This window comes from Podarcis pityusensis (genome assembly GCF_964106645.2).
Source record: "Podarcis pityusensis genome assembly, chromosome: 5".
NCBI classification, from domain to species: domain Eukaryota; kingdom Metazoa; phylum Chordata; class Lepidosauria; order Squamata; family Lacertidae; genus Podarcis; species Podarcis pityusensis.
This window is the reverse complement of record NC_138032.1, coordinates 97,491,122-97,779,479: the sequence shown is the minus strand read 5'-3', so window position 1 is coordinate 97,779,479 and position 288,358 is coordinate 97,491,122. Positions and strand designations below refer to the sequence as shown.

The window sequence follows — 288,358 nt, the reverse complement described above, 5'->3', positions numbered from 1 at the left end:
CTAAATCTTAGTTTTCATGCTGGCTACTAACTGTTTTGCTAGTTTCAATCATTTGTAATTGGTATTGTTGTTTTAAATTATTGTAATTAACAAATAAATACATTCTTGAAACATTTCCCCTGGTGCCTTCGTTACATATATTTAGGCACCAGGCAAAAACATTCCTCTTCTCCCAGGCTTTTTAAACTGTGTGTGGCAGTGTTATTGCTTTTGTTTGTTTGTTTGTTTGTTGTTATGGTATGTATTTTTGTGTTGTTTGATGCAAACCGCCCAGTGATCTTCTGATGAAGGGTGGTATATAAATTCAATATAATAAAATCATCATCATCATTTCCCTTCTTCGTGCAATTTCCACCTTGGGCCCAAAGGCCTCCGTTCCATAATTCTGAAGTACTTACTGCTTCATGGGACCATATTTAATACAAAGTCTGACTTCTTTGTGAGGGGAGTGGATCAGTTTGTGAAGCAAAATGCCCCCACAGCACTTCATGGTGGGTTGGGTCTTTTTTCTGCTACACGGAATTCAAGAAGGTTCTAAGATGCAACTTTTTTCTTTTTAAGGACAAGGCAAAAGAGACAAAGAATGCACATGTCCACTCCAGCAAAGAGAGAGAGAAAAGACAGGCTGGGACCAGTAACCAGGAGTGCTCAGGGCTTGTCAAAGCATTCCAGACTTCCTCTCAGAGGTGTCACTGCCCTTTGCTAACCAAAGAACAGACTTGTCAATGCAACCCTCTGGATTCTGGGGTTTCTATTTTGTCACCTATTCCTGCAGTCTCCCCAGGGGATCTGCTAAACAAGCCTCAAGTTTTTAAACAAACAAGACTTTAATTGAGAAGCACATGCAGAGACAGAAAGAACTAGCCAGCCGATTGGAATTAATAATAATAAAAAGGAGCATATTTAGAAGTGTTCATAAAAGAAGAAGGGGGGGGGAGGCGATGGGCCCCAAGAATACGTCATACCTGTAAGCACACAGTATTACTCCTTTCATAAGATCCCCTTGATGAAATGTGTAGGATTTGACTGCACCCTGTGAAGAGCTGCTTTTCCCAACAAGCTTTTCCCAGGGTGTTGAAAAGCTATCATTCATAAAAAATTATTGAGGGGGAAGGAGGTAGCAAAGGGGAGTTCAGAAGGCCACTAGCTCCAGTCGAAACTACAGAATAAGGTTCTCTGTAGAGCGAGCACCTGTTTTGCAGCCTCCACAAAAGCTGAACTAGAAAGCCTAAGATCCCAAACAGGGGGCAGAGGGAGAGAGAAAAATGTCTAAATGAGAGCTTGTTCTTGTGTCAAAATACGAGTTTTAACCCACGGACTGCTGCAAGTCTACTCTAGAGTGAAAGGATACACATTTGCAATAAATATGTATCAGGCAGAGACCCACACAAAAGTTGAGTGGAATCTAGCCTAAGGCAAGCTTTGTCAGATTCTTGTGATACCAATGGGAAGTTAAGTATTTGCTTAAGCCTTGGCCACTGAAATCAAGGAGACCTAAGAATGCTTAGCTTTAGGAGGCTAATGTCTGTTAGTACTAACAGTGTTTATTAATTAATTCAGTGGAAGGATCAGGTTTATTGTGATGTGAGGGGGTAACCTCAGGTTAGGCTGATACACTAATTACTACTCCTGAAAAGGACGTTTTGCCACAGTTGTCCAACTCCACTTTGGTATGATTCATTTAGTACACCAATTTAGTGTTCATAATAATGGAAGTAGCTTTGCTGTCCTTTATCTGCTGCAGAGCAGAAAACAAAATATTAGAATATTTGGCAGCAGTTTCATGTTGGTCCAATATGGAATTAAGAGTCAGTGGTGCTATTCAGCTAATTTTGCTCAGAATCAACCCACTGAAATTAAAAAACACAACTAAGTTGGATCCATTCATTTTACTAGGTCTACTCTGAGTAAAACTTAAACTTCCCCACCCACAGGCCTGTATCCAACATTTGCAGGACTCCCCCCCCCTCCCCTACCTGTGTGCCCCCAGGCTCTATGAATATGCTCTGAAGTGTTGGGAACCCCCAGAACAGATGGGGGTGGGTTTCATGGAGAGAACAAATGTGTTTACTTTTTTAACTGAAATGATCTAGATTTCATGGTTAAATAACTCTATGCATGTTTGTAGCTTAAGAGCACAGGATATCTTTTGTTGTTTGTGGAAAAACATGGAGAGAACTGGTCTGTAATATATTTGGCAATAAAATAAAAAGGTAAAAAGAACTTGCCCTATGCCATCAGGCAAATTTATATATGTTTCCATAGACTCTCAAATATCAAGGTAACATATTATTGATGATTGCACCACCACCCAACCTTGTCCTAGGACTCTGATATAACATTTGATTCCGTTTGTTTTATAATGAATTAAAAATGTTAAAATACCCAATTATCAAAATAAACTATTTGGATTGTTGCATTATGCTTTGAAATGAATTAGCATTAGACTGTTAGCATACTGATGTATTGATATGCATTTTTGCTGTTGCGTTGAAAAGTCTCTTTGGGCTCACAGTTGAAACTGAGATAATAAATACGCAGTGTCATCTATGTGCCTAGTGCTGTAGAGTACAAGAGCACAGCTCCTTGCTCCTAAGAACTTGCAGCGTGAAATTCGCAGAGGAGAAACAGAGGAAGGAGAAGTAAGCATGGGGGAAATGTGTGTTTGTTTTCATTTCCTCTTTAATTATCGTTTGCCTGATATTGCATGTCAGTAAACTTGAAAATGTTGTTTTACCTTGTTTTGATAAGAGTTCCTAAAGATCCGTGGAAAAGTTCAATACAAATGTTGGACTCTCAGTATAAAGAAAAACCCTGAAGATCATGTCAGCATTCTAAAGTGAGTTTGACTTTTTAAAAGTTCATACCTTGGGGGGGGGGGGGCAAAAGTTCTTTTTAGTTTTAAATTTAATGTGGAGGAAAGAGGAACTTATCCTTCTGTATAAGCAATTTTAATTAAAGCCACAGCCACCCAAAGAAAGCTTTCATAAATTGATTGTCTGATAGAAATTTCTACAGGTAATGCCAATAAAGTGCTGACCAAAACAGATATGCAATACTATTGTGTCATAATGTAAAGAAACTGCAAAAAAGCAAACAAAAAAACTCCATTGTTTTCCCCAAATATTTTCTAATATTTTAAGCCTTTCAAGGACAAAAATACTCTTCAGAGAAGCATTTTATCAGAACCTTGGACAGCACTGCAGAGACTGTTCGTCTTATTTTGCCCCAAGATGTTTTGCAGTTATTGTGCTTCGTGAAATTCTGAATTTACAATCTTCCACTTGGATCCAAATATTGAATTTCATGTAAGTTGCATTTATATTGTGGAACCTACCATGCCAGAATGACAAAATTAGAAGCATTTTAAGGAATATTTAACATATTTCAAAACAAAACAAAACCAGTTTTCAGTCAGCTTCAGACTGATTTTGCTTTTAAAGAATAATTGTTAGTGAAGGGAAATAATTTAGAAATATTTCTTTATAATGGCATTTTTAAAAAGCCCACAGCAAGTCAACAGTTACCAAAAGGCACAGTGTACAATTCAATTAAATAATGGATTCATACCTTTCTATCTAATTTTTGTAAAAGATAGTATACACTTTCTGCTAGGATTCAGTTACCCATTATCATGAAAACCCAAATCCTCACTTGCTTTTAAAGAAAAGGGGGAGAAAACTGATCTCTTTTGTTTAGCAAGATTGCCACAAGCCTTGATCTGACTACTCTCTTTCCTTTCAATCTTGTTAAGGCATTTTCCTATCATTAGTTGATGCCCTACATTAATCCTCAAGCCTGCAAAGAACACCCCTCAGAAAGCACAAGACCACGGAAGGAGGACAGGGAAGCTGTTGTGCTCAAAAGAATTAATCCATCCTGGAAAATCAAGAGCTGATCAACCTCAATACAGTAATCAGCATGTTTTCCACTGTAAAAGTCTTGCATTTTCTACTTAGAACTGAAATTTTACCCACTACATATTTTCAACAAACAAACAAAGGAGAAAATGCTTCTCTATCCCTTTGTTCTCCCTAGCCTCTTATTTATGGACTAGATAATCCTCGGGGTTCCTCCCAACTACAGTTCTGTGCTTCCTGATTCCATGGGCATGTGCAGAGCCCACAAGGCGACACTCTTCAATTGCAGCCACTGACACAAAGGAGGAAAAGCAGAACCCCATTTTTAAAAATATTGCGTGCCATCTGGGTATACTTGTTGCACAGAATTTTTACTGTCATTCTGAACTGCATTTTCCTTCCAGCAACCATTTTCCAGAAACATGCTTTAAATATTAACTATCAGTTGCAAATATGTACAGTGCAACACTTTGCATGTCTACTTAGAAGTAAGTCTCAACACAATTATAGCCTCAGGTACACATAAGATTACAATGCTGAAGTTTCAAAATTCCAGTTGAATCTGTAATAATGTCTTTTTTCACATTCTCCACTAAAACTAAAATAAATATTGAAAGGGGTGAAAAGAAACATTAAAGAATAAAGTTATGAACAATTTTATTTTACCAGAGCACGAGTTCTTATGCATAATTTGAGATTTTATTCTCTTACAGCTGTACTTTTATTTCCCATGACAACCACAACAAAAGTATGGATTACCTACAGAGATACCCCAATGAAATGGAAGTAGTTTATACAAAAGTAGTCCAATTTCTCATTGGAATTATGTTTTTTGTTTAAGCACAATTGAAATGTTAAATGCATGGCAGATTGTTTTTACCCAGCATGCTCACATCACTTGAAAGAAGTGCCTGTCAACATATTTGTGCCTAGTTGGATGTTACTGCCGCCATGAAGCTGTGCTGCTGATCATGGGGGGAAATCACCACTGGAATTGTGTGATTCAACTTACAGGGCATATGAAAGCATCCCTGGTCTTCTTATGGAAATATTTCATCTATGCCAAATACTTAGCTGAACTTCCTTCTGTTCTCTCCCATGTGTTCCATTAAAAAAAGGGAATATATTGCTTGTGTATTCATTAAATCACATTCCTTTTCTGCATTACTGGGGTGGGTATGCGTGAGAGAGAAGACAGTCAGTGTTAATAACATGTGTTTGATTATTCCAACTTAAGACAAACCACGTTATTATCTGAGGGAAGCTGCAGTAGCTTATCTTAAAATAATACACATTTTTGGAACACAGCCCAAAGTTTGGAAACTGAAGGAAGCATATTAAAAATATTAAGAATTAATTTGTTCTGGTTTTTGTTTTTACCTGAGAAAATGAATTTGGGGCACAGGGAGTTAATTGACCACTGTCTCTCTCCCACCCATCTCATTCATGCCACATTCCACAGTGGCAGAGTTCAACAACAATACAGAATGGTATCCAAAATAGAAAGGCAGAGCTTTCCATTCTTCAGCCTCTCTTGAATTAATTAACTGGAAATGAGTTTTGTCAATGTTTAGGGAAGGCACGGGGTGAAAAGAAATTGCTAGAATTAATCACAGTGAGAAACTACCTCTTAAGTCTTCCAGAGTTTAGAAAAAGCTCATGAGAAGCAAAATAATAATAAAAGGGTAAGTGGGCTGACTTACCAAGGGAACAAATAAAATTCAAACAAACATCCAGTTCTCTAGAAACAGAGACAAGCCCTGTGACAGTTGAAACTAACACCTGCTGCTGCAGCAGCTTCTGCATTTTTTAATTCACTTTGCAAATAGTAAATTGCAGAAGAACTCTGATGTGTAAGTAGTGTATCAGTTTTTTGCAGTGATGATAAATTGATATTTGTAATAAATAAAAAAGAGTGACAAACAATTCTAATGGTTGCAATGTATGAGGGCATATTTCAGTAATTCCTCAGAAGACGGCTTCTCATGTTCACCGAAAGTAAGGACAGAAAATTCATGAGTGATTAAGAGTCTGATATGTTGTGTTTACACAAGGGAAAAAAATGCATTATTGCAGGCAGACATATTCATCTCCCACCTTTTCATACACTTGGAGGTAAGCTTCCTTTTTTGCAGCTTTAGATGAAAATACTAATACTAATAATACGAATACTAATAATATTGTTTATACCCCACCCATCTGGCTGGATTTCCCCAGACACTCTGGGTGGCTTCTAGCAAAATATGGGGGGGGGGGGATGTCAAACTTTAAAAACTTCCTGATACAAGCCTGCCTTCAGATGTCTTCTAAGAGTTGTGTAGTTCATCTCCTTGGCATCTGATGGGAGGGTGTTTCACAGGGAGGACGCCACACTGCCGAGAAGGCCCTCTGCCTGGTTCCTTGTAACTTCACTTCTCACCAGAAGACCCTTGGAAGTGGACCTCCGTGTCTGGGCTGAATGTTGGAGGTGGAGACGCTCCTTCAGGTACACTGGACTGAGACTGTTTAGGGCTTTATAGGTCAGTACCAACACTTTGAATTGTGCTCGGAAACATACTGGGAGCCAGTGAAGATCCTTTAGGACTGGTGTTATATGGTCTTGGTGGCAACTCCCAGTCACCAGTCTAGCTGCTGCATTCTAGATTAATTGCAGTTTCCGGGTCACCTTCAAAGGTAGCTCCACACAGAGCGCATTGCAGTATTCCAAGCGAGAGATAACCAGAGCATGTTCCACTCTGGGGAGAAAGTCTGCAGGCAGGTAGGGTCTCAGGCTGCGTACCAGGTGGAGCTGGTAAACAGCTGCCCTGGACACAGAATTGACCTGCACCTCCATGGACAGCTATGAGCAGGGAGTCCCCCATACCCACCCACACCATGTCCCCCAAGAAAAGTACTTCTGTCATGTCTGGATGCAACCTCAATCTGTTAGCCGCCATCCATCCTCCAACCGCCTCCAGACATCTAGCAGCTGTGAATTAGTTTGGTAGATACATTATATTTTTAATTAATGGAACAAAAGAGTGAAAAAATTATCAGCCAGGTATCCATAATTTGGGATTTGCAGTTTATTTGGTACTAACATTTTATTCATTCTAGGAAGGTTTAAAATTGACCTTTGATTTTGGTAAGAAATAATGCCAAGAATCTGGTTGAGAGTCTATTTTATACTACATTGGTATCGTATCCACAGCAAAACAGATGAAAACCATTCACACTGCAGTTGCTTATAGATGTGGTGTCTTTCCACTGGATCTCAAAATCAACTTCTGATCTCGTTTCTCAACTTTCAATCCCATGTTCTCCAGGACAGAATTGTCAGCCAGTCCCTGCTGCTCCATCCGTGCAATGAGTTCTTGGTTTCTTTCATTCTGTTCTGTGAGGTTGCGAATTGTATACACTGCCCACTGGCTTACAACTGTTGAAAAGAGTTAAGGAATTTATCCCATGTTCATTTCCAGTTAATGTATATATTATGCGGCACATGTTACAAATACTTGTATTTCAATAAACAGACTGATTAAATCCATATTGTCGTTTACAAAAGTCACTTTAACCACCCAAAAGTCTGTGTTAAGGGAATGTCAGTTCACAGATATCAGAAAAACAGGCCATGGTCCTGTACTCAGTTACGTGTATGCCACTGCTATGAAGGACAAAGTAGAAGCTCTCATGACTATGTACAGAATTATAGTTAAAATCAAATGTGTGACCAAAATATTCAGCATGAACCTAGTATGGAAGAAGGTTTGAATGCAGGAAATTAGGTTTAAGAAAAATGCATCCAGACCAGAATCTCCCCCCCCCCTTATATTTTTAATAGCATAAACATAAACAGAGCCTGTCATGCCAAAGGCCCAACTAGTCCAGAATTCTGTTCCCAGTGGCGAATAAGATGACAATGGGAAGCCTGCAAGCATATTTTCCATATTTTAATACGTTCTATCATGTATACTTTTATTTTAGCATTATTGGTTGTACTTTGTTTATAATATTTAAGTTATTTCTTGACATGTGTTGCTTCTGTAAAACGAAAAATGAATTACCTTTTTAAAGTCACCAAACTATAACTACTGGTTTTGGAAAGACACTTAGAGCTAGGATAGCCTGCAATGATCCATTCCTCTTTCATGGTGGTCTCCCTTCAAGCAAAGTTTCAGGCAAATGTTAGATCCAGGTTTAATAATTTCCATCATCATCAATAAACTACATCCTGAGCATTCCATTAAAACTATTTGCTTAAATGCTGCAAGCAAGGTGTTATGTCACAAAACGTAATTGCTCTCAAAAACACCTACAGAGGAGACAAGGAATTCCAAATCTCCATGCAAGAACAAAATGCCTGCAGGGCACCAATTATTTGCTACATGTAGCTTCACATACAAGAGAAAGCTGTGCATAACTTACTCATATCCTTCATAGTTTCTTGCTAAGTTCCACATGGCCATTCACCTGCAGGGCATAAGAAGAGCTGTCTGGAGTCTGGGTGTGGCAAGAATACCAGTCAAAAGAGGGAAGACTAGAAAAGTATGGAGGAGTATTGGTCAACATGGATCATTGCTGTGTATCCCATGTAAATTTAATAAACGAGAAAAGCCTAGTTTGAAGTTGGATCTTCGAGTATACTAGACTACTAATTTTTACTGTGAATTCCCTCTAACAATCTTAGACCAAAGCATGAAACACAACTGTTTACGACCAGAGATTTGCCCTAATTAACGACATGAGGAAAGGTTAAGTAGATGGATATAATGCAGAGGAGGGAAACATGTAGTCTGGCAGTGGAAAGTAACATCGAGTGCTAGTTTACCCAAGCTAATGCTATTTTGGCAATATGTTAATTCAAGAACAGATTTGAAGCAGAGCTCCACCGATTTTATTCACTACTAGCACAGAGAACATGAAGACCTTTTCAGAGAGCTGTACCATATTGTCAACTTGGCAAAAAAGGAAAGTGATCAATGGGATCTCCAAGTGTCACAGATTCTAATTATGGTCACATGACACTCAGCAGCACATTATTAGCATTTGATTGACTTGAGTATAGCTTTCTGGAAGAATGCTAGGAAGTTGCTTCTTTAAAAGCTGGTTGCAATGTACAATTGTCTGCTTTTAATATGAAAAATTAGACCATTGAGGATATTTGCCATGTTAGGACAATCCAAAAGGGTTTATTGCCCCCCCCCCAAATAAACATGAGTACCAAATAATATAGTTTTAATTATAAGAGAGTGACCCAGACTTGCGGCAGCAGGGCTTAATAGAGCAATGGAGCCACTGTCCCATCCACAGTCCCACCGCACATATTGGCTGGAGTGGAAGGGCAGGAGCCATGAAGGAGGGATGGATCAGACTTGTTGACACTACAATGGCAGCAGATCCCTAACCAGCCCAGTTCTGCCCCGTCCTGAAACACCAGCAGACACATGGAGGCACTTCTTGATGGACATGCCTGTGTCAGGCAACCCTGCTCCAGTCCAGTGCATTGGGGCCCAGAACAGGGGCTCTCAGTAACTAAACAAAGGGTTGGAAAAAGCAGGTTATCAATATAAACATCAACATGGATTCTCATTGTTTTAACAGAGCATTTTCAAGTTTAGTGTATTCTGCATGTGTTTATGCCAATAAACTTTTAATTTTTTTAAAAAGACCACCATGTAGAGAACATCAGCTTCATGAACTGGCCCGCTAATTAAGAGTGTCTTCACACATTTGCAAGGGCAGAGATCTTAAAATTAAATTACAATTAAAGTATACTGCTGTAGAGTGTGATTGAACAATACAAGTGCTATAAACAAAACAAATCCATGATATAAATTATAAAGTGTCACATGGCTTCTGTGTTTGTCATATCCCCCTTTTCCTACTACCAGTATATTGCCTGCTTGGGGGGCGGGGGGGGGAGGTTTGTGTGCTGTAGCCTGCTCACAGTTTTCTCCTTCCCTAGTGCACTCTTGCAATGGAGAGTCATGAATATGTATGATTGCTCTTAACATGCTGAGTGAGCCTGAGACTTCTGGATGGCTGGATGCAGACCTATACAGACTTAAGTGTCACGAGAGATTAAAGCGAGTCCCCAATTAATATTCACATTACCCTCTTGTTCTTACCCAAAAGACAGATAGAAAATTGAACATATTCTGAAGTCCATAATCCGACCAACACTTTAAGCACTTTATTGTATAATCAGCCTTAGAAAGAGAGTGCTTCTAAAGTTTCCATAGTTACTACAAATAGGAGCATGAGTCCATTTGTTGCCAAACCTCACAAAATAAAACAAAACACAGCAATCACAGTAAACCCAGTTTTGCAGGTTTGCTTTACATTTCTAGAAAACCAGACAAATGCATAGCACTGCAGTATGCAGAATTATGTTAATCATATGACAAGGTAATCACTTGGATCTCCTATGAAAAAATATAGGAAAGCCCCCCCCTCATAAATTAGTTCAGTTCTGTGTCTTCAATTACAATTTTACATATTTTACAGTAAAATCCTATGACTATTTACTTGATGCCAAGTCTTACTGATTTCAATTAGATTTTCCCTCAGATTTTGCACAACCCTTCCATTGCATTCCCAATCTCAGCCTATAAAGCACTAAAGATCACCCCTTTCCTAAACACTCAGTTGAAAAAAGAGAGCTCCTGTGTGTGCGCGCATGTGCAAGTGTTTGTGTTTTCTGAAAGAACTGCAGCTTATCAGGCAAACATGCAGTTCCCCCATCCAGACTGAGATCTTGTGCTAGTTTCCCACTGAAAATGTTGTGCTCTACAAAGTTCACACTGCAGGATCTTAGAGCACAAATAGCACTCAGGGAGGGGGTTGGTGGAAAACTTAACCAATGCCCCCACATGGCCACTCTTCCTTTAAAATAAGAGCTGGTATTAACTATACCTTTAATTTAAAAAGTGTGAGATACAGTTTGGCTCCAGTACAAAAGTGTAGACTGGCAAAGGGTAGTTAACTGCCTGCTGTTCCCCTTGAAATTCTCCCCAAATCATTTTTCTCACAGCTGGACTCCAAGGACGGCTCGTTTTTTCCTGCTCCAGAGTGTAGGACCTGAACCAACAGAGTTACAGTGGTACCTCGGGTTACATATGCTTCAGCTTACATACGCTTCAGCTTACAGACTCTGCTAACCCAGAAATAGTGCCTCAGGTTAAGAACTTTGCTTCAGGATGAGAACAGAAATCGTGCTCCGGCGGCGGCACGGCAGCAGTGGGAGGCCCCATTAGCTAAAGTGGTGCTTCAGGTTAAGAACAGTTTCAGGTTAAGAACAGACCTCCAGAATGAATTAAGTTCTTAACCCAAGGTACCACTGTGTAAGAAAGGAGATTTCCACAAAAAACCAGGAAGAACCTTCTGACAGTAATAGCTGCTTGATAGTAGCACAGACTCCCATGAGAGGTAGTAGACTCTCCTTCCTTGGCGGTTTAGAAGCAGAGCTTGGATGGGCACCTGCCAGGTATGATCTCATTGAGATTCCTGCCTTGCAGGGGGTTGGGCCAGATGACCCCTGGGATCCCTTCCAGCTCTATGATTCTATGACTTAAAGTAACCTAGGAGAACCAGTGGGTGCCGTTAGGATCAAGCTTCCATCCTCTTCCACTGATTTTGTCCTACAAATGCTGCCCCGCCCTGTTTTCCTTAGCGAGCACAAATTTTGGGACATTCATTTGCCCATTAGTTTCACACTCAGCAGGGCTGATGTAATGTCCAGTCAACAGGACCCGATTGTATACATCTGTGAAGGGAAATGAAATCTTCATAATATTGCAAGGGTTAAGGAAGTCCTAAAAACAGCTCAATCCAGCACCTGATACCACCACCAGTGAGGGGGTGTATGGCATCCCCTACCCCCCAGGGCACTTTTATAAGTGGGTGGGGCAGGGGCAGAGACCAGCACCCCAATGGCTGTGGCCTACTGGGCAACAACAACAACAATAAATGCTCCTATTGAAACAGGAACTGAAAGTTTTTGCAAGCAAATGGCTTCAGGTGATGAAGGTGAATTGAGACTTAGCCACACACAACATGGCAAGTTGGAAAGCATCACAACTCTTATATCCACAACTCCTTTAGAGGTAGGGATGGAGAAGGAATTAATTAGGCCTGCTTTAAACAGCAGACTGACCCAATGCAACAAGCCGGAACTTGCCTAAAGATCAGAATACAACTTCGCAGTCAGATTGCACAGTTTGCCAGATTTTGTGATGTGGTTTTGGTGTTTACGAAGTGTGTACAGAAATCCACATTTTATGTAAATAGAATGCACAAAATGCATAGTTTAATGGGGAAATGCATTGAAAATAATTGAAAAATGCAAAAAAAAAATTGGAAATGTAAAGAAACTGAAGGTACATTTTTTCACCTTTGGTGGACGTGCCCAAAGATTAAGGCTTTCTGGGAAATGATATATAATGAATTAAAAAAGGTATTTAAATATACCTTCCTGAAGAAACCAGAGGCCTTTCTCCTGGGCATAGTCGGCCAAACGGTGTTAAAAAAGGATAGAACTTTCTTTATGTACGCAACAACAGCAGCAAGAATACTCATTGCAAAGTATTGGAAGACACAAGAGCTTCCCACACTGGAGGAATGGCAGATGAAACTGATGGACTATATGGAACTGGCGGAAATGACTGGCAGAATCCGTGACCAGGGAGAAGAGTTGGTGGAAGAAGATTGGAAGAAATTCAAAGATTATTTACAGAAATATTGCAAAATTAATGAATGTTAGAGTGATGTTGGATTGAAATTAAATGGTTTCTAGCTGCACAGGCTTTAAAGTTATATATAGATTAAGATTAAGGATTAGGAATAAAAAGGTTAAAAGAATGGAAAATTGGCTATTAATAGATAAAAATTTAATGTTATACTATATTAAGATTAAGGATTGGGATTAAAAAAAGAGGGAAAGGAATTGCTGGACAAATAAACTGAATTGGAATACAAAAGAGGGAGGTATGAGGAGGTCCAGAAAATAAGTAAATTCAAAAGTAGTGATGAAAAGATGGAATTGTTTTTAACTGTTTTTTCTTTTTTCTTTTTCTTTTTGTATCTTGTATTGTGTATTTTTCTTTTTATTGTTAAATTCTTTTTTATCGATGTGTCTCTTTTTATCTGAAACTTTAATAAATATCATTTAAAAGAAAAAAAGAAAAATGCAAATTTTATATAAAAATATGTGTAAAATCCATACAATTTAAAGGCGGGGTTTTAATGCCTTCTTTAAACACACACACACACACAGAGAGAGAGAGAGAGAGAGAGAGAGAGAGAGAGAGAGAGAACGAACAGGACAGACCTCTGAGCACCAGTGAAACCGAAACTGTTGCAGAATTAGACTGCTCGATCCCTCCCTATTTAGAGGACATGGACTCCATTTTGTGGCTGAAGAGTGCGAAGACATATTGATAAAAGAGAATGTACCCTCCCCAGACATGGAAAATTAAGAAGAAAAGCTGACAGAGTGATGCCCGTCTCCCACACAGATTAAAGCCCAAGCTCTTTAAAAATAAAGGAAATATGCACTGAACTGACCTCTACTGCAAGCAAATGACAGCCAGAGCGCACATGACCGATTTATTTTCCGTCTTCCAGGAATTCTTCACCCAATAAAAGGTTGCGCCTGTTATTGCTACAACTCCCCCCTCCAGTCTTTGTCTCTTCCTCCCTATGACTTAATTATGTGTTGTGACCTCACAAGCTCAGCCTAAGGAGAGAAGTACTTCCAAGCTTGCACAGTGCTTTTGCCTCACCATTAAATAACTACCCCAAACTTATACCTCCCCAAAACTCAGAACTCGTCAGCAGGTTGGCCCTCCTGGTTTCCTTGTTCTTTCTCTCCTTTTTTCATTCCACAGCAAAAAAAAAATCCTATTTTGCCTCGAATCACAGAGTCACCGAACTACAAGGTGGGTACAACGACAGCATTTGGCATAATCATAGTTATGTAGAGCTGCCACAAGTGTATTGAATATAAACAGGTAAAGGAGGGGACACAAATGCAACCTGAAAGTTGGTACAACTGGAGATGGGGGGCACATTACATTTAAAAGTGCTTTGGAGCGCCTTAGTGTTTTTAAGGCTTTTAATCTTCACCTAAGGCAGCTTACTATGACAAAGCATAAGAAGCGCAATCTCCTAAGGCAGGCGCTCTTATATCATGTGCTTCAAAAGCAGAATGTCAGCTCAAAGCAGTGACTTGTGATTATTATTTTTTTTTTAAAAAATGGAAGGAGTTTCATTATTACACCTTAGGACAATTAAGTATTTTAAAGCTCATAAGTAAGGCACCTATTAGGCTTTCTTTGAAAGTCTGTCAAATTTATAAATGCCTACTTTTAGAAAATAAAACTTTTTGTAAAATAAAAGCAGGCACCAAATTCAAATGTATAATGCTAGCTTGTATGTGGCACATACATTCTTGCCACAGAGGCTGCCCATATTTTTAAGTGACGTTTTTAATAGAAACCTATAATTTATATGCAACTAAAAATCCTTTGGGTTTAAAAAAGGAGAAGAAAAAAAATCACACTCTTGGACAATATAAAGCCAAAAACATTCCATGCCTAAGATATTCAGTTTTAAGAGTTATTATATATCTATCTCCAGATGGGAACATATGCAATTAATTGTCAGTGTTTAAACACTGTCATGAAAATCCATGGAATCAGAATAACTGAATGTGATACAACATGCAACAATGAATTTTACACTCAGTTGCTTTATCCAGAAATATGCAGAGTTGTGAAATGTCACTTTAATTTATTTATCTGTCATTAACTCTCTCTACCACCTACATAAACATGCCAGCTGGGCAAAAATCTTTAACAAACAATATTTCGGTTCTAGTGGGACCTACAGCAAAATGTGGCTGACGATTCCTCGCTCCCTGTTGCAGCCGTGACCTGTTAGGACCGCGGCTTCCAAACTTTTTCCTTTGGGCCACACTTTCAGAATAAAAATCTGCTCGTGCCACAATGAATTTTTAATTGATAAGATATACATTGGAAAACAAAACACAGAACACAGCTGCCTTAGAATATGATCATGGGACATCTAGGAAGCTACCTAAGAACAATTCCTGTTCACAACAATAGGTCATGGAGAACAGTAGAAGAATAGCACATGCTCTTGCTTTCATTTTGAAAACATATCTATCCACATTCTGCAAATAAATAAAACACATTTTGATACAATACAATACGATACGATACACTGAAATGCTTTAATGTTTCTTTGATTGTCCCTGAATCTTCCTGCCACATCCTCTCCTGTCGCGCCAGTGTGGTGGTGGTGCACCTTTTGAGAACCACAGTGTTAGGGATTCACACACAAATCAGTTCCCTCTCCACCCGTTTTCCCTTTCCAACTAACATGGAACATTCTGTAAGTGCTAGTGTTACAACAAGCAGGCTCTGGCCACATTTGGCTGTTGCAGGATGTGGGGATTTACTTTTTGTATTTCTGAAAATCTTGGTGCTCTCACCTTGCTTCTCAGTGCTCCCGTTTTGGTTCCAAACCAATGAGCACCAACTTTACCATTAGGGCAGGTGATAGTAAAAGAAATGAAAATATTAAGAGGGCTTTTCTTTTAATGATAGTGTAGGGTTTTATTAAAATAAATTGTAGATTCTCACAATTCCTTCCATTTTAGCACTACAATACACACCAATGTTATGAAAGTATGCAAATATACAAATAAAAAATAATAAGTAATTCAATATCAAGAAATGGCAAACATGGTATAGATGTTCTGCCAGGTATCTTTTATAATAATTTTTTTCTGAAACATTGATCCCCATATGGGCAGGTTGTTTAACAGCATTCTAAGAAGGGCAATGGTCCCAATATCTTGGAAAGAATCTAGAATAATGGGTGTTTACAAAATGTGCCACAAGTTTGGGATTCTTAACTATTTTTTTATTGGGGGACTGGGGGGGGCAGCAAAATACTTTCTGGGTGGGGGAACCACAATGGTACTCAAATATTCAAAAATTAATACTAGAACGGTTCTTAACTGAGTTATGAACAAGCCTACTAGGTTTCCAACCCACAAACCAAATGCAGCCCATAGAAGTGAACTGTGGCTTGCCAGGGTCTTAGCAACACTGCTGCTTTTGCAATCCCAGATAGGCAGCAAACGGAAAAGGTTTCATAAGCCCCTGGTGGGGCTGGTGTGTACTCTGTTTGGTTTTGAGAGTTGAAAACTGTGCATGCTTGGCTTAAAATCCCAATGTGAAAGCTAAAACTATCCCCATTTATTTTGCCTTCCTCAGCAAAGAGCCAGTTTGTGTCTTGCAGATGCACCATATTACATCAAATGTATTATTTTTGTTATTTACATTATAATTTGTAAGAAACAATATAAACAAATGAATATTTCCCCCCAATGGGTACAAATCTATGAAAACATAGCTGTTGTCAAATAAAAGTACTTGTAATTCATATTTGATCACCATTTTAAAGCTACTGTATTCTATTAGTTGTCTGTTTTGTGGTAGCTACTGTAGTTCACTCCTTCAGAACTTAATCACATCCCTGTTTTTTGCTCTCCTCAGCAGCATGGATTGTTTTCACAGCATGAGGCCCGTCTCAAGCTACACTTTTAAATATGAAATGCTCATCGGTTTCCCCAAGAAAGTCTTTCCTGGCATGACACAAAACAAACTGCCATTGTTATAGACCATAGCAACTTGATTTCTCCTAGATTTAACCTGAGGTTTCATAAACCACAATTATACTAACCGTTGCCATGAGGTCAAAAGTATTTTGAATCTACCTCTGAGATGACTGTCAGACTGAATATAATGACAGAAAATGTTCTTCAAATGGGTATATGTAAAAATTAGCTCGCATTTATATTTTCAGTATTTTATCCAAACTAAAGGGTCTGTATGTGTGGATCAACCACTGCCATTGCAATAGGAGAGCATAAGAGAAACCACAGGTTTTCCTTTCACAAACGATGCCAATTTTGTCTCCTAAGTAGCCAGTTGAATGATCACCCAGAAAGGCAGGCCTGCTTTTTCCTCTCCAAATATTACCGACATTTTGGTCGCAAGAGGACTTGCCAAGCTGATGTTAACATAACACAGAAGCTTCACTATAAAGGTCTTTGGAGTCAAAGAGCCACTTATTTTCATCAAACGTTAAATGGCATATTATCATCAGAACCTTTTCTCACTACCTAACACAAGAACTGAATACAAGATCACTCAGACTACACTCCTGTAATTATCTGCTCTAAAGTAGTTCCAGGGACTCCTATGGGACTACTCTACAGTAAATGGCCCCTGTTTCTCCCTTCTAATGCTGGAGGAGTTTTCTTTTTAGAAGAGGTAATCCATTTGGGAGTAAGCTGGTTGCAACATAAATGAAATATTTTTAAAATGCATTGCATTTAAAGTTTTACCAACATTTAACAGACAGACTGGGATGAACTGGTGGAATAAACACTGCACTGAAGGAGAGTAGGGCTCACTTTCTAACTCAACTGAAAACTTCCTTTGCACTCTGAGGCAAATTCATATAATTTGTAGCCCTCATAGTATCCAAACTGAATTCAGCTCAGTGCCTTTGGTCAGAAAGTTGGATAGTTTAGCCACTAGCCTCAATTGCTGCCATATGTAGAAAGCTGGGAGATTTGTCATTACTTATTTATAAATGCATTCATATACACTACCCTCTCAACATCAAAAAATCAAGGTGGTGTACAACAATATGTGTATAATAAAATATAAAAACCATGAAAAATAGAAATAAAATGACAGGCTAGTCAAAAGGTTTTAAACAACTGCATAGGCCTGTCAGAAGGAAAAAAAGGATTCAAGAGACATCTGGAAGTCAAGAAAAGCCTGCCATATCTCTGCTGGAAGAGGGTTCCGTAGCATGGGACTGACGGTACAGGCAACCCCCCGTTTGCAAAGGGCTGCGTTCCAGGTTATTGCAAACGTCAGTGGTAAGTCATAAGCCCGTTCCACCCTGCCCCCTCCAACTGAATGCATGCAAAATGGTTGCTGCCTGCACTAAACACAGACTTCTGGCTGAGGCCTGTTGGGCATCTGAAAGAAGCTACCCATAGAAAAAATATTCGGTATCTACGGCATATATTGGAATAACAGAATTCACAATGATGTAGGACTATGAATCAGTTTGAAATGTTAAATATTAACAAAAGTGTGTGGGTGCATACATATACGTATATGTATATGCACGTGTGAGAAAGGCAGAGATAAGAAATAATATTCTAATTCATACAAAGATGGTGCTTCTCCTTTTATTCCATCATTAGAATTTATTCACAATCCATACTGGTAGTACCACACTATGTAACCAATACCACAAAGTATTCTCCATCCTTGTAGCATCTGAAGAGCAGTTAAACCTCTCTAAAGTTGCCACAAGAATTCTGTCCAGAGCTAAACCCAAAACAAATTTTGGGAACTCTCATATGTAAAAAGTTGAAGATTTTTCAAGGAACTGCGTAAGAATTTTGAAAAAACTCACTTCTGAGTAGTCCCCAGATTTCACTTTAAGCAACATTTGAGATAAATTTCAAGTGGAGCATTCAGATGAACAACCAAAGAATTCTGAAGGAAGTCAATAAGACTCATGAGATTTCTCAGGATGATTTTGCTTATTTCCTCCATTTCTTTCATGCCCATGATTGTCTCTTACTGTTAATTTTCCCTTCCCTTCTATTCTGGAATTAAACTTAAATTTTTGTGATATCATTTTGAAGAATACAATGGATGCTAGGCTGAGGGCTTTACTGGCTAGTCATAATAATTAAATATTACACACAATATTTACAAGGCAGATTAATTATTTACTGCATACTCACTTTCAAAAACAACCTTCTTTAACAAAGTTTAATAACCAACAGCCATCTTTCTTAGTGGTGGTTCCACTGGAATTTCTCCACGAGTCCTAACAACAGAAATATCTATTGTTCTTTCATCAGATAATACCAGATATACGAGTTGAAAATATTTTTTCCACTGGTCAGATTTAATAAGGTATGTAAAACTGATGAGCTGCTTACTAACTCATCTACCTGTTCATTTCAGCTGACTGGTCAGATGTCAGCTGAAGCAAAAGCTTCAAGACTAGCTACAATGACCAAATTTGGTTAGATTCCATTACAATCCGTAATCTAAAGTGACAACAATGATTCTGGGATATTTAGAAAGTTAGAGAACACGAGATAATGTTCAACCAGGTCCATTTGTTTTAAGACTAAAAATAATGTAGTTTCGCCACTTCAAAAGAGGCCATTTTTGTATCTAGTTAAAAGATTTAAACCTCTCTGTCAATTTGCTACCCCAGCCAAAAAAAAGGAGCCTCCGTGTTTTGTGTTTTACCCCCTCAAACTTGTTTGCATAGTATTTTATGATATTCTGATCTCATATTACAGTACAACATAGACAGCCAAAAAACACACAGAAAAAGATTTAAAATACGTTATGCAAAATGAAAACTGATGGCCTTTTAATAAAAGTGTAATTATTCTTTTTGTGTTAAAAATTAAAAATTAAAATAAATATGACAATAACCCTTTTCTGAGGCAAGCTATAATTTTTCCTAAAATAGGCAGTAGAAATTATAATGTAGGTTTAGTATTGGTGGTAAAAGGTTAACAAATGAGTATACCAGAACACTAGAGTCAGCGGTCAACTCTGACAACCTGGGATAGAATCCAGAGGAAGTTAAAATAGGCCAATGCTTATTCTATATACACTCCCACAAAGGTTCCACTGGGTTCAATGGGACTTTCTTTTGAGTTGTTATGTATAGGATTGCCCTTTGGGCAGAATAATTCTAAGTCAAGGTCTCACTGGATTGGAGTGGCAGGGACACCACTACATTCCAAACCCTGCCAGCTCACAACAGCCAGGATTGAAGGGAAGTTTCCTTGCTCTTTGTTTGTTTGTAGCTCTGGGAATGGCTGAATGACCCAAGGGGAGGACCCTTCTATGGGATTTTGGATCCCAAGCTACCAGTGCAACACCCTGTTTTGATGCTACGTTGAACTGTCAATGGAAGAACTGGCTGTTGCTTCTTACTGACCACCAACCCACAAGCCACCAATTGAGGGGAAATGGGCTAGGATTGTGCTATGTCGCTCTGAAGTCTTTACAACTGAAGTAATGTTTTCTCTAGAAGGGAGTTTTAAGATACTATGAGGCACAAGGACAACACACATTATCCCCAAAGCATTCACATCTACAACCCCACCTCCAGCTCAAATTACATCAGAAGGAGTAATTATTTATTAATTTAGAAAGTTATTGAAAGGATACAAGGATTATTGTCATCAATGCTGCAGTTATCCAGGATCAATGGGATGCCATCTAGATCATAAACCTGTAAGAAAATAAAAAAAATATTTTATAAAATATTTCTCCTAGGTGGGTAAAAATACACAAATATAACCCATTCCTAAATGGATAGGTTTTGTATATATTTATGCAGCAAGAACCAAGGTTAACTATGATGTATGTATTCAGACACAATGCCTAACAACTGGCCACAATCCAATATTTAAAACTAATGATGTGAAGCTGGTTTGGCAAGGTGTTACATCTATACTTTAGGCCGGATTCAGTTAATGAGTTCTGTTAGTGGAATCCCATGCAAGGACTTCCACGAACAAAATGGGGTTTCTCTCCTCCCCTGGCTTGGGGAGGTTGGAGAACCCCCAGAGCAGAGCACAGGAGAAGGTGGGGGGGAGAGAGAAGGGTCGTTCTGTTTGCCAAGCCAAAATCCTTGCATTGATAGCAAAATTACCACAGCATGTGTTAAATTCTTCGCTTCTGAAGGGATCTGATGTGGTAGCCTCTCAAGCGTTCTAAGCCAACTCAAGCTGCTTTTGAAATGGTCAAATCTGAATTGGAATAAGTATCATATTTGTTGCAAACCCCTGCCATACACACTCTAGAAAATATTTTAATTCCAACAGTTCTTCTATTGTAGCCTATTTAATTTATTTATCTCTATACAGTGCTTAAGAGATATTTTTTATATATTAAGCGGTTCAGAAATTAAATAATCACTCAATTTCAGATTAAACAATCTCAATGCATGCACAACTAAAACCAAACTTGCAACTATCCAAAACATCACAACACACTATTTAAACTAGTCTCCTACAGTATAGCAATATACTTTTAAAACATTTGGATATGCCTAGGCATGCCAACTCTAGGTGCAAAGCTCTCTTTGACATAGTAATTACCAATTCAGACAGTTTTCATTCCAGAACGTATACATCAGAAGTAAGTCAATTTCTAATGGAGAGTTGGGCAACAATGATAAGTGAACAATACAAGGGTTCGTTTCATTACATATAACAGGTCTAAGGATTAGCATGTGATCTGCAGTGCTGTCAGTTTTAATATAAAAAACAAAGGCCATTCCCAACCCTCACTACTGTGAAATGGTTTTATTATTATTATTATTACTTAAGGTAAAAGGATCCCTGACAGTTAAGTCCAGATGCAAACGACTCTGGGATTGCGGCGCTCATCTCGCTTTACTGGCCGACGGAGCCGACGTTTGTCCACTTCCGCAGACAGTTTTTCCGGGTGATGTGGCGAACCAGAGCAACGCACAGAAACGCTGTTTCCCTTCCCGTGGAATGGTACCTATTTATCTACTTGCACTGACATGCTTTCAAACTGCTAGGTTGGCAGGAGCTGGGACTGAGCAATGGGAGCTTACCCTGTTGCACATATTCGTACTGCCGACCTTCCGATCAGCAAGCCCAAGCAGCTTGCTGGTTGCTTGGGATCGAAACAGTGGTATAAACCACAGCGCCACCCGCGTTCCTTATTATTACTTAATCATGAACCAAAACAATACCTCCCCATGATAGGTTGGGGCAGGGCAGGGCTGTCATTAAATGCCTTCCACAATATACATATCACTCATAGCTACTATTCCCCGCCCCATTCCCATTTCCAATCACACTACATATTACAGTGGTTTAGAGAATTAGTTCCCAATCCAGAATCCTCCATTAAATTTCACTTCATCTGTGCCCTCACTGGGTGACCTTCTGCAGGCACCTCTCTCTCAGCCTTGGGCTTCCCTGCTTGACTCAGGCCTTGGTCAGTCGCGCATCGTGCCAAACTAGAGAGAGAGGAAAGGAGGCCTGGGCAAGAGGGAGCCCAGCCCCCTCCCAAGCCCTGCGCCAGAGGGAAATACCTGCCTCGCCCAACATAGTGTCTTAGAGGAAGGATCAGGGGCTTACACTGCCTTGCTCCTTTTGATTAAAAAACAAATCCCCTTTTAGCATTTGCACAAGGAAGAAGGCAATGGTAAGCCTTGCTTTTGTTGGCACACTTGTACATGCACACAACTGTGTACAAACAAAAGTGTCTTTAACAGACAAAAATTGTAGGATTTCTGCCCTGGGTTTACAAAGACAACTATAAACTGTGGCTTCCCTCTTGAAGCCTGTCACATGGACAAGCAGGGCCCCACAAAAAGGTGTTGTGCTGTATCCCTGTTGCAAATGTTGCCTGATCTTGTAACTGAGGGCTTGGGGTGGAGGGACTTTGCAAAGACAGAAGTCCCTGCTCTAACTTCAGTTCCAGTTTTTCATGCCAAGTGAACCAGCCTGGACGTCCAATGAGCCACAGCAGCTTCCAGTTAGCCTGTTAGATTTTAGAGATGCGCAACTTGCTGTCGTTACCTTTATATGTGGGATATTGTCCCCACACAAGGCAAGGTGGAAATTCATGTCTAACCCAAAGAAAGATGGGGCATTTATTCCCTGCTGTTTAAAGATCTCAGAGCTTAGGGTACAGGCATGTTGGCTTATAATATATGGCACTGTGGCTTGTGGCAAACAAGTCTATTATTGGAAGCTACCACATCCTGCAAAACTGCTGAAATACTTGTGGCTCTTTTTCCCAGGACATACATATGCTGGAATGGCAAAGGCTCTGATGTGACATATACGTCCCATACGAGATGGATGGCGTAAGTAGCAGAGATTCTTTCCCAGCCACAGCAGGAAGCCCCAAGCCCACCCATTGAAAGCAAAACTATGATCATTGCCTCTACCATACTTAAAAATTGCGTTGCTCTACTGACACTATGAAACATTTAAATATACACATATGAGGGGAAAACTTTTTCCCTCCTGCAAATGTAACGAGAATTTTGACCTTTTCCCTGCGAAGTCTATATATATTTAAAGTGTCATTCAATAAAAGTGGCTGTCTAGTGACACAATTGTATTAATGTGTTACAACAGATATCCCACTGAAATTTAAGCTGACTGTACTTATGTAAAATATTCGCATGTCATTAAGTTAAACAGAGCTCAATACACTCAAAACAAAGCAAGAAAATGAGTTCACACTCATTGAGAATATTAAGGACACCCTTCTTTTTCTTATTACTAACTTCCCCCATTCCTTAATCTCAATCTACTGCCCATCTTTCCCTCTACTACTTCAGCATTGGCATAGCCAGGATTTTTGTTGGGGGGGGGGGAACCTCAGTTAGCTATGTATTTTTATTGATTTTTATTCATGTACTTCAGCATAATTCATAATTTCACTCTTCTTCTTTTCACCTTGCTTGCCCTCAAGCTTATATGGTTGCTTAGTCTTCCTTTTGGTTGCTACTATTGCATATGAAAATGTGCATGTTAACTGCATTTACCTAATTAACATCACATCTAATCTTGCTCTCACATTGCTCTGATTCATTCTTTGAAAAAGCATTTTTGAAAACGTAATTTACTTGTGTGGATTTAGAAAACTAGCTTCAGCTTACTGACTGCATAAACACTACCAAACCCCATCTGAGATGACTGTGATGAGCATTATTACTGCAGCACAGTAACTGAACATGAACACTGGAAATCAGGGGTGCAGCACAGCTTACAGGGTAGCAAACCCTGACACAAAGCACGTGTTGGCCTTCCAGTTATCTGAGCCACTAAAGGACTGAAGTTCAGCAGGGTAAGTTACTGTCCTGTTAGCTGGGGAAAGCAGCTGTTGGTTACAGCGAGACCTACCTGAATAATATTTCACTGTGTGGAATAACTGTTATTTCTTATACTATGAAAAATAATACAATGAGATACATACATTCATGCATTAAAAATACATTTCAATTTTTTTGGGGGGAGTCAGCATTATCATCTGTAATGTTGGCAATAAGAGACTGGAGAAGTGACTTCTCAGGCTACATTCACAAACAAAGAAAAAAAGATGTGCTCTTGAACTATATGCACCTTACAGTTTTGTATTATTTTGTTTGCATCATTTCATATTTAATTTTCTTATTTGAAAAAAGAACTTGCTCTTCACACAGCTTCAAATGTTTTGTAATGAGAATGTAAGAACCTACCATTCCACGAATAATAATAATAATAATAATAATAATAATAATAATAATAATTTATTATTTATACCCTGCCCCAGCCACTCTGGGCGGCTTCCAACAGAATATTAAAATACAATAGTCTATTAAACATTAAAAGTTTCCCTAAACAGGGCTGCCTTCAGATGTCTTCTAAAAGTCTGATAGTTGTTTTTCTCTTTGACATCTGGTGGGAGGGTGTTCCACAGGGTGGGTGCCACTACCAAGAAGGCCCTCTGCCTGGTTCCCTGTAACTTGGCTTCTCGCAGCGAGTGAACCGCCAGAAGGCCCTCGGCACAGGACCTCAGAGGCACCCCACAAGTGAGAACCCAGGGGTCTGAACACTCACCCCCCACCACCACTTTCTGAACACGGCCCAGGAGGATGGAGCGGAACTACGGTATAACAGTGCTCTCAGCTCCCAGCCCCTCTAGACGGTCCAGAAGGATGTTTTGGTCGATGGTGTCAAAGGCCACTGAGAGATCCAGCAGAACTAGGAAACAGCTCTCACCTTTGTCCCTAGCCCGCCGGAGATCATCAACCAGTGCGACCAAGGCAGTTTCAGTCCCATGATGAGGCCTGAATCCCAACTGTAAGGGATCCAAATGGTCCGCTTCTTCCAGGCGTGCCTGGAGTTGTTCAGCAACCACCCACTCAATCACCTTGCCCAAGAATGGAAGATTTGAGACTGGGTGATAGCTGGCCATATTGGCCACATCTAAAGATGGTTTCTTTAAGAAGCGATTTGATAACCGCCTCTTTCAGTGGGTCTGGGAATGTTCCCTCACAGAGAGAAGCATTCAACACCTTGTGAAGCCCATCGCCCAGCCCTTCCCAGCTAGCTTTTATAAGCCAGGATGGGCAAGGATCAAGGAGACAGGTGGTTGGTTTCACTCGTCCAAGCAGCCTGTCCACATTCTCGGAGGTAACAGATTGGAACTGATCCCACGTAACTTGACTAGACAGGACTCTAGCACTATCCCGCCCCGGCCCTGCTGCCACGGTGGAGTCTATCTCTTCCCGAATCTGAGCGACTTTATCTGCAAAAAAAAAATTTCAAAATCACTGCAGGATGTAGTAGTAGGTGGTTCCGCTAAATTGCGAACTGCCTAAAAGAATCTCCTGCTGCTGTTTTCTGCAGATGCAATAGAGGCGGTGAAGAAAGTCTTTTTCGCCGTCGCTACCACCACTTCACTTGGTAGGCTCGACATTGAGCTCTAACCCGTGTCCGGTCAGCATCAGAATGAGTTATCCGCCACCGGCACTCTAGCCATCTCAGCGATTGTTTCATTGCCCTCAGATCCGTGGAAAACCACGGGGCTGCCGGGCCCCATGCAATCGGAGAGAGCACTTTGAAGTCAAGCAGTCAATAGCCCTGGTTAACTCTGTATTCCAGCAGACCACCAGAGAATCAGCTGAAAGGCCATCAACATGGGATAAAGCATCCCCTACCACTCTCTGGAAAACATTTGGATCCATTAAGTGGCGGGGGTGGACCATCCGAATCGGTCCCACCTCCCTGCAGAGGGGAAGGGTTTTTAAAGTGTTCTTTAAATATAGCCATGAAAGCAGAATTATGCTGAACCTAAACTTGAGTAGCATAGTTTCTAAGAACTCTCTGTTATACATGATAATTCTTCTACGTAGTCAAAAAGATTTTCAATGTAGAAAAATCATTACTTATAAAGCAGAACAATATAATTCTATATAAAATATTTGAGAAAAGAATGTCTAACTTTGAAGGGTCAACTGCCCTTTAGTTTTAATTTTAGTGTTTAGCACATACAGTACTTAAGTGCCTTAGATCAGAATCAGGTCAACTTATGCAATCAACAGTACAGACACCTTACTTAATTTGTTTAAAATAGCGTTGAGATAAGAAAAGTTGAAGTGGTCTTTGTAAGGAGTGTATGTAATAGAAGATTTCTCTCTCTCTCTCTCTGCTGATCTCATGCTGAGGTTGCAATTCCCAAGATTCACTTGCAGACTGAAGCAGAGATCTCAGCACCACAACCACCCAAGTAGTGGCAACTTCCCAGAATGACACACCCTACATCCTATTGCAATTATGATTGGACTTTATTACAGTTTCCACAAGTGATCCACACACACACACACACACACACACACACACTAACTGCAGTGTCATTGCTGAAAATACCTCTTATTTGACAGCTGGATGGTAACCTTTCATAAAAAAAACTGATGGACTGCAACTTTAGTAATTTTTGCATTGCTTTTACATTTCCATCGTTTTTATAAAGGAGGACCAAAAAAAGAGAGACCTGAACTATATGAAGGGAAATAGCTTCTTGGTGCTCTAAGATGAATGGATCTTACTTAAGTAGCATATACATATTGGTCAGGCTTTAATATGTTTAATATGTTTGTATAAACCTGTAACTTACTTTTGTGATTTATGCATCTATGAAATCTATATATTTACAACAAAGAATATACAATAACCAAGGTATGCAATGTTGTAGTACTTAAGCATTACAGTATAGAGATGACTGGAGCCTCAAGCGTTTCTGAACAGGGCAACACATGAAGCAAACTATCACTAGATTATATGCCACTTTTTAATGTCAAAGTTAAAGCTATCCAGGTTTCATGGTGTGCTTGCTTTCTCTAGAAACCTGTCAGCCTAGCAAAAACCAAAACAATAAAACCCTGCAGTGTGTGAAACAGCACTTATTTTTCAAAATCAGAGAAAGAAATACAGTACATTTCTACCAATTACTTGCCCTAACTAATCTAGAAACTGATTTAATGGAAACCTTTAAAAATATTTCACCTCTTAAAAACCATTTCACTTTTTAGTTGTGTTTCCTTTCTGCCACGTCCACCAAACTGTTGGTCTAAAAAAAGAAAAATACTGCCCTACGATGTGGGCCCTATCGGTTCATACAAACATTTCTTTCTAATCATTTGATGATTAATGGAATATGTGGGCTCATTCCATTGGAAACCATTACGCTTGGGATCATTGTGAGATCAGAGGCACAGCATTTCCCCCTTAAAAGGTGCAGAAGGCTCTTTATGGATGGTGGTAGCAGGGATTGGGGGTGGGTAGGGGGAATGGAAATCTTGTCACCTGTTCTGAAACAGGAGAGGAAGACCCTGCCATGACTGCTGTGTGCTGCATCCTCCACAACATCTGAGACAAGAGATGTACATCCAGATCTACCTAGCCCTGGTGCCAAGAGGGATACAGTGCATGCAGACTATGTTCAGCGTCCACCTCCTCTACTGATTAAACCCAGTTTGTGGATGCCAATCAAAAATGGACCAAAAGAAAAACCATCAAACAGTTTATCTGGGACTGCAATCCTCCTCTTCCCTATGGCCCAAGTGACCTCTTGCACACATCTTTGCTGGAAATATGCCTGAAATCAGTGCTATTTTTCTAGAAAAAGAGGAACTGAACATGAATGCCTCCCTCATTCTCTTAGAATGGCAATGGCACCCACCTGATAGGTGCAGGAACTGAGTTCTAGTGAGTTCCAGTTGAAAAAAAAACCCTTGCCTGAAATGCTTCTTACATGTACAATGCTGCCCTTATCACGGCCCTCCACCACCACCCAGCCATGAGACATCTAAATCAAGGTGAACATCATTCAACACATTTCTGAACATTGAGGAAGGCCCTGTTGCTCCACAACATATCATTCTGTGCATGCAAAGCATTAGCTAGCAAACCCCACGTGAGGAAGCAGTTCCTTCAGTGGTAGGTTTCACTGATTCCTTAATTAGGCAATACAAACAAAAAAGAAAATCATTCCTGATCCTGCTACAGTTGTGTGCTACTAGCGGACATGGATGGGAATGGGTATTTCCAAAAAGGCACACCTGACCTGTTCAGAGGGACCCAGGTGAGCCTATGCAAAGGGACCAGTGATAAACATTTGTATCTGTATGCTTACACACATAAGTCACCCTTACAGAATGAGTGCTGAAGTGGATTTTACTGTGATGATGATAATGAAGATGATGATGGTGATTACAGAAATTGTTTACAGGGTGTGTTTGACAGTTCAACCTTTCACTTAACAATTGTTAGTACTGTATGAGATAATCCAAGAGGATTTAATAGTTTCACCTCTCCCCCCCCCCCTTTCATAGGTTGATTTTGAGAACAATTACTCCAGGCAAATACAAACCCCACTGGCAAATTAAAAGATCCTATAACAACATTATCAGTATAATTATGTCCATTTTCTTCACGTCTTTGAGACTCCACTCTCTAAAAGTTTCAATTTAAATCAACATTTGTTCAGCCTTTAGTTTCCTCAGTACTTATACATCCAGAAATTAAATGAGGCAAGAGAACTGAAATCTAGCTGGACAGCTTGTTTTACAATTGACCATGTGTCCATCACAACCCCCTGCATCTTCCTAAATAAGAATGGAGACATTGTACAGCAATCCCCTCTTCACCTACAAAGTATCACTGTTAATTCAGCAAGATTCCCCTTCAAACATATTAAAAGTTGTCGAAAGATCTGTCCTTATTAAAACTCACCTATTCTCTAGTCTCACAATTACAAATGAATCTTTTAAGCAAGTATTAGTTGGTTAAAAATCCAAGTTTTTTTCTTACATCCATTCTGTATTCAGACTTTTTAAAACACACACAGCTTTGGACCAATTTACACATTACCATTGCTATATATGCTGCCACAAAACTGCTTCCTTGTGATTTGCTCCCACATAGCAGCAATGGATAAAAACACAGAAAATGTGGCTTGTGCACATCACACGGGCAACTCCCATGTTGGATCAGGGCAGGGGGATATCCTGGCACAGCCACTTAGCCACTGACTGCATGCCATTTCTTGTAAGACCTTAGAATAAAGTCAGCATATATGTAAGGCAGAAGGTGCCAAGAATGTTCATCAGACGGAGGGGGGTGCTTCTATTCCTGATAGAGGAGGATTCCCCCTACTGGAGACAGGCAGGGTCTTCAGTTTGCAAGGTCCTCTCCAGAGGGGAGGAGTCAACCCCTTCTCTCCCAGTGACCCTGCCTGGGTCTTTGTGTCTCTCTCTGTGTGTGAAGACAAACACTTGCCTGAGTGCTTGTTTTGTGTGGGTTTCCCCTTTGTCTAGTCCTCTCCTTCGTCCTGTTTGCTATATCATCTTTCTGAGTGAGTTTTTTCACTCTGTTTTCCTGTTGGCTACCTCCCCCAGCTTATTCATTTCTACTTCATTCTCTTCATTTTTCTCCCCCACCCTGTTCTCTGGGGAGACTGTAGGGAGCAGCTGGATTCTGACTGGATTGCCAACAGGCACAGGAGGAGTCCACAGAGGCGACACAGGGCCAGGAGCTTGCGTTTCCTGCCTCTTTCTAAAAAAAGCAGGAACGCCATTTTGTTTCAGCAACTCAGCGTTTCTGGGATGGCCCCAGCAGCTCCTAGAGACGTGATTGCTGCACCTGTTGGTCTAGCAGTTTCAACTGGCTGCATTATCACTGCACCTTTGGGTCCCAGTGCTAACTGGGAGTTTGAGGAGCTGCTGCAGTGTGCTCAGTCGCATTGCTTTTCCCACCTCTTCTCTGCATCTGTGCACAGGATGACTGCGCCTCTGCAGGGCAGCCTTTCTCCTTGCGATGTTGGCACAGAGGAGATCTATGCATTTGGAGAGTCCAGGCAAGCTGCCTTTGGCGATTCTCCAGGTTCTTTGCCAGGGCAGGTGAGCATGAGTAAGGGGGAAACCCCCTCTGATTCTGAGGCCTTTCTTAGTTCAAAAAAATTCCCAGGATTGCTTCGGACCTCTTGTGGAGGAGGCACACGAAGAAGAGCCTCAGAGGATGATCTTAGGGTCCAAGCAGATTTATACAGAGGTATGAACCTCATGCCCCTTAAGGTATTGTGGTCCTGAGCCGTTTAAGGCTTTATAGGTCAAAACCAGCACTTTGAATTGGGTCCGGAAACTAATTGGTACCCAGTGCCATTGGCTTGCCCCGGGGAGCAACCTGGCCATTGAATTAACTGTCTTCAGAGGCAGACCTACATATATCGTAATTGGGGGGGGGGGTGACATTCCACCCTCCTCTATCTTCCTCTGGTTCTATGCATTGCATATTTTTTTTACTTTATTGGCTGCTGTGGTTGATTTGTAGATTGATATGGGGAGGAGTTCTGCGACATTAACTTTTGCATTGCTGTCTAACCACATGTTTTGTGTCTGAGTGTCCTGTGCTCCAGCAGTGGGGCTGGCGTATGGGCAGCTGCTTGAGGGTTGAGGTGTTATTCTGCTCTGCTACTCTGCCTGGAGAGATGGGATGACACCTCCCCTCTAGAGGGGACATTGCAAGCTGAAGATTCCCTGTCTCCAGTAGGGGGAGTCATCCCTATCAGGAATGAGGACTGAAATTCACAGTAAGAAAAAAAACCTGTTTTTTATTGCCAAACAAAATTCCAAGTATTTCAAACATGACTATTCTTCCCCAAGGGAAACTATGAAGAAACAAACCTCACCAAAAACAACCTCACACAAGTTGTCAACAAGAAGTGAAAAACCACTGTAAAAAGCACTTATTTCAGCTCAGTGAGCTATTTTCACTGGTTTACAAATGTATTAAATGCTGTAACACCTACACAATGGCAATAATTTTTCTATATAGTGAAACTGAAAATTACACTGCCGCAGGTCAGATAATATTTCAGCCTATTAAGCCAGGATATGCACAATCATTTTTCTTGCACAAACAGCCCCTTCACTCCATTATTCATGTAAGAGGCAATTAAAGCAGGAAATAAATATACAGTTTATAGTTTCCCATTTTATCTAAAGCAGGAAACTATGGATACCAGTTTGGGACAATTAAACACTTTCTAAAAATGGTGGTGCAACACCTTGGCTTGTTCCAAATCTGCTAATCAGTTTCCCAATTCAGATGAAACAAGGAAATATGTTAATAAGAGCCTGCAAGTCACAAAGGGAAGAGAAAAGGGACTGTGTGGGGGGGCAAAAGGTCTGTGCACCTCTTCGCTTAATGAACTGAGATAGGACAATCTGAAGATTTCTCAAGCATCAACTAGTCAGTGGCTTATAAACCCACCTTTGAACTATGGGGAATTTGAGTCACTAAATGCTACCCCTGTTCCCAATGGAGGCTGAGTTTGCTGACAGATCAAATCTATTTTAAAAGATATGTGATGAATCATCTCCATCCCAATTTGCCTTGGAGAATAAAAAATAAATGGTGGCTTATATTTAGTGCAGAATTAGTTTCTTGAAATTAGTTTCAATGTTTGTTTTCAAAAGTATTAGCTCCTACAGCTCTGAAGCTATGCTTGAAAGTTTGCAGACACTGCCTCATGAAATCTCAAAAGTCAGCAGGGTGGCACAGTCAGAGCTATTACCCTCCCTATAAGAAGTGGAAATTTGGTATTTTTAGCAGTCCTACATGAAACGCCAGGAATTAATGGAAGTGATTTTAAATATTACAACTGACTTAAAGCACCCTTGCAGCATACCATATTTATTACTTACTTGAGCCTTTTTTTTGCAAAATTTCTAAGATATAAATGTCTTTTTGTACTATGAACTGCACATCGAATTGCTTACAGTCTTTAGCTTTTCTTACCTTGTCTTGGTTAGCCTTATTCTTGTAACATAAATTTCCAATCAAACGAATTAGATGTGACTTAAACCCCACAGCTGGATGACAGCTTTGTTCTTGCGCAGAATGAGTCACTGTGAAGATGTTTGTGCTCTGCTTCCCAGCAAGATGTGTAAGCTGCAAAGTTTCTAAAGAGAGAAAATAATTCTGTCTTATTTTTTAAAAAATTATCTTTATAATGCCCATGATACTTAAGTTGTTTTACTTCATAGTTATTAACATATAATTACAAAAGGAAATCAATCTACATCTTACTGCTATTGAAAGAAACACTACTAAAATCTGGAATAGTTTGTCCCAGAAGTCTCCCCAGGAGACTTCTTTGCAGATGGTCCTCTTTGCAAGGACAGAGAGCTGAAGGAGAATCTGGGCACGACCCAGGAAGGGGAAAGGTGGCCTGGGGAGGTCAGAGGGGTGATGTGTGTGTATTTGAGGTCTCCGAGAGTATCCTGGGAATCATTCCAAAAAGTAAAAACAGAAAATACATTAGACAAAATATTCCTGTTCAAGATCAGGTTCCTTTATGTGACATTCTAATTCATGTTCTAAATGCACTGGTTCAATTAAGGCTAGTATAATGAGTCATATTACTGCAGTTTCCTGAAGTTAGCCAACATTTCAAGCATCAAGCTGAATGTATTTTGCAGCATATTTAAATATGCTGCATAAATACTTTCAAACTTGCTGGCTAAGAATGTTTGGGAACCCTCAACATTAACATATGGTTTCAGTGTTCTATGCTATCCTGTGTTTAATTAGTCAGCAGGACTATTTGGGTGAAAATTCATAAAAGTACTTATTGATCTCTAAGCTCACTGGTAAACTCTTTTGCACCAAAAGTAGCAAATACTGCTCAGTGTACAACTTTAGAAGTTATTGTTTAGTCCTCTGCTCTGGTACAATAGATAAGAAATCAAACAGAGTCCTATAATTCATAAGCCTAGTTCACATGTCACGTAGAATCAGAGTTAAAAACAAACTACAATTTAATGTGAACCAGCTCTAGTGCACACCGCTGAAATGTTCTGGCTGTGCTCCTCTCCAGCTCCAGCTGCTGCCATAACACCAAGGTATTATAACATTTACTACCAAATTACTTCACAGGAGCATTCAAGTTTCAATTCTGTTTCACACATTCTGTACAATGTGAAGTACAGAGGCATGCAGAAAGTAGTGTGTGAAAATTGGTTCATATATGTAATTTTTTAATACAAGATACACAATATCTTGGAATAAACATATATAGCACCAAAGCTTATACGTTTTACCTGATGGTTAGCTAATCCTTTAGCAAACTTTGAATACCTTTTTCATCCAAATATAGATATTGGAAGACATGCTATCAATTTTCTGCTTTCTATTTTTAAGTTGTTGTCACAACTGTCAAGTGTTCCTTATAAAACCTAATTTCAAGGAAAATACAAAGCATTACTCCTTAGATTATTACATTTTTTAAAAATGTGTGTGCTTCTTACTTACTGACAGTCACCTCAAGCAAATCAGGGCAAGCCTGCAGACATTCCAGATGTCCAGAGTTTGATGTCATTTCACAAAGAACATCAACAAGCCGAATCGTGACTAGTGCTTCCTATGAAAAACAGGCAACATTTTGAAATCTCAGCTTTCACCTTCTTAAGAAGCAAATTTCTAGCACCTATGGAAGCAAATGCCTACTGAAATTGCCAGATGGTATTAGAGGATATTGCAAATGGTCATGGGGTAAGCTTTACTTGCAAACACAGTTCCTTGTCCCAATGTAGTATAAATGCATGATTATTCAAAACAAACAAAACTGCATGTTTTTTGGCACTGAAATTTTATTACCCTTGTGCAGAATTTTTTACAACCTTCTTTGGTACAGTGGTACCTCGGGTTCTATACGCTTCAGGTTACATATGCTTCAGGTTACAGACTCCGCTAACCCAGAAATAGTACCTCGGGTTAAGAACTTTGCTTCAGGATGAGAACAGAAATCACGCGGCAGCAGCAGGAGGCCCCATTAGCTAAAGTGGTGCTTCAGGTTAAGAACAGACCTCCAGAACGAATTAAGTTCTTAACCCGAGGTACCACTGTACTGATTTTTTTCTAATTCAAAAGCCTTGTAACATAGTCAAATGCAAATGAGCATATTGTACTACAAATATCCAATCAACCTCAGAATCACAAATACATAATCAAGAACAGAAATACTGCTGCAAGGGTGATACTCTAAAAACTAAACACAAACCTGAAATAAAGAAATACAGAAAGTCTCTAGCTACATTATTTTCAATATAAGATTGTTCTGCAACAGAATTAAATAGTTTGTGGCAAAGTAATTATATGTACATTAAAGTTCAATAAATATTCATTTGAAATAATTTGTAGTATTTGTGATTAGATAGAAAGGGAAATTATTGTCATTTGCATATTATTTATTCAACCTGAGAGCTGTTGCTTGGAATTGTCTAACTGCAGCTGGATTGATCTGCACCAACTGTGGTAATTGCAAATCATCATATACAGAAAACAGATTATATAAAATTTAAGACTAGAAAGCGATAATTATGGGCTACAGCGGCAGAGCCGTGTGTTATATTATGGCTTTCCTGAATAAGACAGGAATTACCCTTGCAACTGAAAATCCAGTCTATAAGATAGAGAAGTGTTAATGTTTGGATAAAGGTCATCATAAATTCAGGATTTTCTAAACTGCATGAACAAACCAGTTAACAGAAACAGCAGATCAATCTGTTCCTGGATTATATCCATTTGAGAAGATGATATGATTATATATTTTCCTCCTTTCCAAATATCTATAAAGAACTAGATTTCAGAAAGATATGGTTTCCAGCCTTCTCTTTTTCTTCTTCTTCTTTTTTATAATTTTTATTAGTTTCAATTCAATTTACAACACCAAACATTAAGACAACAGAAAAGACAGAACAAAAAAAGAGGGGGGGAAAAACAACAACAAAAACACAAAGAAAAAAGGTTTCCAGCCTTCTCCTTGACATTTTGTTCAACTCAGAAAGCTATTTTCCTTCCCACAGGGAAGAATTCAAACAAAGGAATCCCCCATTTGTAGCCTAAGAGAGTACAAGTAATTTTCAATGTGATCTAGCCACAAGTATTAGGACGAACTGTATCAGCTAATATATCAGCCGTGTGGCAATATTACAAGTTATTACTGGGACATGCATATCCAAACATCTCTGGTATTTCATGCACTTGATACTACAGACTCAATCACCATGATCTCATAAATTGGCTCACGCGCTGTTTGCCCACCCACAGAACATCCCTATTTGTTTCAAGACAGCAGAAAAATCCATGGATGCAGGTGATTTTTAACATTTCTTTTTTAAATGTCTGCTTTCCTATCAATAATGTCTCACAGGACATGTACGGAGCAACTGTCTGTAGTGAGCTGAACTGGTAAGTGCAAATGAGAGCCACAGAGCTCTAGATCAGATCACGTTTCATCAGGTTTACAACATCAGATAAAAATATACTTACCTCATCATCATCATTTGCTGCAAAAGCCAATATGAGCACGGCTTGACATTTCTCCTTAAAACAATTTACAAGAAATTTGGCTGTTTCTGCACTGATAACTGTATTGTTTTCACCAATTTCTGACTGTATCAATTCTAAAAACGAAGCCCTAGAATAAAAATGCAAGCCTTGCTTATTTACATTGAAGCATACCGAATGGAGGGCACAGTCAATATATTTAAATTAGACCACGGTTGCTAGGCCACCACAGATCTCCTGATGCCTCATGGAGTCTCTGACCAAAGAAATTCCAATCCACACCTTAAGTATGATTTTTACTCACCTAGTTATAAAAATGTTTATATACCACTACTCATTTTTTTAAAAAAATCAGAGTGGTTTACAACAATTAAACTGAAGTAAGAGGTAATATTCACTCAGTTTATCCTTCAGTCTATACCAGATGTGTGATATATTTCTTTTATTAAATTCAGGAAATGACCCATTTTTTGTTTTTCTTTCTTGTTTAAGACTACAACTCCCATAATCCTTGACCCCTGAAGATGCTGGCTGGGGCAGATGAAAGTTGTATTCCAAAACAGGGCACCAGGCTGGAGTCTGCTGCTCCAGTAGAATGAGCTGACAATTTTTGTCAGTATTGAACAAGTATTATGCTGGCCACTAGCAAAAGATTAACTACCAGGTTTCTTTGGTACATTCATTATACAATTTAGAACCATTGTGAGTATGTCAATTTGCAAACTGATCCTTATAACTTGAGCCCAATCATTTTGAACTGTGGGACATCTTCATAACATATAAGTCTGCATCCACCATTCCACATTTCAAGCATCCAAACATATCCATTCCATATATTCATTCTTTGATGTGTCACATATTATCTAGAGTATCTTAAATTAAGTCTCTTTCAATGATGTACTGGCAGAAAAATGTTTTCTGGCTCCTATATTTTGGGCCCTACCTCTCTGAAGAAGAAATTCCAAAATCTTTTCCCCAAACAATAACCCTCATTTTTTCCAAATTTAAAAGGTAGTACAGTTTGATATGATACATATCAATACTCCTTTAACTTCACAGGGAGTCAACTGCCTAGGTTACAGTATTCCCAATTCTTGTGTTACAAAATGTTAACAACCCCCACCCCAATTTAAGTTGTCCAATTATTGTTCAATTAATAAGATGCTCCCTTGAGACAAATCCTGATTCCCAAACTATATCCCAAGTCTTAAAACTTACTAGCCTGTAAAATGAAATTCTCTGATATTTCTGATATGAGGGGCTTTTAGAGGTTGGACAGAGCACTTGGTCCCTTCTTTGCCAGCCCCTCTGGGGAGTAAAAAGCAGACTAGTAAAAAGAAAAGAAGATGTCAAGCTAGAAACGCAGAAGGAGGCCACTCCACTGCCCCTTCTACTGCGTTCTGGCTGCTAGGGCTGCGGCCAGAAGTGGCAGGCTCTGTGTGAGGGAGCCCCCTGGCAACTTTTTATATTGTTGTTTGTTTGTTTGTTTGTTTCATAAAATGTATACGCTGCTTGATTTCTTTTGCCTGCTACTGCTGACAGTTCTACTGCTAGCACCAACAGTGAAACGTGATAACTGACAGCTTTGCTTGTTCCTTACAAAGCTGATGTAAAGTCTAGGGCCCAGGAACAAACTGTCAAGGTAACAAGCAAGTCAGAGGGTTGGGCATGGAAAGGGCAAGTACTGTGTTTACCAACCATTTATTCATGTATTTTCTTAAAGTACAACTAAAACTGTAACAAGGGGAAAGGCAATGGGCGGCAGGAGCTTAATCTAAACCCTGTAAAAATTATAGTTCAGGAGTGGCATCCTAGGGGTGAGAAGTCTGTTGAACCTTTTTTTCCTGCTCTAACTCTAGCAGGGCAGCTTTGGGGGACTGCAGCAAACCGCAACTACAACCGTAGTTCAGTTTCAAATTTAGGGTATGAAACTGACATCTTAAAACTAAAGAGTAACTTATACGTCTAAAAACCTCAGTGGAAGCTTACCACAGGTTCGACTTAAGGTTAAGTGCAGCATATAAACTAAATGGTAAGGGCAAGCCTCAAGCCAAGTTAAAAGCTCAGCTTTTGCTTCAGATTCAAAATCAGTAAAAACTAGTTGAGTAAAAAACATACTCACTTAAGACTGTAATCCTAACTATGTCTAATCAATAGGGCTAACTCCCATGTAAGTGGGGTGAGGAATGCAGAATAGATCATCATACGTTGTCCGCTCCCCAGAAAAAAATCCCGTCCACAGGGTGCTAATCTAACCTAAACCGCCTTTCAGGTTTCTGTTCACTAAATAGTGGTGCAGCCAGTTGCTGGCCCACATCTCCCTATATTTTTTTTAATGAGGCCTGCCTGATTTTGTTAAAAATATGTATATTGTAGATTCTGACCTATAATGTGCAACTTCTACCCCACCCATCTCCTTTTTGAAGAGCAGCACACTTGCTCTTTTCCATACACAGAATTTATGTGCTTGTTTGTGCAGATTGAGATATAAAAGAACACGGCACAAATGTATTGTCGCATTCATTGTGCACTTCCTTTGCAAGGTAGTGAAGCATATCTAAAGTTATTTGGTGCAAATCTGTTTTTTTTCAAATAGCTATTAAATGGCTGTATAAGTTGAGCCATAAAATACAACAGGGTGCGGTGCACTTATGAAATCAAGGCATAAGCATGAAATCTTGCCTTCATTTTCTCTTTCTGTGTGCGCATTTCTTACAGAGCAAGGGCGCCAACCTGGATTCTGCAACCCCTGTCTAAATCCCTGCCAGTTGTGGCTAAATTGTAATGTTAACCAACCAATTTAAAACCATTACTGACATAGAAACATGTATTTAGAGATTCTGTGCCAACTATGAAACCACACTTTTTTTTTCTTCAAATCATGTGAACAGGATACTCTATATGGAATGCTAAATGCTGAAACCCACATTGGTTTTTGGGGTTACCTTTCTTGATTGCTCAGTTTGGCATACATGGCTTTGACCAACTCGGGGCACTTCAGCAAATGGTTGGTAACAATCAAGAACCTGAAAGAGGAGGAAAAACAATAGGACAAACTGTTGTTGGTTGTAGGAAAACTGCAAAAGTTAGCTCCTTTGCACTGTGCAAAGTTACCGGTAGTTCACACAGGCATTTTATAATAATTGGTCACTAATCAAGTTACATTTCTATCAGTACCTGCTAAACTATATAAGAAGTAAACAACAACAACAAATTTAACTATTTTTTTCTTTGCAACCATGGACATCTGCAGTGCCGGATTTACGTATAAGCTAAACAAGCTGTAGCTTAGGACCCCACTCTCTTGGGGCCCCCAAAAAAATTTAAAGGGGGGGGGAAACTAGATGTACATTTCCAAAATATAAGATAAGTTCAACAATTACTTTGATCAAAGACATATTTTGTTATGTGCAAATGGCTTTAGATACCTATTAGGTCCATAAATTACCATATAGCATATATTCAACACAAAAAACCAGTGACAATTTGTTGTGGACAAAGGACAGCTGGACATATAAAGGGCCCCATTACCTTCAGTTGCTTAGGGCCTCATCAAACCTAAATCCAGCCCTGGACACGTGTCGTTAGAAATTCTAGCCTATAAATAAATTTGCTAATTGCTACTGCAATCCCTAACCTCCTAAATTCATGTAGGACCACGTGTGCAGCCTGGGAGTCATTTTAGACTCCTAGCTGTCCATGGGTTGCCAAAGCTTTGGTTCTGTCCGATCCAAAACACCAGGCATTCCACCTCAGACCCCTCAAGTATGCCAGCTTAGTGGTAGCATTGCAAAATATAAGAAATCCCCCCCCCCCCGCGCTTTCTGTCCTGGCTGGCAACACTTCAGAAGTTGGTCCATTGCGCCTCTGTTCCTTGACCCCAGTTTAAGAAGATTAAATAGTAAATGGTATTTTTTAAAAAATAAAATAAAATAAATGAATTGGATATTGTTCAGGCAGACTTAAACGTAATATAAAGTAAATGGGAGACACAAGAATACAATCATTTGTAAATGTCCAGAAGACAATAGGTTAAACATGCTAAATAGATAACTCAATTATGATACTGAATTTCATATGCACACAAAGAGTTGGATTAAATTCCCTGTCCCACGCAAGCCAGGACATCTTTGATAACAGAAGTAGGCAAATTCCTCTGTAGATTTTCCTAAACTACAAAAATGGAGATTCCCAATCTAATGTTCTTTCCGCATGCACCCCTTTGTCCAATGGATCATGCACTGCTGCGTAACAAACATTTGAAACCTTCAGGATTCAGTCTTGGACAAAGATGGAAAAAACAATCATAATTTTTTTTAGCTGTTGACTGTGAATTTCAGGTGACCAGGTAACCAAGCAGGCACTTGGTTTTTGAGACAGTCAGAACACTAAGGGTGCAATCCTATATATATTTACATGAGCATGAGCTCCATTCAAGTCATGTGCTATGATTTCGCTATAAACAGGAGAAGGGAAGATTTACCAGATTATAGGATTATTTCATCTCAAACCAAAATAGTTGCATTTCTTTAAGAAGCAAAATTACACCTTTTACAAGTAATAAATCTGACTGATTAAGAAAGGGGGTTGGAAAACAAACAGAATCACAACCAAGTTACACATTAAATCACAACCAAGTTACCCCCGAGGATGTGGACAGGCTGCTTGGACGCGTGAAACCAACCACCTGTCTCCTTGATCCTTGCCCATCCTGGCTAATAAAAGCAAGCCGGGAAGGGCTGGGCGATGGGCTCTGCGGGGTGGTGAATGCTTCCCTCTGTGAGGGAACATTCCCAGATCCGCTGAAAGAGGCAGTCATTAAACCGCTTCTTAAAAAACCATCTTTAGACCCGGCCAGTATGGCCAACTATCGCCCAGTCTCAAATCTTCCGTTCTTGGGCAAGGTGATTGAGCGTGTGGTTGCTGAACAACTCCAGGCATGCCTGGAGGATGCGGACCATTTGGATCCCTTCCAATCGGGGTTCAGGCCTCATCATGGGACTGAAACTGTCTTGGTCGCACTGGTTGATGATCTCCGGCGAGCTAGGGACAAAGGTGAGAGCTGTTTCCTAGTTCTGCTGGATCTCTCAGCGGCCTTTGATACCATCGACCATAACATCCTTCTGGACAGTCTAGAGGGGTTGGGAGCTGGGGGCACTGTCATACAGTGGTTTCGCTCCTTCCTCCTGGGCCGTGTTCAGAAAGTGGTGGTGGGGGGTGAGTGTTCAGACCCTTGGGCCCTCACTTGTGGGGTGCCTCAGGGTTCCGTCCTCTCCCCCATGCTTTTTAACATCTATATGAAGCCGCTGGGAGAGATCATCAGGGGGTTTGGACTGGGTGTCCATCAATATGCAGATGATACCCAGCTCTACCTCTCTTTCAAATCAGAACCAGTGAAGGCGGTGAAGGTCCTGTGTGAGTGCCTGGAGGCGGTTGGAGGATGGATGGCGGCTAATGGATTGAAGTTGAATCCTGACAAGACAGAAGTACTGTTTTTGGGGGACAGGGGGTGGGCTGGTGTGGAGGACTCCCTGGTCGTGAATAGGGTAACTGTGCCCCTGAAGGACCAGGTGCGTAGCCTGGGAGTCATTTTGGACTCACTGCTGTCCATGGAGGCGCAGGTCAATTCTGTATCCAGGGCAGCTGTCTACCAACTCCACCTGGTACGCAGGCTGAGACCCTACCTGCCCGCGGACTGTCTCGCCAGAGTGGTGCATGCTCTAGTTATCTCCCGTTTGGACTACTGCAATGCGCTCTACGTGGGGCTACCTTTGAAGGTGACTCGGAAACTACAGCTAATCCAGAATGCGGCAGCTAGACTGGTGACTGGGGGCGGCCGCCGAGACCACATAACACCGGTCTTGAAAGACCTACATTGGCTCCCAGTACGTTTCCGAGCACAATTCAAAGTGCTGGTGTTGACCTTTAAAGCCCTAAACGGCCTCGGCCCAGTATACCTGAAGGAGCGTCTCCACCCCCGTCGTTCTGCCCGGACGCTGAGGTCCAGTGCCGAGGGCCTTCTGGCGGTTCCCTCATTGCGAGAAGCAAAGCTACAGGGAACCAGGCAGAGGGCCTTTTCGGTAGCGGCGCCCGCCCTGTGGAACGCCCTCCCATCAGATGTCAAAACGATAAACAACTACCTGACATTCAGAAGACATCTGAAGGCAGCCCTGTTCAGGGAAGTTTTTAATGTATGATATTTTAGTGTTTTTTGGTTTCTATGGAAGCCGCCCAGAGTGGCTGGGGAAACCCAGCCAGATGGGCAGGGTACAAATAATAAATTATTATTATTATTATTATTATTATTATTATTAAATGCAAAATGGGGGTACCACCAAAAATGTCATTATCCATAACGCTTGCCCCATGCAATGACACCATTGCATTCTGAGTTTTTCTTCTCTCCACCAGCCTATGATAAGGAATGAGACATGAAAACTCACAGAATGACTTTACAACATGGCATAAGGGCTCCTAAATATTACAGATAAAAGAAGGCAAATTCACCAAGGGAATATGCCTTTTCAGCAGCATCCTCATGTTGTGCAAAGTATGTCCCTTGACACTCCAAATGGCCAGATCCACTTGTAGCCCCACCCACAAAGGCATTCTGTTTATATTATGCAATGTGGCCCAGCTTCAATGCTGAGAATAGGACCATTAGATGTGCTTTGCCCAGCTTCAGCACAAAAATCATTTCCACATGGTGTTTGTGATTATATTAGTCACAATTCCCATTCAAAAGTCAAATATAGTCATGGCTTTGAGAGAAAACTATTAAAAGAGTTCTTGTAGAATACCAGCATTGCTTCTACAGATGTCAAGTATCTGTTGCAACACTACAATTAAAGAACATTTTTTCCAGTGAGAAATAGCTATCAAACCCTCACTTGCACTTGGAACTTGTAACATGAGGAAACTCCAACTTTCCAGGAATTAAAAACAAATTTGGTCTTTTGGAGAGCACACAATTTTATAGGGGAAAAAATAAAACTATCCCTAAGTTAGGAAGGAAGGATTTTCAACCCGTAAGAGGGCTGAAAAATATTTTTACACACAGCTAGAGAATACTTTACACATTATAGCATAATGATTATACAATTCCATGACTCCCTTTTCAAACTTCCTCACAGCTTCTGGTCTCAACTACTGGCTTTCCATTCATGATTAGCTCCACAAGCTTGAAGTACCTATGAAGTGGGGAAGGAGAACCCTATTTCCTGGTCTTTAAACTTGTAGAAGTGATGTACAGAATCAGCTATACAGTTATACCTCGAGTTGAATGTGCTTCCGGTTGAGCGCTTTCGGGTTGCGCTCCGTGGCAACCTGGAAGTAACAGAGCGCATTACTTCCAGGTTTTGCCGCTCGAGCATGTGCAGACGCTCAAAATGACATCAGGCGCATGCACAGAAGTGGCAAAACGCGAGCCGTGCACGCACAGACGTGCCGTCGCATCTTACGTTCCGTTTGGGATGCGAACAGGGCTCCGGAACGGATCACGTTCGCATCCCGAGGTACCACTGTATTCATATAAGCTTATTCCAGTTAAGAACAAATACGAAGCAGGGCACAGTTTAGTTTCTTCTCCCCCATTATCCTCTCCTCCACCACAACTATATCAACAGATAAAAATGGTTCCTCCCCAAAGAATTCTGCTTTTTTCTGGACTTCGCATGTATAAACACACTTGGAATAAAGTTCTTGTTTCCTCACCTCAAAAGGGGTATTTCAAAACTGGAAAAGATGTAGAAAAAGTAAACCAAAATGATCAAGGAAAGGTTACAGTGTTGGGGGCTTACCGGTTGAGAGAGAAGGTGAGTAAGAAGAGATATGATAGAAATTATGCATGGTGTGGAGAAACTAGACCGAGAAAACTTTTCTCCCACTCTTATAATACTAGAATTTGGGGACATTTGATGAAACAGAATGTTGGAAGATTCAAAATGGGGAAAGGGAAGCACTTCTTCACACACTGTACTATGGAATTTGCCGTCACAAAATGTAGTGATGACCACCAACCAGGATGGCTTGAAAAGGGGTCAGACAGATTCATGGAGGTTTAGGCTATCAGTGGTTACCACTACAGTGGCTGTGTATTACTTCCAATATCAGAGGTGAGATGCCTCTGAATACCACTGCTGGGAATCACGAGTGGGGAAGCGCCCTTCTTGCAGGCTTGGCGTCTCCTACTAGCCATGAGGGCTGTGCACTAGGACCTCCCTTGTCAGAGCCAGTCTGCCTCTAAGACCGCAAGGGAGGACACCCTCAGGTCCTGCGTAGAGGCAGAGAGCAGGCATCTGCTTGGCCCTGTGAGACCAGGATGCTGGACTAGGCGGGCCACTGGCTTGATCCAGCAGGCTCTCCTTGGGTGCTCAGGAGGGAATGCTTGTTCTAAAATTATCTAAAGACAAATAATGCCTTTTCTTCAAATCAGTAATTTTAATATGACAAATGTAGCTGATTGAAGCTCACTGACAAACCCTTCCTTAATGGAGCACCAGTCCTAAATCTAGTCTGTAATTGAATATCCATAGTTTTTCTAAATTAGCTTTTATAACATATACTGGATAAATTATAATGCATCTTTGAAGCACTTTTCCCTATCCCAGATATACAGTATGTGTTTGCAGGTTCAATGTTTAAAATAGATAACATATGGTGTCCAAAGTTTTTTCTTTTCCCTTTTACAGGCAGTAGTTTTCAAAAGACACAAGGCTCTTCTCTGCTGTTGATTAGAGCAAACCAAAATAGAAAAAAATTATCTGACTTCTTGAAGACTTTTAAATTTTCCAGTGCCTAAGGCATGACTTTTCATCTGCTTGCGTGTAAAGAAGTGTTTTTTTATACGTAAAAGGGGGAGGGGGAGGGAAGGAAGAAATGCAACTCAGAGAAGCAGTTGGATCAGCTTACACTGCAGTTCATGACATTCCCATCTTATTTCTGCTATCTCCTCTCCCTCTACCCAGGAAAACATATGAGTAGATAACCACAGTAATGATTACAGGACTGGGATAATAAACAGGGTAGAAGACGACGGATATATATATATATATATATATATATATATATATACACACACACACACATATACACACACACACAGACTATATATCTATGATTTGGCACAGTATGTATTGCACAGAACTCACACTCTCAGTCAGCAATGCAATACATCCACACAAGAGCCTTGCTCTATTTTTTTATTATTATTATGGCCTATGCTAATCATTACAATATAAGGATTAGAGAAGCTGCCTTATAATTAACCACCCATAGGTGTATTTAGCACAAAACTATCCCCTTTACTATCTAGCAGCTATCAAAGATTTCAGCTAGATGCTTTCTCCACCCCTGATACCTGAGGTCCTTTTAACCGGATATATTGTGAATTGCTTCAGGAACACTTATATATGGAAAACCTTTTGTCTCTGACCAATCTACTTGCAAGTAAGCCACGCTAGGTTGCACATAATACAGGGTACAGCCAAGTGGACAGCATCCTATTTGCTCACATCCCTAAGCCCACATTTCTGCCACAGTGAGTTGTCAAGTATGACTCTTCAAGATCTACTGAGTCCCAAGACCCCTTGGCCAGGCTAACTTCTAAGGAGACCAAGTTAAATTGCTTTGTATTTTAAAAAGTAACCTGTATAACCATAGAATCATAGAATCATAGAGTTGGAAGAGACCACAAGGGCCATCGAGTCCAACCCCCTGCCAAGCAGGAAACACCATCAGAGCACTCCTGACATATGGTTGTCAAGCCTCTGCTTAAAGACCTCCAAAGAAGGAGACTCCACCACACTCCTTGGCAGCAAATGCCACTGTCGAACAGCTCTTACTGTCAGGAAGTTCTTCCTAATGTTTAGGTGGAATCTTCTTTCTTGTAGTTTGGATCCATTGCTCCGTGTCCGCTTCTCTGGAGCAGCAGAAAACAACCTTTCTCCCTCCTCTATGTGACATCCTTTTATATATTTGAACATGGCTATCATATCACCCCTTAACCTCCTCTTCTCCAGGCTAAACATGCCCAGCTCCCTTAGCCGTTCCTCATAAGGCATCGTTTCCAGGCCTTTGACCATTTTGGTTGCCCTCCTCTGGACACGTTCCAGTTTGTCAGTGTCCTTCTTGAACTGTGGTGCCCAGAACTGGACACAGTACTCCAGGTGAGGTCTGACCAGAGCAGAATACAGTGGCACTATTACTTTCCTTGATCTAGATGCTATACTCCTATTGATGCAGCCCAGAATTGCATTGGCTTTTTTAGCTGCCGCGTCACACTGTTGGCTCATGTCAAGTTTGTGGTCAACCAAGACTCCTAGATCCTTTTCACATGTACTGCTCTCAAGCCAGGTGTCACCCATCTTGTATTTGTGCCTCTCATTTTTTTTGCCCAAGTGCAATACTTTACATTTCTCCCTGTTAAAATTCATCGATCTCAGACAGTACAATTCTGCACCTGAAGAAATCCAGGTTACCATATCTAGTGAGGCCAAGATGCTCAGTTTAAGCAGTGTATATTTCTGGTACATGGGAAGAGGGCTCAAGTTGTTTTAGATGAAAAACAACAACTGAAGAAAGCTAGACACACACACACCTTCAACATTAATAAAATGTCCCATCCCCCCCTTTTTAAGGCCACTACTGTGCTAGAAAAAACAATTCCCTCACTTAAAACAACAGCATATACTATTTCCGTATATAGAGTATATCAGTCATCATTTAGGGAGGGAAATGCCTCTATGTAAGAAAACAAAAATGAGTATACTGGGGGGTTTGGGGGGGGGCAACGACTAAATATGCTAATAAATTTGAAACTAAGGCAACCACCACAGTATATCAAAGTAAAGATGGTATCTTGCCTTTCACATTTAAATATATAAAACCATGGCTAATTCTTTGAGAAGAATCTCAGAGACAGAAGACTTTTTAATAATCAAAATATCTGTTTCTGAGCACAATTCAAAGTGTTGGTGCTGACCTTTAAAGCCCTAAACAGCCTCGGTCCTGTATACCTGAAGGAGCATCTCCACCCCCATCGTTCTGCCCGGACACTGAGGTCCAGCGCCGAGGGCCTTCTGGCGGTTCCCTCACTGCGAGAAGCCAAGTTACAGGGAACCAGGCACAGGGCCTTCTCGGTAGTGGCTCCTGCCCTGTGGAACGCCCTCCCATCAGATGTCAAGGAAATAAACAACATCCTGACCTTTAGAAGACATCTGAAGGCAGTCAGTGTTAGAAACTGGGGTAGAAAAGCTAGGAGCCAAATGGCTTCTGGGACCTGGGTTGTGGGCGCCAAAACAGAATGTCTAGTTGCCACAGGAGGGTTCAGCAACACTTTTTATTTATCATTTTGATAAAAAATGAACTAATATGCATTTCACATAAGTGACACATTGTGAATATCACATTTTTAGCAGAAATTGTTAATACGTGTTTAATTTGGTGTTTACAATAAAAATATTGGTACCATACTTCAGTTTTCAAAACACTCTACTCTTTATTATTAAACTCCTTACCATATTGTCTATCCTTAACATACACTACTGTACAAGGCTTCAATGCACCTACATTTCAGTAGTCACTGAGTGTCAACCTGACACAAAAAATGGCACCCAGACTTTTTGAGGTGCTCGCAAATGAAGAATCTTTAGGCACAAAATGTGCCTGGTGCCCTGAAGGCAGCCCTGTACAGGGAGGTTTTTAATGTTTGATGTTTTATTGTGTTTTTAATATTCTGTTGGGAGCCACCCAGAGTAGCTGGGGAAACCCAGACAGAAGGGAGGCATATAAATTTAAAAATATATATTATTATTCCTTGTAAAATGCATTATGTACAAAATTATTCCAAAGCTTCTTTCTCACAGCAAAATCTAGCTATCACAACCCGTACCAAACTCCACTTGTGTCAAGTTGCTGAAAATCTACCTCTGTTATTCTTCCCAACAATACAAGCTCTGGAATAGGATAACTCCAATGCCCTAAGGAATCTTACTGATTCTGTAATGGCTTCTTCAGATACAGAGTAAAATAAACTTTCCATTTTAGATATTGCTTTTCCCTCTCATCTCCTCCCAGAACCATCTCCATCACTCAGCTGGGATCAATGTCCATTAGGTCCTCCTCTCCCTGAAATAATTTATTATAGCAGTTTACTAATTGGGCATACAACAAAATTCATCAAAAGGAATGATGGTGATGAATCTCGAGTTCAGGGTCCTAACACCGTAAGCAGCAAGGAGCTCAAGGCGGGCACAGCACTCGCCTCACTTTCCGCATTATTGTTTCTGACAGACAGAAAGCAGTCTGGATACTCATTGTGTCGTTCAAGGAGGCACAAATAAGTGTGAATTCAAATGATAATTGTTTTTCACTTCATGTATTAGTTCAAAAAGTGTGAATAAGAGAGTTTCAAATTTCTCACCATCCCTATCTGCAAGTGGTATTTTATTTTAGAGTCAAAAGAGCCCTGCAGACATGCAAAAAAAAAGCCCAACAACCTGCACATCCAAAAGGGTTTATCACATTCTCCTTCCTCCCACAACAACTTCTAGCAAGAGATGAAGAGTGTGAAATTATTGTAATTATGGCCCAGCTTGTTAGAAACACGTGACTTCTACCAGAGACTATGGAGCACATTGGGCATTCAGTTCTTTCAATCCCAGCCTTATTTTGGGCCAATATAAAGTTTACATATTGTTAAGTTCTCTTAGAATTAAAATCAATATTAAGTTATTACAATGTATTTACTAAAATAAGTTAAAAGCAAGCTGCACATCTCATCTGAGAAAAGACAACTATCAAAGACTTAAGGTAATGTATTGGGGAAAAGGAGAGGTATACAGACGTCCATTCCGATTCCGGGTACTTCCTGGATGCCTGCAGAACAGCAAGGGCAACGTTCAAGTTGCTTTCTTCCTGTAGTTCTCTTGTCCTCTCAGGGTTAAGACAAGTGAAAAGAACCATACAGCAATAGGAAACCACTTTCTCATCTTGATGTTTCAAGCAATTCCTCAAAAACAAAACGAAAAAACAGGAATATTTATTGTTCTGGATTGTTTAGGCTATGTACCAACAGCCAATATGTAATGCACCCAACTCTTCAAATGGTGATGGGTATTTACTGAATCTAAGAATGTTGGAAGGGACTTTGGGGGTTATTTTATTCTAATGGATATCCCCAATTAATACCTCAATGTGTAATGCAATCAATCAATCAATAAAATACCATCCGAAGATCACAGGGTGGTTCACAACATAAAAATACAAAATAAGAACACAAAATACTTAATAAAACAAAAACAAAGAAAACAAACCAATAACCCCACTCCCACAAATACATTTAAAAAGCCATAGAATGTAAATCAACCAAAGGCCTGTTTATAGAGAAGTGTTTTCACTCACACATCCATCCATCCAAAAGTTTACCTGAGACTAGAAAGGTCAGGATTGGTTCCTGTCTGGTTATGCTAATCTAAGAATTGCTACTGAAGCAAGCAAGCACTGAAGATGTATTATTACGTCATCCTTTTAACACCAATTGCTTTGACACTCTTTGGAAACAGAGAGGGAATTCATACAAAGTTAAGCGCTTATGTTTATATGAATGGAATGGTAACTAGAAATGTTTAAATTCTGATGCTGTGTACAGTGTTTTTTACTTCATTGTTTGCTACCTTGCCCTCACAGTTTTGGGAAGCAGGTTAGAGTTGTGGCCAAGTAGAGATTTTTAAATGGAGATTTTTCTATTTAAATCCCCCAAACTCTGTCAAACTTTGTTCAAAAACTTTGTTGCCTCATGACAATGTTGCAATGGGCAATTTAAAAAGTAGTTTGCAAATTCTAAACAGTGTAATACAAAGTCATTAGTTTTTCATTGAGAAAGGAGTTTAAGGTTTCAAATACTACTATACATTTCTGGAACAATTTATTTGAATTTAGCATTTCCTCTTAGAGGTGACGTTAGACTAAAAAGTGGGGTTGCAACATTTATTTAATCAAAGTTACTCCAACCAATTAATTAACTAAAAGTAGGCCCCAAATTAATATCAGGCAGCAATTTTTTTAAAAATGTAACTATTTTAATACTATAACTGACAAAAAATGAGTTGGCCAGTGCAATATTAATATAACCATTTATTCTTCTCTCACATGCAAAAGGAAATGTGTTATCTAAAATGCTGCCATCAGGAATTTGTAAATCATCTAAAAGCAAGTAAAGTTATTCATATACTGAGTTATTCATATGCGATTAATACCCAAATTTATGCAGCTTTAATCAACAATTAATCAACTGACCAGGTTTTCTTGAAATTCATAGCAGTCCTATTAAAACTTAGCTGTAAAGAATTTCAAGATCCTGTTCTAAATTCATAACTGAATTTTTTTATGTAAACTGTGATATTTTGGTCAAGATAAACTTGTATTTAGCCAAGCATTAATGAATTAAAACCCATTGTACCTACCTGCATATGATTTGGCACAAAACGTTAAGCATATTAAGCCTACTGGTGATCTTGCAGCCTATGTCGAAAACCAACCCAATCTATGGTCAAATTTAGAACAAGATTTTTTTTCCCAGTTAACCTGATTCCTGTGATTAGCATACACAAATAAAGTACTACTCTCTCATTCTCCAAAAACACATTTTAGGGATGGTAAATAAGGTAACTTAAAATATAACCATATAATATTTCATTTGTTGATGGGCGGGACAAGATGCTTACAAGAAAAGTGAAGGGAAAGCAAGAGTCCAAATCCTGTGCTGAGAAGCTTTGTTTCCAGCTGCAATGTTTCCAAGAAACTGGAGGCTACAGCGAAAAGCTGAAGGGGAAAAGAGAGAAACATTTAATTACCCAGTCAAAGCGCCTGTGATGGGACGATGAGCTGCTTGTGTGTAAAATCCTAGTCCCTCAGAGTTTGGTCAAGTTTGCAAACCTCTGTCTGTAACGGAGCCCCTTAAACATGGCTCCGTCAGTCGCTGGCAGATTCCGACAGTGGTTGCTTTCGGAATCGCTTCCAACATAAAAGCTCCTTAACGGAAACACGTCTTCTGGACTCTCTGCGTGACAGTTTCCGGCGAGGAGTGGGTGTCCCTACAGGAGGTCCTGAAACCTCCCCACTGTTTTCGCTGGAAGTGTCTCTGAGCCATCCCTCCAGCTCCCTTTCCCTCAGCTCAGCTCCTCTCCCCCTACTGGTTCCCTCTTCAGCTGCTGAGTCTCTCCCAACCTGTGTGAGCCCTTTCACTTCCCTTCCTTCCGATGGCAGTTCCCTGACATCCACCTCCCCTCCAGGGCCCCCTTCATCCCCTCTCGCCCCCTCCTCTACGGGCGGTGAGGAGGCAAAACCCCGGAATGAACTTCCTTCATCTTCCGATGTCCCGAACACTTCTCTCCACCTGTTGCGGTTCCTGGTCTCGAAGTACTCCTCCTCCTCAGAGTCCATCTCCCCTTCCCCTTCCGATTCCGAGAATCCTTCCAACTCCTCCTCCTCATCGGTGGTCCCAAAGTATTCCCTCCGGAACCTCTCCACAGGCTGAGGTTTCCTTGGGAACCTTTGATGGAACGTTTCTATCAATACCTCGTCATTGATATCTTCTGCCATTACCCAAGTGTTTTCTGACTCCGGTTCTCCTTCCCACGCTACCAAATACTCCACCTGATCCCCCTTCCATCTGGCGTCGAGGATTTCTGCCACATGGCTGCTGCATTCCCTTTCTTCTATGACCGGTCCCCGAGTGGCCATCCCTTCTCGTCCCCCCTCATACGGTGACAGTAACGACCTGTGAAATACTGGGTGCAGTTTCATGTGGTTGGGTAACCGGAGCCTGAAAGCCACTGGGTTGACCTGTTGAATGACCTCAAAGGGACCCAATCTCCTGGGTCTTAATTTCTTACAACCTCCTTTGAACGGCAACCCTTGGGTTGACAGCCACACCCTATCTCCCACCCTTATGGTTTCACCTTCCCTTCGGTTCTTGTCTGCCTGCCTCTTGTATTCTTCCTTCGCCCTTTCTAAGTTGAGTTGGAGCTGACGATGGATTGCTTCCATTTCTTCTACAAAATGCTCGGCTGCCGGGACACCCCATCTCTCCCCTTAGGTCCAGTTTAGTAAAAATCTTTCCCTTCCTGACCCTTGTCAAAATGTCGTCAATCCTGGGCATAGGGAAAGCCACTGGTTCTGACACTGCATTTAAGGCCCTGAAGTCACACACAAGCCTCGGCTTGTTCGTGTTTTTTTTTATCCACAAAAAACACTGGGCTGCCCCCCACCGCCCTGGACTCTCTGATGAACCCTCTCTTCAGGTTCTTGTCAATGAACTCTCTTAGCTCCTGCATCTCTCTGTCTGACATGGCGTACAGCTTGCCTACAGGGAGCTGTGCCCCAGGGAGTAAATTGATTTGACAGTCAAAGGGTCTATGCGGGGGTAGTTGGTCAGCTTCCCTTTCGCTGAAGACGTCGCGGAGATCTGCGTATTGTCGTGGTACCTTCACGTTCTCCGTTACTTCAGTCCCTGCTAGGGTGGCTTGGGCCCCTGCCAAACCCTTTCCCTCTTTGCAGTGTTCTAAGCAATGTGCTGAACCAAAAGAAACCACTCTCTGATGCCAGCCCACCAGCGGATCATGTAACGCTAGCCAGCTCATCCCCAATATAATGGGAGCTCCTCCCAAGGTGGCCACATTAAACGCTATCAGTTCGGTGTGCCTTGCCACCTTCATTATCATTGGGACGGTCTGCAAGCTGACTTCTCCTCCCAACAGCTCCCTGCCATCGATCGTGGTCACCTGCAGGGGGTTGCTTAAAGGGATCGTCTGTATCTGGTGTTCAGCTGCAAACTCTTTGCTCATGAAATTGCAGGAGCTGCCTGAGTCCAACAGCGCCTTTATCTTTAGAGGGTGTCCGTTTGGCAGCTCTAGCGCCACTTCTATCACTAGGGCGGGTTTAGGAGGTTCTGGCGTGGGCACTTTCACTGCTCTTTGGCCTGGCTGCTGTGCCCCGACGGTGGCAGCCAGGCGTTGGCTTTTACTTGCTTCGGTATTTCTTCCTCTCTTCCCTCCACAGCTCCTACCATCCCTTGCCATTCCTTCCTCTGGGGGCAGACTCTGGCAAAGTGACCTGGCTGTTGGCAGAGATAGCATTTCCGGGCGCCTTTTCCCTCCTTCTTTCCCCCCTCACTGGGCTTTGAAACTGCGCGCGCGCGCGCTGTTCCGATTTCCATCGGCTCTGCCGGCGGGAAAGTTGGCTCTGGAATGTCTGGAATGCGGAACTCCTTCCAACGTTCCCCCTTCCCTTCCCGCCTCTCCAATGCTCTCGCCTCCTGGCGCGCTCCTATGGTCAGCGCTGATTTGGTCAGCTGGTCCATAGACTCCGCCCTGGGCGCCCGGGAAAGTTCGTCTTTCACAGCCGAAGAAAGCCCTTCTTCAAAGAGCATTTGAATGGGTTCCGCCGATAGATCCCACCCCAATTTATGGATCAACATGGTGAACTCAGTCCAGTACTCACGGACAGATCGGCTCCCCTGTTTGCAAGCCATTAACTGTCTGCGGACCACTCCCTGTTCAATATCGCTGGAAAACATCAGATCCATGGCGCGAAAGAACTTCATCGTGTCCTTTAGGACGTCACTATTCGCTGCCATCAGGGGTCTAACCCAGTCTCTCGCCCCCTTTTCAAGATGCCCAATCACGAAAGCCACTCGTGATTCCTCGTCAGGGAATTCATCAAACTGCAGATTGAGGGCATATTGCATCTCTGTCCGAAAGCCATGATAGTCTTTGGGCTCCCCCCCAAACTTCTGCACCAATCCTGGTACCTTTCTGACGAGCTGGGTGTCTTTCCCCTTTTTGTCTGCATCCTGAGCCCTCCTCTCCTCAAGCCTCGCCGTCTGCAGCGCTAGCTGGACCTCCAACACCCGGTACCTTTCTTCCAGGCTTGGACCCGCTCCAGCTCCTGCTTCTCCGGTTCCGGCTGGGTTGCTCATGATGCCTTCTCCTGCACAAGCTGCTCACGAAGACTGTCGGAATGCTGTGATGGGACGATGAGCTGCTTGTGTGTAAAATCCTAGTCCCTCAGAGTTTGGTCAAGTTTGCAAACCTCTGTCTGTAACGGAGCCCCTTAAACATGGCTCCGTCAGTCGCTGGCAGATTCCGACAGTGGTTGCTTTCGGAATCGCTTCCAACATAAAAGCTCCTTAACGGAAACACGTCTTCTGGACTCTCTGCGTGACAGTTTCCGGCGAGGAGTGGGTGTCCCTACAGGAGGTCCTGAAACCTCCCCACTGTTTTCGCTGGAAATGTCTCTGAGCCATCCCTCCAGCTCCCTTTCCCTCAGCTCAGCTCCTCTCCCCCTACTGGTTCCCTCTTCAGCTGCTGAGTCTCTCCCAACCTGTGTGAGCCCTTTCACTTCCCTTCCTTCCGATGGCAGTTCCCTGACAGCGCCTTACAACATATCAAAGCTATCCAAAGAAAGCCACAATAATCTAGTCCAGCAGCACATTAGTGTTGCAAAGCTATGCACATGTGGTTGGAACTAATTGCAATTTAAATCTAGGAGACTTACTCTGAGGAAACATGTATAGGATTAACATGTTCACAATCTACAAGCTTGCTACGTATTCACAAATTACTAGATCTACACCATGGGTAGGCAACCTAAGGCCCGGGGGCTGGATCCGGCCCAATCGCTTTCTAAATCCGGCTCGTGGGTGGTCCAGGAATCAGCGTGTTTTTACTTGAGTAGAATGTGTCCTTTTATTTAAAATGCATCTTTGGGTTATTTGTGGGGCATAGGAATTCGTTTAATTCCCCCCCCCCCAAAAAAAATACAGTCTGGCCCCACAAGGTCTGAGGGACAGTGGACCGGCCCCCTGCTGACCCCTGATCACCTATTTAGAAAAATTTCCAGAGTGGTGACTATGTTAGGCTGTTACAGCAAAGTCTTCTGGCACCTGAAAGACTAACAAATTGATCATTTTATAAGCTTTAATGGACTCAGGTCCACCTAATCAGATGCATGGAATGTTATCTGAAGGAGGCACATGGCTATAAAGTTAGAGAGAGAAATACTAGCAGTGATATCACAGGGACATGAAAGAATACAGACTTAATTCTTACAGCATAAATGGGAAAGGTGTGGATTCCCTGCCAGGTGAGCACACCTCTGGGGGGTGAAGGACAAGCAGCATTTGGCAGCCTTGCAGGTGCAAAAGGGCCTTCTCACCGCTGCCTGGTCCCCCTGCTTCTCACCTCTCCCTCCCTTTTTTTGCAGCTCTGCTACAGACAGCCACCCTGATGGCAGGGACGAAAGCCTTCCACATCTGCAGCAGGATGTCGCCACTGCCTCATTCAAATGGCCATGAACCCTCCGTGATGGTGCTGGGAGGCAGCAGTGCAGCTACGGGCAAGAGCAACATCCATCCCGGGTTTGCTGCCAGTCATCTTTACTTTTTCAAACCCATCAAAGAGCCTGAAACACGGGGGCGACTTTTAAATGTATCTCTTACAAGATGGCCTTTTTGAATCTGGTTTCCCATGCTCTCTCTTTTGCCTACTCTTCACTCTCCTCCCTAAAAGAGAAAAAAAACCATCCAAAAGAAAAACAGTGGTGGTACACAATCCACCTTCAAGGCATATGTGACCCAGGCTGTGGGTCTCAACACACTAATTAGACGAATGCTATAGGACGGTGATGGAGAACCTTTTAGAGACTGAGTGCCCAAACTGCAACCCAAAACCCACTTAGCGTATTTTTCGCTCTATAAGACACACTTTTTCCCTCCTAAAAAGTAAGGGGAAATGTGTGTGCATCTTATGGAGCGAATGCAGGCTGCACGGCTATCCCAGAAGCCAGAACACTTCCCCCACCTCCTGCAAAAGCCAGGGATAGCCGCGCTCCCTTTAAAGAGCCATGTGGAGTGTGTGTGTGGCTCTTGGGGGCTTTTCCCCGAAGAGGGAGAAACCTGCAAGCGCCGCACACATGCTCCTCACAGCTCGTGAAAGGGAGCACTGAACAGAGCCTGGGATGCACACAGGCTATGCTCAGCGCTCCCTTTGAATAATGTTAAAGCCCCCAAGGCGCGGCTCAGGAGGAGTCATAAGATGCACACACATTCCCGGTGCTTATGAGCGAAAAATACAGTATTTATCGCAAAGTGCCAACATGGCAATTTCACCTGTATATTTCTCTGTGTGTTTCATATTTCTTCTTTATGACTGCTGTTGTAATAAATAATCCTTCATGAAAGTTATTGCATTACATTCTTCATTAAATTATCTTTCCATAGATATATAATTTTATGGTATAACTCAGTGCTTTTTTTTCTCCATTCAGATCCAAATCCTTCTATTTATTCATTTATTGAATTTGCATACCGCCCTTCATGTGCAAGTCTCAGGGCAGTTCACAGCATAAAAATAGAAGATAAAAAACACAAAATACATAATGAAAACAAGAACAAACCAATAACCCTCCTCCCTTCCAATACTTTTCCCATATGTAAATATCTACATTCACAAGATAAAAGGCTAAACACAAACCACATGACCCAAAAAAGGGTCCCCCGTCTGCCTGCCAAAAATTAAGCACCTGTTTATTGCAAAATGCAACCTGCACAAGCGTGTTTACATGCACCCCTATCAGTCCCACGGGAAGTCGGCTGGCTGAAGTCCTGTTGATCCCCCCTCAGATACTCTTTATAATGGGAAACAACCCTCCAGAGAGGACGCCCATCCCTCACACCCCAGTGTTGCCCACCTTCTTGCTCTTAATTCCCTCACCTACACTTGGCCCCCTTTGAGTCCCCACCAGGCTTCCCTCCTCCTTATTCTGCACACCTTTACTTGGGAGTAAACCCCGCCGACCTTGGCAACGCTTCATTCCCGAGAAAGCGCAGGAGGTTTCTAAGGCCCCCACGCGCAAATTCCCACACCAGATCATCTCCCGTCTTGCGGTTGTTAGTTTTGTTGCACTCAAAAGAAAATTGGTTTCCAGGTGGAAAAATCAAAATTAGAAACAGAACTATTAGAACCCAAAACTAAGATTTTGTCAAAGATGTATAACTTGCTGTTGAAATGGAATACTCAGGATGAAACGGTGAAATCTGTTATGATTAAATGGGCACAAGACGTTGGTCATAACATAATGATGGCTGACTGGGAACAGTTATGGACCACAGGTATGAAGTTTACGGCATGTAATGCTCTAAGAGAGAATATTATGAAAACGATTTACAGGTGGTACATGACCCCAGTCAAGCTTGCAAAAATTTATCATTTGCCCGATAACAAATGTTGGAAATGTAAAGAAACTGAAGGTACATTCTTTCACCTTTGGTGGACGTGCCCAAAGATTAAGGCTTTCTGGGAAATGATATATAATGAATTAAAAAAGGTATTTAAATATACCTTCTTGAAGAAACCAGAGGCCTTTCTCCTGGGCATAGTCGGCCAATCGGTGTTAAAAAAGGATAGAACTTTCTTTATGTATGCCACAACAGCAGCAAGAATACTTATCGCAAAGTATTGGAAGACACAAGAGCTACCCACACTGGAGGAATGGCAGATGAAGCTGATGAACTATATGGAACTGGCAGAAATGACTGGCAGAATCCGAGACCAGGGAGAAGAGTCGGTGGAAGAAGATTGGAAGAAGTTCAACGATTATCTACAGAAATATTGTAAAATTAATGAATGTTAGAACGATGTTGGATAGAAATTAAGTGGTTTCTAGCTGTAATGCTTTAAGGGAATAAGAAAAAGGGGTTGTTAAGAGGTAAAAATCTAATGTTACTATTTTAAGACCAAAGATTAGGATAAACAAAGAGGGTAAGGATTTGCTGAACCAACAAACTGAACTGGAATACAAAAAGGGAGGTATAAGGAGGTCCGGGAAACAAGCTAAAGAAAAATAAGCAATGGAAAATCTGAGTGTTTTTAATCATTTTTATTTTGTATTTTTATTTCATTTTTTATTGTAATATCTTTTAAAAAATCCTAATAAATATCTTATTAAAAAAAAAAGTTTTGTTGCACCTCCCTTTGTCAGGGGAGGCCGCTGCTTCCGTGGCGGAGGCGCCCCCCTCTCCTTACCCTAACCCAGCCCTTCTCTCCTCCTCCCCTACCCCTGGCACGCAAGCTACGGCACTCGGGCTGCAGGCTGTGGACGTGTGCGTGCGCGTGAGCCCTCCTCCTCCTCCCACCTGTGCGCATGCCCACAGAGAGGGCTCTGAGTGCCGTCTCTGGCACGCGTGCCACAGGTTCGCCACCACTGCTATAGGATACTGAAGGCAATCACAAGACTGTCCCCACTGCAACTGGGAGGGAAGAAGAACTTTGCAGAGAGGGGTGAAAAGGGGTTCAAAAATAAATAAAAAATAGAGCTTTGTTACATATATGGTCTTCTATACGGAATAAAGCTGATGCATAAACAACTCCATTTTAAATTTTAGCATGACAAAGGGGGAGGATTAATTGGCACTGCAGAATGAATCCAACTGTTACACTTCAAAACAATCTAACATGCCAGCGTGTCCCTGTGGCACTACAGGCATGCTGCGGAGACAAAGGCTTTAAGAGCATGTAAATGAAACTCCTTTTTCCCATCTATAAAATAAAATAATACTAGACAGCTTCATTTTCTGCATATGCCTAATGATTGTAGATTTCCCTTAATAAATATCTTGTTCAAAATTCAAAACTAGGTTGTGGTACTTTGTTCACTGTAGAGGTACAACATCTGCTTGCTACTGCACTCTGGCTGGAAAGGAACCTGCTAGAAATGCAAAGATTATTTCCCTGGAGTTCTGCAGGGGCAACAACAGGATCAATGTACTTTAACTTTTACCACTATTTTCGTCTGCTTTGCCTCAAGTACTGAAAGTATTTTTCAACCTGTCACATAACAGAAAAGTTACATTTTATAGTGACTCAAAGAAGTAAACAGGAGAGACTATAGAGCAAAAATACAATCTAATGGAGGAAAAATATTACTGCAGGCTGTAGGGTGTAAAATAGCAATATTTCAAAGGGGAAATGTTGGAAGTCACTCACTACTAACTTTATTTTTAGGCAGCTTGGCAAACCACTGCAATTTGCAGTCAGGGAACACAACACCCTAAAATCTCCCTTCCAGAAGACTGAAGCCAGAGTATTTTGCTTTCTTACCATATTGGCCCGAATATAAGCCGCACATGAATATTAGCCACACCTTTAAAATTCAAGGGGGGGGGGAGAAAAAAAGACAATACCCAAATATAAGCCACTCCCTTCAAATTCCACAGGCACTCACACCCATTCCCTTTTATCGTATGTCTGCTTCAGCAGCCATATCGTAAAAGCCAATTTTTGTACGGTAATGTAAATGCATCAAGTATGCTAGTAATGCAAGCTATGTAAATCTATTTTCAGTTAAAGAAAACTATTGATTTTCAATGAAATATTAGTCAAGTTTGTAGCTAGGACTCCAAAAGAAGAAAGCCAGTAAATTTAAATAAGAATAATAAAAGAATTCCAGTCTATAAAAGTCTAAACATTAGCATACAGGACACTCTGGGAAAGACTTACAAGTTCTCAATTTCTTCAGTTGTTTACAGGCTGGCTTATAAACATACTATTACATATTAAAATATAGTTAAACAGATATTACTAAAAGGCAGCCCATTGCAAATGGAAGCGTCCTTTGCCAGGCCCTGGAAATAGCAAAGGAGTATCCGCTAGAACGGGACGGAGCCAGCTGGCAACCAAAGTTGCGAGAAGGGCCTGGGAACATTGCTCCTTTGGAACACACAGAAAGAAAACTTGAAGTAAGGTCACTTGGGGTTAGGCACAAAGCAACCTCTGACTTTTACTTTCTTAACTTTGTAAAACTGATTTTTCTTCAAATCTCAAAGATTTAAGAAAAACTGTTTAAATTAGCATAATGTTGCCTATCTTTATACAAAAGGGGACATGGAACCAACACTGTACATAGCACTCATGTAAGAGAATCAAAACAACTCTGTCTCAAGAAGCTTACAATTTAAATGTCAGTGCTAGGAGAAGTGATAAGAAGAAAGAGAAAGGCAAAGGTAACAGGAGACCTATGTGAGCAAATGCTTCTACATACAGAAACCACAACATACATACATACATACATACATACACACACACACACACCTGCAGGAATTTACAACAATTATCGTAACTATAAGAAATCAAAATTATATGAGATAGATCTTAAATGCTGACAGCCTATTACTGCATTATGATAACCTATTAGTACATTATATTGAGTGCTTTGAAACAAAAGGGAGTGGGAAGAGATAAGAGATACAAGTATGAACAAAAACTTGAATGACATGTCTGCATCAAGTTCCATTGCAGAAATTAGTAAATTTTGCCTTTAGACTTTTCCCACTTATGCCCTCTCTAAAGTTATGCTTACTTTTAGCAAAATTAAGTCATCCAGAGTCTCTTGAGCCAAAAGTCCACAGCACATCATTTAACTGCTATGTCGGTTCTATCCTTAACCAACAACTATCAGTTCTCAAGTCTTAAAGTTCTGTTTATTCTTCTTTGCTCAACTGTATTTTGTTCCCAATCATATTTTAGCCTGCATTTTTTTTTCTTTTAACACCCCCTTACCCCCCCCAAAAAAACTAGGCAATTCCACATACTTAAAAATAGCTTAAAGGTAAAGGGACCCCTGACCATTAGGTCCAGTCGTGGACGACTCTAGGGTTGTGGCGCTCATCTCGCTTTACTGGCCGAGGGAGCCAGCGTACAGCTTCCGGGTCATATGGCCAGCCTGACTAAGCCGCTTCTGGCGAACCAGAGCAGCGCATTGAAACGCCGTTTACCTTCCCGCCGGAGCGGGACCTATTTATCCACTTGTACTTTGACGTGCTTTCGAACTGCTAGGTGGGCAGGAGCAGGGACCGAGCAACAGGAGCTCACCCTGTCGCAGGGATTCGAACCACTGACCTACTGATCAGCAAGTCCTAGTCTCTGTGGTTCAACCCACAGCGCCACCCGTGTCCCTTACAAAATAGCTTACAACTTCACAAAAATCAAATCATTATGTGGATGGATCAACTCCAAAATTCTAACTGAAGTTAAATATCACCAAAACATAACCATCGTGCTTTTAAAATTTGAAAGGTATGATGATTCTATTATTCTGTGATATAAATTAAGATTCATCTCAAATGGAAGACTGATGTTAAGAATCTATATTTACTACTAGGAGTTCAGATGCTTGGCTAATGAGTCAAAAGCATCTTGAAATAGTGCAACAGTAAGATCATTTTTACTCTTGACTTATAAAACAAGCATAGAAAGACAAATGTTCCAAACGCCAAAAAAAGTCACAGCTTTGCACTCCAGCTTTTTTTTGGGGGGGGGGGGAGAAGCAGGATGGGAATAAATCCTCCAGTTCACATTATGTAGCTAGAGAGACACTGATTTTAACTGAAGACTGAATGGATTTAAAGACCCATGTGTGCTTGGCCAGTTTAGACATCAAGAAACTGGCCGAGTTGTGGCTCTGGGGACATCTCTGGGCAAAGGTCACAATCTTGTCTAACCAGTTGTCAAAGAATGTGTTATAGCCCCCTCTAGCGGCAAATCCCTCCAGTTAAACCAAGCTGTGAGCACCAATCCTTGTTTTTAAAATCAATTATAAAGCAGGTGATATACATCCAATTTTTGAAGCAAATGGGTGCTGAAGCTTAATCCCTTAATCTTACCTCCCTGCAAACTTACCCTGGGACTGATTCATACATGATCCTGACACTTAAATGACTCCTTTTTCTCCCCAGCTGAGCTCCAATACAAGTGGGAAAGGAAACGTCCGGCTCTCTGGCCCCCTTTCAACCTTTAAGTCAGACCCCTTTCCGTCACCACAACATCACCCCCTGCCCCCCCCACTCCCTGCTTGTGTCCCGCGTGAACTCTCACTCCCAGCTCTCCCCCTCATGGGCCCACCCTCTACCTACACAAACTCCCGCTCAGGCTCTCACCTGAGAGGAACTGAAATTGACAATCCCTAGTTGCATTGCCCCGCAAACTCCCATAAGAGGCTGACATTCTGTTTCAGTCCTTTTGAACAAAAATATATATAAATGGAATCAGTGTGTGATAACAGAAGCCGATTTCAATTCCCCCAGACCTGAAGAAAATAAATAAAAAGCAAGGCATTGTTTCTAAATTTAAACTCTTGAACTAGATACCATGGCAGGCAATTCCTTACTTTGTTGCAGGACATCCATAGAAATAAGCAATTGTTCCTTGCACCTAGCAGTTTGAAAGCACATCAAAGTGCAAGTAGATAAATAGGTACCACTCCGGCAGGAAGGTAAACGGCGTTTCCGTCCGCTGCTCTGGTTCGCCAGAAGCGGCTTAGTCCTGCTGGCCACATGACCTGGAAGCTGTATGCCAGCTCCCTCGGCCAATAAAGCGAGATGAGAGCCGCAACCCCAGAGTCGGCCACGACTGGACCTAATGGTCAGGGGTCCATTTACCTTTACCTTTAAGAAGAGTTCATCTCTATCCTTACAGAATGTGTAGCCTGGGACTCAGTGAGCATTCCTTCTAATACTTCCCTTTCTAATATCCAAGGACACAAAGTGATGCAGCAACACACCACAGGGAATAAGATGTCATGGCAGACTCTTCCATACGAGCTGCTCCTAATAAAACCTACCTAAAACTGAGCCATTTCTAGAGGAAGTTTTCAATTCCCCAAAGCAAAACACAGGGCAAGCATGTTCAGGTTTGTCTTACCAAGGTAATACATATTTACGTTGCCAGCAATCCAACTGTTAGCAGCAGACAATAGCTGTGTGTGACTTGGTCTTTGAGTAGCAGAGGCATTTTGGCCCATGCAGATACAGCGTTAACAAGAATTATATATACCTCAAGACAGTTTAATACAGTATATTCCCAGCCCTTATGTGTCACAACCTAACTTCAGGTTTTCTAAGGGTATTTCCAGTTTTGTGGCACCTTAAAATCTAACAAATTTATTGTGGCAGAAGCTTTGTTGAACTAGAGTCCACTTGCATGCAATGAAATGGACTCCAGACAATGAAAGTTTATGCTAAAATATTTTTTTGTTAATCTTTAAGGTGCCAGAAGGCTATTTCTTATTTCTGGATGATCCATTGGGACAGATCTTCTTGGCCATCTAGTTTGCTTCCACCTCACCACAAAGAAAGAATACAAAAACAAAACTTGCTTGGGATAGCTAGTCTAGGGTAATCTAGGTAGAACAATATGTGTACTTGATCTGTATGGTCACTGTAACTTAGTTTTAGAACACCAGAATAGAGGTTACCAACGAGGCACCTGCAGAAGGCTTCCCTGGCACCCACAGGGTCTTCTCCCCTCACTCTGATGAAACTGGGCTTGAAAGGAGGATTCTACTGTAGCCAATACAAAGAACAGGTGGTGGTATATGCTTGGTGACCACAAGAGTTTCTCCAGATTGCTAATGTGCCCAGAAAGGTTGGCGACCATGGCAATAGATCATTTTACACACAATTTAAAGGCCTTACTGTTCTGTATTTGCTGAAACGTAGAACATGCCCCCGTTTAATTGCCAGTGAAGTATGAAGAATAGTAACTTCAGCTTTCCACTTTGCTTCCAAGAGGAGAATAATTTTCTCTATATTCCTTTCTTAGAAAATTACCAAAGAAGGATATGTACCCTGATCAAGGAGTCTGCAGCTTAAGATTCACAAATGCTAGGTCATAGTGGATCTTGGGCTTAAAGGATTTTTAGCACAATATGCTACAATTTAGGACACCAATTTATATCAGGCTACGTGGCCATCTGAACAGTAAAATGATTATTGATTGGCCACAAGTTCATCTTACATCAAAATTCGATTGAATTCAGCCACAAACCACTTAAAAGTTAAGGCTAGGTTTTATCTGAATTGCACAAAAAGAAGGCCAATGCCTATTATAGATCCTAAATATCTAAGAGCAATCATATAGAGCAGACGGCTGGCAGGCTTGCAACCTGGGAGGGATGTGCATACAAAACCAGGTAATAACTGGTAATAACTGGTTCTTCCACATAGGAAGTAAACACATGACCTCTAAATTCTGCATGATGACAGTGGACCTTTTTAAAAGGCTGCAATTCTACAAGTCATGGCAGCCGCATGACCTACATATTCCCATGGGAGAACATGGCACACAGAGAAATCACACTTGTTGGTATAAGCAGGGACGAGCAACCTTTGACCCTCCATATGTTGCTGGGGTCCAACTTCCATCAGCCCAGCCATGGTGGGAGCCTTAGGCCATTAACATCTAGAGGTTAAGCTACCCCTGGGTCTACAACAAATGATGGGAAGACCACCAGACGATGTCACTTCCTGTGAGAGCTGTTGCCCAGAGGAAAACCCTCCAGGACCTTCAGAGCGCTGAACACTAAGATTGCCCACCAGCTTTGGGCTGGAAAGCAGACACTGTAAAGTAAAAAAAAAAAAAAAAGGCTGCAGCTGTAGCAGGAAAGGTGGTAGCCCTGAACACAAATTTTAAAAAATTAGCCGGCTGTCTACACATGAAATAAACAGATCCTTTAGTCAAATTGTGATCTACATTTCCATTCTATTATGCCTTAGGAACTGCTGGAGAGGGAGCCCCATCAGAGCCTTTCACCCTTGGCAAAGGCAAGAAGTTATTTAGGGACCTGGGAAGACTATGTGTCCTCTGGAATTTGAATCAGCAGTCAGCCTTGGAAGCAGTCTTTCACAGGCTAGATGGTTTCCTCTATTTGAAGGAGAAAAGCTTCTTTTCAGTCCATCCCTGATTTCTAATTTACAGTTGATTTTACTCTTCAGGTTTAAATGATTCCCCCCCCCCCCACTCTACAATGATTTAAGCAAGGTAATACAAAAGGTTTTTTCTGTGAATGAAACTGTAGGCAAAGAATAAAATAGTATTTTCAAGTTGTTAGAGAGATTCCATAATTTAATGATAAACTTTAATTTTGGATTTTTAATGGACCTGCACACTTGTATGCCATGCTTTTCTGAGCTGTGCAACAACGCTAAATGGCACCAGCCTTCTTACGAAGTTGGATAACTTGTGAGAGGGCCAATTTAAGGCAGAATATATTGCCAGCCCAAGCCCACAGTTTGGAGATGACAGCAGCCCCTGAGAATACAAAAACTGGAGAGGGTGTAGGACACCTAGTGTTAAATGCAAGTTTTAAAACATGCAAATGGTGGTAAGGGGTGTGCTGATAATTATCAGGGTTGCAGCAGGCATGTGGGAGGTTAACTCTTTTCTCTCCAGCTGAGCTACTAAGACAAATTTGTCCTCTGAAGGTTGTTTCTGCATTCTCTGATACTTTTTGGATTTAAAACCTGCAAGTTAAATGTAAATCTGCATTTAAGGTCACATATGATATGGCCCTTTGTTTTTAAAGGCCTCTGTTTACAGGGACCGAAGGCAGTTTTATTCATTCTGTGGTCTAAAAACCAATGCAGAAATTTCCTTACCTCTGTTCGTTTTTAGTGCCCCAGGGCCTGCAAGTATAATTACATTGAGGAACTGAGGGACTAAATTGTAGTTAATAAATTAAACATTATTGACTGCTTGAAGTTCCTTTAGGCTTCACCAGTCCCTGATGCATTAGAACAACAGTTAATCTTTCTGTTAAAGAACAAGTGTTCTCATTTCAGATACCTCATAGCAAACACAATCCTGGGATTAGCCCTTCATTTAAGCATATAATCAGGCAACAGTATCCCTTCAAAGAGCAATTGCATAAAATCAGCAGAAAATGAATGGTCTGAGTCTTAACCTGAACTTCAACCACACTTGGTAACCGAGAAAAAGAGTGAACAGGGCTGACCGGCCACCCACTATGAGTTATTCATAGTGTCCAGCTGCTGTATTACATGACCATATGACCTGCCAGTTCACAGGATGTAACAGATGTTGCACACTTAGATTTATAGAGATGTCTGGATGGACCAGCTGCTTCATTTAATTTCAAAGAATGTCAGTCTTCTGTGAAAATGAGGGATCCTAGCTTTGCTTATCAAACTCCAAGATTGCATCGCTGGAGTTGGGTACTCTACATTTTAAAAGACAGGCTGTTTTGTTGACACAAATAGGCCCAGAACTCCACTTCCATGACAGGATAGCAAGCAACAGGAAGGAAGGCGGAGGAGGAGTTCGTAGTCAATCATCACTGAGCCATTTATTGTTTACTCTGGTGTAAGGAGTCAACTCCTAGGGGCCGTGGGGTATTTGCCCCCCCCAAAAAAAATATTTGTGGGTGCTGCCCCCCAGCTGATGGGCATGGCCATTCAAAGAGTGTATGTGGGACAGGGCAGACCTGGCTACCACCCCAAAAAATTATTCAAGTTGGCACCCCTGCTCCCGCCTCTCAGGCAGGGATGTCTCACATCATCTGCTACCTGAACGCTCTTTTCTCCTTGTTTATTTTGTTTCTCAGCTGGAGGTGCCAGGGATTGAACCTGGACTTTCTGTGTGGACAGCATGTGTTCTCCCACTGAGCTAGCGTATCTTTATTGCTTCTTTTATTTCTTATACTGCATTTTATGGTATTGCACTCTGAACAGAAGAAAGCACAATTGAGAATTTTAGAACAGGGTTCCCAATCTTTTTGAGCCCAGGACCACATTTGGAAATCAAAGAAACTGTTGTGAGCACCATATCATACTAATTTTTCAGAAGGAAAACTGGTGATTTATCACCTTCTCTGTCCAAATAAAAACAGGCACTCCTGACCAAATAAGCAAACCTGCAAAGCTTGTTTAAGTCAAATTTAAAAATTGGGAGGGCCAGGGGACCACCTGAGGTGCCAGGATGTCTATGGGTGCCACAGTGCAGACCCCAGCAAGCCGGACCAAAAAACTACCAGCCTGCGGGATATGTATCTTATTACTATGGGGTCCTTTTGCTAAGTTTATGAATTTCATGCTCTGGGAGCATTGCAGGGCCCTCACATGGTCTTCCCAAAGGCCAGTAAGCAAGAGTTCAGAAAGCTCTTTCCACTTATTTATTTTAGCATAAGTGAAATCAGCTGAAAGCTGCAAATTACCTATATCGACATCAAAAGACACATCAAGCCATTTCCGTGGGAACCACGTGCACCTGCCATGAGTCGTTTGTGCAAAAGCCTGCTTTTGCTTTCAGGTCTTCTTGCTGTTGTTGGTTCATTTGCTTACAAGACAACCAAGTTTTTAGGACCCCATGAGCCCTAAAGATCACTTTCAACTCTCATATTTAAAAAATTGTCAATTTAATAATTGTTCCAAGAGCAAATTCATCCAATAACATCCCAGGAACAAAAAGATTAAATGTCTCACTTCAAAGCATGAAGTTGCATAGCATAAAGTATGACAGAACAAATATTGCCCACAGTAGAAGTGACAGTTTATTTTACAGCAGATATTTATAGTGTTGATAGTTAAAAGGCCACGAAGATTGCTTTTTGCTTGTTTGGTTGGCTGGTCAACAGATTGCAAGGCATGAAACTCACACACACCATCAATAAGTCAAATAAAAACTTGTGCATGTGTTTACATAAAATTTTGATGAGTGTAATGTATTTGTCATATGCCTGCAATTATTTTGAGAAAGTAATACAGTGCTATAAATATTATTCTGACAATGTAATTACAGCTTCTGCTTCAACCACAGTAGCAAAATACTGGCCTCAATTCCCTGTCCTGGAAGTGCAGAAAGACAAAGCGAAGATGTAAATAAGTAGCTTTTAAGCTATTTTTCTTATGTAATTAAAGAAAAGTCAGCACAGATTAGCATCATAGTCATTACTGCTATTACTTATTTGTCACTTCAAACCAAAATATCTAAGTGATTCCCTTAAAACAACAACTATACAAAATACAGTAAAATATAATTACAGCTGCAAAACACAAGCACAACTATGTAACTAAATAAACATTGTGTGGAGATAAAATACAGTCTAGTCTTAGTCTGGGAAGATCTGTTCAATAAGTGTCCAAGAATATACCAATTTGGTGTTTGTCTAAAATATTAAGGTACAGAAAGGGGACTACACAACTACGTGTTCAGTGGTGAGTAACAAACAACTGGCCCACTGATGCGCATGGTATTTTTTTAATTAAAAAAACCCCACAGCAGACCAGAGCAGACAGTCAGGTATATTATATTATATTATATTATATTATATTATATTATATTGTATTGTATTATATTATATTATATTATATTATATTATATTATATTATATTATATGATAATCAGGTATATCTCAGATAATCAGGTTCTGAGCTGTTTGGGGCTCCGTATGCCAATACCATAACCTTAAACTTAGCTGAGTAGCTTACTGGCAACCAGAGCAAAAGTTTAACAATGGTGTAGCTTGCTGGTGTTAAGTCATTGCACAGAGCAACCTAACATCCACCAAGTGCAGCTTCCAGATTAATCTCTAGGGCAGCCCTACATATAGCACATTAGTCTAGCCTTGAGGTTACCAGGGCAGAAAGCTCCATGGCCAGATTATCTCAGTCCAGGAAAGGCAGCTGGCACACAAGGCAAAGCTGGTTAAAGAAATTCCTAGCCACTGAGGATGCTAGGCTTTCCAATGACGATGGATCAACCCCATCCAGAGATGGTACTTGACCCAAGTTTCCAGATGCTTACCAACAGGGTTTGAGTCTTTTGGGGATTCAGCTTCAGTTTATTAGCCCTCACCCAGCCCATTACTGCATCCAGGCACTGGTTCAGAACTTTTACACATATACAGTACGTAACCAATCACACACACAAGCACACCTAACAAGCTATAATTAGCTATGAGGGGCAAGGGTTGAGATGGATGTCATCTAGTAAAGGTAAAGGTACCCCTGCCCGTACGGGCCAGTCTTGACAGACTCTAGGGTTGTGCTCATCTCTCTCTAGAGGCCGGGAGCCAGCGCTGTCCGAAGACACTTCCGGGTCTCTTGGCCAGCGTGACAAGCTGCATCTGGCGAGCCAGCGCAGCACACGGAACGCCGTTTACCTTCCCGCTAGTAAGCGGTCCCTATTTATCTACTTGCACCCGGGGGTGCTTTCGAACTGCTAGGTTGGCAGGCGCTGGGACTGAGCAACGGGAGCACACCCCGCCGCGGGGATTCGAACCACCGACCTTTCGATCGGCAAGTCCTAGGCGCTGAGGCTTTTACCCACAGCGCCACCCGGGTCCCTCGTATGTCATCTACTGGATGTCTATTTCAGGATGCAATGGCAGAGACAAAATAGCCCTTTTTTGCCCCTCATTGAAACATAGTAGGCATTATTGTGTACTCTTAAGGTGTGCTGGGTCACCTTTGCAATGGGTTTTGTGCCAAGAGCGCTGTAGCCATTGTCCATCTTGCTTCATAACTCATAGCTCCCTAGAGCACCAAGGTGTGTTTCAAGCTCCACAACAGTGGAGAGGGCACTCAGGAGAGAAAGTGTGGATAGCCCTACACATTTCACTGTTACAGGGGAAGACAAGGGCCTCAGTACCATTGCCAGTTCTCCCCATTAGATTCCATAAGTCTCTGGGATGGACCATCTGAATAGGTCCTGAACCCCTGCATGGGGAGATAATCACCATGAGACCAAACCTCACCAGGAAGTGGTCCAGCTTGATTGAATCCCATCTATTGTCGGACCACACAACGCAGGCTAAATCTGTCCTGCCCTGTGGGTTGGGCCACTGATGAGCTGTGATAGCTCCAAAGCTGTCATGGAAGAGGCCTTGGAATAGACACCAAAGTCCTAGGTTCCGCCAATACCACTTCCACCAGCTTGGCCAGCAATGCAGTCTTAGAGGCATATGTAATAGATTTGTAGAGTTGGAAGGGTCATCTAGTCCAACCCCCTGCAATATAGCAATCACAGCTAAATAATCCCTGACAGGTGGTCATCCAACCTCAGTTTAAAAACCTCCAAAGAAGGAGAGTCCACCACCTTCCGAGGGAGGCCCTTCTATTGAAGGGTGGTCAGTACACCTTAGGATCCCAAATGCAAAGGTTTCTGGGTGTGTGGAATAGAATATTCACTCTGCTGTGAATATTACAGTCTAACTATATTGTGAAACTTGCAAAAGGAAATCCCAATTTCAAAATAAAAATTAAGAGAATTAAAAGAGTAATAGTTAATTGCAAAAAAATTAAATTTATCATGGGGGATTTTCTCACAATACATTTATTAGTACAGTGGTACCTCGGGTTACATACGCTTCATATTACATACGCTTCAGGTTACAGACTCCGCTAACCCAGAAATAGTACCTTGGGTTAAGAACTTTGCTTCAGGATGAGAACAGAAATCGTGCTCCGGCGGCGCAGTGGCAGCAGGAGGTCCCATTAGCTAAAGTGGTGCTTCAGGTTAAGAACAGTTAGGCCACTAGGGGCGCATCGGAAGATGGCTGACAATAACATCTCTCCTACCCACACGAGGTAATTAAGAGGCTGTGATGGGAGTAAACAGCCTCCCGTCCCCCCCAAGGGTGTGGGGGGGACTGCCCTTGCCTGCTGTACCCTATACCACCCCCGAATTTGAGGGGGTGGGGGCACGAGGCAGAAAGCCCTTGTGCGGATCTCAGCGCTCCTGGACACTGTCTCTAGCTGCAGCAACTTCAAAAGAAACAATTAGGAGGAAGCTAATGCACATATTTCAAGGAAGAAGGGGGAGTAAAGACTGCTAACTGAAGAGATCTCTGATAAACAAGACGGGTCGGAGGAACAGGAATAAATCATGAGAAGACACACCAAGGCTCGGTATGTTCGGCAACAGGACTGGATGGGGGGGGGGACTTTCTTTTCTTTATGTGATTAACCAAGAATCCCCCCCCCCCCAAGTCAGAAATGCCGTTTAAATGACTTAAGCTGTGGATTTGAGACTGTGTGGAGATAATTTCCTAACCAAAGCATGTTTTAAGAAGATCGTGGAAAGCATAAGAGCTTTGGAATGACGCAGCAAAAAATAGCGTCGCCATATTGGCAAGTTCTGTCGAAAGACTTATGTCTAAGAGGAGGAACAGATCTGTTTTCATATTGTGGGTGAGACTCCTCAGAGGGACAAAAGAAGGCGGCAGATTTGCGAGACTAATGATGGAAAGAGTGCTGTTATTTATGAAAGTGATGATATAGGGAAACCATCTTGATATGATGATTGGATGAACGGAAAATTCACACAGAATTATAATTGGTGTTTACCTGCTTAGGGAGATTATCAGAAGAGATCATAAAGAAAATAAGAAAAATATACGAACAAGATGAGATGTGGAAACAGCAAGATAGGACTGGATAGAATTATGAATATTATTTGGACAGATTTGTGGATATTAACACAGCAGCAAGAAGATGATCGGAATTCCCCTTCGGAACTTGAAATATGGGTCCCCTCAACAAAAATTTAAAATTCGGCTTTGTAATTCAGAATTTATGTGATGTGATTTGATTTGATTTGATTTGATTTGTCGGTTAATAAAAATTATTTTAAAAAAAAAGAACAGTTTCAGGTTAAGAACGGACCTCCGGAACGAATTAAGTACTTAACCCAAGGTACCACTGTATTAGAAAAGGGATTTTCCTCAGGAATACAGCAGAGTACAAAATGATTATATTCCCCTTTCATACTTGCTATAAACTGATTAATTACCAGCTTCTTCCTCAGCTGATGCAATTTTCTTTTTTTAAAAAAACCTGCCTAATGGATGTAATGATACAGTTTGCATCACATACAGTTTGGTTTTAAATTGTACAGAATGATAATACAATTCACAAAGTCAACAATACTCCTAACTCAATCCATTAACTGAATAAATATTCTAGAACAATATTAAAAAATGTGATTTAAACTTCTTTATATATAATTGCATATTGGTCGTATGCAAATTGGTCATAATATAGAAGCTGTTAATTAAACAGCTTCTAAATTATGATTGCTAGATCTAAGTAAACATGAAAGCAGGAACAGTAAACAAAATGGGTTAAAACTTTTAGAGCAGGGACTTGGCTATTCCCTTATATAAAAATGCCTTGCTCTCATGGCAAATTGCAAATTGCAGTTTGACCTAACCAGATATTAGACAGCAGTTATTTAAGTCACAGCGCTTTGCGCGGTATTTCCTTTTCTGCTGCTTTATTCATTAATACATCGTTAAAAATAAACTCCTCCCCACAAGTCAGCCGCAGTGGTAAAAGCATCTGCCAGGCACATAAGGCATACCACTTCAGTGTGTGTATTACCGATTCCAAACTGTTGGGACACTCTGGACTTTCCTACCCACATTATGAACACCACAATAAAAACTTAAAATAGATGTTACTGGATGAGAGAGAAACACATAGCCATCAAGATAATTAACTTAAAAGATCTTACTGTATTCTTTCCCAACAGAGACTCCATTTCCTCAGGGTCTTGCGAAAGAATAATGGTAAACAACAATTGATGAACTCCTTTTACCAGTCCACAACAGAAAGTGTCCTTTCATATTGTATCACAGTGTGGCATGCTGGCTTGACAGACACGGACAGAAAGTCTGTACGGAGGGTGGTGGATACAGCACATGATATCATGGGCTGTCCCTTGAGTCTGCTAGATGACATTGCAAGGAATCGTTGCCTTAGAAAAATTATCAGGGATGACTCACACCCCGGCCAGCACCTCTTTAATCTTCTACCCTCGGGCAGGAGATATAGAAGTATAATCAGCCGTACCAACAGGCTAAAAAATAGCTTCTATCCGTGGGCTGTTAGGCTGTTGAACGGAAAATAACATAGCGCAATTGACTTGCGAAGTGGTGCGTTGTTCGATAAGCACAGAGAGTGTAATGAGATTAAGTGTTTGGGGGGGAGGCTTGTTTAATTTCATTGTACACAAATTGTACAATGACAATAAAGGTATTATTATTCCTGGTTAGAAGAAATGCAGGTCCCAAATTATGCCACTTAAATATAGGTAGAGTACATTCAGACATGCTTGAATTACAGGTGAAACTCGAAAAATTAGAGTATCGTGGAAAAGTTCATTTAAGTGCTGGTGATGGCCTATAAAGCCCTAAAGCACTTAAGTAAAACAGGGTGCTTTCTTCTGTATGAACCTGATAACTAAGATACAAAGCCTTTTCTGTGTCAACATCCAGGTTGTGTCCTCTCCAGAGAATTGGCTTGGCACCTAATCTTGTCTTTTCACATCAAGTTAAACCTTGTTTTGATTACATGAACTCTTGGTGAGAAATAGTTTGGAATTATTCTATCTTCACCTATCATTTAATTCCATTGCTGTTTTATCTGTTTACTCAGGTTTCATATTTCATTAATGAATGCTGATGTGCACCTCCTTGAACAGGGTAAAATGATCATTTAATATAATAAATATGGCAACAACAACAAAATCAGTTTCTCCAACTTTGAGGGACCTTGACAGTTGATGTCTTCCCTTAACTCCATCCTTTTGACTGGGATTGAACTTGGGGTTGCCTGCATGCAGAACACATTATCTAACACTGAGCTATACCACTCAGTTTCAAGCTTGCAAAATTAAAGAACACCTGCTCTCAAAGAAAAGTCTTTTGATTTTAGTCTGTTGGTATAGAGACCTGTAACAGTATCCATCATCAGCACATCTGGCACTAATAAGTGCCACAACATGCTAATCTGGAGGTCAGCCGGCACTCCCAGAGCATGATCTCATTGTACAGAGTTGCTGAGGACCGCAACTAGCAGTCCCACAGCATTTGGAGTGAGTGCAACAGCACCCCAAGGCCTTACACTGCCATGGCGGCAATTAGCTAGCAAGATGTTCTGGCTTTATAACAGAATAAAGAAATAACTCTCTCTCTCATAAAGAGCATACGGCTCCAGAGTGAAGGAAGTAAAAGTATCATCTAGTCTGCCTTAATATTACCTGCAATAATGTGTCCAGTTCTGGGTACCACAATTTAAAGACATTGGCAAACTGGAATGTGTGCAGAGGAGGGCAACCAAGATAATCAAAGGTCTGGTAACCAAGCCTTGAGGGAGTCGGTATAGTTAGCCCGGAAAAGAGGCTACTGAGAGGAGATACAATAGCCATCTTCAGATATCTTAAGGGCTGTCACATGAAAGATGGAGCAAGCTTGTTTTCTCCTGCTCCAAAGGGTAGGACGCAAACCAATGGCTTCAAGTTACAGTGGTACCTCGGGTTACATACGCTTCAGGTTACAGACGCTTCAGGTTACAGACTCTGCTAACCCAGAAATAGTACCTCGGGTTAAGAACTTTGCTTCAGGATGAGAACAGAAATCGTGCTCTGGCGGTGCGGCAGCAGGAGGAGGCCCCATTAGCTAAAGTGGTGCTTCGGGTTAAGAACAGTTTCAGGTTAAGAACAGACCTCCAGAATGAATTAAGTTCTTAACCCAAGGTACCACTGTACAAGAAAGCCACAGAGCATCAGGGGGGAAATCAGGACAGTTCCACAGTTCTAAGAGTTCTACAACATGAAGATGGAGGCTGGACATGTAAAGTCTTTTTGTTCAACTGGAATAGTGCTGTCCTTTCTTAGGTATGTGTGAGCACACAGGCAAGTAAACATGTTTGTAGGTTAGTAGCTTTGTGGGCTTATGTACGTAGCCCCCACAATATCTTACCTGTCAATAATGATTCCAGATTAGTTTCTAATTTGTGAAGTAATTGGATGAAGTGTACAGATGCCTCAATTAGCCCCAGGTTCCTGTTATAAAAGAACAGTTTTAAATTTAAAATTCTCTGAAATTTAAAAAAAAAGCAGAGAAGCCAGTGTTTTATACAAAGCTGTATCATAATATAAAGTCCTAAATTTGTAATACATATTGTAATGTAATAAATGAATTCTGTGGTGGTGAACTCCCCTAGGAGTAATTGACTGAGTAAGGTAAGAGTGACAGAAAGGGACTGAGTAGGAAGAAAAGCCAAGGGAAGGAAGATGGTTTTAAAAATACTAGGAAAGAACAGACTGTAGCTTAAAAAACAACAGGCCCAGAGAAGTCTAGGAAAGGGAGGTCATACTGGGCAATTATGAAAAGGAATGAAAATAAAAAGTCCTAAGGTGGAAAGGCACACCAAGAGAGAAAACAGACAGGAGGGGGGGTTTCATGGTGAGGAGCTGGCAAGAGATAAAGATTCACATAAAGATTCAAAATAACTAACAACTCATTCTGACCCCTCGCATGATTAAAGTGCACTTCTGCACGGAGGATCCTTTTCCAGCCATGAATGCTCCCTGCACAACTGACAATTCTAGAAAATCCGGGTTTTCAACTGTGCAGGGAACCTTCATGGATACACAACGCTCCCTGCTGCAGTGCACTTTAAATCCCATGAAGAACACCCCAGAATTCACCCGACCTCAGGGGCAAATAAAATGCACATCCTTGCAGCCAACAAATATTAAGTAATCCAGATGCAAGACTAACAAAAAAAAATCAGCTCTTAAATAATCACAAGACTTGGTGAAGATAATGTCTATGAAATCTCACTTCACGAGTATTTTAAAAAGAGCAAATCAAAGAAAAAAAGTTGTCAGAATAAATCTTGTGTTCATGCACCCTTGATTCTCTTGCAGATTAATTTACTTTCAGAGAATATGTAGATATATAATGATTACACACTGGTCAGTTAGCCTGAGCCACACAATTTAACAAATGTGGGCAATTCACTCACAAGGTTTCCACTCAAACGCCAAGAGTGCACAGCAAAGTGAAGTGAACTAGTGAGGAGTGAAATGTATGAGCCTGATTCAAAAGTTAAATCAGCTATGAACTCAGTTGGGTGAAACAAGTTACTGTAATTTAACATTTAAAAAACTATGCAAGTACGGGGGCAATAATCATACCTCATAACGTCCTGATTCTTGGTACACTGAACACAAGCATTCCGAAGGCACCTGAAACATTCTGATACCAACAGGAACAATGAATCTGCGTGTTCCAGTGTATTATTTTGCTTGCAGGTTACACCAATTTCATAAGATGCCTTCCTCAAAATTTGCAGGAGATCTTGGAATAGGCTTTCTGTTGCTTTTTCCCTGAAAAGAAAAATAAATATAAAGTAGACATCATCAACAGTACATTAAAAAATATATACATAAAAGAAGGATATCATTTGTACCATGCAATATTTTTTTAAAAAGCTAATCCAAGCTGTTTTGCATATTTTGTACTTGACAGGGATAGAAAAAATATAGCAAATAAAGGGTTGCCCTGGCTTTGAAATATTTACTATAGGTAACCACAAACTCATGTATTTTCTCCAGCCTCTACAAGCTTCATAAAATTGTGAAGAGAATTCATAAAAATTGGAGTTTTTCTAAATTCTGAACTTAAGTTCCCAAGGCAAGTCAAAAGGTGAATTATTCTGTCTGTTTCTTACACCCACTTTTCAAGTTAAGTAGAGCTTCTAGGCAGTATCCCATCAGGCTTTGACTATACCCAGAGCTGCTTAACTTCACCAAGGTAGCTGCATCGCTTGCCTTCAGAATATGATGAAACCATCTTGCTGAAACACAGCAGCTCTGGTATGATGGATGCCTGAACTGGAATATAAGGAGCTGACTTCAGACCACTGATCCAGCTAGCTCAGGATTACCCACAGTGAAGACAGAAACTCTCCAACGTTTCAGAGAGGAAATTTTCTTAGTGCTACCTGAAGAAAACAGGATTGAAGCTAGGAATTTTTTGCATGCAAAACTGGCTCTATCACTGAGCTACATTCCTTCCTGTGGTGCCACGGAATGAAGACAAGATGTGAAATTTTAAAAGATTAAGCCTGGACTGATGTGTATTTCAGTATTTCCCACAGACTTCTTTTCCTAAAGTGGAACTACAGACATACCTCCTTGCATAGCACAGCCCAGGGGCAGAGCAGAAGGTCCCAGGTTCAGCCTCCAGGCAGGGCTGGCAGAGCCACTGCTGGTCCGTGTAGCCAGTTGGCCTCAGTGTAAGGACACTTCCATGGCTCCTAGTATCCAAAGACCTGGGCAGGCATGTGCAAATGGGCTAGCAGTTTTATTACTACGTATTTTATTTTTCCCCCTGCTCCTCTCCCTCGCCCCTTCCTATAAATTCTAATTGTTATTAATACAAAATACATGTTAGTTATGGTCATTACATGTTACTACGCATCATTTCATAATCCGTATTAATTGTAATAATTTTGATAGATACACTTTGACACAATTTTGCTAATACACTCAGAAAAATTTAACTCCGTGTTTCTTGATGCTTTATTTTTAATTTTATGTAAATGTTGCATGTCATACACTTTAATGTTAAACGCTTTAAATATGAGAATGAATAGAAACTATGTTATCAAAAAAGAAAAAGCTCCTCTTGGAGTCAAAGAACTGGTTCTTAGTATGCTTCTTCTTAAACTGTCTGAACTAGGGTGAGGAATGTACACGGAACCTGCAAGATGCTGAAAAGCAGCATCTTCTACATAAGATTTGTAGCTTTATTATTATTACATCATCATCATCATCATATAATAAAGCGAGTGGTTGCTGAACAACTCCAGGCACGCCTGGAAGAAGTGGACCATTTGGATCCCTTTCAGTCGGGATTCAGGCCTCATCATGGGACTGAAACTGCCTTGGTCTCACTGGTCGATGATCTCCGGCAGGCTAGGGACAAAGGTGAGAGCTGTTTCCTAGTTCTGCTAGGTCTCTCAGCGGCGTTTGATACCATTGACCAAAACATTCTTCTGGACCATCTAGAGGGGCTGGGAGCTGGGGGCACTGTTATACAGTGGTTCCACTCCTTTCTCCTGGGCCGTGTTCAGAAAGTGGGGGGGGGGGATGAGTGTTCAGATCCCTGGACTCTCACTTGTGGGGTGCTTCACGGTTCTGTCCTCTTCCCCATGCTTTTCAACATCTACATGCAGCCGCTGGGAGAGATCATCAGGGGCTTTGGGCTGGGTGTTCATCAGTATGCGGATGATACCCAGCTCTACCTCTCTTTCAAATCAGAACCAATGAAGGCGGTGACGGTCCTGTGTGAGTGTCTGGAGGCGGTTGGAGGATGGATGGCGGCTAACAGATTGAGGTTGAATCCTGACAAGACAGAAGTACTGTTTTGGGGGGACAGGGGGCGGGTGGGTGTGGGGGACTCCCTGGTCCTAAATGGGGTAGCTGTGCCCCTGAAGGACCAGGTGCGCCGCCGGGGAGTCATTCTGGACTCACAGCTGTCCATGGAGGGCAGGTCAGTTCTGTGTCCAGGGCGGCTGTCTACCAGCTCCATCTGGTACGCAGGCTGAGACCCTACCTGTCTCGCTAGAGTAGTTAGTTAGACTAGTTAGTTATCTCCAGCTTGGACTACTGCAATGTGCTCTATGTGGGGCTACCTTTGAAGGTGACCCGGAAACTGCAGTTAATCCAGAATGCGGCAGGTAGACTGGTGACTGGGAGCGGCCACCGAAACCATATACCGTATTTTTCGCCCCATAAGACGCACCTAGTTTTTGGGGGGGGAAATAAAGAAAAAAAATTATTCCCCCCCCCAAGGCGCTAGGCTGGGGCGGGGGAAGCCCGAGCTTCCCCCGACCCCAGCCCCCAGAACAGGCTGCTCTCCGCAAGCCGTGGGAGCCCTCCCGCGGCTTGAGCAGAGCTACCCAAAGCTCCACCGGCTTGCGCAGCACTGCCTCTTATCCCGAAGCCCCGGCGCGATGAGCAGTCGCTTCGGGTAGCTTCCGGATAAGAGGCAGCACTGCGCAAGCCGGGGGAGGGCTCCACCGGCTTGCGCAGAGCTACCCGAAGCCCCGGTGCGACTGCTCAGCGCGCCGGGGCTTCGGGGTGCAGGCAGCGCTGCGCAAGGGTGGGAGTCGGGGGGCACTCCCGCAGGCTCCCACGGCTTGCGGATAGCTTCCTGAAGCCTGGAGAGCGAGAGGAGTCGGTGCGCACCAACCCCTCTCGCTCTCCAGGCTTCAGCGAAAGCCTGCATTCACCCCATAAAACGCACACACATTTCCCCTTCATTTTTGGAGGGGGAAAAGTGCGTCCTATAGGGCGAAAAATACGGTAACACTTGAAAGACCTACATTGGCTCCCTGTACATTTCCCAGCACAATTCAAAGTGTTGGTGCTGACCTTTAAAGCCCTAAATGGCCTCCCTCCTGTATATCTGAAGGAGCGTCTCCACCCCCATTGTTCAGCCCGGACACTGAGGTCCAGCTCCGAGGGTCTTCTGGCGGTTCCCTCCCTGCGAGAAGTGAGGTTACAGGGAACCAGACAGAGGGCCTTCTTGGTAGTGGCACCCGCCCTGTGGAACACCCTCCCTTCAGATGTGAAGGAAATAAGCAGCTATCCTATCTTTCAAAGACATCTGAAGGCAGCCCTGTTTAGGGAAGTTTTTAATATTTAATGCTGTATTGTTTTTAACACTTGATTGGAAGCTGCCTAGAGTGGCTGGGGAAACTCAGCCAGATGGGCGGGGTATAAATAATAAATTATTATTATTATTATTATTATTATTAGATATTTAGTTTTAATATTTGTCATTATATTCTAATCGATTATTGAATATTGCTTTATTTGATATAAGTTACTTATTTTAAAGTTATTGTGACTTTTCTGTATTGGATCTGATTGTTATTATTAATGTTTGACGTTTTATTATGTTTTCATACGTGCTGAATGCAGCCAGATGGGTGGGGTATAACTAATCATATTAGTGCTACTGTTGTTATTAGTAGCAGTAGCAGTAGTATTTATACCCCACCAAGCAACTTCTGCCTGCAAAAAGCCACAGCATCCAGCCAAGCGAGGAGAAGCAGCAGGAACTTTTGACGCCTTGTATTTCTAGGCAGCCAGAGATATAAGCGCAACTGCAGGGAGAAATGGGGGACTTGAAATTTCTGGAGGCTTCCTTACAAAATCGTCACGAGGAATTAGAGGAGGAGGAAGCGAGCCTGCAAAACCACACCCGCCGCGGCAGGAAGACACGCGGCAGCGCGTCCACACGTGACGGAGCCCGGCCCCAGCCCCCCGCGGCCCTCACCTGCCCGCCGGGTCACGAAGGAGGGCCGCGAGCTGCCCGAGGGTTGCCAGGCGACCGGGCGCCGCCGCCGCCGCGGCCTGCTCCTCCTGCTCCTCCTGCTCCTCGGCGCTCCCCGTCAGCCGCGCGGCCAGGCCGGCCAGCAGCGCCGCCGCTGCTTCTTCCCCGGGCGGCGCCTCCGAAGACGCCATGGCCGCCCGGCCCGAGGCCTCGCTCCGCCCCGCAGCCGCCGCTCCAGGCAGGCCTGGGCCTCAGCCGCTCGCCCTCCGCGGCCTCGCCAGGCGGCAATCCCCGCCCTTTCCTGCCTGCTTCTCGCGGAGGCGGGGGCCTCGTGGCCTCGCTCGCAGCAGCGCAGCTTTTTATTCCCCCCGCGCCCAAGGCTTATTTTGTGTGAGGCTGCCCCCCCCCCTGTCACGCTGCATCCAGCGGGGACCCCCCCCCCGGAGAAGGGGCGCAGCTCCTGCGCTGCTGCTCCTGCTCCCGAGACTCTCCCGAAGGGGCAGCAGGAGGGAGCCCAGCTCCCCACTTCGCTGGCAATGGAAGAAGACGAGTTCCCTTCAAAGGCAGCACTTCTTCCATCGCTGCTCCCGAGGAAAAACAGGAATTCAAGAGTTTGAACGCCAAGAAGGTTTTAAAAATGTATTCTGTGTTTTTACATGCAACCAGTTTATATTTCCTTCTGTGGCTGCTCTCCTATGACAGGGTGTGTTTGTTTTAATTTGCACATGTCTTTCCACCAACTATGAAAACTATTTACTGTAAGATATCATAAATACTAATATCGATCAGATTCTTCCTATGCTCAGGGAGCTTCACCACCACTATGGGCTGTGGCTGTCTTGCCGAAATCTAAGGCTTGTAGGTGCACAAAAATATATATATTTTGAAGCCAGCTGCCGTGGGGTTGAAACCCCTTGTAAGATCCCTCTATCAACTCAGGGTGTAGCCTTATGAGGCTTTGCCCTCGGGTGGGAAAAATATTGCGCCTGGGAAAGGGAAGTGGGAGTCAACAGACACTCAAGGAATAGTTTCGGAGAAAAGGCTTTTATTTCTACCATCCATGAACTGGTAGAAGGAGCAAGTGTGATAAGTCACAAAAAGCATGCACGAAGTTCACAGTCATGTGCACAAGCATATATACCCCTTTCCAGTTCCCTCCTCCTTTCTCCTCCTTCCAGAGTCCTGCCCCATGAGTTCCTCTGAGCATGAACAGAAAGCTGTCTTGGGACTATTGGACTATTGGACCCAGGAAAGGGGGAATGAGAAGCCAAGGGGTTTTCAGCATGTTCAGATATGTTTCAATCTCTTGTTCTGGCATGGTTCCCGGACAGAAAGTAAGTTGCAATGTGGTTCTTTAGCAAGGCCAGAAGGCATGAGAAAGGCCTGAGAAACAATGGACTGTTCTCTACCTTTGTTACAGCAGAGCGGAATGTTTCTGATGCTTAGCTGCTGAGAAAATGATTTTGAAAAGCTTTGAGAAGCTTTGAGCCTGCTTTGGTGGGGGGTGACTTCGGGCCTAGGTGAGGTCACCTGTCCTCGCCTTCAAGGGTAATGGAGCACAGTATTGGCTACAGGTGGGGGGAGGACACTACCAATAGGTAGAGGATGGGCTTGAATGCAGAGGCCAAAGAGAAGGACACACATACCTTGAAAGAACCATCTCCTTCTGCATAGGTGACTGTGGTTCACACTGAGAAACTGAGGGATGGAAGGCCAGGCTGCCCATGAACATCAGTGGATAAATTAAACAGTTCAAGCACAAGTGTTCATTGTGCACTCTTAAAACACCCTTGAGCACAAATGTGCCCACCCTACCCCACCCTCTTTTTTAGACCCCATAAAAGAGTCCATTAAAGACTGAGCATCCTCATCATGAAATACTGGCTTGAAAGGGCAAAAATCCAGGGAGAAGCTGAATTGGAAGAGTGGCTGGGAGCCTCCACGCTACAGTTTTTTGTTGCAGGGCCCCACTTGTCAGGGGCAGCATGAGACAAAATGGGAGTGTGCCCCCCTCCCAAACCTTGCCTACCTGGGTCTTGCAGCAGTGGTGACTTCCAGTGAGATCTCAGAGCTCTCACAAGGTCTCACGTGAAACCACAGCCACACAATGCCAGCAGGCCCATGATGCCCCATGGGATTCTGCTGCCCATGGCAGCTGTTTGAGTTTGCCACTTGTTTCTTTTCTGTTTGAAAACTGGTGTAGCCTTAAATTTGCTAAGTATGTCAATATGGCATTTGTCCAAAAGTGTTTTACTATTAAGCCTTCTTAATTACTGGAAATACATCATCCTGATGTGTGAGGACTGCTAATGGCAGGAGGAGCTTTGTGCTCCCACCCTGGCCTTTTAGATGTGTGGAGCTTTGTGGGTTTTGTAGCCGCTACCTTACAGGGCAGCCTAGAGGAGCATAGCTTAATGGCAGAGAACATACTTGTGATGAGGAAGGTGCCAAGTTCCATCCCAGGCAAAATGGTTTCGGGTAGCAGGGCTGGAAAAGGTGAGTGTCAGGGACCATCTTGGGCCGGGGGAGCAGTGGTGTGGCTCACTATAAGGCAGTTCCCCATGTACAGCTATGAGGTTGTACTGCCAATTCTTATGCATAGCTCTGCCCACCCACACCTCTCTAGTGTGTTACATTCTACACATTTCACAACTGCTGCCGCTCCCGCACCCAAGCTGAAAATAACTTTGCTGCTTCAACTTGAATCCATGATGACTTCATCACTGGATTTTCACATATGCATGCCTCGCCCTGCTCTTTTTCCATCTTCTTTCCCTCAAACCCTTCCACATCGTAAATGCCCTCCCCACTTGTTCCATAAAATTAAATTCAGTCATATTTTATTAACACAAGAAGACATTCAGGTGTTGCCAAGGTGTAAACAAGACCAAAAGCTCATATTGCTGTCAAAGACCGATAAGGATCAAACATTGGCCCAGGATGGGACTTTGCTGCATTTAATCCCCATACATGCCAGCTTGATGCAAGAGTACATCTTCACAATGGAGATAGGGTTTCACTTCCATTAGGGAACCGTCTACACAATAAAATGTATTTGAAAACTAGTCCATCTGTACTTTATAGTGGATCACGCCCAGAAGTTGACAGCAGCCCCATTCCTCCTTCCCAGTGCACTCTTACCAAAACACACACAAACAGTTCTTTTTGTGGCATGGCTTTAAAAAGAGGAGTTGCCGTGAGACACAGAGTTATTGTGGGATTTGATGTGTTGTGAGTATGAAAAGAATGGGATTGCTGCTGCGTGGATGTAGGATGTGCGGTTTCTCTGCAGTGGGAAATAAGGGGAGAAAAATTGTGGACTGTGGTTACTGTCTGGATCAGATCATGAGTGGGATGCAGAAGATAATTAAAAGGACAATCTTGCTCTTTTAGTAAATGAAGGTTGTACACAGAACTAGATGCCAGGCAAGTGAGGGAAAGGGTGCTGAGCAAAGGAGACAGGGAGAAGAAAGTAGGCTAGGCTGCTTTTCTAGGACACAAGATCGCAATGGGGTGGGAGGGGGAGAGTGGGAGGCAGGCATTTTTGAATGCGAGCTTCACTCCCATATCTATCAGCCTCACCTTCAGAGCCCTCCAGATGTTGTGGACATCCATCAGCTCCAGTCAGGTTTGCCCCCAACCCTGTTTCTCATCATCATATATGGTAAGAGGAATATCCAAGGCTCCACATAGAATCATAGAGTTGGAAGGGACCCTCAGGATCATCTAGTCCAACCTCCTGCGATGCAGGAATCTTTCACCCAACATGGGGCTCAAACCCACAACCCTGAGATTAAGAGTCTCATGCTCTGCCAACTGAGTGATCCCTCTGTTGGACACATTCCTGTGTCCAAAACCATACCATCCATGCACAAGCAGGAAATATCAGCAGGGGGAATGCCCCCCCCCCCAAGAATCTGCTGATGGATTTTAAAAGAGCATGTTAAATTGGGTAACGTGGGCATTATATTTTGTGTTAACCATGAGTAGGCAAACTAAGGCCTGGGGGACAGATCTGGCCCAATCACCTTCTAAATCTGGCCCACGGACGGTCTGGGAATCAGCGTGTTTTTACATGAGTAGAATGTGTGCTTTTATTTAAAATTCATCTCTGGGTTATTTGTGGGGCACAGGAATTCACTCTTTATTTCTTTTTTTTCAAAATATAGTCCGGCCCCCCACAAGGTCTGAGGGACAGTGGACTGGCCCCCTGCTGAAAAAGTTTGCTGGCTCCTGGCGTAAACCAAAGAAAATGGAAAATGTAGGATTATATGATCACCCTACCTAGAAATCTAAGATGCAGTGTAGGCTTCATTCCTGAAGAAAGGAGTGCCCAGAAAACAGGACTCCATTATAAATCATGTTTTTAAGTGCAGATGGCAAAGCTGCATAGCTGTTGCCTTAGGGAATCTGTCTAATTTGTCAGCTAAAATTTACTCTCTTGATAGAAAACTAGCCCATTCATGCTGCTTGCAGCTAATTACTCATTGAAAGAATCTGTTCAGGGAACTGGCAAATATATCCTGTAGGATTGTGGAGCTTTTACGTGAGGGAGGTCAGAATGATCCCCTCTGAAACATGGACTCTCTCTCCATGTGAATTGGTCAGAGCACATCCCAGCAATGTTAAAACATCTTCCCATCTATTTCTGGGCACACTTCAAGTGCCATAACCATAAAACCCTGTACAGTTTAGGACTTGCCCCCACAAACCTGTCTGATTGTTGAGGTTTTCCTCTTTGGGCCCTCCTGCCACCCGAGGAGGAGCACATAGTGGCCAGGCAGCAGGTCTCCTTGGTTGTAGCAGTAACTCTGTTGCTGAGGAGGTTCAGACCTTCTCAGATGCTGAGTTCTCCAATCTTCTAAAATCAGCTGGCTAGTGACCCAGTACCCTGGTTGTGAAATGCTCACCTCAGGGAAAAAAACATTTGGTTTGTTCTGGACTGCCAGCTGCCAGCTTTTAGTGGCTAATGCTGCCAGTGTGGTGTTAGTAATTAGCATTAGACTAGGACTGGGGATACCAAGGTCTCTTTAGGTCTTTTCTTCATAGAGCTGTTTTATTTTTACATGATTGTCCTCATCCCGCTATTTTTTAAGGCTCTGTTGTCTTTTATATTTTAAGCAGGACAGACAAACCACCCACCAACAGTCAGATTTAAGATGCATTTAGTCCATTACCAATACCATGTCAATAACTTCACCTGAATTTAATGAAAGGGATAAGAGTTGGGTGTCATCAGCATATCAACAACACCTCCAACTTCCAGGTTGATCTTGATCAGTGTTTCTTGTGAACGATCTAGAATCATAGAATTGTAGAGTTGGAAGGGACCCTGAGGATCATCTAGTCCAACCCCCTGCAAAGCAGGGCTATACAGCTGTCCCAGACAGGATCAAACCTGCAACCTTGGGGTTATCAGCACCACACTCTAACCAACTGAGTTATCCTGGCAGAGTTGTAGGGAAATGGTTCTTATAGTTAAGACTGTTCATGATAAAGTTGAGAGTTTGTATTGCCTTGCTGTTTACTGAAATGGTGTTATGGAACTTTTAAATAAGTCACTAGACATAGCTAATACGTGAATAAGTAGAGACAAAACAACAAAGGATTTGGTGGAATAAACTCAAAAGGAAGAAGTTGTATTTTCCACTATTTGATGGCACTCTCATAGTAACTTTAGTACATTTCCTGCTTCACCTCATTCACAAATGATTCTAACAGCTCTAACGAAAGACAGTCATGGTCCATGTGAATATATCTTTGATCTTCAACATGCACCACATACAAATTGTTAAGATTCAAGTTATCTGTTATTTACCAACAGTATTTAGAAATCAAGAGAGGGTTGTATGCAGTGCAATCCTATATGAACTTGCTGAGAAGTAAGTCTTATTGAGTTGAACAGGGCTTACTCTCCAGTAAGTATGTGCTTAACATAGTAGCCTTAAGAACTTCTTTCCAAGTACACATTATGCTTTTAAAGATCTAATAACCACATTTAATGTCAGAAGAATGCAAATTCTCTGCATTTTCTATTTCATTATTATCTACCCAAATCTTTTACTTTGACCTGGTGCTTAATACACTGCCTTTTTTCTTTTTCTTTTCTTTTTTGGTAAAAGCTTAGCATTTTCAACCCTCGTCTCAATCATCAATTCTTTACCTTATTGAATCAGAAACCGTTTTTGTAGCTTAAAACACAAAATGATCAGTAACTTAACATTTCAAAAGAAGTGTAATATGGGAAGAAAGGCAACAGTGTTTATTTAAAGGCAGTGTTAAGTGTTTGCTTTTAAATCAAATAATACCATATGTAATATCAAATAAAGAGGAAGTATGGTACCTAAATCACTCCAGCAAAGTTTAAAAAATAGTAATATGAATTAATGATTGACCCAAGGTTTATTCATCTGTTTGCTTTGGTATTCATAAAAATGCATCGTTACCTTAGTAACTCCAACTTCATACAGATTTTAGTCTATCCTTGATCTAAAGTGCACCCTCTTAAAGAAAGGCATACAGTTTCTCTTGAGAACACTTTTCCTTGTTTTCTTTGTTTGTGAAGGAAGAAATAATGAATTGGCTTCTCTTTAATGGACCATTTTTGATCTTTTCCTCCCCCCCCCCAAACAATATCTAACTTCCAACACTTGCTTTCTGGATGCTTCAGAAAACTCTAGAATGGCGTCCATGGCTCTGGGGCTTTTTCCTAGATAAGTGGGTGTCAGCTTGCAGCCCTAGTGTCTTACAGACAATTTTTGTGAAGCTAGAAAAAATGATTGCTGTTTGTACTCCACTCTCTTAAGAGATTTGTTTTTTATTTCCACCACTTTGTACTTTATGTACACACCAAAATGAGTAGAAAATGTGCCTTTCTTGTTTAGAAACAGCACAGAACACAATGTTGTCCAATAAACCTACTGGCACCAGTTTGATGGGGAAGGAGTTAGCGCCACCTCCTGCCCTGTTCCTGGATCTGTTGGCGATCCACTTCTCTTGTCTGTTGAAGCCTGGGAATGTTAATAATTTCTGCCTAACAGCAAGTGTGGAGGAAAGAGTCTTGGGAAGTAACAGGCAACTTCTTCCATTACTGTGTGCAGATACAGTGGTACCTCGCAAGACGAATGCCTCGCAAGACGGAAAACTCGCAAAACGAAAGGGTTTTTTGTTTTTTGAGTTGCTTCGCAAGACGATTTTCCCTATGGGCTTGCTTCGCAAGACGGAAACGTCTTGCAAGTTTGTTTCCTTTTTCTTAAAACCGTTAATACAGTTGAGACTTGACTTCGAGGAGCAACTCATAGCACGCGGTGTGGTAGCCTTTTTTGAGGTTTTTGAAGACTTTGGTGATTTTTGAAGCTTTTCCAAAACTTTTCCGACACCGTGCTTTGCAAGACGAAAAAAACCGCAAGACGACAAAACTCACGGAAGGAACTAATTTCGTCTTGCGAGGCACCACTGTACAGTTTGTGAAGATACAGGTGGGCTCTCCAGATCAATTCCTGGACCAAGAACCATTCGCCATAGCTTACATGAGCTAGTGCTCCTAGCTAAAATGCAAATGCATTTGGCTTCTGAACTCCATTATCAATAGAAGACCAAGTTATGTAAATTTTACATTCAGCCGGGTTGGTTACAGGTTATGATTTTACAACTCATTTGCTCCTGACATGAGGTAAAGTGCTCATTGCCCTTTAATGGTATAATACACATGAGCAGTTTGCCAAGTGGTTATATACACCCTGGCTTACAGAGGCACATATGAGGCAAGGTGCGGGAACTGCCTCAGGCGTCAGGATCCACGGGGGCAGCAGATCCAGCCTCCAAGGAATGCATGTTCACTGCCCAGGTGGCAGCAACAACAGAGGTCTGATCTGCCACCTTCTTGGCAGCCCTCCCAGAGCCCTCTCTAAGAGGGGGTGAATAGGAGGTGAATAGGGTGAATAAGAGGTGCTGCTGGTCTCCCCCTCCTTGCTCCCAATGTAGATCTTTATCCCCCCCCCCCATTCCTGATGCAGATCTTCACTCACCCTTCTTCCCTAGCAGGAAGAGAGGGCCATTCTTTTTTTCACCTCAGGTGCCAAAAGGTATTGTGCCAGCTCTGGAACGCACACTAGATTCTCCCCAAGAGAAGGTGGAGAGTATGGAGAACACTGGGGAACTGTGCCGTCCATTCCCAAAATGCCGTTTCCTTCTTCCCCCACCCCTGGATTCAATACTTTTAGTTTTATTGGAGGGAGAGGGAAATCTGATCGCATAATTTACTTTTACTTTGGCTTTCCTATATTTCCAATCCAATATCAATTACTACCCAGTAGTGTATCTGAAACGGGTTTTTGGTGCAGCTGTGGGGATGGGAAAATCAATTACTAATTGTTTCTAGGAATTCCAAAACTGTCAGACTAGCAAGTCTCCAAATTTTGCAAAGGCTCGAAAATTTGCTGCTGTGTGGCATTATTCGAAACATCAGTGCAAATCTGGCAGCATACCATGACTCTTATCAAAATTACAAAGTTTCTATCTTCAGTGATTGCTCTTTGGGTTGATGATTATCTCTGCTTGGTTTAAAAGCTGTTCAGCAAACGCGTTAAATGGGGGAGGGTGAACCTCAGGGAGAGGCTGAAATCTACTCCTCTAGCTCCACCTCTTGGAGAGACCAAAATCGGGAAAAAGTTAAAACAGCCAAATCTGTACTGTAGTGGTACGTCATTATCCTTACAAGTAACAAAATAGCACACATGCTGTGGATGGTGGATAAATTTGGGTAAACCCCGGAAGATAACAGCGAGAGCAAAAATCTTCCAGCACAAGAAGTTAAACCAACAATCCATTCCAAACACTATAATGAATGCCGTAGGTATCCAAGGAAGTGTTTTGAGTCATCTTTTTCCATTCAGTAAACTCAAATCTGGTGTATCTTGCTGGTTCCCTGACTGCCCTCTCCTTTTCCCTTCACCATAAGGAAAGGCAGCCCAACCATTATTAGAGTTTCTGCACCTTTGCTGTGTCTGGTAGCCCCATTTCTAAAATAATAGTCATATTATTATATATATTATTATATATATTATATTATATTATATTATATTATTATATTATTATATAATATGCAGATAAAATCAGCAACATGAAAAAACCTGAGAATGCAGAACTAAGTCATATGTCTGGGACTACTTGCTGAAATGAAAAATAGTTTTAGCAGTATAGCGAGGAGTTTGTTTAATGGTCAGATTTGCACCATTGTTTAGAAAATACATAAATAGGAATCAGTAGGAAATTATTTAAATCGATAACTTAAATCAACCTCTCTCTCTTTTATGGGACTGCTTCTGAATAGCCCCCAGAAGCTTGATTTAGTGTGACTCACAGCAGCCAGCTTGTTCAATGGAGTTTGCGGATTGGGGAGATGAAACTTCCCTGCTTAAACAGCTGCCCCGGCTTCTCTTCCTTTTCAGAAGACTACTTTTGTTAAACACTGGGAATTTGTTGGAAGCTGGTTCAACTGCCTTCTGATTTTGATTGTGGGTTTAACCTCTGCTGTTTTTAGGTTTTCGTAGCTCCTGTGGTGTGGCATTGTTTAAATTGACTATGGGCCTTCTCAAAGTATTTTGAGGAAAGGCAGGGTGAAAATAAATAATAAAATAAATAAATAAATCCCAGAAGAATACCCACAAATCACAAAGCCAGCCTAACCCTACTTTTTTTAAAAAAAGTTGGCAGGGTGCTTTTATGCATTGGAGACCTTGGTTTCATTGGTGGGGCAGTGTTGCCTATGGCCTTTCTACTCACATTTCACTTGTAACTTTCTGAGTAGGTGTTGTTTTGTGCAACAGTCTCATCTTTGTTCAGTCCCACTACCTTGTTGCTCTTTATTAGCCTCTAATCCCTGTCACAGTTTCACCTTTGCAATGATGAGGTCACAGCTCACGTTGATTGGGAAAGGAAGTGCTGGTGATAGCTGCTGACAGAAAGCTGATAAAGCTGGTTTTTTAGCAGCAATACATTCTCACTTGCAGGACTAATCTTTGTGCTAGAAACCAGCTTTTGCAGGTCACTCTTTTGACATTGGCTGCAGATATTTTCCCATGCTTAATCTTCCTTTGGAGCATTCATATACGCCTAAGTCCTTGCACAGAAGTGACTTCTTGGGGCTCAAAACAAGCGCCAAACCATTTTGGAGCAGATAAGCAAAGCACTACAAAACAAACTAGTGGTTTCTGAAAACTTACTAGCTAGTTGAGGGTTGGAGAGACATTTGCTTTTAAATGTGAACCTAATTCACCTTTTTGGAAGCAAGAGGAAAGAATGGCTATACATTTGGAAATCTTCCCTTCTTTGCACTCAGTTTATTGTACCTTTTGTACAACAGCAATTCCACTACTCATGAATACCAGTATAACTGGGATAATCTCAATTTTTTTTTTTTACCATGCTGTATTTTTATCAGTGCACCCATGTGTTTGTGCAGCAGCACTACGTATTGATGCACCGGCATATATGAAAAAAGTGCTTTTTTTGGAGTGTTTCATTAGTGCATTGCAACCACACTAATGCAACCCAGAGTGGCTAGGGAAACCTAGCCAGATGGGTGGGGTATAGATAATAAAATTATTATTATTATTATTATTATTATTATTATTATTAGGTAAAAGGTAAAGGTGAAGGACCCATGGACGGTTAAGTCCAGTCCAAGGTGATTATCGGGTTGTGGCGCTCATCTTGCTTTCAGGCCGAGGGAGTTGGCGTTTGTCCACAGACAGCTTTCTGGGTGATGTGACCAGCATGATTAATTGCTTCTGGCACAACGGAACACCATGACAGAAACCAGAGCACACGGAAACGCTTGTTTACCTTCCCACCACAGTGGTACCTATTTATCTACTTACACTGACGTGCTTTCAAACTGCTAGTTTGGCAGGAGCTAGGACAGAGCAACGGGAGCTCACCCCGTTAAGGGGATTTGAACCACTGACCTTCCGATCGGCAAGCCCAAGAGGCTCGGTGGTTTAGACCACAGCGCCACCCTCATCCCATTACTATTACTACTACTACTACTACTACTACTACTTACAGATCAGTAAAACGCTGCACAAACACTAATGCTTGTCATTCAAGCTACAGCTGCTGAAATTTCTTCTTCTATGGAGCTATTAAACCACGGGCAAGATACCACATCTGAAGGCAGAATAGGTCACCTGACGTCTGGTGATTGGCAGGTGGGCAGCTCTGTCCACCTGTCAATCTTAGCCTTTGAGGAGTGGGGGAGATAAACCAAAATCTAGTTCTAGGCCAAAGTTGGGAAGGATTGTCCAAAATGATCCACCAACTTGTGCAATTAGTGGGAGACCTGAAAGAAAGAATACATGTTACTATACAGGCCAATACATCAGTCACCATTTGCCATTAATCCAGATAACTCAAATGCACTCTGCAAATCCTTGTTTTTCCATCCCCCAAATAGGTTTGCTTTTCTTTCCATCTATGGCCTCTCCATAGTTGAACAGTACATTCCTGCCTATTGGTTTCTAATAAACAACTGTAACTAGGGGTGGTGATACAGTATGACTCATTATTGGCCAATGTTGCAAATGCCTCAGGGCCCCCAAAATATAAAATGATGATGACAGTTTGTTGGTGCTGAAAGGATAAATTGGCAGTGTTTACTTTGCAGTCCGTGACAGTACTAAAGTACTGATTAATGGTTCTGCTGTGTAGGTGGATTGTACCTTGAAACCTTGCAGTTAAGGTTTACCTGGAGTTTCACTCCCAGGACCTCCATTAGTTAAAACATTTGGATGAGTTAATTTACTCATGGTCATAGTTGATTGATGGATTGCTGTCCCCCAACATCTCTCTTTTTCTTCTGGCTCTAGATTTTATTGGTTTATAACTTGTGGTTGCCACTTTGAGTGTTACTATAGGCAGCATAAATATGAGACAGAAATGTTTTTAACAGTAATAGTTTGGCACCTTCAGGAGGGGTGGTATATGGATGGGGGATCAACACATGCTGATATTCCTGCATTGCAGTGAGTTGAACTAGGTGACTCAACTCTATGATTCTATATTGAAATAATAACAATAATAAATTTGAGGAAGTCCAGACATACCCCATGGGAGGTGCACAGTGTGCATGGATCATGAAACTAGGCTGTACTTGTTTTGTGCATACTTTGCTGCACATGAACTTATTTGCGGTACATGCAGAAGAGTGTCGTTTATATGTGGAATTCACTTTCCTCATTCCAAAACAATTTGGCAGGATCTTTATGACTCTCCTTGGTTTGTCTATTACTGTTGCTTTTAAATCTTCAGATTAAGCCTTGCCCCTCATTTTCCTCTCCTCTCTGTCGGAAAATTGTCCATCTTTTGCTTTATTTGCTTTCTCATCTGGAGCATCATTTCTTGAATACTTTCATCTTTGGGCCAAAGACAGAGTGGGGAAGGCTGAGCTGCTGGTTTCTGCCCTTTCAGTGTCATTGTTTCTACGCACTAGGTTTCTTCCTTCATTGATCTTTAACATTTCACTGTAAGCATTTGGAGCATCAAGTGGGAAGGAATAATTATTGTAAGTTCCATTGTCATTTTTACCTGAACAAAAATTATGCACATTCAGTGAAAGACACTGTAGATTTGGAGGGCTTATCAAATATTCAGGGCCAGCATTTCGCCACATAGGAATGGCAAAACATTCCATTCTAATTTCTAAATGCTACACAGCTGGCAACAGTTAAGACACCATCTAATACTTTCTGGTTAGCCTTCCTTAAAGCACATATCAGTAATTTCTAAAGCCTAAACTGCAGTTATGGAGTTATGAGGATATCCATTACACTGATGCCTTTTTATCATTATTACTGCTTCTGCCCCCAAACTCTGGCAGTCACAAAACAATTCAACTGCAACATATAATTTGAAGTCACCCCTTATCCGAGGACAGGGTGATCTTTCAGATCAGCCCTGAGGTCAGTGATAGGGCGGGGAAATCTACCGATTGTTCCACATTTGACCAATGGAGTATGATGAGTCTCTGAGATCATATGTCTTGAGTCATAGCTCATAGGCTGGATCAATGAATGAAAGGGTGAGGAACACATTTGTCTACAGTACATAAGTAGCAGTGTTGTCATTCACAAAAAGAAACATCCCAAGCCAGGACACCCAGCTGTGGAACACCAGCAACTATCAGGACATCTGCAGCATTGATTAAACTGCCAACCATGAAAGACCTTTTCTGGTAGATGAGGGAACACAGCCATGATAAGTTAATACTCTTTGTCAGGAGTGCGTGCAGGAGCCAGGCCCTGTGGCCAGTAGGGCTTTGCAGGACTGGGGCCTTCCTGAGTTTGTTCTGGAGAGGCAAGGCACGGCCGCACAGGTGAGGCCGCTTGGTAACTCACTGCACCTGGTGGCAAGAGCTGGGAAGGGATATAAGGTCAGCATTTCCCTGTGGCTCTTTGCCACAGCAACACGTTTCCTGCCTTGCTGTGTTTGGCTTCTTGCTTCCTGATCCTCGGACCGCGGCTTTGTGACTCCTTGCTTCTCGACCCTCGGACCCTTGACTTCGTTACTCCCTGCTTCCTGACCCTTTGATCCCTGGCTTCTGGACTCTCGTTCCTGCTCCCACCCCGCCATCTTGCTCCCGGTCCTGACGTCCTCAGCTGGGACTTTGATCGCCTGTAGACCAGATCGTGACACCCTTAATCTTTGGAGGCCAAACTGGGGGGGGGGGGGGCTTCACGGAGCTGGATTCAAATCTGAAGGCCACAATCTCAGATAGACTAAGATTAGGTATACCCTGTGTTGTTTGACACTCTTGGGGCCTTCAGAAGTACAAAAGAAAGAGGAATCCAGAAGAGGTGTTCCAACAGAGCTGGGTTAACCACTAAGCAAAATAAGGGAGGGAGAGGCGCTACAAAAAAATTTCATTGCCAGATTTTTAACATTAATTGTCACAAATTGCTCAACTGAGTGTTCATTTTCTCAATTGAAGTACAGTCATACTTTGGAAGTCAAACGGAATCCGTTCTGAAAGTCTGTTTGACTTCCAAAACGTTCAGAAACCAAAGTGCAGCTTCCGATTGGCTGCAGGAAGCTGTGCCAGACGTTGGGTTTCTGAAAATCGTTCGAAAACCAGAACAGTCACTTCTGGGTTCTAATCATTCAGGAGCCGATTTGTTTGGGAGCCAAGACATTTGAGATCCAAGGTACAACTGTATATTAAAAATCCCAAAAGAACAACCATGTAACAAGGCAGGCTGAATGCCTCATCTCTACTAAATATAGAAACAAATGTGTTATGTAAGATTCGTTTTGAGCATCTGATGAAAGACTTTGCAATTTAAAAAGTAGGATATAAATAAATATAAATTAATAATAAATAATATTACTTATAAGTATGATATGAATGATGTGATATGAAGATTCATATAGAGACAAGATTGATAAGAGAGATCTGTGTGAGAGACAGAATAGAGTGCTTTTTCTCAGGCTGAGAAAGATGGGAACTGTCCCAGGTAGGAGCTGGGAAGATGTGGAAGATTAAGATAGGTTGGGTTGGGGGGGCCTGTTCCTCCCCTCCCTCTTTTCTTTTCCTTTTCCCCCTTTTGTTCTTTTTAGATACTAGCTTTGTTTTATTTTTGTTATCCAAATATAAATAAAGTGGAAGTATACGAAAATAAACATTATTTTCCATCTTACTGAAGGTTTTTTTTATTTCAAAAATTAAATTTTATTTTATGGTTTATTAATGTTTATATTTTGAATTAGATATATATGGGGGCACCAACATCTTTTAAGTGCTTAGAGGTTTTAATCTGGCCTTGGGAACTTCAGCCGGCTTAAGAAAGGCTAAGGTGTCCATCTGAGAAATTTTCTAGCAAATTCTCACCTTTACAAGCTCAGTGCCCATTCAATAAAGGCTGTGTGTATGTGTGTGTATGTGTGAGAGAGAGAGAGAGAGACCGGGATCAGAACCACAAATGCAAGTTAATCATTTTCTGATTAGCTACCACACACTAAATGTCACAAAGTGGGCAACGAATGCGTTAAGAAACAAAGCATCCCGAAGTGGGCAGCTGCTGAAGATGCTCCTTTTCTGTGGCGCCATTTGGCACATGAGGGGATGAGGATTTGTGCTCACATAGAGATTGCTGGAGGCTTTGTCCTCAGATAAGGTTCCCCCTCAGTTTCACACAAACACACCTGTGGGGCTAGAACTTGCATGCCTCTGGATCCTGGCAGCTAGAGCGCTCATGTGCTTCCTCTGGTCCTACCTTTAACCACTGGTGGTTTAACCCACCTTTAACCCACCCAGTGGGTTCCTGATACTATGAAGATAAAAGTCATTGCCAAGCTATGCAGTACCCCAATGCATCTCTGAAAGGTCGCTGATGGGGTAACTTCCTCACAATATGGAATAAGATCGGAATGAATTTTCTGGGGTCTTTTTAAAACTAAATCTCCTACAGATCATTTCTCTGTCCCCTAACAAAATTAAAAGAGTGGTGAGCTGTAGCAAATCTGTAGAGATGAGTTGTTGAAAAGAGCCAAAGGTATCTAGAATCATAGAATCTTAGAGTTGGAAGGGACCCAGGGGTCATGCAGTCCAGCCCCTGCAATGCAAGAATAGAGGGGGGGGGCCCTGTGTGTTGAGATTCCTGCACTGCAGGGAGTTGTACTACAATGGGAGGCCCCATTAGCTAAGGTGGTGCTTCAGGTTAAGAACAGTTTCAGGTTAAGAACAGACCTCCGGAACGAATTAAGTACTTAACCCGAGGTACCACTATATTCCTCTTCCAGTTATGGCCCTACAGATGTCTTCATGCTTATGTCTGTCCTCTTACAGCCCCTAGCTGGAACAGGGTCGTGACATTATAGTCATCTTGCACTAGGTGCATTAGTGCATTGCCTATTTCTGCTTTGTGCTGTGGCATCCAGTAGTTCGGGTTGTGCTACTGTGGTGCCTTCATTTAAAGGAGGCCTGACCAACAGAGAATTTTGACAGAACAATATAGAGCATCATGTTAACAGAAAAACAAGCTGAAATTGCAGTGACCAAAATAGTGGGTTAAATGCCATGGAGAAATTCATGGATACGAGTTTCCCCATTAGACCCACTCAAATTACTGGCATTTATAAATAACAACTACAAATAATCTTATTATATCTTTGGGGAATTTGCCATTACTGTACTTTAAATCAAAGATGGACTTAAAACAGATGAACATTTTACCCTCCTAAGCATTTTTAAATAATCTAATTTACTTTCTGGCACAATACATGGGCACAAGCAAGTACAGTAAATGTTTAAAAATTTTGATCAGCCTATCTTCTTAGGACATCAGAACAAATCTGCTTGCAATTGTAAAATAATATTTTTAAAAGTATGTTACTTCCCAGGAACATGCTGTTTTCAAGGCCCTTTTCCATTATGTATTATTTGGTTAGAAAAGAAGGAAGTGGGGGAGGATGATGTACATTACGGTAATTGATTGGGAGTGATCCCAAAATGTTACAAATCTCTATCCTAATTAAGTAAATACACATATTAAAATAAATAAGTTGGCATGTACACTGCAATTAAGAAATGCTAATGGAACAAGAGACGGGGGATGGGGGGGAGACCTCTATAGGGTCTCAGGAATAAGGTTTTCCAAGTCCTGTTAATTAAAAATAAGCACAGCCCTTCTGCTATACATTAAAATGTTCATCTGCTTTTGAATATTTTTTTAATTTAAAAAAATCTAAAGAAATAGTAGATCTAGGTTATTACGTATCTCAAGTACCTGGGAATTATCTTCATTTGGTTCACCGGTGACCTGAGCATAGGATGTATTTTCTTTTCTTTTTTTAAAAAAAGCTGGCTACTATAGAAGCAAGCATTGCCTTGAAATTCTGGCACGTGTGAACATGAGAGCTTCAGGAACCCCAGAAATTCCATGAAAGCAGATAACACTTTCCACTTCAATCTAGCAAGCAATGCTCTGTATGTACACCCTCACTGTCCCAGCATGGTCATAAGATATAATTCTAGCTTCAGTGTCCTCTAAAGCTTTTAAAAGGAAAATTCTGCTTGCTCACTTGCAAGACTCTCCTCACAAGATTGGTTTGCTTGGAGGGGCAGCCTGGGGGGGGGTGTTTGTTCCCAACGACCAGAGGTGGTACCATCTTGGTGACGGAATGGAGGTCAGCCCAGCTAGCTCCTCCTACTCTAGCTGTCCAGCCTCCCCTGTTGCTAGGGGATATTTCCACTCCACAAAATGGGCAGAACGGGGAACAGTGGAACTGCCTCCCCTTCTCTAGTATCTACAGGAAAAGAAGTAGGGTCCCCATCCTCCCTCTCAGGCTGCTCCCTGCCAAGGACATTCTCTGCACTAGTATTTTTCAAACTTGGGCCCTCAGCTGTTGTTGAACTACAACTCCCATCATCCTTGACTACTGGACTTGCTAGCTAGGGATGATGGGATTTGTAGTCTAACAACAGCTAAGGGCCCAAGTTTGAGAAACACTGCTCTGCACCTACTTCTCCACATCTGCCTGGTCAGACCAATAGACCATGGATGGATGGCAATCTTCAGAGGTTCCACTAATGAGTCTTAACATTAACTTCCGTTTTAATTCTCTCCCTCACTTCTGTTTCTCTCTCTCTCTCTTTCTCTCTCTCTCTCTCTCTCTCTCTCACACACACACACCTTAACTCTTGACTGCTTATTCCTTATGATGCACATTGTGAATATTCAGTTATATTGTTAAAATTAAGGGAACTTGGATGAACAACTGTTAAAAAATGAAAAAGTTTATTTTCCTAAAAACGATACATGGTTGAGAGAAATTATAGATACAAACAACACTCATTTATTGAGTTTCATTACATTATTGGGTCATACTTCAGTATGATACATAAGAAGCCTCATACACGATTGCTCCAACCCAGCAAGAAGCCTTCCTGTGTGCATAATGGTGGCCTAAATCCATGCTCACCTGAGCCCTAGTGGGAGGACTCTTTGGGATGTGCCTCAATGTGATGTCCACCCACATCTGGAGCCACCAGCTGTTCTGCAGCCCATCACTGCAACTGAATTGGGCCCTTCGCCATGACTAATTTTAAAAATAATTTTAGCTTCTAAAACACCAATCCCAATCTAGTATGTATCCACAATAGGTACGTACTGTTTCTATGTACATATCTCTGCTGCTGGATCATGGCATAAAGGTTTCGAATTACTTGGTTCCACTGCACTGTTGATTTCATTCTAGTTTGTCACCAAAGAAATGGGGATCTCAAAAGCCACTAAAAGTAGTTTAGTCTACAGGATGGGAGTCAGAACCTGCCATCCCTGGACAGCGGTCAGGGCCTCCCACTCTGGAAGGGCCCCCTCCTTTTCTAGCCTAAGAGGTGTAACTCTAGAGTAGTATCTGGGATCTGCAATGCCTTGAGTTGTTAATGCCTTTGGGGATCTTGCAGATTAAGGAGTACCAAATTCACACATTTCCCCCTTCAGTTCTAAACCTTCATGATGCACAGCTAAAAGAAGATGGAGAAAAGGCCTGCAGCCCTACCTTAGGCAAGCTCAAAAAAGATTATTGCTTGTTCCTGTTGCACTTTTTTTTTTTTTTCTTTAAGCAGCAGGCTCTCATATCGCAGACTGCTTTTGAAACTCTCCTCTGTTTAAAAAGCAGGCTGCATTGTGACATGAGAGGTTGCTGTTTGGGGGGAAACCCAAAGTGCCATTTGGACTTTGGATCCAAGACAATGAATCATGAGCACATCCTTCTCTTAGCGGCTGATTTCACATCAGGTACCACATGTTAAGTGACATTTTCCCCAATACTGGGGTCATTTAGCCCCTCAATACCTTGGCATATACAGTGTTTATTTTTCTACCATTTACTTTAGTTGGGGCCTACCTAATGCTAATGCCTTTTAATGAAACTTTCAGATAAAAAAACCCCAAAATACACACCTATTTTGAAGCACTAGAGAACTCCACCCACCCACCCCACTCATTGCAAGAGAATATATGTGGAATATGTGTGGTGGGGGGTCATTTTTGAGGTCAGTTATGCCCAGTGCTATTTTCCTAAAAGAAGAGGTGCCAGAACTCACAAAAAACACCTCCCTTGTTCTCTTATAACGGCATTGGTGCCAGAACTGAGCTGAACAAAAGCCCTGGTTATGCCCCAAATTCATCAGAGGTGATTTCTGGATTTTTACAATGAAAAAAATTAATTTGATAGCCAGGCAAGGCATTCAAGAAGGTGGAAGTAGGGAGGGTGAGGGCAGGCAAGGCTCTGATCCTGCAAAATCTTGCATGCAGCACCCTGACTCAAAGACCTCAGCAAAACAGAATTTAAAACCCCATAGAAGGACAGGGAGCTGGACACACTATTTATTTGTATATACAATCCAGCTAGATCAGACTCAAAGGTTATTGCTCCATCCTACTTCTATTTTAGATAGTTTGCTATTGGTCCTTTAATTAAACTATAAACCAAAATGTTACTTGAAAAGAAAGCTATTTGGTCTCATTCCCAACCCCCGTCTCACCCCTCCATGCCCCCAAAGGTGTGCATAACGTTTCTATGAGTTTGTGGTAGAGTTTCACTTGGAAGCTCTCCTGCTTCCACCCAGGTGGCGAGGCGGATCAGAACCAGTACTCCGAAACAAAGATGTGCACGTTGACAACGTTGCGGTGTGAGACAACCCCTCCAATGACGTAGTTCATCTCCAGCTTCAAGGTAGCGTGGAAGGGGCCAATGATGGGTTTCACCTGGCGAACCACACCTGTGGGTTGAGGAGGAGGAAGAAGAATTAGTGCCACAAATATAACTGGGCTCAGCTCTGCCATACTGAGTAATGACCTTAGTCCTTCCGGTCAGGTCGTTTCCCGCAGGGGATGTGGCTATTCCATTCTGTGGCCTTTGGGTTATGGAGTGTCACAAGCTTCCAGCCTATCTCCCAGGCTGTGCAACAGGCCACAGTCATCATGCATGCCCTGGTCGCAGAATTATAGAAGAGCAGCGATGGGAGGGACCGCCAAGGGTCATCTAGTCCAATCCCCTGCAGTGCAGGAACCCCTTCAGGTTAGATTCCTGTAATATTCTGTACAAAAACCTACCTTTGGAGGCAAGTTTGAAAACTTCAGTTTGTCTACAATGCGATTACCAGGGTGTTGACAGGAAGAATGGGGCCTTTAAGAGAGGTGTTATGCTGTTTTAGCAGTCTGTTTCAGAGGACTGGCTTTTATTTTAAAGTAATTTGGGACCAGAGGATCTTAAGCACTGCTCCCAACCACATGAAATGACACAGTCATGAAGATCAATTCATTGATGCCCTGCTCCAGGTGGTGAAGACAAGAAGCTGTGGCAGCAAGGAAGTTTAGAAGACGCCATGGAGAAAAATGCCACTATGAATGTAGTTTCTAAAGAGAAGGGTTGGCTGAATATGCTGCAAACAAAGAGCCATTTGCAGATGTGTTCACAATGCCTCTGAGAACACCTGTGAGGTGGCTTCTCGCCCTTCACACCCCAGGCTAAAACCTTCCTCTTCCACGGTGCCTTTGGGTGAGCTCTGCTGGTCCTCATCTCCAGCAGAATAAGGCCTAAGTAGATGTAGCTGCAGGAGCAGGGGGCCTTCCGAAGAGCATGGTTAGTTCCTTTCCTGACTCTCCTGGTGGCTGACTTTTGGCTGTAGGCTAATCAGGGCAGAGGCCTCTTTTGCACTTCACTTTGTTTTGTTTGCTTTATAAAGCGCCATGCAGTAAATCAATATATAAATAATGGAAATAACAATGAAAAAGCATTAACAGTTAAAATTTTCCCCTTTATATACTACATACATGGTGTTTCAGAATAACCAAATTAACCAAATCCAGAAACGTGTCTATCTCATGGAAGCTGAACACAAAGTGAGCAGCTCAGAGGTTGAGAAAGTATTAAAGACACTGTTTTTGTTTTTTTCTTAAGCACATAGGGACATTAATGGGCTTTGTTTTCTTCCTTATACAAAAAGGTTTGCTCTCCACTACCACAAGTGATGAAAAGTTCCACGGACAGTGTAGCAGAAGATTTTTGTTTGCTTGTAATGCCCCCAAACCATTTCCCTCTTGGCTCCAGAGTATGTCACTTTCTCAAACTTGGGTGGCATTTCTAGCTAGCAATAAATCTTTAAACATTTATTATGAAAACTGTAGTGAATCTGAAAGATGCATTAATTACCTTTAAGAGCCTCTTAAAGGTAAAGGGACCCCTGACCATTAGGTCCAGTTGTGGATGACTCTGGGGTTGCGGCGCTCATCTTGCTTTATTGGCCGAGGAAGCTGGCGTACTATTGGCCAGTGAACCAGAGCAGCACACGGCAACGCCGTTTACCTTCCCACCGGAGCGGTACCTATTTATCTACTTGCACTTTGACGTGCTTTCGAACTGCTAGGTTGGCAGGAGCAGGGACTGAGCAACGGGAGCTCAGCCCGTTGCGGGGATTCGAACCGCCGACCTTTTGATCGGCAAGCCCAAGAGGCTCACTGGTTTAGATCACAGCACCACCCACATCCCTACTCAACTCTTAACATCTGCCTAATTAGGCAGCCCTTTAAAAGAAGTTTCCACCATTTATTCATAGAGAGATATTGGAGTGGGAAAGCTCTTACCTCACCCACTTGTTGCACATTTCAAGGTTTGTGTTTTTCAAGGCCAGCCCTCCCATGATGCATATTGAAGCACCTCCCTCAGGCAGCAGAATCTCAATGGAGCACCCCCCCCCCACAGGCCCCCATCCGCCATCACTGGAGAAGCAGCAGCAGGTTCTGGCAAGATCCTGCAAGAGCCCTGCAAAATCTCATGAGATCCTAAAGAGCTCTTGCGAGATCTCACAGGACTCTGCACAAGATTTTGCTGCGGCTGTCTTTTCTCACATCTCACTTTTCTGGCAGTGGCATGGGTGCCTCTTCCCCCCCCCCACACACACACAAGGGGGGAGCCCTACTTCCAGAACCTGGAAGCCACCTCTGCACAATCCTGGTAAGCATGCCGTGGGGGGGGGGCACCTTACCATTTGATCTCAGGTGCCAAAACAGGATAGGCCACCCCTGGTGCTTTCCTCTGTAGAAAATATACTGTTCACAATGGAAACAAGCAACTAAACTTGGAAAAAGACTGTAGCTTCAGAGAAGCTTTGATTGCCACAATGAACACCAATGTTCCTTTCCTTTCATTGTTAAGTTGGGATAAACAGATTTTTGAAATAATTTAAGAAGAAAACCCCCCACAAAATCCATTTACCAGAAGCTGCAACAGGGGGTTGCAGGTGCTGTCTTATTGATTGTTGAGTTTAATAATAAAAAGAAATTTAAATATTGTTTGTAAGCTGCCCAGTGGATATTTATTGCTGGCTGGTCATATATATTGTTCGGTGACTATTTTATATATAATTGCATATAATCTGCCTTTCAAACTGCTTTCTGCTATGAAAACCCCCAATACTCACAGGGCTCTGGCCTGTGGTTGCCTGACAGCATCTTCTGCTTCTCTCCCTGCAGTCTGCTGCTCTCCGCCATGAACAGAACACATGGCTAACTGTCTCCTACACTGTCAGTTTCTGAAAGTGCAAAATACAGAATAACGAAGGGTCACATATTCAAAACCCCTGCTGAGCTGAACATTTTGGTATAGAATTGCTTCTTTCAGTTATTAGAATCCAACAGTGGCATTTAATTTGGAAGGAAACGTACAGTTTAAGGAAGGATTATTTGATATGTGTCCCATTTAGATCTTAGTTGAGGTCATGTTTCAAAAGTGGAGAGCTCGGCAGCATGTATGGCATTCCAGAAGCAGTCTCCTACCAATTCCCTAAGAACACATTGGCTTAGGATCTGATGGGAGAGATAAACGTTTGCTTATGCCAGCTGTCAGCACCCTTTTTTTCTGAATGCCGTGATGACCTTAGAGTTTTGTCCTACTTAAATACTGACTAATATCTTCAGCATGCTGAGAAATAGCAGACTTTTCACCACATTCATTTTGCTTGCCATATTCCATAAACACAGCTCTCTTTTTAAGCATCCTTTCCCCCCCAGTCCCTAAAATGTTACACATAAGATTCATTTCCTTGGACGGATTCCCCTCTCTTATAAAATTGACTTGTATTGGCAGGAACTGAGATGGGGGTGGAGGGTTAGGGAATCTCCCTGGAATACAGCCCTGGCTATGGAAGCGCGTTCTCTCTTTGGCATTAGCTTCTAACCTATGACACATGAATCCATAGGATGCAATCATTTAATCCAGACAATTTCTTTCCCACTCTGCATATACCCTGGTCAGTAGGCAAGGTTGGATCCCTCCTTGATCCAGTCAGAGATGAAGCAGCCATGGCTTCTCCTGTCTATTCCTCCTCTGCTCTTGTTACCCTATTATCCTCTCCTGCCTGACATCTTGCTTATTGCAATATTCAGGATACTGGAGTGGAGGCGGGTCAAGCTGGAAGAGACATGGCTGCCTAGCATACATTTTGGATGCAGATGTGGAGTCCTAGTAGAATAGCAACTCATTTTTCGTCAGGGCTTTGTTTGAAACCACACAAAGGCTGAAAGGTCAGCAAAAATCAGATCACCCCCCCCCCAAAAAAAACACCACTAGTATGAACTGGGAAATGGAATATATATCAAATAATCTTTCCTTAAATTGTACATGTCTTTCTAAATTAAATGCCACTGTTGGATTCCAATAACTGAAAGAAGCAACTCTGTACCAAAATGTTCAGCTCAGCAGAGATTTTGAAGATGTGAACCTCTGTTATAGCATCAACACTGGGGACAAGTTAAAGAGGTTAAAGAGTCCTGGTAGCCCACTGGCAGCCAGTGCAATACTCTGCCAATTGGGGTCATGCAATGCCACCTTGCTGCCCCAAGCAGCAAATGGGCAGTGTCCTTGTAGCGATCTTCAAGAGAAGTCCAATGTAGCGGGCATCTCAGAAATACAACCGGGAAGTTCTCAGAGGCTGGATTACTGTAGCCAAGTTACCTCCATCTAAATCTGAAACTGGGCATAGGCCCTCCTCCCAGTGAGGCCACATGGACTTCCAGTGACAAGATGGGTCTCTTTATCAAGGCCCAATTCAAGGTACATAATGACTTGAAGAGCTTAGACCCAAAGTACTTTATGTGGTGGCGTCTCTCACCTGTCAAGCCAGGTTCTCAGATCTGATGGGGAGCCCTGTAGGGCATTCTCAGGGGCAGCACCCTGTCTGCAGAATTCCCTCTCTGTACAGATCTGGTGGCCCCAAACTGATTTTCATTCAAGTGACAGCCAAAGACCTATTTATTTGCACAGGCCTTCAGATCATAGAGTGGCCTTACTGAAGGGGGGGACCTCTGGCCTAATGGAGCCCCTCAGGCCTCCTCATTTGGCCCATAAGGCCATTTTTGGCCCATACCACACCCCAGCTGACCTTCACCTGTTCCCTGGGTCTTGCAAAGCCTCTTGCAAAGTGCTCCACAAGACCCAATATCAGCTGGCACTTGGTTCTTTCAGAGCATCTTGCAAGCTGCACATTTCCCCACATAGTTTGATTTCAAACCATAAAGGTGAAAAAGGGTCACCGGACATCACCGTCAGGTGATTGATAGTTGGATAACCCCACCCTTCTCTGAGTTTTGACCCACAGCGATAGGGGAGACAATTTGCTTCCACACCCCTGTCCTATTGAGCCAACTGCAGCACTGGTTACTTTATGCCTTTGATTACTGTGTTGTGTGGGGCTGTATTACATACCTCTCAACTGTCCTGTTTAAGGGGGACATCCGGGAATCACAGAAGCCAATCCCAGCTTCTGTTTGCATCCTGGGATTTCCCGTTTTTTGTTGTGGTGCAAGCCAGCAGGGTCTCACCAGAGCTCCGGTGCATCCGACTGCTGAGCGCCAGAAAGCCTTTCATTCCGGCACTCTGACACTTGGCAAAGGTCCAGTGCCAAAGGTCCAGTGCTTGGGCACAACCCTGCTGATGAGCACTGAAGTCCCATTTTGGGGGGGTGAAAATGTTGGGTTTTTGTTGCGATTTTCAACACCGTTTTTACTGTTGTGTTTTATGGGTAGCTAGCCGTCCTGGGAGGGGGGGGGGATGCAAGAACTAAGGCTAAAATAACAACTACAGTTACATGCACTGAAGTTTCACTTTCTGTGCTATGTCAGTTGCTGTGTCAAAGCAAGCAGGACAACATCGCTCTCCTGTCAACAGGTCCATTCCAGGCTGGGATGCTTCATCTGTCAACCATGCTGACAGGGCAGCAGGAGCAGACCTGCCTTTATTCAGACGCAGCCTGCCACTCTACCTGCAACAGGGCAAGGCCAAGGCCCTTGGGCCCAGCATGCAGCCTCACCTGAGGAGGCACATCAGTGGAACTCGACAACACTGCACTGGAACTCTGGTATACAAATGTTACAAAGCTTGGTGAGTAACTCTTGGTTCATGAAGGTGCCAAGATGCATATTTCCTGATACAGTCATGTGAATCTCAAGGGCTTGTAAGGCTCTCTTCAAGGCAAGCATGACAACACCATCATCCTAGTGCCTGGAGAATGACCTGGTCTTCAAGAATCAACCCTGGCAAAAATATTCGATAAACAGGGGAGACCAGGGCTCATAGTTTGAAGGCTCACTCTGCCACACTTCTGGTCAATCACAAGGCACTTCCAAACCATCACTCTCTTTGCGTGGAGGCAATCACACCCTGACAAATTGGTGATTGGGAGGTCTCGTGCAACAAACCCACTTCTCCCAAAGATTGGACTAGACTGTGGGAGTGAGGCACACATGTCAGGTCTCACAGTGAGGGGCCAGAACCAAAAGTGGGAGGCGAGAGAGAGAGAGAACTGGGCATTTTCTGCTGAGCTTGATATAAAGGTTGTTGGTTTTCTTGGCTAATAACTTTGGGCTCATCCACACTTAATGTGGAGCTGAAGCTTCCTGTGTCTCTTCTATTCTTATTCTTAAATATCCTTCTCATGAAATCCTCCTCATTCAAGTGACAGCCACAATTCCTCTCTGATAAATCTGAATTATCCCAATCCGTGAATAATTGAATAAGGGCAGAAAAGTCAGTACAAAATTGCACGCTGCATGTGGTGTAGGTGTGGGGTTTTTTTACATGTGTGGTGATGCTTTCCTGCCACACAGCCTGCTACCAAACCCGCTACTTCCATTTGGTTTTCATTAGCCAAAGGGAAAGGATACAGCCTTCCTTTTCTCACTGGCTGTTGCTGGAGGCACATCCATGATGTTTCTATTTTTAAAGCAGCTCTTTTGCACAGAACTGCTCTTGCACAAAAAGAGAAAATAAAATTTGGCCTTGCAGGAGGTGGCAAAGAAAGGAAGCAGCAGCCATAAAGGAAATTGTTCTAAAGATGTTTTATAGATGGTACATAACACCTAGCAAAATATTCAAGATGTATAAAACAAAATCCAAAATGTGTTGGAGGTGTAATCAAGCAGAGGGGACGCTGCTACACATGTGGTGGACCTGTAATAAAATTAAGAGCTTCTGGGATATGGTATATGATAAGCTGAAGAAAATATTTAAACAAACCTTTATAAAAAAAAAGAGACAGAAGCTTTTCTGCTGGGCATATTAGACTCCAACACTGCAAGTGAAAATAAGAGAATATTCCTGTATGCAACATCAGTAGCGAGAATCTTAATTGGAAAAAAGAGATAGTATCAACAAAAAAAGAGAGGCAAGATAAATTATTTGATTACCTTGAATTGGCCAAAATGACAGATACAATTAGGGGATGATCTAAACAAAAATTCCAAAAAGAATGGGGAAAATATAGAGATTATCTAACATTACTCGTTGCAAGTGCCAGGAGGGTGCTGGTTTTAAACTTAGCATTGTTTGTCTTCTCACGCTTCTCCTCATCGGGATTTCTGGTACTGCAGACAGATGCTGAAGGTATTCTTTTGGCTCATTTATGTTGCTGTAAGATATAATTACATTTCCCTCCCTCTTGCCCGCCTTCAAAATATGTCAGCCCCTCAGGCAGTTCACCTTCATGTCTGGTTTCTGCTTGTATTTTGTATCACTTAGCCAGTTTGCTAATAACCTTGCATCTTAAACTTAAAAGAGCCATTCTGTTGTTTAACTCATTCCTCGCAAATACTCCTGAGCTGGCAATATGCAGAGCTGCGGAGCATCGTCCCAGAATCTAGACCTGGAATCCAGCACAGGATCCCCGAGGCCACTAGATCTGAAGTGAAGCAAGCAGATCACTTGAACTATACAAAAGCAGGAGCCAGGGACCTATTCTGGAAAGACTGGCCAACCAAAAGGCTAAATGTTACCTGCCAATTGCATCAGTTGATCTTGCAGACCCCTGTTTCCTTCTTGTGCCAAAAGTGAACTCTGACATCTTAGCACACACAGTCCATGTCAATTAGATGGGACAACGCTCTTAATGCAACATTTGTGTTTGTATTCATGTCTCACTCAACTTTCTGGATTTACTAATTTTCTTCACCATACCATGAAATATTTTGCTTTGGTTAGTTTGGTTGCACTAATTGGGACATACTTAATAAAAATGTGTTGGGCCATATTCAACTGAACCATACCGCTAGTGGAAGCCAGTGCAAGGATTCCCAATAGTGCAACAGGACTTCCCCTCCTCCTGCCCCCCCGCCATCTCTAAATCTGCTCTGGAGGGTGGGGGGAACCCCAAGAACAGATAAAGGGGGCACGTGGGGAGAGGAGAGAGGGAGAAAATTACACAGCACAAGAAAAATCCTTGTGCTGATGGAACATTAGCCTTACACTGAATATGGAATTTGGAGAGTTCAAACCACACTGCACGTATTGCAAAGAATCTTGTGGCACCTTAAAGACAAACAAATTTGCAAATTTGCAAATAATTATGGGGACACACCCTTGCTGCACATTATTTAGCGTCATTTCAGCTTTGGTAAGTACATGGGAACATAAAAACTGCTGGATTGGCCCAAGGCCCATCTAGTCCAGTGTTGTTTTTCGAACGGTGGTCAGGTTGACTATTTCAGAAGTTTACAGGAAAGGCATAAAGGCAACACCCACACCTTTTTGACAGTGTATTCAGCTCTACTACCTCTGAACATGGAGGTTTCATCTGTCATAGCTAATATCCATTGATAGACCTATCCTTTTTAAAGAACCTCATCACCACTGCCACATCTTACAACTGTGGACCATCCAAACTAATCATGCGTTGTGTAAAGAAGTGCTTATTTTTACCTAATTCCACTGCCAATCAATATAGCTGGGTAGCCCCAAATTCTAGTTTCAGGGGAGACACAAAGAGAGGGAGTGGAGGGGGGGAGAGAGCAGGATCCTGTTCATAACTGAATAGCATAGTCATGGCACCATGGCTGTGGCAAGTGCCACTCCTTAACCATTTCTTGACTATAAGCCGCACCATGGCACACACCAGGCCACGTCTGTGTGATTCAATTTACCAGGGAAAATAAAGGGCTAATTCAGAGGATTGGGCCCGGAAGCCATTGCACAATCCATCCATCATTACCTAGAGATGAGAGCTGCAATTTTAAGCAGAATTTCTGAAGAACGAATCCTTTTCAGCTGCTGTGCATTCTAATTCCTGACCAAATTCCAAGAATAAGACTAGGAAAGGGGGCTTCTACATCATCTTGCCCCCAGTTTGGTCTTAGTCACACTTAGCTTTGCTCTGCTCTTTCCAGGCCTGCTCTGCTAGTTAAAGCTCCCCTTCCAAGCACCCCTTTTTTGCTCCAGAGTTTTCCAGTCTTTAAAGCTGAATCAGAGCAAACGGGAATCTGTGGAAATCCTCAACTGACATTTGCTCCAATTCGGTGGTAAAAAGTGGTGCATTGTGGGGAAAGCTCAGGGCAAGGGGGGAAAGCCCTTGGACACAAAGCAAGCATTAAAGCACAGGCCTCCTCTGCCTGCTAAGTGTGAAGAAGCCCTTTGACTCAGCTTCAGTTCAGCATCCCACTCTCTATTCTGTGCCTTCTCTGCAGAATTAATACCTACGCACAGTTCTGGCTATGCAGATGAAGAGAGGAATAATTATTTTGCTATGCTTTCATAAGGCTAATCGCAGGGCCTAATTTATGCCAGAGCACATCAGGGCACAGTTCCAGTATCTGTTTTTAGTGCCTAAACTGAGCCCTGGAAGAGTAAGGCACAAAACCAGATGGCTGTGGATGCAGAGGACCATTGACTCGCCACTGTCTCCTCTTGCTTTCGATAAATGCTCTCCTAATACGATTTTGGATTTGTTTGTCTACACTAAAAAGCACAAGTTTGAGAGGTTTACCACTATGTCCCCTGCTTTCTAGGCATGGGTCAGAGTGGTTTTCCTTTTTGCCCCACCTCTTTTCCCTGGGAATAGCTACACTTGACCGCTGAATCGGAGCAAGCGTCGACCCAATTCAGTGGTAAAAAGCAGGTTTTCCCAGTGAAAAGAGGCAGGATCAGAGGAAGCAGGGAAGAGCCCTGGGGTTTGATTGCTGCGGCAACACTGGGGGAAAGGGGTTCCAAAACACACCTGACGTCTCCTTTTTCTAGAAATTAAATGCCGTCAGACAGAAAGTAGATTGAAAGCCTGTGATTACCCAGCCATATGCCTGCTATAGGGCCATTCTTTGAATGTGAGCCCCATCATAATATCCTGACGGTGTTGGTTTCAGAAAAAGTTTCCTACTAACAGCAATGTTTAAGGGCAAAAGTTTCATTTTCCATTAACCAAACGTAAGTGTGTAAGTGCCTGGTTGGGGCCGGGGGGGGGGGGCGGGGAGGAAAAGGAGAGAAAACATCCTGCAGTTGAATGCCCTGCCTGAACACAGGTGGTATTACAGAACCCCAACACAGAGCAGAGGGAAAAAGCTGCATAGTGCTCTCTAACACCCCAGGCTTTAATAGGACCTTTTTGCACAAGCTGAAAACGAATTCTTCATTGACAGCTGGTTAAAAGGTACGAGGGGGGGCGGAACTAAACAAAACAAAAAGGTATGTAGCAGAAAGTCTGTAAAAAGGCTTAAGGAGAACAAGCTGAGGCTTTACTCCTGTTTACCCTTTCCCCTAGTTCAGCCGTGATTTAAGGCTACAAGGAATATCTTGCAGAATGAACTGCTAAACTTTGGGGCTCTTTGCAAAGGGGCCAGCCAGGTCTCTGAACCCAAGCTTAGAAATCAGCGGGAGAATCCTGCATGTCTAGTTCTTTCCCAGCCTGGTACAGCATGTATATTGTGAACATCACCAGCCTAGGCTAAAGTGAGCTAAATTTTGAGGGCACAGATAAATCACAGCCAAAATTCACCAGGGCTTAGCCCCAGAAACTGTTTTGTGTGCCAAAGCTTAGAATATGGGGGGGGGGGGGACCCAGACAGATAATTTTGCCAACCATAGTTGTATAGGTGTTCCCTATCTACTACCCCATTTCCATCAGGCTCTGCCCTGAGCCCCCAAATGTGGTGGGGTTTTGCCCACTGATCCCAAAGACAATATCTTTGGCCATTTGCTGTGTTGCACCCCTTCTTCCCTAGTTAGGCTCCAGAACTTTAACCATCAGAGCTTGGGAGACCTGGCAACCCCAGCTGGAAGGGGAGCTTGTCAGGCGAAGAGATTGAGCCATTTAAGCAAAAATACCAAAGAGTGATCCTCATACAGCCGAAAGCAATGAGACAGAACCTGAAATGTCTGTTTACATATCGGTATATATTGTAAACCAATGGTATGATAGTCATCTGTGCTTACAAAGCTCCTCTTTGTTTCCCCTCTTTCAACTCGGGGAGCTCAGTGAGGAGGGCACAGAGTGGCCATTCTTCAAAGTGGCATCCGCATCGTGGAATGCACTCCCCAAGGAAACCAATCTCTCCTGCTCCCCTGCAGCCGCCCTTGAACAGTATTTTGCCATCAGGCGAAGACATTTATGTTCTAAGGATGTTTCCTATGGACTGATCTGGCTTGTGGGGCATTTTTCACTCAACGGGCTGCTGCTTTTTATTGTTGGCTTTTAGTAATTCTTAAGTACAAGGTTCCCCTGGAGGTTGTTATAGTGGTACCTCGGGTTACATACGCTTCAGGTTACAGACTCCGCTAACCCAGAAATAGTGCTTCAGGTTAAGAACTTTGCTTCAGGATGGGAACAGAAATCGTGCCGCGACGGCAGCAGGAGGCCCCATTAGCTAAAGTGGTGCTTCAGGTTAAGAACAGTTTCAGGTTAAGTACGGACCTCCAGAACGAATTAAGTACTTAACCCGAGGTACCACTGTACTGGTTTTCAGGAAGGATTCAGTTGCATTCTGGACAATATCAGTTTGTGCAATTAAAGTGGATTAAAGCACTCTGGTGCAGCAATCCACTGGGGAAGGGTACACCACCACCTTTCACAGTTAGGAAAGTGAGGAGGAAATGCATTAAAATGTATTGTGGGGAAATGATTGGTTGATGGGAAAATGTATAATCTCCCAACAAATCAATTGGAATGGATGTTCAATAAAGAGCAGGCATTGTATAACTGCTGCATAAAATCAGGATAAAGGCTCAGTAAACAGGTCACCTGAAGGAGCTGTTTAATTTCAACTTGTGCAGGTGCCTTGGGTGCCATTTACAGTGGTTAATGCAGATAAAAAGAGCTACTCAAGATGTAGGGACTGCCTCTTCCCATGCCATGTGCTTCCCTTGCCCTTAGCATCAGAGATCTGATCATCTTCTCCTGCTGCTGACTGAAATTTGCCAGAGAGCCATGCGTGAAAGTGCTTTTTCAGTCTCTAGCTGCACCTCCATTGTACCTCCCAGGGAAGGAGGACAGCTACTGACATCTTTGCTTCTTTTCCTGGCCGGCAGCTCAGGGGAGTTTTGGAGAAATTGGTCCTTCGATCCTTACTATAGTTTTTCTGTCTGCTTTATTCCATTTGTTATCAGCTACTGTGGATGTCAAATTTTGGACAGAAACGTGGGGCAATTTTTAAACAGTATCTAAAAGTTTCAAGCCGCAGCCCAGTGTTGCCCAACCTGGTGCCCCTCCAGATGTTGGGCTCCAGTTCCTGAGCCTGGAGGGCCACGGGCTGCTCTGCAAAGCCACGCAGATAACAGCAGGCCTGGTCTTCAAAGGTTTGGGGTGGCAAAGCGTAGGGACTGGCATCCTGAGTGGAGCCCTTTTTATCCTGTTTCAGCAAATGGTTGCCATTCACTTCTGTGGGGAAAGCTAAGGCCCTGGCCTTGTGGGTGCTCTTGGTGAAGAGAGGGAAGCCTGACAGAGACGCTGCGAGGAGAGACAACGTTCAGGTCACAGAGAGAAATACCTTCTTTTCCGGGAGCCCCCTCAAGTCCTTCCATTGACCACAATGCATATAAACAAGGAAAGCAAAGAACCCCGTCCACCATTTTTACATAATCTTCATCGTAAACACAAAACAACCCTCCAGTTATTTAACTGTCGTTTTCATCAACAAACTCTGTTTAAGACGTGGGAGCTTATACTGCATTAACATGTTGCCTCTTGGCATGCAGCCTCACATTTCTGCTCGATAAATTATGAAATATACCTAGATTTATGATACAAGGATTTGGGTTGCTACAAGACAGGAAAGCCAACAGCGCCACCTTCAGGCTGAGCTACAAAAGGTGCCTCTCTACGTTGTGTGTGGCAGCTATTTCACCCCAGTGCAGCTTCTAGCAATAATTATTCAAGAAACTAATATCCATATAAGTTCAAAGCAAAAATACAGAAGGACTCTTGTTATCTGACCATCACCAAGATAACTAGTCCAACTCTTGCAATGTGCACAAAATAGCAGCCTGGTCTGCCCAGATACCACCACCACCAGCAGCAGCAGCAGCAGCAGCAACAACAACAACAACGTTAGTAGGAATAGTCACATTCAGTAGATATGTGCATCGCTTACACTGAAGCCTCTTAGGGAGGGTTACTGTTTCATTCTCGTTCTTGTCTTTATTGTGTGTTTTGTGTTTTTATCTTGTATTTTTATGCTGTGGATCTATGGATGAAGTGTGGTATACACAACGAATTAAGAATACACACACACATATATACAGCATAAAAATACAAATTAAAATACAATTGCTTCTCAATAGCACCATCATCCTCAAGCTGGATGACCAATGAACAGAAGTGATTGGAGGTTTATCGCGGCAACATCTAGACAGCCACAGGTTTTCCTTCTCTAGATAATTACAGATCAACATGCAGCTTCTTGTGTTGTTTTTGTTCAGTAACAATATTACGACAATTTAGGAAAGAGATAAACATGCTTGAGCTTCTTCAGCTTTGCCTGTGTACTCCATACATTCACTTGGTGGCACTGAACAGAAAAATATCGTTTTTCAAACAGGGGAGGCAAAAAGTATCATTTGATTTGATATTGTGATTTCATTTTTATATCTTTAATTTGCTTGTAAGATGCCTTGTAGGATTTGTAACCCTAAAGGCTAGGTGTATATAATGTATAAATAAATAAAAATTAATAAAGGATGCAATAAGCCAATGTTTATTGATTATTCCCTTGAGTTCAATAATAATAGGAGAACTTTTTCCTCACCCACAGTGATGCCATCCATGTAGCGCTTGATGATGTCAAAGGAATCCCGTAGATTTCCTTCGGTGATGTCAAATATGATGTCTGCCTGGTTGCCTGGGTATGCTGGCGTGATGGCACGAAGGAAAATAATCTCTGAGGGGAAAGATATCGGAAGTAAGCTAAAAATGGCAACAATAAAATGTTTAAATCAGTGCAGTGCAACCTATTCAGCAATTGCAAATCAGAAAAGTTAAAGCAGAGAAATAAGAAAGCAAGATTATACTTCAGGTTGTCTTATCCTTCATGAGACTTACAGAAAAGTCTTGCTGGGGTGGCAGGGCAGGAGCTGCATTGGCCAGTGACTTAATACCGCAAGAGGAGTACTAAGAACCTGGAATGGCAGACCCTCATCCTGCAGCCTAGAACAGGGCTCAGCAACCTTTCTCAGCCGTGGGCCGCTCCACCGTCCCTCAGACCTTGTGGGGGGCCGGACTATATTTTGGGGGGGAAATGAATGAATTCTTATGCCCCACAAATAACCCACAGATGCATTTTAAATAAAAGGACACATTCTACTCCTGTAAAAACACGCTGATTCCTGGACCGTCCGTAGGCTGGATTGAGAAGGTGATTGGGCCACATCCGGCCCCCGGGCCTTAGGTTGCCTACCCCTGGCCTAGAACCTACACAGGTGTGTTAATTAATTCCCTCCCTCCCATCATCTGCAACTCTGCAGAATCATCTTGCCCTGAGGGGAGGAGAGAAAAAGCCATTACAGCCTCTTCATTGTCTTTTCAATTTTATTGTGTTTTTTGTAAAACAACAACTTCATTTTTTGAACAACTACAACAACATTTTTTCCATTTCATTGATACTTATTGTAATAATATTATGTAAATCGCTTTTTGAAGTCGGCCTGAAAAGGAGTACAGTATATTAATACCTGAAATAAAATAAAACCATAAAAGGAAGCAATTTAGGCATAGGTCCCCTGCTATATGACTGCTGTGCTACGTTCCAGCAGCATGGACATTGGGGGGGGGGGGACCTAGCAATGGGTCTGGAGGTCCTGGGCTGCCCAGATGACAAGAGCTTCTCAGCCTTGCTATGCATTCGGCTTTTAGCAATTATTTCTGTAGGTGGAGCTTCTGGGATGTTTATACCATAGGCTACTTCTGAAGAGTGAGGGGAAGCGTTTACCTTCAGGCCTCGTGAAATCCCTGAATGTGGGCAATGAAATGACCGTGTGGGAAATGGTGTGAACTGGATCTAACATGCAGTTGACGTCATTCGGTCGGCAGGACTTAATGCAGCGAACAGTGTCTGTCTTCTCATGTCTGACTCTGAGGGAGAGAAGGGAAAGACAAATATGGAACATTAATTCAGTTGTGTCACATTGCAAGGATCAAACAAGCAAGGTGCAGTAAAGATGGAAATTCTTATTTTAGATCCTGATCTCACTGTGAAACACTATGCGTATGTATATTTTTCCTAGTCTCTGGGGTCTGATCTATGTTTCAGACATCCATCTTACACTGGACTAATTCTAAAGGCAACTTGGGTAGATCCAACTACCACTGGGTCAGAAAAGCTAGAAGTCACAAAAATTGTTTAAAGAAATTGCCCTGGACAGTCAAGTCCAATGACCACCTTGACAGCTTCTTCACCCTGCCCCAGAATCCAGGCTTTGACCTGATATGCCCCCCCCCCCTTGTCCTGCCTGCGTAGCAGAATTTTTGAAATCTGAAGTTGACAACTTCCACCAGTAGGACTGGACGGTTTATGAAGATCTGCAGTTTGGTGAAGACCAAGGTAGAGGTGATCGGCTTTGCTATGTTCAAGTAATGAGTTTGTGGACTGGGAACTCTTTTGACACTTTATGCTATCATAACTCCCTGATCCCTTGCGAGAAGGTGAACTATAAAATAGAAATAGAATAAAGCTATGTATAGAACTGTCTAATTATGGAACAAAAACAAAAATCGACTGAAACAATTTTCCTACATTTTCTGCTCAGAATGGTTTCAGTGTTTTGGACTTGGCAACAGTCATCCTTGGACCAGGGGCAAGATGAGAGTAAGATAGCATCTTGTTATTTATTGAAGCTGAAAAAAATGGTCATGGCTGAATACCAGCAGGAAGCAATCATTTCTTCAAAGGATCCATAACTAAAGTTTGGGGTTAAGGTTGGAGTTGGAACCAAGCTGAAGATGTGAAATGAAATTGTGCTTTTACCGGGAGGGGGGGGGGGGCTTCTGAGGTTGCTATGGGGTTTTAGTTGCAGATTTTATCTAACTCCTTTGTGTACAAGTTGAACTCTTTCCAGGTAATGTTGTGGGTAGCATAAGAATATTACAACTGAGCAGGTGTTAGCAGGGAGCCAAGAAGAATGGATTGGCTGCATGACTAATATGCCACCATTTCATTTAAATTTCCATTCCCACACCAGCACCATCAGAACAGATCTTTTTAAAAATGTTGCCAGCATTATTCATCCATAACCTAAAGCCAATTTGTCCAAAAAACTACTTAGGGTGGATTCTCATTAACAATTTTTTAACTGAATTCAAGGCACATCCACTCCCAACCCCCCAAAGGTTTTATGCTATATTGAACAAGTTTTGCAGTCAACTGCTCAACACTTGCTCAGATCCGAACAAGCCAAATCCAGGTGGCAGCCAAAAATAAATAAATCCAGTATGGCTTGAACTGGGTTTGCAAGAAACAAATAGAAGGTGGCCGTACCATACGCTCCAAGTGTTCTGGAATTACAAAAGCCATCCTGGCTTCTGATTTAATCCCAGGAGGTGACTATTTCCTCTCCCTTGGGCATCTCAAAGTGACTGCTGGAAAGCGGGAGAGGAGGACGGGAGAAGCTGCTGCTCCAAGGCCAGCTCTGAGGGGCAGGCAGAGGGCAGGGAGTAAGGGGGAGCTGAGCACAAGGAGTCTTGCTTAAAAAAATGCTTTGTGCATCTGCACCTAATTTTGCCCCTTTCTAAAATGTATTTATTAGTGTGTGGTTTTCTTTTTTGTAAAGAATAAAATAAAACCGTTGCCGTAGTGGTGGTGGAAATGCTCTGCAGGGGGCCACAAACAATGGGGGGGGGGTCAGTGGGAGGGAGGGAGAAATGTCCCTATTTTCATCTGGGGAGTGTTGGAGGGTATGCAGTAAGTGGAAGAAGCAAGGGTTGAGGGGGCCTCGTGTGGAGAAGCCAGAGCCCAACCTAGTGAAATGGTGTAGCGTATCAGGCTGCTAACTTAGCCCTTCCTTTTGGACCAGAAAGGGAAAAGGATACGCCACATCAGCCCCTGTATAGCAGGCAATCTTCAACCTCTGTGCTGGCCAGGCCTGGTGTAAACACGTAAGAACGTAAGAGCCTGGCTGCTGGATGAGGCCCCTTTAGTCCAGCATGCTGGTCTCACAGTGGCCAAGACAGATGCCTGTGCAAAGCCCATTTGCAATACAGTGGTACCTCAAGTTACAAACGCCTCAGGTTACAAACACTTCACGTTACAAACTCCGCTAATCTGGAAGAGTTACCTCAAGGTGAGAACTTTGCCCCAGGATGAGAATGGAAATCATGTGCCAGTGGCGCAGCAGCAGCAAGAGGCCCCATTAGCAAAAGCACACCTCTCGTTAAGAACAGTTTCAGGTTAAGAACGGACCTCCAGAACAAATTAAGTTCATAACTAGAGGTACCACTGTACATTAATGTCTTCACATGTTCCACACCATTTGGAGGCCCCCTGCCCCCAGCGCAGCCCTCAAGGCAAGCAGCCATGGATAGGCTTTTCCTCCATGGTTCTGTCTCCCTCCCTTTTAAATCAGTGGCAGCACCTTCCAGTCCATGCACTGGGGTGGGGGGGGGGAAGGCTCCCTTTGTTTGCCTTGATTTTCCCTATATATTCAGCTTCTTTGGATTACCTGCTATTTTTAGAGAAGGAGAGAAAGTTCTCCCCGTGAGGATTGCTTAAGAGATTTCTAAGCTGCCTTCCCCAAGTGGAATGTGGCATGAAAGCATTTTAAAACAAACTGCAAAATTACAATTAAAATAATAAGGAACCACTTCACACACCTCAGCCACTTTACACCTCCTTACAGATGAGATCCAGTTATGCAGATAGGCTTCCTCTTCTACTCCAGCAATGTACAAATGGACCTTGTCCTTCTTCCTCTAAAGGCATGGTCCAATCTTGATTTTAATATTTTCTATTTTGGAACATGGCACATTCCAATATTTTTCTTTCCTGTTCTAAACTTCTGCTTGCTACTTTGGGGGGGGGTATCTTTTCCATTTAATTTGTTAAATCTTTCAAGCAAGGAATCATGTTTTCATTCTCATCCAGACAGGCCCCCCAATGGTGCTATATAATTATGTCTATTTAAATGTTCCAGTTAGATGCAACATAGAATTATCCATCTAATATGATTTAATCTGGACTGCAGTATGTTTTTAAAGGCAACTAGATTAATATATGCACTCAGTAATATACTAGAATGCAGCAGAATTTTGCAAGGCACTGGGCCAAAGTCTTGCGTTCCTCATTTTGTAGCTCAAATAAGGCTTCGTTTAAAGATTTTGAAGCCAATCTAAGCTTTAGTTTTTGCTACTGGCTTGCTGAGGCATCGTGTACAGTTGACCGTGCAATGAACCTGTAACCACATATCCATGGATGCACATTGTCCTTGGAGCTAAAGGGCCTGTATTTGCAAAGGACTGTGCAGTCACCAATGAGCTTTGGCCAGCTCTGGCTGCCTGACAAGTATGCTAGACATGTTTGCAGATGCATCTGTTGCAATGGCTAAAAATGTTTATGTATACAACTAAAAAAGTAGGCAGGGAGGAATTATTTAGGGTGTGTGAAAGAGAGGGGGGAAGGGAAGGAGGGAGAGAATATTGAGAGTTTGTGAGATGTGGTGCCATGTGCCTGAGGATTATCTGGCATCATACAACATATGCATCCCATGAAATCCCATAAATATGGTGGGAAGCAAAGGGCAGCAGGCAGCAACAGTGAAGCAGAAGCAACACAAGAACGAGGCCGGGCAAGCCCCCCTCTTTTTTCTTCCACCCAGACCCTTTGGCTTGTAATCCTGTTTATGATTCGCAGCCGCTCTCTGGACCGTTGCCAGCAAGGTGGGAGCTGGAACAGAAGAGAAACAGAAGCAGCCAGGCTGGGGCTGAGGCAGCAGTTTACCTCCCTGGCATGTTTCTGGCTGCTCACGGGATCAGAGGGCAGAGTCTCTGTGATGCACATAGATATGTAATATTTATTTAACAGGATTTATATGCTACTTAATCATCAAAACCTCTAAGCAGTTTACATAAGATATACTTAAAAATTATCAGTCAACTCATATGTTGCAAACAAGCTGACCTAAAATATTTCAAAATATAGAAGTAAAAAATAAAATTATGAAATAAAATTACACATTAAAATACATGCCAAATTTGCATGTCTGGGTAGACTTGCCTAAACAAAACAAAAATTCTGCCAGGTGTTGGGGGGGGGGATTAAGTGAAGGCACCTGCTTAACATCAATTAGCAGAGAGTTTCACAGTGCAGGTGCTGCCACACTGAAGGATTACCATAAGTGGAGAATAAACATTATGTAGCATTTGCAAAGTGGTCATTTCTGCAGACACAAGCAACTGAGTGCATATAGTATAGTCTGCTCTCCTCTGAATTGTGGATGCACTTCACAGAGATGTACATCCAACTTCATTCTCTTATGCTTTTCAATACTTTTCAGGACACTTTGATAGAACTTTTCTTCCGAACTTTGGCCAAACTGGAAGATGTCCAGTTTAATGTACGGTCCTGATTTGGCCCAAATAACAGAAGTGTTTGAATTTAGCTGAGACATCTACATGGCTCTGTCAAAGCAGCCTGGAGATACATACAGAATGTACTGAAGTTAATGGGAATTGTTTAACAATAGCATTTATAACTGAAAGGTTTTCAGGGCAGTATGGTGAAAACTCAAAAACTGCAGTCCAGTTAACATCATTCAAAGAGTATATGTCATCGAACTGCATGATGTTCTCTCCCACTATATAGCTTTGATTTCTTTGGCACATGGGATATCCTGACTATAGTGCACATAACTTTGTAGGATCTAGCCTGTGGAAATATTGAAAACATCCCCCTTTAAGGATGTGCCAAGAACTTGTGCTCTGTACATCAGGCCTCCTTAACAGAATGCCATGCAAATACTACAACAAGTCCTAAAACATTAGTGGATTTGGATGTGTGCAGACATAAATCGAACAGTGCCAACCCATTGGACATGCTTTGAAGCACTTGCTAGATGAATGGTTACATTTGATGGGGCACAGCCAGGTGTGCAAAAGGTCCAAGAATTGCCAGTAAGTTAGATATTATGCATAAATGATAAAAGGTGGGTGCGTTATCCCTGGCAAAAAAGTTCTCTTCTTAAGAAATGTGCAGAATATTCAGGAAAGTTTTCCGTCACACCTGTGCCCTGCATGAATCACTTTGATTCCAGCAAAGCTTCTGCATAGTTTTTTTCCTTATGTTGTGGTAATTATAAATAGGAAACGATATGTTCTGTTTGAAGGTGGATTCCAATCAGATTTTAGCATTTCACCTTAGGCAATGTCAGCCATAGGATTTAAAGGGGACTTAAAATAATTCAGGAACAGATTTTGACTACTTTGGGAGAGTTCACCCAGCACCCTAATAGTCTCTGTCAAGATCAGGCTCATCGTCTGCCCCCAAGAGTGTAACTGGGGCAGCAGAGAAAGCCCAGTTACTTCATACAGGACAAAAGTCCATGGAAGCCTTTAACACTCCCGCATGTGCCATGATGAACTCTGGATTGCCCTACGGCATTTTAACTATAGTTCCCACACCTGATTCTTTCTGTGGAATTGGTCCCTAATTGTTATTTATGGGGTGCGCTTAACAAGTCCACTCAATCTAGAAATGACACATACTTCTGAACTTCTCCAGTCCTGACTTACAGTCAAAGTCAAGAACTCATTTTCAGCTTAGTAAAGACTGAAAGGTCAGCAATGCTGGATTTGCCAACTGACATCCTCCCACCCAGGATGAGACACTGGTAAAGTTTACACACAGAGAGAGAGGAAGAGAGCACGCAAGCCCCATGCCTTAGCTACTCATTCTCCTTTGCCTGTGTCTTGGGAAACTGGCTGAGGAACAGTGTGGCTAAGAGCTCTTTGCCTATGTCTTCGTTGGTGCTGAAGTGGTTAAATACAAGAGAGAATGGTTGCTTTTTCCATGGGGGCATGGAGAACAGGGGCAAAGGGGGGGGGCTGCCAGGGCAATGGACCCAGGCACTTTTTTAAGGGGGCACTGCGCATTTGGCTCCTCTTGCCATCCTGCCAGCCCTGCAGCAGCTTTGCAAGGCTGGAATCTGATCCGAATGACTGCGATCCCAGCCTCCCAAAGCGGTGCAGGGCTGGCAGGGCAGTGTGAGAAGGATGCAAGTCATGCACCCTTCAGTCCCAGTCTCACCCTCGCTTTGCCTCACCCGGCGTGGCAGACTCCGTTCACCCACCCACACACCCTGCCCCAGCCCCCTGGCATACATGGGCACTCATTCTGCTGGTGGAGAATGAAATAGCCCTTTGCTTGTGGCTTGGCTGTTACAGCAGAAAGCAGCTGAAGTGCCCCACTAAAAGGGGAATGCAGGGAGTTGGGCACGCAGGATCTGAGCCCCCCACCCCTGACGCCAGCCCAACTGCTTGTTGCCTATCCCTGTCTTCAGCATCTATCAGCAAAAGCTGACTTATAGGCAGAGCTCATCAAAATGAGAAGCAAACAGGAAAACTGGAATGTTAAAAATGCTAAGGCAAAATGAGTGGTGACAAATAAAATGCAAATGCACAGCATGCAGGAAGTGATTTACCACTTAAACTTTATTTTTTTTTAAATGGTAAGAAGGGAACCAGTGTCAAAAAAGAGAGAAAGGGAGCGGAGGAGAAACTGCAATGGGTGCCAGCATGCAAGGAATCAAAGCTGCGCAGAGACAAAGACAAACAGCTTGGCTATGAAGGTGGAGACAGTTCCGTGGCGGAAGAGTTGCATCTGAATCGTCAGAAGAAGATCTCTGGGCTCTGTGATCGGCTGCTGCATGGACACTACGTGGCTGTGGCTGCTGACTTTTTTGGTGGTGAAAAAGCCCTCCTCATTCCCGCTGATGATGGAGAGCTGAATTTTATCCCCCGGGACAGCACTGGTGGGGCCCATGCGGAAAATATCAATGGGAACTTGAATGTTGGTAGGAAAAGAGAGGTGATAAGAAGTTATTCTCAAGGGCAGGCTCTGGCATTCCATATTTTCGTGACAAGGCAAGCGGTCGCAACGACTGCAAGAAAAGTGAAAAGACAAGGGAGGAGGATTAGCAACCATTCCGTGAGGAGGAAAGGAAAGGAAAGCAGAGAAGCCAAGCGTATCTTGACTTGTAACCTACTGGCCCATGAAACGAAGGAGGAATCATAGCTCAGTGGCAGAGCTTTACGCAACAGAGCTGGCATAGCCTAATAAGCAGGGCAGAGCGAGCCAAATTCCATTGGCTCCAGGCCAACTATGAAAATCCCTCATTGGGCTATGCTGAACCCCTCACATCTCAATGTGTTCTGAAGCGGGGTGTTCCATTTTCCTTGACTGCAGCCGCCTTTCCTTCATTCCACAGGTAAATCGAGAGTATGTCTTATCAGGTATTTGGAGAAAAGCAAAAGAGCCTTCAATCCGGGAAACGCCCCAAGCATGGGCGTAGCCAGGATTTTTGTTAGGGGGGGCAGGCCTTTTGTTGGGGGGAGCAGACCTTTTGTTAGGGGGGCAGAACTTCAGTTAGCTATATTGATTCTTATTGATTTGGGGGGGCAGCTGCCCCTTCCTGCCCCCCCCCTTGGCTATGCCCATGCCCCCCAAGGATGAAGCACGGATCTCTCTCTATATAAATAAAATGGGTGCAGGTCTCCCCACATCTGCAGCCACACTCTCACTTTCAGGAAACAGATACAAATATTATATTACATAGTGAATTACCTGGAAGACTGTTTGATGTCTTTTCCTCACCACAGAGCAACTGCTGACTAGCCCTACGCACTTAATTCTACTTGCGGGAATCAACCTCGGTCTGGGCTGTACCATGTCAGACATACTTGAATCTCAGCTTCCCAATAAAAGAATAACAAATCAATCTGCGTATAAAGCTAGACACCAAAGCTTAGTTATAGGCTATCTATCATCCCCCCTCACATGCTAGATTTGTATGTGAAGGAATTTCTCTTTTTTTCTGCATACAGGAACATTCAGTCGTGCATTCTGAAGTTGTATGGCCACAAATCCTGTTTGCCACTCCAATGAGAATCAGGCCATAGAATGAAAGAGAGGGCTTTCTTCCAGGTCAAATGGTGGACTGCTTATGGAGGCCTAAGATTGGGCAATATTTTTGGGGAAATAAAACTGCCTTGACAGCATTGCGAGAACATGATACAATTTTTAAAAACACAACTATAAAATGTATAGCTTATGGGGCAGCTTCTGTCCACCTCTCCCCACCCCCCACCCACCGTATATAGTGATTAACTCCCAGAGAAATGGGTAGTAATCCTCATTGCAACTGTGAAATAGCTCAAATGATTCTGCTTTTAAACAAATCTCCTCTCTTCCTTTGCTCATGTAGCCAGACTTTGGTGATGGGACCATGCAATGCAGATGCTTCTGGGAATCCCCATACCATATTTCTGAATACTGCTGTCCTTTAGAATAATGCTGGAAAGCAAAAATAGTGGGAAATGTAGAATGAAATTCTGCTGATTCTGAAATATATTGTTGGAAGCAGATTTGCCTGTGGCGAATTAGAATTGTTTAGAAATCATCAATCTCCTTATCTTATTGTTTGGTACCCCATATATTCACCACACACTTCATTGTGGGTTTACTTAAATGTGCGCTAATGGTTCCATCCTGTAGCCACAAAGAGATCTGGCAAATACTGCTGGTTTCAAAGACCAAAGTTCAGGCCTAGGTCGTCCACCATAATGACTATAAGCAGCTAGCTCTGAAAGACCAATCTGGCCTCTGGCTTGCATGGGCAGAGGTGAAGTGTGCCGTGGGGACATGTGACCTCAATACTGGGGCCCAGCACACTGAAGCTCCTGAGGGGAGTCCAAACCCACAACGTTCTCCTAGCCTAGCATGCTGCTATTCCATGGGTTGTCTGTAGGTGTCACTGTAGATCTTTTCCAAGAGGGGGAAACAAATGCTGAGCTAAAAAGGCAGGATAGGGTTTCATGCATCACACTACAGTGGTACCTCGGGTTAAGTACTCAATTCGTTCCGGAGGTACGTTCTTAACCTGAATCTGTTCTTAACCTGAAGCACCACTTTAGCTAATGGGGCCTCCTGCTGCTGCCACGCCGCCAGAGCATGATTTCTGTTCTCATCCTGAAGTAAAGTTCTTAACCCGAGGTACTATTTCTGGGTTAGCAAAGTCTGTAACCTGAAGCGTATGTAACATGAAGCGTATGTAACCTGAGGTACCAGTTCCATAGCTGTCAACTTTTCCCTTTTTTTTGCGAGGAATCCTATTCAGAATAAGGGAATTTTCCTTTAAAAAAGGGAAACGTTGACAGCTATGAATAGTTCTAAAGAGGTCTTTGCAACCTCGTCAGCCTTGTGTTGTAGTGTTAATCACAGAAACCTGAAAAATAAATGTTAGTGCAAAAAAAAATACTCTTGGGTTTCATTTCTGATCATTTAGCTTACCATTTGGGGTTGGTTAAAAAAAAAATAACAACACTCCCTCCCCCCCCTCCCCCGGCAATCAATGATTATACTTGGCTTGATTCCAAGCCACAGAGCATGAATGTTCTTTTTTAAAATGTTAAATATTGGGTCATTTATAAAGAACAAAAATTAACCAAAAATGCAAAATTCCTTGTTCTTTAGAGAGAGCACAAATTTAGCACTGTTGAAGTTTATTGTTTGTGAGCTGAGTCAGTGTTTTAATGGCAGACCAGTGAGAGCCTGGTGTATTAAGTACCTTGAAGTCTTATGAGGAACAGAAAATAGTATAAAAGGTAAGGTAAAGATAAAAGACCCCTGGATGGTTAAGTCCAGTCAAAGGTGACTGGGGTTGCAGTGCTCATCTCACTTTCAGGCCGAGGGAGCCGGCGTTTGTCCACAGACAGCTTTCCAGGTTGTGTGGCCAGCATGACTAAACTGCTTCTGGTGCAACAAAACACCGTGACAGAAACCAGAGTGCACAGAAACGCCGTTTACCTTCCCGCCGGAGTGGTACCTATTTATCTACTTGCACTTTGACATGCTTTCAAACTGCTAGGTTGGCAGGAGCTGGGACAGAGCAATGGGAGCTCACCCACCCCGTAGCGGGGATTCAAACCGCTGACCTTCTGATCGGGAAGCCCAAGAGGCTCAGTGGTTTAGACCACTGTGCCAAAGTCATCTTTAGATAAACTTACCTCATTTGTCTCCCTACAACCATAGTAATCAGAAATGGCAGGCAAGTTCCACAAATTTTCCACACACCCCCCCCCAAACCCCCACATGCTTCTCCTGACATTTTAGGTGGTGCAGAAGGAAGCAAAAGTATTAGTGCTGCTGCCCCCTGCTCCAGTCACACGCACACATCAAGGGCTGCCCTCCTTTGGTCAGGCATTCCTACAGCATTTCGTAATTGGCCTCTCAGCATCCCTGACTGCTGCTGCTCTCAGTGTCTTTCTTATCTCAGACTGAATGCCTTCTTCCCCTCAACCATGGCATGACTTGGCCAATCAGACTGAGGTGTGTGAGTAGGTTACTGGAGGAGGGGCGCCAGCTCTTGGGGGCAGAGCCCTTTTGGGTCCCCCAAATATTTTGGAGGTGGGGGCCGGGGGGCCCCTATGTCCAAAATTGCAGAGGTGAAGCACAGTGCGGCTCCAGTGGCCAGCTCCTCCCCCCCTTCCGTGAAGGGGCAGGAGGGTCAGAGCAGCCTCCCCCCAGTGGGGGCTCCAGGAGGCAGAGGAGGAGGAGCTGCTGGCCACTGAAGCCACCCAGCCTCTCCATTCAGCTCCACCTCAGGCATTGTCCTCGCCAGCGGGCGTCTCTGCACTGAGGGCATCTGAAGCCAATACAGAGCCTAGGGAAAGCCTATGAAATTCAGGTGAGGGGGGATGAATACGGAGCCCCCCTGAAAGCCCTGCAGGCTTGCATTAGCCAGGGTGGAAGAATAGAACATGCATTTGCATTAAGGTTACCAGATTTTTTTCAATGAATCCGGGGACACTTTACTTCCTACTAAATCCATGGATTTTGTCAGGGGACGGATTTGTAAATCCAGGGACTGTCCCCAGGAAACAGGGATGTCTGGTAACCTTAGTTTGCATTGCTTTCACTATGCCAGCTCCAGGTTGGCTTAGGTGAAAGGCACATGGATCAGGCACGTGGATCAGGCCCCTCAGGGGATCCATGGGGACTTTGGATCCAGTGGTTCAGGGCTTTGTGCTGTTCAGTAGCTTTCTAGTTGTTTGCTTGACATTGGGCATTCCACCTCAACTTGTTGTCTCTTCCATGCAGCCAGGGGGCTGCACGCCTTCACTCAATGAACTGCACCACACAACTGGCAGAGCTCATTGAATAAACCTGAGTGCATTCTATACATATCCAGTCCCAGGGTTTTCCTAGCGGGCAAGAAATGAAGGGTTTGTGTATCACTCCCATGCCTTGCTTACTCTCAATACCCATCATTGTTAACCTTTTCTTAGCAAACAGCTTTTGAATTAAATGTTTAGAAGCAGGCAGCTACAATCAGACAAGTATATTATACTGGCAAAAGCTTACTTCGGTGGGTATAACAGATGGACTACATATGTCATCTTCATATCCATTGTTTCTCATGCCAGTCTATGACCCAGGATTGCAATTTTATCTCAATTTAAGAAGCATGTTGTTAAGCTACAGAATTCACTACCACGACAGAGTGTCATTCATCAATGGGAACATAAAGGGAGGCTGCTCATTGTGTGGCTTAGTTGGTCAGGTTTGGTACTAGCACTGTTGTATAAGTCGTAATTTAAGATCCATCAATACCTTTGCTACAGAAGCTAAAACACTTTCACATTGTCTAGGTAATATTGGAAAACCCAATTCTTTATTCTAATCATTTCTTAAAATCTTCATATCAAACTTATTTGTTAGTAACAAATTTCTGTTCCAGTGATCACTGTTTTTTAGTTTCAAAAAGTTTGTTCAGTTGTTCAAATATCTCTGGTGTCTCAGAAGCTGAGAAAGCCACCGGTCCAAACAAGGCTATTACAAGACATTGTAGCTGCAGATATTGCTGTTTGGCTGCATCTGATACATGTAATTTATTTCTTAAAGCAGTATACATATAGAATTCAGCCTCCTTGTGTATTTTTCTGAATTATATGCTTATTGTATTGTAACAATCAGACAATGAAAATGGATTCTACATGCCCTAACTATGGCCAATAATATGGTATATCATTTTGATGTGGACTGTGCCATGTGAGTGTTGTGCAAAATTAGCCAGGTATGAGCAGATAAACTGCCATGTAGAAGTGCCTGGAAGAATAGCGATATGATCCCCTTATCCAAAGGACTGAAAACAAGACAACACTCATATCATATGAACAGATTGCTTATAGATGCAGACTTTGTTTGGATGAATATTTGGAATGAGTCTATACAGAATATAGTAGATGATTAATAATCATATATATGTAAGGACAATAACATTACTTATGTATCTATATAATTATGTATGGAAGTGTAATTGTTTATATTCAGTGTATTACATTATATCTTTTTTCTTATTGTATTTTTATTTGCATTTGCATTTTTTCTCCTTTTTTCTTTTCTTTCTTTCCTCACTTTGATGATGATGATGGGGACTAGTACAGGCTGCCTAATGAAAGAAAGAAATGTACTTACGTATCTCCAGATTTGCGATAATTTTCTGGGCATTCCAGGGAAAGGCAGCGAAAACCACCCTGAATATTAAAGCAGGTCTCATTGTATGAGCAACTATGTGTTTCTGTAACACACTCATCAATATCTGTAAAAGCAGGAGAGGAGGACAGAGGATGCTTATTGTGGGGGTATAGATTTGGCAGTGATGAAGTTTGCTCTGTGCCTCAGCTGGACTACTTCACACAAGATTGGACAACCCTCCGCCTAGAAAGCTAGCCTATCGGAGAGATGGGGCATAAACCTCCATAGACTAGATGCATGAAAAGCTCTCTTTAGTTGCCGGTTTAAATATAGGTGAGTGTGGAGGGGGAAAGAAAAAGAAATACAAGCAGGGTGGTCAGCAGTCTGAGATTATTCCGCAGTGATCATCCACAACAGTAGGGTTGCCCTACGTCATACAGATTTCCCCAGACATATGTGGAATACTGCAGCCAGTAGCAGTGTCCAGGAGGAAATCGGGGAAATGTTGGGGGAAATCTGAACGTATGGCAGCCTATTGTCAACAGTGCCGCTTTTCCTTAAAAATAGCTCAAAAACAGCATTTTCCCCCCTCAACAACTTTTCTGTCTGGATATGGAAACCCTACACAACAGGGATAATACAAACATCTTAGATTTGTTGTGCTATTTAACATCTGTCACCCGCTCCCTCCAAAGAGGGACAGATCTCAAGCTGAGATCGTTATAACAACATTGTGCATTAGTCATACACAAAAAAACCCTGCCAGTTTTGAGATACCCTTAAAAAGAAGACATGAAGTTTCTGAATTCAGGAGGCCGGTGAAGAAGCATTTAGAGAACAAACTTTGGGAATGACTTGTCAAATGTGTTGTCAAATGCATTCGATCAGAAGTACTTTCTTTGTAACAGAACATGACAAAAGAATTCTGCTTTCTCTAGACCACAAGCGGGGCTCTTCTTTCTTATGAATGTCACACTTGCACATCATTGTGCTTTAAACATACCTTGACAGTTTCGTGCATTGGGGGCCACTTTGTAACCGGAGGAGGGGCAAGTACACTGAAAACTCCCCGGAACATTAATGCATCGATAGGCACAGATATGTCCTCCAGTGGGCAAGGCACATTCATCAATATCTGAAAAGCATATTCACCAATTAGCAAGTACAAGAGGGACTGTTTACTGCCTTGTTGCTCAACTTTTACGCCTCTACAGAATGGATGATATAATGCTTGAGTACACATTACATTTTACCTAGCTAAACGATGGGTAAATTGGATCTTAGACTTCCATGGAAACAATCCTGATCCCCGCTCCCCTCAAAATTCCAAGGTAATCAATTCAGTTTCTAGGAGAACACTTCTGGAAGAATAGCAAAAACTGGAATTCACTCCCATTACTGGATGGCTTTAAAAGAGAATCAGACAAATCCATGACTACTGGCCCTGGCAGATAGGTTCTCTCTCCCGTGTCAGAGGCAGTATGCATTCAATACCAGCTGCTAAGTATCCCAAATTCGGGAGAGGGATGATCTAGTCTCGTAGTCCTGCTGGCAGGCTTCCCATGGCATCTGGCTGGTGACTATGACAGCAGGATGTTGGACTAGATGGGCCTATGGCCTGATCCAGCATGACTCTTCCTATGTTCTTAAAAACCTTCAGGTGCCCACGTGAGGGAGTGAGGCCTCCACAGAAGACTCCCCTGCCTGAACCCTCAGGGAGCTGCTGCCAGTCACTCTGGGATAGATGGACCAATGGTCTTCATTAGAACAGTGCAGCTTCCATATGTTAATATGAGCCGTGTGCATAATGATTGCTACCCACCTTCACAGGTGATGCCATCTATGTCACTCAGCTGGTAGCCCCGACGACAGTAGCACTGATAAGAACCATATACATTAGCACACTCCTGGCTGCAGGGATTACTTTCACATTCATTCAAGTCTGAAACCAACAAAAACGCATTAATGCAAAGCAATATTTTTTACCTTATTTGTCAGCAACCGTATGAATTGTTGAGCAGCTGAATTAATTTAATTCCATTCCTTTCATATCCTGGCTTTCATCCAAGGAGTTCAAGACACCACAAAATGGCTCATCCATTTTTATCCTCACAACAAACCTGGGAGGTGGGTTAGTCAGATCCAGTGATTGGCCCAAGGTCATCCAGTGAGCTTCATGGCTAAGCGAGATTCATTGCTTGAATCCAGGTCTCTCCAGTCCTGGCCTGATAGGCTAACCATTCCTTCACACTCATACTATAGGGCTGCAATTCTATACACCACACCAGAATTTCCCAAGGTGGTCAGTATTAATCCCCTGAGGTCAATGAGGCTGTGCAGGGGGGTGAATAAAGAGTTAGGGGTCAAAAGGGAGGAAAGGGTGGGAAAAGTAGCTTACAAAATACAGTGTGATAAAATTAATTAGAAACTATGAGCCTCAGAAATAAAGGGCGTGGGCATGTACAGAGTGTACATCCTTTAACAGTGAGGAACTTCTGTATTTAATAAGGTTATTCCACAATCCAACAGTATTCCTTACATTTTGTATTTTATGATTCCTAGTAATGGTGACTGACTAATAATAAATGTTGATTATATATCAATATTTCTTGACTTAACTTTATCTACATTCCTAAGAATTTGGATTGGGGTTGCTGATAACCTCATGAAGAGACCAATAAACTCAGACATTTGGGAAACCCTGCTGAACACGTGCCCAGGAGTAAGCTCTACTGAACCCAGTGGAATGTGCTTTGGGGTAGGCAAGGATACGATTGCACTGTCAATGTTACCTTCACATGACCGCCCGTCAGTTGAAAGTTTGAAGCCCATCGTGCAGCTGCAGTAATAAGAGCCAGCAGTGTTTTCACATTTGTGAGCACATAGGTGACCGGGGTATCGTCGGCATTCATTAATATCTACGGAAATAAACATGTCATTCAGAAGATTTCAAGAAAAGCATATAAATCAGAGAGTTCACAAAAACATTTTAGTCAATTTCTGAATGATTCACACTTCACTATAACTTTGGCTTGAGCACATTATTCTATCTTAGACCCAATTCATATTGTAGCAAGTCAGTGTGGTAACTGCTGAAAAGTTGTATCCTAATATCAGAGCCAGGATCTTCACTGGCTCCCAGTATGTTTCCGAGCACATTTCAAAGCATTGGTGCTGACCTTTGAAGCCCTAAACGGCCTCAGCCCAGTATACCTGAAGGAGTGTCTCCACCCCCATTGAACACAGAGATCTAGCTCCAAGAGTCTTCTGCTGGTTCCCTCACTGCAAGAAGTGAAGTTACAAGGAACCAGGCAGAGGGCCTTCTCAGCAGTATGGCGTCCTCCCTGTGGAATGCCCTCCCATCAGATGTCAAGGACATAAAAAGCTACACAACTATTAGAAGACATCTGAAGGCAGCCCTGCATCAGGAGGTTTTTAATGTTTGATGTTTTACTATGTTTTATATGTGCTTTAAGCTGCCCAGAGTGGCTGAGGAAACCCAGCCAGATGGGTGGGGTATAAATAATAAAATGTATTGTCGTTGTTGATGGTGATGGCATTGACTCCATTGTTGTTCTATGTTATTTCTGTTATTTTTGTTTATGCTGTTGTTTACTTTGTAATGCTATTTCAACTGTTTTTAGAAACATGTAGTGGTGTGTTCTAATGTGATGTATGCCTTCCTGTGACTTTGTGGTGAAGTGTGGCATAGGAATACCCAAATAAAGCAAAATACTATTGATTTATCTTTTTTTTTTAAGGGTTAGATGGCTGAACTAAAGGAAGGGCATGAGCCAACGCATGTCCTGTCACTTACCAGCGCAGGTTCTACTGATTCCCTCAAAATAGTAGCCAGCTCGGCATTCACAGCGGTAGCTTCCAGGGGAATTGGCACAGGTGTGGCCCTCTCCACAAGGCTGATTCGGTGGCAAACACTCGTCCACATCTTGTGATACAGAAGGGTTAGAAAAACAATTTGAGGTGAAAGCACAACATGACAAAGTAAGAAAAAACCAAAGGGCTCTGGTTCAGAGAACCTACACACAGGTTTGCGCATGGAGCGCATGGGTTTCCCAACTCATCTCACAACTGTACATAGACCAGTCATGTCAAGAGTGTCCTTGGAGCACAGTGGGTGTTTATGTGGTCTAGGGCATTCTTGATGCTGCCATGCCACCTAGGGGAATCTTTGCTGACAAATGCTGCCTTGGCCAGTTCTCTATCCTTTTTAAAGTGATCTGCAAAAACACTTGGAGGTCTTTTGGTCTTTGGAATGTTAAGCGGCTGCTAGAAATAACTTTTAGATTTTGGGACTGTTCTTGACCTGTTGTGAGCTATCGTAACTTGGCATTTTATTGCTTTACTGTGTTGATTCCTTTGCAAATATTAATGTTGATTACACACCCAAGGAAACATTCTATAATGCAGCAGACTCCAGCAAAATTTCCATTTATGTTGAAGTGAGTACGCCCAAGAAGCTTTTGTTGAACAGTCAAGCAAACCTGTAAAAAAAATCAAAGCCTTTCTCTGCGTTTTGTCCAAGTCCTGGGCACTACAGGCAGACAAGGCCATGCAAACTGCAATGAAAAAGCTTATTCTTAAGATTCCAGATTTTCAAGACTCCAAAGATCTGTCTAATACCTGATCCATGGGTCCACTGAGTCCTGCTCAGAGAAACCTGAGGATCAAGGGGGACTATGCAATCCTTGGGCTGGAAACTCTCCAAGAAAATAGAACCAAAGCTTAGGCAGCGCTTCCAGCCTAATAATTGTAGGCAGGGCTGGGGATTGGTGCACGGCCACTAATAGCACTTGGGCTGAGAGAGACCGCACATGCCATGGAGCCCTGCTCTGTCTGGGTGGTCCTGTATTTCACAGCACTTTTGCTCCCATGGTTCCGAAGCTTCTTTGAGCTCTGCCCTGTGGGGCAATCACTCGGGTAAGCATTACACAGCTCCTTAGAGTTTTAAAAAACTGCCTTTGGGGTCCTAAATATTTATTTAGGAATGTTATATAGCACTCAAGATTTTTTAGCAAAAAAACCTCTTGGAAAATAGCAGAAGTGAAAATGACATTAAAAAGACTTGTTGTGGCTCAGCTCTATTCTAAAATATGGCAATTTTTAAAAGGAAACAAAACAGAAAGGAGGGTGTGAGCATCACTTCTTCATGTAATGGACATTTAGGTACTTTTTCATGCAACACCCACAGGTTGCAGTAGTGGCTTCTGGCTTAGGTGGCTGTTTGTGAACAGGTCCATCAATAGCAGAACTGAGCTTCTGTGTCCAGAGGCAATATACCAGGGAGCACCAACGGCAGGGTGGCTGTCACCATGCCTGACCTCTCCAGGGGCATCTCTCCAGGAGGAAGGAGGAAGGATTAAATGGACCCTTTGTACCAACCTACACATCTTGTGCCTTCTTCGTTTAGATGGTAGCCTCGCCCACAGTTTGGCACATTCCTCTGGCAAGCGTAAGACCCATCCGTGTTGATGCAAGTCTGTCCAGCAGGACAAGGTGCGTTCGCACTCAAGCATTCATTGATATCTACAACAGTACAAACATTAAATTAAAAGGGAAACTTTTAAGAGCAGAACACCAACCTTAAAATCTTAACTGAGCATGCTCCCTTGAAAAGACAAAGCATAGGCAGGGACAGCATAAACGGAGGAAATTTCCCAGTGGCAATAGTGGGGCAGCTGGAACAGCAGCTAGCCTCTCAGGAATGACACCCAGTTCAATGGTACTGGCTTTCAGGCGCAACATGCCTTACCAATACAGTTGCCCAGTGCATCTTGTATAAAGCCGCTCCTGCACTGTTGCTTGGGTCGGCAACGGAAGGATCCTGGAGTATTCTGACAGATAAAATCGGGGAGGCAGTTATGAGTATCAGTCTCACACTCGTCAATATCTGGTACATCACAAAAGAAAGAATTTGTTAGCGTAAGGTCTTGCAGAGTCATCTTGTCATGCTTCAGACACAAGCAACATTTAAGCAAATCAGACCAAATGTGGGTTTTTTAATTATTATTCTAAAGGTATAACTACACTGCAGGATTAAGGTAGAACTAGGTGTTATAGCAGCAAACATGTGGTGCCAAAGCCACATTAGTCACTATAACAGGAATCAAGCTGGCAAAGGGCTACACTCATAAGGACTAATGGTGGGAGGGTTTATCCTGCCTACGCTACTCTGAAAATGCTCCCCAAATTCATTTTCACCTCAGCTGGGTGGGCTTCTAATTTCAGAGCCCAGCATGAGAAAAGGTGTCCCGCTTTGTAGCATACACTACAGCAAACACTAGTGTACATGTGGCAAACAAGCTTCCTGCATTATGTGTGAACTGGACCTAACACAGCAAATTTCAAGAGAACAGGATACATTAGTAGCGGCTAAGAACTACAGCAACCATCTATCTCTCTTGTGAGAAGTCTGAAACATACCTTTGCAAAGGTTGTTCTCTGTCAGTTCATAACCAGTCCCACAGCTGGTCTCCCGCTGACAGCGGAAAGATCCTGCTGTATTGATACAAATTTGTCCAATGGCACAAGGGTTGGTAAGGCATTCATTCATATCTAGAAATAATCAAGGGGGAAATATGTGAAACGGCAACTTTGCCATACCATACGACCATCAGGAAGTCAAAGTCAGAGAATGCTCGCTGGTGTTCAGGAAGTAAGCAGTGTGTATGATTAGACTCTCAAAGTAACAAAAACTTATTTCTCATGTAAAATTCATAAAAGAAAGGGAGAAGGAAAGCAAAACTAAACTTGACGAAGAGAGTCATTCTTCTCCTTTTTGGTTAGATACACTTTATGTCCCTCCAGTTTCCCCAGCTCTGCTGACCTCCTGCCAATCTCATGGCAGTTTCTTCAGAGGAAAAGAATCAAATTCCACACACTGCTACTAATCCTCAGCAAAATACACCTCATGCCACAACATCCCATCCTGTGGATTCCCTACTGCCTGCATGCGCTGCGCAGCCCTGGCTGGTGGCGCTGGTGGCGGCGGTCGGAGCAAGAAAATGCGCAACATAATGATTTCTGCTTTCCCAGAGCTAAGAAAGCTAACCAAAATAACTGAGCCACAGTTTGTCTGAACTCAATCTTAACTAAAAGTTTATTCTTTTATTCCTCTTATCCTTTCATAAATGTGCAAGTTGCCTATTTCCTCCTATTCAGTTGAAAAATCTGCATCTCATTAGTCAACTGCAAAAGACCCAGTGCATATAATGGAACTCAGTTACACCCAGTATGTAATAATAGTTTAATTAGCTTTTAAACAATTATCTTATATATGTTTTTAGTTTTTGGTGTTTTATCCATGTTGATTCAATTTTTGTAAGATGCCTTGAGTCCCGTTCTAGGGAAAAGATGGGATGATGATGATGTAATATTCTTTCTGTCCCTAGTGCCAAAGATTTTTCTGATCCATTTCAATTCATGTTTGCTGCAGTCCTGACACCCTGCACCCCCAGTGCATATATTAGCCTCCTATTCAGCCTAATCCTATGCCAAGTTAGCTTTCAGGGATTTGGGTCTGCCTATCTTGGTCACATGTTACATTTGCCACGTGAGAGCAGGCAAGCCATGAGAAATTCTGAAAGCTCCTGCAGCAGCCAGAGAAAGCTACACAACACCGAAAGGAGCAGGGGAAATTAGCTTCTACACAGAGATATAAGGTGAGACAAATAAGGGATGAAGAAAAGTGGCCAGTAGCTGATTCTTCACTGTATGCGTTGTGTGTGTGCACGTCATTTCTATCCTGGGCAGTATTCTCCACTTCTTAGTGTAATAGGTGGAAATTTAGGAGACCTGGGTTCAAATCCTTACTCAGCTACGACTATTACTGAGCTACCTTGGACCAGTCACTGGTTCCCTATTTTCAAAAAACCAAGTTCCTTGAAGGAAGGTGGGCTGCAAGAAATGCAGTATGGAAAGAATCCGCCTTGAAGTAACAAGATGTCCCTGTGCAGCTCCAAACACTCTCTCTAAAGCCATGACTTCAAACCTAATGGCTTTAGGGAGAGAGAGGAAGCATAAGGCACTTGCACTGTCTGTTCTTCCCTGCAACATCTGAAGCCCCTCGTGGGCCATACTCTTACTGATCTAATAACCTGTAGCTGGAATGAACTACCCCAGGCAGTAGGAGAGTATTTTTCATGACACACACACACACACACACACACACACACTGCTGCATATAGAAAACTAAATGGCAGGAAGAAGTGTTGCAGCATCACTTTCCCAGCAAGTTTTCTATGTGCAAGAGTGTGCAAGATTGCTCTTTTATGAAGGAGCACTCAGTGTAGCAAGTGCACACCTGCATACTGAAGTGGTATCGCTGAGATATACAGGCTTTCTGCTTCACCAAGAACAAGGCTTTAGTGCTGCCCTAAGCACAGGGATATGATGTGTGCACAAACTCACTCTTATGTTCTGTTCATCTCTTGATTTACTCCGCAAGCTTACTTTGACTACTTGAACAGCAGACACACATAGCCAGAGTTATTTCTCTAAATAAAGGACAAAACTATAAAAGAAAAGCAAACGGCAACCTTCCTTTACCTTCGCAAGTGAAGCCATCAGGCTGAAGCTGGTAGCCCATAAAGCAAGAGCAGAGAACACTTGAGCCAGAGTCCCTGCATTGCTGGGTGCAAGGGCCGCCTCCTGCGAAGGACAACAGCAGAAGATAGCTAGTTCTTTTAAAGTTCATCATTAAGAAACCCAAAGACCAGCATCAAGCATTTGCCCTTTAACAGCATTGTATCTTCCTTAATTTCTTTTGGAGAAAACAAACAATTAACTACAAATTAGTGGTTCAAAACCAGAACAGAATACTCTTTTGTTTCCACTATTATGTGTATCCTAAATTTGCATTGTTCAGTCAAGGTAAGCCCAAAATGGAAAGAGGGATCTGTGAATGGGATGGTTGCCATCATTCATGAATTCATAGAATTGTAGAGCTGGGACACCAAGGGTCATCTAGTCCAACCCCCTGCAACGCAGTGCACATGAAATGGCAACGCTGACTATAGCTAGCAGTCTGCATGCATTGCCAACAAAATAGAGCTAAGCTGCTGTGGAGGACTTGTAATGTGCCTTCTACACAGCCCACGAAACCAAAAAATGGTAGACAATATTAATTTTACAGGGTGCCTGACTAAAGGCTTAAGAGTGACATTAGTATTAGGAGCAAACTGTGCAATATGGACAAATGCAGCAGAGCTGGGATGGCTCAGTCAAGAAAGCAAGACACTCCTAATCTCAGGGGCATGGGTTCGGGCCCCATGCATTGCAGGGCTTAGACTAGATGACCCTAGTGGTCCCTTCAGCTCTACGATTCTATTATTGTAGTGGTTTCTCAGTGAGCCAGGAGGCCCCTGAACAGATTCAGTCACAAACTCACAGACTGGTCTGACAAACAGCTTCTCTCTCTCAGCCCTGCCCCACAAATTAGTAAATTACCTCTGCAGCGGTCATTAAGGTAATGATCCTCATTATCAACGTCCACTGGTGATGCTGCGTCTTGAGGGAGAAAAAAGCCAAACATTAGGAGAGTGAGACAGAAAGGTCAAGCCTGCTAAAATAAAATGGCCCTTTGTCCTGTTATTTAGAATGGATCTTGATGTACGAAGTCTTGTTTATGACTCTGTTTTAAATCTGGGGTTTATATGACCATTTGTAACAGGTCAATTACCACACAGTGACTCCTGCCAGACATTTTCTCGTAGAGATGCTTTTTTAAGGGTACCTCCCAAGATAGTTGGATTTAGGCCAAATCTGCCTCAGAGTGAGAATGTTATCTGTAGTCCTATTCCATCCAGAGTTTTGTAAATGTGGTTGTTAGTTCCTCAACTGCTGTCTGGCCTAGATTTTTAGTTGCTGAGGCTAACTCATTACATGCTGTCTCAGGAAAGGCGTTGTCTAAAGGTCTTTGACTGAGAATTAAACAAGGACAAGGGGTCATCTAACAGGTCCTTGACTGAGAATTGCCATGAACCTCAGCCACACAGGTTGCTTCTAAATATTTGCAGATGCAACTGAAGTTAAAATGACTCCTAAAGCAGACCCAGTAAGTATTGTTGAACATCAACAGAGTTATTTGAGTTATAATGTTTAAAAAATAGATTTGTTTTGTTTTGCTCCTTTCTCACAAATGGACAGAACGGTTCTGAATTAAGTGTCTGTAGGCCAGGCAAGGAGAGTAACAAAACAGTAACAAAAACAACATTTTGTGAGGTCACTTTGACCACTAGCACTTCATGTTCTTTTTGTTTCTCTGGCATTCCATGAGATTTAAGGGCAGGAGATTGGGACGCCACATGGTAATGCAAGCCTCATAATGGTTAAGGATTACCTAGAACATGGAGTTGTTAAAGATTTAGATAAAAAGGGAGCTTTTTTTACTTCTTTCAGTATTGCTGTAGCACATTGAAACTCCAGCTATTGGCAGAGAGAGAAACAAAACACTGACCGATGGCTTGTGCAGTTGTGAACCACACCAATAGCAGCAACCTGATCAAGCAACTTTTGAAGGTGTTGTTTAGGAACACACCGATATTTCATAGAGCAACCACAGAAGTGGCAGTTCAGGGGTGATGCTGGAGCCCCCACACCGTCTTCTCTTTGGTGTGTGCATCAGCAGAAAGTGAGGCAATGATGAAGCCTCATAACTGGCCACTCCTTCAGGTGAGCTAAGTATATAACTCAGGTGTGTATAAACTAGGCCAGGATCTGCCCCTAAAATCCTTGCAATGCACAGAGGATATGTGGAAATGCCCAAGCAAGACAAGCTGATTTGGAAGGTGTTCCCTGAAGGTAGACAACTTCAAAACCCCAGCTCTGAGACATCAACCATTTCTGCACATGGTAAATTCCTAGCACAATCTCATTAAATCTCATTAGTTCTGAACTGAACTAAATCTGAAACAATTCCCCTCTACATATTTCAAAAATAAAGTTGTGCTGGGGGGGGGTGTAACTTACCTAGTTCTTTGTTAGGATCATCAACAATTAACGTGTCAGAGTTTTCTTGCCCCTCAACACAGCAAGCTCGGAAGACCAAACCACACTGGTATCCCATCAGGAGGCTCTGCTCACAGCTGTTCCCTTGCTTTTGGGCCACCTTCCCCATAAAGCAGCAATAACAACATTTCTGCCAAAATGCAATACAGACATTATCAATGAGCTTTATAGTATTGTATTAGCAGCCACATTCAGGTTCCTTTTTGCAGCGCAGTGGCCCCTCAGGTTGGATGCTACTCTAAACCACGTCCTCTCCGCTTTCCCTCAGTCCTCCTTCCCTCCCCTGGTGTTCATCACATCATGTATTTATTTTAAAAATATTTCTATACGGATAAAAGTTCTCATAATGTATTTTGGGGGGTTTCTGGGGAAATTGAAAGGAGCTGTTATGTAATGTAATATAATAAGAATAATTTTTATTACATTTCCCAACATATATTTCACAAACAACCAAAGGTCAACCTGTGGCATATTTCATACATTACCAAAGGCCTATATGTTGCTCTCAGTCCAGTGGTTCCCTCCAGAATATTTTTGCTCTCATACTCCATACATTATTTTTGCTTCTTTGATGCCCACATAATACATATACAAGAACAGATCTTAACTATGACTTAAAAAAAATAAATCTTCATATAAATACAATAGGGGAGAAATGGCAAATCCCATTTTGATGGACAGTAGAGATAAATAATATAAATGACTAGTATGCCTGTCGGCTGTATCCAGCTGTGCTATCCCCACCCCCAAAGATGGCTGTGGCTGGTGGACAAGTTGTAAGTTAGGCTCTGGCGAAGCACTGAAATAACAGCAGCCCTTTACCACTCCTGTAACCTCCTCAACATCCATGGATACTCAACTCATGCTGAGATGTCAATGCAACGAGATTTTCCCCACCTTCACCACCAGCTCCTGCGTCTCACTACAGGGGAAACTCTCGATGTGCTGAGGATACCAATTATTTTCATTTATTACATTTAAATCTTGCCTTTGTTCTGTGATGGGCACCAAAGTAGTCTCCCATCTGGCTCCTGACCAGATTCAGACCTGCTTAGTTTCACCCAGGTTGGTGCATTAATCTATTTCATGTCCTAGAACCAATTCTGGGAAGAGGAGACACAGGGAAGGTTATTTTGGGTAGCTGCCACACATCAGCCATAATATTTAGTTCCAGTATAAGAAAGAGCAGCATAAAGCTTTGTAATCTCAACAATGGATGATATTGCCAATTAGCAAACACCAGCAGCGTTGAGTAGCAAACATTGTGCTAATGGTACGTTAAGGAGTTGCCACAAGAGGGCTCTTGCTTGTTGACTTAAACAATGTTGTAGGCGGAAGTATATAGGAAAACTTAAGAATTACAATGTTTTAGAACACACCATTTATCTAATGTGGGGTACTGGCCGGGTGCCTTAGGGCACACCCAACCTAGATGCTACATACTATAGGGGAATAAATATAAATAAGAATATATTAAACATAATATAATATAATATAATATAATATAGGTATAATATAATAAAGGGCAAGCTGCCTCCTCCTACCAGTCTTCTTCTTTTTTTTTTTAAATAAATTTTTATTAATTTTCCAAACACAAAAAAAACAAAAAAACAAAACAATACACAATACACAGACATACAAACATATAAACATGTATAATTTCATAACCATTTTTTCATAGACCTTACTTTCCGGACTTCCCCATACCTCCCCTTTTCTGCATCCTTGTTTTATATTTCTTCAGCAACTCCTCAGTCAACTAATTATTCAATTCAATTTCTTTTAAGTTCTTCTAATATTGTTAATTACAGCTGCAATTCTCTGTTTCCCAACCCCTTGACATTTTAACATTCCTGGATTTTACAACAAGTTCTAAGATATACTTTGAATTTCTTCCAATCTTCTTCCACTGTCTCTTTCCCCTGGTCACGGATTCTGCCAGTCATCTCCGCCAGTCCCATGTAGTCAATCACCTTCGTCTGCCATTCTTCCAGTGTGGGTAGTTGTTGTGTCTTCCAATACTTTGCTAGAAGAATCCTTGCTGCTGTGGTCGCATACATAAAAAACATCCTGTCCTTCCTTCTCACCAATTGGCCGACGATGCCCAGGAGAAAAGCCTCAGGTTTTTTAGGGAAGGTCCATTTGAGAACCTTCTTAATTTCATTATAGATCATTTCCCAAAAAGCTTTTATCCTCAGGCAGGTCCACCAAAGGTGATAAAAAGTACCTTCAGTCTCATTACATTTCCAACATTTGTTATTGGGCAGATGATAAATTTTTGCAAGCTTGACTGGGGTCATGTACCACCTATACATCATTTTCATAATGTTTTCTCTTAAGGCATTACATGCCGTAAATTTAGTACCGGTGGTCCACAGCTGTTCCCAGTCAGCAAACATAATGTTATGACCAATATCTTGTGCCCATTTTATCATAGCTGATTTCACCGTTTCATCCTGTGTGTTCCATTTCAACAGCAGATTATACATTCTCGACAGATTCTTAGTATTGGGTTCTAACAGTTCTGTTTCTAATTTTGACCTCTCCATCTGGAAACCTATTTTCCTGTCCTGTTTAAATGTCTCATTTATCTGAAGGTAGTGCAACCAATCTCGCACTTTGGGCTTTAATTTCTCATAACTCTGTAGTTTAACTTTTTCCCCATCTTGTTCTAAAATTTCACAATATTTTGGCCATTTAGACTCCATATTAAGTTTTTTCACCTCTTTAGCTTCCATTGGTGACAACCACCTGGGAGTTTTACTTTCCAATAAATCTTTATACCGCATCCAAACATTATATAATGCTTTCCTAACAATATGGTTTTTGAAACCTTTATGCAGTTTTACCTTATCATACCATATATATGCATGCCAGCCAAATCTATTGTCAAACCCTTCTAGATCCAAAATGTCTGTATTCTCAAGAAGCAGCCAATGTTTCAACCAGCAGAAAGCCGCCGATTCATAGTAGAGTCTTAAGTCCGGCAGGGCAAACCCCCCTCTATCTTTTGCATCAGTTAAAATCTTAAATTTTATTCTGGGCTTTTTGCCCTGCCAGACAAATTTAGATATATCTTTCTGCCACTTCTTGAAACAGTCCATCTTGTCCAAAATCTGCAATGTCTGGAATAAAAACAACATTCTAGGCAATACATTCATCTTGATAACAGCAATTCGACCTAACAAAGAGAGTTTCAACCTTGACCATATTTCTAGATCTTTCTTTACCTCTGTCCAACATTTGTCATAATTGTCCTTAAATAAATTCACATTCTTAGATGTTAAATTTACCCCCAGGTACTTTACTTTTTTCGTTATCACTAAACCTGTTTCATTCTGAAACTTCTCTTTTTCACCAGTCTTCTTACTGAGGAGCTGATATGATTCCCAGAATGCCATGTTCCAGAAACACTGTGGAAATCTAGACTCCAGGAGGCTTGAATACAATGCTGTGCCTAAGAGGTTAAATTCTGAGCCTTAATTCAAGGCAAACGGTTGATATCAAATAATGGAAACTCTGAAATCTCACCTTAATGACTTTGTCTTCACAGGTAGTATTGCCTTCATTGGAATCACAGTCTTCATGCTTGCTGGCAATCGCTATTCCTGCTGTGCAACGCAGCTCTTCCAGTTGATTGAGGCAGCATTGTTCCTGAGCTATGCTACAAATAAGTAAAAAGAATGGGAGGGGAGGTGGGTGTGTCTGAGGCCAAGCACATAAAGGCTTGTATGGTAATATTTGTCTCAAGCCAAAATCTCAGCATCTTCAGACAGCCCACAAGCTGTAGCCAAGGCTTCTTTCTAATGGCTTATGGTTTGTCTGGAGGAGACAAACCACGAGTCCAAGTTCAGACAACGCACTAAGCCCAAACCATAGTTTAGCTCGCAGCAGCACAACAATAGCAAGAGCAGAGGAAGAACAAAGTGGTCATGATTTCCGCTTGAAGAGGTCGCTAAATTGTGGTTTGGCTTGGTGTTACGTGTGAATTGGGCCAGTGAAATCTATATTTAGTTAGGCTTTACTGAGAGTTTAAAAGCAAAGTTTGGAGAGGTAGGGAAACTGCCCTGAAGATGTTGATGATGGTGATTAGTGTCACACCTGCCCTGAGTTAGAAAAAACCATAGTTCTAAATTAGAATTTGACATCTGCTTTCAGCCAAGTATGGTTAGTATTCCACTTAGGGCAGCTTAGTGTGGGCAAGAGAAGTGGGGAATGGGGGTTCACAAGAGAGCAGGGCAGAAGGATACATGAACCTGAGTCGTGTCCTGATTTCTTAATCTTGGTTAAGAGCTCAGGAAACCACACATCTGCACCAAACCAGCTACACAACCTGCAGCGGCGTAGCGTGGGTTATCAGCACCCGGGGCAAGGCAAGTAATTTGCGCCCCCTAACCCGGGGCAAGGCAAATAATTTGCGCCCCCTAACCTGGGGCAAGGCAAGTACAGTAATTTACTCTCCCAAGCAGCAGCAGCAGCAGCGAGGCTTCTCTTTCCCCCGCGCTCTCCTGGAGCTGCCTCTTTTCTTTCCTTTTTTCCCTTTCTCCAAGGCTTTTCGCTTTCTCTCCTTAATTGATTCCTCCTCCACACCGCAGCGTTTCCTAGCTGCTTCCCCCCCCCCTTCCCCTCTCTCTCCTCCTCGCTCTGCTTGCCTTGCCCTGCACCGGCAGCAGCAGGCGCAGCCAGACCCCCGCCAGCCAGCCCGCCCGCCCGCCCGCCCACCTGGCTTCCTCTCCTTTTTTTGCCCGCGGCAGAAGGCTTCGCTCTCCCCCTTCCGCGACCTCCTCGCCAAGCCGAGCGAGCGCGGGCTCCCTAACCCGTGGATTTTAGTAGGGGCAGAGAGCTGCTAGTGCGAGCGCGCCCCCCGCCCATGTTGCGCCCGGTGCGGCCGGCCCCCCTGGCACCCCCCACGCTACGCCACTGACAACCTGGTTTGTCAATAAAGTTTGGTTTTAGTTTAATTAAGGTTAGCCGGTGTAACACCCTCCAAATGGTATTGGACTACAGCTTCCATCATCCATGACCATTGGCTATGCTAGCTATGGATGATGGGAATTGTAGTCCAACAACACCTGAGGAACTTCACATTGGCTCTTCCTGGTTTAGATACATACATAACACCAAGCAACATAATCTGTAGTTAAATGTTATGCATTATATCCAGCTAAGTCACAAGTAGAACAGACCTACTGAAACCAATGACTTGACAAACTAAGTGCATTGGTCTACTCAGAGTATAGCTTAATTGGGTACAATTCTTGGACAGGGCATACCTCTCTTTCCCAACCCTCTCAATACAAACAACATACTTTTTTAAAAAAGTAAGTCTTTGTCCAATGAATAAAGCCAACCAAGAGGTCTTTAAAGAAACAGAATTGTGGGCTTTTACTTCACCTCTTCATCAGATTTACAATTAGCAGAGAAAGCCTGCATTCCTGTTCATTAAATGAACTGTAGCTCCAGAACGCTTTCATGTCTTCTGCTATCCCCTCCAGAGGGTGAATGCTTAGAAACAGCATGATTTTCCTAACTGCATCAGGACTGCTCTTATTTCCCTTTCATTCATTTCCATAAAAACCATTCAAAGTGCAGGCTATAACTTAAGGGGGGAAATTCCTCTAGCACCAATCTAGTTTCAAGTGGTTGGGAGGGGAGTCCCTCACCTTCTCGTTTCCATCATTTTCCAGAGAACATTGTGGTTAAATAAGGAACTTGCTAAGTTGGTATTTAGCATTTCAACATTAAATACAAAAGGAGGGACCTGCTGCTCTTTTCAACAAACTCATTTATGGAAATCAATTTGAACAGGGTGTTTACAGAGTACGTGTAAGCAATATCAGCCTAATTCTGTGTAAGGCAGTAAACCTATTCTAGCTCAAGTTTCTCTCTGACGTGCCAATTTTTCATCCCCAGAGGGATTTTAATGGGGGTGGGGGGCGGGTTGCACAGAGGAACACGCATTCTTAGTGGACCTCAGCTTCAATTTGTACAAGTGGTACAGTCAAGTCACAAATATACCACCTCGGCTAGGGGGTGGTGAGGTGGGCCCCTGCCAGGGACACAGGCAATGGGGGGGGGGCAAAATTGGCTTAAAAATATGTCCATAAATATTGATTATTGCCTCATAAGAAATGGTTTTAAATAGAGGGTGAATTGAATGGGGGGGTTGGAGGAGAGGCGGAAAGAAGAGATAATTTGTCCATGGCTAGGGGGTGCAATCTGGACAGTTCTGCTAGGGGCGCAAGATCACTCAGCTACGGCTCTGGCAACAAACATGCCCATTATGTGACGTTAAAGGAGTAGCAGTTGTAATAACCTAGGCCCAGGCGAAACCCGTGTGCTGGTGGTAATCTTGTATGTGGAGTGGAGGAGTGAACTCCCTCCACATTACATCAAAATACATGAGTGACATGGAGCCTTGAACGCAGAGCCCAAAGGCACAGCCACTGGGTTTGCATGATTTTTAGGCTGAAAGATCCTGCAAATGAGGGTCCATGCAGCCCCAAGATCACACATTCTTAGTTAAAACAGTTATACACCATGTTGACTATGTACAAAGTGACCTAAAAAAGTAAAAAATCTTAAAAATATAAAACACAGTTCAAGTAATAATAATATTTAACGAAGTATGACTACCCACCAGGGGGACAAAATACTGCAGTGCCATCCATATGGTGCCAGGGCCATGTGACTTGAGGCACCAAGAGGAGCTTGGCTGCGTTCCTCAATTTGATTTCTCAACAGGATTTCCCCTTTTCCTGACCCCTGTGTATGTTTCATCTTTTTAAAATTTTATTGTTATTCAAGCAACTTCAAATCGAGTTAAGTTTTATCTGTCAACCACTTTGTGTAGGAGGCCATATTCAATGCCAATATAAATGTAAACATTCACCAAGTACTAGCAGACAGGATTGCAAAACACATTCTTTCCATTCTTAAAAAGAAATCAAGCCAGGACATCTACAATTACAAATCTGAAAAGCAAGACAACAAATATTTTCCCCAAAAAGGTTCTTTTCAGAGTGCTGTTTATAGATTGGGCAGGAGGCCCCTATTTTTCCACTAAAGACTACCATCATGGGAAGAAGTCCCAGGTCAGTGTCGAAATGGGACCCTACAGTAGCAGTGAAGAGAAAACTTAGGACACTGGGCTTTCAAGGCCAGTGCTTTATCCCAGAGGAGTAGTCTATCTGTAGCTATAACAACAAGCAAGCAAGCTGCTTTGAAGAATACCTGCATTCTTTGGAATCAGGATGTGATGGCAGAGAACTACAGTCTCTCTTTTGACTTGCCCATTCATATCCCTGTGAGCAGCAACTCTCCACTGAAATTTCTGCAGAAAGAAAAAACAATTGTGTTTTAGAAGCACTCAGGAAATGACATTGAGGAATCATCTGTCCACCCTCCCTGCAGAGGCGGATCTAGCTGCTCTGGCACCCAGTGTGGCACACATGCTGGGCACCCAGGGGCGGGGTGAGTGGCGAGTGTCCCAGGGGGGCGGAGCTGCGATGTCACTCACCCCCCCAGGGATGATGCCTGGGGCGGGCCGCAGCCACCGCACCCCACTTCCTCCACCGGATGACATAATGAGGGTGCAATGGAGGCAGCAATGTATGCCACCTTTGCTGCCTTCACTGACACTACGAAGGTTTGATGAGGAGCCCTTGCCAGTGTTCGGCTGCATTCAGCCGGACCTTTCTCCCACTTGCATTTAAGTTGTCTCCCAGCTTGTTTCCTTGCCCTAAACTCTGGAGTATACCAGGGAGCCAAACCTGAACCTACTGCCAACCAGCTTTCTTGAGTGACCTAATGAATGAAGAATAATGTCTCAGTGATCCTCTTTTAAACTGCTTTCAACTGTATATCTGAGATATAATCATAAAAATGCTGTTACTGCTCTTAGATTGAAATAATCCAGTTGGAGTAAGGATGTGGAAAAAGCACAGTAAAATCTTATGAAATCAAGATGAATTAAAAACTATTTTTAAATGAAAAATGCAGAAGTGAAAAGACAGAACACATGTGGGAAATTAAGGAATTTAAAATTACAAAGAAAAAGAAATTAGCTATACAGCTGACAAATACATTAAAAGGAAAAAGAATACCAAAAAGAACTAAACTGAACAGACTGCAGTCCTGAACACTCTGACATTTAGGCAGCCTGACTGTGTGCGCATTGCAACCTTAGTTATTTGGACTTCAGATTATTTGTGGACAATGGCCAGGTCTAGCAAAATAAACACAGTTAATGAGCAACAGGATTACAGACATACTTAATATTTCATGCACAAAAGTTCACTACGCAGCAGGAACATTAGAACTAATAAACGAGTCACTCTAATTGTTATTTAAAAAAAAATATTGCAGTCTTACAACTGGTTCAAATCACTGTCTAGGCTGGCCAAAACTCCAGCTGAAAGAATTTCAATGACATTGGATTAGACACAGTGGTGTCCAAACATTTTTCAAAGAGGGCCAGATTTGATGAAGTGAAGGGCCATGAGGGCCAACCAAAGTTGTTGGCAGTTGTTTTTAGGATTTTACCAGATTAAACCGACTGGAGGGCCAGATTAGGCCCCCCAAATAGACTTTGGACATGCCTTCAAGTAACTCCAAAGTGTGCAATACGCAAGGCGTCAGTCAGTAGGCGTTACAACAGCCGTCTTCCTTCTTTCATACCATTCCAAAATTATGAATATTCTGGGGCAAATCAAGCTGCCCTTGGGCAAATCAAGCTGCCCTTGACAGTTTTTGTTGTGTGTAAAATGTTGAAACTGATCAGATGATCTGAATTTACAATCTTGGCTGAGAGAAAAGTCTAGCCTTAAGAAAAAAGCAGACACTAATACTGCAGAAGAATTAGCCCCTTATCATATACAGTGGTACCTCGGTTTACAAACTTAATCGGTTCCGGAAGTCCGTTCTTAAACCGAAACCGTTCTTAAACTGAGGCGCACTTTCCCTAATGAGGCCTCCCGCCGCTGGTGCCCTTCCACCGTTCAGCTCCCATTCTTAGACCGAGGTAAAGTTCACAAACCAGGACACTACTTCCAGTTTTGAGGAATTTATAAACTGAATCGTTTGTAAACAGGACTGTTCTTAAGCCGAGGCACCACTGTATACATATCCAACAAAGCCCCATATATTATAAATATATATCAAACAAACTGGGGCCTTTCTCATGCTACCGGGGTTCACATACTTGAGCCAGCCTGGGTAGCCAGATAAAATTTGTGGTTGCAATGACCCCCAATAGTGGATGATACAATCTTGCATCTAGTAGGGTTGCCATGTGTCCTCTTTTTCCAGGACACATCCTCTTTGTCATGGATATGTAAAATGAGAGTCATCATAGTGATCCATAGTTAAAAGAAGTTGGTAAATGTGTCTTCAAAATACAGCAACCCAAGTACTGCCATATTGAGTGCACCGAACAGAGAGCAAGCATGCACATAACACATCTATTTCATGCTGAATGTCAGGAGTAGGTTGGCAATAAATCACAAGTTAACTCTTTCTTCAAAGAAACTCAGGTCAACTCAGGAGGTCAACTCAGGAGGCCAGGCCTAGTGAGCACAGCAACTCATCCCGGTAGATTGTGCCCCTATGAGCCGTTGTGGGGACTGAAGGTCCCCACCTTCCCACAGTTCCTTAAGTCTTCTCCTCCCCCGGGTCCTTCCCAGGCAACCTGAGACTTTGCCGCCTTGTTTGTTTTTGCTTCACCCTCTTCATACCCCTTCTGTTTCTGAGAGACCAGGTGGGAGGAGATCAGGTCACAGCAGGAGGGGGAGAACCCCTGGCTTCTTCACCAGCCAGACTCATCTCTGCCTCTTGGCCCCTCTCCTCTTGAGCCTCTGATTGTGCCTCCGATTCTGGACTGCTCTCTGCCACAGACTCTTCCTGCTCACTAAACCCTGTTACATTTCACCTTCTGATACCTTCTCTTCCCAGTCTTCTCCCTCTCACCATTCATCATCCCACTACTACCAATCCCCAGACCTTGAGCCTTCATCTCGTGGGAATTCTCCCAGAGGTTCCTCAGCTGTCGCCTCCCATCACTCCTCAGCATCCAGCCAGTCCATGACAGTGAACTTCCAAAACATTCAGAACATAATCTGCTTAGTGGAGGGCAATTCGCCCCTAGTCTTGTGCTTCTCTGTTGACATTTCCTGACCACCTGAGAAGCACAATGTAAATGTTGCAAATGAGGAAGGTGATGCTCCATCAGATGAGCAAATCTACCACACACCCCACACACAACCATCTTCAGGTGAGAAAGTAATGCCTTTATTAGATCCATGAACTTGTTGGCCTATATGTGGTAGTTACTATGACATCCTCAATACTAGTCCCTTCAATTTAAAAATTGCAAATTAAACTGTCACACAGTGTGTTGAACTCTTCAACTTTCAAATTCTGAAAATTGAGGGATGCTAAAAAGTTGTAACATGGCTTGGGAATGCAAAAGATATTTTGGTTAAATTAATATAACTTTGTTTTGTAAGTAAAATATACATAAAATTGCACAGAAATCATTTAAAATGATTGCCAAGTACTTGTATATTATTATTATTATTATTATTATTATTAAGCATCACCTAACATTTTCAGAGGGATGCAGGTGGCGCTGTGGGTTAAACCACAGAGCCTAGGACTTGCCGATCAGAAGTTCGGCGGTTTGAATCCCTGTGACGGGGTGAGCTCCCGTTGTTCAGTTCCTGCTCCTGCCAACCTAGCAGTTTGAAAGCACGTCAAAGTGCAAGTAGATAAATAGGTACTGCTCCGGCGGGAAGGTAAACGGCGTTTCTGTGCACTGCTCTGGTTTGCCAAAAGCGGCTTAATCATGCTGGTCACATGACCCAGAAGCTGTACACCAGCTCCCTTGGCCAATAAAGCGAGATGAGCGCCGCAACCCCAGAGTCGGCCACGACTGGACCTAATGGTCAGGGGTCCATTTACCCTTTACCTTTTAACATTTCAGAAGGTAAAATTAATATTAGTTGGTTTTCCAAAAGCAGTTTATATGTTTCTTCATCAAATTCAGACTTACCAAGCTAAATATTGTCCAATCACAAAAATAATATTGGATTTGAATTCCTCACACTCAAAACATATTTTAAATACCCCCCTCACTGAATAAATTTGCAAAAAATAAATTTTACCCCCTAAAATGATATGCCCTAATGGACTATGCCATTTGACAGTACCAGCGGAGAAGAAAACCTGGGATTACATTAGCGCCATTTACTCATCCTGCCCCCACACTTCACCTCACCAGCACACAGAGATAGCAGTGCATGGAAGGGGAAGCAGGACAACACCCACTGGACCAGCCTCAACAGCTATGCACTCAGCACAATGCCTGAAATGAAAGCCTGCAGTCATACAAATGTACTGTACACCTATAACCCTCAGGGTTCCCGATTGCATGGAGAGTCTGCCCATCAGCTGCCCCTTCAAACTTCTGAGGGCACAGAAGTTAGGAGTGGGTGGGCACATCCCTGTTGAGACACCATGCCCTGATGGCGTAAACTGGGTATCTGTTTAACAGGGCATTGACGAGGAATCTCTGGTTTACACTAGGGTCACATCCAGTGCTATTTTTCAAGAAAAAGAGGTGCCAGAACTCACCCTGAATGCCCACCTGAGGGGCCAGGACCTGAGTTCCAGAGAGTTCTGGCTCGAAAAAAGCCCTGCTCACATCCACACTCGGAGCACGGATGGGTTGACCAGAAAGGCAAAGGCAAAAGCATCTCTTATGCTTAACTTATAAAGAATGTTACACCTTACAGATTTATCATTTATCGATATGCATATTTACTCGGAAGTAAGCGGCACCACATAAGTGAGCAAGAGCTGGCTTCCGAAATGAATTTGTCTCCTCCTTTCTCCTTTCGTGAAAATGTTTCTGAATGTCGAAATTTCCAAGTATTGGGTATCGTAAAATAACCTCAAGGAAAAATAACTTCAGTCTCGTCGAAATCAACTACGCTCAGAATAGGGCAGATTAGGGCGCTTTAGTTTAGTTGCAAGAAACTAGTAACCTGCACGCCAACTCGAGGGGCTTCAGTCCCCAGCCAGGCTCAAAGACACCCCCAAAACACACACACACTTTCCACGAGCGCAGACTCTTTTGCCCCGGGTCAAATCCTGGCTTTCCCAGCCCGTGGCGGGGGAGGGGGGAGGCAGCCGGTCTTCTCCTCCTCGTCCTCGCCCTACAATTCAAACATTTTGCAGCATTGCAGCTGTTTGCTTACCTTGCGCGCCGCACAAAGGCACCGAAGCCAGAAGAAGGAGCAGCCGGATCCTGCGCAGATTCTCCATCAGTGAGCGGCGCGGAAGCGGCAGGAAAGGAGCCGGGCAGGAGAGCGCAGCAGCCGCGGGCAGGGGCTTCACTCTGTCTGAGTTTGAGTTGACTTTCTTGCTCCTACCTCGGCTAAAGCCCCCCTCGCCACTCAGGGCCGGTCGAGAAGGAAGGAGCCTGCAAGGATTACCCGCTACAAAGTAACTGTGCGGGGAGTTAATTTGCCGCCTTCCTGCCTTCCTTTCAATTATCCCGCTTGCAGACGTTGAAGGTGAAACATAGCCTGGAGGCGGGGCCTTTTAAAAGTCCTCTGCTGGATCCAGGGGTGGTCCTTCTCCCGCCCCCCCCCCCCCGCCGGTTTTCTTCTTATTACAGAGTCTGTCTCTCTCTCTCTCAACCAACTTAGGAACCTTGGGAAACAACCTCGTGGCCAAGACTGACTGGTTCAGGTTTCCTCCTCCAAACAGAAAGGGAATTCTCGAAATACCTTCAGCGCAAGCAAAATCCCACATAAACAAAAAAAGTGGGATGCCGGAAAAAGTCAAGGCCGCTTCCTGGCCGCTCAGTGGAAAGTTTAAAAGTCTCCTACAGATTGTCCTGAATGTATGTGTATTAATGACTGAGAGAAAATCTGGAGCTGAAAAAAGGAGGCAAAGGAAGCAATGCAAAAATTCTCCAATTACAGCACACTCGCTTAAATGGTATCTCGTTTTTATCTTATCCAAACAAGATGCAGAGTGATCTTTGGTCCAAAGGAGGATCTGCCCGGAGCCCATCAGCCTCCCTCCGGCTGCGCTGTTTGTGTGGGGATTAGATTAACTGAGGGTCAAATGTTATTTCAATAAGAGCAGATGGTGCTGAGTCCTATTTGAAGAGAGGAGTTGCTTCCTAGGCTTGCAGGTTACCCCCACCCCATTCCTCTAAGAGCGCTCTGGGCTTCCCATTTACACAGAACTCTAGTAATCATCCCAGGTGACCAGCAGTCAATGACTTACAAAACTGGACTGTTCTACATCCACATTTAATCTTCAACCAGTGAGCCCCAAAATACTGTAGTTAATTTGTTTAATGGTTTGGTTGGAACTCTAAGATACTATTATTATCCTCATTACTTATATCTGGATGGTTTGTTAAGGCTCTATGAACTGCCATCTGATCAGACCAATGCCCATCTCGTCCAGCATTCTGTGTCCAGCTGTGGGCTGGAGGGGACCACCTGCCTCTGTTGGTCCATGGACAATGCAATTAATATGGGTGCTGTTAGCAACTGATAATTGCCTTCTGTTGTTTCCCCCCTATTATTATTTCATTATCACAGGAGTGGAATCTGGTAATTTTTTGTAAAATGACACCTTGCGCAAGGCCCCCCCAAATAGATCTTCACAAGTATGGATCTTCTCAATATTGCGCCGCCTCGGCTTGGTGCCTTCTAAATCTGGCACTGGCTTACCACATTGCACAGCATAGAGAGTTGCCTGGGACAGGAAATCAGTTCCAAAGGTTAAAGCAGGGGTCAGCAACCTTTTTCAGCCATGGGCCAGTCCACCATCCTTCAGACCATGTGGTGGGCCAGACTATATTTTTTTTTGGGGGGGGGGAATGAACAAATTCCTATGCCCCACAAATAACCCAGAGATGTGTTTTAAATAAAAGAGCACATTCTACTCATGTAATAACATGCTGATTCCCAGACCATCCGTGGGCCGGATTTAGAAGGCGATTGGGCCACATCTGGCCCACGGGCCTTAGGTTGCCTACCCCTGGGTTAAAGGGTTGTTTAGTGGAGGCAGAAAGGAAATACAGAGATACCCACTTGGTAGCAGTAGTGAGGACCAAGGAAGGAGGTACTAAGCTAGCTGTTTCACTTGTCTGCCCTCCTTCTCATGGTGTAGGCTGCAGCCCGCCTGCCCCCCGCCCCCGTTACCCTGGCCACTCTGCCTTTTTGGGCAGCTTGGATGATGCACACATGCATTGGCATATTTGCATACACATTTGCATATTTCCTCAATGCCAGGTTCCTGAGGCTCAAGGAGCAGAGCCTGAAAACTCAAGGGCAGTGCCAGACAAAACGAACGGAGCCAGTCATCTCTTGACGACTTACTGTCTTCAGAACAGGATTCTTGCCCTCCTTCTCACAAGTTTTCAAAATATATTTATTAGACCTTACTGGCATCTGTCTCAATTTCCTCTAAGAGAAAAGGCAAGTGAGACTGGAACAATATGACGAGAAAAGGGAAGGAGGCTAACTTTTACGATAGTCTGCAAATGAGACTTCTGAAAATAGTCCTCTGCGCATCCTGAAATTTAACCCCTCGCCCTGGAAGTCCTGGGAAGCAAGCCAAACCTCTGACATTTCCAGTCCAAGCAAACCCAAGTCTTGGGAGTTCGTTTGTCTGGTGCCACACTTCACAAATAAAAATAGTACAAAAGTGAGTATTTGGGGTTTTTTAACTAAGGAGCAAAACAAACATGATCCTTTCCATCTCAACCCAAATCTCCACAGAGCATCTGCCCTCCAGGCGGCTGCTGGCTTTATCTGAAGCCAAACTATTTGGAGGTAAAATTGAACTGTCACAGAGCAAAACTAAAACAAGCAAAACTGCAGTCAGGATGGTGACATAATGGAAATTCATTCCCTGTTGCCTTTACTCTGTTTGCTTCCAATATTAGCACCTTTGCTTCATGTGCAACTTAGAGTATGTGCTATATATTGCAATGTTTGCATGAAAGCTCTCTTCATAAAGAGCTTCTAATAACTTTTTGCATGTGTTGTGAGCTCCTGTTGCTCTGTCCCAGGTCCTGCCAACCTAGCAGTTTGAAAGCACAAAGTGCAAGTAGATAAACAGGTACCACTGCGGTGGGAAGGTAAATGGAGTTTCCTTGCGCTCTGGCTTCCTTCACAGTGTCCCGTCGCACCAGAAGCAGTTTAGTCCTGCTGGCCACATGACCCAGAAAGCTGTCTGCAGACAAACGCCGGCTCCCTTGGCCTGAAAGCGAGATGGGCACCGCACCCCATAGTCAAGCTTGACTGGAATTAACCACCCAGGGGTCCCTTACCTTTTACTTATATAGGCAGCCAGGAAATATTCTTATTAGGTCAATAAATTAGGTTGATATTGATTGATATTTTTATAATCAATTTTTATTAAAAGTTTTAGAATACAATAAAAGTAAAACAGGTGGGGGGGAAAGGAAGAGCATAAAAAGAAAAGAAAATGAGGAATAAGATGAAGAAGAGAGAGAGAAAGGAAGGAAGGAAGGAAGGAAGGAAAGGAGGAAATACAAAGCCCTCTCTCTTTACTCTTAGTCCACACAAAGGGAAGTACGTAAGCCAACCCAGCTCTCGCCTGGGGGCTTTTCCCTCTTCCCCCAGCCTCCCACCCTGGGGATCCTCTCTGCCTCTCACGGAGGGCCTTTCATCTTCCATCCGTCACAGAACATAAATGTAGAAAGAGCTAACGAAAAAGAACAGAGTTTGAAAACCATAGAGAAAAAAAGATATAAAGAAAATTTGATTTAAAAATTGATCAACAGAAAAGGAGCTGCTGATTAATTACTGAGAATTTATATTTTTAAAAATAAAAAATATAAATAATTTTTAGTTCAAAACAAAACGTCTTGAAAGATGCATTATCTCTCATCACACAACAGAGAATGCCTCTTCTAAGATGGTGCCTACTGTGATGTGTGCATGCATCATCCAAAATAAGTATGTATTTAAATCAGAACTAATGCTTAATTTGTATGCAAATTTATGCAGAATTGCAGGGCATTTCAAATAGGTGGAACTGCCAAATCCAAGGCCGTGCCAAGCTGGGTAGAAGGCTGGGAAGGGCAGTATCTCCTCATCCTCCTGTTTCTGGGTGCAAGGAAAACTGAGCGTTCATTCTGAGAGTGAGCCAGGGCAATGGAGTAGCTGCCCAAGCTCCCTCTATTTAAAGGACATATGATCCTTGAAATAAGAATATTGATGTCATTTTGTATACACCCACAACTTAATAATTTGCTTTGAAAAACAGCATTTTAAAAAATAGACTTGAGTTCAATCACCCTATAAATAGGCTTTTAAAATACTTCACATTGAGAAAAGATCTGCTTTTCAGCTGTTACACTATGAATTATTGACACCAGCTTAAAACCTAATATAGCAGTTGGATTTATTCTGTTAATACATTTCCCATAAGCTTTTTGGAGGAAAAAAGACTTAATAAATGCTGCTGTAAATATATGAAAAGCAGAACAGTCTATAATTGGGAACACGTGAGGAGAGAGGCTTAAAAAGAAGAAGTTTAATGTTCAAATATGTAATTTAGGATATGATAGCCTACCATTTAGGGAGGCCTGGCTAGAAGGCCCCGCAGGAGCACGTTCCATCTTGGGGGAAGTGCCTGGGCCCAGAGCCCTTACTGGGACCCCCATCCTTTCAGGGTCCCCCCCCCCCCAGCAAACAAATGATTGGGCCTTCTTTTTCATTCTTCCCCAGCACCAGTGATGCACTGCTATGTTGGGGGCATAGTGGGGCATTAAAAAGACTTGGTGTTCCTCTCAGGGGCAGAAGGCACAGATTAAAAAAAGAATTCTTAATGGAAGTTACAAGTCCTAGTTTGCGCAGCCTGCCTGTACTGAGCCAAGTGAAGCTAGTTTGGAAATTAGATTTCCTCTTTTGAAATTGCTAAATTATTTGCCAGAGCAGTTTTCTTGTAGCAAGGAGTTCTGCAGCTCAGCTTTCTCCAAGTTAAATACATATATTCACTCTGGAAGTCCTGTGACTCAGCTCTCCGTTTTAAGAGGAATTTGCTGTTCCAGAGCCTCAAAAGAATACAGCTTTTCATTTTATATCTTTCCCTTCCCCCACGTCCCTCAAGCTGTTTTTGCTCCTCTTCTGCAATTTCTCCTCTCTGTCTTCTTTCACACTTCCACCCTCAAACTTTATGTCATCCCTCCTTTTAAACCCATTCGCCCTGCAAAACAACAACTAGTTTCCCTCTCTTATCCTGTTCCTTTCTCTTCCCACTTTATTATTTTAAGAGATATGAACCATTCATCTCTCTTTCTAATTCCCTTCAGCGCTTCCTCTGCCGCTTCCCCCTCAGAGGAAGGATATTCCCCCCCAACACACATTTCTCTGGCTCTCCTGCAGGGCAGTTTCAGTCCAACCAAGAAGCAGCGCATGAACATGAGGATGCTGAGCAGGTTGTGGCGCTGAGGCACAAAGGGGACCGAGGTCTACTGGTGCTCTCTGGCCCTCCATTTCAGCCAGTCAAGTTGGCTGTGTTCGGGGAAATTGCATCACAACTTTGGCAGGAAGTCTCCTGAGAAATTGTGCTTGTGTTGGAGACCCACACATGCATCTTTCCTTTTCTTCTTCTTCTTCTTCTTTGCTTCCCCTTAAGTCCCTCGGCTCTTCTTCCTGAAACCTGGAATTTCTGGCCCACCCCTCACGCCTCCCTCTCCACACACGGCACTTTCCCTCAAGCTGGAAACCATTTCCTTTCCACTTAAGCGTCACATCAACAAGGAAATTCTTAATAATCACATTAAACATGTTGCATGTGAGCTGGTATCAGTCTGAAAGCTGGGGTACAAATGTAGTAAGACATCATTACACAAATTAGCACAGTCTCCCGGGCAGGCCTTTCAGCCTTGAACATGGCGGACGCAGCCCCCTTTCCCCTCAGACCAAGACACAGGGAACCAGTAATTATTCAAATCATTGTTTGGGGTTCCCTCTCCAGCACTGTCTGCAGAGATTAAAGAGGCAAGTACATGCAAGGGTTGCTACATTTTGAAACCATTTAAATTATGCCCTGTACATTTGCTTTTGAAAGGGGTGGGTGGAGAACCAGGCCTGCTGATCATGACTGTCATTTCCAGTCACTTCCACAGACAACATTTGGTTCTTATTATCAAAAGATAACCACATAAGCGGGGGGAGGGGGCGTGCAGGAACAAAAAAGACTGTCCAAAGTGCCATAAGAATTCCTCAGCCATGCACCATTCTGAAAGCATTTGTTACTGAGGCTTTCAGAAACATCTGTTATTTTTTATTTTGCATGTCCAAGTAAATTTTATGTCTTGTTTCCTTTGTATTATCAGGACTGACAAAACATTAATGTTTGATTTAGCTGAAAAGAATATATATAAAGAACACCCTGTGTATTTTAATACTTTGGATTGAGAAGTGAATTAAATACATACAAATGACATTAAGGATTACCTAACCAAGGAAAAATAACAAAGAATACCTATTTCTGTGCACTTTTTCTGTAGTCTCTCAGATTCACAGCATAATTCCAACCCTGGAAATAAGACTAGGCCATTCTGCATGTTAGCTTGCAAGCCATTTTGGAGTACTGTACATAAGTGAGTGAATAAATAAATACCAGTATATGTAAATTAATTTTTGCCTTTTAAATTAATGCATTTACAGTGGTGCCTCGGGTTAAGAACTTAATTCATTCTGGAGGTCCGTTCTTAACCTGAAACTTCTTAACCTGAAGCACCACTTTAGCTAATAGGGCCTCCTGCTGCTGCCGCGTGATTTCTGTTCTCATCCTGAAGCAAAGTTCTTAACCCGAGGTACTATTTCTGGGTTAGCGGAGTCTGTAACCTGAAGCGTATGTAACCTGAAGTGTCTGTAACCTGAGGTACCACTGTATAGGACTGGAGAGTATGGAAGCACTTTTACAGTCAATATCGCATTAATTCACACAACACAACTTTACCATAGATACATAAATATCAAATGGAAGGCTGCATTCTGTCAGAGGTACTTGCTTGTTACACATATACAATGATGGTTAGGTAATTTCAGACCCTGAACTTAATGGTCTTATGGTATTATACATTATCCAAGTTCAAAATGTGTGAATCCAGTGTTGCTGTGCTATGGGACCTTCCTGCTCCTTCTGTCTTGTCCTCCTGCTCCTTGGGCTCAGGCAGGAGAACCCCAATGGATTTATGTAGTCATGACTAATGCAAATATAGGATAGAGAGACATGAGGATGACCGGGGGACGGGCGACGGGCGACGGCTTAACACAGTAGGCTGTCTTTATTGCAATACATATACCCACCTATAAATGAAAGATTTCTAATCCCGCTCCCTTCAGCCTTAGGACTGCATTTCCTCTCTGCATTTGGGAATGGGAACTAAGGAAGTCAGACCCTTCTTAAACTCCATGGCCTGAACAAGGAAATATGCCCAAGAGTTTTAGGAGTATTCACATGTCCCCCAGGTGCACTTATAAGTGACCAGAAGTAGACGAAGGTAGAGTACCCAGCACAATGGATCCAGGAAGGAAAGTTGCTAAATGTGCAACCATCTCTGAAAAAGATCCAAATAATGCAATCTGCTGAGAGTTTCTTTATGTCTATTAAAAACAATAAGGAGTCTTGCAACACCTTAAAAACTATTTTATTACGGCGTAAGTGGACGAACTCCACTTCATCAGAGGCATGAATAATATACATTAGTTGGCAAGTCTGTTGTAAAAGAGCCAGATTTCAGGCAGCGTGGAAGTGTGGAAAACCATATGGTATCCTTCACAAAGGCTTTTGAAACACTGCTGCAAAAATGACTCCAGGCAAGGAGGGAGCATGTTGCAATTACAGCATCCTCACCATATGTTTTGTTAGTCAGGATATGGGTTGAAAAGCATGGCAACAAGAAGCTACGATAATATGCTGGGGAGATGCATGCTGCTTTGGAGCACTAGTTTTTAAGATTATTCAGGGAGAACTTAAAGTCCTCTTCCCTTTAAATAATATGCCAATATGATATAAATCCAGATACACACAATGGCATAACTATGGAGCTAAAGGTGGGATTATAGAAAAACAACCCTGACCTGCTTCAAGGAGGCTGGCTACTTCTTACTGAGGAAGGAAACTCAGACGTCTGGTGGGAGCCCACAAGACTGAACGCTTCTTTCTATAAACTATTCTCCCCATGCAGAGAACACAATATCAGGGGAAAGGCGCTTGTCTGCTGACAGACTACTTTTCTATGTGCAGGGATTTATTTATTTTTATTATGAAGGAACATTCAATCATGTGAGACCCTAGTTGGTGTCTGAAGTGGTACAGCTCAGTCACATGTTTACCACCTAAACAAGGACTTGGCACAAGAAGCTTAGTTATTGGGTGACATCCTTCCTCTCTGCAATGTGCACAGCCCTGGATGGAAAAGAAAAATAGGCATGGAGGCTTGCATCTGGTTAAGCCTCCACACAATCCTTCTTTTTATTTTCCAGGCAGAGCCTTATTAAGCATGTGTAATAAATCCCTGTGACTGTCATTCATTTTAACTGTTTTTAATACAGAATTTTAAATGACTGTCACCCGCCCTGGGGCCTTGGGATGAAAGGTGGATAAAAATTTAAATAAATAAATATTACCTCTTGCTGAAAGAGAAAGAACTAAGTTGTGTGGATGTAGAATTCTATATGTGCTGCATCCCTATCCCAGATGATCATCTTCATTTTTAAACAGTGTTTTACATCTCTTAATCCATCTCAATCCCTTTCTACTAGTGATGCCCATTCCCTTAATAAGCATTGGTTCTTGCATCTATGCTATGTCGGGGGTTTTTCCCCTCATTAAGTTCTAGGAAGCTTAAGCTGGGAACATCTACAATACACTACACCATACAATAGCATAGCATTATTTTCAACACAAGGCAGCACAAGGTACAGTTCTAGAAACATAAAAACGTACTGATGGCAAATACCTCCGAACGGAGCTGGTTGCAAAGATCTCCGAAGAAAACCTTGGACATTTTGAGAAGGGTAATGGCATACTCTGCACTGGTTCCTCAGTTCCAAATTTCTTAAACCTATCCCTGGTAGATCACTATCCCTGTTTTGTCTTTCAGGTAGGTTTTGACAAAATTGTTTTTTTTAAAAAAATGTTACTGTAAATCGCTACAGTTTTAATTCGTTTCTTTCCCCTGGTTCCCTAGAAGTTAAATCTCGGAAAGTAGGAGAGAGGTGCATATGTAAGCTGACAGGGCACTACATCAGAAAGCTGTCTGGAAATATTTGCCCCTGGTTAAGAAGAAGAAGAAGAAGAGTTTGGATTTGATATCCCGCCTTTCACTCCCTTTAAGGAGTCTCAAAGCGGCTAACATTCTCCTTTCCCTTCCTCCCCCACAACAAACACTCTGTCAGGTGAGTGAGGCTGAGAGACTTCAGAGAAGTGTGACTGGCCCAAGGTCACCCAGCAGCTGCATGTGGAGGAGCGGGGAAGCGAACCCGGTTCCCCAGATTACGAGTCCACCGCTCTTAACCACTACACCACACTGGCTCTCTGGTTATAATTTGTAGTCAATAGAATTTGACCAGTTGCTTCCTAAAAGTGCAGCCATGGAATTTTCAAGGTTATGTTACTATGAGAAGAACTCAGCTGGCCAGAACATTCTTAAAGGACTGAACCGAAATGCCTTAGAGGCCCTCGCAGTGCTGAGGCTGGAAGGATTCCTATCTACATCATCAAGAGAAATATTGGCTTGTCTGCTCTTCCTAGCTTCCAGCTACTATGAAGTGCATTGCAAACAGTGGTCTGAACTGACTGCTTTTAATGAAAGGGCAGGTGCTGTGCTGTTTTTATTGTAATTATTTGTATGTTTTAAACTTACAGTGGTATCTCAGGTTACATACGCTTCAGGTTACAGACTCCGCTAACCCAGAAATAGTGCTTCAGGTTAAGAACTTTGCTTCAGGATGAGAACAGAAATCGTGCTCCGGCAGCGCAGTGGCAGCAGAAGGCCCCATTAGCTAAAGTGGTGCTTCAGGTTAAGAACAGTTTCAGGTTAAGAACGGACCTCTGGAACGAATTAAGTACTTAACCCGATGTACCACTGTATTTTATATATGTATATACAGTAGTTTTAATTTTATCAATGTTTAATTGTTTTTTAATTGTTGTTTTTTCTATGTTTTTGCAACATTTTTTATTATCTATAAGCCACCTTGAGTCCAACCAGGGAAAAAGGTGTGGTAGAAATAAATATATTAACAACAAACAGCTGCAGCTTTGCTTATATCAGCATTAAAAGTACTGTTAGAAAGGGGGCAGTAATTCTCCAGTATACTGTATTTTTTGCTCCATAGGGTGCACCAGCCCATAGGACGCACCTAGTTTTTTTGGGGGGGAAATAAAGAAAAAAAATTATTTCCCCCCCAGCCCGAGCTTCCCCCACCCCAGCCCCCAGAACAGGCAGCTCTCTGCAAGCCTTGGAAGACCGGCGTGACTTCCCGCCGGGTTCCCATGCCTTGCGGATATCTGCCTGAAGCCCAAACTGGGTCACGGAACAGCGAGATGGCTGCGCTCCACCTCCCCGCTGTCCCCCAGCTTGTGGGGCTGGCGGCGGAGAGAAGCACGCTTCTCCCCGCCGCCAGCCTCCAAACCAGGTCGGGGAACTGAAGCCCCTGACTTCGAGATGCAGGCTGCTATCCGCAAGCCTAGGGAGCCCGACGGGAACTCCCGCGGGCTCCCAAGGCTTGCGGAGAGATTCCTGAAGCCTGGAGAGCGAGAGGGGTCGGTGCGCACCGACCCCTCTCGCTCTCCACGCTTCAGCGAAAGCCTGCATTCGCCCCATAGGATGCACACACATTTCCCCTTCATTTTTGGAGGGGAAAAAGTACATCCTATAGGGCAAAAAATACGGTATTTTTCTGCTGTTTTTCTCTTCACCCTCCAACTCTTCCTTACAATTTTAAATTCATATCTGAGATAAAGCGATGCTATTTATGTACATCAAAATTTTATGTTGAATGGGATGAGAATTGAGAATAGCACAGTTATTTCCATTGTGTATGTTGTGTGCACTTGAACTCTGTGAGCCCGAAGTACCCACCTATGATGGAGGCTTCCTGCTACATCTCTGCATGACTCACGGCTCCAACCTTTCTCTCCTCCACCTCAGTTAATCCCTGCTGGGAGCAGGTAATTCTGCCCCTTTTCTGCATTGGTTGCAGAAATGTAGTAGAACTACTTGCTCTCTCCTAGGAGCCTGCTCTGGGCTCCCCCCCCCCCCCAGGTATTAAGAGTATGCTTCGATTTTAATCCAGGGAAAAATTCTCTCTGTTATCAGAAGTTTGGAATGAGTAGAATAGTTGGACTGCAACACAGGTTTGGAAAATATGTGAAACTGTTGGAGTGGAAACATTTAGTTCAGCAAAACCACAGACACCTCTTTATATACATTAACAGTTAGTTTTAGCATCAACTGCAGAAATAAAAAATGGCTGAAATATATTCTGGTCCCAATCCAGCAAATTAGATCCATCCACTTAACTGATGTCATGCACTGCAATTATATCTTTTTCTCACTGAATTCTGAGGCCACTAATTGCTGCATGCAGCAAAGTTTAATTAGAATGGAGCCACTGCATTAGTTCCTTGGACTTCTCATACAAAAAAATAGCAGCATGGTTCTCCCATCAGTGGGGATAATAAGGATTTAATCTGATGGGATACCTGACAGCAGAGCATATTCAAATCATTAGAGTGGCTCCATTTCAGGGATAAATAGCACCTCCTAGACACAACATCATAATCCTGTTTTTCTAAGCCCCAATTCTTCTGAATCCAAGCAGTTTATGGAAACCAAACAGTATTTCATTAAACTTGCCAAGAATGAGAGCACCGTTTGGGATTGCAAACTATGTTACGTCAGTGCAAATGCATTAAATGATTTTACCATTTACTTTGAAAATGTGAATGCTATATGATGACTAGGTTTCACTGACTGGAAGCCGGGGGCAGACAATACAGTTGTCTGCTTCTAGGCAGGCCTTGAATAAAGTTTTAGTTTGCCTCTTTTTGTATTATATTGTCTCTATTAATTTGCTTTTAGCCTGCTGCTGCTTTGTATTCTTTATCTAATTTGTGTCATCTGTACTGAAATGGTAAGCCATTGTGAGTATTTTTGGTAAAGAAAAGAAGAAGTAGAAATTGGACTGCAGAAATAAATTAGCAAAAGCCTGATGGTAGCATGTGGATTTCTTTTCCTATATTCCACCTCCATTTCTGGTCACAGAGTTGACAGGTGTTATAGTGCTATGGAAACTCTGCGGGAGCAAGACTATGATGCTCATTTTTAGCTCCTCCGAGAGCACTTTGTCCTATAAGGTGATCCTAAAATGTTACAGAGAAATTAACTCCTGATTTGCTCTCCCACAGTGAGTTAGAATTAGGCAAAAGTGACCCTCTCTCAGCTCTGCTGGTGGTGAGGGAGGGGCTTCAGCACTCTGGGCTTCCCCAATGCCTCCATTGCCACTGGCAATGCTAGCCAATGATCCAATGATAAAGATAGATCACTCATGTGAGGTAATCAATCAATTACTTAATTGGCTGGATCCCTAGATCTAAAACATGGGGCTAAACATACTCTCTAGCAAGAGAGAGACCATATCAGTTAAAAATCACAGAATAATGGGAGTAATGGACTGTTAGACCTTTTAAATATTATGCTCTAGCCACTTACAGTGCTTCCCGTCTCTTCCCCTCTTGCGATGAACAGACTACACCATTTAGAAAATTAAAATGCCTTACTTACAAACTTAAAAGGTCAAATGTTATTCCACGTAGAAGCAAGAAGAACACAGGTAGATATTTGGGGATTCAAAAGATAGTGAAAAGGCTACATTACTAATTATTACATTTCTACCACATAAGGAGGTTATCCCCACCCCCAAAAAATGAACCCAGAATGTGAAGCAGCACAAATATGTGTCTGTATGTCACTATGCTTTCTGTGACTTCAACTCCTGTGTTAGAACTCATTGGATTAGGCTTTAAATTGTATTTATGGAGAGACAGTCATCCTATATGGTCAAACTCTCAATGTATGGAAAGTGCAACCAGTATTGCTTAACCTTTACTTACTTACCACCATTCCTTTTAGTGCCCTGGCAAGCAACTCACAGAAAGGGATCTTCTTTGGGTCAGATTTAACAATGATACAGTCCCATCCCCATGCTTCCCAAGATAACTGGGAATGTGATGGTGGTGGGAAAGGTAGGGAGACACAAGTGCTTAGCCTCCCTTGCTTCTCTGGAAATGATGTTTTGACTGCTTTTTTTTATAGAAAATGGGTGAGGGAAAGGCTACAGTTCCCCCCAACCCATCTTTTCCCTGAGTCTCCACTGCAAATCTCCCTGGCTTCTGTCCCATATTAGTATTACAAGGAAAACATGATGTTGGGAAACCTATTTCCCTCAAAACTTCCCTTTTGGCCCTATGTTCATGCATAATCAATCAATCAATCAATCAATCTATATTACGGTCCAGAGACCCAACAAATCATTACAAATCAATGCACAATTCATACAGCCTACCTCAAGGTTAATCAAGCATTTTGTTTAGAATATAGGGCTCATTTGTTCTTGCAACCACTGATAAAAACTTTGCCACTGCTAACGTTCTAGCATTTGTCCAGTAGGAACCTGACATAGTGAGCCTCTGATTTCCCCGGGAAAGGTACCAGCAAAGGTAGTATCAGTTCAGCCCTGGCCTGCTCATATTTTGCACAATGCAACAAAATATGATTTATGGAATCGATGTCTTGAGCACACGAGCAAAGTCTGTCCTGGTAGGGAACTCCTCTCAACCTACCATCCAACACTGCAGAGGGAAAGACGTTTAGTCTGGCTTTGGTGAAAAGCCTTCGGTAGTTAGGTACTGTCAGGTTTTTGATGTAAGATGTTAACTTAAAGACATACCCATATTGAACTCCTACTGCCAGCAGACTACAGACTGCGTGTGATCGAGATCACAAGTCATTGTGTACATTGTCCCATAATCTTTGCTTTAAAATCTTTTGGGCGCCTTCATAACTCAGGTAATACAGTTGGGGGGGGGTGACGGACCAATAGAGGTGGCTTTTTTAGCCATGGTTTTCTGTCATTTGCTGACAAATTCCTCATTGGTCAGGTGTTGGTACAAACCCTTCCCTAGATTAAACACTGAAATCCTGAGCCAATGTTTTAGGGCAGCCCACCACGCTTTAGTTGAAATTGGGCATTCCCCAGCTTCTAACAGAAGTACAGAGTTGGGGATGCAGTTAGGTACCTGCAGCAGAGATCGTAAAATTTTTGCCTGAAAGCCATCTAGCTTTGGCAGGTCCCCATTATGCCAGACATTTGCTGCATACAGGAGTTGGGAAATGGGCTTTGCGTTGAAAAACCCCCAAGGCTGCTGGAACATATTTGCCGCCCTTTGTGAAGAAGAATCTGAGTATGGCTAGCTTTGTAATCTCCGCCTTTTGGAGGGAGGTTTGCCAGTGGTGCTTCCAAGATCCTGTGTGATGGAGTGTGAGCCCTAGGTAACTGAAGTATTTTATGTTCATGCATAAAGCGAGGGTGGGGAATCTCTAGCCCCCAGGCCAAATGTGGCCCTCCAGGCCTTTTTGGCCCTCAGCACCCTTCCCAGGCCACACTACCTGCTCCGCAGGTCACATCCTTCACCAGACCAGACTCCAGGCTCTTCCCAAGTACCTCTTCCTGGCTGGAATGTGTTCCTGAACTCAGATAATAATGCCTCTTTCTTGCCTGGATGGCGGAGAAAGGTGTGTGGAAACTTCTGGCTTTTATGTTTCTGGAATGTGGCCTACGATGGAAAAGTAAGCCACATCTGTTGCGCCGCCTGCTTTTGGCTGTAACCCTGTTCTCTCAAAGTTGCCTATTAGGAAATGCGGCCAAGCTGAAAAAGGTCCCCCCCCCTCCCCAGCTGATTAAAACATGTTTAATCCTCTTTTGCATTTTCGTATCCCAGAAGAATGGGGTAATCAAATTAGACCTTGCTTTGTTACTAAAACAGAGCTGCTTGTAAGCATTCTTTTCCTGTCCGAGCGCAGATAAAGCTAGGAAAAAAGGGTAGTGAATCAGCCCAGAATTTTGTGATGTGCCATTTTTTAAAGGGTTACAAACTGACAATGTAAGACTGCTTATTTTCTTGTGTTTTTTTATATGGAAGGATTTTTGCGGTGCCTTTTGTGAAAAGGCTGGATTACTAATAAGGCACAGGAAATAGATTTCTCAAGCCTATTATTCACTTGCATTATTTCATGCTACACTGTGTAGTGCTGTCTAGATCACAATGTGCAGATTCCTACACTTAAGAGTGGTTGACTTTTTTTTTCTTTAACAGAGCTTTCAAGCCATGATGTTTCAAACCTCTGGATTTTGTGTGGTTACTTATTATATATATATATGTGTGTGTGTGTGTGTGTGTGTGTATATATGTATATATATATATATATGCCTCTGGGGTCTATGGGGTATTAAGGGAGGGGTAGTAGTCCTGGTGGTGGACACGTGCTGTTCCTTCTGGGGTACTTTGTCCACCTTTTGTCCCCACCCTGCACTCGGCTCTCACCTGTGGCTCCTAGAAGCTGTCAGCATGCGACAGCGGTCACAGCCCACAAATGGCTTTGGCTGGCCAACTAAACCAGGTGAGGGTAGCCGATGGGTCTCAAACCCTCGGTGAGTTAGGGACTTGCCCTGCATGTGAAGACACCTCCAGGGGATTGAGCAGATGGGACCAATAGTGGGTCCAAGAGTCAAGAAGGCAGTTTCTGCATGTGCTATAGAGGGAAGTGAGAGGCAGATGGCACTCATCCACCTGGGAAGGTAGCCCACCTAGAAGGAAAACTATCATCCTAAATCTCTGCTGCCTTGAGGAATATCTTCGGGAGTAGAAAAGGCTAAGGATTAAACTCTACACAAATCTGGAGTTGAGTCCTCAAGATGGTTGGATGGTGCCTTGTACGCCTCCTTCCAGCAACTCCTGCAGCCCAGCTGGTGCCAAACATCTTGCTCTGCTTTCCTTTGGACCACTTCAGTGAGGCCATGAGGTCTTGCAGCCCAGGACCTCCTTACACACTGCCCAGGCTTGCGCCCTAGGGAGGGCACTTCAGTGCTGCTAACACAACAGCTTGACTTCACCCCCAGAGGCACACCCCAAGACTGACAGATGCCAACAATGTGTGCCACTCCATTAGGAAAGCATGGATTTCAGCTTCTGACATTTTTCAGTGCTTCCAAAGTTGGGGTAGAGAACCTGTGGCTCTCCTGTTGTTGTTATTGTTGTTGTTGTTGTTGTATGTCCACTTCCCAGAAGTCCCAGCCAGCCCAATGGTCAGGGATGATGGGAGTTGTAGCCCAATGACAATCTGGAGAGGAGCAGGTTTCACACCCCTGTTCCAAACAACTGTATCTCCCTATCAATGCATGGAGGAGACATCAATGAATGAAAGAATAATGGACTCCTGTAAAAATTAACGGCAAGTAGTTCATCTTGCCTCCTTTTCAAAGTGTTAATACAAAAGGAGGATTCTGAACTGAGTCACTAATCTTATTTTCTCTTGGTAAATGAGGCTCCTAAGCATGAAAGGGATGTGAAATAGTGAGGCTTATACATCTGTCACTGATTCCAGCTTCATCTGTTTAGTTACAGAAGAAAAAGAGATGGTAGTATCTACCAGCTACTGGCTTCAGATCTGAAATAAAATCATAGGTGATTACGGAATTTTTCCAGTGAACAGCATAAGGTAAGTCACAATGCTGAGGCACTGATAAAAAAATTCAATTTTTTTAAAATGGCCAATTGGGCTCAGTACTATAACACATACCTCACATGCAAAATATGTCAGGTTTGATTCAAAACATCTCCAGTTCAAAGGATTATTTTGGGTAGCAGAGCTAGGAAAGACCTTGGGAGAACTGCAGCCAAATGGCACCACCCAGTATAAGGCAGATTCAGAAGTTCTATATTTCAGGTGATTCCACATTTTAATTTACCACTTGTAGTTCAGGAGAGTATTTTCTATTACTCCTGTGAAAATATGCTCAAATAGGTGTTCTAGCTTTTGAAAGAAGCCAAATATGCATACAATTGTGCCACAAATTATAGAGTAAGTGTATGTTTTAATTCTGGAACCAGTTTTTTTAATTGAAAGGAAACCTACTAACATACATGAAGAAATACCAACTATTTACTAAAAAGTAGAGCATGAAACTTTTAATCTCAGGGTTGTGGGTTCGAGCCCCACATTGGGCAAGATTCCTGCAGTGCAGGGGGTTGGACTAGATGACCCTCGTGGTCCCGTCCTGCTCTGCCATTCTGATTCTATGTATAACAGGAAAACTATCATTTGTTAGGGAAGGAGGAAAAGGATGAAAATGTTTTTGCTTTTGAATAAATGAATTTGGTAGGCTTAATACCATATGTTTAAATGAAAAACTTTTGTGATGTGAGGTTATTGTACATTTGCTCTGACTTCTGTTGTGAGTGAGAAGTTCAGAATTGCCACACTTGCCTGTGCTTGATTTTGTTGAGAAAATCACTTATGATATTTTGTAATCTGAATTTATTTACAAATATACAAGTTGAGTTTTGATAGAGGCACTCAGTTTAAAAACTCCCAACAGAAAGCTCTACTACCTCATATTTGATCCCCAGAGAGAGGCGGACACCCCCACAAAATTGCCACTAGCTTAGACTCCAAAACTCAACTTTCTATTTTTGTCCTCCTAACTCAAACTTCTCTTTGTTCCTTCTCCACAACAGATTAATAAATGCATTCTTTTTTTGTTTTTGTTTTGTAGAGTGAAGACACCAGTAACATTATCTAAGTATTCTACCCTACAAAGTGTATGATGATGCCGTCACGGGACATTGTCATTGTAAATTGCTTATATATTCTGTTGATAACATACCTGCTCCTTTTTGCTATCTTTGTTTGCCTGTTTGTTCTTATCTATGCATCCAACCTTCTCTTTGGCAGCAAGAACACTGACTGAAGATCCGCAAAATACAAATGCAAGCCAAAATTTAATAAGTCATATTTGCTGACTTCCTTCCCACAGCATTGAAATGTATCTCTGAATCTTGTGCAACATCATCATATAGCTTTGAGAGACTGTGACTTGGTGTATACATGGAGCAAACTGGGGTAATAAAGATGACAATACTATTGCTTACTAAAGGTAGGAAATGTCATTTTTGAATGTTTCCCCACATAAAAATCTCCCTGCAAACAAAACTTTTTACATCTCAAGAGACAAGTTCTAAGCAAGCCACCCCCTGCCATGTCAGTTTCCTGGTTTCAGGGAGATGTTTAGGTTCTTTGGTTGTTTTTTGTGTAGAGGAGTAGCACTCAAAACTGTGATTCCCACTCCACCTGCCGTCTGAAGTGGTGCAGGACACTCCAAGAAAAATGCCCCTCCGTTCCTCTGTATTTGTAGACCAGGCATGTCCACTTACTGCTCTGCTAGTGCAGATGAGGGAGACGCTCTTTACTAGCTACCCTGTCTCATTCCCCCAAATGGTATTCAAGCTGAGGGTAAGCTTATCAAGCAATTTTTGGATTTAGTAGAGGAACTCTTGATAGAAAAAAATAAGAAAATAACTCTCACATGCAAGTATGTCTTTTGGATGTGTGGCCATGGGTAAATTCTTCCCAAATGTATGGGACAGAGACATGTATAAAAGATGCAAGACTAGTGAAGACTGAATTGGGATTTCTGAGTAACTGCCAAAGTTCTCCCACTGATGGTTAAAATCACAATTCTCCGTGCTTCTCAGAATTCATTCATTTATTTTTAAATTCTACAAAATGACTCAAAAGTAAAAATGGTTCAAGAAGACACAAAAAGACCTTCAACCCAACTAAGCAAGGGGGCACAGTACTTCCCCAAGACATATATAAAATAGTATCTAAGTCAAACTCAGAGTAGATCCATTGATATCAGTGGATCTACTCTGAGCATGACAGAGTTCGATAAATTTCTAGAAAGCTTATGGATGTTTTCTCCTGGGAGAAAATTCCATGTGAAAGTCTGAAAAGAGACCATGAAGACAAATTTTGGACAAACTTTTCCTAGTTGAGATGAATATTCTGGATAACATCCAATGTCAAGTGAGCTGACTTCTTCTTCTTCTTCCTCCTTTTCTTCTTCTTCCTCTTCCTTTCCAACCCTGATGGACCCCTCTGTCCACATCTGCTTCAGAAGATCACCAAATCTCTAAAGCAGATTTTTGGGTTATTGGGGATGGGGGCAGTAGGGAGAGGGGAAATCTGTTGCACCAACTATGTGTGTCCTACTAGTGGAGTTCTTTGGTCATTCAATGAATCTTTTTGCACAGGCTTGGATGTCACAAATGAGATGGGAATGCCTTTGTTCAGGTTTTCCTCCATAACATATAATATTGCTTATCCACTCCTGCCAGTAGCAACCAATGATTTGGAATGGAGGTGGAGAAATGCACAGGGGATGGTGTTATTATATGGGGTAAGTGATACCATATGATACAGTGCAGAACACAACATAGAAATGCTGTTTTCCATACTATCCGTCTCCTGCAACATATATTTCTGTCAGTAGTTTCATTGTAAAAACAGTCTGTTATATAGAAACATTCTTATATGGATGTGTTTGTGCACTGAACAATTGTTAAGCAATTCATTTAATTTACTGTTTCCCAAAATTTTGCTCAATTTGTATTTGTTTTTATGAATTGGGCAGCATTAGATTATTCTACTGAAACTGACATTGGAATCATTTGATGAATGGTGGGGCTACAAAATTCTTCTATAAATTCTTCTAGAAGCATTATAGCAGTATCAACAACTTTTACTAAGAACTGCAAATGTTCTATTATATTGTCTATTACTTCACTGTACATTTTTTATTTCTGCATTAATATTTCCTTTTGGAATCCACCATCCTCTTGCTCAATATAAAGGCTTAGTTTCATAATATCCATATGTCAGGTAAAAAACATACTAATGTTGTTTTCTTTATTACAGTTTTGAAGTTGAAACAAGTACTTCTGCAAACCTTTTGGATATATCCAACTCGATAATATTGATCCAAACATCACCGGCTAGTGGTGTTAAATTGTGTGTAATACTGGCCAGAAGGAAAATTTGAATACACCTCTTCATCAATATATGCTTGCCTGGAAATAAATATGTTCAATTAATAAAAGTTCTCATAAAAATGTAAAGTTCATTCTTCATGTGTGCTGCTTACGCTTCAGATAACTGCTATGCAAAGTAAAGTAGTCACCAAAAGCATCAACAGTATCATAGAACGACAACAGGTAATTGTTGTTAAGTCTGACATTTTGTAAAAACTTAGCATGCTTATTTTTAAAGATTATGACAGAACACTGAATGTAGAAAATAGCAAGTTCTCTGTGGAATTTCAGTAGGATGAGCATTTTGGACCAAGTGCAACCAGTTTGATCAAAACAGAATAACTCTGCCAAACTCTTAGAGATGCCTTGCACAGAGTCAGATCATGGGTCCATCAACCTCAGTGGTGTCTAAAACGACTGGCAGTCCCTCTCCAGGAGACATACCCAACCCTACCTGAAGATGTTTGGGACTGAACCTAGGACCGTCTACAGGCAGATCTTTCCCCAGAAGGGGGTGTCTCCACATCAGGGTTTTAAACTGGAAAGACTAGAAACCTGAGCCTAAAGAACAACGAGCAGAAGACACTACTCTATTGATCAGCTAAAAACAAAAACCAGGCTCCTAGCCTTTATACCAGGCCTGACCAATGCCTGCTATTTTCTGGTGAGACTGAAGATGGTCATATGTATAGATGATAGCTTACCAGACTAGGCACATGAGGTACGTGGTATAGACACTTCTTACCTTGTCTTCTGTTCCTGGGAGAGCTGTGCATTAAGATTATCTAATGTTCTCCGAAGCTCTCGATTCTGACGCTGCTGATGCCGTTCAAAAAGCACTTCTGCCCTAGCTTCCTGAATGCGCTTTCTGTCCCACTCCGCATTTCTTTGACGTTCTTCTTCTTCCAACCTCTATGTCAAAAAGGAAATGCTTGTTATTTCTTCATAAAAGGTAAAGGTAAAGGGACCATTAGGTCCAGTCGTGGCCGACTCTGGGGTTGCGGCACTCATCTCGCTTTCTTGGCCGAGGGAGCGTACAGCTTCCGGGTCATGTGGCCAGCATGACTAAGCCGCTTCTGGCGAACCAGAGCAGCGCACGGAAACGCCGTTTACCTTCCCGCCGGAGTGGTACCTATTTATCTACTTGCACTTTGACGTGCTTTCAAACTGCTAGGTGGGCAGGAGCAGGGACTGAGCAACGGGAGCTCACCCCGTCGCAGGGATTCGAACCGCCGACCTTCTGATCGGCAAGTCCTAGGCTCTGTGGTTTAACCCACAGCGCCACCCGCGTCCCTATTTCTTCATAGCCAGCAACAATAGCTATTTCTTCATAGCCAGCCACAATTCAGAAACACCCCAATCCTAACTAGGTCAATCCTCATACAATCAAAATGGTGTGTGTATGTATGTAAGTGTGCATGTATGTACATGTGCAAATGGGGCTGTGCATGCCTTCTATGTTTAAACAGACTACATGCCGGTGGCAGGGTTGGGATAACTAAGACAGTGGCAGAGTGGATTTCAAGCCCACAGCTCAGAACTCTGATCAAACTGCTTCCTCAGCCCTCATTGTAGGCACCCACCTAATAATGTGCTGGTCCCACAGTCTTAATTATGCTGGATCTGATGCAGATCAGGGCCACTGCTGGTGAGTTTCCATGACTGAAATCTGCATATAGTTATGCTGAGAGTTGCAAGTTGCCTGCCTCTGGCATAAAGGCACAATTATACAGAGCCCAGAATGTGGAAATACATTTAGAGAAATCCATGCAACTGACATTACCAGCTTTACATAAAATATTTGCCAAGTAGCATATGTCTCCACATAAACATATGAACCCTAATATACTTAATTATGTAATTATCAAGGAGTAGACATACTGCATGTTTGGTGGGAATGTGCAATGAAATATGAGTTTTAGTTACAGTTAAAGACAAATGTTAAAAAGTCAACTCTATTAGTTCCTGTAATTATTATCTTAGGATATTTGGAAGAGGCAGGATCAGTACAGTAACAGGAAAGAGAACTGTTATTTATAAATAGCTGTACATATTTTAATTGCACAATATAGGGGGGAAAGACACAATTATGAAACACGAAATTAAGAGTTGGTCAAATTAAATGCATTAGCTTTCTGTCCATCTGGGCACAGTTTGGGCCTCCCCTGCTGGTGGTGTTCATCTTTGGTGACCGAGGCTAAGAAGAGAATGCACTCTAATACACCACACCTATGGAGGTACAGGAGATCTGCTTTCTGTGCCTTGCTAGATCAATGCAGCTGAGATGAGAGGTGTGGGCAGCCTTTTCCCTTCTCTTCCTTGTACCAACATGTACAATTTCAAGGTTCCCACCCACTGACATCAATCATCTTCTCAAGTTTCAGGGCTTACAGAGTTCTTGGTGCTTTGGGGAAACATGTCAGAGGAACAAGGGGATTCAACTCCAAGGCTGTCCGTGGCACACCCAGTCTTCACATGCAAAGACACACAGACACACACAGGTGTATCAGGGGCTCGCACAGGGATGTATGGACCACTCTGCTGACAAATTACACAGGCCTTTCAGCCAGACTCTGGCCAGCTACTGGACTGCAGCCTGAAGTGGGCTGAGCAGATGAAGCATAATTTCATTTTTAAGGTTGTTAAGAAAATAATGAAGTCATTGGTAGGGCCGCCTTAAGCATATCCAGCGCATGGTGCAAAGCTCCCTCCGGCGCCCCCCCCCCCCGTTTCCCAGAGTTTTTTAGGGAGGACGGCGCTGCCAGCGGGGCTGGAGTAGGCAGGCAGCGCCAGGGGGGCAGCTCCTCTGGCGGGAATGAGGCAGAGGCTGGACGTGGTGCCTCCCAACTCAGCTGGACACTTCGTGCTGCGGTGGTCACAGCAGACGGAGGCTCTGGGCGCGGCGCTGCTTTGGCGCAGCATGGCAGAGGCGGGCAAGCTGATGCTGGGAGGCGCCACATCCAGCCTCTGCCTCTTCCCTGGTGCCCTGCACCACTAGCCTCTATGGTGTTGGTTAATGTGGATAGATTATGTAATTGTTTTGCAGTTTTAATCATTACAGAGTAGCGTTAGTAGATTTTATGAAGGAATAGTAATGATGATCAAAGTTATGGAATTATATTTTTCTTGATATGTTACACTGTTTTTAAAAAATAAGTGTCCCTGTGCAATCCCAAAATAATTGTGTGGTCAGGGTGGCAATGATGTTAAGTGTGAATTACCGTAATTTTTGCACCATAACACTCACTTTTTTCCTTCTAGAAAGGGGAAATGTCTGTGCGTGTTATGGAGGGAAAGTCTACGGGTGGCGGGGGGGATCTGCTGCAGTCGTGAGCAGAGGATCCATGGTTCCCCTTCCTTCCCTCCTTCGTGGCTCGCTTTGAAACAGCAAAGCGGGAGAAGAGCCGCTGAGTGGGGAGGAGAGAGGGACAGAGAACCTGCTTCTTTAAAGGAGCAAAGTGGGAGGGGAGAGCAGCCGCTTACACGAGTGTAAGCGGCTCCTGTCCGGTTGCTTCCTTTAAAGCAAGCAGGCTCTCTGTCCCTCTCTCCTCCCCACTCAGCTAGCTAAATAGCAGCAAAGTTTTTCAGCTCGCTAAGCTGGGGATGAGCGGGGAGGAGGGAGAAAAGCAGAGCCTGCTTGCTTTAAAGGAGCAAAGCGGGAGAGGAGAGGAGCCTTCTCCCCTTAAACCCCTCTTCTTCATTATTTGCAGCATCCTTCTCCACCCACCCCATGCATGTTCCTTCTCCCCTTAAACCCCTCTTCTGCATTATTAGCAGCATCCTTCTCCACCCACCCCACACGTGCTCCTTGTCCCTTGAGTGCTTTTCCTTCCCTCCCCACTTAAAACGTGGTTACAAAGCACGGATCCACATGGATCCTCAGGGTTTTTGTACCGGGTCACCCCAAATTCACCATCAGATCACATAGCATGTCCATGGCTACATCTTGCACCAAAAAAATCATGCACCCACTGTTGCCTGGGGCTGCAGTGGTGCAAAAACGTGGTTACAAAGCATGGATCCACATGGATCCTCAGGATTTTTGCATTGGGCTACTCCAAACTCACTGTCAGATCACAAGTCTGTGGCCACAGCATGAACCACAAAAATCATACATCCACTGTTTCGTTTAGAATATTTTTTTTCTTGTTTTCCTCCTCTAAAAACTACATGCGTGTTATGGTTGGGTGCGTGTTATAGAGCAAAAAATACGGTAGTTCTTACAATGAATTCTGGAAAACTGGTGAAAAGCAACTAAGTATTTGTGTTTTTTAAACATTCTATTTCAAAAGAGAATTCATAAGTTTCTACTGTAGCACAGTGGTAATATGAAAGTGAATACCAGCTTCTCCAGAACTTGTTGCAGCTGAACGTCACGTATTTCTTTCAGCTGATCTTGGTTCATTCCTTTCCATCGGTTAGGAATCACTCGACCGTTACCAAAGGAACTGGCAGCTTGCTGTGGGTTTTCAGAGAGCAGGTCTCCTCTAAGCAGATTTGAAATCTCAGCTATGTTATCTTCGTCTTCTTGCTGCTTTTCAAGTCGTCTTCTTGATGCAATGTCAGCAGCCTTAAAAAAGACATTGTTGTAGGAAAAACTCAGAAAAACAGCAAACCCTATTAATTATTCCAAAAGATTTACCTTGTTAAACCATGTACAGTTCTTAATGAGTACAGCATGATATTGTTATGTTATCTAATACACTTTACTACAATCCCTTCTCTTCAGCTCACAGGAGAATCAAGATAAAAAGATAAATAAGGAAGACCTAAGAATGGAAGCATTAGCAACTGAATTGGACTAAATGAACTGAGGAAAAGGGAGCCAACATAGAACAGAGAAACACAAGAGGATGAGAATCAGAGGTAAGCATCCTGCTGCTGACTGTTTTTACTCAACTGAAAAAGTTAATCTTGCTGTTTTATTGATTTTAGTTATTGTATTTCTGAAGTGCACTGTCAACTGCTTTCTAAAGTTGTGAAAGTAAAGGTAAAGGGAACCCTGACAATTAGGTCCAGTCATGGCCGACTCTGGGGTTGCGGCGCTCATCTCGCTTTACTGGCCGAGGGAGCAGGCGTACAGCTTCCGGGTCATGTGGCCAGCATGACTAAGCCACTTCTGGCGAACCAGAGTAGCGCACGGAAACATCGTTTACTTTCCCGCCGGAGTGGTACCTATTTATCTACTTGCACTTTTATGTGCTTTCGAACTGCTAGGTTGGCAGGAGCAGGGACCGAGCAACGGGAGCTCACCCCGTTGCGGGGATTCGAACCGCCAACCTTCTGATCGGCAAGTCCTAGGCTCTGTGGTTTAACCCACAGTGCCACCCGCGTCCCTAAAGTTGTGAAAAGTGGTATGCAAATACTATAAAGAAATAAAACAACAGAAGAAAGAGGAACAAGATGGGAAAGCGGCAAATCAATAAGTCAAAATAAAGGAAGAGAAGTGACAAGGTAAAACTCTCAAAGATTAGAATGGGCCAAAACAGACAAGATTCACTAACTGACAAGAGTTAGTAGTAGTCTAACAAGTGGAAAAACAGAAAGAGAAGAATCAAAACTCACCCACAGCTTAAAAACAAGATAGGAAAGAACCAGATGAAATAAATAAATAAATAAAATGCAGAAGGGCCAACTAAAAGTTTAAGAGACTAAAGTTTAAAAAAATTAAAATCTGCTCATAATTCATTAAACCCCACTTTATTTTGGAGGGAACTTCCTAAGCTGAGCCAGAATAAACCAATGATTTAAACATCAAAAGGTCAAGCAAACCAAATGTCAGATATCACTGTTGTTGGTTCTTTCTCTTACTGGAATCATTCATCATAAAATACGAGCCAATTCTTAAGTCATGCAGGATTCACTTGGAATGGGAGTTTTCCCACAGGCCTGCAGAGGACTTGTTCCCCTATTCCTTAGAAGTCCTGAGTTTTATTCCAGGAACAAAAGGTTGACCACTTCCAAGGGTGGGGGGGAGGGGGAAAAGACAGTGATTTGTACATTTGAAGGAAGTCTTTTTGCAGAAACTGAATGGGGATTGTTTGGTTCTGAAAGGGCCCTGAAAACATTCCATAAGAATAGCCTGTTCCATCGAAAATGTTGGATGGCCATTTGTCTTGGGATGCTTTAGCTGAGATTCCTGCATTGCACGGGGTTGGACGATGACCTTTGGGTCCCTTTCCAACTATACAATTATATGATTCTATGAAACTGTTTTTATGTTTGTTTTATTGTTAAATTGCTTTGAGATGTTTTATGGGAACAGATTCATAAATAAAATAAAGTATGTCTCTAGAGGATGTCTAAGTATTCTGAAATGTTTTTTCAGTGTCTTCTTTGTTACACTATATTACACTGAACTTGGAAAATAATAGTTCATCTTCTTTTCCCTTTTAATACTGATTTACCAGAGCTTTATTAAATTCTGTAGTAGTGATGCAAATGGCTCGTCTTGTTTCTTCATCTATTCTTTGAAGGTTCACAGCCTTTTGATCAAGTTCCATTCTGTGTTGGTCATGGAGATCATCTAAATTAGTGAAACAGAATTGGACACGTGTACACATGTAAATCAGTATAACTGGGGGGGGGGGCGGACACCTATTGTCTCATTCTGTTGCTTCTGCCTCTTCCTTGGACTCAAGTTTCCACGTTCACCTTACACAACCCAATTCATTTGCCCTGCTCTCCTGACAAACCAGTAACTTCTCTAAGCCCTAGATCCAGCTTTCTCCCTCCAATTAATATGCATCACAAGCATATGATTCTGCAATCCAATGAATGTCTACTCTTAGGTAAATCCCACTCATTTCAATGGGACTTATTCCCAGTAAATAGGTACTGAACTGCTCCACTGCTCCAGACTGTGGATTAGGGCTGACAAAACTGAAATGTATTCCAGCCAAAAAAACCACAAAAAGGCAACAAAACTAGTATGTCAGGGAGAAGTGTTCTAAATAAAAATATGTAGGAATGCTTTTGTCTGGCATGCAGCTGAACAACTTGACGACTGTTTGGCCAGCTACCTGAGATATAACTTTCAAAACAAATTCAAAAATCTAGGTTAATTTATTACCAGCATATTTTTTATCTGCCAGTGCGTTCTCCCAATCTTTTTGTTGTTGCAAAAGCCATTCCCTTGTTTGCTCCTTCTGGAATTTCCACCTATTCTCACTGTTCAAATCTTCTCCCATAAACTTCTGCAAGCCAGATATGGTACATCGAGGGTCACTGTCTGCGAGACGAGCTGGAGTATCTTTCTTTAGGGCTTGTGGGTCAGACAAATCAAATTCACGCCGTGTTTCTGGCTGCTGATAAGTTTGGCGAAATTCATTGACAGCTTTGTTTAGAATCTGAGAGTCTCTTTTCTGTCGTTCATCTAAGATGCAGAGGATTTTGTCATTTTGTTTCATTTCAGCAGCTGGATTAAAAAAAGGAAAAAAGTCTCATTCACAACCCAGATGAAACATATACTCTTTTTAACTATTTATCAATAAAAGAATTACAAACTTGTTGACCAGCATCCAAAGACTTGTATGTGCACATTTCTGATGGTTCCATGTAGGGTTATGCCAGCTGTTAGGAGGGTGAGACAGCCTGCTCCAGAGAGTCAATTTCAGACTGCAAATGCTCTAACATTTTTACCACCATGCAGATAAGTGAGAGATGCCTTTTGGCACCAAATGTCTTTGAGCTGTCTCCAAACTTTTTCTTTATTAAATGTATATCTCACCCTCCTCCCAAAGGAGCCAGGGTGCCCGTTGTATGCATGCAGCGTGCCTTCCAGCTACCATTCTTCACACTTCTGTACCACAGGCTGCTGCTCTGAAGCACATGCCACCCCTGGTTGTGGGGGGGGGGGATCTTTTTCAGTGGCACTGCATGCAGAAGAAGAAGAAGAAGAAGAAGAAGAAGAAGAAGAAGAGGAGTTTGGATTTGATATCCCGCCTTTCACTCCCTTTAAGGAGTCTCAAAGCGGCTCACATTCTCCTTTCCCTTCCTCCCCCACAACAAACACTCTGTGAGGTGAGTGGGGCTGAGAGACTTCAGAGAAGTGTGACTGGCCCGAGGTCACCCAGCAGCTGCATGTGGTGGAGCGGGGAAGTGAACCCAGTTCACCAGATTACGAGACTACCGCTCTTAACCACTACACCACACTGGCTCTGCACTGCAGTAGGAAAAGAAGTCTCAGAATCCTCAGTATTTTTGAGTTCCCCATGTGGTCAACTGGATCACTCCTTATTTTAAAAAATGCTAAAGAACCATTCTTTTTATTGAACCAACTTGTTTTGGTGTAGAAATATGCAAATATTTGAGCTACAGAGAAAAGTGGGAGCATGAAAAGAGTAAGGATGCAATTCTAATCATGTCTACTCAGGTAAGTGAGTTATCAGGTAATCTGCCATCTTTCTACTCCAAAAGGCCTTGCTGCCTTGGCTGATTTTCAACCTGTGAGGTTCAAAATGCACACATGGATATGTAAATACCTGGTCCACAAGAGGGGTGGGGGTGGGGCCAGCTAGGACTGAGGTAACAGCAGGCAGGAGAAAGGCTAAGTTTCCCTTCTGAAGCTCCTCTTCTTTCCTTTTTCTAACGGTCACTAGAATTCTATTACACATATTTGTAGTATTTTGAGTTGGGGGAATCTTCTAATCCCTGGATCCAGCAAATGTTAAAATATAACACTTTATAGGCACTATAACAGAAGTATAGTGTCCAGATCATGGAAAGTCATAGTACAGCTCTATTCTGCCTTGGTCAGCCCCCACCTGGAAGATTGTGTCCTGTTCTGGGCAATACAATTTAAGAAGGATGTTGACAAGCTGGAACATGTGCAGAGGAGGGTGACCAAGTTGATCAAGGAACTGGAAACCAAGTCTTATGAAGAATAGTTGAATGTATGTTTAGCCTGGAAAAGAGGAGACTGAGGGGAAATATGATAGCCATCCTCAAATATCTCAAGGGCTTTCACACGGAAGAGGGAGCAACTTGTTTTCTCCTGCTCCAGAGTGTAGGACTCAATCCAATGGCTTCAAGTTACAAGAAAGGAGATTGCGACTAAACATCAGAAGGTTGGTTGAAGCAGAGGTTGGATGGCCATCTGTCACAGATACTTTCGTTGAGATTTCTGCATTGCAGGGGTTGGACTAGATGACCATAGGGTAACTTTCAACTTTACAATTCTATTATTCTATGATAAGCAATGATTCAAATTCCTGGTGAAGTGATAGTCTAGGCCATGGGCCATTAAATGAACAAACCAAGTGGATCTGTGCCAGATAACAAATGGGTGGGCCACCATCCCTCAACTGGCTGTTAGTTAGAAAGGCTAAAGGCCAGATGGAAGTGATCTGAGCTAGAATCTAGAAGTGGGAAGCAACAGGCTCGGAAACCAGAGAGTTAGAGTGATGTAGGCTCAGGTTGTATATATGTGTAAATAAACCATATATCGTAAAGGCACCTCAGCCCCTGCTGTACCTTAGTCCAAAGGAAACACCGCCCCTGTAATCTTGCACCACTTGGATATTGCGGTGGCCTGCAACAGTAAGCAGGCTCTAATTTGCATTGGTGCTACATTGGGTATATCTCTACTACAAATTTATAATGGATTTACGCCAGTGTAATTTTGATGCCTTCCCAAAGAATCATGGAATGGGAGTTTGGTGAGTATTCTCAATAAGAACTCACACAACCACAGTTCCCATAATTCCCTGGGGAAAGAAATAACAATTAGACTTGTTTAAGTTTGTGGTGAACGTATGTCTTTCTGTTGCAACTCCTACTGGCTGTAAAAACACACCTAGTTTCCAGCCAGTAGGAGTTGCAACAGAAAGACATATGTACCTCTTCCATGTACCTGGGGTTAAGTCCCACTTAATGGCACTTGCTTCCAAGTAGACATAGAACCATAGAATTGTAGAGTTGGAAGGGACACCAAGGGTCATCTAGTCCAACCCCCCTCCAATGCAGGAATCCTGCCCACAGCTAGCCCTGGGTGGAGGGGTATAGGATTGTGCTGTTAATCTTATATAACGTTGGCAATTCATGACTTCCATCTTCACAGCAGAAGAGTCATAGAAAATGTAAGGTGTTATTTAAGAAAAAAATAGTAAGAGAACAAATTTTGATAGTTGTTTGATAAATTAATGCTCTAAAACTATTAACAAATATACCAATGGTGTCATCATATGCCCTCTGAGTTGCTTCTTGGATCTTTCTGTCTTTGATTTGAGCATCCAAAGCTTCCGTGTCAACCTGTAGTTAAAAAAAAGCCCACCACAAAACTGGTTCAAATGTATAAATTATAAAGAAATTACTGTATTACCAAAACTATGCAGGGCTAACTTCAATACAGAAACTGCTATTCAAGATAAAGCATTTAGAAATGAACTAGTGATCAGATTATCCATGTAGCTGCTCCAAGACTAATCCTTTCCTAGTATAGGATGTCATTATAAGTTCTCTATACAGGAGTAAAAGGGGTATTAATATATTTTGCAAACTCAAGACACTATCTTGAAAATAAAGACTTGTGTTCATCTGATTATGTATCCAACGTATTTACTTTAAGCACGCATTCTGGAAAACAAGGAAAACATGTACATTTCCAGTGAGAACCAGTGTTACAGAATGCTGGAATGGGATAAGGGAGACCTGTGCTCACATCCCCTACTGAGTGACTTGGGTTCATACTGAGAGTACAACTGTGTTCACTGTGAGCACCCTACATAACAAACAAACAATATACAGTGGTACCTCGGGTTAAGTACTTAATTCGTTCCGGAGGTCTGTACTTAACCTGAAACTGTTCTTAACCTGAAACACCACTTTAGCTAATGGGGCCTCCTGCTGCCGCTGCGCTGCTGGAGCACGATTTCTGTTCTCATCCTGAAGCAAAGTTCTTAACCTGAGGTACTATTTCTGGGTTAGCGGAGTCTGTAACCTGAAGCGTATGTAACCTGAAGCGTATGTAACCTGAAGCTTATGTAACCCAAGGTACCACTGTATTAGTAAGAGATTTCTGTCCTTAAACACATTATTTACTTGCCTTTAGAAGCGTCTATCCAAGCATTGCCCTCAAATGTCTAAACATGACTCTACATAGATTTTTAAGAGCATGCCACTAACACTTGACATACTTGCTTTGGGAACTACAGTATTACTCTGTTATCAGAGTAATTACAGCTAGTGATAAAGCATGGCATTTTCTTTAATCATGAAGTTCACTGAGAGGACTTTTGTCTAATCACCATTGCTCAGGTAGTGACCAAGCTTTTGTAAATTCAATGTCTTCATTGCATTTGTAGATATGATAAATGAGCAGTAATTAACAAAAGATTACAAATGAAAATAAAGGTAAATATAAATAAAATTGGGAGAGATAAATAGCAGTCTTAGTAGTAGTTGGTGATGCGAGTTATGCAATATCAGAAAGAAAATATCCTAATAATTCAAGGAATGTCTATGTTTTTAAATTATTTTCCACAGTGTTTTCCAAATATTTCTGTGGATTATTCATAACATTTGCAAGAGGGAATTTGCAAGAAGAGTTACAAGTCATCTGAAAAAGTTTTATGCTGCTCATTGGGACATTGCGGTACCATTTATTTCATGATTGTATTGATCAGGCTACAAGAACCAACATTCGCAGTAAAATCAATTTTGACATTCCAATTTCAGAAATTTGCAGACAGGATACTTAAATCAACACTTTGGTCTAGATGTCCTAAAAGGAAGCATTGCCCCTTCCCAGGAGTCACTCTGCCCATTGCTAGAGGCACTCTACCTACAGGACCAGAATTATTATTATTATTGCTATTATTTATTCCCCCACATCCCTCTCCCGCACGCTTACCCCGGTGGTCCTGACCCTGGCGTCGAACACCCGGCTTTGCCTCTGCAGCTCCCGGTAGCGCCTCCGCTGGAGGGCAGCGTCCTCGGCCAGGTCTTGGCGGTAGTCCAGCTTCTGCGCCATGGGGGAAGAAGGAGGCGCGTCTAAAAACCTGCGAATGGCAAAGCAACAATTGCCACTTATATGTTTGCGCGCGTGAATGGTTGTGTGTGTGTGTAATATATATATATATTCCTTCTTCCCCCCTGACAGATATAATAGCAAAAGCTAAAAACATAGGGGGTGGGAAACACTCGTTAAAAAAGCATTAAACATTAATCAAATTAAAGCTATATGCATATAAATATATATGAGATGATCTGCTGGAGTTACATCCAAAGCAACTCTTCCCCCCCACTCCCACCTCGCCTTCTCTCCTCCTCCGGGGGATGCTAAGGAGGATGTCAACAACGCGCGGTTGCCAAGGGAAACAGGCCGCGCCCCCCAGCCAGGTTCTCTTCCGCTCCAAGGACGGCCTTGCCCCATAAGCCACGCCTCCCTCTTGGCTCCGCCCACCCCGTCTCACCATCGCGCTTCCTCTCGCGCCTCACTCTGTGAAGAACACGCCGCCCTCTTCCTTACTGGTACTTCCGGTGAATCCCCCTCGGACCAAAACACGTGGGGGGGGATTTCACCATAGACGCGCGCAGGCTAGAGCGACGCTGTGCTTCTCCCGATGTCTGAGTCGAGCGTGCTTCCGAGTTTCTTACGTGACTTTTTAAGGCTTTGCAGGGTCAGCTACACGTGTGTCTCGGAGGCAAGCGGCGCGCTGCTCCTCCTGCCCACGGGGGGGGGGCTCGCCTTCTCCCCCACGGAGAGGTCAGAGGCGGGACTCGCTTCGGCCAAAGGGAACATAAACATAATGAAATACTGTTCCAACGCATTAGATGAAGTGTTTGTTTTTTAAAACCTGCATCTCCGCACTTTATACCACAGTAGACAAAGCATTTTTAAAGTAAAATTAAAGGTTACTCTTCTAGTACAACCTAATTTTCAGTCAGGGATAGAATTCCAGGGTTCATTTAATATATTTAGTGCATGTATTATGGTGCATAACTGATTTATCTTTATAGCGTATATTGATTTACCGCTTGTAATAACGAGAAGATTGTAGCGCGTAACTGATTTATGTACTTTTGTTATTTGCGCCATTGAACTGCATGGAGCAATTCAATCAATAAACGCTAAACAATTTCGCAACTAAATCGAAGTTGCGGCGAAGTGATTCCCTCGTCCTGCCGCCTCCGGGCGTCTGGCCAGCCGCTCTCCGGAGTCCAGCACCGGCCGCACCTTCGCGGCTCTCGCCACGGCCCTCGGGCGGCGCAACTTCAGCGCCCGCGCTACTCGGAAGCGGAAACACCGCCCCCGGGCTCTCTGCGCGCGCAGCCCTCAAAAAAAGAGCTGTTAAACTCGGGGCGGGGCTTCCGTTCCGATTTCGGCGAAGCTCGTCGAACTGCCCCGCCCCTCTCTTGGGACTCTCGCGAGATTTTGTTCCCTTATGAAAAGCGGGCCGGTGTGAGAAGAGACGCTCTAGGAAGAGACGATAGAGAAGGATCTGTGAGGCGGCATCCGGGCGAGAAGGTGGTCTTCTTCTTCTCCCCGCTTCTCCCGTTCAAAATCCTCGGGGCTCCCTCAGCTCTGTGCTTGTTTGCTTTGTATGATTTTATCGTGGTTTTTCTTTTAAAAAATGAGACTTATTTTCTTTTTGAACTCCCCGTTTGAATATGTTTAGCGCCACCTGGATGTTAGATTATATTATTACACATATATTTTGAACATGAGGGTGTGGGCAAAGCAGGTTACCTTATCTCCACCTGTATTAAAAAAGCGCACACGCATCACTGTAAATATATACAGTATGTGTGTGTGTGTGTGTGCAGATCTGTATCTTTATCTACACACACACAGTCTTGAGATTCCTACATTGCAGTGGTTGGACTAAATGACCCTCGAGGTCCCGTCCAACTCTACAGTTTTACTTAATTTTACTTATATATAGTAATGTTATATGGCACCTATTTTATTAACTATGTTGGTAATGTAACTATCGGGTGCTGAGTACTGTATTGTCACTGACTTGTTAAAAATATTACTTAGGCTGCAGCCCCTGCTCACCTGGGTTCAAAGGATTTAACTTCTGGGTAGGCGTGGTTAGGATGGTGCTGCAAGAAACATGTTAAAGCGGGAATTACCCCGTATTTTTCGCTCTATAAGACGCACCAGACCACAAGACACACCTAGTTTTTAGAGGAGGAAAACAAGGAAAAAATATTCTGAATCTCAGAAGCCAGAACAGCAAGAGGGATCGCTGCGCAGTGAAAGCATTCGCTCCATAAGACGCCCACACATTTCCCCTTACTTTTTAGGAGGGAAAAAGTGAGTCTTATAGAGCAAAAAATACGGTAGACAAATTCATGGATGATACAATGGCAGCTACAGTGGAGTTTGTGGAGGGCTGTGTTGAGTGCCAGTTTAGTAGGGTCAGTTTGGTTGGAGAGGGCAGTTGCCTTCATTATTATTTATTACATTCGTGCCTTTAAGCTGTGCTTATATTAAGGGGAATATGGGAACATGGAGAATATATATCAATAGGAGTTTATATTATTATTATTATTATTATTATTATTACCGTATTTATTAAATTAATGCATAGCTACTGGCCTGCCTGTTCCAGCAATGTTTATATGTTACGACTATTATGTGTAATACAGTGGAAGGTCTCCATTTAATGGGATTAATGATTTATGGTATAATCCTAACTATGTCTCTTCAGAAATATATCCTGTTGAATTCAATGGCACGTACTCCCAAGTGAGCAGTGTTAGCCTGCAGCCCTGGTAGTTGTCCATATAATTTCTACTGAGCAACTTTCATATTCAAAGGGTTGCAGTGTTTGACTGTTATTTAAAGTGTTTATTAACTATTGAGGGGAAATTGTCTATATATTTTTCTTTCAAAAATAATTTTCTCCTCCCTGTAATCCATAGATGGGATACTTGCAGCTTTTGATGGTGGAAAATTTCAAATCATGGCAAGGGAAACAATGCATAGGACCGTTCAAGAAATTCACATGTGTCATTGGTCCCAATGGTTCAGGTAACATGTGAACAATTCAGACAGGCTTCTCTCCTGTTTATCCTGTGTATTATTTGTTGTCTGTGATGTACCAAGCAAGATTTATTGTATGCTACTTTGAATGTTAAAAGGTGGCTCACAAATGGTTTTAATGAAATACATTTTTAAAAATTGATTTGGTGGAATGTACCGGTAGTTCTACCTACCCAAATTGATCTATATTAATATAACCCATTGTAAACTAAGCTGAATAAATTAGCCCTCTAGGGAAAGTTTGCAGAAGGTTTCTCAGTTTGTGAGACAATGGCTGTTACTCAAATATCAAGCTTTGAAAAGCCTTTAGCCCCCACCAATAATGCCTTTGAGGATCTTTCCATTCTTGCCCCAATATAGAATTCTTCATATCCAGTATGATATACCTGCTAAGTCTGTAGGTGGCATATGCATGGCTGAGGTTGCAATGTTTAATCTTCTGAGTTCTTCCGAGGTATCCTCTGTGCTTTTCTCCCTTTTTTCACTGGAACTACACTGTGACCCTTACTTTCCTCCCCATATGCTATGCTTAAATTTTGTTTTAAGCATAAACGAGCTGTCTTATATACTTAAATTCATATTAAAAATAGAAAGTAAAATACAAGCTTATTCAACCTTAATTACTGAGGTAATACTTCATTTTATGTTGTAGAGGGAGAAAGTGGGGCTCAAAAAGAGGAGTTAACTTACAGCTGAGTAAGCTTATAGGTGGCTTTCATTTCAAAATGTTTTAGAAGAGATAGTTCCTGTCTCTTCTAAGATGGTACCTGCTATGGCAGGTTTGTATATGTTACAGAAAAAATAATACATGTTTTTTCCCTTATGAATTATTGTTAGAATTAATTTATCATTAATTTTTATAATAGTTCTGAAGGAAAAAAACCTCTTATATATTATATAAACCTCTTATATAATTACCCTATAAATGACCAAACCAAGACTTGGGGGCATGTGGTAATGATTTCAATGTTTTCTACAGTGAAGTCTTTGCTGATTGTGCTTACGGTTATCAGAAACTAGTAAAATCCTATGTTGTACTCCTAATCTTCAAGACTAAATTAGGGGAAAGAAAAGAGTATAATTTAATATTAAAATTAGGCATCTATCAGTGCCATATCAATGAAGCAGTTTTATGGGGTTTCACGGGTTTCCAACTTTTTTTGGTCAGTAGGCCCATTTGGAATTTTGAGAGCTCCGCGTCACAAAATGGCTGCTTTGGGGTATGCAGTGTGGCATAACATAAAATGGCTGCCACATCTAAAAGAGCAGAAAGAGTACAGCAAAATGGTACAAGCGTGCCCCTGCACCCCCTATCAGTGGGGCAAAGGTACCTCTAGCAGCCACAACTGTGCTTGCTCACAAAAAGGCCCTTTTTGCCGATCTCATCCATTCAGAACAGGAGGAAAGTGTCTCCAGCTCTGAAATTTAATGAAATGTGAGTGTGATTAAGAGAGCAAGCTCAGCACAGGAGAGGTTAGAGATGTTGAAGGAAAACAAATAGGAAAATGGTCAGGGGGGCTCCATTTTTTTCTGAAAAAATGGGGGACACGGCATTTTCCACTTTTTTAATGGACCTTCACATCTTTACAGTACATGAACTGGGCAGGAAGAGTGAGCAGACTCGTATGCATTGTGGGATTTGGAAGGGATGTTCCATGAGAACTTTTGTGGGTGGTTGAGGAGGCGCTGGCAGGGAGGCAGAGAGACCCAGCAGGTGTCATGTTGGTGATCTCTTGCTTGCACCAGTATGGTGCCCCACACTCTGGGGGAATTGCTGTGTGAGGCACTATTTCAGAAATTGCCTCCTTATTTGTGTATCTAGAGGTATAAAAATGTATTATAAAGAAGAAACCTGAGTTATATAGTCTCCTGTTACCCGTGCTAGTGGTTTTTAGTCATAAAAGTACAGTGCAAAACTGTTTCAAACTGTATCTATGGCTGATAGCAAATCTGATTAAAGTTCAATATGGCTTAGTAAAATGTGCGTAGACGTGTGTGCTAAATTGTGGAATTATACTAGCTCTGTTTATAATCTAACATAAAAATAATGTCTGTGAGTTCATTCTCACAACTAGGAGATAAAACATAGCTGTGGTGATACACGAGTCATGATTCTTTGCCTGGTATGAATCAAATATTAGTCAGAAGTTTTATCACACCACACAATATTTTAAGCTTTTTTTGTTGTTATGGTTCATTTAGTATTGTTAATGGTTTTGACATGCCCTCAAGGTTTCATATCATCATGTATACAGCAAGCCTTCATTGTTATTCTTGAACTTTGGCTAGGCAAATGAAATAGAAGTCATCAAATCTGCCTTTCAGCTCTTCAAAAAGTTGGGTTAGCCACTATGGAGTGTGTGATGAAAATTAACTTTCAAGCTTGGCTAACCTCATTAAATTATGCCCTTAAAAAAAGAGGATAGAAAGGAATCTGAGAATAACTTCATTTTCCCCTAAATTCGGGTAGATGATGCCCAACCCATAGAACCAAGAAACTCTGTTGGACATGTTTAGACATACATACTGTCTAAAGTTTAGTACAGACTGTCAAGGCCGTGCCAATGGATAAAAATATCTTAGTTTAAAGAGAAGTTTTTGAATTAAGAGTCTCTTACATCTGATCTGAAATGAAAATAAAGATACTTGTGATTATCTAAACTATATTTGAAAAGGGTAATATTTTGATCTTTTATACAACTGAAGGGAAATCAAATGTAATGGATGCACTTAGTTTTGTAATGGGTGAGAAGACATCTAATTTGAGAGTGAGGCACATCCAAGAACTGATACATGGAGCACATATCGGGAAGCCGGTTTCATCTACTGGAAGTGTAAAAATGGTGTACATGGAGGAAAATGGGGAAGAGAAAACATTTTCAAGGATTATTCGAGGTGAGTGGAGTTTTTCTAAATCATGGGTAGGCAAACTAAGGCCCAGGGGCCCAATCCGGCCCAATTGCCTTCTCAATCCAGACCGCGGATCGTCCGGGAATCAGCCTGTTTTTACATGAGTAGAATGTGTGCTTTTATTTAAAATGCATCTCTGTGTTATTTGTGGGGCACAGGAATTCGTTCATCCCCCCCCCCCAAAAAAAATATAGTCTGGTCCCCCACAAGGTCTGAGGGACAGAGGACCGGCCCCCTGCTGAAAAAGTTTGCTGACCCCTGTTCTAAATAGTGGGTATGAAGTTTATATGGAAAATATATATAGAAGCTTTTCATTATATATGTTTTTATTTTAAGAAGTAATTATAGAAAAAAACAAAATACATTAGCATAATCAGCAACATACATAGAAGCTTTTAAGCTAATTTGTATGGTTAAATATATAATTACTTTAAATTTTAAAATAGCTTGCTTTTTAACTGCTGTTGATTTTGCTTGTTCTTATTTTTAGGTTGCTTTTTGTCTTGTTTTTAGGGTGTACGTTTATCTTATTTTGTACTGTGTCTGTTGTGTGTAAACCACCTTATGTACTTCTGTAGAAAGGTGGATTATAAATTCATATTAATACTATACTTCTGTCTGGTGTGCCTAAATGTGAATATCTCAGTGATTAGCTGTTAACGACTTCTGGGGCCAAAGGAATTTGACAGTAGAAAGCAGACCTATCACAGTTACAGATAGGTAGCCGTGTTGGTCTGCCATAGTCAAAATAAAAAAAATCCTTCCAGTAGCACCTTTAAGACCAACTAAGTTAGTTCTTGGTATGAGCTTTCGTGTGCAAGCACACTTCTTCAGATACACTGAAACAGAAGTTGCCAGTTCCTTCTATATAGTGAGAAGGTGGGGAGGGGTATTACTCAGAAGGGTGGTGGGAATGGGAGATAGGCAGATAGCTGGGATGAGCGCAGACCTATTATTCAGACCTATCACAGTGATTAACACCTTGCAAATGTTGATGGCTCAACTGCCTAATTCTCATTTCAGCATAAGGCAGTCAGTGTTAAATCTTACCCCCTCCATTTCCCCCTATTGTGACACACAAGCGCCTCCCCCCTCCCAGCCTCCATCCCACCAAAGGGAGGACAAGCAGGCAAAAAGCTTTTTCTTTCTTTCTTTCCCTTTCGTTTATATGAGGGAAGCTATTTAGGGCCAACAAACATCTTACTTTTACACAGGGGGAAAGGGGGCTCTGTCCCAGCCTCAGATGGGCATTAAAGGCACCAGGAAGGGGAGAGAAATGACACAAGGACACACATAGAAGGGGAGAAAAGAGAAAGAGTCTTAAATAACAGGGCAACTTTTTTCCCTCTTACTCTGAAGAAAACAACCAGTTTCTTTTTTCATGGTGGGTAAGGAAGGGGCAAAAGGGAAAGGGGCTCTCAGCAAGAAGCCCCAAGCCAGCTCAGAGCAGCATCTCTAAATAGCACCTACCAGTCTGGCCCGCCAGCCCTACTTTAAGCAAGCGGAACCTCAGGTGTCTGCTAAGTTTCTGCTGCTGCTGGCTGGCTGGCTACTGCTTTCCCAGCTGCTTTCTAAGTGTCCTCTGCTCTTGTGATTAGTTGCCTCTGCAGCAGGTATTGGAGCTGAGCTGCTGCTCGCTGCAGAATGGGGGGGTGGGGTGGGGAGCCTGTCTTGAAGGCTGCTACACCTACTCTTGTGAGTCACTCGCTGCCCCTGCAGGAGGCAACGGAAGCGCTAAGAATCACTAGCTGGCCACATGGTTTCCCCAAAATTGGGATGTTTGCCAGGTGACATTTTATGAAACCATTATGATATGGACTTCAAAACCAGTTTTGGATTGATATATTGGTCCCCATCACTCGGTTAAGCCATTAATGTCAGTCTTGTCTGGTCATGCACTGCAAAGCAGCAGGTTATGAGCACCTTCTCCTTACATACTTTCACTTAGTGTAGTGTCTAGCAATGTCTCCCCACTTACCTCCACCTTCTGGATTCCCTTGCCTGTAAGCCACATTTGTTGTTTCACGTTTGAGACTTTCTTGGGAAGGCACCAGACAGTATCCATCTTGGAAGGAAATATTTGTATGTTTTCAATCACAGTAAAAGGTTTGGGAGAACCCAGTACAGTTAAAAGAAGACCCATGACACTAGGCATTCTTGTTGGTTTTTCTGGAATGCTAGTAGATGACCTGGGTCTCACAGGAATGGTGAGACAACAGCCTCCCATTGCTTAGGAAGACGCCTGGTTCCTCCTGAGATCCATAACAAGCAACTTGTTTGGCTTTGATGCTCCCTACTTATTTTCGAAGGCATGCTTCTAAGCTTTTTGCCATCTGTGTGTAACACGAGCATACATGTGAATGCATGCACTAGTGCAAAAGCAGATCTGGTAACAGTTCAGAACTAAAGACCACGTCAGAAAGTAATGAACTGTTTTCTTGGCTTGAGTAGTCATTATCTCTTTCAAAATGGATGGATTGTATAATCTGCTCTTTCTTCCAAAACTAGGCAGTGGATCTGAATTCCTTGTTAATGACAAGATTGTCAGCAGATCTGTTTATACAAAGGAACTTGAAGAAATTGGTATAATTGCTAGAGCAAGGAATTGCCTGGTTTTTCAGGTAAATATTTGTGGTGTAATCTAATGTATCAGGAAACTAGAGCATAACTTGACAGAGGTCTCTGCAGCTTCAGAGGCATGGAAGAATCTGGGGAGTAGAATGTGTGACATCCTGTGTCCTGCAGCCTCACACCCATTGATAGATTGAAGCAGGTACTGTATTAGCCTTGTATTTTAGCACCAGCTTAGCAGCCATGCAATGAATTGTGAGCAGAGGAAGGATAGAGTGCTCTGCCTTTGCCTGTGTCTGGCATAGAAACCAAGCAGGGCTACCAGAGGGCGAAAGCCGCCTCCTCCTTGTTCAGCATAGAAATGTGGCAAGCTGTTTTCAGCTCCCAGCAGGCTAGTGAACATTTTTTGCAGACTAGTTATTTAGACTTTCTTACAGAACAAGTTCAGAAGCTTTTGTTTCCTCTTAACAGTTTCTGCTTAACTACACTAGAATTGTGGTTAACATTAACTGTGGTTAGTTGCATCGCAAGCCATAGTTTGAACCTATAATAATAACACATAAAATGACAATGTGAAGAAGCTCAGTGTTGGAAAAGCAGAAACAAAAGCTTCTGAATTTACCCTGGTCATAGAAGAGGAGGAAATGGGGGGGGGGGGGGTGCACAAGACCAAAGCTAGTTGTGGTTTGTTTTTGCTTGTGCGTGTCATGCGAAACCATAGTTTAATGTAGGAGTGAGAAACTTCCAGCTTGCTGGCCTCACCAAGTCCACCAGGCTTCACAGATTGGACAGGCTGTTTCGGACAAACTAGCCACCTTTCCTGTGTCTGATGTTTAAAACTGCAGTTCCCAGGATTCTTTGTGTGGTCGGGGAAAGTGCTTTGAATGTACTTTACATGTACGGTGTGTATGTGGCCGAAGTTTGTTCCCAATTCTTTAAATCAGATGATGGTTTCATATGACATTCAAACATGGTCTTTGTTTTTAATCCCTTTCTCATTTTTGTTGCTGGTTACAAGGTTTTGCTTCAGTTTTAATGCTTTGTAATTCTGTAGTTTGATCCTACTTCGCTGTAGGGTGAAGTTGAAACAATTGCTATGAAGAAACCCAAGGAAAGAACTCTACTTTTTGAACAAATTAGTCATTCAGGAGAACTTGCTGCTGAATACGCAGAAAAGAAGAAGAATATGCAACAGTCAGAGGAAGAGGCACAGTTTAGTTATAACAAGAAGAAAAATGTTGCAGCTGAGCGCAAACGTGCCAAGTTGGAGAAGGAGGAGGTAATTCAAAGAATAGCACAAAACATTTGGCTCTTAAAGTTTGTGTGCGAAGTTTAGCAATATTGTTTTTGATTCTTAGGTGGTGTTTTTATTGTTTTCGGTAGAAATTCATGATTTAAATAAGTGTTTTCTAAATAATTTCCCATTATAGAGATTTAGCTCATAAGCATAAGAACCAGCATTATTGTGCAAAAATATGCTTCCTCTGAATTTACTTTAACTATTTGCGTGCAGAAATCTTATAAATCAGGTTTCACTTGACATTTTTCCTTGCTTCTCCTGATTCAGAGCTGAGAATCATGTTCTTCTTGTTCAACAGTAGAAATAATAATCAACTAAAATAGTCAATGGCTCTGCAATATCAGCAGTGGTGTAGTTTCTAAGGCAAAAGGAAAAGAAAATGAAAGAAAAATAAACTGCTCTTTCTGTTGTCCCAGTTTCTGCTCAGCCCTCTTCCTACCTGCTGCTTCCCTCCCCCTTCCCCCATGGATCCAGCTTCTCCTTTTTCAGTGCTTCCCTGGCAGCTGCTTTTCCTACTTCCCAGGCCCACCTTTTCTTTTTCAGCCAACATACTTATTCTGTCTCCACTTCTCCTTCTGTCCCTACCAACCAACCACCTGGTAATGGAATCTGTCCAATCAGAAGGGAAGTAAGTGCAAACAGTGAAAGCTAAGTAAAGAAGAGCTGGACCTTGAGCTTGCAGCAGGAGGAGTGTGCATGACAGGGTGTGGATTGGCCATACCCACAGCAGGCATACAGTTTCCAGAGGTTTGACCATAAGAAAACCTGGCCCTTGGACCAAAGAAGGTCAGCCATACCTGTTTTAAGGAGCAGAAGAGACATTCTGGCCCGCTTTTGTGCAGATTGAAACTGTGGCCCTTATGGCAGGCATGCCAATCTTTAACCTAGACCTGGCCTTAAAGTGTGTATCCCTGCTATGGATCTGGTCCTATTCCTCCAACACCTATAACCGGTTGTGACAAACTAAAGAATAATATAATTAAACAATTATCAAATAATATTGCTATGGAGAAGGCAAAACCTATGAATGGAGTATGTTTCCTTTCCAGCTCTGTTAACCAGTGGCTAACATTTTATCCGTATCAAGGTGGTGAGTGTCGTAAGACAAGAGAGGCTGGGAGAGAGAGTTGACAACAATGCCTAGGCCATGCCCCTGATAGATTGTCGAGGCAGAGATCAGGGTAGGAGACCTTCCTTCTCTGATTCACACAGAGACCCGGCCTGCAGGAAACCAGCACTCAGAGCTTGGGCTGCAGCATGGCCAGATGGTGGTACCCATCTGCCCTTCATCCACCCCTCCCCCCACAAAAACCACTGAAACCCTTGGTATAGTGATGTCTATTAAGAAATTTCTAATATTTACAAATACTGTTTTAAGGATTTAAATATACAGGCTGCATCTATAAATCACAAATTATTACTAATATATATTGTATGTATATTTAATATAACTGAAATAAATGCAAGTTTTTTGTTTGGCGCTTTGCTTGCAACTTTTAACTACCAATATCCATTGCTGTTGAATATCAGTTAGCTGCTAATGATTTGGTTGTTTACAGGCAGAGCATTACCAGATGATGTTTGACAAGTTAAGGGAATGTAGAGAGAAGCTGCAAATGTTCAAGCTGTATCACAATGAACAAAAAATTAACTTTCTGAACAGCAAATTGGCTGCAAAAAACAAGGAGATTGATTCTAACAAAATTGCTGTTTCTCATGCTGAGGATGCAGTGGGAGCCAAGAAAAAAGCTCTTGGAGCATTAAATAGAAAACAGCAGCAGATCGAAAAAGAAATAAAGTAAGTGCATAAATTAACATTGTTGTGAAATGTTTGTTTCTACCCATCTCTCAGAATGCTGTGCTACACCTAGTGGGTGTTGCTGGTATGTGAGGATTTTGTTTCCCCATTTTCACGAGGCAGTATAATGTTGTGAAATCTTTGAGTGGGAATGCTTCTATTTAATCTCTTTCAGCTCTCCAGAGCTAGCCTGCTGAATCTGGAGATTATGCAAAGCCTCAGTTTCTATTTACTGACCGATATTGCTAAGAAGCTAAAATCCCAGAGAAGTTCAATATATATTTTTTTAATTTGATTTCACCCCTTCCCTTGCCAATCCCAGCTTCTTAGCATAACAGAAGAGTGAACAAAGCCTTGAAACCCAACCTTATGCCATCACAAAACAGGACTGTCCAGGGCCACTTTTCTGACATTTCAGAATATGAATTCCCAGATTCCCCTTACTCCAGTTAAGGGCAAGGGTTCTTCTAAACCTATCAGCTCTCTACCTAGGGACCTGGGTAGAAGTGAGACATTTCTTCCTGAGACTCAAGAGCCTCCCTCAGGAGACACCTCATGACTTAGATAAGGAGAGAGGCCAGGGGAATGATTTGCCCAATGAGGAGGTTAAGGGAGCCAGATTATTTAACACCTTGGTTTATTGTCAAGGCCTTTTCCACCTTTTCCAATGTGGTTATGTGCTCTGCTTAACCAGTTCCAGCAAAGGCACCATCCCGGGCAGCTTCAGTCTCTGCATCTGCCAAAGTATCTCAGAAGGCAGCCTCTTTCCCTGCAGTATTAAAGGATGTAGCAGAACCAGAGTGAGCCTCCCCCTTGAGTACTTAGAAATCAGATGTGCCCCAATATATTAGATTAACCAGCCATGGGCTTTTTTATATGGGCATTGGGCAGAATTTCCAGGTAGATCTCTGGGTGATTTGAATAAAGTAACCCACTAAATGGATGTCTCCTGATGCCAACCTTGAAGTCATATTCAAAGTAAGTGGACCGATGTTTATTTGTCATGCTGTGGAAAAACGTTGATGACTTTAATGGAGCCTTTCAAAATTCTTTCTTGAATTCCTTTGAAAAGTACTTTGTTCAAAGATCAAAATATATCCCTTTTTAGGTCTCTGGAAATTTTGCTGAATCAAAAAAGACCTCAGTATATTAAAGCAAAAGAAAGAACCTCTTACCAAATAAAAAAAGTAGATACAGCTAAGAAAGATTTAAAAGATCATATGAAAGAACAGGCTAAGATGGAAGAAAACAAAAAAGAACTAGAGACAGAACTGATGGATATTGATAAAGCTTGGAAAGCATATGAAAAAAAGGTTGAAGAGGAAGCACTGCACCAAGGGAGAGAGGTTTTGCTAGAAGAAAGTCAGGTAAATCTCAAAACAAGCAGAAAAATGCTCAACCTTTAACTTTAGGTAGCTTTAGACATATACTTAACACATCAGGGGTTCGTTGTGTTCACCATTTCATTTTAAATTCTTTTTAATTCGTTTTTGGAGTGATTATTATTTCTTAGCCACATAAATCAGGAAGTTGTTGCAGTAGATATTCATTATCTTTTGTATGTAGAATATTAAATGATGTTGGGTTTTTTTGTTTCTAGTATCCCATATAGTCCTACATGTTATTTTAAAAAGTTAATTAAAAGCAGAAATAAAATAACTTTAAATACCTTAAATGGACAATGATTTGGAAAATTCAAGCTATAAAATTACTACATGGTGGATTTTTAAAAAAAAGAATAATATTTTACTGATTGCTATTGAGCACTTTATAAACTTGGTAAATAGCTTTTATGAAGCAACCTGGTAATGTATGTCCGATCTTGTGTCCAGATACGTAAATATAAGGAGCTGAAAGAACTAGTTAGGAAAAAAGTAGCTGTATTGACTCAGCAACTGAAAAAACTGCACTTGGAGCAAAAGGCAGATGAGGACAAGATGGCATTTGAGCAGCGGAAACAGAGAGAAGTTGAGGTACTTGTAAATAATAACAAACCAAAAATTATTTTGGGGCAAGAGTTGTATTCAACCTGTTGGCCCCCTTGGTTTTCATATTTCTATGTTAATACTGCACTTGCTGTGCAGTTCAAGAAACAGTGTATTTTCATGCATTCAGTTTCGCTAACAAACAGCACCAAGGCAGTTTTTCTCTGCCCTCCCTATTGCATCTAGTTAGTCCCGTAAAGAATAGTGATTGATGAAGATCCCAGCACATAATAGTCCTCCAATGATCTTTGCATGGCAGAGTTGAGGAAATTGAGGATGGAAACTTCAATTGTTCTGGAAACAAAATGGTGTAGTAGGAAGGCAACTGGATAGAGATGCAACCTTCAGGGGAAAAGGGAGCTGGAGACTGAACAACTGCAGGTGTTCCTTCATGAGACTGATTATCTAGATCTACTACAGTCTGTGTTCAGGCCCAGTTTCAGAACTGAATCAGCCTTGGTTGCCCTGATGGATGACCTTTATTGCGAGAGGGACATGGGAAGTGAGACCCTGTTACTTTTGCTTGATCTCTCAGTGGCTCTTGATACTGTCAACCTTGATATTCTCCTGGACTGACTTAGTGGGAGGGATATCAGAGGCAGTGTATGACAGTGGATCTGCTTGTATCTTGTCCAGTAGTGTGTTAATAATTTTTTTATAAGTAAGTGGGAGACCAGGGAGAGAAAAAAGAAGGCTTACAAGCTTCACAGGGGGAGAAACTTGCCTGTTGTGAAAGATGCTAATCTGAAGAGCCTTAGGGTACCAGGGACCCACCAGGCAGACTCTCAGGTAAATGAATGCTTTGGGGCTCTGAGAGCTTCCTCTAGCCAAACTCACAATGTTTCCTCTAATAGACTTTTCAAAGCGAGATCCTTCATTCTAAAGCCACTAGCATTTTAGAGGTAGAAGAGAGACAGTTTGTTACTGTTCGTGGCATTGATTCTCTCAAGCCCCGAAGACCTGAAGATGTGTTTCCAGTACACATGGGCAGTGTTACATAGATTGTCTTCTGAATCATTGGCTCTGTTTGGGGGAAGGGTTAATATGGTCATCTGTCATGGATGCTTTAGCTGAGATTCCTGCATTGCAGGGGGTTGGACTAGGTTATCCTCGGGGTCTCTTCCAACTCTAAAATTCCATGTTAAGGGTTGATTGGATGCCAAATTATGCCCAAAATGGTTTATTCAGCAGCATTGCATCCTGAAGTTCTTCCAGTTGGTGGGAGGGTTAAGTACAGAGTGCTTTGCTTTGCTCTGTCTCTGAAGTAAGTCATAGGAGCAATCCATCCCCTGGATAACTTCCATCCACTAGGGAGAGAATAAGGGTAAGCTTCACATTCCTTTTTGATAAAGTAGTATCTTTTGACATTCTGTTTTTGTTTAGGCAAGTATGAAGCAAGTTATGGAACAGATAGAAGATCATGAAAAGCGGGTAGAGAAGTTGACAGAGTATAGCAGCACATGTGTGTATGTATATATAAAATCTGATTAAATAATTCATCACTTTTTGCACAAACATGAGCTATTAGATTAGAATATTTTGATAGTTCTTTGTTTGGTTTTCCCCATAAACCTGCTGTCAAAATAGTATATTAAAGGGAGAGCATTGCATGCAAATCTACAGGTGTATGCTGTATAGTTTTGAGATGTAAACTGGCTTTCTGCATATACCCAGGTAAACTCACAGAGCTCTGGAGTGGGCTGAGTTTCATAAGTTGACTGGGGATATTATTTTTAATACATATAAAATTTATATCCTATGTTTTCTCCCAGATGAACCCAGGGTGACTGTCAGGACACTGTCAGAGGCTCCTGGCTGGTTGTCCTCTTTTAGTGGTTCTAGGAAGGCTCCCTCACAGAGGGAAGCATTCACCCCCCCCCATGAAGCCCATCGCCCAGCCCTTCCCGGCTCGCTTTTATGAGCCAGAATGGGCAAGGATCAAGGAGACAGGTGGTCGGTTTCACTCGTCCAAGCAGCCTGCCCACATCTACACTGTCTTCCATCTTCCTCCTCCCTGAAGGGTCAGGATGGGGAGGTAGTCTCCACCATTCCTACTCTGCCCAGTTCCTGACAGTGACAGACAATACAGTAGTAAGAACAATACTCTCTCCCAATAAATCCGTATGAGCAAGGTTGTTTTGGTGCTAACACCACTTGAGGTGAAAAGGATAATGAAAGAGCATCTCCACCCTCCTCGTTCAGCCCGGACACTGAGGTCCAGCTCTGAGGGCATTCTGGCAGTTCCCTGACTGCGAGAAGTGAGGTTACAGGGAACCAGGCAGAGGGCCTTCTCGGTAGTGGCACCTGCCCTGTGGAACGCCCTCCCATCAGATGTCAAGGAAATAAAGAACTATCTGACTTGTAGAAGACATCTGAAGGCAGCTCTGTTTAGGGAAGTTTTTAATGTCTGATGTTTTATCGTGTTTTTAATATTCTGTTGGGAGCCACCCAGAGTGGCTGGGGCAGGGTATAAATTAATAATAATTATTGTTATTATTACTGGTCTTACATATGTACATTTTTGTAATGGATAGAAAGTGCCCTACCCAGCCAGGAAGGTTACTGTGCAAGGTATGGGGGTGGGATGGGGAGATGCTTGTCTTAAGAATTTAGTTTAGTAAGTTTTACATTTGGGGGCTCTTTCTCTCACTTGAATGTATCTTTGGTTCATACTGTTTTTCACTGTGGACACTTTGGATGATCAGGAATTTTCTCCTATGGTAGCTTTTTCCAGAGAGTTGTACTTCTATTTGCAGATCCAGATCCTGTAACTGAGTGTCCCCACCTAAGATCATTTACCTAGGGGTCAGGTAAAAACACTGTTGCGTAAGAACAACCAAGAGCCTTAAAGTGCAATCCTGATTGTTCCTTGGGAGGCAGGGTTTCTATTTGGCACTAAATGCAGCCCTGCTAAGACTGGCTTTTCTCGGCAGCTCCCAAATGGAGCCCATCCCTGCTGAAAGTGATGGCAATCTGTTGATTGTCAGGTACTTCAAGCCCTGCTTGATTTGACTGGGATCCTCCCTTGAAGGATGACCTTCAGGATTCATGGCAGTATTGCTTAGTTGACATTAAACTAATTGGGCTGCGTTTTTTACCATTTTGCTTTGGTTTGAAGTGAATCTTTAGCAGAGAAAAAACAGGAAGAAGTAACACTCACAAATGAAATTGAAAGGTCAAAGACACGAATGACTGAGTTAAACGAAGAACTGAATAAAATTGTCAGTGACCTGCATAATGCAAAAATCGATGTCCATGAGGGGAAACGCCAGAAGACAAGGGCTGAAAACTTGGAGAGCCTCAAAAGACTATATCCTGCTCATGTGGTAACTAGATGGACTCATTGTTACATTTTAATGTGTTCAGTAGACTTCAGAATTTCGCCTTGAGAATAGCCGGTTGTCTTTATCATGTTTCCTACTTGATAAATGCTGAGAAGTGTTGAACATAAGTGCAACTGAGAACTAGCAAACCATTTTTGAGTATCAGTATTTTCCTAACTGGGTAAAGAAAGTAGCACTAAGGTGGCTACATAACTTTTATGCTCACTAAAAGTGAGAAACTAGTAGCTAGCTAGCTATTTCATAAAATATATACCCCACCTGATTAAAAATAAATAAATCTCAAATTGGTTTACCAAAAGAAACTATGAAACCACAAGAATGTTTCTCCAACTGGCATTGCGGGACAAGAGGAGCAGGAGGTTGGAAGCTCCCTGCTGAACCGCTCTGAGATGGGTGGACAACGCTAGGAGCCAATCCTAGTTTTTCCATTGTATCTGACTGTCCATACCGTTGGGAGGAGTATTGTGCTTTTCCTGCGTCTATGTTGCATCAGCACAGGTGAACATGATGTTGAGGCAGTGGAGAAGGTGCAGTTCACCTGAGCAATAGTTTAATTCTTGGCACTCATTCACTTTAATCTTTGCAGATTAAAAAATACGTTTTTATTTTTAACAAATGATCACTAAAACATTCCATACACCCCCTTTTAAATAAATAAATAAATAAATAAATAAATAGTGTTTTAATTATTAGAATATCACTGACGCACCCATTGCAGACACTGTCTTTTTAGCAATGTGTTCAATGGCTGCGCTCAAAATGAATTTTCTAGACAATAAAACAATCCTTTTTATTATTATCATTATGGCAGTGATGCCCTCCAGATGATGATGGACTACAGCTCCCATCATCCTTGACCATCGCTCTTGCTGGCTAATAGCTTGAGTCCCACAGCGTCTGGAAGCCTCACATTGGCTAGCCATATAGTATGATATTAGGACTCTCATTCAAGTGGTTTTCCACTGAGCTAAAGCTGGGAAAGTGTTTTAGCAGCAATCACAAGTTTATTTAAAAATGGTGTGATAAAACATTGCCATAGTAATACACCAACATACCCAGAGGTTTCTAAGATGCTCCACATAGTAGGTTCTCATATGTGCTCAAATAAGGTTCATTTAGGTAGAATGCAGTGAATGTCTTTTCATAATGGATTTACTGCTCTTAAAAACATTCCTGTATTTGCTTCTAGAATGAGGATTGTAAGGTTCGGTTTTTCTGATGCCTCTTGAAAATGGATGCTTCCATCAAGAAAAAAAAAAGCAATTTTAATTGAAAAAAATGGGAAATTAGCTAAAATGAAATGTGTGCTGTACAAACTCAAAAGATCAGTTTGCTTATTATTGCTGTTCTGTTTTTAGTTTGGAAGACTGCTTGACTTGTGTCACCCTATCCATAAAAAATATCAGCTTGCTGTCACCAAAGTTTTTGGCATGTATATGGTTGCGATTGTTGTGGCTTCAGAAAAAGTAGCTAGAGAATGTATTCGTTTCCTCAAGGAACAAAGAGCTGAGGCTGAAACTTTCCTTCCTTTAGATTACCTTAAGGTACACTTTTATTAAAAGTATATTATTAGTTTTTTATTCACAAAGCTGATTGGGGATTACTTTGACATCTAAGAAATTTTGTTAGTTTAAATTTGCTTTAAAAATATTTTGTAAGATGTGACTGTAGTCTTAGAAGATTTTGTACAACAATTAAAGTGTCTAGGTTTGTATACTTGGTCTCTCTGTGGCTCCTTTTGGGCCCAATTAATATTGCTTTATTAATTTATGAGTGTCTGAAAGCATGTTTCGTATGTTAGAAACAAAATCTGATAGGATACTTGTAATCTTTGTTACAGGCTCTTTCATTGTATTTAAGTAACCTTTTCTAAACATTTTTATTTAGGTAGAACCAATCAATGAACAGTTGAGAGAGATAAAAGGAACTAAAATGATGATTGATGTTATACAGACATCGTTTCCTGCACTGAAGAAAGTAATTCAGTTTGTTTGTGGGAACGGTTTAGTATGTGAAACAGTACAGGAAGCAAGACAAATAGCATTTGAAGGACCATACCGACTTAAAGTAAGCACAAAGAACCTCACTTTTGAAATAAGACTTCCTGTTGGCTTTTAACACGCAAGGTACATGTTCAGAAGAATCATGGAGCTCATCTTTCCAGAACTATATAACTGGAAATGCTAGCCAGTGCCAGAAACAGTTTATACAGCTAAAATAGGCTAGACTAAAACACTTCCCCCTGACATGATAACACTGGTGGTCCTCTGAACATTTGCTTTTGAAAATTTGTCAGTTTTATCTATTTTGATTATTTTGTCATAGCTACTGTTTTTATTGCTGTTTTAAATTAAAATAAAGTGTTATATAAAATATAATGCTAGGTTGGCAGGAGCTGGAACAGAGTTTATAATCTAATGACACATTAGCTACTGAAGTTAAACATTGTCCCACTGAATGGGTAAAATAGGAACCTTTGGAGCTTAAAAGTCACCATACACACCAGGCTCATAAGACAATTGACATCCAGTGCAGGTCTATTAAAATTGCTGTTATATGAGACCAGCCAGAGGTTCTGGTTAGGTTTAAGCTAGCCAGAGGTTATCACATATACTACCTTTCATCCAAGATACAGGATAGTCAGATACACACTGTATTATATAATTGTCTTAATCCTGAACTATTTCACTGGTTTTATGTCCCGTTTCTTTGTGTTTTGTTGGAAGGCAAAATTGATTTGAATATAGCTAGTTTGGAATATCCACCCCCCCCCCCCCCCAATATACTTGCCCTCACCTCAGTCCAGGAATTGTTAGTATATTTATGCCTAATTGCCCTCTAGTAATATTGATCAATTCAGAAAAAAGTGTTTAATTTTCAGACAGTGGCTCTGGATGGAACTTTATTTTTGAAATCTGGTGTAATCTCTGGCGGCTCAAGTGATTTGAAAAAGAAAGCTAGATACTGGGATGAAAAAGAGGTGAATGAACTTAAAGAGCAGAGAGAGAAGCTGATGAATGAACTAAAGGTAAAGCTATGGAAATTATGTCCAACAGTATCAGTGTTTGAAACTCCCATTGTTCTAGGTGCGTTTTGCCACAAACTACAGAATGGAAGGAAAGGAGGACCTTTTTCTGCCTCCCCACTTCCAGCCACTCTCTGAAGACTGGAGAAGAGACCCTCTTCAGAATATTAGGGAGGGCAGGGGAAGCATGGCTTTGTTTTTTGCAGATGAGATCATTTGAAATGAACATAATATTTTAGCTGTAGTTCATTCTTTTTCAGCTTTGTATTTTTGTTTTTAAAAAAGCGTGCCTAGACATTCCGTTGTTGGGCCCATAACCTAAATTTAAGGTGCCAGAGTATCCTAATATCATTACTGTAATACTGTAAAAGGAACAATTCAACTTTTGATGAATTGATTCAATTTTTCCCCTAATGAACACGTTTTTGAAATGCAATTTCCCATAATATTATGCATTTTTTTGTTATTTTCACTAATGCATGCATTTCAATGCATAGCTTCCCCAGATAAATACATTCTTGTACATATTACCCGGCTGGAGAACTGCACCGCAAATTTGTTACAGAAAGTGTGATTTAGGTAGGTTTCCCTCTAAATGCAAACTAAATCAGATTTCTCTCCGATACTTAGGACTTGGTGAAAATCAAGCGCAAAGAGGCTGACTTAAAGCAGTTGCAAGCTCAATGCCACGGAATTCAAACGCGACATAAATATTCGCAAAATGAACTAGAAGTTCTTAAAAAAAAACATATTGCTAATTTCTATAAGGTAATATTAAACTCTCAGGCGGCTGTTTTCCTTGTCTGGGCAAAATGACTTGCTTTTTGGTTTTAACTAGGGCATCTTAAATGGTAACATAATTGAGGTTTTTCCTTTACCCGTTGAAGAAATAGAAGTAATATTTTTTTTAAAACCCATAATTTAGGAGGGAATGTTTCTATTGGGAGACTTTCATTTTTATACTTTTATACTCCAAACATGAAGTCTGCGTTTAGATGAACAGGAAACTAAACGTTGGCCTTTTTGTGTTTGGGTGTTGGAGTGGGGGTGGCTTCTTCTGATCTCCGGACTGGCTTACTTTTGTATTGTGCCAAGGACTGCGTTGCCCTTGATCAATCATCCGGGGGCCACAGTTTAAAAGTGAGTGCAACCACATTTTTGTCAATTTTGTTTATAAAGGACAAATCTTGGGAGGGTGGAGAGGACATAAAAAACTTCTGTCATCACAGTAGCATAGTGAAGTTTACCTTTGGAAGGAGTCAATAAAACAATTTTTTAAAATTATTTTGTAAATTGAGAAATTTAGGTTGGATTTGTCTGGCCTCAAACATGTTGCTGTCACCAGCTACAGCAGGAACCAGTTACAGCAGTAACAAATTATTTCTAAGAATTAATATCATTAAAATCATTAAATGTTTAAAAGAAAAAATGGAAGGCCCCACAAAAAGCCTTTTTTGGCATCATGGTCTCATAGTGGGGAACCCATAGAGCAGTTTTAGGGGAGGCCTTACCAAAAATGGTTTTGGGTGCAAAATGCATCCAATGGACTGCAGGTTAGCTACCTATGTTCTGCTGGTTACATTTGCAGTACAATTGTGTGGTTCCAGAATAAAATATCCTTAGAACATAAATAATTAAAACAGTGAGACTAGTTCTCCATTGTTTTTAAAGACTGTTCATATTTATTTGTATTTAGGAAAAATCTATGCTGGAAAGTGTACTATTAAATAGCCAGTCAGAACATGTGATGTTGAATGAAGGAGTTTTACAGAGAGCTGTTAAAATGGATGAACTCCAAAAGAAAATTAATGAGGTATAAGTTTTTCATTCATGGCAGCATATGGAATCATAGAATGGCTGTCTTATGGCAATTGGTTGTAGACGTGTGTTCCTTGTGTGGCTGCGTCTGATCTAAGGGGAAGGCTCCAGACCTGCTTTTACACTTGTAATAAACTTAGTGCATATAGCCAAAGGCCTTTGCAGACTTCATGTTCACTCAGACCACGGATTAATAGTTTACAAAATAAAATGTATCCAGGCTATGTACATAACCCAGGGGGGAGGGGAGGGTTCCAAAGCTCAACATAACACTTTCATCTCCAAAAGCTATATAGCACATAAAGCTCAGTTAAAATAAATTTTAACTTTGTTAATAACAAAAACATAGAAAAGTGTTCAAATAATTTTCTGGCATCTGGAAAAAAGGGCACAATGATGGTCTAATGTCAAAGATCCATCTTTCAGAGGTTAAGATACAGCTTGCCAATTTATTTGGACAATTCTTTGACAACTTACAACCCTTTATGGGAACCCTGCACAGTTTAGTAAGACCCTTATCTTAGGTTTCATTTAAATTGAACCAGTATTGTAAGTAAGGCAGGTCAGCTTTTGCTGCCATAGATAGTGATCAAGGTTCAGCTCTCTAAGAAGAACTGATGGTGTCCCTGAAGAAGTCCTTGACTCGTTCTTGGAAATATGTTCTGCAGTATTTCTAGTGCTGCCTTTACTTCTCTCTGGCATTTGCCCCTGTATAATAATTATGTTAATTCTTTAACAGAAATGAAATCTTCAAAATGGGCACTAGCACTTCATTTCTATTATAAAATAAAATTTGAAGCAGTTTTAACCAAACACCAATTTCTGTAACAGTTCAGGCCAAACTAGATGTGATGCTGTTCATGCAATTAGCAAGTATGTAAGTGTGTGTGAATAAAACCAAGTAAATAGGAGCTATGCTGAAGGGTAGACAATTTAACCTTTTTCTTCCACCATTGTCCTGATCCAGATCTCTCCTCCCAACCCCCATATTTGCATTGGGAGAAGAGCTCCCACTTGCGCCAAAGGGAATTTTCTTCCCAGTGCAGATAAGAACCATGGGATGGGGACAATTATTTAGGTGGGGAGCATAGAGGGGCTAAAGAGTTGAAGATTCCCCCCCCCCAGCTGCCTTACAGTCCCAGTCCAAATCACACACATGCCATATGGCTACTATTTGTGTTTGTACAATTGCTACTTTCCTTAATAATGTAATGTGTAGCTTGGCCTGATCTCTATCAACCAAATTTCCCTAAAAAGGCGTGTCTACAGTAAAAAAAATAGTAGGGAAATTATTCTGGTCCTATCAAGCTTTTCAGTGTTCCTGTGTTCCAATTAACAGGTCAATACATCACAGTGAATAATATAATTCATTATTGAAGAAGAAAAGGTACAAGTGAGGTTTCTTTCCAGTGACTCTATGAAAGAGGTCATTAAGAAAATTCTTGTCTTGACAATGTTCCTATATGGCACATTGACACATTACACACAGACACAAGCATTTGTCTATACATATAGAAGTGTCATTGTCTATTTGCATAGCTTGACTATGCTTGACTATTGATTTGTTGAATGTAATATGTGAACATCCCTACAATAACAATTGATACTTCTTACATTTCTAAAACCTTCATATACTGTGTGAAAGAACTTCTTTTAATGAATTATATTTAATTGCCTTCTTGGTGGGGGGTTGTTGCAATAGGTGGAAGACAATGTTTTCAGTGACTTCTGTGCAGAGATTGGAGTAGACAATATTCGAGTATATGAAAAAGAACATTTGCAAGAGCAGGAAGAAATTGACAAGAAGAGGTAACTATGCAGACGTGAATAGTAGTGATGTTTCGTAACATTCTGTAATCAGAATTCCTCCGTATTCTGTATACATACATACATACTTAATGTCTCTGTCCTAAGATATTGTTCAGCTATCATCATATGATTATTTTATTGTTAAATTGAGGTCAGAACTATGTTTGCATAGAATTTCCTCGCCAGTATGCATTTGCTACTCCTTGGGGATGCAAGTACATTGAGGGAGAGGAATTGTCACTAGCTTTATTCTTTTCCAAAGCTGTTTTTCCTATCCTATCCCTACCAATAGGGATGGTTGTGTGTAATGTTTTTATATGTTACTTCCTTATTTACCCTGATTCCAATACCTTTTGCTTCCTTGGTTGTTTCCCTTGGATTGAAGATTAGATTGTAAGCTTTGGGGGATCTACACTGCAAAGCGCCATGCATTCTGATGCCACTTTATTATTATTATTATTATTATTATTATTATTATTTATTATTTATTATTTATTAAATAATAACTTGTTTTTTACCTTGCATTTAGAGAAGGGCAGGCAGTCTACAGCCTAAAGCCACATGGACGCCCACCCCTCTGCAACTGATCAGTTCAGCCTTTTAGCAAGTGTGATCTGTCCCTCCCCGGGCAGTCTGCTGGGTAGAGTGGAAGAGGGGGCAAGAGAAAAATAGGTGTGCCAGAAATAGAGAGAGAATGGGAGTGCCCCCCTCACTTCTGACTCTGTCCCTTCCCACTGTTGACTTTGGCGCTCCCACAGTCGACACAGATCCCTTGACATTACTTCTGAGGGATGTAATGGCCCCTGACAGGAAAACATTGCTGTCTCCATCTTAACATATTACTGTATTGTGTCTGTTCAGGTTTCAGTTTGAAAACCAGAAGACACGACTGAGTGCTCAGCTTGAGTATATTTGCAGCCTTGTAGACAAGGTGGTGAAGAAGAATAACATGTTAAAGGAGAATATTTGCAAAGATGAAGCTTATATTATTAGCCTGAAAAAGGTAACCAATGGTTTGTTACAATAATTTATATCCAGCTTTTCAAGTTTTCACTACAATCAAGCAGTGCATAAAATTTCTTAAAGTAATATAATAATCAGATTTGGTTACAGTCATTTACTTCACAAAGAAATTGGTTTAATTATTTTAGAAGACCTCCTTTTCTAGGCATTTTGCACTATGCGCACATTGCATGTCTATAATATATGAACTTATAAATGTAACTAAGATTAAGGAGTGAGATGGGAATTAGGAGGGGAAAATCCATGTAGATCAACCCAACACAGAGATATTAGAGTGTTCCATCTCTACCAATAGGTATCTGACTATCTTGTCTGGATAAGATTACCATGAGGCTATTATGCTTTATAAATCTTTTTCGTACATAGGATGAGGAAAACTTTTTACAAATGGTCGAGGAAGTTACAGTGGAACTGCAACAGCTGAAGGAAAGGTGGAATGTTAATAAGGCTGATGTTGCAGAAGCACAGAATCAAGTTGAGGAATCAAGGAAGGCATTGCTAACTCTAATAAGGTAAGGTTGTGTTTAGAATAGGTAAGTGATTTGTGGGGGGAGGAACTCCAGATAACTGAAACTTCTCTCACTAATTTGTGTGAACAGGAACATTTAAGTTGAGCATTGTATATTTGCTAAGATAGTACAATTCTGTACAACTGCTATGACCTAGATCTGAAGGTTTGTGATGGAGAGGTTCTTTGTGTACAACAGGGTGTCTCCAATACCATTTTTATTGCAGCCTGACAGGCCACTCATGAATTGGTGGTACAGAGCAGGTTAAGAGATCCAGAAGCCGATGTGCACATGTTCAGCTATGGTGCTCGTTGGATCACCACCGCAGGGTGCCTTTGGATGGTAAAAAAGTGGCAAGAGCAAATGTGTAAATGACTTGGATACAAAACCGTTTCTATCTTTGAAAGAGGGCATGCAAATCTTTCCCAGTTACTTGTGTCTGCTTACACATGTCACTGAAATCAAGCAATCAAGCAAGCAAGCAAGCGGAATTTGATGGGGAAGTAATTGATTTCTAGAATGGATTGAGATACTTTGTTTTTGGGTTAGAAACTTAAGCTTGAAGTGTGGTTCAAAAGTACTACCTCGTGTGTTTCTAAACCCAGGTATTAAGTCTAAATTAATAATATAATATACAAACTATTATTCTATAAATTTTAAACCTTCAGTAGCTGAAATATCAGTGTTATGTTTTCTGTGTTCTTGCTTTTTGGTGGCAGAGAGTTGGCAAAGTTGCAAAAGGAAGGTATTGCAATCGAGACCTCTCTGGAACAGAAAAAGTTAGAAAGGCATAATACCTTTCTTGATTGCAAACTCCAGGACTTAAAGATAGGACTTCTGTTGGGATCTTTGGATGACATTAGTGAAATAGAGGTAGGTTTTGTGGCATATTAAATAATTTAATACAGTTGTGGAGTTTGTACATAAATAAGGTCTGCCAGACCTTGATCTAACTAGAGTGGTGTTTTCCAAACTTGGGTCTCCAGCCTTTTTTTGACCACAGCTCCCATCATCCCTAGCTAGCAGGACCAGTGGTCAGAGATGATGGGAACTGTGGTCCGAAAACATCTGGAGGGCCGAATTTGGGAAACACTGAACTAGAGTTTTATCTGGTGGCAAGTACCAAATTTTTAGAAGAGCTAACACTGAGAGGGCACAGAGAGAACCAGAACTGCAAAGATGTCATCCCGATGGGTGTTTCCCCCCCGAATCCAATGCTATTTTATTCAGATGCTAGGATGTATATTTAACAATTGATGCTCCTGCCCTTCAAAAAGGGCAAATGTGTAGAAATATATGAATAGGAGGCTGGATAAAATTGAGGCACCACTGGTTTTCATGAAGAAGTAAACAGTACCTTAACCATAAGTAGAAGGATGGGAGAGGAGAGAGAAGCAAATGCTGCTGCTGCTGCTGCTGTTTTGGGTTTTTCAGTTTTAAGTATTATGTATCTCCATTAATTTTGCTGGCTGTTTGTTACAGCTGGGATCTGATACTGAAACTACAGAAATGACGGCTGATATCTATGAAAGAGAAGAGGCAATTCATGTAGACTATAGCAATCTTGCAAAAGAGCTAATGGTAAGAGAAGATCTCCATTTTAATACTGTGCATGAAAGCATGTTTTCATGAGCTTGGTTCCACAGTTTATTTTCCGTTTGCCTGGCTAATGTGGTTAAAAGGAACATCTGGCTACCATGATTCCTTAGATATTCTCTGCCGCATGCAATTTGCTCCGTAAGCAGGACTGCAATCAATCACCCCAGAGACTATCCATCCTGTGGTGTGCAGGACCACTGAACCGCTTCCTGCTGCTATTAACCACGGAGGGAATCTTTCATGGATGCCCATTGAAGCTTCCCTCCCACAGACAGAAGCAGCTTCAGGGAGAAGGGTGGTTTTCATCAGCATGTGGGGGACATTCTCCCACAGCTTGTGCAGTCTGCACTTCATAGCACAGCTACCTGTTGTGATAAGTGCTTCTGCATTTCATAAGTTTGTGGTGAGGAAAAAATGGGGAGAATTATGTATGCCACCTTGAGCTCCTTGGAGGAAAGGTGGGATATTAATAAGACAGAAAAGAAATTAGTTCTGCATTCATTCTGCATTACTGACACTGCACACTGTGTTGAGACTATTGTTGTTTGTAGGTATTCACAGTTATATCAGGTTTGTTGCCTGAACCAAATTCTCCTTGAATTCTTTAGTCCCTCAGATGGGTAGATACTGCCATCTGCCATCTCCTCATCCTTTGATCTATCAATGATAAATGGACATATGTTATTCCCGCCTTGTACCTATGTTAACCAATCAGCAACAAGATGCTTTGTGTTTGTATCAACCAATCAGCCACAAGCACACCTGTGGCAATGTTTGTAATATTCAATAAAAGAGAGTTCCCGGGGCTTGCCCCGGCAGACGCCTCTCATATGACACCTACCACTCGTCTGTCGTGATTTCAACCCAACATCTGGTGACCCCCGACGTGCCAGATCCCTTACGCAGCCAGCCCTCATACTTCACCCGACTGGAAAAGTCTCAGCGCGCTACTTCGTGAGTATGGGAGGGGAATTGACTAAATTCCAAAAGGAGCATGCTAAAGAATTGCTTTATTTAGTTAGACAGCGGGAGGTGGGTGTTAATATTTCCTTAAAAGAAATTGAACAATTGCTATGTGAGATTTCTTGCCAATATCCCTCCTATCCAGAGAAAGGTTCTTTGGAAGTAGAGACTTGGCAAAAGATCGGAAAGACCCTGTTTGCTGAACCTAGGGCTCCGATTCATTGTCTGCTCACTTGGCAGAAATGTGCAGACGCCGTTGCTAAATTACCCAAGGTGTCTCCCTCGGCTCCTGCACTTCTAGCCATCGCAGACAATCCCCCACCTTACCCAAAGCTTTTGCCTCCTTCTCCTTTGCAGCCCAGCCAATCCCTCCCTGCGTCTCAGCCTCCTCAGCCTGCATCCTCCCCCCCCATCCCTCCACCTCAGCCTGATTCCTCCCCCCCCATCCCTTCTTCGTCTGCCACAGCCCCTGTTTGCTCTATAGGAGCTGTGCGCGCTGCGCTTTCTTTGGCCAGGCAGAAAGGGCTCCTGTCCTTAGAGGAGGAGTCTGAGTGGCCAGGTGAAATGCCGTCTGCTTTCCCTATCACCTATTCAAACCCTGGAACTGCTCAACAGCAGGTTTTTTATGAATCGCTTCCTTATTCTGTAATGAGAGAATTAAGGAAAGCCATTGCTGATTCTGGTCTAAAATCCTCTTATGTGACAGGAATGCTAGAAGGCATAGCAACTGGTTACATTATGCTACCTCAGGACTGGAAAGACCTGATGCGCATGCTTTTGTCCCCTGCTCAGTATGTGGTGTTTGAGAGTGAATTTAAACATAGCGCATCAGCCCTGTCTGATCCTCAACATACTGCCAATGAACTTTATGGCGCTGGTCAGTTTGCTGATATAACTGCCCAAGCAACGCTGACACCTGTACATTTTAGTCGCACCGCGACCTGTGTACAACGCGCCTTTCGGAAAATCCCTGTCTCTGGGCAACCGCTGAGCTCCTTTGTAAAAATTTAGCAACAGCATTCGGAGCCATACCATCAGTTTATAGATAGATTGAAAGAATCTGTCACTAGGCAGATTGATAACACCACAGCTCAAAATGAATTGATGAAAAAATTGGCCTTTGAAAACGCAAACACCGATTGCAAGAAAGCTTTGCAGTCAATCATACATCGCCCTAAATATGACCTGGCCGATATGATTCAAGCTTGTGCGGATGTCGGTAGCCAGAGCCATGCGATGTCTTTGCTTGCCGGCGCAATCCAAGCAACCACTAGGCCTATGGGTAACTGCTTTAATTGTAAGCGCCCAGGCCATTTTGCCAAGCAAGACTTTCCCACAATGCCACAGTTATGTGCAGTAAGAGAACTGCAGAAAGAAAACTTCCCTTCAATCCACTGTCAGGAATTGCAGAGTTGGGGAAGTAGATCCTAGAGACCCCGGTCAGTTTCCTGCGTCCTGTCCAGATGGTTTTGCCTTTCATTGCTCATGACTAGCCTCACATCTTGGACTATTGGGTGATTTATCTTCCCCTTCCTTCCCTGCTTGCTTGCTTGTTGTTCATTATGGTGATTTTTGAGTGGTTTGGGTTATTGTTTTTTCCTAACAGTATTTTAATTTTTTCTTCACACGTCTCCTCACATCCGCTTGGCTTCTTGGCCCAGTGGTTTTGTTTGTTTCCTGGCCCCTCAGCTTCCCCACCTGAAATGAATCCCCGAGTTTAATTTTATTCAATGGTAGTTGTGGTATGTGACCAAATGTCTTCAGTCTCTTCCCCACACCTGCTCTCCTAAGCCACTGCAGTTCTTTTTCTTCTCTTAGTAGCTTTTGAACCCAGACCTTTCCTGAAAGCCTTTTTAAAACATGTTTTTTTTTTCTAGTGTGTTTTCCTTATTGTGTCAGTACCAGTACCTTAAAAATCATACTTCCTAAACTCTGCTGTTCCTGCTTGTGGGTGATAGATGGCAGTATCCATCTGATGGACTGTATATGCTCTAAGAAGGTCAATAGCACTATCTGAGTCCATAAGGCCAGGAGGAATAAGCATTGCACCTGCAGCCCCACAGGGACAATCAAAATGTTGCAACTGCAGCAAGTTCCTCTGGTGTGGACATTACCCTCCCCCCTCCTTGTCTTTTCTTTTAAGACTTTGAGGCAATTTTAATAACCCAATACCATTATTCATTGTTTTTATATTTCTTTATTTCATTTCACATCTAGGACTTGCGCTCCGACAAAGATATTGAAACTCACCTAACAAAACTTCAGCAGGAAATAGCATCTAGAGAAAATGTTCTATCAAAAACAGCAGCACCGAATATGAGAGCTCTTGAGAGATTACATGTTGTTACAGGCAGATTTCAAGAATCGGTTGATGGTAATATTGAACCTTTTTAATTAGTAAAATTTTAATTAATAAAAATAATAATAAAATTAACCTTTTTGATTAGTAAAATTAATAATAAAACGATTCTGTGATTCTGATAGTAGTAGTGAGAAAGGTGTTTCTGTAAACCCAGATTGCTTGGGTGCCCTTGTGGCTGTTTGAGAGCCAGTGTGGTGTAGTGGTTAAGAGCGGTAGTCTCGTAATCTGGGGAACCGGGTTCGAGTCTCCACTCCTCCACATGCAGCTGCTGGGTGACCTTGGGCCAGTCACACTTCTTTGAAGTCTCTCAGCCCCACTCACCTCACAGAGTGTTTGTTGTGGGGGAGGAAGGGAAAGGAGAATGTTAGCCGCTTTGAGACTCCTTAAAGGGAGTGAAAGGCGGGATATCAAATCCAAACTCCTCTTCTTCTTCTTCCCACAACGCACTTCCATCCTAATTTATTACGCTATTGCAAGTCTTTCAAAATGTCCTAGCAGTTGACAGGAAAGAGGCGAACACATGTCTTAGATTAAAAATCAGCCGCAACTTTTATTTATTGTTTGCCTTCAATAAGTAGTTGAGATAAAATATTTGAAAGGTGGGTAGGAGGCCTCCTCTCCCCTTCCTTCTCTCCCCTCCCCCCCCCCAGGAGAAGTGACTTGGCTGTTTGTCCTGCTGGACTATCTGTTGGGGCCTTTTTCCTCTGGTGAAGCCCTATACTTGAGCATATGGTTAGGTTATGAGCAGGCCCCTTCAGCACATGCTCCTGTTGGGATACTGCCAGGGAGACAAAGGCCATCATGCCCCATGCCGTCTCCGGACGATCCAGCGATCTCTCGTAGAAACGCAGTATCAGTTAATTAGTGACATGAGCCCCAGAAATAGCTTCCCACATTCCAGAGCTCTTTCACGCTCTATCAGCAGAGTTCGCACAGCGAAAGATGCACGCAGGAGAGCATTATTTACAATTTTATTCAGCGTTGGTCAGAACAAAGAAAACATGACTGCCTGCGTTGATGTCTCAGGCACAGAGAGAGAAACGAAAGCAATAGACAAACAGAAACATCCTGTGAACAGGAAATACGCAGACTCTGTGACTCACAAAGCCTGCTCCCTTTTAAGGTGGAACGGAAATATCCTAACAGCTCCCAACCCTGCTGGGCAGTCCCCAACCCATCCCCTATGGACCTTACTGTTCTGCCTGGCAAGTTGTCACCATTATTTGCATCAAGCAAGGACACCACTTTCTTTACATTAGTAAAGAAACAATTTGAATGCGCTATAAACATGCAACACCAGATGGCGCCAGAGAGCAGGAAATCTTTATATGCATTTTTCTAAAGGGTTTTTTATTTTATTTTGTTATAGCGATCTAATTTCTTACTTATTTATAGCATTTTTTTCTGTGTGTAGATCCACCACAAGATCCCTTAGGCAATATTCCAAGAAAGTAATCGTCGTTGGCCTCCCCCCACCCCCTTTCTTGAGATACCACTTTAGGGACCTGAAAACAGCTCTTGGTTACGACATTTAAAAACTTCCAAATAGTTTTAAAAAAACATTATAATCACAAAAGCACGGTGGCTCCTAAAAATATACACCTCAGGTGTCAGAAGTCCGAGTAATATAGGCCTTGCCTGAAATGTTTCTCAACCCTCACAAAATCCCTTTCCTTGTAAGATACTCTTCTTTGTCCCTCCCGTGATGACTCAAAGCTTCCATTCATCCCAAGAGTTACCTGTCAGGCCCGCAAGGCTTGACCAACATCCTGGCACTGCGCATCCTGGTTGCCCCAAAGGGCTTGCGGGGCTGGGAGGACAGTGCTGCCTTCTCAGGCCCCACACCTCTCTCTCTCACTGGAACTTGCAGGTGAAGGGGCCCTATGTCAGCATCTATGCAGCAATGGCAATTTTTGCAAGGATGTTCATTTTTATTTGTCCTTTTAGGGCAATAGATGTAGAGGTACTGAAGAAAGAGAACATCCTGGTAAATCCAGTGTTCTATCAAAAGAATAGACATTTGCAAGGATTTTTCTTTCTTTCCATGAAAGTGTGAAGCAATTTAATTTTCCACCATACACAGATAGATAAATGGGCCACATAAGCTACAGTAAAGTTTGAGTTTAAATAGCACTGCAAACATGTAATGTTCACTGAGAACACTGTTTAAATTGCAATAACCTGGCCTTGTACAGCACAAACTTGTATGTTGAGAAAAATGGCTTTCTGTTGCAAAAGAATATCTGTATAAATACTGTTTTCTTGTGTTTGTTTACTGAAGTTGGTAGGAAATTGTGGATAGAATCCAGCTGGTGACCTTTGCTCTCATGGAGGGACTTTTGATTCAGCGGAAAAGGGAGAAGGGTTGATTTTTGCTAATTCATTCTTCCACCTGCCGCTCTCCACACCACCTTCAACCCTCTGCTGGAGAGTGACAACTTTCTGAAATGAATTTGAGTATGGCGTAAATCACCTATCTATGTTCTTACATTAGCAGAGGCATCCACCAGAAAAAGCTCTTGCTTGAATGCAAGGACATTAATTGGATTCTACCCTATAAAATTAACTCCCAATATTTTAGTGATATGTTCTGTTAAAGCTAGTTCAATTATCCTTTTACAGTGTTTGAGACTTGTAGAACAGAAGCCAGATTATGTAGGCAAGAATTTGAGAAGGTGAAGAAAAAGAGATACGAGCTGTTCAGTCAGTGTTTTGAACATGTGTCAGTAGCTATAGATCAGATCTACAAGAGACTCTGCAGAAACAGTAGCGCTCAGGTTTGTAATTTTTTCAGATATTTCATTTAATACTCTTTAACATAGAATCATAGAGTTGGAAGAGACCACATGGGCCATCGAGTCCAACCCCCTGCCAAGCAGGAAACACCATCAGAGCACTCCTGACATATGGTTGTCAAGCCTCTGCTTAAAGACCTCCAAAGAAGGAGACTCCACCACACTCCTTGGCAGCTAATTCCACTGTCAAACAGCTCTTACTGTCAGGAAGTTCTTCCTAATGTTTAGGTGGAATCTGGAGCAGCAGAAAACAACCTTTCTCCCTCCTCTATGTGACATCCTTTTATATATTTGAACATGGCTATCCTATCAGCCCTTAACCTCCTCTTCTCCAGGCTAAACATGCCCAGCTCCCTTAGCCGTTCCTCATAAGGCATCGTTTCCAGGCCTTTGACCATTAACAACAACAACAGTGAGTGTACTGGTTGTAAATTAAGGCTAGATTACTGGTCCATCAGAAAACGAATCATTCAAGGAATTCTTCTTAGTTTTTAAAACAGAAATATGGGCAACCAGATTCAGGATTCAAAATAAAGTGATCCAAGGCAAACAGCAAAGGGTCCAATCCCTCTGCCTCCATGACTTGGAAATACAGAGTTAGCTGGGCATGGGGAAACGACAGAGCTGGTGAAAGATGACTTACCTGTGAAGCTGCATCAAGGCTCCACAGTAGAAGAGTTTATTTTGGGGGTGGGGAGTTTGTTCTGTGCAAAGTTGGCATGCAGTTATCATGAAGGTTAGGTTAACTTGCCATGCACAGAACTAGTGTGTTCTCAAGCTTTGTGCTCATGGACACAGAAAGGAGCTCTGGCTTGTTTCCAAAGCAGCTTGTGAATGATTTTCTGTTGTTCTTTTCCATCCAGTAGAAATACTGCTTTGGACTTTCACATCTAGATGCTCCCTGTTCTCCAAATTTACTTTGAAGAATGTTGTATTGTTTGCATCCGTAACTTGAATAGGATTGCATTTTTCCCCAAAATAATAATTTAAATTGCATTTCTGGAAACCAGTATTTTTTAAGCATTCACGAAATCTGGAATAGCCAGTATGGTGTCCTCCTGATGTTGCAGACAAGAACTCCTGTCGTCCCTGTTTGTCGTACCTGTTCGCTGTGGCTGATAGTTGTTCACAGCAACTGGAGGTCACCATGTTGACAAGCCCTGCATTAAATTTTTTACAGATAAAGCTAATGCCCATGTTTTGTTATTAACTGAACAAGGAAGCTGGTATCTTTCAGGCGTTTCTTAGTCCCGAAAATCCCGAGGAGCCTTACTTGGAAGGTATTGGCTATAACTGTGTAGCTCCTGGAAAAAGATTTATGCCAATGGACAACCTGTCAGGTGGTGAAAAATCTGTTGCAGCTTTGGCTCTTGTGTTTGCAATACACAGGTAAGAAATACATTGCACTTCAAAAAAGAATATGACACACGTATCACAGTTTACACAACTGTGGTATCGTTTTGGAGTCACTCCATTCTTCATATAATGTTGAGATTCTACCTCTGGGCATATATGGTGGACAAGATGAGAAAGGAGAGCAACATATATAAGCTTTCAGTTTGTTCTGGAAGTGTGGAAAGGCAAGAGAGGATTTGGTCTGTTGTTGGTCCTGTGCTTATGCTTCGAAGTTCTGGAAGTAAATGTGGAAAGCTGTTGATCACGTTTTTGTGGCCCTGTGTCACAAAAGGGGATGTTCTTTATTGCTTCTTCGTTGTTCTTCATTCAGTTCTGGCTCAAGCTCCAACCCAGAAAACCTGGTTCTCCAATTTATTTCGCTAGATCAACAAGATAGGCAACATGGGGAGCAATACACAAATACAGTAGATTTTCGTCTAGAATGTGCCACTTTCTCCCAAGGTCCACCTATTCCAAAGGAAGTCTGTCAGGGATGCAGCAAGTGAGGGGGCTTCTTCCAGGTGCAGAATTTGAGAGTGGTGCAGTATTAATACTCCTAAGGAACTGCAGCTTTTGCTACAAAGATAACCATCTAAGTTAGCCATTAAGCACTTCCATGCAAATCAGTATCCAAATAAATAAAAATTATACAAAGTAGCTCCTTCCTTGGGGCAAAATTACTCTATTTAGAATTCAACATGGGTTAGTGGTCAGATGAGCACAATTATTTAAGGGATATATAAAATATCAGTGAGAAAGTTTACATAAATCATTTACTGGTTCTTATGGTAGTTGCCTTTTTTTCTTGCTGATTGAAATAAATGATTTAAAGTGCCTTTATTGATAAGCCAAAATCAGGTAGTGGGAAATGTATTTAAATTATTGTGTTTGTCTTTTATATTGTTTCTTAGTTTGTTTCATTATGTAATCTTTTAATTTTTGTAATTTCTAATTATTCTGGTCTTGTAATTAAAATAAAAAGGTTTGAGAACAATGAAGTGCACTCCAGCTATGTTCACACAAAGTTCATTACTTCTGTTCTATTGCTCGCTAATTCTATAGCTGATAGTCAATAGATACCTCTTCTGTAATGTTCATATTCGTTTTAAGAACGTAATGCTGCCTTACCCCACAACAGGAGAATTATGTTGAATGAAGTTTGTCTCCTACTTATCTTCCAGGACTGCTACCATGCTAGTTGTTTAGAATGGAATTGCCATCCTTCTTACTCATTCTTCATAGTGAAAACAGACAGTATGATTGCCCACCCAGTGTTTTCTTTTTGTTTTTCAAATAAAATGCAATTGCACCATCAGTTTTTCCAGGGTAGACTGCAGTTCTCAGGGAGGATACTGTTCCTTTAATTAGAAGCTTCCTCTGCTTCTTGTTCGGTGTAGAGTGGCATTGGTAATTAATTGTTCCCTAATTAGGAGATTTCTGATAGGTTTCAGGATACCATTCAGGCAGTTATTTTCTGGCTTGACCTTATATTTTCTTTTTTCTAAAATCACAAAATACCGCTGTACTGGAAAGGGTCTAGTTAAAGTTCCAGGCTACCTCTGCTCAATTCCCTTTTAGGTCTTGGCTATGGGGGTGGGAATTGCTAGATAATACAGCACTGTATTAAGTGCCATAATAATATTAATTTATTAAAGTGCTACTTTTAATTCCATTCTAGCTTAATACAGAAAAGTAATACTGTCTTGTTTAGATGGCAATATGGTAAAGAGAAGTAGAAATATATTTCTATATTTCTGTACCACTGGCATATTATAAGGTGGGGGAGGCTGTATACTATATGGCACACTTGTTTTAAATTCTGTATTTGTGGGGGATTTTGGCTATATATTAAGAAAAAGTAAAAAGAAGTCTTGAAATTCAGAATATGCAGTCATTAAAGTAGAAAGCAGGTGGTGGCAGGTGCACACTCCATTGGTGAAATTGTTTCTGTTACTCTTATAGGTACAATTGGACTAATTTACATTCCATTAATAATTGTGCTTGCTTTGTTGTTTCAGCTTTAGGCCTGCCCCCTTTTTTGTTTTGGATGAAGTAGATGCAGCACTAGATAACACAAACATTGGCAAGGTAAGCTATCAGTCTCTCTTTCTTACCAATAGAAACATTCCCTCTCAGAAACGTGCTTTTTCTTTTTATATATGAAAACAATATTTTTAAGCAGGGGCAAAGAGTAAATAGCAAGCAAACCCTTTATTAAAGAGATTACACTGGATATACTGCATATATTAGACCTATTTGAAATGGAAGGAAGTTAATTGCCTCTCATGCTAATTCCCTGTTAAAGGCAGTTTTGATTGGTCACTTAATAATCTTTCCATGCTTACCCAATGCATCTTAAGATTTACTAGTACTTTCCAGCCACAAGAACTGTTAGTTCTTGAAAGCCACTGTTCATTGGGATCTCAGGACTCCAGAAATTGTCAGTGAGTAGACATGCATTTGCCTAGGGACCAAGGCAGGTGTGAAGAACCTCCAGTCCACAGACCTAACCCAGCCCACTAGGCCATTTTGACAAACCCTGCCCATGTAAAGGGAGGTAGAGGCAGGGCTTGGCGACGGGGCTTTGTAGCACTTCTTGGTCAGCTGGTTGTCAGGCACTTGGGATGTGCGGTGCAAGGAAAGGAACCTGCAACCTTCCACAATTTTTTGACAGTATTAATCAAATCTCTGCTGTAGCCCTATTAGCACGTGAGGGTTTTAATTAAGATCCCCAAATAGATAATAAAACTTATCTATTATAATGAGGACCCTCCCATGATTTCTTCTGCACTTATTTGTTAAGCAACTTCTTACAATTCCTCCAAGCCATAATGGTGTGGGTTTTTAAAAATAAAATACTGTCTTAGTGAGTAGAGATATATTGCATGAGGAATTTTTATTCCAAACAGATCCTCTAATGTATTTTATAGCATAGTCTTGTATTTGAGATGTCTTGACAACAGTATGCTTACCCATTCTATAAAGCAAGTTTCTTTTCTAATCATTGTATTTCTGCATGTATCTAACAACCTCCTTTTTTTCTTCTCAAAAAGATATCAAGCTTCATTAAAGAGCAGGCCCAAGAAAAGTTTCAGATTATTGTTATTTCTCTAAAGGAAGAGTTTTATTCTGAAGCAGATGCTTTAGTTGGAGTCTGGCCTGAGGTATATATATGCACACATGCACACAAAACACACTCTTGAGTGATAGTTTCCGCACCCTAAGTGTTTCATAGAGAAAACAGAAACAGAATATGGCTACACTTCTATAGAATCAAATCCCTGGTGATTTTAAAGGGTTGGGTGGCAGAAATGCAAAGAAACCAAACACCTACAGCTGCATCATTGTGGCCTGGTGTGCTATGGTAACTCTTGATCATTTCTCTCCTTAGCAAGAAGATACTATCCACAGTCAAGTACTGAGCCTGGATCTTACTCTGTATCGAGAGTCTGATGATGAAAATGAAAGGCAACCGAAAGGCAGAAAGAGCTCTGCGTTGAGATATGATATAAAGTGAATTTGTGGCTGTGGGCTTTTGTTTAACCACGATGTGACAAGTTTGAATGTTACTGATTAGAATTCAGTATAAAACTAAATTCACATATATTTAATGTGAGAATTGGTTGTTTAGCATTATATTAATATGCTTATTCTCTGTGGAAGTTTAAGTGCTAAAATTTGCACTAGCTGTGACCCTAGTTAGACATTAGATACAGTTTCCTGATGTCTCTATCAATAAGAAAAGCTGCTGGAGGGGCGGATGGGATTGAATGTGGAAATAGTATTAATTATTTCCCCACCATTCTATCCCGTTCCCACCCACCCCACTTTAACTTCGCCACTACCTCGAGAGGTTTCAGATACAAGAGCAAACACGTGAAAAGTCATGGGGGTGCAATCTGGAATGGAAGAATGAGTAGGTAAACACACCCTATTAGCCACTCCTCACCTCAAAGCTTGATTTTCCCTCCAGCAGTGTGTTCCTGTTTAAAACAGGGTCATGACACACAACTACATGTAACATCTGTACTGGCCTGAGTTATAGTTGAAGTTCCACACTTTTTTTGGTGTTTTTGAGCTGATTGTTATCCTTGGTCAAAGAAAGACTGGGGACCAGTGACATTAACTAATAAAAAGCATATATAGACAACTAGAACCACTGACACTGGTCAGTGAAGATTATTATGCAACAGTTTCTTACACAAAATATTTCTTAGTGTTTCCATTAAATTTGTTTTGCTTGCATTTATATTTGAAAGTTGCTAAATAAACTATTCAATGTTTAGTTTCTAATTAAACTACGTTGTAGTCACTGCTAAGCATAGTTGCTAATATAAGTGGTAAACAGCTTTTTTTCAGCTGGAACTCATCAGAACTCAGTTCCAGCCCCTCTCAGGTGGGCGCCATTGCCATTCAAAGAGAATAATTGTTCACGGTGAGTTCTGGCACCTCTTTTTCTAGAAAAATAGTGGTGGTAATTACATTTTACACTGCAATTCACTATTGGTATCTCTTGCCCCTGCCAGATTACATATATCAATTCTCAGAGATGCTTATGTTATACACCTGCTTTACATAAGCATGTAGGACAGAAAAAGTGTTCTTGAACTGTATCACTTTGAAATGTATGATTTTAAGAAAAATCACCCTGATACAGTAAACAAGCAGGGGGAAAAGAAGAATAGAAACACTTCATGAATGCTTAGGTTCAGTAATTCTACACTGGGTGCAGTTTCCAGATCAAGATGTTTGTGAACTACTGTGGTCAAGCTGTCTTACTCGGTTATCTGGGCCTTCAGAAACACCCCGCAGGCTGCATTACCTGCTATTTCAGTTGGAGCGCTTGCAACAAGAACCACTCGCCCACAGTGCCTCCATCATGCCAGGATTCAAGCTTCGCTTATTTCCCCTCATCTGTGCTAACACTACATCCCAATAGTTCAGATCCTACACAGCCTGTCCTGATTCAGATGTCTCCAGGATAGTGATACCACCTTGCCCCAAAACTCCTAATGACTGCTGCTAGTGGCTTCATATACTTATTAAATAGCTAACCTGGCTAACCACCAGGCAGTCAAAAATCAATCTCCCAGTGCTACTTTCTGGACTTTCAAGTAGTTCTGAACCACAGGTCCCCCAATTCCCATGGCATGGAGCCGGTCCAGGATGATACAGTGGTCAACTGTATCAAAAGCTGCAGCAATCAAGAAGCAAGTGCAAAGTCAGAACTGCAGGGTTAGAAGGGACCCCGAGGGTCATGTCCAGCTCTCTGTAAAGGTCATCATATCAGGACAACTCGGTCGTAGCCCTGAATCTGATTAGAACAGATCTCTTCCCCAAGAAGTGGGTAATTGTTGGTCAGTAGGTATTGTAATAAAACAATGCTTTACACCGTTCTAACAAAGCTCCTCTACTAGTCTCATAGCTTTTACCTTCTATTTATGTCCTTTATTTTATGACATTTTGCCAGGTTTTTAAAAAATATACAGAAAACAACAAATATTTGCTCCTGGGTTTCAAATCTTTTTATTAAAATGTACATAAATTAAAAGCCCTTACTGTTCCCCACTGCAACCAAGTTTTTTTAAAACTTAGAAAATGTGCAAAACCTGTTTATATTTGCAAGGGGTAGGAGTAAGCAAAATAAAAATTACCATTACTGCCGTTCCACAAATGTTTGCACAAGAGTTCACTCTGATGGGTAGGTTCTATAGCAGTTCTCATGCACTTTTCTCACAACTGCCCTTGTGAGAAGATGATTTCTAATACTCACCTTTGGATTCAGACAAACGGAAACAAAATTAGTCCAATTCAAAGAAGGTAAAATCCTGTTTCACAGATTTATGTCAGAAGCTATCCTTTTGCAGTATTTCTTTGCTGAGGTAGTTGCAAATTGGTTAATGGATACCCTTAAAATGTACATATCCTGAAGTCTGTAATAGAAAATCCATTCCTAAACAATTCTTACTAAACAATGCATATAAATTTAAAGGATCCTCCTGGCCGCTCTTGGAATCCTTATCCATGATATAATCAGGTGACACACACATCGTAGACCACTGTTGTTCAAGTTACATTCTTGTATTCAGAGAGGGGTACATCTTCAACACTACCTGTTTTTGAAAAAAAGTTTTCAAATTGAAAAAATACTATTTTCTTTTATCTAGACAAATTATAGAAGCAAGGGTATGCACAGGTGCCAGGAAATTCTGCCTCTAGTTCTAAAAGCAGCTGTTTTAAAACTCTGAAAACTTTGGCAGAAAGGAAACTGCCTTGTAGCATTTCAGGTAGATGCTTATGCTCTTCTAAGGAGCAGTTTATCATCTCTTCATGGATGACAAAAGGCCACACTTACGCTGAGATACATAATTTATTTATCCTTTTATATGCAGAGAAATCTGTTTCCATCAAGATAGTCAGTTCCAACTGCTGTTGATGATGTGAGCTAAGATCTCTCTAAACATCTCCAGATTAGGAAATGACTGCAGAGTTTGGAGATGCACGAGTTCTCCCAATTGGTTCTAGATTGCTGGCACGCCACTCCCCTGTTTATATGGCAAAAATAAGATTCCCCACTTCTACCACAGAAATAAACACAGCAAGCTGTTGATCCAGGCAGGATAGTGTTTATGAAATCTCTGCACAAGGATTTTTTCCCCCCTGTAACTATTTTGGCATTTCAAACCACACTTTTATTCTCAAAATGACCATTTTGGGGTCTTACAGTAATAAACAAATATTTATTTAACCCAGATTAGGACTTGGTGATAACTAAGATGCAGCGCAACTTTCCCCATGGTGTGGCATGACTCTAGGCACATGTTCTTGAAAATATCAGCTGCATGCCCCGTGACACACTATTTTTACACACCATGCATTTATTTAATTCTGTTTACTTTTACACTGCAGACTCATAAATATGTGCTATGCACTGTTTGTCCCCTTGAAAATAAAAATAAATGTCAAATAACGGGTTAGAATTACCATTATCTGCAAGCCTTGGTCTCTTAAGTTGGTCATTACTGCTTTCTCCTAGCCGTCTCTTGGCACAATCCACGCAAGATGTTCCTGTGAGAACAAACAGTATTACAAAATCGTACACATGTAGTGAACATAAGGATTTTCATGAAAAGACTGGCTCCAACAAAGCACGTATTGAACTCCATTAGAATTCACATCGTAATCCTGTGCCGTGTGCCAGGTGTAGGTAACCATTGTGGATGGAGGTCTGCGTTCACCATTGGATAACCCTTCGAGGGTCATACCAGCAGAGGTAGAATTTGCACCTGCGTCAGGGTCGTGCCCATTCGGCTGTGCATCTACTTTAACTTTTTTCCCCTTTGCTGCTGCTGCCCAAACTGGTGGGGTTGGGGACTTTTTCAGGTCCCTGAACCCGGGGTTAACCAGTTACAAAAGGTATGCCAGAGTGGAGATTTCCCTGCTGAAATGAATTCATCCACATCCTGGGCCCCAGAGGCCTGATATGGCCTCCTGAGACCCCAGATAAAGTAGGCAGGAAGCAGGAGTGGGCAGAGAAGGTTAACATCCAGATTGCCCCCTCCTAACTTGATCTGCACAGGTTAGCTGAGGTGCTGGCCTTACACACCACTGACAGGCATGCCCCAGAGGATTTTTCCCCTTGAATAGAAAAATGAGATGTTTGTTTCAAGTAGTTTGACCAGATAACAGTTTTATACCATTGTAACTGTTTGAAGTGGTACCTCAAAATCCAAAGGTAAATGTGTTAAAATTGTGGCTGTGCACAAAAGAAACACACAAACCACCCTTCAGTGGTATTACTATAGGTCTCTCCTGAGAGGCACAACTTTGAGGTAGCCTTCCAGTGCTCCTGCCTTAAGCACTACGATGCTGAAACAAAATCTCTGAGAAACACCTATACATTTACTGCTTGCAAAATTAAGGGCTTACGGCACAAAACAAATAAGCCATAAACCAAAATAAATAAACCATAATAAAAGTTTATAAAACAAACCCTATTATGCCAAGGCAAAGTAGATAATGTATTCAAGCACCCCCTGTCACTTTATCAGCTATATTTGTTCATAGGCTGAGGTGAGTTCTTGGCCATTTTCTTCCTTGCTTTCAAATGAAATGAAAGTGAGACCAAACAGGTACAAAATCATCCTCTTTTCTTTGGCCCCTAAGGACTGTTTTTCTAGCACAGCAATATTCCACATTTTAGTGTACCAAGTAGTAAGAATGGCTCAATTTCCCCAAATTGCAATGGTTGTTCTAGCTGCTATAAGAAGGTGCTATATCAACTCTTTATTATGCAAATGTTTTTTAAATTTGTCAATTATAAATAAAACCACTAACTGAGAAGTTGGGGGAATGTGACAGTTTAAGATCTTATCAATTTCTCTGAATACTATTGCCAGAGAGAGGGTTTATTATTATTATTTTACTGTTGTTGTAAAACAGGATATAATTACCCGAACATTCAAACTAGCACATAATTTTACATGGGTGCAAAATCATACTATCCCAGTTCTTCCCAAGACCCACCCCAACTGAATATTACAAGGCCTACATTCAAATTAAAAAATGTACTTAACCCAAAAGTGTTGTACTGTCCACCCGATCTGCATCTGGAGAAAGAATGAAAACTGTGTCATGAACGAGATAGAATTTAGCTACATTCACTTTTCAGAGTTGCTAATAAACAAGGTTGCATCAAAGGCTAAATGCACAGAGACATCTTATCTAGGACATTATTCACATGCGACTCTTTGCACACACAGTATTATATAATGTAATATTCCTATATTATATAAAGTGGTAAGTTTCTCCATGGAGGCAAACCGCAAATAATGATTTACATTTAATTTGTGCTTTTACAGGTCCAAGAGTCTACATCCTCAGTTCTGCAGTACTGTATCGTGATAATATTTCCATGATAGTCTAGATACTCTTGGGATAAGAGAAAACAGCTCTTCTTCCTAGAACTACTGGGCCAAAGATGGGATAGGGCGGCATGTGGGCCACCTTCTTGAAAATGGGATATTTGCCCATTGGCAATACTTATTAACATGTATATTTTGCTGTATCCCAGGCCTTCCAAAATAAAAGAGCAAAACATTGTAGTACATGTGAAAAGCATCTTGGGGTCCTGGTAGACCACAGGCTTAACATGAGTCAACAGTGTGACACACACAGCAGTAGCAGCCAAAAATAAGCTAATGCTATTCTAAGCTGCATCAACAGAAGTCTAGTGTCCAGATCAAGGGAAGTCATAGTCCTGCTCTATTCTCCCTTGGTCAGACCACACCTGGAGTTCCGTGTCCAGTTCTGGGCCCCACAATTTAAGAAGGATATTGGAAAGCTGGAATGTGTGCAGTGGAGAGCAACCAAGATGATCAAGGGTTTGGAAACCAAGCCTTATGAACAATGGTTGAGGGAACTGGGTATGTTTAGCCTGAATAAAAGGAATCATAGATCTATAAATCTATGATTTGGCTATCATTTCCATGATTGTCATAGGTAGTACAGAAACAAGGGATGGTGGTTGCAACAGACTATTTCACAAATGAATGTGGCATCAGAAGCATGAAGTTTCACACACATATTTAAAGCAATACCCTTTATTCCAGAAATATATGAAACTAAAAACCACTGGTATATGGAGAAGACAAAAAATGTTTTGACACAACATTGGACACACACACACACACAGTACCTGGACTCCTCTGTTTGCAGATCTGAGTGGAAAGATCTTGAACATACTCTGGGAAACTTTCAAAGCAATTTCCATAGGATACAACTTTTATTCCATGTAGGAGCATATCTGCCTGGAGTTTAAAAAACTGGTCTTCATTTTCTTTAAGCACCAGCATATAATGTTCTAGATCCACCTTGTTTTTGACAGTGTACAGAAAGAGGGCCTGAAATATCTGATCACGCAGGGTTTCTCCGCAACCCACAAACAAAAATGATTTTGTCCGGTACAGGTTCTGCAGAGCTTCCTGTAATGAACAAGTAGTTCCTAAGTCAACATTAAGTCACATATAAGATAAATGTTTAATTGTAAGGCAGCCTGGGCTCATAAATGGCCCCTTTCCTGATTGATAGTGGGCCAAAATTGCTTCCAGGTAAGGAAGTTTCCAAACACTTAAGACAATAGGTTTTCCTTCAGGTTGTCACTGCCACAAATGGCTAATAACTGTACATTTGGGCTAGTAAATTTTTTGCAAGTTACTATATTTGATGGGTTCATTACAAGGCTCTAGATAACATAACCATTTGCAATTTTATGCCCAAGGAATTCGGTAGTATAACCAGTTGTTACTTTTCAAAATATACACAATATATTAGAAATATTTTTGTTAAGATGTCATGATCAAGATGTTGCTGAGCCACTGTCTGCATCCACTTAATTAGCATTTCATTAGAATATTGTATAGTGGAAAGAATGGGTTCAAATCCTTCCTCAGAAAAAGAGTAGCCTCTAGCATGACCAAACTCACATAGCTCTTGTAAAAACTACATATATAACAAATATGGATGCCGAATGCAGCCCTGAGTCCCACCCTCTCACACTGTGCACATCTGCACTTCATCAAAGAGTGACGCATACACTGGAATAAGTATCAGAAAAAGTTATTTCAACAGTTCAAAATACAGTAGGCCTGCAACTTACATGGGAGTAATGCTCTGGGGATCATGCCTAAAGTCAAAATCACACACGGTCAAAACCCATCGGGTTCAACGGCGGATGGAATTACTAAAGTCATTTCCCCCCAAACCCTGCAACTTTTAAAATTTGTTGCTGCATGTGTGAAGCTGAATGTGCACAAGCTCAATGTGGGCAAATTGTGGGCTCACTGCACAAAATTCCTCCTCACACACAAAAATATGCATCATATTAAATGATACAACATGGGCAACAGGGATTAATGTAAGGAGATGGAGGCCACGGAAGGCAAGCTCCTGTCCCCAACAAGAGAAAGATGCTTCTGAAGCACTTCCTGATTTATAGGCGACGTAACATGAAAGAGAAGAATTTCCTGGTTTCAAGGTGCACATACCATCACCTCAGGGTCTTGAGTAACATCCTTATATCCTGAGGGATCCAACACCATTCCACAGGGATCAGCATACAGGCCGTGAATGTGAAGCACTCCATATTTGACGTGTCCTTTTGCCCACTGGAGAACCTGGAGAGAGCCAAACACTTTATTAATACTGCCAAGCATGAGGCAGAAAGGGGCCGTGCCTCAAAAGGGACGTGTGATTTATTCATTTTGGTGACAGTACTATCACTTCCCTCATTTACTTTAAAAAAAACAACCAAATCTGAAAAAGCAACCCACCAAAACTGCAGGCTAAGGCATTCACACATATTTCATTTGCTACTTGTTGAAGGCTTGCCATTCTTTAGAGAATTGTCTAGGCTGCAACATGGCATTTGAGAGCTAAGTTTCAAATTATTAAATGTAGAACAATATTCTGCAATAATGCAAATTCTACAATGGTATAATTTCAAACAAAATGGGGGAGGGGGGTAATTTGCAAATCAAAATATACGTGTTTATTTTCCTTTTCTATTTTTTAAATGGAAAAATACAGCAATGTTCTAGAAAACAATAGGGTGAAAATGTATCTATCAACCCAGCTACCTTCTACAGAAAAATGTCAGTACAAGTAATCCAGTTATAGCCATTCAGATGGGCAACAGAATATTGTCAACCATGCCACTTTCTTAACCAGCTGTTTCAGTTTACCTGGGGCTTTCAAAACACCCTGTGATTTCACAGCTGACCTTTTTTCTACTGCAAAACATGCTAGATCCCTTGCGCTGCTATTCGTTTAGTTGTTATGATGTTATAGCAAGCCTTGGGTCTCATACCTGACTGCTTTGGGGTAATATAACACCACTGGATCCCACATTCACAAGTCCATGGCTCCTACTGGCTTGCTTAAAGAGTACGGAAATGCACTAATATAATAAGCTTTCCTAATTTGCTGCTAAACGTTGAATTCTCTTCGAGCCTTGTTATTGCAAAGGGACATACTTCTTTAGCTACTTATAAAATAGTTTTTCTAAAAAAAACAAAACCTGACAGCGGTTAGGCTACACATAGCTGAAAACAGAACACTCCAGTACAGCTAGACTAAACATTTTTGTTTTTAGAGAAACACTGTATATCTAGTTAACATTTTAAAAATGAAGAATTTTCCACGCACTGTTAAAAAAATGCATTATTCAAAATAAAAGAACAATGACAAAGAACAACCGTGGGCTACTTCCTGCCCCCTGCAAATGCAAGCTCCACTGAAAGAAATTTCTCAGGCTGCTCTCATTCATTTCAATAAAAGTTGTGGGGATTGCAAAAGTGTTTGCAATTGCATTCTGTAAATACAGAGAGGAGGTGGGCAGCTGGTCTTATCTAGCATTGGAGTGAAACAGTGACAGGACCAAATATCTTGAAATTAGCTTAGTTCCAGGAAAAGCCATTTTGCCAATTCAACACATTTACTTGGGAGTGAGTAATTTACATGCTGAATTCAATAGGGCTTACAGTGGTACTTCAGGTTACATACGCTTCAGGTTACAGACTCTGCTAACCCAGAAATAGTGCTTCAGGTTAAGAACTTTGCTTCAGGATGAGAACAGAAATCGTGCTCCGGCGGCGCGGCAGCAGCAGGAGGCCCCATTAGCTAAAGTGGTGCTTCAGGTTAAGAACAGTTTCAGGTTAAGTACGGACCTCCGGAACAAATTAAGTACTTAACCTGAGGTACCACTGTACTTCTGATTCAACATGCATCTCTCTCCCACCCCTGGCACACACAAATACAGCATGGGACACTTTTTGTACCTTTGGATTTCTGCAGGGCATTCAATGTTTTTATTTTAAAAATCCAGAGCATTTCGGCTTGCTCAGACCACCGTCTTCTTGCTCTCAGATCGCCTTCCAGATCACCTCCCCTCGCTATCAGACCACCTCCCCTTGCTTAGCCCATCTTCCGTTTGCTCTCAGATCACCTCTGCCCACTCTCAGACCAGCTTCCCTTTGCCCTCTGTGCTCTTGATAGGCCTTCTCTCACCCTCCGACTCTTACGCCGCCCAGAGTGAGTGCAATGGCTGATTGACATGCTTCTACAGTGTATTTGATTTTTCCCAATTTTTCCAACATATTCAGTTATATAAGATCACATTTATGGTTGAGGTCATGTAAGTAAAGTGAGCTAAGTTGTGGGCTTACTGTATATTCAGCTGCTTTCAGTAGCAAAAGAGGCAGACAGTTATTATGTCAACAGTAATTCCTAGTTCGCCAATATTCAAAAACCAATTAGAGCAGGACTTTCAGGAGAAAAAAATTGCAGCTGCTCTGATTCTGTACCCCCAAATAAAGCCATTTTACCTCTGAAATACAGCTCAAACTGAAACAGTTGACTTTGAGGTGGATGAACCACCCTGAAATATATGGATGAAGGGCGGTATATGAATTCAATAAATAATCACCACCAAACACCTGATAAATTGCCCTTGTTAACTTGGTACAGCGGTAGTCTTAGCATACCTTGTCCTTATCTTTTAAGTCAAGAGATTCCATCGGTTTACTCTGCTGCTGACCAAAGATTTCAAGTAAGTTGTCATAGTTTGTGGTCAGCACCATAGTGCCTCTCTCCATTAGCCGAAGAATTGACTGCAGAACAACAGGATTCTGAATGTGTTGCTCCAAGTTATCAAAAACTTCCATTAGGCAGTCCTGAAAGAAGTTTGGCTTGGCATCTCCAGTGCGCTGCAGGAGGAAAGAGAAGGACAGAAGGAAGACATCTATGTAGAGGCCTTTGACAGCAAAATAAAAACCGTGAAAGCATCAACATTCACAGGGGATAAAGCTATCAACACCTAGTGGCCCTGATGGCTCTATTTTACCTTCACGGTCAGAGGTGCATAGCCTCTGAGTATCGGTTGCTGGAAATCACAAGTGGGGAGAGTGCTGTGTTCAGGTTCTGCCGGTGAGCTTGTCATGGACATCTGGTTGGCTGCTGTGAGAAGAGGATGCTGGATGAGACAATCCTTTAGTCTCATACAGCAGGCTCTTCTTATTTTCTAACAGGGCTCATTACATTACCACAAAGCCCGCACAATCTGCAGACTACCGGCCATGTCTTCTGGTCTGCCAAGGTCTCAATCACTCTGCTGAAGTTGAGGTTGTGAGTGCACAACTTGCTGTAGTTGAGGATGAAGGGATATCAGAAGGCTTCGCATTATGCTACTCTACAAAAAGTGTCCCGTCCCCCCGGGACAGTAAATAGTAACCACATGCCAGGATAACTTTTGCATCCTGGTGGAACTGTAACCACTCTCGTCCACAGACAAAACAAGAAGGAAATAGAGAGCTACGGCTCACCACATTAATATACCTAAGGTAAGTATATAACCTTGTCCTCCTGAACCATTTCAAATAGCCCCCTGGCTGACTTTTGATTCCCAAGATGGCGAACGGCACTTAGTCAGCGTGAGTGTGAGCTCCCTGATTTATCTTTTAACATTGTTTTAATGAGTATAGAAACCTTTTAACTTTTAACTTTAGTTTTTAGTTTTTAGTCTTAGTTTTAAATTAGTAAGTAGGAGGACGCCTTTTTCTATCGGGGAGACAACCATTAACCTTGAAACTGGGGCGGTTGCATGAAGAGAGAAATGACTAAGCAACTATACAGCCCTGCTTGTGGGAGAGGAACTGGGAAACGTACCAGAGATTCTAGAGATATAGACGACACAGAGGAACTGAGATGCCTGCCTCTTGCTAAACAAACAAAAATTAGTGAATCTGAAAGTACAAAGGATATTTTTAATATCCCGGTTTCAAACTCTTTCACACTGCTAGCAGAGATGAATGACGAGGAATCCAGTGTGAAAGAACCTTTTGATAACCTGCCTACTAAACCTTCAAGCAATAATAATACTGGCATCCACTCGAATGTTTGCACTAGAGCCCGTGAAAGCTGCATTGACGAGATACTATTTGAACACTCGACTACTTTAGACCTGGTTGCTAGAACAGTGGACTATATCTTTAAATACATAAAAGACATCCGAGGATCCTTGGAGAAGATTATCTCGCTTGTATCCCTAACAGGTAAAGACAGTTCCCCTGATGTACCACCTGAGATGAAGCCCTTACAAATGCCCAGAGCACCCGTTTTACCTCATACCTCCTGTATAATTCCTCAAGCTGCTGGCAATCAGAAAAGTGAGCAAGGTGAGCAAAATAAGAAGGAACAACACTCTGCACCTCCTCACAAACTGCTGCTGCAAGCTACCAAAATCTGCCTAACGGTTTGCCCCTTTAGAGGCAAGGTGATAAACTGGCATTATAAGAGTGATATAAGGAGACACCTAGCGGAGCTTCTGAGGGTAACCCCTAGCTCTATTGACCTGAAGCATATTGATCATATTAGCAGCAGACCTCAGAGGCAGAGAGTGCTGCTCTCCTTTAAAACCAAAAAGCTCCCTGCACTTATTATGTCCTCAAGAAGCCTTCTAATTAACTATGGAATCCTTGCTACAAGAGTCTTTACCAATACCAAGATCTGCCCCCTCTTACCAAACTGCTTGTTCAAAAAGAAAGCAGACAAGTCTGAGGGTCCGCCAATTGCCACGACCCCAACTCCCCTGGCCGCAGATCTAATCAGCTGGATTGACGCCCCCCTGCCTCCACTGACAAAGGCCATACATCTGGAGAATTCTACGGAGCGTGAGTTACTTCTATCCTTCTCCCAATTGCCAAAACTGGAGCGAACAGAGATAACGGACAGATTGGACGAGTTGCTACTCTGTCTCCGTAACTCAGAAGATCATGCTCATGTAAATAAGATGAATTCCTCACCAATTGTAGATCAGGCTACACAAGCCCAAGTGGTACCTGCTTTAACGACCTTTGATCTGCAACCTGGCTGTGCACAGCCTCGGGATGTCAAGTCCGGGCAGGATACAGTGGAAGATTCGACAACCCTCTGGTCAAATTCGGAAGCTGTGGCAAGACTGGATGCTCTTTTGGAGGCAAACCGAAAAGGATGCCTTCCACCTGCCTTACACTGCATGTTCCCTACAGCATCTGCAGATCCAAAAGGTCCACCCCCCTCAATCTTAGAGCATACTTTAAATGTAGAGTCTATGGACCTGTCGTTAAGTGATACTCCCGTGCACCAGAATCCATCCCTGCAGCTACCAATAATTAAGCCTCAATCCATGGCTGCTGCTGCGGTAAGTGGTGCTCGGAAATTGCCTGGTAAGCAAGCTACAATTACTTCCTTTTTCCAGCCTATTGTCCCCCCTCGCCGCATGCATTCCCAGGTGGATTCTGCCGTGCTGGTTCCGCAAGGCCCAGCATGACTCGAAGGGGTGACCAGGAGATTACTTACTTTCTTATCCTGGAATGTAGCTGGCATTAAACCTAAGCTGATGGATCCATCCTTTGTCGCCTACATAAAAGGCAGTCATATTCTTTTGCTGCAAGAGACCTGGGCTTGTGAGGGCTTCTCCCTATCAGGGTATAAGGGCTTCTACCTGAATGCACATCAGAATTTACTATCTCCTGGCAGACCACAAGGTGGGTTGGCTACCCTAGTTTCTTTGGCCTTAAACCTGCAGGTGGAACAAATCGACATCCAGTCGTCATCCATGCTGGGTGTTAAGCTACAAACAGCGGAGGAAGTGTTCGTGGTGATTAATGTTTATTTGCACCCAATCTATAAGAAAAACCTGGTGGACCAAAGATGGAGGGAAATTCAACAGACTCTTGAAACTCTCCTAGAGAAATATCCTGAAGCCACCTTCCTAGTTGCAGGAGATTTCAATGGCCGATTGTCTCACTCTGATAAATCATTATTTGCTAAATATAATAAATATCCCTCACTACCCATTTTAACCTCAGACCTTTTACCCAGGAATTTTAAAGACAGTGTTGCTACATATGCAGGTTTTAAATGTAGACAAACTTTGATGGCTCTTAATCTTCACCTTTTAAACGGAGCTCTCAGTTCTGATTACCCTGCCGAATTTACTTTCTGGTCAGGCTCCCGAGCCTCTACCATAGACTTTATTTGGACATCAGTAGACCTAATTCCCAAAATTTCCAACTTTAGGGTGGTAACGAGGCTGGAAAGTGACCATTTTCCATTAGAACTTTCTCTGACCCTGGATGGAGAATTGGCTACCTATTCCTGCGTGCCTATTACAAATAACCAGCTTCAGATGAGGCCCACTGCCTTAAAATGGACCGACAATATGGCCCAACGGATAAATGAACTCCTTTGGTCTGACCAACTGCAAGAGACAAGGGACTCCCTTATCCAGGCAGTTGAGCCACTGCCAATATATGACAATTTAGTAGAACTGCTAAAACCTTCGTTGGCTAAGACCCCGGTAATGAATAGTAACCATTTCTCTCATAAAAAGTGGTTTGACGAGGAATGTAGGCACTTCAAGAACAACCTATATAATGAATTCTTGGCATATAGGGCATCAAATGACTCCGCACCTAGCAGTCACCTTATGAACCTCAAGAGAAGGTATAAAGCACTATTAAAGGAAAAGAAGCGTGCGGCAGAAAGAAATGATTGGAAGAACCTTCTAAAAGCTGCAGAAAATAGAAATCCCTCTTCCTTTTGGCACCAAATTTCCAGATACCTGGGTAGACCGTTGTCAAGGATAGAACCCCAAATTTCAGCTGACACCTGGGAAAGCTTCTTCTCCGTTTTATATGCAGCTCACGCAGCTAGCGGAGGAAGGTTAGATTTGGCCCCCTTGCCAGAGTGGGATCCTGTTACCTGCTCTGAAGTGGAAACACTTATAGGCCAATTTGAGGCGGGCAAGGCACCCGGAGACGATCTTATTTCCATAGATGTTATTAAAGCCAATAAGGATTGGTGGTGTCCACCCCTAGCAGCTCTTTTTACTTATATAAACAAAACAGCACAATTTCCTCCAAGCTGGAACTCTGCACTGATTGTGTTAATTCACAAGAAAGGGCCGCGCACAGACCCGGCCAATTTTAGACCAATTAGCCTGCTAAATGTTATCGGGAAGATCTATTCAAGATTTCTACTTAACAAATTAACGACCTGGATGGAAAGCAACAATATCATCGCAGAGGAACAGGCGGGTTTCCGCCCCGGAAGATCAACAACAGACCAAATCTTAATCCTAAATCACTTGGCCACCAAGTACGCTGGCAATGGCCTAAAAGCCCTCCACGTCGCCTTTATAGACTTTAAGCAGGCCTTTGATCTAATTCCCAGGAACCAGCTATGGACAAAATTGGCAGCGACATCTATCGACCGCCGCCTTCTCTTGCTGATTATTAATTTGCATACAAATACCCTCTTGAGGATTAGGATAGATAGTAAGGGGCTAGTCTCCAATCCGGTTGCCACCACTAGGGGGGTAAGACAGGGCTGTTTGCTTGCCCCTGCTCTGTTTAACTTCTATATTAATTCGCTAGTGGTGCATATGGCAAATGCTGATTTCCATCCACCAAAACTGGCAGGACGAGCCTTGAATGTCCTACTGTATGCGGACGATGCCGCCCTATTAGCTACCTCCCCCATCGGATTAAGGAGGATGCTTCGAGCTCTTCATGAATATGAGACCCAACACGAGCTCCAATTAAATTATGCCAAGACCAAAATAATGGTCTTTGCTGCTCGACCGAAACCTAATTTATGGTCAATTAATGGTATTCCTTTAGAGCAGGTCAGTTGCTTCAAGTACCTGGGTCAGGTTGTAAGATCAAATAGGTCCTTCCTGGCGCACAGAGAATACATAGCCTCGAACGCATCCAAAGCAGCCCTGATGATTAGAACCCTGTACTCCAAGAAACAGGCACAAACTGTCAATGTTGCCTTACGTCTCTTTAAAATGAAAGTCCTCCCTCTTCTGCTGGTGGGCATTGCCTTGGGCTCACGTAGGGATTTTGAAAAATTGGAATCTATCCAAACCCAATTCCTCAGGGCCATACTCAGGATCCCCCCCTCTGTGGCAGGTGCGATCATGAGACTGGAAACCGGTTGTCAAGCCTTTAGGTATGTGGCCCTGAAAGCGAAGTTATGGCTATGGCTCAAGCTCTGTTTCAGACCGGTGGGTTTGGCCCCCTTGATTCTGAGGGATAACTTTAAATCTCCATGGGAAGGGGAGATAGTGGAGGAAGTGCAGAAGTGTGGGTTGTCCTCCCTTTATATAGAGTCCATGACGTATAGCCACGCAAAGGCGGTGATCGCGCAAAGATTAAGGGATATTGCCAGACAGGAGGACATAGCCCGTGTGAAACCTGGGCTGTTTCTGGGGGAGCAGTTGTATCGGGCTGCTCCAGCTCGCTACCTGGCGGATATCCACTACGTGGAATACCGCAGACTATTTACTGCGGCTAGGCTGAATGTTCTTGACTCGGCGGTCCTGAAGGGAAGATATGGAGGAGTCCCATATGACCAGAGATTATGCCACTGTGCATTGGGTGAGGTAGAATCCACAGAGCACATTTTATTGAGCTGTCCCTTCTACAACGATTTAAGACAGTATCTTATAACTCCATACTTACCCCAGCTCAGTTCCCGACAAAGAGGAAAGCAGACAGCATATCTGCTAAATAAGTCTTCTGGGAAAACAACCTTGTCAGTGGCTAAATTTCTTTTCCTGGCACTCAAGTGCCGGAAACGTATAATTGAATGCTTTGACATGGGTTATCTGTGAGAGGTCTAGTACTGTGGCCCTACCTTACTTATGTACCTTATGTAACTTATGATGTTATAGTTTATAATTATTGTGTAATGTTTTAATTCTGACTATCGGTCGAATAAAGAAATTGATTTGATTTGAATAGCCCCCTGCTTCGCAACATGCCTCCCCCAATTTGCCCTGTGCGAACAGGACGGTTGTTAGCCTAAAAATGCAAAAATGGAGAAACTGCCAAAGACCTTGAAGAAGGCATGGAAAAGACCCCCTTAAGCCCAAGCAGTGACTTAAAGAGGCAAGTGCCAGTGATTCAGTACTGAAGTCCAAATCTAAGAGTTCTTGGTTGCCTTGAACCTGAGCAGGAACCAAACCCCTAATCACAAAAACTGGTTCAAAAGCAATAGTTCAATAAACAGGTCAGGACAGGAGGGACCTTAGAAGGCCCCTCTCTTTCTCCACCTTCCAACAGAAAGGCAGGCAAAGCTGGCCTAAGTATACAAGGGCAGCTACCTTATATCCAGTGATATTTTTCTAGAAAAAGAGGTGCTGGAACTCCCCATGAACGCCTCCCTTGTTCTCTTACAAAGGCAATGGCGCTCACCTGAGAGTTGCCTGAACTAAGTTCTGGTGTTTCCTCAAACTTGGGTCTCCAGCTGTTGGACTACAACTCCCATCATCCCTAGCTAGCAGGACCAGTGGTCAGGGATGATGGGAGCTGTACTTCAACAACAGCTGGTGACCTAAGTTTGAGGAAACACTATTGTATGGTAATAATGTGCGTCCAATATTGTTTGTTGCAAAGCTACAGATATGTGCTTACCGGCGACATCTTTCTGATGAGGTCATGTGCAACCACAAGCAAGTCTCGCTCTTTGACCACTTTTTTGCGGAATTCAGCCACATCCCCCGGGTGCAGCACCTCCAGCTGATCTGCGGCTTCAATGACGGCTTCAATGCAGCTTCGCCAGGAGCACAAGGCTGGAATTCCTGGTGCCACAGCAGCACTCACTCCTGTTCCAATCACTAACAGGAGGTCTTGGGGCTGCTTCCGTACAAGGCTTTTTAAAAATTTCCTGGAGAGTAGAAGTCAAGCAGAAATTCTATTTATGGCGGCAGCTGACATGGCCATATTTTGTTAATCAATGGCATAACACATTAATTAATCAGCAGAAGTTCTCAATATGGTGTCCATGGTTCTCCCTCCCCCCCCATACAATCCCCACAACAACCTTGTGAGGTAGGCTAGGCTAAGAGATAGTGACTGGCCCAAGGTCACCCAGTGAGCTTCGTGGCTGAGTGGGGATTCGAACCCTGGTCTCCCAGGTCCCAGTCCAACTCTCTAACCATTACGTTACAAGAAAGGAGATTCCAACTAAAGACATGGAAAAACTTTCTGGTAGTAGGAGCTGTTCAACAGTGGAAGAGTCTCCCTTGGGAGGTTGTGGACTCTCCGTCCTTGGAGGCTTTTAAGCAGAGCTGGGGTGGCCATCTGTCATGGATGCCTTAGCAAAGATTCCTGCATTGCAGGGGTTGGACTGGATGACCCTTAGGGTCCCTTCCAACTCTATGATTCTATGATCACAGATGCCAGGCATCAACTGGGTTCCTCTAAAATACTTTTTATGGGAAGGATTTAGATTTGGTTCACATTTAAAGCCCCGTTTATCAAATCCACATTCTCTGAAACAGTACGATGATCAAACAAAGCCAACTTTCAAAGCACACACACCATGATTTGTGATATATTGCCAGGTCAAAAATTATGAAACTGCTATCATGATCTGGACTTCAAACTGGTTTTGGATGATATATCAATATATTTCCCAGCCCTAAAAATAACATGGAAATATGCATCACATTTGGGGGAAATGCTTGCAAAATGTATACATTAGTCAAAAGTGCACACAAAAATGTGTTTATCAGAAGAAATGTGCACAAAAAATCTGACCAATTTTCATGAGCATTTAAAAAAATGCAAACTGCTACAGAAATATGGACAACAGAATTTAAGATTGGTAAAATGAGAAACTGAGGGAACCAACTCTTAGAAATGTTTCCATCCCTACTTTTGGCATTTATAAAATGTAAAAGAGAGTTCTCCACACAGAATTGTTGTGGATGTAAAATGGAGAGGCTGTTCCCAACATTAAAAGTATCAGCAATAATCCTCATGTACCTAAAAGTTTTCTTTAAAAAGGGTTTAAAGAGTTGTTTTCACCTTGATTTTTGTTCACTTCTATTTGTAGCTCTTTCAGTTGAATCCATTTCCCCAGCTCCTGTGAAATAACAATGCAAGGATTCAATAGACTAATTACAGCTGACACATTAATCAACTTTATCAATATATTAACACATTTTGGACCAATAAAAATGTTGGCTCCAATTAATTGGGTCAACTTCCCGCCCGCTATACTTGCAGGAACCAAGCCAGCCTCTGTTAGGTCACAGCTCTCTCTCCAGTAGGTATCACAACACTCAGCCGGAATGATGGGGTGGACGTGAAAGGAACCCTGGCATATTTTACAGAGACCGCAGCAGCAAGAAAACTAGGTTCCACTTGCAACCCTTCATTGTTCAGTATCCTCAAACTGCCACAGCCTACTCTTGAGGAGCCATGGCAACCTAGTTTGTCTTCCAGAGAATCCCTTTCTGCTGTCGTTGCTTTTGGAACATCGGGGCACCCCTTGGTTCACAGGGTTCTTCCTAGACTTACCGGGGTCTGTCAGCGCACCAGGCATACTGAATGTGCACCCCAGGAGCATTCCCCACGCTCTCCTGCAGGCTGCACATTGCAAGGAACAGATCAGCAAAAGGGGAGGGAGAAAAACAAGCCAAGTTCACTTTCAGAGACATTTGCCTGCCCCTGCTGAACTTCTTACCAGCAGGTCCCTGGGAAGCTTCTGAGAGGGAACCCATGTAAGGTCACCCATGAAGCAAGGTGAGGCGACTGCCTTCGGTGGCAGGATCCCTCAGGGCAGCGGATCCGGCCTCCAAGGACTGCATCACCTGCTGTTGCCGCAGTGGCAGCAATGGCTGTGGCCCGCTCCTTGGAGGCTGAATCTACAGTCTCCTCAGAGCAGGGCCCCCTTGCCACCACCAATGCTGCCCCTATAGTGGTCTCCCTGCCACTCACCACCTGGCCACAGCTGTCAACCTTCCCTTTTTTTGCGGGAAATTCCCTTATTCCAGCGCCGTTTCCCGTTGCTTCCTGCTGCCAACCCGGATTGTTAGTTATTCCGTACGTAGACTGTCCCCAGGACAGGTGAGGCTGCTGATCCCTTATTTTCAAATCTGAAAGTTGACAGCTATGCACCTGGCCCAGGGCGGGGCCTGATGGGCTCTATAAAGGACTGCTGCTGCCGCCGCTGTTGCTGTGCAGGGGGGGCTCCGTTGTTTGTTTGTTTGCTTGCTTGCTTAAATTGCTGTTATTTTTTACCTATGTCATTTTAAACTGTGGTATTAATACTGTATTCTTAGTTTTAGATTTTATGTGGAAATTGTTTCCCATTTGGTTGTGTATTTTTTTGATGTGGTTTATTTACTGTTTATGACTTTTGTAATTATGTAAATCTTGTCATGCTGTAAGCCGCCTTGAGCATTGTTTTTCTAACTGTGGAAAGGCGGCATACAAATAAAAAATGATGATGATGATGAATAGGAGATGCTGCTGGTCTCCTCAACCCCCAGGAAAAAATGGCAGGGGCTGCCCTCTGGAGACTTTACAGTCCCCTTGTCCCTAATGTTGGTCTTTACACCCTCTCCGTCCAGGGGGGCACCATTTGGGGGTTTGCCTCAGGTGCCAGAATGTCCTGGGCTGGCCCTGACCCCACAGCCCCACAAAATGCAGTTTGGAAGCCCCTGTTTCTCTCAGAGAGAGCCTGATCCGGACCCACCAGTGATCCTCAGGGCCACATCCTGCTCCCTTGCCTCTCCTCCCCAAGGATGCCTGGCCTTCTGGTTGGAGTAAAAGCGGCCAGGAGATAATAATACAAGGGGGGAGGAAGGAAGGACGGGCTTCTTCCTTTGAGGGGAAAGGGCCAGATGAGCTATGGAAGGGAACTAACAAGTGAAAGAAAAGGTTAATGTTTAATCAAGGAAACAAATAGAAAATGGAGTAAGAGAGGAAAGATCATTTAAAGAGAATTAAGTGAAGATAAAAGGACCAGGAAGGAAGGATTAAAGAAGCTGGTGGGATGGGGTGGAGATAAGGTGAGTGGAGTGAGCAGAATTTACAGGGGGTGGGTAAAAAACTTCAGGTGTGGGGATAGGGGAATATTACAAAGAAAAGAACCCTTATCCACTTAGAGCACCCAGATCAACAAATTCTGCCTAAATTGGTGTGTGGGTGTGTGGCCACAGAACAAAAATGCCTGTTCTTAGTTTAAGGAAAGCTGAATTACAGAACTCCTTGCCACAAAGAAGGCGCTGTGCCAAAGAATTCAGAAATTTCCATATATGGATTACTAGAAAATGAAGTCAGAAATTGCCAGCTGGTTGTGCCAATGTCTGTCTCCTTCTGACACCATTTTGTGACTGGCTGTGCCTAGGCAGCACAGGGTGTTTGTGGGGTGGGTGTGTGGGTGTGGTGCCCCTCAGTAATTTCCGGCCATCTCAAGTGAACTCTGGGAGTAGAAAGTCTGAGAACCTCTGCACTACAATATAGAAACATATTGACCTGGAAAATGGAAACTAACCTAAAGGGCATGTAACTCTTTTGTGCAGAGGAATTTATAGCCACTCCCAACATCCACACTTCACTGTGTATCATGTGGGGTCACTATTTGTACTTAAGCAGTGCCCCTGTGCCTTTAATAGCTCCCTGCCAGATGAAAACCAGCCTCCAAAACTTTTCCCATCACTGGTCTGTATGATAGGAAAAGCTTCACTTGCTAAATTTGTGTTTTGTTACACTGGTGTTAAATTGAGACAAGGGCCTTCCAGGGGGAAAAGCTGACAACCATAATATGGAATATTTACCTGTGGCTAAACCACTTTGGGATTTATGGGGGGGGGGAGTTTACAATCAAGAGGTGTATAAATTTTATGAAATAAAGTAAACCAATTCCTCACTGATCTCTCAAGAAAAACTTCACTCCTCAATAAATGCTTAGACTTTGTTCCTAACTACACACACTTGAAGGGAATTAAATGAACAGAAGTTAATTTACTGACATTTATAATCCCTAATGAATGGTAATCACTTCTGAATAAACATTATTGAAAATAAAGGAGCAAATACATTTAGGATTGAGGTGCCAGTCATGATGTCCTGTTGTTGAGGCCTTCATTTTATGTTTTTTCTCATAACACACACTTCATAAATTGATCACAATGACCTAAGTACATGCCCATTATTACCTCATTGATTCTTACTGTTCCAATACCTAACAAGTGCAAACCAGTGTTTCATTCTATCCAAAACAACCCCAAAGAAAATCTCCACATTAAACTTTCATTTCAATTAAATTAGTTAACAGGTTTCTAACAATACTAGAAGCCAGACTGAACATTGTATTCACACACAACCCCCCCCCCAGACATTCCTTCATCCTGTTCCCTATCTGGCACAGAAACGGCTGTTTGGCTTGGCGAGTAAAAATAGCAGACATTAGAGGTGCTATTTTGACCAATGACCGCCTGTTATTTGACCTCAAGCAAGGCTCTCCGGTGTCTCATGGCTAAGCTCTGATGTCACAGCTACCAGGACAAAGATGTCAAGGCAAAGTAAAAAACATCTGGAATTGCACCTTAAGGAAGCAGAAACAAATAAGCAGCAGCTTGGATTGAAATGTGTGTCCTCCTTCGCCTCAAGGGATGAAGACACAATGAGGTGCAAAAGAGAAAGGGAGACAGCTGACACACTGCGCTCCCTAGAGAAGCTAAGGCAAAGAGGCCACCCAAAGAGAAGAAGAAGAACAGGCGGATGGCGTTCCTGGTGACACTGTCTTATCGGAGAAGACCTAAGGGGAAAGTGCCAGTAGCTAAACTCAGTGGGTGCAGTGAAAGTGGATTAAAGGATTCTGTCTCTTTAGCACAACAAGTCCACTTTATTGTTTTTTTAAAAAAAGGGAATCTGGACTTTTTGCAGTTTGGAAAGTGGCAGGGGACTGCATTGACAAGTGTGGGACGAACAAATGGCTAATGAGAAGCCACCTAACAGCTCAGCAATGGCCGGATGTAATCTAAAATCCACGTAAGCTTTGTGTAAGCAAATCAGAAGGAATGCTCAATGAAGAGGGGCCAAATAACAAGGAGAGTTTGAGGCTGAAAAGCAGGGTTCAAATTGAAGAAGAGAGAATTACAGCAAGAATAATAGAGTGGAGCCGGGGCAAAAAGGGAGAAAGAGAACCCCCAGCATCCCCCCCCCCCATACGCATAAAACAACAGACACAAGGTTCTCTTCCTTACGTATTTCAAGTACACACCAAAACCTTCTTCCCATCTCACTCAGAGTTATATAAGCAGAGTCCTTTCCTGTTCCGTATGGCTGAGCGCATCGTAGCAAGCAGAAACCCCGCAGGTTCTGTTGCAGGAGGAGAGGCTTCACCTGTTGAACGCCCGCCTGGCCATTCTTGTCGGGGGGGGCGGGGGAGACCAGTCCAGTTACAACTGTTACCGAGACAGAATGACCTGGCTTGTTCCCTGGGCTGAGCGAGAACAGGAGCCTTGGCGGCCGAGGGGGGCTTGGGGGGGGGGGCGCGGAGGAGCCCGGCTTCGAAGCGAGAGATGCTTCCCGGGGCACAGAAATCCGCCCCCGCGCCGGGCTGGTCGCCGAGGAAGAGGCTGCTTCCAAGGCAAGGCGTGCGCATTATGGGATGGAGAAATCCTCGCCATTTCCTCTCTTCCGCGCGCCCGGCTTGCCCAGGGAGGGCGCCGCCCCAAGGCCCCCAGCGCTCCGGGGCCCCCGCCCGCCACTGCTTCCCCGGCCCCCGACCCACCCACCGCCCCTGACCTGCCGCCGCCGCTTCCTCGCTCTCCCGTCCGGCGCAAGGCGACGCCGAGCCCCCGCTCCCGCCGCCGAAGAAGGAGCGAAGGGGCTGGGCTCCTCCTCCGGCTCCTCCGGCTCCTCCTCCTCCTCCTTCCTGCGATCCTTCCTTGGCTCCAGGCTGCAGAAACGGCGCCGCTTTGCCCCTGCGGTCCTCCAACTTTCCTCTGCGGTCCTCCCTTTCGGAAGGAAAACTTGCTCGCGCCACGCCGGTTTTTTTATTGGTAAGAACTGCAGTGGGAAACAAAAAGAAGCAACTCCGAGCAGTGCTTGATTTATAACATAGAACACACAGCTACCTTATAATATTGCAATAAAAAATTTAAGCTCTGATATAGATATAGATATAGATATAGATATAGATTAGATATAGATATAGATATAGATATAGATATAGATATAGATATAGATATAGATACATGGACCACATGTCTGGAGCAGCACAGGAAGACCGCCCTGAAACCATTTTGACTCCCAAACTGACCAAATGTTTTCTCTGCAAGGAGGGAGGGGGCGAGGGAACTTTCCCATTGTCTCAGGAATTGGGAAATCACCATCTCAAAGGAATGGACAGACTACCAGGAAAGGCAGCCAGATAAGGCATTATCAGATAACCTGGCAGACAGGAAAAACAACAACATTCAAATTTCTGTGATGGTAGGTATGAGGTTTGTAAGGGGGTGGTCTTGGGTTACACCCCTTCTGTGATGTATGTATGATGTACGGAGGGGTGGTCTTGAGCTCCAGGGAAGGCAATTTAAAATGTCTACATAAGGGCGGTCACACCTTGGTTCTGGGTCCTCCTCCTTTCCTGCGTGTGAGGGGAGCACCCTGTTGCGACAGATCAATAAAGATCAGGCTTACAAGCTGCTTTGCTTCTCAATATTCTCTGGTTGGCCTCTGTTGTCTTCTCCTACCGATGGAGAACGTACAAAAGACTCTCTAAGGGCTCTATAAGGGAATAAGGGCAGATTTTGTTTACAACAATCTATATGATCGTGGGACATCCAGAAAGCTATATAAGAACACAACTCCTTCCCAAAGGAAGTCTCTCCTCCGAGATATAAGGACTTGTTAGAAAATAAAACCCCAAGATGGTTGTCACCAATGGAAGCAAAGGCTCAGAAAAAACTCAATATGGAGGCCAAATGGCCGAAGTATTGGGAAATCTTGGAACAAGAGGGAGACAGATTAAAATTGCAGAGCTTTGAAAAATTAAAAAAACAGAGTATGAGATTGGCTCCATTACTATCAAATAATGGAGGCATATAATTTGGATAAAAAATTAGGCTTCCAGGTGGAAAAATCAAAATTGGAAACAGAATTGTTAGACTCTAAAGTTAAGAATTTGTCAAGAATGTATAACTTGCTGCTGAAATGGAATACTCAAGATGAAATGGTGAAATCTGCTATGATTAAATGGGCACACGATGTTGGACATAATATTATGATGGCCGACTGGGAACAGTTATAGACCACTGGTATGAAGTTTACGGCATGTAATGCCTTAAAAGAGAATTTAATGAAAATGATTTACAGGTGGTACATAACACCAGTCAAGCTTGCAAAAATCTACCATTTGCCCGATAATAAATGTTGGAAATGTAATGAAACTGAAGGTACATTCTTTCACCTTTGGTGGACATGCCCAAAGATTAAGGCATTCTGGGAGATGATCTATAATGAAATGAAAAAGGTATTTAAATATACCTTCCTGAAGAAACCAGAGGCCTTTCTCCTGGGCATGGTAGGCCAACTGGTGCCAAAGAAGGATAGAATTTTTTTCATGTATGCCACAACAGCAGCAAGAATACTTATTGCAAAGCACTGGAAGACACAAGATTTACCCACCAGGGAAGAATGGCAGATGAAGCTGATGGACTACATGGAACTGGCGGAAATGACTGGCAGAATCCGAGACCAGGGAGAAGAGTCGGTGGAAGAAGATTGGAAAAAAAATTAAAGTATATTTACAGAAATATTGCAAAATTAATGAATGTTAGAAGGATGCTGGAATGAAGCTATATGGCTTTAGCAGAAAAGTTATAAAGAATTAAGTAAAAATAGATTGTTAATGGACCAAAGTGGAAAATTTAAGGTTAGAGTGTCTTAAGTTAAATTCTAGAACGAAAATTGAGAAAGATGGAAAGGACTTGCTGAAATAGCTAATTGAACTAGAATACAAAAAAGGGAGGTGTGAGGAGGTCGATGAAACAAGTATATGAAAGGTAAAGATATGGAAAGGTTGGATGTGTTTTTAAATATTTTTGTTCTTTTTTGTTGTTGTTTTATTGTATTGTTTTATAATCTTTTTTGATGTAAGGTATTGTTTTGTTTTGTTTAATTCTTTATTGTTCTCTTGCTTTTTCTGTAACTTGTAAACTCTTAATAAATATCTTTTAAAAAAAGAAAAAAGAAAAAGGAAGTCTCTCCTCTGAGAAATCCAGCGGCCTGAGACTCCTGGCTAGGAAACATGTGAGAGTCAGGGAGAGCCAGTCCAGCACGCCACCCTTTGAGAACGACTCTTCTCATATAGGAGAGTAAAAAACCTTGTAAACATGGGACAGTAGTTTATGACTTGAGGGTGGGGCTCAAGTAACCCAGAACTAATAAGTCCCTCTGAGTTCAATGGGGCCAACTCTCAGGTATAGTCCTAATTAATCCCCTGGAATTTGTAATTGCACAGTGGCACCTTGAGAGCCAGCTTTTCCTTGGGAGGTGGTTACTACTACTACTACTACTACTACCAATAATAATATTGTTGTTATTGTTGTTATTAAATTTGTAAACGTAAAAAAAAATAATTCGCAAATTTGTAATTCGTAAATTAAATCTTTATTAAAGCCTATGCAAAACGACCTGGCCAAGCTAGGGCCATTGAGAAACGATACAGGGCCATTGAGAGAACCTTCCTCCTTCCTTGCCCTGAGGGGTGAACAGAGACTGGAGATTTGGAAGGTTGCCAGGGTCACTGGGTGTGAGGTGACAGGAGGAGAGGCTTAGAATCATAGAATTGTGGCGTTGGAAGGGACCCAAGGGTCATCTAGTCCAACCCCCTGCAATGCAGAAATCTCAGTTAAAGCATCCTTGACAGATGGCCATCCAACCTCTGCTTAAAAACCTCCAAGGAAGGAGAGTTAACAACCTCCCAAGGGAGACAGTTCCACTGTCAAACAGCTCATACTGTCAGAAAGATTTTCTGTATGTTTAGTCAGAATCTCCTTTGGTTCCGTATGTTTCATTGGAAGTCATTGGTTCAAGTCCTACCCTCTAGAGCAGGATAAAACAAGCATGTTCCCCCTTCCACATGACAGCCCTTAAGATGTTTGAAGATGGTTATATCTCCTCTCGGTCTCCTCTTTTCCTGGCTAAACATACCCAGCTCCTTCTACCATTCCTCCTAAGGCTTGGTTTCCACAGCAAATGTTGCTGGGAAGAAGTGGGAAGAAAGACTGGGATCTGGACTCCCTCCATGAAGACTGAAGGTGTAAACAGGTGAATAAACCGTATTTCTTAAAGCTACAACATTGTCCTGAACACACCGTTAACATGTTTTGTAATGAGGAATGTTCAATAAAAGGACAACTGGAGGGGCCTTTACTTTGTTATATATTCTACTTACATTCATGCCAGACTGAAGCCCAGACCTACTGAGAAAGCCACTCCCCTTCCCCGGGGTGGTGGAGTTGTGGGTGGGCAGCCGGGAGCTCCCTGTGACCTGGCAGGGGGCAGAGGGATGCCACCCACGTCATTAGGGCTCCCAGCCACGTCACACCCCTTGGCCGACCAATCGGGATAGCTGGGGGCGTGGCCAATGCTGTTTAAACTGCAGTGCAGCTGGGGGGGGGCAACCTCTATTCGCCTTCTTGTCGGGTCTCCCAGCCCTCCCACCCTCTTTTTTATGTGTTGCTTGACTGTGGCCTTGCTATGACTAATGTCGGCCGCCTGGTTGTGGGGGCCAGGGAGGAATTTTTCCACTTGGCAAATTGGCACCAGCCATTCGGTTTTCGCCAGCCTTGTAGCAATCGTCACAACTTTGTAAGGCTAGGCATTGGGTAAGCCTTGTCATGGGGGGGGCGGTTGTTGCCTCTGGCCTGCCCCTCTACATTAAGGGTATCCCATTAAAGGGATCCAGGGGTGTGGAGCCTGTCCGAAGCCTCGGCTAGGGCCCTGCCACGGCCCCATCGGTGACCCTGGGGGTGCTCTTAATTGATGTATATCATAGGACTCCCCCTCTCGGTGGTTGACCCTTCAGAGACTTTCTGCAGACGGTCAGGAGTCAGGATATAGTCTGGCTTCACCCAAATGCCTGAGCCAAACCGCTCACATCTGTAACCAATAAAGTTGTAGCCTACTTTATCCCAATTAACCCAATCTATTTGTGTCTGTGTGTTTATTTCAGAGGGAACTGGGGGGCCTGGGGCCTCGCTACACAACCAAACAACAAAGAAAGGGAAAGAAGAAAACAAAGAGAAGGTGAGTCGGTAGGAAGAGAAAGAAAGAAAAGAGAGAAAGTGAAGGGGGAAATGGAAGTCTTGTGTTTCAGGAGTCTCTCTTCAATATATAAAAAAATTCCTTCCTGTAGCACCTTAAAGACCAACTAAGTTAGTTCTTGGTATAAGCTTTCGTGTGCATGCACACTTCTTCAGATACACTGAAACAGAAGTTACCAGATCCTTCTATATATTGAGAAGGTGGGGAGGGGTATTACTTAGAAGGGTGGTGGGAATCGGAGATTGGCAGATAGCTGAGATGAGCCTGTTGACGACTCTTAACGACTGTAATAGGTCTTACAGGAAAAGGCAAGGGGTGAGAAGGTGAGAAATGGCTTAGTCATGTATAATGAGATAAGAATCCGATGTCTCTGTTCAGACCAGGTCTCTCCATTGTTTTAAGTTTGGTAATGAGTTGTAATTCAGCAGCTTCTCTTTCCAGTCTATTTCTGAAATTCCTTTGTAGTAAAACAGCTACTTTGAGATCTTGTATAGAATGTCCTGGGAGATTGAAGTGTTCTCCTACTGGTTTCTCTGTTTTGTGATTCTTGATGTCAGATTTATGTCCGTTTATTCTTTGGCGTAAGGTTTGGCCTGTTTGTCCAATATAGAGAGCTGAAGGACACTGTTGGCATTTGATGGCATACACAATGTTAGACGATGAGCAATTAAATAGTCCCGAGATGGTATGTGTGATGTTGTTGGGGCCAGTAATGGTGTTGTCCGGGTGTATGTGGCAGCAAAGTTGGCATCTGGGTTTATTGCAGGCTCTGGTGCCAGTGTCCGTGTTAAGTCTGGTTGTAGTATTATTGTGGGTTAGGAGTTGTTTAAGATTGGGTGGCTGTCTGTAGGCAATGAAAGGTCTTCCTCCCAGAGCTTGAGAAAGAGAACTGTCATTGTCCAGGAGAGGTTGTAGATCTCTGATGATGCGTTGAACTGTTTTAACTTGGGAGCTGTATGTGATGACTAGTGGTGTTCTGTTATTTTCTTTTTTGGGTCTGTCTTGCAGCAAGTTCTCTCTGGGTATCAGTCTGGCTCTGTTGATCTGTTGTCTAACTTCATCTGCTGGGTATTTTAGTTCTGAGAAGGTTTGCTGTAGATCTCTTAGGTGAGAGTCTCTGTCTGTAGAATTGGAACAGATGCGGCTGTAACGTAGTGCCTGGCTATATACAATGGACTGTTTGGTATGTTTGGGATGGTAGCTAGAGGCATGTAGATATGTTTGTCGGTCAGTTGGTTTACGGTATAAGGTGGTGTCTATGCATCCATCCTGTATTTTTATAGTAGTGTCCAAAAAATGTATTTCTTGCATAGATTGATTCATTGTAAGGTTGATTGTGGGGTGAAAATCATTGAATTTCTGGTGAAAGGTGTCCAGGGTCTGTTGACCATGTGTCCAGATGATAAAAATATCGTCAATGTATCGCAGGTACAAGAGAGGTTTGAGTGGGTAGGAGTTTAGGAAACGTTGTTCTAAATCTGCCATGAAGATGTTGGCATACTGTGGGGCCATGCGGGTGCCCATTGCTGTGCCGCTGATCTGAAGGAACAGGTCATCACCGAATTTGAAGTTGTTGTGGGTAAGGACAAATTGGCAGAGTTTGGTGGCAAGGTCCGCTGTGGTTTTATCTGAAATGGTGTTCCTTATAGCTTGTAAACCATCGTTGTGTGGGATGTTGGTATACAGAGATTCCACGTCCATAGTAGCTAGTATAGTATTGTTGGGAAGATTATTTAAAGATTGTATTTTCCTCAGAAAATCTGTGGTGTCACGTACATAGCTGGGAGCACTGATGGCATATGGTTTCAGAACAGAGTCCATATAACCGGAGACACCCACTGTAATAGTGCCAATACCTGAAATGATGGGGCGTCCTGGATTTCCTGGTTTGTGTATTTTAGGTAGAAGATAGAAAGTTCCTGGTCGAGGTTCTGTTGGTGTGTTGGTGAGGATCTGTTCTTGGATGTGTGGGGGTAGCTCCTTAACAATCTTGTTCAGTTCTTTCTTGTATTCTTGTGTGGGTTCTGAGTCCAATTTTGTGTAAAAGGCGGTATTGGAAAGTTGTCTGTGAGCCTCCTGAATGTAGTCAGTTTTGTTCATGATGACGACAGCTCCCCCTTTGTCTGCTTCTTTAATTATAATGTTTGGGTTGTTTCTGAGATTATCTATGGCTCTCCTTTCAGCATGGTTTAGATTTTGTTGTAAGCGATGGTGTTTTCTGGTTACATCTGTTTGGATTCTGTGGCGGAAGCAGTCAATGTACAAGTCCAGTTTATATATCTTCAATATATAAACACTTTTCCTCACACAGTGAGCTCTGCTGTGACTTTACTTGAGGGGTTCTCAACTTTCTACAGGAGGACCCACTTGAGTTGAGACAGTTGAAAAGTACTGACACCCACCCCAGCCACAAAATAGTGGCACATTTCAGCATAATTGGCCAGCAGTTGAAGACATCCTTTTCTGATTTCTTTCCGCAGGGCCTGTAAGACAGAGTTGTTCCGCCTGGCCTTTGGCTTGGAGCCAATTTGATTCCCTCCCTCTCTTTCTTTTTTCTTTCCCTTCTCCTCCTGTGATGAGGCTGCATTTTAATATTTTAATGTTTCAATATTTTAATGTTGTATTTTAATTTTGTTTTTAAGTTGTATTCATTCAACTTATTTTTATTATTGCTTGTTAGCCGCCCTGAGCCCGGCCTTGGCTGGGGAGGGCAGGGTATAAATAAATATTATTATTATTATTATTATTATTATTATTATTGTTATTATTTTCTGTCTCTTCAGAATTACGTCCCCTTGAGTGCAATAGAACTTAATTTTTCTGGTAAATGGCAATAGCAGAGGTCAGCCTTTTTGAGTCCACGGCTCCCTTAGCCAACTATATTCTTTCACCCCTGTGGGGGTCAGGAGCCCAGTTAGGTCACCTTTCCTGTAAAGGAGCCCTGGGGTGTTTGGAGAAAGCAGTAGAATTGGCAGCTGTAACTGTACTTGCCTTCCCTGCTTTCCTCGCCTCCATCTATGATCCATAGCACAAAACAAAACAAAATGTATTTCCCAGTCGCTACTTATTTTTGCCACATTATTTGTCCATATTTTGGGCTTACTCTAGGTGGCGCTATCTGCCAGTTTCCCCCTTTGCTTATAATGGAATGGCACCACAATCATAAAGGGAAGCAGTTTTAAAAAAAACTTTAACCAAACAAAATGTTCACTGGTGCTGTTCCCATATTTCAAGTATAGTGGTACCTTGATTCTCAAACTTAATCCATTCTGGAAGTCCATTCAACTTCCAAAGCGTTCTAAAACCAAGGCACGCTTTCCCATAGAAAGTAATGCAAAATGGATTAATCCATTCCAGACTTTTAAAAAGTACAAGTAGTGTCAGGAGGAGATCAGATCTCCCTATTCTTTTTTTTTTTTTTTTTTTTAAACCCTCAATAGCAGTCAAGGGGAGAGGGGCAAATGAAGTGGGACAGTGCTTCTGGCGGAGAAGTTTAATCCTTTCCTAGTGCCATGTTCCCAATTAAAATCGCACCATCAGGTTGTTTGCCCTATAGGGGAAAACACACATGCACAAATAAATGATTCTATGAAATAGCAGCTTTGGGGGTGCTTTGTTTAAAAATGCAGCAGGTCCCCAATGTCACACTGAGTTTGGCTCTTAGCTATAGAATCTCCTCCTTATTCTAGCTGCCTGTCTGGCTGCAGTGAGCTGTAGTTGGTGATGAGATAATACTAAGGCGGATACCTTATGTCTTGAGAGGAACAATGGAAATATCATTGCCTGATTTTGCTCAACATGGTCCTCCTTTTGGGAGCGCAGCAGCATTTTGTATACAATGTGAGTAAACAATAAAGAAGTAAGGTACACCCTCCTGTATTGCTACTTCGCAATAAGTTGTTCACATGTTAAAGGGATTAGAAAAAGAGGGGTTCAAACATCTGGGAGCGGATCAGAAGGGTCTAAATGGGGCTGTCACACTAATCGCCCAAACTACACTTAGCCAGTAGGATGACTAAAACGGCAGTCTTGGAATAAGCCTGACTGAACTCCATGAGGCTTACTTCTGAATGGATATGCATAGATTTTGCAATATAAACCCTGCAGTTTTTTCTCACAGTGTTACAGGTTTAAGTTGTTGTTGTTGTTGTTGTTGTTGTTGTTGTTGTTGTTGTGGTTATTTATTATTTTAAACCAGCATGCATTGTAGCATACAATCAGAAACTAAAAGACAAAGAAGACACAAAGATTAACAATTTATCATTTCTTCAATCTGAACACAATGATTACAAAAGCCTTTTTGTGCGTGTCATTTTGTATTACATGACATTGGAGCATTTAGGACTGTACAACATTTGATCATTTTTATTTTATAGTAACAGAGCACAAAAGCCTGTCCAAAAGCGCACTTGTATAAATGTGAAAGACATGAAATAGCAAGCTGCATTATAGGACCAAAGTCCACCAGCCTTTGGGTTTTGCAGATGTATTCTTTTTTAGGCAGGCAGGAACAATGAAGAATAAAGCATTAAAATTTGCATATGCACCTTTGTAGAAGTTGGTCCAGTTAAAGGTGTCACTTTAAGCGTTTCCCCTCCTCTTAATTCTCTGGAACTTCCATTCCCCACGCTAAAGACATTGAAATTGTTATTATGATTCAGACTCATCTAAGCAGCATTTCATACATTATGCGGCAACAACAAAGGTTTGTCACCAATGAACATACAGGGAACCACAATCTCATTTTCAGATATATAGACTTTAAAAACATACTGTGGGAAGAGGCCACATAAACAGCATTATTTCTGCAGTCATTGTAGGTTAAATTCTACCAAAAAAACAACACCAACCCAAAACATTTTTAAGATACTCTCGTTCTTCAGAATGCTTGTTCTTTGACTGAAAACATGTTACTAAAGTACATTCTTTGATTCTCTGGAAAACTCCTGCAGTTGATTCATATCTGTTGTTGCCGCTGTTCCAGAAGAAAGGAAGCGCTGAGTTGCCTGGCGTTCTATTTCTTATTTGAAAGAGCTACTGCTACAATTAAGGCAACCACTAGGACAGCCCCACCAACTGAGACCAGAATGGTGATTACTATCATTCCTCCGGCTCGCTCAAACATCACATCAGCAGTTTCATAGTTTGTCACTGGAATGCAAAAGGAAAACGGGTTCAAGAATTAAACACAGGGGTCAGCAAACTTTTTCAGCAGGGGGCTGGTCCACTGTCCCTCAGATCTTGTGGGGGGCTGGACTATATTTTGGAGGGGGAAAACATGAATGAAGTCCTATGCCCCAAAAATAACCCAGAGATGCATTTTAAATAAAAGGACACATTCTACTCATGTAAAAACAAGCCGATTCCCGGACCATCCACGGGCCGGATTGAGAAGGTGATTGGGCCGAATCCGGCCCCCGGCCCTTAGTTTGCCTACCCATGAATTAAAGCAATCAAGACAGATTGGGTCAAAGTCCATTTATAAATTGGCAAAGTCCATTTTATATCCCTACTAAGGAAATACTTTATACTTATGTATAACAACTAAAAATATTGCACTGAGGTATTCAGGCAGGACTTGTATAACACGAGTATACACACAACATATTCCTATTGAATCAACAAGGTGGCAGAGTGCCAGTGTGGTCCCACGTGACTGAACACTCCTTCCTGCAGAAAGAACATTCCTTCCTCACAGAGAACTAGAGGTCAGGAGGAAGAGTACCAACTTCTCCATATCAGAAAAAACAAACCCCAGCAAAGTTGTTCCTGTGTTAGTTTTTTTTGGGGGGGGGGGGGGAAGCAAAGTGTATTGTGGCATAGTCTAACAATTTTTAGTCTGGCCTACATGTGCACCTGTGAAGTGGACTCTAGTGTATGAAATCTAATGTCATAATAAAAGTGGTTAGACTTTAAGGTTCCGCTTGTTCACAACTCACAAGTGTATCTATTCTTATTTTCACACAGTGGGTGGCATCCATACATCAATGGCCACTTAGGTTACGCAGCAGTGGAAAACCCAGATTCAAAATCTTTCACATACCAAGTAGGTGAATATTTTCCGCTACCATATCTGTCCTTAACTGCACAGATATTTTTTAACTGGGCAACGTATTACATTCTAGGATACATCTATTCATTTCTGAAACTCACCATTTTTGGTCTGTATTGCTGTTGACCAATCTGTATGAGCTCTTATTGTAGACTTGCCATCCAAGAAAAAGAAGTTCACCCTAGAAAATAAAGATTAAAAGGCCAGGGAAAATTCATATGCACTTTAAAATATCAAGTATGAAAATAGAACTGGAGACAATCTCACTGTAGTCTTTGCCCCATGTTTTAACATGTTAAATAGGAATGCTCGACCCACCATCCTGAATCCATAGTCTTAGCTTCTATTATTAAAATTTGGTCTTGCCCTGGGGGGAATGTTGCCTTTTTAGAATACTGGTACTATGTACTTTTGCTTTTATATTGGAAAATAAATGCAGGTGGTGTGCAAATAATGGCCATAATTAAAAGTGTGCAAACATAATAAAGTTATTGATAACAACCAAAATCGCTTACCTGGTTCAACCTGTCTCTTCTATTTTATACTGAAAACCTTACTTTTCTTATAAAACTCTCTCAAGATCCATTTTAAATGTTATATTTTGTTCTGTTTTGTTGGTATGTAACAAAACGTTTTGTAATTGATTCCATACATTTTGGATAATCAGAAAACCAATAAAAATTTAATACTGAAAGAAGACGAATATAGTAATTTTCTTTTTTTAAAAATGCCCCGAAAAGGATACTGGAGGAAACAGGTCAATGCCACTCCTCTGTCGTCTATTGCCAGAGGCAGTGGATTCAAGTTTTGGTCTGCTAAACCAACACTGACGCATTGCCAACCACATTCATACATAATAGGACAAACTTATCATTTGTATGGTACTAGTTAAACCCAAAAGATTTATCCTTAATAGGTAAGCAAAGGATGAGGAGTTTCTCCTACTCCACAAGCATTCTAATGGAACAAGAAAGCTTTTTACACCATTCCTGGAAGCCCTGGGAGAAGGCAGCCTAATTTTATTTAAGTGGTAAACCTGTGCTGGACTATGCCACTCCAGACTGTATTAAAATTCTTCTCCCTATAAAAAGATTTCTTCCATATATAAAAAACCAGGGGAGCCTAGCTTCTGCCCCATCATCATGCTAATTCTCCATGTGTGCCTATCCTGAGATCATTCCAAAGGCAAGGTTCCATGTGACAGGTTTTTCTCCTGCTGATTGTAAACTATTTTAAACACAAGCTTGATGTTTGCAGTGTCCTAGAATGCTACAACCTCAGTTCCTCCCCTGCCTAGATGCAGCCCAGCATACACCAGTAACCATCTGAAAGGTACAAATGTTTAGCCTCTAAAATTAGTGCATGGTCTGTAAATAAAATAGACATTATTTTTAAAAAGTCAGAGGTGCATATATTTCAATCAGTGTTCATAGTTACCTATAAAATGTGGATGGCTTGAGGGCTTGATTGCAGAAGGGACCTTTAGTTTGGCGGCAAAATTCTGATCCCACCTGGTAGCCTACGACTGTCATGAGCTCATATTGGCTGTTATCTAAATCCAGTACCACAATGTCCCTAGCTACTTCACAGGAGACACTCTTGAATTCCCCAGCAAAATAAAGAGTGGCTTGAGGTGTTTTGCGGAGATTTTCAATCTGTTCAGTATCTGTCACACCTTCAAAAGATGAAGAACAGCCCATAATATGATAACCACAAACATATTTCATCAGTACAGCACAAAGAGTCATTTCAACATGTAGAAACAGAAAATGCTACAGCTCTTCTGGGATGGCACCTGTTCAGATGGCAGGTGAGGGATTGCATCTTTGATACGTAAACAAGAATAAACATTCTATGCATGCATAAAAAGCTAGCCTAGCCTTCTTCTTGACACGCTGGATTTCTCTATTTGAGGGGCCTTTCCCTTTCCTTTTTCAAAAATGGATCACTGAAAAATGAAATCCCTTCTTCTTGGAAGCCTGCACTGGTAGAAATGAGAAAGAACACTAAATGCTATTTCCATACCCTCCAAATTTTTGTTCCCAAAATTGGGACATCAGGAGGGACGCGCCTTCTTCTGTTCCGGCACTCTGGCACTCGTTAGCAGGATCATACCAGAAGTGGTACAGCCCTGCTGACTTGTACCAGAGTGAGCATCTTTTGGTCCAGCACTCTGGACTCGCACCAGATGAAAAAACAGGACCTTCCGGGCAGTGGCAGAGCTTCATGCTCCGGTACCAGGGGGCGGAGAGCAGGCGGGGGCATGGCATGTGTCCTGGGGGCATGGCATACCACCTGCTGGGGCGTGGCACCTAGCGGGGGGTCAGCCGCAATGGCACCCCACCGGGATCGCGCTGCCGGGGGCAGTGTGCTCCCCCGCACTCCTCTTCCTCCGCCAGTGCTTCTGGGATCCAAACAGAAGCTGGGATTGGCTTCTGTGATCTTGTATGTCCCTCTTAAAATGGGACACTTGAGGGACAGGCACTAGCAATCATGAACTCCAAATTCTTGTCATCCAAAGTAGTGACAGGTAAAGACATTTCAAGGATTATATAAAGCCAAGAAAGTAGAGAGAAGACTAGACTCATCATTCTGCTAAATTCTTCAGCTTAATGGAGGGGGAATGATTGTGTGCACCTCTCTGTGTCCCTCTATATCTGTAAATCCAAGCAAACAGAACATGGCCCAAGAGCTTAAGGGGACTAAAACGTGACCCAGAACCTATTCATTTTCCTGAATATATGACCACCTTTCTTTGTAATACAGGCCAACCGTCAAACCCAGTTGTATTTATTGTACTCCCCACCCTCCCACTTTGTACTGTTATGCTGGTTACCGCTTTGGCTGCCTTTGGGTCAAAATACTGTACATAAATAAGCCACAGCATAGCATAACATCCTTGGGGAGCCCTTTCCAGTAGCAAAGAGCCCATCATTTCCCCAGTTTCCATTGCTCAAGTCTACGGCCTGGCTAAATGACAGAAAAACGTTCTCATTTACAGTTTTAATATTGTGAGATGGACAGATAAGGAAGCATAAAATATGTTGTATTTTTCTTTCCTCAAGCACTCTTATTGCATGTCCAGATAAGGAAAAGAGAAAAAGATTACAGCACTCAGTCGCTAATTCTCTACATTATGAAAGAGTCCCTGAAAAATTGTCCACGTATTCTGTTGGTCATTTCAAAGCAAGAGGGATTGGGACTGGAAAGTCCAGCCGAGACGTACATTAATGGAAAAGGAATGAAGTAAAACGTGGAACAGAAATGCTGTAGTTTTTATCTTCAGTTCTTGATCAGCAAGTTTTGCTTGTCTGTGAGGTGCCACAAGACTGATGTACGAAGGATAAGGAAAATATCTGCCCCCCCCCCTCAGGTCACATCTGCTGGTGACTCTTGTTATTTTAAACTTTCTCAGGCTGGACGGCAGTTTTAAAACCTGGTTTTGAAAATCGTATACTGAGCACTTGGGATATAAAGGGATATGAATGTTAATGTTTTTCCCTATGTTTCAGGCACTCGGCATTTAAATGCCCTTGAGGTGGGTTGCATGGGAGCTATGTGGAAAAAAGTTTTAAAAATTCACACAGCCGCAGGTTCATCACTTCTGGAAGACAGCTGCAACAGACCATCCCCTCAGCTGCTGACTTCTGCTCAAAGTAGAATGCTGAGGTTTGTCCTCTGGAGAAACATGTGAGACTTTTAATAGAAGGGAAACAATTATTAGACCAAGGGGGGCTACCCTTTGGCCTTCCAAATGTTGTTGAACTATAATGCCCATCATTCCTGCCTACTGGAGCTGATAGGAAGTGGAGGCCAACAAGATCTAGAGGGCCACAGGTTCTCCATATCTGGATTAGAGTAACAAAATCTCTCAGGCAGGATCCCGCTCATTCCTGCACGGCTGCATCAAATGTTACATGCACACACACACATAAATCCCATACCTGGCAAAGTGGACGAGTCAGGAAGCTGAGCTACAGCTATTCTCACTGTGGCTGGAGAAAAACTTTGCGGTGGTAACACACTTTGGGATATTGACAAGAAAGTAGGTGCTCATATAGGTTGTTAAAAGCATGCTGTTGTTAGGGAAAAAATCCAATGCTGAAAAACAAAATGAAAAGTAACATCATGGTCTTGTTCCATGGGATAGCTAATTTATCACAAACCCTGTCAATTGAATAAAGTGCACTTTTCAAAGTGCCTTTGCTTGAATCACAGCCCCAAACTTGCAGATAGCCATCACTAAGGGCAAAGACATAAACAGACATTTATTGCTAAGTTCAGAGTAGGCTCCTACTTTTAAACCAGTTCCATCCCCTCCCAGTCAGAAGGGGGCAAGAATTATTGTGAAACTTTCAGTGGTACTGCTTCTGAAAGTCCCAAGTTCACAGCACTGACATAGGCTGCTCCTATTCAGAAGCTGTTGTACAAAATGCTTGATGGCAGCTGCTGCAGAAGGCCATACCATGTGCCAAATTTTCTCCACACACACTCAACAATATTCAATAGCTGAATGTGTTGTGCTGTTTCAAATTGCAGGCCCAGTGAGATGCTGAAACGGGCTGGCTCAGGCATGCAGGTCCATCACTTCATGAGCACAGACCTGAATCGTGACAGCTGTGTCTGAATGAACCATCAGCCAGATTTCAAATGGAGGGCTTTTTGGTAGAACCAGCTCAGTTTAGGGTGGAGTTTCAAAGGACTGGAGGTCTTCAGTGTATATAGGTCAGAAGTAGGGAATGTTTTCCCGCCAGAGGCCACATTCTCTTCCAGAGAGGCTTCTGGAGGCCACATGCTAATGGTAGGCAGGGCCAGGGGCAAAAGTGACCCCTGAATGTGAATGTTGCCATACTCCGAGGAGACCTTCCAGGCAGGCAAAAACACTGAAGTAGAGTTTGAAGCAGAGTCATTGAGGGATGAGGCCTTCTCAGAGAGGGGGTGGCTGAGGAGGGACACAAGCCAGGGAGAGTCCCAAGGGCCAGAGAGACAGATCTGAGGTGCTGGAGTAAGGCAAGGAAACATCAAACTTTAGTCTGCACTGGCGGAGGGCCAGTCAAAAAGGCAGCAACCCTACTTTGGACACAGAGAAGAAGGAAGCAGAACTGCTTTTCACCCAATCAGTTTATCATAATAATCCATCTCTATTCAAATGTGTTTTTTAATCTCAGCAAACAACCTAAAAACAATAACCTGAAAAACTCATTAGCTGCCCATCAGCATGTTTGCCCTTTAGCCATCCAGACCCACCCACTGCTTCCTTTCTCAAGAGATCATTACAGCAGCAGCGAAACATGTTTTGCATACAGCATTGCAAGGATAATTGAAATATGATGTTGTTAACATTGTAGCTTCTCTGATGTAGTGGCAGGGAACATAAAGCTTCTTTGGTTTCTTCCCTAACAGCTTCATATGAAATGTATCTTACGTTGCTCTATTTATATCTCTGAAAATATATCACAAACAAAATGATTTCTCCATTATTGCTTTAACATACAGATGTCCTTTCTAGCTTTCTACTCATGTCATGAGGCTTTCTAGTCATTTGTCATCTCTCGGCGATAATCAGTTATAGCCTTGAAGGTTTCAGTTCTTTCTCAGACATATACAATGCAACTCCACTGAATTATTAGTTGTGATTCTTTGTTTTCTGAAGTGCTGCTTGGAACTGTACATAAAAGTAAATTTCCTTATGACAAGGATTGATTTATTGTAAGGTTGCCAAGAAAAAAACATTGAAGCAAAGTTATTATGCTTTTAACATCTGCGTGAGAAGCAGAAATTCAGCTCTTTGGGGGCATCCAGTTGTAATAATGGGGAAAGCTTAAGTATCTGAATTTTTACTTGTCACACAGCTTTTAAAGGTACAGGACTCTCCCAAGGGAAGAAAACAATAACAGTGGAAGAGAAAGTCTGAAAGTATCAGCAGAATCAGGTCATGATGACAAAAAAATTATGGATTAAATATTTTGCAAGCAAATCATATGTGTAGTGTAGAACATAAACTGTTATTTAATATGAACAGTTATTTGCCATAAAACATCACCAAAACATATGGAACTTCATCAATATAAATTTATGTACTGAGACGACAGTGGACTTTATGTTCCTGCCATCCAGACCAAGTTCTACACTTCAACGCTTTGGCAACCTATTCCTGCTCAAGCAAGAAGGTAATACTTACTGATTTTTTCCAGGTCTTCCACTGGAACAGCCCATCCAGATCCCAAACTGCCAAGCAAACACAAGAGCAAACTCAGCTTCATGTTGTACAGCCAGCACCCAAGACTTAACTAAGTGGCCAACTGAAAGGACAGTTGATCGAACGGCAAGTTTTCTGCTTTGGCCGGGCGGGGGGCAGGCGGTGTGGATGGGCAGCCCATTCTTTTGTAAGCATGAAATGGGCCAGAAAAACAAGGAAAACAAGATAATCAGGTGCTGCAGAAGCAAGACAGGGGAGCAAGGTGTGCTGGGCACTTATGCAAGAACACAGTCCTTAACGTATTGGGAACTGCATACTTACCTATAAAAGCACTTACAGGAATGTTAAAAAATTAAAAAATAAAATAAAATTATGAGAACTGGGCTGAAACAAGATAGTTTTCTTTTTATATTCCTAATGGAGTGCATTCTTTCAGAAGAATATCAGGAGCATACCCATGGTAATATTTAACAATTACATACAGTTTCAGAGATTAAAAAAAAACTTGTTAGTGTGTGAGAGGTTCCAAAGTCATCTGTCTGTGCCTGGAGTTAACATTATTAATGTGGGGTAGACTGTAGAAAATAAATAACATACACATTATGTGATCAAGGTAACTTGAGAGACCACCTTCCCCCTTCCATCCCTGGTAGCTCATGGCATTTAGCAGGAGAGCTTCTCCCTTTAATGCTAAGAAGCCTGCGCTACAGCAACTTAGAAGAGGGCTGTGGCTGCCCCTGTTTTTTGGGCATCATAATTTTGAGATACAACTGAAGACATTTTTGTTTCAACAACCTTTTCCAGCTGGATGGAAAACCCACCTACGTACTCATCTCTGCCTTCGGTGTTCATTTTCCATTGTTTTAAAACTGATCCTTCATTTTCTCTGTATTTCTTTGGAACCTGTTTTAGTTACCGTATTTTTCGCTCTATAACACGCACCCGACCATAACACGCACATAGTTTTTAGAGGAGGAAAATCCATAGGCATGCCACCCGTAGGCATTTCCTCCATAACACTCACAGACATTTCCCCTTACTTTCTAGGAGGAAAAAAGTGAGTGTTATGGTGCAAAAAATACGGTATTTTTTATTGTAAATCACTTTGAGACTTATGTAAAAAGCAATTAATAAACTAATAAAATTATTATCCTTTCCATTTTTAAAAAAGTTAACTTTCTACTGTAAATGTACTCTTCCATGCATAAACAGCATATGTAATCTTTGGGAATTGGATAGATCTGCAGGTATGTATTTTTTCTGTTGTATTTGGGCTTATCCTCACTTCCGCTTGTCCTGTGCCTAGAAAGCATGGGGCTGAGCAGTTTTCTCCTTGCCCCACTCCCAGGGGTGAAGTGTGGGGGAGCCAGGGGGGCCGTGACCCGGCCTACAATATGGGAGGCGCAAACAGCCCCCCCCCCGAGATCCCCATAGCGCCCTGCTGGGCTGTGGCAGTGAGGGTTGGGTGAGCGCAGAGGAGATTCTTCACCCTCCATGTCCCACCTTGCCCAGCACACAAGTGCCTGCCTGTCAGCGGTGAGGGCTGGATGAGTGCGGAGGCTGAAGAGCACCCTCTGCGCCCCACCCCTGACCTGGAAAACCACCTATTCTCAGGGGAAACCCACTGTTCAGCTCTAAATCGGAAGAAACTGCAACCCACAGAAAACCCAGCAAGCCATTTGCACCAACTGAGTGCTAAAGAGCCATTTTCCCCAGGGAAAGAGGAAGTGTGGCTAAGCCCTTGACTCAAGAATAGTGCTAATGGGGTCTTCCAAATAGTAGCAGCTCCTCCCAAGAACAAAGCATGGATCTCATAGAAGCACTACTCTTTGTTGCAGAGGGTTAGAACTTGTCCCTGTTTTGCCACAGCAGTAACTTGTCCACCTCTACTAGGCACCTAAGAATGCCATGTGTCCTAGTATGACCTAGTTATTTATACCCCTCTCGGCTTCACAGCCTCCTCCAACCTGGAAATTGTTTGGGGAGCCTGGGATTCCGAGTCGGAAGCCATCTGTTTTAAATGTGCTTGAAATGTATGATGTGCCTGCAGCCTGAGATTCTTTTGCTGTGGTTTCTGACAGCGGAAAGGTCAGTCTTGTCCAGTCCTATCCCTTCACCACTGTCCCTGCCTTTCATTCTGTTTTCAAAGTTGATGACCTCTGCAAACAGGTTCAGCTACATGCTTTGATGACCTATAATCTTTAACTACATCATATTTGAGTACAAGGTGGTTCTTGCCCATGTTCCAGAGTATTCTCATCTCAATGGCATGAGGAGCATGCAAACTGGCTAGAGAAAGCTAGTGGTAATCAAATCAAGAGAAACTTGATTTACCACAGGGGTGGGGTTCTGTTTTGGCTCAGTGGGCCAGATCCTTATCTGTTCCCACCTTGTGGGCCAACACTGACAGGTGGGGGGACAACCCACCTGCTAGTCAACTGACATGTTTATGACATTATAACACTCTCCCCCCATGTAAAATAAGGCCAGAGTCGTCTAGCAGGAGAAATCCAGGAGTTCAAGCCTAGCCCTTCCCTTGGCCTGCTGTGTTAGTTTTCAGTTTTCAGCATGCATTTGTAACACAGTCCTCAACCTGCCATCCGAATAGCAAGGTCCTTTCCACAGCCCCCTGGGCAGGACCCATGATAATATCAAAATGACCACGAGGGGGCAAAGCTCTGTGAATGGCAAACACAGCTGAGAGGAGAGGAGAGGAGAGACACATTGAAACATGCAGAGCTTTTGACTTCTTGAAGGCAAGTTGTGGGCAGGAAACACAATGCGTTCCTCTGGATTGTTTATTCTCAAAAAATCACACACATTTCTGTTCATTTAACTCGGAAGTGCAACATACCACAAAGAACCAAGTTACATTTCTTCTTTTAATGGACAACATAGGATTGAATACTTAAGAGCTATAGGCCTGCACACCTGAAAGGAGGAAATGTAAAGCTTCTGCTTCCCATTTTAAACTGTTCACAGTTGCCCATGACATCTGACGGCTGTGGGTTGCTTAAACTATGGTTAATGTGAACAAGCCCAAAGATTCCAGCATGTTTATTAAGCCACAGTTTCCTGCAATGGTGAACCATGTGAGTCTAAGTCTCACTTATAATGGGAAAGACAGTTTCTCAATACTGTACATCTGAACCAGGCTATTAGGCAAATATAAGCACAAATAGCTTCATCTGCAGTCTGAAACAAGGCACAAAGAAGAAAAGTGACTGGGGACTGGGCAAGTTACAACTAAGGAGCACCGTTAGACTCTGTTCAAGCAGCATTTTACCCATTCTTCAGCTTCCGGCTTCACAGCTTGTATACTCATGCTCCAGAACTTCAAAGTACCTTTCAGTTTTTACCACAACACTTTTGAATCATACAATCAGCCAACAACATTTTTTTTTTAAAAAAAAATAAAGCTTAAGCTTAAAGTATCTGGATTGAGATTTTTGGTTACATTATCACTTTACAAATCAAGTGATCAACCCTACACCAGCTGTTGCTAAACTACAACTCCCTCCATCCATTGTCTGGACTGCCTGGGACTGATGGGAGCTGAAATCCAAGTAGAGTTGGAGGCCACAAACTCCCCATCCCTCAGCCAAGTCAACAAAAAACTTTTTTGGGATGCCCTTCATTAGGTCTGATGTAGATTAGACTGACAACAGGACCAGCAAAAATCATAAACAGTAACCCTTGCTATGTGAAAACACCGCAGATTGTGTTATTAGAGGAGTATCGTGTCAGAACAAGGTCAACAATGGTTCCTCCAATGCCCTATTGTTCCAAGCGCAGGAAGATTTTCAGTAAAGTCATGATGTACGTTAAACAAATGAGCATTCTGGAATGTGGTTTCCCATGCAATTCTATGTATAAATGTTGCTCAATTTCACCCAAAGACAGAGCTTAAGCAGCCACAACAATTTTCAGATTTGTAACCAGTTTCCTCTGCCATTCCCCTCCCCACTCGGCCACGCTGACTCCAATTACTCAATATTCTCTTCTTTTAAATTTGAACTTAAATACAACATCAATTATGATACCTTTAGAAGTTTAAATTTGTACTCTACTACAATCAATTTTCACAAATCAAATGATTGCTTTATAAAAACCACACATGCTAAATGACCCAGGCTATATCACTTAAACCAGAGTAGCCAGTTTGGTGTCTTCCAGATATTTAGAACTACAACTCCCATAATCCTTGGCCACTGGCTATGTTGGGTGGGGCTGATGGGAGTTGTAGTCAGAAATAATGGAAAACATCAGATGGGCTACCCCCAACTTCAGTAACAGGACTTATAGCCCATTGCTCAAAGTTAAGAAGTCATTCAAGCAATTAATGTTGGAATATTATTTTGGACTACACACCCAGAAAAGGTCCCCTTTTAAACTTAAAAAAGCCATATATTTAAGTTCATCGCTGCTTGAGAATTGGAGATAAGTTCATGAATATTCCTGTTCTATGCATGAGACTAGTCACACGGGGTCACAGTTTTTTAAAGATGTGCAGTTTTGTAACCAGGCTTCGTATTCAAGTATCTGGGAGCATTGAAAGGACATCCACAGCTGGTTTGCCACCTTTTCTGACTTGAAGACTATATTTAGTGGGTGGAAGAAACTTCTAGTTCTGACTCAGAAGTTTCTAGCACTCTTGGAGAAGTCTGTTGGGTTGTTTGGGATTCGTATCTCATCTCAGTGGGAGTCTCTTCTGATGTCCTGGGAAAGAAAGAGAGAAGGAAGGAAGGAAGGAGGGTTCACATCATGCAACCGCTTGATCACTAGCTCACTTACATTTTAAACCAACTTCACTGAAAAGCATAATGTGAAGCAAGGTGAATTTAATGCATATGCAAGCCAGCCCTATTTACGCCAACTGATTAGGATAAGTTCATGATAGCTCAAGCGACACTTAAGCAACTGAAACAGAAAGCCACCTCAATCACCTTCCAGAGCTGCTCTCTTAGTGGTGAGAGCAGGCTACATCTAGGGCAGTATTTTTCTGCAGCAAAACCTTATAGGTTTCCTTCCCATGTGCATGAAGCTCTGAAGGGGTTCTATTGGGAGATGTTGATTAGATCTGAACCTTAATAATGGGTAGAGACAAAGCAGAGCACAAAAGAAACTCACGTTACAGTCAGAAGAGTCGCAGCAAGAAATCCAGCCACGAGGGTGAACATCAGTACACTCAGGATGGAAGTTATGACTATCATTCCACCACTTCTGCGACCTGGCCAGGTATCAATGGTAGAGGACCATTTTACTAGGAGAGGAAGTGGAGTGATGTCAGCCTTCTGCACAACCTATTTAGATGGGACAATGAAGTAGGGTTGCCATATTTCAAACAGTGAGAATTCGGACAGAAGTTGTTGATTTTCCCAGACATTTAGCCGATTTCTGCCTGGATGCTGCTTCTGACTGCAGTATTCCAGGTATGTCCACAAAATTCCAGATGTATGGCAACCCTACAATGAAAGAACACTTGGCAACTGGTAGCTTGTTTCTTTTAACAGGAGGATTTGGTATAACAACACTGGACAGCCAAACAAGAAATGCCACTCCCATGAAACATACTGTTGCATGTCACCCCAATTTCTGAGAAGTGCCAGATTCCAGGGGTTGCAGGTGCTCACCCAGGGTTCGTGTTTCCATTTGGAATGAGGGACAGAAGAGACTGTGGAATCTTTATGATGTATGGTTTATTTACACATATGTACAACCTGAACCTACGATTGAGGGGTTCACAGCATCACCACTCCAAAAGGGTCTTGTTTCTTCCTTAGCTACAGCCTTCAAACAGAAATCATGCCTTGCTCTCAGGTATTGTTCTGACTCTCTCTCTAGCTTACTACTTTACTTCTAGATCACATTACTGCCAAACTCTGCTCTCAACTCTGGCTTTTGTCCTTCTCACTTTCTGTGAGTTCCATTTGCCATCTCCCACAGAGCCCCTTCCTTTGCTCCCCTGAATGGCTCATCACCCATGCTATCACCTCAGCAGGAAGCTGGCCTGCCTATTCCAAGAGTTAGAAGCCTTGGTTAAATTTTAATACTTGCTGGATCCGGGGATTAGAGGGGTCTCAGCATACAGTTTACTCCCCCCCCCTCATAATAATACTTACGCTTTCTGGTTTTGATTGGTTGAGACCAGGGAGTTTGGTCTTTCATGACACCTGCTGTACTGTCTACAAGGACGTATTTAAACCTGGTAGCAAGAATGCGGAAAAGGCTTTACTATTCTGATAACAGAAGACAACATCTTAACGCACCAAAACCCTGGCCTCTTACCTGCAGAATCCTCAGGCTATGGCAAGTGACTACAGTTCAGGCATAAGCAATAACCTATTAAGGCACTTGACGAGCCGCTAGACTTATTATTAAGGCCTGGCTTGAGAATCTGGATCTCTGCTTGAAAGAGATCTCGAGATGGTTCCTCCCAGGCTTTCTTGCCTTCCCCACCCCCTGCCACCCCCCTTGCCCCAGCCACCTTCGCCCAGAAAACACATCTGAGTCCCTGCTGAGCAAAGGGAGCTTGCAGGGATAAAGCAGCAAGTGGAGAAGCCTGCATTGGCATCCTTCCTCCTGTCTTCTGCTTTAGATCAGTGCCCTTCCATGACGGCTTTGCAGCTGTTTGTGGCAGAGACCCAAATTCCGACACTTTGGTCTCTACTGAATATTTAATCTAGGATTAGTATACTAAGCATGTGGACAGTGGAAGAGGGAACTCTCTTGATCCTGCTTCCTGAATGCAACTCCATTTTTTTTTTTTTAAAGGCCTCTAAAAGCAGAGCGTTTCTGCTGGGTGCTGTAGCCCTCCCTACATTTTGCAAGGAGTATTCTGAATGAAGCCAACCTATTAAATCTGCTTTGGAGTCTTGGCGTATACTGTGCCCATGTTTTGCTGATCTACCTCAGGCTATGGCAAGTGACTCAGAGGGCTGCCAAGGGACTGCAGTGAGGCTCCAGAGTCCTTGGGAAGAGACTTGCTGCAGTCGCAGCTAAATACAGGTCAGCTGGCTTATTTTAAATTTGTACGCTGTTTTGAGTATTTAAAAGCAGCTTGTACAAACATAAAGCAGCAGCAGGAACAATACTGCTGACTTGGGAGCAAAATGGGTTTGCAGAGGAGAGGGGGCCTTTTCTGTGGTGGTGCCCCAGCTTTGGAATTCCCTCCCCAGGGAGGCACTGATGTTTCTCAGCCTTTTCAGCATTGGCCAAGACATTGGTTTTATGACCTCTGTTTTGTTTAATAGTCTTGTAGTTCATTAACTTATTTATACTGCTGCACTTAATAGATTATATTGAATTTTTACTGCCCTGGAATCTCTGTAGAATACTTTAAAACAACCAAATTAAAAGAAGCAAAAGCAAGACAATAAGAATAAAAGCCACCAAAAGCCTCAGCAAATGTGTTCTAACTGGCTTCCTGAAAAAGCTCATTTTCCAAGCTGGGCACTACACTGAGGAGTCTCAGCCTCCTCCTCCAACCTTCAACCACCCAATTTCACTTTGTGGGAATACCTGGGGAAGGATTTGGATGCTGATCTTAATTCCAGGAAGACTTATAATTATGCCACCGTTCAATTGGATAGAGGGTGTTCTGTCCCTTTCAGATTAGCCTGAGCACTTACGTTTTAAAAACTTTCTTGGGGAGAAATGCATACCTGTAGGCTGTGTCTTGGGAGAGAGGCGGATTACAAGCATCTAGAAAATTTGGGTCATACAAACATGTGGCATCATCACCAGCTCTGACCAGATACTGAGACAGGATGGCAGGTGCTTTGGTGGCGTCCGCAGCATCAGACAGCTTGGGAAGCGACGCACAGTTTGGAACATTAAACACCGCAGCTTTGTAAGGCCCACTTTGTCCTCCACTGGTTTGTTGGAAAGTAGCATTGAGAGGTTTACTACTATTGTCCATAACAAAGGAACCTGACGTACTTGCTGCAGCAGAAATGGACACATGCAAAAAGTTTACATGACAGTTTGTACATGGCACTCACCAGCACTATCCGCTTATTTATTTAAGTAACTGTTAGCAGTGCTTTTTCTTGTGTCTCTGCAGGAGAATGGCCAGTGGCCATTTGCCAAAATGACTGTCTCCCCATTCTCCGCTCCCCATTCCAAACTTTGCCATCCAAGTGGAAACTGCTATCTGTAATTGCTTCTGTATAGGAGCCTGTGACAGGGACAGGTTTACTCCAGTTCCAAACAATATAATATCTGCTTTTGGGGACCCCGCCCCCTTGAACAAGGACAGACACAATAAGCCCCCACTTACCAGAGTCCATCATGACATACAGGTATACTTCATAGGCTGCTCCCTTCAACATCGAGCCATCAAACACACAGAAGGGCTTCTCTAAAGCAACCGTTGTGAGGGTGGGATTGTTTGTGGCAAATTTGGGGTTTGCAATTTGTGGTCCCAGAGTCTGGCCTTCTAGAGTAAGAAGAAAAATTACTTGCTATTAACTTTGGAACAGTCAATCACTCAGCCTCCCAGGTTCAAACAAGAAGCTGTTGTACTCTTGGAACTTAGGGAGAGGGGTATATATACAGTCTCGTAATATTGGCATGTGTCTGTCTTGAACGTTTCTGTTCTGTTCTTTAGCCCAAGCATGAACCCCACTTCTACTTTAAAACCATATATTTTTAGGGTGGCAGTGCTGCTATGGCAACCCACATCAGAGCAGACGGTGACTCAGCAGTGGGTCCTGACCCACCAGTTGAAGACCCATGCCATAGGCACCGGTATTCACATAGCCTGATGCTATCAAGACTAAGGGAATGCCACCCGTGAGGATGCATTTTACCTAAGTGGCTGAGTTAGAAGCAAGGAGATTCTCCAGTCAGGTCTTACCTCTATAGGAACTCCTCCATTTCTACCTGCTGCCTAACAAGGAGGGGGCCTTGCTGGTGCCCCGTTTGTGGAATGCTCTCTCACGAGACGCACACCTGCACACTCACTGTGGTCTTTTGAGGAACCAGGTGAAGACCTTTATTTTTTCACAGGATGTTTAAATTACAATGGATGTGGTCATTTGCTTTCTTTCTTAGACTCTTTCTTAGACTCTTGCATCAAATAATTCACTAGCTGGTTTTATGCCATTTAAAAATTATGTTTTGCTGGTTTACTCTGCTTTGCTAGTTTTGTTTTTTCTTTATAATTGGATTTATTGTTTTTATTGTTTTAAACTGATCAGATTCAGGGATTTGTTTGGGACTTAAATGTGCTTGCAAACCAGTTTGTGAGCGGTATAGACTTTAGCAAACACTGCATGACTAGTCTATATATTTAAGAAAATATAGCACAGCCTTAAATTAGTCTGTCACTGTCCCATCTGCAGTATTTGGATGACAATACTAATCTGCTTTACAGGAGTTATGTAAGGATTACAAAACATATGTGAAGTGATTTTTATATTCACAAGCACTATCATCTGCGCTAAGCTTCTTTCTGCCCTTAACACAGAAAAGAGAGTGTGTCTCCTTTCCATTTCCACAAACAGCAAGCTAACTACATCCTAAGTTACAGAGGTCAGGGACATTACAACTGCAGCACATCGTGCCCATAGGTCATATGTTCCTGTTCCTTTAACAGTTATTACATTGATCTTTGGTCATCTTTAGCACTTCCAAATCCTTACAGCAGCTGCTATCAGTAAATACCCAATCCTATGCAAATTTACAGCCCCCCCCCCAGCAACCAATCCAGGAACCAGATAAGAAGATGGCTGCTATATGTTAGTAGTGTAGAACATCGACAAGGTCTTCTTATCCTAAAGATTTTGCCTATAAAAATCACAGGCACACAAGCCCTATCTGTTTTTATTGCAGAGGTGGGCAGGCTTTAGATTTGTAGGATCTACTTTGATTTTATTAGAATCCCAAGGTCCACCAACTAGGTGAGCATAACAAACAGATTGAGCCTACAGATTTGCAATTGGTCCCATGACCAAGCTAACAAGCCATTTCACACAAAAATCTGTGCCTCATTTTCCAGTCCCCTTCAAATATTTTCCCCCAGCAACCTATTTGGGAGGGAGAAAGCTCTTTAGTTGTTGAGAGTTAGGTCTCCAGGCGATTTTCAGGATATTGGCAAAAGTTTCTCCCTTAACAGAGAAAACAATACCCTCCTCTCCTTTGCACTCTTGATGTTGAACTGAAGAGCATCACCACTACCAGAAGTTGCTGCAACAGCTTATGCTGCTAATAATTGTTGTGGTGCTTAGTTGTACAAACATTCAAGGCCAGAATTGGTGTTACGTTGTTCAAAGCCACGGGCAAATATGATTAGTGATGTAAGACTTGAATTGTCAACAACACACAGCTATGAAAAATGACTCTTAACATCTGTGTGTTAATTAATAAACCATGTGGAAGGAAGAGTAATGAAATTTAAACAGATATTGGCTTACCCAAGTATATTGTATCTACTTTAGTAGCTTTTGAGTTTACGAAGACTATTATAAAATATTGTCATTGGATATGTAATAATTGCACTCAGTACAGCAGCGCATACAGTGTGGCAGAGAGATTAACACTGACAAAGTTGCTCTGTTATGGTCCCCCTTTAAGGCGCTTGATGCTCTGGGACCTTGCAGTGAGGAGCAATCAAGGCACTCGGGTTACTTTTTGAAACAAAGGGGAAATTGTCACTACCAGACATGCACACTTGAAAGCAAGTTCCATTGAACTTAATGGGCTTGCTTCCAATGCAATATATGTTTAAGATTACATTAGAGTGCCATGTCTGAAAATTTCCTAAAAATAAAGAAGGAAGAATCTTCTTCTTTGAATCCCAGAAAAAGGAAATTTCTCCCGCAGGGAAGAGTTTCCACGAAGAACCTTTCAGCCCAGTTGTGTAGCATAAACAGTATTAGGGAACAGGTTAAAGCAAGCACCACTCCTGATTCCAATGACTTACCTATGCACAGCTGCCACAAACAGCAAAAAATCAGCTGCAACCAGAAAGCCCACATAATCAGACAGTAGAGGAAGCCCCTGCTACCGGCAGCCCCAGCTCACAAATGCCAGCTCCACAGCTTGCACTAACTATATCAATGGTTCTACACCTTCCACTAATTGCTCTGTTCCACCAATCAGCGGCTCACATTCTGCTCCCTTTCAAGCTTGCTTGCAGGCAGCCTTTCTCATCCCTGCCCCAAACACACATTATCATCTGCATCTAATCTGTTGGGAGGGGGGGGGAGCTGTGCCTGCCTCACCCAGTAGAAGCAGACTGCAGTCCTTCTGTCACACTTTTAGCAAGGTCTCATTTTTAAAGTTTGCTGTGTTGCCTGTTGTTACTGGAACTCACTCATAGTTTTCCCAAGGAAGCAGCAGCTTATTCTGAAGTTAAATGTAAAACCTCTTGCACAGGATGTTTTGCAATAAGAAAGGAAAGTATGTATGTATTTAAAATATTACATGCCTGAATGGCACCTGTAATGACAATGGCACATTGTTAGAAACTTTATTAGAGTGGCCAAGAGACTGATCTTTGGATTAGCACTGGCCTTCCCCACGGCAACCATGACCACCAGCCATGTTGGCAGGGGCTGATGATGGCATTTGCAGTCCAAAACATCCTGGAGCTCACCAGATTGATTGAGGAAGGCTGAATTAGAAAGGCACAAGTTATCTTTGGTCAAATCTCTAGCCCTCATCCTCCCACCGTAATGTGAGGTTGAGAATCCTGACCTACCTTAGAGGCTTGTTGAAGGGATGGCCGCAATATGTTTAGCACTTCAAGCATTCTGAAGCACATTATAAACAGTAAATGTTTTTATGACCACCGCTGCTAGTACTGGAGAAATGCTTTCACAGATGCCTGGCAGGCATAAATTTAGTAGGTTAGGCTTGCTTCTCTCAGTCCAGTATCTCCGTGCTGGGAATTTCTTGTTCTGTTCCTAGTTGGTCATGGATTTTATTTGCTTGTTTGTTTTATTCCATTGATTACAATGTTGATAGTGCAGAAGTTGGATTTTTGAAATGTTTGCTGTACAGGGACTAGATGCTTGAATCAGTGGGAGCCTTGCCTGAAGTGCTGCCGTCATAGAAAAGTGCACTTCCTGGCTGCAAGAAGCACCTGCATACCAAAATCTAGATACACTGAGGGCTCAGCTACACTGGCAAAGAAAAAGTGCTTTATATGCGTTGTTTATGCGTTCTAACACTGTGACACCAGATGGCGCTGTAGAGTTCTGTTTTTGCCAACCCGATTTCTCATACAAAGTTTAAAAGGTGTTTAACTGAAACACTTCTTTGTTGTGTCTGGATCCAGCCTGAGCAAGAGTTGTGTCTCTCCCCCCCCCCCACCTTCCTTATTTACACTTGAGCAGCAAGATGTGAAATGAGAAAAGATTAAGTAGGCTATGGGAGCTGAAATATTTAATTTTATTTTGAGCACATCAGTTGAGATCAAATAAGAGACCCAAATACTTCCATGTAATTCAAGGCATGCGACCCAAGGCAAGGTTATTCCTTATTTTATAATTTACCATATACTGACAGCAAATATTCTTAGAAGAAAATAATGACTCCAGATTAGTGTTGCCAAGTAAGTAAGAGACATGGATTTGAAAGATTCTGATTCAAATTTCTCCTTTGCTATTCAGCTTAGCAGAAGTGGGTGGTTGCTCTATTGCAGCCCCTCTGCAATAATTGGGAAAATAACACTAGGACCTGCCACACAAGGTTGTTGTAAGCAAACAAATATTGCAGAGATTAGATAACCTTTTTGTTTTTAAATGTAGCAAATACAGGCCTGATTCTTAGATGGTATAACATGGCACATCTTACAAATTTGTACGAATAAAATTATTAATTTAGGAATCCCTTGTTGTCGCTAACCTGATATGACAAGAATCCTGATTGCGGGGAGACTGCTAAGCATGTTCAACCTAGGATGTTTAGTCCTTCACACTGAAAGTCCAGGGACATTTGGGGCAGCCTTTCCTGTGAGCTCCCTCCCCACTGAATATCTCATGTAATCTCACATATCTGTCAACTCACATATTGAGTTGTGAGCAGTTCAATGCTGAGTAATCAAGTGATGTGTGCGCAGATGTCAATGTCCCCTTAGGAAACGAGTGTTGCTGCTCTAGAATGTCACCCACGCTGAGCGCACTGCTTTTGTGAGGAGAAGATTGTGAAGTGGGCTCCGGCCCATTAAAAAGTATGTCACAATAAACTGACACACTTCTTCCTTCATACTGTGTTGCTCTATTAATTTGTGGCATCATTTTCTCCATTAACCTTGTGGGCATCAGCAAAGAAAGGCATATTGAGACATGGCACTAAGGGATAAACTGACTGGGAAACTACATAAATGAAAAACAAAGAGACATGTGGGCTTGACTTTATTACATACGCTATTGACCACCGGTGACTCATGGCAAATTATGGACAGATACTTTTATTTAACATCTCTTAGTAGAGATGTCACATCTCTTAGTAAAAAGGTAAAGGACCCCTGACAGTTAAGTCCAGTCATGAACGACTCTGGGGTTGCAGCGCTCATCTCGCTTTACTGGCCAAGGGAGCCGGCGTTTGTCCGCAGACAGTTTTTCCGGGTCATGTGGCCAGCATGACTAAGCCACTTCTGGCGAACCAGAGCAGAACGCGAAAACGCCATTTATCTTCCCGCCAGACCTATACAGTCATACTTATACCTTCGGGATAAGTATTTCCGGGTTGCGCGCTGCGGCGACCTGGACGTAACGGAGTGCATTACTTCTGGGTTTCGCCGCTCGCGCATGCGCAGACGGTCAAAATGATGTCATGCGCATGCGCAGAAGCGGCGAATCGCGACCTGCGCACCCATGTTGCGTTCGCTTCTGGATGCAAATGGGGCTCCAGAACGGATCCCGTTCGCATCCAGAGGTACCACTGTACCTATTTATCTACTTGCACTTTGATGTGCTTTTGAACTGCTAGGTTGGCAGGAGCTGGGACCGAACAATGGGAGCTCACCCCGTCACGGGGATTCGAACCGCCGACCTTCTGATCAGCAAGCCCTAGGCTCTGTGGTTTAAAACTATAGTTTTTCCTATAATTCTTGTATGAATTTGTTCTTCCATGGGTGTGTGGGTATGGCAGGAGAGTTTGTTGAAGGTTATTGTTCTGTATAATATCTGTAAAAGATAAATGAGCACTTTTGTTTTTTAAAAAAGAAAGGCAACTGTATGCCGAATAAATACCCCTGTTATTAGAATTTGTGGTTAGTGTTTAATCAGAAAAACAGTCCTGGGCATACATGCAACTGGAATGCCAATAATCATGTTCTGAACTATTTGGCAATCTCCATTAATAGTTTGAGAACAGGGCAGTTCAGATTCAGTTTTTGATACCAACCTGTCTTCTTGGTTGGCATCAGTTTACAGCAGTTTCTCAGAAATGTGTTGTACTCTGGAAAGCAAGGCTTTGCATCCTCTAGCGATAAACTTAGAAGATAAGCGGGGTGGGGTGGGGATCTGGTGACTTTCAAGTACATTATCTAGCACAAATCACATTTACTTTGCAGTCTGACACAATACAGCTGTCATTGTTCATGTCCCACAGGACTTGCTCCTTTGGCAGGTTCTCTGCCTTTATTGGATGCATATATCATACACTCTCATGAAAGGAACAGCTTCTCTTAATGTGAGAAAACACACAGTATTTATACAGACATTCCGGGAGGCCTTTACATTTTTCTTTCCTTTTTTAAAACTTGTCCTCCACAAGTCTAGTTCTTCCAGTTAAGCAAGAGGGTGGGGGAGAAAGACCCCTGCTTTTTTCTTACTTTGCATTCTGAAGATATTTTCTCACACTCACACAAACCACTGTTGAGATCAAGCTTCCCCACCGCTTATGTCCATGCCAAGATAATCTTCACCTAATGAGTTTCAGAATATCAGCCTGTGATTTTAAGCAAAAGAGTTTTCCTCTCAAAAAGCTGGATGTGTATCTTGAAATCTCCAAATGTGCCTGGATGATAGCAGGTGTGGCTTCTCCCAGCCATTCCTGTCCCCTACACAGCAATTTAGGGGAATGGCAAGAGTTGAGGAAGGAACTTGTTGCTGATGTGGGGTAAAATAACACACCTGGTTTCCAGATTGCAATTTGGTGACAGTACATGGACTGCTTTAAGATTCATTTCCCATTGCTGTTAGATTACTAACCCACGGGTGGCACTGTGGTCTAAACCACTGGGCCTCTTGGGCTTGCCGATCAGAAGGTTGGTGGTTCAAATAACTGTGATGGGGTGAGCTCCCATTGTTCGGTCCCAGCTCCTGCCAACTTAGCAGTTTGAAAGCACATCAAAGTGCAAGTAGATAAATAGGTACCGCTCCGGCGGGAAGGTAAATGGCATTTCCGTGTGCTCTGGCACACATCACAGTCTTCCGTGAACCAGTAGTCATGCTGGCCACATGACCTAGAAAGCTGTCTGTGGACAAACGCCGGCTCCCTTGGCCTGAAGCGAGATGAGCGCCACAACCCCATCGTCGCCTTTGACTGGACTTAACCATCCAGGGGTCATTTACCTTTTACTGTTTCATATACAGTCGTACCTCCATTTACGTAACCCTCTGGTTACGTAAACTTTGGGATGCGCTTGCCGCAAACCCGGAAGTATTTTACTGGGTTTTGCCGCGCTCGCATGTGCAGAAGTGGTCCTCAGGTTAAGGAAACCTCAGGATCTGACCGGACCTCCGGAACAGATCCTGTCCACAACCAGCGGTACCACTGTACTGTAGTACCAACAATCCCTGCCCCAAGACACTGATCCCAGCAACTCTTCCCAGTAGGTCTTGCCCTAATGTGGTAGTTGCGAGGAGTGACTGAAGGCCCCCGCCTTCCCACTGCTCCCTAAGACTCCTCCTCTGGTTCCTTCCCCAGCAGCCTAAGGATCCTTCATCGTATCTCTCTTTGGTCTGCCCTCTTCATTTCTTTGCATGTTCTAGGAGGGGAGCAGATTGCAGCAGGAGGCGAAGGCTCTCTGGCTTCCTCAGCAGCCTGCCTCATCTCTGCCTCTTGACCACCCTCTGCTTCTGTGTTTGAGTCTCTTCCTGCTCCCTAAACCTTGTTGCCCCTTCAGCTTCTGACACCTCCTCCTCCCAGTCTTCTCCCTCTTCTCCCTCTGAGCACTCATTGTCCCACCACCAATCCCCTGGCTCTGAGCCTTCTTCCCTGAGGGTTCCCTGGGGGTTCCCCAGCTGGTGCCTCCCCCCACTCCTCTGTATCCAGCCCGTTCAAGACAATGAAGTACTGGAGGCTTATGAAACGGTGGGATTTGACTAGGTAGCATGAGGAAGGTGTTCTGGAAAGCCGCCTGAGGCATAAGGGGCATTATGGTTAGGCAGTCAAGATGTACAAAGTTCACTAGAATAACTGGGGGGCTTTATGCATAGGCACTATTCCTTGGCCCCATTTTTATATTTGATCATCAAATTTAGCTTAATTGGTTTGTGCTATACATGCTATACACACACACACAAATTCACATCTTGATTTTGGATCTTTTTGGACACTTAGTAACTATGGTTGTAGAAAGACAAATGAAGTATCAAAGCATATGCAGATTTATACAAAACTGGTGATTTAGAGAACAGCCTGCCAAAATAAGGCAACTTTGTCAGAAGAAAGGTGTGGAGGAACCGAGGAGGCCAGTGACTATGGTCATTATAGGTGAATGACTGGCCGGTTGAAAGGTGACTTTCCATCCACTGGCTCAGCATCCGAGGTGTTCTGGGATGTTTATGCACATTTCAACTCCTCAGTAGTGAAAGAGTCTTCAGCACGTAAGTCCTGGGGACAGGAGAGGCTGGGCCAGTACAATGAAAGTGTTGTTCAGTTGTTAGGTGGCACATGTAAATAGTGTGTGTTTTTATGAGAGTGGCCTGTATAAGTATTGTGGGTATACATTAGAATTTTGTGTGATAGGTTTGCGAATGGGGAAACACACAACACATACCAGTCTGCAAATGTACATAGTTCTCCATACTATTATTATTCTCCATTAGATTATTTAATTTCTATGACACTTCATACATTGAAAAGATCTCTAAGCAGTGTACAGAAAACTGAAGCAGCAGACAACTTAAACAAAATATTACAAAAATACAGTTATATATAAAGCTTCCTTCTGACACCCCCTCTGGGTTCTCACCTGGGGGCCAAACAAATTCTCAGCTCTCCCTCTCGACTTATGCACAGTCCCAAGGTGGGTGGTCCTTCCTGCTCAACTCTGTGTCCCATTCAGCTGTACTCACCACACACAGTTCCAGGTGCATCATGGGGTTTGCTGAGGTTCTCAGGTGATCCAGAAGATGTGAAAATAGCCCCCCCTCCACTCAGAGCTCTTTCTTCACCCTCTGCCCTCTCCCCCTCCTCCAGCTGCAAGGTGATATGGACCAACCAATTAACTCCACAATGGACAATTTAGGGACAGTTTGCATAATAATCAGGACCAATGTTTCCATGGTCTGTACCACATCACATCACATGTGAGAGATTGCCCCTTTTACATTTCACATGCAAGCTTTCTCACTCAGTTCTAAAAACTGGATTTTCTAAATTAAACCTGATTTTTTTTGTGTTGGTTATTGTTCAATTTAATATTTTTGATGTGAGGTTTTTTTTCCCTGTTTTTCATCCTAATAAGCAGAGTAATAATTATTGATATATTGTATGCCTGGCTAAAGACTGCTGGAATTAGTTCTTTGGTTTAATTATATTTTACAAGCACTTTATGCAAGTATTTAATTGCATTCCTGCAAATATGCTGTAAATTATATTCAGCCTCTTAATGTGATGATGAGATTTGTTGATGCCATAATGAGCTTTATTAAATCCCATGGCATACATGTGCCACAGTTAGCTGTAGCCAGTTCCTCTATGAAAAATAGCTGTAAACTGAATTATATTGGTTTCCTGAGCCTGTTTATGGATCCTTCCCTGCCCTCCTCTCTCTGATGAATGGCCAGGTTGTTTGCTTAGTCACCTGCATTTATGAAGAGGCAGGAGCTCCCTTGCCCTGTTTATTATAGCATAGGTATGAAATGTCCTTTCTTATACACAAAACAACGAGTTCATATAGTGAGGTGCAGTCTTCTAATCCACAGTACCTCCTACTATTCTGTATCCCCATTTCTCTTGGGTTTTTATGTCCCAAAAGGAATGTAGTGGGGGAGGAGAAGGAAGAAAACCCATTCCAAGCTTAAAACAAGCGTGGGAGTGGCGGGGGGGGGGGGGAATAAAGAAAATGGCATTTGTGGGAAGTGATTATTTCATATCAAAGATGAGGGTATTATTTGATGTGTTTCCAATTGCTGCTTCCTTTGACATTAGAATTGTTCTTTTACCTCAAGAATGCATTTATATTCTTGCTTACAGTGTCAACAAGCATTTCTCCTGGCTTCGGAAATATTCAGGAGCAGCTGGTTTTAGGTAAGAGAAGTGCTCTTTGTTCTGATTTTGGCATTAGCAAGAGAGAAGTGCTACGTTGAATGAAAATTGCAAGTCAGTGGTGCCCTCTAGTGAAATCCATAGGAATCCATACGCAACTGATACAAGTCTTTGCACAGCAAAATTAGCATATGGAATTCATTGCCAAAAGATGTTATTATGGCTGTCTCTAATGTGAATCAAGCTTCCACTGAATTAATGATTATGAGAAAGAGCTTTGAATTTATCAGTGAAATTGATATTCATATGATACATTTCAGGAGTGAGGACTTGAAAAGTTTGTACAAATCTGGACTTAGTTTTGAGTCCTGCTCTAGTTAGTGCTCTTGAGCTTCTGGGTTGCCATATTCTGAGGAGCAAAAAAGAGGACACATTTGCCGACTTCTGCTTTTAACTACGGATCGCTATGACGACACCCATTTTACATACCCATGAAAAAGAGGACATATGGCAACCCTATGAGGTGTACAAGGCACCATCCAGCTGTTTTAGGGACTCCACTCCAGAGTTGTGTAGGGTACATTCTTTAGCCTTTTCTTCTCTCAAAGACATCCCCAAGGCAGTGGAGATTGAGGGTCAGTTTTCCTTCTCTTAGATGGGCTGCCTTCCAGGTGGATGCGCCCCACTTGCCCCTCACTTCCATCTACAGCATGGGAAGAAATCACGTTCTTGACCATTGGACCCAGTATTGATCTTGTCTGATTAATCCACCAAAGTCTGTCTTCACGAACACTCTAGAATCATTCCTTCATTATATTGGTGTCCCTACATTTCTTCCAAGAATCACAGCTCATGGCCAGGGTGTTACCGCATTATATTCTCACGATAGGACTGTGCTGGGGACTGATTGATGGCCACCCTATGAGGTTTCCCTTTGGACATGATAAGAAGGACAAATTATTGCATCTGCAGTAATATCCAAATCTGCTGACTGGTTGCTTACCAAAAATTCAGAAACCAAAATACAAATGCAAATGCTAACACAATTGTTGATTTGGGCAAACTTTGATAATTAGTTTAAAAGCCTTGAGAATCTAGGTTGTTGTTCACGTGAGTCTGAGGGGCAGATGTTTGAAACAATTACTTGCTCTGGCTTTTAGAAAAATTCAAATGGCTTATTGAATCTGCTTATAAGTACTAACCCAGCTTGCAAATTCTAGAAATGCCTATCTGGAACAGATTCTGACATTTTGAATTCCATTTCAATAAATGTTTCTGGTATGGTGGAAATATCAAAATCTGGCCCAGCCATGGCAAATTCCAAAAGCATCCCTAATGAAGATCAGCTTCTCACAATTTACACTGGTGTCATGTGGCAAGAAACCTCCAGATAACTGCAGAAGCCGTGGGTCCTGGAACATGCTAAGCCAAGTGCCCTTCCTACCTTCTCCTTGGCAACCCACTTCTTCGTTCATCTGTGGCACTGAATGGCTTTTTCTTGGACTTAGATGTCAGAGGAAAAGTCCCAGTGAGTAGCAATTTCTTTGCTGCTCTCTGCTGCTCCAACTCTAATAAGAAACCCATGTTGCCTGAGGGAGATGCATGAGATGGTATGCAACTGGATGGCATCAGTGCCAAGAGACTAGGATGGAACAGGTGACTCTTGGAACCCCCTGCTGCTTTTTTCTCATACCCTCCAATATTTCTCTGATGAAAATAGGGGCGTCCTGTTCAACAACTACAACACAACAACAACAACAACAATGACGACGATGATGATGATGATGATAATAATAATAATAATTTTATTATTTATACCCGTGCCCATCTGACTGGGTTGCCCCAGCCACTCTGCATGGCTTCCAATATATATAAAAACATAATAAAACATTTTTTAAAAAAACCTTCCCTATACAGGGCTGCCTTCAGATGTCTTCTAAAGGTTGTGTAGTTCTTAACTTCATGGCTTGGGGGGTCACATAACTCCATACCTTCCAACACTTATTTGATGAAAATAGGGATGCTGTACGGAAAAGCAGGACATTCTGGGATCAAATCAAAAACTGGAATGACTGCTGCAAATCTGGGACTCTCTGTGGAAAATAGGGACACTTGGAGGGTCTGCTTTCTCGTAGACTTCTATGAACTGAGTTGTTTTTTTTAAATATACAGTAGCTCCTTATACCTTTGAGGCTATTTTAAAAGAGTTATTGAAGCTCCTCTTTTAAGGGGTGTGTGTGACTACATGTGTGTCAGGCTTCGGGGAATCTGATCCCTCCCACAGTGGGCAGCCAATAATTAGATAAACAAGAAGAGTTCTTAAAGGTAAAGGTAAAGGTGCCCCTGCCCGTACGGGCCAGTCGTGTCCGACTCTAGGGTTGTGCGCCCATCTCGCTCAAGAGGCCGGGAGCCATGCTGTCCAGAGACACTTCTGGGTCACGGGGCCAGCGTGACGAAGCTGCTCTGGAGAGCCAGCACCAGCGCAGCACATGGAAACGCCGTTTACCTTCCCGCTATAAAGCGGTACCTATTTATCTACTTGCACTTTAAGGGTGCTTTCGAACTGCTAGGTGGGCAGGAGCTGGGACCGAACGACGGGAGCTCACCCCGCCATGGGGATTCAAACCGCCGACCATGCGATCGGCAAGCCCTAGGTGCTGAGGTTTTACCCACAGCGCCACCCGCTGTGGGTTCTTACCAAGTTCTTACCAAGTCTTTATTCACTATTCACAGAGAGAGGCTTTGAAAAGTGCCTCTCTTGCAGTAATGGCATTGCTCTGAGTAAAGCCCCCACCCCCTCCATCTCTCGTATTATACGCCATCCCTGTGTTGGCTGATCTGTGCTTTCTGCCTCTGAGCTTTCTGTTCTCCTACTTTCAATGCCCGCCGGGTTCTGGGAGAGGGGGATCTGGAATGCTTTCTAAAGACACTGAGTCTGTCAGCTGTCTCTCCCCTGGTGCTTCTTTTTCCTGCTGCTCCTCTCCCAATAGCTCCCAGCTTCTCCTCTCTGCAGCCTCCGAGCTGTGACCTTCCGCAAACCACTGTTGTAAATCTATACTGTCTCCCTCTTCTCTGGCAGGTTCAGGCTGCCATTCCTCCCCCTCCTCTGCCCAGTCCCTGACAATGTGTGATGCTGCTGTTTAAATCTCCTTAGCCACACGCCCACAAGGCTTCCCTTGTGGTACATACTGGGCCCGTATGATTGTGTTACAAGTGATCACTCACTTGCATGGCAGCAAATGAGAGATTTTGCAGAATTTACTTGCTTCACCAAAGCACTGGAAGATTCCACTTGAAGTTGAAATGGGTTTGTTTGGAATTCAGGATAAAGGTCACTATAGAAACTTGATTTATAATTCATGTTCTTTGGGCTTCACTCTCACTTTTGGAGTTTACCAAATTCATGCGTTTGCACCATGGTGTCTCCAGCAGTGCTTCTGGAGTGTAGGTTGTTTAAAAATCAAGGATTTGTTATGAGAATGCTAAATGAAAGGGTTTTCCAAAATAGCAAAATAATTCAGCCCTTTGTTTTGTTACATCTTCAGATATGGTCTTAGTGCATCCTATTCAACTAATCATGATACCATAGAAGTATAATTGTGTGATTCTGTCTCTCATGCCACAGCAACCGGTTAGTGCTGATACTCCAGAATAAGAAGTTCTTGTCTCACAGCAAGACTGAGCGAATTAAGGAGGGTTGGAAGAAAAGTGCCTGAAGCCACAGAGCATCAAAAACTTAGGGAAGTTTTTAATGTTTGATGTTTTATTGTGTTCTGTTGGGAGCTGCCCAGAGTGGCTGGGGAAGCCCGGCCAGATGGGTGGGGTATGTATGTATGTATGTATGTATGTATGAACAAACAAACAAACAATGCAGTGGTTTGCTTCTCCTTTAGATGTAAAAATTAACCTCTTCGTCCCTTGTAGATGCTCCCATCACATCTATGTGGGCACAGGACTCATATGTTCTAGGATTCTTTTGTAAGGGGACAGGTTAATTTGGCTTCTGGTTTGCTGGAGAATAGAGTGACTCCTGCAAATACCAAGGTTTGCCATCCCTCCTGTAGAGTTCACAAAACCATCTCAGTCGCCATTAAGTAATCATTCTGAAATTTCCCAGTACTTGCAGCAATGGCTCCACTGAGCTCCACACAGTCCCTTCCATCTTGGAGATCTCTTTTCTTTAGGAGCCAACTAATTCCTTGGCAACCTTATTCTATAAAGAGTTCAGAATTGAACGAGTGCCTCCATGAACAGATTTCACTGTACCTTAACTCCTAAAGGCTGGCAATTCAGAGAGCCATCCTTCTGTTCACTCTCTTGCAGCCCTCATTAATATTCAACAGCATTCTGTGCCACCCTATTGAATAATTCACTTCCTTGCTTCTAAGCCATCACAGTGTTAATTTCTCTACAATTACTTAAAACAGATATGACTGAATTTCAGCTATGGAAAAATGGTTCCTTGATAAGACTGGTGTCTGGAGGCATCTGTACCATATCTGCCATTTTTCTGAAACCAAGAAACCAAGCCTTATGAGGAATGGTTGAAGGAGCTGGCTTCATATGTTTAGCCTGCAAAAGAGGAGACTGAGACAAGATATGATAGCCATCTTCAAATATCTAAAGGGCTGTCACATGGAAGATGGAGCAAGCTACCGTAGTTTTCTCCTGCTCTGGAGGGTAGGACTCAAACCCATGGCTTCAATTTATAAGAAATGAGATTCTGGCTAAACATCAGGGGAAACTATCTGAAAGTAAGAGCTGTTCGACAGTGGAACAGTCTCCCTCGGGAGTAGGTGGACTCTCCTTCCTTGGAGGTTTTAAAACAGAGCTTGGATGGCCATATGTCAGGGATGCTTTAGATGAGGCTCCTGCATTGCAGAGGGTTGGACTGGATGACCTTTGGGGGTCTCTTCCAGCTCTACAATTCTACGATTTGTTGAAAGCCACTTTCCTACTCCGTCCCCATTTTGGAAGCCCAGAGGTAGAGATGGTTGTATGTGCTCCTTCACACAGGACATTTGTTACATGCACACCTGAGATGCTTTAAGGGTATTTCTAAAAATGTAACATGTGGATGTGGCCAATGGGTGTATCCTATATGTACCCTTCTCAGAACTGGCTGTGGTCACACAGAATGTGCTTCTACAGCAAACCCAGATTTGCATCGTGGCAGAAATAGACCTAAGGCAAAAGAACATCCTGGTAGGGTACAGGCTGCTCTGAGCCATCCATTCCCAAAACAAAATTACCTTCCCAGAATGCCTTTTGGTGACTAGGGACTCAAAGGAATTGTGAAGAACTGATAAATATGGTTGTGTGTTTACTCTTTCACGGAAATTATACAGAAGGGTTTGCACAGAAAAAGATTAAGAAGCCAAGATAATTGCTGAAAGGTCTTTAATGGGCAGGTGCCTCAGCCACATTCTTGGGTTAAGGTACAGTGGTACCTCGGGTTACAAATGCTTCAGGTTACAGACTCTGCTAACCCAGAAGTAGTATCTCAGGTTAAGAACTTTACTTCAGGATGAGAACAGAAATTGCATGGCGACAGCACAGAGGCAGCAGGAGGCCCCATTAGCTAAAGTGGTACTTCAGGTTAAGAACAGTTTCAGGTTAAGAACAGACCTCCAGAACGAACTGAGTTCTTAACCAGAGGTACCAATGTAAATGGCTTGGGAAGGATCTCTTCCATCCCCAAGTCAAGGATGAGGGACAATCCAGGGGCTTGTCCACCCTAGACTTTACTGTGAGTTGAAGCCACTTGTCCATTTGATGTTGCCCCCAGTCAATGGATTCTAATTTTCCCAGTCTTGGGTGAATCCAAAAAGAAACATCCAAACCCAATTCACTGTTGCCAGGCTACCAGGAGCACTGCTGTGGTTTGCATTCTCTTCCCTAATTAAATGCTGCTCCTCATCCATGCTGCCTGCCTCTTCTGGCTCTTTCAGTTAAGGTGGCACCAGAAAAATGTATGTGATCTGTGGAAGGCTTGGCGGAATTCAGAGTTTGCTTGTTGGTAATGTAGAAGGCAAAGGAGGACCTTCTGTCTCCTGAATGGTTGTATTTGGGAGAAACATTTTCTGGTGGGAACTGCAGGATTCCTAAGCTTGGGTTTTTCTATCTGTTGCTTACTCAACACCCCTTTCTCTAGAATTTTCCACCCAGTAAAGACCATAGAAGGATCCACAGAGAAGACTGAAGCTTCTCGATCCCTTGGTCTACTGAGCTCATTATTGTCTTTTCTGACCAGTCCCAGCTGTCTAAGGTCTCAGGCAGATGCCTTTCCTAACCCACAACCCAAGATCATTTGATCAAGGATGCCAGATGACTGATGCTACAACCTTATGCATGCAAAGCATTAACTCTGCTATGGGCCTGTTATGGAAAAATCTAGGTGCGAGGCTGCTCAGTCACCCAGCTCGTCGGGCAGAGCCTGCAGGTCCCTGAGGAATAAAGGAAGGAGTGCAGCCACCAACCGGAGCAAATAGCTGTAGACCAAAGTTTATTGCGCAACAGGTTCAAAGAGGAATTTTGAACGCCGAGGATGGGGTGACAAAGACTTTTAAAACTTTCCCACCGTATCCCAGAATACAGTTCGTACAGCATCATTGCTACATCATTGCTACATCATTGCTACATCCCTGACATGTCACAAAAGGGGAGGGGTAGACAGGGGTTACACTAGTTTAACCTTGGCAGACATGTCCAGACAAGTCCTTGGTACAAGATTAGCAAAAGCAGACATGGCAGGTATAAGATTAGCATAGGCAAACACCTCTGAAGTCCCACCACCCAAAGTACAATAGAACTTCCTTTGCCTGTCTGGAGCCTGAGGCAAGTCTGGTGATGGGATCAGGCTTTCCTTGGCCAACAATCAGCTCAGCAATTGTCACCTCTGGGAACTTCCTGGAGTCCTTTTTTCAAGGAGAAAATAGCTTTGGAGTGGAGGAAACTGGTAAAGGAGTTGATTTTATATTATTTTTAAAGCTAGTTAACTTCCCTGGGCTGTCAAGTTGAAAGGATATATTCAGGCAAAATATTAGTAACATTTAACTTTAAAGATTGCCCCCCCCCCCCCGTAATTTCCGTAACAGGCCCTACCTGCACTACAGAGCCACTGTGGTGCCTTGGCAAAGAAATGGGAGTTGTGAACCCGGAATTCCCTGCTTATGATCTTCTTACTCCTCTTCCATGAACTCAGTTCAGGGGCTTTGACAGACCACCTGGTGCTGCAGACCAATGCTGACATTCCCCAGAGCTGCTCCAAAAAGTGGACATGAAGTGCTTGGGCATTCTAAACTGCTATATACAATTATTAGACTCCAATATTCTGCACAGAGATATTAGCAGTTCCAGACAGGAAATTAATTTCTTCTTTTCATTTCCCACAATAAAGTAGCCAGATGCACTAGGTGTGCTTTGGCATACGTAAGTCTGACATTTGCTTCTAAACAATGGTGGGGATGAAGTAAAAGGCTGGGAAACATCTTCCCCATTGCTTGCTAGACAAGCTCACTGGGTGTAAGTTATATTCCATTATAATCAATGGGAATTTCCCCCTTGACTTTAATGGGAAACAGATTGTTTCATCCACATTTCTTATTTGCAATTACTTTCAGAGATTTTCCAGGGGAGAAAATAAATAATTGTATCAAACTGGGTTAGTGAAATTATAACATGGATGAAAAAGTCACGCTCCTTGATTCTTGGAAAGTTTCCAGCAAAGTTTCCAATTGTTAAGGAACTCCAAACATCGTAGAACGCCTATGCCAAAACAGGCCAGTTTAGGATATGAGATTTGAAATTACATGTATTTTTGTAAATAATTTCTTTAATTATATACCCGGCTTTCCAATCCCTACTTTTTGTTAGAATGACAAATTCTGCTTACAAATTATATGTTTTCATTTTAAATATAGTATACTCTTCTGCCCATACATGCCATGTGTCTTATTTAATCTGATTCACTGGCTCATTATTCTAAAATAATAGAAGAGTCTCCTTCCCATACAAGAAACCACAAGGATGATGGAGGACTGTTGTCCTCTGCCCTGAACAGTCTTCTCTCCACACCTGAGGCACATTCATCCTACAATCATCAGAACTGGTTTAACAGGCAGCCCCTTTCCCCAGGAACTCTGGGAATTGTAGTTCTGTAGGGAAAGGAATGCTACGAATCTACAACAGAATGTACCTTATGGCTACAAACCCCAGCTTCCTGTGCAGAAATGCTTAAGAGTTAAGGTGGTAAAAATACTGGCATAAGGTGTGTGATATAGATAGTGCCCTTCTGAGCCCTTCATCTGACACTGCACATTCTTCCTTCTTCCTTTTCCACAGGGGGGAATGTATTGGGACACCCGATCTCAGTGATCATGGGCAGCAGGAGGAGTTGCGCTAAGACCAGACCAAGTCATTACCGAGGAGGCAGGCTTAGTTGTTGTTTGAGGACTATCCCTGCCTCCAGGTTTGGTCCTGACAGGAAGGATACTGGAATCAGCAAGGGAAACCCACATGACCTGAAAGTGTTGCTGTGCAATGCCAGGTCAATGATGAATAAAACCACTGCCATCCATGACCTGATTGTGGATGGAGGACTTGACCTGGCATGTGTGACAGAGACTTGGTTGGATGAAACAGATGGGCCTTTCAGCTGATTCCCTGGTGGCCCGCTGGAATGCAGAGTTAACCAGGGCTATTGACTGTCTGGCTCCGAAGTGCCCTCTACGATTGCATGGATCCCAGACAGCCCCGTGGTTTTTCCTGGAGCTGAGGGTGTTGAAACAATCGTTGAGATGGCTAGAGCTCAACATCAAGACTACCAAGTGGCAGTGGCGACGGTGAAGAAGACCTTCTTCACTGCCTCTATTGCATCTGCAGAAAACAGCAGCAGGAGACTCTTTCGCAATCTATCGGAACCACCTTCGTCACCAGGGCCTGGTAGGGACCCCAAGATCTCCTGCAATGCTTTTGCAAAGTTTTTTGCAGATGAAGTCGCTCAGATTCGGAAGGAGGTAGACTCCACCGTGGGATCAGGACCGGGGCGGGAGAGTGCTAGAGTCCTACCTCCGAGGATGTGGACAGGCTGTTTGGACAAGTGAAACCGACCACCTGTCTCCTTGATCCTTGCCCACCCTGGCTGATAAAAGTGAGCTGGGAAGGGCTGGACGATGGGCTCTGCTGGGTGATGTATGCTTCCCTCTGCGAGGAAGCCGTCCCAGACCTGCTGAAAGAGGCGGTCATTAAACCGCTTCTTAAAAAAACATCTTTAGACCCAGCCAATATGGCCCAGTCTCAAATCTACCATTCTTGGCCAAGGTGATTGAGCGGGTGGTTGCTGAACAACTCCAAACACGCCTGGAGGATGTGGACCATTTGGATCCCCTCCAATTGGGATTCAGGCCTCACCATGGGACTGAAACTGCCTTGGTCGCGCTGGTCGATGATTTCCGGCAGGCTAGGGACAAAGGTGAGAGTTGTTTCCTAGTTTTGCTGGATCTCTCAGCTGCCTTTGACACCACTGACCATAACATCCTTCTGGACCATCTAGAGGGGCTGGGAACTGGGGGCACTGTTATACAGTGGTTCCGTTCCTTTCTCCTGGGCCATGTTCAGAAAGTGGTGTTGGGGGATGAGTGTTCAGAACCCTGGGCTTTCACTTGTGAGACCCTGCCTGCCGGCAGACTGTCTCACCAGAGTGGTGCATGAGAAAATTTGTGGGAGGAGAAGTCTATTGAAGGCCATGGGGGTTATGCTCTGCCTTCCACAGCCCGAGGCAGCAAATGCTTCCGAATGCCAGTTGCTGGAAACCACAGGAGGGGTGCCTTCTCTTGTGCTTGAGTCCTGCTTGCTGGGTTTCCCCACAAGCATCTGCTTGCCTATAAAAATAATGATGATCATGGGGGGGCCACCAGGGGGCGCATTGGAAGATGGCCGACAATAACATCTCTCCGACCCACACAAGGTAATTAAGAGGCTGATATGGGAGTATGCAGCCTCCCTTGCCCCCCAAGGGAATGGGGGGCACTGCCTTGCCTGCTGTGCCCATAATTCACCCCTGGATTCGAAAGAAGGGGGTGTGGGGCACTAGGCACGAAGCCCTCGGGTGGGGTCGGCTCTCCCGGACACTGTCTCTAATCGCGCACTGGTTTGCATCAGCTCGAAATATATAATTGGAAAAAGAAGCAAATGCGCATACTTCAAGTGAAGATC

The 288,358-nt window shown here is 42.5% G+C and overlaps 7 protein-coding genes and 2 long non-coding RNA genes across 24 annotated transcripts; 3 read left to right on the top strand and 6 right to left on the bottom strand.

Annotated features, from left to right (window-relative positions):
- Positions 1-6,910: 6,910 nt before the first annotated feature.
- ATXN10 (ataxin 10) lies at positions 6,911-79,601 on the bottom strand. The gene is made up of 11 exons (XM_081005581.1): positions 79,384-79,601; positions 75,228-75,419; positions 74,005-74,087; positions 50,118-50,214; positions 48,239-48,403; positions 38,340-38,420; positions 35,377-35,524; positions 33,358-33,466; positions 31,843-32,006; positions 20,171-20,234; positions 6,911-7,275 (listed from the first exon to the last, which is right to left on the bottom strand). Exons 1-11 carry the CDS (start codon positions 79,569-79,571, stop codon positions 7,085-7,087), a joined length of 1,482 nt encoding a protein of 493 aa, XP_080861707.1. The 5' UTR covers positions 79,572-79,601; the 3' UTR covers positions 6,911-7,084.
- Positions 79,602-97,155: 17,554 nt separating this feature from the next.
- Positions 97,156-150,556, bottom strand: FBLN1 (fibulin 1). 2 transcript variants are annotated; one of them, XM_081005498.1, is made up of 17 exons: positions 150,146-150,556; positions 145,122-145,221; positions 141,420-141,552; positions 137,850-138,018; positions 136,329-136,388; positions 135,429-135,530; positions 133,305-133,436; positions 132,634-132,771; positions 132,264-132,407; positions 130,681-130,809; positions 129,656-129,781; positions 128,686-128,805; positions 127,867-127,998; positions 126,864-126,987; positions 114,114-114,256; positions 112,935-113,066; positions 97,156-99,160 (listed from the first exon to the last, which is right to left on the bottom strand). In XM_081005498.1, the coding sequence occupies exons 1-17, from the start codon at positions 150,210-150,212 to the stop codon at positions 99,021-99,023; spliced, it is 2,091 nt and encodes a 696-aa protein (XP_080861624.1). In that variant the 5' UTR covers positions 150,213-150,556; the 3' UTR covers positions 97,156-99,020. The 2 variants fall into 2 exon arrangements, with proteins under 2 accessions (XP_080861624.1, XP_080861625.1); XM_081005499.1 differs by lacking the exons at positions 97,156-99,160; positions 112,935-113,066; positions 114,114-114,256 and adding an exon at positions 120,803-121,269 and having other exon boundaries at positions 150,146-150,548.
- An 18,219-nt stretch (positions 150,557-168,775) lies between these two features.
- Positions 168,776-182,521, bottom strand: RIBC2 (RIB43A domain with coiled-coils 2). Of its 4 annotated transcripts, none has more exons than XM_081005625.1 (9): positions 182,372-182,521; positions 181,972-182,119; positions 180,290-180,371; positions 177,193-177,537; positions 176,528-176,646; positions 174,463-174,690; positions 170,866-171,032; positions 170,039-170,159; positions 168,776-169,420 (listed from the first exon to the last, which is right to left on the bottom strand). In XM_081005625.1, exons 1-8 carry the CDS (start codon positions 182,491-182,493, stop codon positions 170,078-170,080), a joined length of 1,293 nt encoding a protein of 430 aa, XP_080861751.1. In that variant the 5' UTR covers positions 182,494-182,521; the 3' UTR covers positions 168,776-169,420; positions 170,039-170,077. The 4 variants fall into 4 exon arrangements, with proteins under 4 accessions (XP_080861751.1, XP_080861752.1, XP_080861750.1 ...); XM_081005626.1 differs by having other exon boundaries at positions 168,776-169,222; XM_081005624.1 differs by lacking the exon at positions 168,776-169,420 and having other exon boundaries at positions 169,985-170,159.
- A 917-nt stretch (positions 182,522-183,438) lies between these two features.
- On the top strand, positions 183,439-220,619 carry SMC1B (structural maintenance of chromosomes 1B). 6 transcript variants are annotated; one of them, XM_081005429.1, is made up of 26 exons: positions 183,439-183,588; positions 184,995-185,103; positions 187,822-188,010; positions 190,534-190,646; positions 191,672-191,875; positions 193,456-193,694; positions 194,803-195,061; positions 195,527-195,667; positions 197,063-197,145; positions 198,798-199,005; positions 200,382-200,567; positions 200,911-201,090; positions 201,905-202,051; positions 202,679-202,816; positions 203,745-203,861; positions 205,569-205,675; positions 206,537-206,678; positions 207,065-207,210; positions 207,927-208,080; positions 208,690-208,788; positions 211,987-212,143; positions 214,754-214,908; positions 216,164-216,315; positions 218,340-218,409; positions 219,375-219,485; positions 219,713-220,619. In XM_081005429.1, the coding sequence occupies exons 2-26, from the start codon at positions 184,995-184,997 to the stop codon at positions 219,836-219,838; spliced, it is 3,732 nt and encodes a 1,243-aa protein (XP_080861555.1). In that variant the 5' UTR covers positions 183,439-183,588; the 3' UTR covers positions 219,839-220,619. The 6 variants fall into 6 exon arrangements, with proteins under 6 accessions (XP_080861555.1, XP_080861558.1, XP_080861559.1 ...); XM_081005430.1 differs by having other exon boundaries at positions 183,549-183,662; XM_081005431.1 differs by lacking the exon at positions 183,439-183,588 and adding an exon at positions 184,725-184,844.
- A 1,212-nt stretch (positions 220,620-221,831) lies between these two features.
- Positions 221,832-243,037, bottom strand: FAM118A (family with sequence similarity 118 member A). 5 transcript variants are annotated; one of them, XM_081005596.1, is made up of 9 exons: positions 242,973-243,037; positions 238,239-238,296; positions 236,841-237,093; positions 229,863-230,084; positions 227,367-227,495; positions 226,019-226,304; positions 224,898-224,930; positions 223,306-223,389; positions 221,832-222,434 (listed from the first exon to the last, which is right to left on the bottom strand). In XM_081005596.1, the coding sequence occupies exons 2-9, from the start codon at positions 238,283-238,285 to the stop codon at positions 222,388-222,390; spliced, it is 1,101 nt and encodes a 366-aa protein (XP_080861722.1). In that variant the 5' UTR covers positions 238,286-238,296; positions 242,973-243,037; the 3' UTR covers positions 221,832-222,387. The 5 variants fall into 5 exon arrangements, with proteins under 5 accessions (XP_080861722.1, XP_080861723.1, XP_080861724.1 ...); XM_081005597.1 differs by having other exon boundaries at positions 221,832-222,422; positions 223,293-223,389; positions 238,239-238,293; positions 242,955-242,977; XM_081005598.1 differs by lacking the exon at positions 242,973-243,037 and adding an exon at positions 242,429-242,572.
- A 102-nt stretch (positions 243,038-243,139) lies between these two features.
- On the top strand, positions 243,140-259,868 carry LOC308477296. Of its 3 annotated transcripts, none has more exons than XR_013986458.1 (5): positions 243,140-243,229; positions 246,411-246,500; positions 247,408-247,481; positions 253,467-253,545; positions 259,746-259,868. It is a non-coding gene; the product is annotated as an uncharacterized lncRNA (long non-coding RNA). The 3 variants fall into 3 exon arrangements; XR_013986459.1 differs by lacking the exon at positions 243,140-243,229 and adding an exon at positions 243,376-243,662 and having other exon boundaries at positions 246,388-246,500; XR_013986460.1 differs by lacking the exons at positions 243,140-243,229; positions 253,467-253,545; positions 259,746-259,868 and adding exons at positions 243,376-243,662; positions 251,189-251,338 and having other exon boundaries at positions 246,388-246,500.
- UPK2 (uroplakin 2) lies at positions 251,796-259,826 on the bottom strand. Its single transcript, XM_081005799.1, has 5 exons — positions 259,733-259,826; positions 257,496-257,652; positions 254,989-255,226; positions 253,653-253,732; positions 251,796-252,650 (listed from the first exon to the last, which is right to left on the bottom strand). The coding sequence occupies exons 3-5, from the start codon at positions 255,081-255,083 to the stop codon at positions 252,514-252,516; spliced, it is 312 nt and encodes a 103-aa protein (XP_080861925.1). The 5' UTR covers positions 255,084-255,226; positions 257,496-257,652; positions 259,733-259,826; the 3' UTR covers positions 251,796-252,513.
- Positions 259,869-262,552: 2,684 nt separating the features above from the next.
- On the bottom strand, positions 262,553-270,759 carry UPK3A (uroplakin 3A). Its single transcript, XM_081006302.1, has 6 exons — positions 270,678-270,759; positions 268,032-268,190; positions 267,415-267,694; positions 265,873-265,955; positions 264,881-265,013; positions 262,553-264,469 (listed from the first exon to the last, which is right to left on the bottom strand). Exons 1-6 carry the CDS (start codon positions 270,730-270,732, stop codon positions 264,355-264,357), a joined length of 825 nt encoding a protein of 274 aa, XP_080862428.1. The 5' UTR covers positions 270,733-270,759; the 3' UTR covers positions 262,553-264,354.
- Positions 270,760-277,651: 6,892 nt separating this feature from the next.
- On the top strand, positions 277,652-281,883 carry LOC308477324. Its single transcript, XR_013986488.1, has 3 exons — positions 277,652-277,790; positions 278,132-278,185; positions 281,769-281,883. It is a non-coding gene; the product is annotated as an uncharacterized lncRNA (long non-coding RNA).
- The last annotated feature ends 6,475 nt before the right edge of the window (positions 281,884-288,358 follow it).

What these genes read in the sequence shown, in the direction of transcription:
- FAM118A (XM_081005598.1), bottom strand. Translation starts at nt 242,462, where the DNA reads ATGGGAAGAAGGTTTTGGTGTGTACTTGAAATAC. An exon ending in ACTTAAAAGATAAGGACAAG is followed by an intron (nt 227,496 to 229,862) that starts GTATGCTAAGAC and finishes GGCTCTCTCCAG; the next exon opens with GTTCTCCAGTGGGCAAAAGG. An exon ending in CTGCAAACAGAGGAGTCCAG is followed by an intron (nt 224,931 to 226,018) that starts GTACTGTGTGTG and finishes TTCTTTCTCCAG; the next exon opens with ATGCAGATCGGGTGGACAGT.
- FBLN1 (XM_081005498.1), bottom strand. Translation starts at nt 150,212, where the DNA reads ATGGAGAATCTGCGCAGGATCCGGCTGCTCCTTCTTCTGGCTTCGGTG. An exon ending in CCTTAATGACCGCTGCAGAG is followed by an intron (nt 135,531 to 136,328) that starts GTAATTTACTAA and finishes TGTCCTTCGCAG; the next exon opens with GAGGCGGCCCTTGCACCCAG. An exon ending in AGAAGGCACAAGATGTGTAG is followed by an intron (nt 130,810 to 132,263) that starts GTTGGTACAAAG and finishes CTGTATCACAAG; the next exon opens with ATGTGGACGAGTGTTTGCCA.
- ATXN10 (XM_081005581.1), bottom strand. Translation starts at nt 79,571, where the DNA reads ATGGCGTCTTCGGAGGCGCCGCCCGGGGAAGAAGCAGCGGCGGCGCTG. An exon ending in AAACTGAGCAATCAAGAAAG is followed by an intron (nt 35,525 to 38,339) that starts GTAACCCCAAAA and finishes TTTTTATTCTAG; the next exon opens with GGCTTCGTTTTTAGAATTGA. An exon ending in TTTGCTTGAGGTGACTGTCA is followed by an intron (nt 32,007 to 33,357) that starts GTAAGTAAGAAG and finishes TTCTCTCTTTAG; the next exon opens with AAACTTTGCAGCTTACACAT.
- RIBC2 (XM_081005625.1), bottom strand. Translation starts at nt 182,493, where the DNA reads ATGGGGCAAGGCCGTCCTTGGAGCGGAAGAGAACCTGGCTGGGGGGCG. An exon ending in GGCAGATAAAAAATATGCTG is followed by an intron (nt 176,647 to 177,192) that starts GTAATAAATTAA and finishes TCACTAATTTAG; the next exon opens with ATGATCTCCATGACCAACAC. An exon ending in CAGAATTTAATAAAGCTCTG is followed by an intron (nt 174,691 to 176,527) that starts GTAAATCAGTAT and finishes GTCTTTTTTAAG; the next exon opens with GCTGCTGACATTGCATCAAG.
- UPK2 (XM_081005799.1), bottom strand. Translation starts at nt 255,083, where the DNA reads ATGACAGTCGTAGGCTACCAGGTGGGATCAGAATTTTGCCGCCAAACT. An exon ending in AAGCCATCCACATTTTATAG is followed by an intron (nt 253,733 to 254,988) that starts GTAACTATGAAC and finishes TTTATTTTCTAG; the next exon opens with GGTGAACTTCTTTTTCTTGG. An exon ending in AGCAATACAGACCAAAAATG is followed by an intron (nt 252,651 to 253,652) that starts GTGAGTTTCAGA and finishes TTTGCATTCCAG; the next exon opens with TGACAAACTATGAAACTGCT.
- SMC1B (XM_081005429.1), top strand. Translation starts at nt 184,995, where the DNA reads ATGGGATACTTGCAGCTTTTGATGGTGGAAAATTTCAAATCATGGCAA. An exon ending in CATTGGTCCCAATGGTTCAG is followed by an intron (nt 185,104 to 187,821) that starts GTAACATGTGAA and finishes ATACAACTGAAG; the next exon opens with GGAAATCAAATGTAATGGAT. An exon ending in GCATTGCTAACTCTAATAAG is followed by an intron (nt 207,211 to 207,926) that starts GTAAGGTTGTGT and finishes TTTTGGTGGCAG; the next exon opens with AGAGTTGGCAAAGTTGCAAA.
- UPK3A (XM_081006302.1), bottom strand. Translation starts at nt 270,732, where the DNA reads ATGTGGGCTTTCTGGTTGCAGCTGATTTTTTGCTGTTTGTGGCAGCTG. An exon ending in TTTGTGGCAGCTGTGCATAG is followed by an intron (nt 268,191 to 270,677) that starts GTAAGTCATTGG and finishes TTCTTACTCTAG; the next exon opens with AAGGCCAGACTCTGGGACCA. An exon ending in ACCAATCAAAACCAGAAAGC is followed by an intron (nt 265,014 to 265,872) that starts GTAAGTATTATT and finishes TTCCTCTCCTAG; the next exon opens with TAAAATGGTCCTCTACCATT.